Below are 230,000 nucleotides of genomic sequence, written 5' to 3'. Positions count from 1 at the left end.
CACACACACACACACACCTCTTCTGTATCGCTTTCGTTTAAACGGACACGCTACCCCTTCAGTTACCAAAAGGAAATCCTCTTCTGCAACTTTGTCAATGTTTTTTGTGCGAATAGTCTTCAAAAGACTTGCAAGTTCTTTGCAGGTGAACAAGTGAGAGACGGTGCAAGTGATGCCATCGATGTCCCGGTCTTGCACCCATGCTTTTCCCACAAAAGATAGAATAATGACAATCAATGGAACCATAGAGTATCACAAAATGGTAGACAACCACGGAGCAATTCAAACTCTGGGCACCTCTATTTACATTGAACACACACACACACACACACACACACACACACACACACACACACACACACACACACACACACACACACACACACACACACACACACACACACACACACACACATTGTTTTTCGTTATAATCTATGCTATATTCTTTCTGTTTTAATCGAATAATTATTGTAAAACTGTCTTGCTGTGTTTCATCTGACACTCTATTTAATATCAATCTGTGTTGACTAATGTGTATCATCCACTTGTACATGTACTGATTTACATTCAGCTGTCACTCTTATTACATGCTATGCTACTAATACTGCACACATTTTACATTGATATCAACCAGCATTATTGCTGATATGCTAAGACTATCTTCTGTTGATCTCTAGCCATTGTCTGGTTGTTATTCTGAGCTCATTCATTTTCTTGTTCGTCAACTACTTTCGAAATCTCCCACCGATAGACCAAGGTGTTTAAGATATTTCTGAGTTTAGTTTATGTGATTTGATGTGGTCATTTATTGTGTACAGTGCAGCAGCAATTCTCAACATGGATGAAGTCAGACACCATTTGTCTGTTATAGCAGAGCAGCAGCAAAGGCCAAGATCGACATGTGAACACAGACGGTAATGGTCGTTGTTGTAGACTGAGGACCAGCTGTAGACAATTTTGTTGTAGACAAAGGACCAGCTCTTGTGGATTAATTACACATCCAGACACTGCACGAGCCAAGTCTGATAGCGAACTGACTGTAGCATCAGTGGCTAGTGAAATGTCATCCAACACTGTAGCCTCACTAAGGAAAGGGGCAAGCGTAGTGGCTTACACCAATCATGCCGGTAATGACCATGGAAATCTGTTATGTAATTGCCTCTAATCTAATGTGTCAAGATATAAGTTAATTTATTATGTTTGTGTTAATTAATGCCAGTAGTGTGGTAAATAAGAGGAAACAGAGTGCAGAGAAATAAGCCACATAATGCAAGGACTCTTGCCATGTTTCTCATGGAACTTTGTTACTTGTTGCAAATGACTGCTGTATAGGTTGGTTGATAGGAATTTAATATTACTTAAATCTTGGTTGGGAGGTATTATCAAGATGAAGTACAGAGAGTCTGAGGGCTTCCCGAGAATAAGAGTTATCAACCAATTGTGTTTCATCTGTTAGACAGTAGGTCCATGCAGTTCGTTAGTCGTCTCTCTGTTTCACCTGGTGAGGTTGCTTGGCAAAGAAGTCAATTTTGAGCCTCTCAGGGAGGAGCCATTGGAAAGATGGCGGCATTGCAAGAAGAGATTTTTGGAATGTGCTCAAGCAGTATTAAAAAGGGTACATATGCAAGAATACAGAAGCAAATGAGTGATGGGCAACAAAGGCAATTGTACTTTGAAGAATTTTGGAATTTTTTATTTACATTGTTACGGGATTATGTCGTATTTGCATGAGGTTTTTCTATTGTTTGTTGACCAATTAATAAACGTTGATTGATTGGTCAATAAACACTTTGTCGTTATGTTGCTAGGCTGGCTGGCAGTGGTTTATGATGAAAAAAATATGAGGCATTAGTGGTCCAATTAATGCCCAATAATACAACAAATATGGAGATCAAATGATGAGAGTGTGTGTTGCAGGTGTATTGCAAGATAAACCCACTGTTTTCATTGAGGGGCCAATTAATAGACATTTGATGTACAGTCAAACCTCACTAGTCTGAATCATCACTAATCCGAATTACCTTTGCCACTCTGCCTTGCGTACACAGATGCAATTGAGGTGCCTGATCCGGGTTGCGGGTATCTAGTTTTCAATCAACGCGCATATCTGACTATTTTAAATCCTGACTGTCACATTATTTAGAAGTCATGTAGTCATTGCAGCAGTGTCCCTTACCACAAACATGACATTGTGTAGAGATGTGTGCAAATGGTCTGGGTGTCCGAGGCAAGGTCTGGACCTCCAAGGCTACGCGTTTGGCACTTTTGGTAATCCAAACAACTTCACTAGTCTGAACAGGCCCTAGCACGGGGCTGTTTAGATTACTGAGGTTCTACTGTATAGTTCATGTTCTGTCAATGAATTGGTTTAATTTCTGGAGTTTTTGGGCAGTTACAGACTCTTGCAAAATTATTAATCCACCCTACTCACGTGACGAACAAAATGTGTGAATGGTGTAAAATGATACCAGGAGTTCCTTTCATGATTACTTTGAACTACCAACATATAGCAATACTTGTGTTCTTAGAGTTAGAGCTACAACTAAATAATTTTGTTCGTCTTTCACTAAGAAATCAAAGTGCTTTTGTCTGGCAGTAAACCACAAATGTCCAATCCAAACAGTTTCCTTGATACGCTTTCTACTTCTGAGAGAACTTAACATTAAATTCGTCGTCAAGTTGCTAGAAGTTGCCGTTTGTCTTTGTTTGGCAGCAAATGAGCAAATTGTTTATGATGTAACAAACTCATTCTTATGATCTGTAATTGTTTAAAAAAAACAAAAGCACTAAATCTATGCACTAATGATTACAAGACGCAAAACTATTGGCTTCAATGTTATTTCTTACTGCATAATGTAGAAATTCCTAAATTCGTTACTTTCGGTTATATTCTGTGATGGCTCAGAATAGTGCAAGTTGAGACAATGGCGCCAAATTGTCCTGTTTTTATATGCTGTTGGAGCTCACAGAGCAGCGAACGTCGGCAACCCTACAGTTCAGTTATCATTTTGTTCCAATTTCTGTCCTTGAATCGATTCTTTGCGTTGTTTGTGTGTAACCATGCCTCAAGGAAAGCAGTGCAGCCCCAAGACTCTACAAGAAATCAAAGTCCATCTTGAGAACGAGTTGTCAGAACGTGAAGTGGCAGGAACTGTAGGAGTCTCTCGTGGAGTGATTCAGAATGTCATCAGACGCCTTCAAAACAGCAGCAGCGACTAAAAAAAAGAAGACCAGGCCGAGGTAGAAAAACAACAACTCGACCTGACCGACATATCGAATTTGCTGTTCTTTGAGATCGCCAAGTCACTCTGCGAGAGCTTCAAGCAGACTTGACTGTCGTGACTGGCCAGCCTGTGTCACATTCCCTCACTAGTAGACGCCTGTCAGAGAATGGTCTCAATGCTCGATGACCTCGTAAAAATCCACACTGTGTTTTCGACGAGAGAGTGGCTTCGTGCTAATGACATCACTGTTCTTGAGTGACTGTCTCACTCTCCAGACACCAATCCAATAGAACATCTGTGGCTCTGGCTGAAAGTGAGAGTAAATCGTCTGCACCTTCGAACAGCAGCCGATCTCTGGGCGGCAGTGCAGACAGCGTGGCCGTCAATTCCTGTTGATCTTGTACAGACTTTAGTTGACAGTCTTCCGCATCGCTTAGAAGCGATACGCAGAGCTAACGGCGGTTGGACAAAATGCTAGATAGTAGTGTGTAAATATTAACGAGTTCTTGCTTATAAACCAGTTACACTAAATGCCACAAATTTGTATACTAGGATAAAATATTCACTTTACAGCACATGCGCAGACAAGATCTAGGAAGATAATGATGTTTTTCCCCAACTTGGCAACTTTACATTCTCTAGTCAAGGTGTGAAGGGGTTTGAATCTAGACTCAGATAAACAGCAAATAATTTTGTAATGAAAATATAACTTAGAAGCTTCTCTGGCTGACTAGGCTGTCAAAACACAATGAAATGTACAACAGGTAGGGTGGATTTATAATTATGCAAGAGACAGTACACGCGGTTTTTCCTCAGTCATTTTCGTAACTCACGTGTACCTTCCTCAGAAAGTGAGCGCATTGGACTATCGGGCGTTGGAATAATGAAGTTGGACTATAATAACAGAAAAGGCTTTTATGGGTAAGTAGTGTTGCATTCTTGGATTAGGATTCATGGCTTTGCAAGATTAAGCTTTGTTCTTGAGTTTTGGGTGATTTCTCGGTGTGCACATGTACCTACCTTGTGTGTTTGCCCTGCTGAACTTTGAACTCAATAAAGACATGCCCAGTTGATTATGCATTGTTGCATCGACACCACCAGTTCGGTGCTTGTATTCGTTATTAGTGTAATCAAATATGATATCCAGACTTAATTAAATGTTAATAGTCTCGAATACACTTCTGTTAGTTTTGTTGTGTAAGGCTTGCTCTTTCTGTCAACTATGAAAATTATTAACTTGAGCTCTTACGTGCTAGGGTTACAGTAGCACTGCTGTGGACTAGCATTGTCCCCAGACTCACGTGAGCCTAGCAGTGTCCGGTTCTTGTATGTTGTGTGTGTGTGTGTGTGTGTGTGTGTGTGTGTGTGTGTGTGTGTGTGTGTGTGTGCGTGTGTGTGTGTGTGTGTGTGCGTGTGTGCATACGTGCGTGTGTGTGTGCATGCGTGTGTGTGTGTGTGTGTGTGTGTGTGCGTGTGTGTGTGTGTGTGTGTAGACGAACCTCAAATTTCTCCTCCCCACAACCACATACTAGTACTTTCTGTGATGAACAAATGATGCATGTCATTTGTCATCAAATTATTTGTCGTGCTAAATATGGATGTTGCACAGATGAGGAGACTGGACATTACTCGGATGATTTTGACGAAAGCTCAGCATCATCAAGTGCAAGCCAAAAGGGAGAATGCATTGACAATGAACAATACCAAAATGGTAGAGATTCAGTTGATTTTTGTGCAAAACGCTTATGTCCTGTGACTTCTAGGCGGCACAAACATTGCACAGAGTGAAAGCAACTTTGTTGGAGTTGTGCCTGTTGTAGGAGAGTATAATGGTGACAGTGTGCAGTCTGCTCAATGTGTTTCAAGATCTCTATCACCGTCATCATCTTGCTGCTCGCCAGATCTTTCTGTTCCTTGTGGCCATGGTAGTAAATGTGAAGATTCATTGGAGACTGCACCCGAGGTGTCTAAACTTGATGGAGGGTACGCAGAAGACTTTGAAGACTCAGGATCAGATGAAAGTGTAGGTTTAGTGTATCAGCATTTTGGTTTACCGTATTTTTTGATTAAGCATTACCCTTGAATAAATGCTGTAGCTGAGAGTACAGATGATTATAAATGCCACCCTCGAATAAACGCCGTATGTCAATGAATTTTTTTCAGTACATCCAGCAAGATTTATTGCTTGAAGTTTGACGGAAGAATCTTAGCACTACTTGGGAGGCATACGTCAGGCAAGCGTTTCTACATTCCTGGGACTCTTTTCATAACGTCCCTAAGTGTGAAATGCGTACCAGTATGGTAATCTTGTTCTCTTGAAAGGTGTTAAGCCTACAAGGTTTACAGGTACACACTGGACAGAGAACTTTCAACTAATAAATGCCGCCCTCTTTTAAACTTCCAGTTGGAACACTAGCTAAAAAGTAAATGCCACTGCGTTTAATTGATCGAAGAATTAGTGTAGTTACGTTTATGTGCACTATGTAAACTGTGTATTGGGTATGGAATGAAGCGAAATCATAGCAAATGCTGTTTGGCCATGCAAAGGCTACTTTTGTATCTCTTTTAGTTTATTCCCGTACTTTGTTTTTTCTAACATGAGTGCATGCATGTGTACACATGCGCACACACACACACACACACACACACACACACACACACACACACACACACACACACACACACACACACACACAATCATAACTATACACACTCAATAATCAGTAAATTCTGAATAAATAAATTATAATTTTTTAGGATCTTGAAGCTACTGCTGCTGCTGCTGCAAAAGATGCTCTTGGAGTAACTGGTGAGTTCATCTTTCTATATCAAGCAGTGCATTTGGATATCACTTACACTTCTGATTTGTTAGCCGAAGAGCACTTTGTTGCTGATGATCAAGCTAATGTATCATACCAGCAAGCCTTACGCAAGTAAAGTGTTTCTATTAATAATAATTAAATATAATTTAATTAATTAACAGTCATCACTCTGCAGACATTGTAACAGTGTACTTGGAGATGCAGTTTTCCAGCAAGTTTTGGACTGTTTTGCAAACAGCATGTCTGGCGATGAGGAAACGATAAGGTCAGGAATTTACGAGTAATAAATGACGTGGTGGTTAACTGTACTTTGCTTGCAATATCTTATTGTAAATTATTTGCATGCTGACTTTATGGACTAGAGGCCTTTTCACAGTACACTCGAACCTTCCTATTCCGGACCTTCGAGATTCGGTCACCTCCCTAGACCGGACTTACCCAACACGTGTCTGGTCTTGGGGCTTCGAGGGTAAGCGCTTTGGCAAGAAACTCTTCATCTAGACACTTAATTCTCAAGTCGTCTTGACTATCACATGTCAGTGTGTAGGAGAACGAGTATGTAATGTATGTAACTGTAGTACAAAGTACACATGTACATTACAGTGTAGTAGTATAAGTGTGTACTGTACATGCGTACTGTATGCAGGAATGGTATGACGTTCACCAAACCTTACATTAAAATGGTCTGGGATTCTAGGGATCTAACGCACGTTAGCTATCTCTATTGTTTGGAATTTCTAGAATCCAGACATCGGCTAGTCCCACACTGTTCGGATTAAGGAGGTTTGAGTGTACACTCCAAAGCCCAAAGTGCATTGAATGATTGAATGTGCATTGAATGATTGAATGTGCATTGAATGTGCATTGGCTGCCTTGAATGTGGATTTGCTCAAACCTCATAAATAGGTGGTCTAAAGTGGATTCAATGCACTTGGTTGTTGCACGTGGCACCACGCCTGCCCATGCAGCTCTTCAAGTTGGTAGGCAGCAGTAGATCTACGTTTCCTTTTTATCCTGTGCTGATATATATATATCGATGGCATAGATGGACGTACTGTAACTAAAGGTAGAGAACTATCTTTGCGAAGAGACTGGCAGTCATGATGAATGCAGGTTCTAACGCATGTTACACGTGTAGACGTGTTTATGATTACATTCTCCTAGTGTAAAATGGGTCAACACGCATTGAATGCACATCCAATTCACATCTGCTGCAAAGTGGATGGAATGCAGTTTGAATGCGCTTCAAGTGAGAAAAGGCCTTAATTGTTTATTTACAAGATCATTTGTAACCGTGTCAGTATTGTTTCACATTAATGTACATTATGATATTGATGTTGCCCAGAAACTCTCGTTTTCTTGGGTGTTGCCTTTTCTTTATCATGGAAACTATACACTCAGTATTAATATAATGATAATAAAGCAGAGACGTAGCGTGGCATGGGCTAGACCGGGCTGTAGCCCATCATTTTGTAGGCGTGGTCATAAATATTGTGGACTGTAAATACATGTGAGGACCAAAGCTGTATATAGTATATACACAGCCCTTTTTTCCAGTCTAGATCTGCCACTGATTCTACCATATCAGTCAATTAAAAGCCAATAGAAATGGGAGTGTCCATAAAAGTTGTTGCACCCCGTAACATTGTGAAGTCTTCCCCCCCCCCCCCCCTCTTTCTAGAGGTCGCGCTATGCCTCTGAATAAAGTAAGAGTGGAAAGCCACTCTGTGTGTTGAGGTGATGTTCTTGTGTTGTTCTGAATCGTTGGTTGACCACTGTAGTATGCACCGACGTCATCCTTGTCTATGTCTTGACTTCGAGGCACTCAAGCTGTGTCCACACTAGACCTAGAATAGATCTCGATTTGATCTTGATTATGCTGATTGCAATCCGATTGTGATATCAAGTGTCTACACTGCACTTTGAAAACGATATCTCCATATCTTTTTTGTATCACGTGACTCATATATTTTGAGATGGTCGATGTGTAGTTGTGGGTTCTTTCCTTGTGGAAAGTGTTGATACAGCAACGTAAGGCAATTCAAATTGAGCGAGAACAAAGGAGTGAGGAGGGTTAGATGTTCAGACTACACTCGTAGAGTACGTGAAGGTAACACCCACTATTTTCATAATTGGATTCAACCGATCGCGATCGATGTGGATTGGATTTACCGCAATCGCCTTAAAAATAGATTAGGTGTGGATGCGACGTTTGCAGTTGGATAGCGATCCAGTTGCCAGTGTGAACATGTCTTAAGAGTTATGCTTCAGGCCAGTGGAAAACCGTGGCTATGCCCTTGCTGTGCATGTGCCAAACTGAACAGAATCAAACCTGTGGCACTGGTCATCTTTTACCTCGTTTACACAAGCACTTGTAAGTGGGCCAGCTCATGCTGGCTCGGTTTTTACAGTACGTGTAAACACGGACTGAGTGTGGCAAGCCAAGCTGGTATTTCTAGAGTGAGATGTACTGGAGTACTGGAGAAGTAAAATTGAAAAGAGCAAGTGCTCAAGTAATGGCAGCAAGAACCAAATCTCTTGAACTTAATTGTGCAACAGTCGCCTGGACAAACCTGCGTCTCGTGTGAATAGTACGACATCGCGTATATGTCCTACGCATTTCTCGATATAACTGTTGTAAAGCCATAGAGAAAAACGCAAGCAGCTTGACTTCTATCTATTGCAAACGTGAGCTAACGTGAGCTAGGTTAATCTCAGTAACTAACACAAGTTAATGGCACGCCTATTAAAAGCATCGGCTTGCTTCTACAGAGTGTGTAATGTAAATGCCTGCTGGATTGCTGCACTGGCACTGGCACAGGCTGGTACGGAATGGCTCAGATCACCATACACGTGTAAACGGGGTATTAGATTTCTAGGGGAACTGCCATTGCTTGGATTGTCTCTATTGCACATTATGAATGCAGCACAACAGCCAATTTTTTATAAATAATTTTTATACGTATTTATTGTGGGAATACCATAGATTGGAGATACTGATAATTGATTTGCCAATGACACGAGTCAGACAGGCAATTTTTGCTGATGGTTTATAGCAAAAATATGCAGTGTAATGTATGAGTTGCATGTTATTTTTATAGTGACATGCATGCCGCACACATATTTTAGAGTGTGGTGTGAATGTGGATTAGCAAACCAATATGTAGAGATTGAGTCAGTTTGAAAATGTAATAATTATTGTTTTCATGTGAGTGGACTGTAATTCATGTCTTGATATGTTGAGGGAGGCATTACTGTATTGGATGTATTGGACAATTGTGTGTGTGTGTGTGTGTGTGTGTGTGTGTGTGTGTGTGTGTGTGTGTGTGTGTGTGCGCGTGCGTGTGCTCTTATAACAAAATTTCTAATATGAGTAAACAACTTAAATGACGTATAAATTTTTGAACAGTTAATCATTTGAGAAAATGCAGTAAACTCAATTACAATATTGTACTATGTATTCTACATTCTAATGTCAATTTTTGATTCAAATGTGTACAAATCTAGCTTGCAAGTGTGACAGTAATTGTCATGAATGTCAAAGTTTTGTATACTAAACTGCCTGCATTGCTTCAGGTCTCGTGTTCAGATGCTGGCAGGACCTGAGCTGACAGAGACGTGTTTCTTTGTTCATGAACTGCTGCAGATTGATGAAAACTTGTAATTAGGAGCAAAATACCATGAATTTTAAATATAGAAGTTTGAGAACAAAATGAGACATATTTTCACGTAGCTTGTTACATGGTAGATTTACTAAATTTGGTTGTCTTACTCAAACATTGAAATGCTGATGAAAACAAGAGGAAATGTGGTATTATATATTAATATTAGTATATGGGTATTCAGTTCATTATTAGACTGGAAGAAGGTGTGTGTGTGTGTGTGTGTGTGTGTGTGTGTGTGTGTGTGTGTGTGTGTGTGTGCTTGTATGTGCGTGTGTGTGTGCATGTCTGTCTGTCTATCTGTCTGTCTGTGTCTGTCTGTCTGTCTGTGTCTGTCTGTCTGTCTGTCTGTGTCTGTCTGTCTGTCTGTCTGTCTGTCTGTCTGTCTGTGTGTGCGTGCGTGTGTGTGTGTGTGTGTGTGTGTGTGTGTGTGTGTGTGTGTGTGTGTGTGTGTGTGTGTTATTTTTTGTGGAAAGTGAGCTCTGCTTGTGTGACTTGCTGCATCAGGAATAGCTCCCAATTTGTGCAGATATTGGTCGATCAGAAGCTGGAAGTAGTGGGAATCTTGCTTCATTGCTTAGGCTAGAGTTTACAGAGAAATGACAGACTAGATTACTGTATGATTCTACATAGATTTGTCATTGTCGACTAGTGGATCTTCCAAGGGTCCTTAGGGAGTATTTATTCAAGTCGTTTTGTGGGTTGGCAGTACTGTGTCATTCATTGTCTAGCCGGGATCTCCACATCATATGGAAATGGTTTTAGTAGTCACTACTGTGATGATGTAGCCATGGCATTGCATTGCATTACAATATTTGTGGAAGCAATTAAAATGAAAACAGCACACACAGGTTCCTGGCAAAAGCAAACAGCTAAGCAAATCAAAGTTTAATGTAACAAGTCGTTGCTGTCAATGATAATGGTATGACACTGTTACATGTCACTTTGTGGGAAGCATAAGAAAGCGGTTTTTGCGCTTGAACTCTCCAGAGCACAGATCAATGTCAGTGCAGAGCTGTTCCGGATCATCTTTCTCGAACATTTCGAATAGCTGAGGTGCGTACTGTTGAACAAGTGAGTCACATAAGCTGCCTAATGCACCTGGTAGAGCGTCACACAGTTTTTTGACATCATCAACAATTTCCTGCTGCGTAGCATTGTTGGCAAGTGATTCGTTTATTGCACTAACACCAAGCTCACAAAGCTGACATGCAATGCTGTTCTTTGGAGACAAACGATTGGGAGAGACTGTGCGAATCAGTATGCTACTGCAGAGATCGATTTCCGTACATACTTGCTCTGCAGTCATGTTAGTCAATTTTTCAATGATCTCGACCAAGTATGTATCGACTACCATCTTGCACGGTCCAGAAAGTAATGATGGTAGGTCTGAGCAGAAACTTTCCAGCTCTTGTTTGATTTCAGCTTGAGTCTCGTTCTTTTTCAGCAATCCTTCAACATAGGTGGCCACTGTCTCGCACACTGGACACAGTGGAGAAGCAGCTGGTTTACTCTGAAAGTAAAATTGCACCATTAGCTAAAACTAATAAAAGTGATAATAGTAATAAATTATATAAAAGTGATAATATCAATACATTATATATTAATACATTATATATAATAAAAGTGATAAAATAATAATAAGAAATAAATTATTTATAATAAGTGATAATATTAATAAATTATATAAATTACTGTAACATGCAATATAAAGTATTATGTACACTAAAATTCAAGAACAAAGTTTTGTTGTTGATGGTTTTGAATTGTGCTGCTTGATCTGGCAGTCTGGTTCTAGGCAGTTGCACACAGTAAAGACTAAAACAACCAATGAAAGTCAACTTTTATAACAAACCAAACCAAACAGGCTTTTCTACAACAGTTTGTAATAAATTATTTATTAACTTCACTATGTGCAAATGAGGGGAACTATCTGAACCATTGATTTACACACAATTTAGGTGTCTGAGCTGACGAAACTGGGCGTGATTATTACAAAATATATTGAGAACTAATAGCATCTTCTCTTCAAGGATGGATCCAGAATTTGACCAAATGAGATCTATCTTAATTTATTTAACTAAATAAGAAATAAGAAATTACAAGGTTTGCGTGAACTTGGAAAAAGTTGTGCATACTGTTGCTCTCTAAGCTGCATGGATGGCACAAGTGGATAATTAATTACTATCCCTTGTATTGCAACACCGCACGTGACTAGGCGTGGCAAAGGGCGTAGGTTAGAGGGCAATGACCAGCCCAGCTACCATCTATTCGTGCAATAAAACACCGTTTGCTGGACATATGCACATAGCAGGCGATTCCCAGATGGAGGCTCGTAGAGGTTAGAATTGCATGCAATTGAGATTTCCGCCCTTGCGCAGATTACGTCTTTTCCTTGATCAAACGTTAGCCCGTAGTAACTCAAGCCTAGCAACGTGCAAGTGCTTACCTCGGCATAGCCGTAAGTGCTAACTAAGACAACCAAAAATGTTGCAAGCATCACACGCATGGTCGATCGAGCTTGTAGTAGACGTTCACGTCAACTGACTGGAGATCCCGTGACTAGATGTCTATATACAGTGTACACGCAAATATCCGTATAATTCAATTATTGTAATTTGAATAGCAGATTCAGCTTGTCCACGGACGCACACTAATCATTATCTGGCTAGATACCTAGAAAAATTAGTCTCGTTGAAACTTCATTTTTAGCAATGAAAGGGCAGCGATTCAGAAAATGGGAGCTGGTTATTAGACTCGTGCCAGTATGTACCAGTCAGTCCGCTATCTCGCGTAGCCAACACTTCCTCCCCCTTTTACGTCCGTCCGGAAGTAAACACGGGGGAGTGTATGGCTACAGGAGACTACACTTCGCGCTGAATGCTGGCTGATATGTGTGCCGAGGACCATGTGGTCTCACTCGAGTTACTGGCGTAGAAGCACGAAGGAGGATAGCTTGGGTACATTCATTTTATATCAGCGCTACAGGAGTCTGGGAGGCTGAGGCTACATTCATCCAGAGCTGTATATATGTAAATGTCTGAGTAGATGAATATATATATATATATATATATATATATATATATATATATATATATATATATATATATATGTATGTATGTATGTATATTTACCAGGCGTGGGCGTGCTTGTAATACATACATACATACATACATACATACATACATACATATACATACATACTGTATTTCTTCAATTAAGAACCCCGAGTTACTATTTCTTTAATCACTTAATTAAGTTAATTACGACCCTGTGTTACTATTAAATCATGGGTTTGTATTCTTCAACCATTTTAATTAAGAGAACAAACAAGCACCAGTTTAATGCATTAATGCATCTGTCAAAGATACAGATCTATTTACCAAGGTAATGCCGCATCTCAACAACCAACAGATATCGTAATACATATCTTAATCTTTTCTCTAAACTACTGTTCTTGGGATTCTCTCACAACCAAAAAGCAAGTTTCACTAATTGTCCTTGTCACTACCTATACACGCCTCTTCATCACCATTAGTATCCTAGTCGATAATATCTGAAGATTAACCATCTTCATCTGACTCTAATATGCAAGCATGAGTTACTACATTATTTTTTCAATCACTCTAAACCTTGGATTGTTATTCGAGCATGGGTTACTATTTGAGCGTGCGTTTTTAATTGAAGAAAAATATGGTAGATACTGTACGTTTATTTACACGTACACACATGTTGTTACTATGCCTTAATATGGATGTATAATAGTTTGTAGAAAGTAACATTAGAACTGCATCTTCATCCTGTTTTCACCCTTCTAAAGTTATATAAATATAAATATATATATATATATATATATATATATATATATATATATATATATATATATATTTAAACCTAGCTGTGTCAGCAAAATTGAATTGCAGTGAATAAATGCAAATCTAGAAGCAAAAAATCACGAAATGTCTCTTTCTCGGATTATCAGTTGAAACAAAGCTGTGGCTTTTAATTAACTGAAACAGTGGCGTAGTCAGACCTAAATTTTTGAAAGGTCTAAATTAAATCAATAGCAATAAATATGTAATATTATTTTTAACTAATAATTACAGTAAATATATTGCACACACGCACGCACGCACGCACACACACACCACACGCACACAAACACACGCACGCACACACACACACACACACACACACGCACGCACGCGCACACACACACACACACACACACACACACACACACACACACACACACACACACACACACACACACAACCATGCTCAAATAATCAGTAACTTTTAAATAAATTAAATTTAGTAATACAAAATCATGAAGCTTCCGCTGCTGCTGCTGCTGCTGCTGCTGCAGACGTTGCTTGTGGAGTAACTAGTGAGTTCATATTTTTATATCGAGCAATGCATTAGAATATTACATTTTTGATTTGTTACCAAGGGGATCTTCCAAAAGAATATTTAGTTGCCTTATTTAGTCTTTTTGTGGGTTGGCAAATACTGCGTCAATGTCTAGCTGGGAACTCCGCGTACATCATATGGAATTGTGAACAAACATATTACTGACAAACAAACAAAATGAACACACAAATTTCTGGCAACTACAAACATGCAGCTAAGCAACTCAAAGTTTAGTGCAATGAGTCAGTGCTGTCAATGCCATGACACGGTCACACGTCACTTTGTGGTCAGCGTACGAAATCGCTTTTTGAGCCCAAACTCTCCAGAACACAGATCAATGGCAGAGCAGAGTTGCTCCGGATCTTCTTTCTCAAACATTTCAATTAGTTGGGGTGCATACTGTTGAACAAGTTGGTCACATAAGCTGCCTAATTCACTGGGTAGAATGCTGCACAGCTTTATAACATCATCGACAATTTCCTGCTGTGTAGCATTGCTAGCAAGCAATCCGTTTATTGCACTACCAGCAACTTCGCATAGCTCACACGCAATGCTGCTCTTTGGAGACAAACGCTTGGATAAGAATGTGCGAGTCAGTGAGGAGTTACTGCAGAGGGCGAGCTCAACGCAGATTACCTCAGAATTATTTGAACTTGTGATGTATCGAAATATCGTATCAAGATATTGATTAACAAGGGTGTTGCATTCAGATGCTACAAAAGGAAGACTATCACAGAATTGAGTCATGTACTCTTTTACTTGTGATTCGGGTATTTTGTTATCGAGGTCGTCTATGACTTGTTGAACAATCACTTCACATATCGGACAATATGCGTCACTCTCTGTCTTTTCCGGATGACTAACAAGGAGGGGATCAGTACAGAGGTGTGCTACTGTACAGACTTGCACTGATGGCGTGTTGAGCGCAGTTTTCGTGATTGTTTTGAGGTTTTGGTCGAGTATTTGTTTGCATGATGCAGCACCCGATGGTAACGTTGTACAAAAATTTTCCAGGTCTTGTTCGATTTGAGTCTCGCTTGCGTTGTTGCTGAGCTCTTGCTCAACAAACTGAACAACAAGTTGACACACTTCGCAGAGTGTATACATACCGTCAGCTCGTTTATTCTGAAAACAATTGGAAATAGGTGAGATAATTAATATTAGGTATGATTATATACACCTTTATTATTTTATATTATATTTTACGTACTATATATCCATAATAGGCCACCATATACATAGGTACCTACCTGTGTGTGTGTGTGTGTGTGTGTGTGTGTGTGTGTGTGTGTGTGTGTTTGTGTGTGTGTGTGTGTGTGTGTGTGTGTGTGTGTGTGTTTGTGTGTGTTTGTGTGTGTGTGTGTGTGTGTGTTTGTGTGTGTGTGTGTGTGTGTGTGTGTGTGTGTGTATGTGTGTGTGTGTGTGTGTGTGTGTGTGTGTGTGTGTGTGTGTGTGTGTGTGTGTGTTTCTAAACAAATAGATTTAAGGAAAATATATTTAGTAAGGTTTGGAAACATTTGCATCCATAACAAATAATCACAAAAAATAATAGCTTTCCATACAATTACGATAGTGCTATCCCAAACCTGTTCATCCCTAATTCGTGGCGTGTACCACCCAAAAACCGTCAAAACCGTTGCTACCAAAATTTATTAAACATTTACCTAGATCCCATGTATTGCAACACCACACGTGACTAGGCGTGGCAGAGGGCGTAGACTATTAGGGGCATACAAACTAAGAGTCTAAGGACTATAACTAATTCGTGCACTAAAACGTTTTCGTTGCGCATATCAGGCGATTCTCATTTCTTACAGGCTTGAACTGCAGTTGAGGTTTCCACCCTTACTTGCACGTGTACAGATCTAGCAACCTGAAAGGTTAGCTAATCTTACCTCGGCATAGCCGTAAGTGATAAACAAGACAGCCAAAAACGTTACAAGCATTACACGCATGTTGAGATTGTAGAGTACACACGTTCACGTCAACCGATTGGAGATCACGTGGTAGCTGTCTCGTGTGCAAGTACCCGTATAACATAAATAATTGTTTGTAGTTAGAAGAACATAAATACAAGCGACTCTCAACTTGTCTACGCGCGTGTACAGTACGTCTCTGTCTAACTTTTTGCTTTGCACGGATGCGTACAAGTGGTCTACCAGGTGACATACACGTGGCGAAACCTACCGGACAAGTCACGTGAGTCACGTGATTACACGAGGTTGCTCTCTATAATTATTATTTCAATTTGCCCGAAAGTATGACACGCGGAAAGAGGTCTTGCTACGCGAGACTAGTTACTAATAGTTTCGAAATGTCCCTGTCTTTGGAAATGGGTCTTTGCGTTGACCCATGTGCTGACGAACAAATGAACTCATATTGCGCATGTGCAAACATTTTCGTAAGTTGGATATAACACGTGCGTACCTAAGGGGGTTAGGAGGTTGACTACCACTTCACTCGGAGGATCTGTAGTCTCGTCTCCTCTCTCGCGCTAGTCTTGTCCGGTGCCCGTATATCTAAAAGAGTTCCCGTACCTCGTGCACACTGCCGTTGTGAAATTCGTAGCAGTTGATTATTTGCAAAGAAATGTGCACCGTGTGAGCATGTGCAATAGCGCGATAGTCAAACATACAATTTGTAGAGCTCGGGGAGTCTGCTTGTAAGTCAGACCTTTTTGCGCTGTTAGCCAATTGCCTGAATCTAGACCTGACAATTGTTGTGTTGGCGTTGCTAGAGTAGCTAGTCTACAATCTGTCGACCTTCCAGGTCTTGTGCACGTCTACGTTTCTAACTCGTTTCCGGTCATGTGAATCCAACGCATACTCGCGCGCGTTACTCCACACGTAGGACGAAGAAATGGCCTAAAATAGCATTGAGGCTAGTACACGTGGTTGACGTCACTACGACATGGAACACGTGCATGCAAAAGTGGGGTCGGCTGATCAATTATTCCATTCCTACAGTGTGTAACTGTACCATGTGCAATGCGTTACTATAGTTTTTAGATAATCCCTGGTCATTGACCGAGTGGTGTGACGTGACGGTACGAACCGACGGTTTTAGAATTACGAGACTCGTATTGCGCATGCGTCAACATTATCCGCATTCAATCACACGTTTGTTACAATTCGTCATTCGGTGTCGTTGTTCGAGATGAAAGTCTTACTGTTGTTAGCTATCGCATTGGCGACCGCTCACGGTGCTGCACTGGTAAGAACGGGCGCATACAGACTCTAATTTGTGTTTGTGTTGTGAACGGGTTAGTGTGTGTGTGTGTGTGTGTGTGTGTGTGTGTGTGTGTGTGCGTGCGTGCGTGCGTGCGTGTGTGTGTGTGTGTGTGTGTGTATGTCTACTGTTTGTATTCATTTTGCATGACGATGAAAGCGGGAAGCCGATTACCAACGTTGTCTACGCGTTGTGCGTAGGAGTTTCGTCCATTTCCCGTCTTTATCCGGGACTGAACGCATCCGTGGTCGTGTTGTACGATCCGCTGGGATGAATGTTTCTAGCGTACATAGCGACGAGTTTGCAACTTGGTCTCGTCGTTTCGAAATGGATCAAAATGACAATCGTGTCGGCTGCTCTTTGTGGTGGCGGGTCATGGGACTTGATGTCACCCGTGATGTCTCTACCAGCGTCATTGAGATCAATGACAGGAGACTATTTTCGTCTGTCTAAACAGAGACTTCGTAGATTTCTTACTTGACTTTTTCATTATTGTTTAGTATTCTTTCGTAGTGTTTTTTTATAGTTTAGTTTTCCTAGCACATTTAATCCAGGGTACCTGGAAGATCAGGGCTATACTGAAGGTTTTCCCTGAATAAAGAAAACATCTATCTATCTATCTATCTATCTATGATATTTGAGAGACGCCGCGGTTTTGTTGTTATAGGTGAAGCGCTGGTGTCAGATCAAATTTCAATGCATCTGATTGGTTATTAGGGTAGAGATTCGACTTCATTAATTCAATTTTGACTGACGGGCTGCTATTCGCTTGTAGAAATTGTTGGATTTCGCTCAACTCTGTAGAATGTTGTTAGTCTTCCATAGCCAGACCCTTTCCCTGCCGCGTCATACAACTGGGCTTGTAGCCTGACCTTAGTCCTGCCCTCAAAATAGTCTGGAAGGTGTGTTCTCTCCTGTGCTAATTTGTATGAAAATCAACAACACTGAACAAACTGTAAGTATAGTACTGACACTGTGTAATGGTTAATTGGCATGAGATTTATATTGCTACCTTCTTGTCAAGGAGGTTATGTTTTTATGGTTCTTTTGTTTGTTTGTCTGTTTGCACGATTACTCAAAAATGTGTGGATGGATTTTGATGAAGTTTAGTGGGATGATAGAATTTTGAGAGAGGAACATGTTTTGGGATTAATGTGGATGTCGTCTTCTCTGGAGGGGTTGACTCTTGCGACTGAGCTGCCTTGGCAGAAGTTTGGCCTCTCTGAGTGGTGTGTAGTGTATTTTGTTAGAGACAGAAGTTCCAGACAAATGGTGCACTAATTGGCTTTGGCATACCAGTAGAAAGTTGGATGATGGTAGTAGCAATGCTTAGCTTGTTGTACTTTCATTTTCATGATATCGGTGTGTGGCAGTGACTATTTTTGGCTGTCTGTTGTGTAGAGCTAGATAGAACTGCACTCGAAATCTTTTTGGATAAAGGCCAACTTTAATATGAAACCAAAACATAGCCTGAATTATGATCATACAACATCCTTTTTACACTATGGTCTTACCACATCCTTTTGTACAGGTCATTTGTAGTTCTAATTTGATTGTTGGGTACATAGTGGTAGTGGTGATCGACAACCAACTGGTAAAACTGTATGAGTCAGAATATTGGGATTTTTCAGAATTTTCTAATTTGATCACAAGTACATGGGCACCTTGTATAGGACAAAAACGATTTGTCTCAATAGGTTTCGTGGCAGCCAGAGTAGAGTGTAAACATGCTGTGTACTTAGAGATATTGCAGCCTGTGACGATAACAGTATTGGTTTTAACTCCAGGATGAGGCTAGACTTTGTTGTCTTAGACGTTTGAATTTTGAATTGTGAAATAGTTGCACTTTTTCTGAATACTAGTGACACAATGGAAATGGTAATAAGTTATAGGTTATTGTAATCTCAGCTTTTGTAATTAAATGGCAACGTAGAGTTCTCTAGAGCACGTACCTTGTGCACACTGCCATTGCGAAATTCATAGCAGTTGATCATTTGCAAAGAAACGTCCACAATGTGAGCATGTGCAATAGTGTGATAAGTCAAACATATAATTTGTAGAGCTTGGAGAGTCTGCCTGTAAATACAGACGTCTTTTTATTTAATTATTAAAGTGTTTTGCTGCTTGCTATTTACATTGTTAGGCCTGAATCTAGACCCGGCAATTGTTGTGTTGACGTTGCTAGAATAGTCTACAATTTGTAGACCTTGTGGGTCATGTCTACACTTCTAAGCAAAGAAAGCTCCTTGTTTGACAGTTTGTTGACACTTAAAACTCTCAGTGATGCATACTTTTGAGATCTGATGATTGTTTCATAGAGGCAGACGGACAGACAGACAGACAGATAAACAACCAGAATGAGACAGACAGACTATCAGAGCAATTTGCACAAAATGACAATCATGTGAACTGAGTTGTCTTCTTGCTTTAGTACTAGAGATGTATGTGAGTAGATTATGTGTTTCAATAAATCAGATTGACAGACAGACAGTTCGACTGACTGACAGATTTTGACACTTGAGGACATTGTTAGCTATTACTAGTTTTTGTTTCATTATGTATGGATGGACGGACGGACAGACAGATGGACAGACAGACAGACAGATCTCTAAAGGGCAAGGGAGCAAGAGCATGGATGAATGTTATACCTGGCTCAAGTAAGCTCGCACTACTTTCTCACGATTTTTGTTTGGCGGCTTGCTTGAGATTGGGTTTCTATACCATTTAATGGCTGTATCAACCAGTGTGACTGCGGCTCTTACCTGGACGGCTCGGGGTACCATCTCATGACATCCAAATGAGGTGGGTGTCCAGTTTGGACCTAAGAGTGTTTTTCAAATGTATGGTCTGACTGCCTGAGAAGTCTTCAGATGCATCACGACGAGAGCCACTACATCACTACGTAACATCTGACAATCGCCCAGACATCACAGTTTTTGATTTCAGTTCAGAGTCAAACACAGAGCTGGATGTGTCCTTGGCTCACCGATGGAGCAAGGAGTCATATTCTTTTCGTCAACAGAAGGTGTGGCAGCATAGCAAAGAGAACAAACACAAGCAGAAAAGTAGAGTAATGAATGTCTCCCTTGTGAAGAAGCAGTCAAATTAGTGCCTTTGCCTTTGTTCTTTGAACATTTTGGACGTTGGGGCAACAGGCAGAAAATACTTACATCAGCTCTCTCAAGGGCAACAGCTCACATTGTAAAACATACTGGAGGGACGTCTGTCTGTCCAACTACAGAAATGCAACTCGAGACTGATATATAGAAAATAGAAGGACTTCAAACTATATGTAATGAGTAGTTTTTACAAGTTTTCAGGCCTTGTGGCCTTGGAGTAGATAATGATGAAAGTACCTTGAACATTAATGAACAATTGTAGATGTTTGTTATAGCCATCATGTACTCAAAATTGTGATTTTTGAAATATATGAAGATGACAGACAGACAGACAGACAGATTTTGACACTTGAGGACATTGTTAGTTATTAGTAGTTTGTGTTTCATTGTGTGCAGATGGACGGACAGAGAGACAGACAGATTTTGACACCTCATGACATTGTTGCCAAGCATAGTGCACAACAGAAAGGGGCGTGGTCCTATATGGCAATTCATCGAGCTTTATATATATATATATATATATATATTTTTTTTTTTTTTTTTGGAGTGACACCCATATATTTGTATATAATACAGATAACACAAATAACACATATCCGCCCTAAGGACGGAAGCACAAAGAGTCTAAGTCATGATAATTAGGTAGATAGTTGTTAATCAGTCTTGAGATATACTGCCATAAACGAACAGATAACTGTTCATGAAATTGCCTGGAAGCTTGGCCCAGAGACAAGCCAGATGATAGAAGAGACTTCTTTACAATTGATCTCAACACCTCCAGACTATGTGCAGCCCATACTCCGTATGATTCCACCACAAGAGGGTAGAACAAACAGCCATAACTTGAACGTTAGCGCGCGCGCGCGTGTGTGTGTGTGTGTGTGTGTGTGTGTGTGTGTGTGTGTGTGTGTGTGTGTGCTCGGGGATTATATATCGTTTCCGTGTTCGACTACATATCAGTAGGATTTGTGCCAGTGACCAAACGGTGACGAAAAGTCTCACAAAGTTCCCCCACCCCATCCTTTTGTATTGTAGCTGGGGATTGTGTGTACTTGACAACCAAGAAACACTTTCAGAAGCTGAATGCTACCTACAATCAACTATCACACGTCCCGTTCTTTACTAGAAGTTTGCATGTTTACAGTAATTTTTATGACAGGGTTTCAACAAATACGTGTACTGTCTACCTAGGGTGCGGCGTTTCAGTAGACAGTCAGGAAACTCCATTGGGACGTGTGTTACTCACAAATGCGAGACGCCTACAGAGACCATAAAACTAGTTTAGTTTGTGTGTCCTTGTTTGACAGACAGAGAGATAGACAGACACCACTTTACTGCACTTTTCCCATGCTTTGAGTAATAGCTGGGACTTGTGCTACATGCTTGGTAGGTCCTCTGGGAGCATCTGTTGTGTGATAACTGACTAATGTTTGGTTTAGTTATGTAGAGTGCGTGTTTGTAATTTTGTGTAGAAGTCTGGTGCGTCTGGTGGTCTCCTGTGCGAAGCGTGTGAGCTTGGGGTGACCGAGCTGGACAAAATTCTGAAGGAGAATTCCACAGTCGCTCGCATCAACAGTACGTTGATATCCATTTGTAAGGACATTCCCGATGTGGCAGCTGAATGTGAAGCAATCGTCATCAAATATCTTCCAATTGCCCTAAACCTTTTGGCCTCCATGTCTCCACAGGATGTCTGCTCATATGTCGATCTCTGCACATCAAGCGTCTCTCAAAATCGAGCATCACTCGTGAAGAAACTGTCCGCCAAGTCTGGCATACTATGTGAGGCGTGTGAGTTTGGAATCCAGGAGTTACAAAAACTGATGAATGACAGCTCCATTCAGGAGAAGATAGAAAACGGGCTCAAGGAAATTTGCAAAGTTCTTCCAGAGAAATTGCAAACTCAGTGTAACAGCCTGATAGAGCAGTATGTACCACAGGTGTTTTCGATACTGGAAGATCTCAGTGCTAGTCAGATTTGTGGATTCGTCTGTCTGTGCAATAGTACGTCCCCAGTTATCCTGAAAGGAAGAGCATTTGCTGGATATTGGAAACTGTAAGGATCCATTCAGGAGTCGGAAGTCAGACTGTCCACAAGGCGATGTGATTGTTAGAGCTAGTTGTTGTCTGTGTTTGTGTTACAGTATGGAAACTGTATCTTTTAGTGTTTGCAACATATGTATTCTTGCATTATTGATTTGGGCATCCCACGACACGGAACGAATGATAATGGCCGCACTTGGCACAGATCTAGTGTACTTCACACGCAACAACCGACTACAACACTGCAGAGGAATCCTGTTCGGAAATATATATACATGTATCCGAAGCAGTAAGTCACGTGCAGTTTTACGTACTCACCCGGATAATCTGTTCTCGTCTAGACCAAGTACACGACGTCTGATTCTCGCCATTTCGACAGTCCCGTTGAATGTCGTCACTTCGAAGACGTTGCTGCCATTGCAACAGAGTGTCCCGTTTTGAAAAATCCCCTTTCTAGATACCAAGTCACGACTCGAGCTGGCTCTCGCCATTTTGACAGTCCCGCTGGGCGTCGTCACTTCGAAGACGGTTGCTGGCGTTGCGGGAAACAGGTATCGAACGTGGCAGCTCTTCGACGGGCGTAGACGCGCAAACAACGGTGGGCGTTTTTTCAAGACCCGGATACGGGCAAGGGAACGGGCAGTTTCAATTCGGTGGAGATGTGATTAGCCGTTCCAGAGATATTCGCGCGCGAGCAGAGGCGAGTTCCATCCGCAGGAAATTGCGTGTTCGCGGGAGAAGTCCGGAATATGGCGACAGCTTAACTTTCGACGGCTAAGGATTTGGCGTGCGTAAGCCAAATTCGGTGGTGATCGGACTAGCTGTCTTGAAGATCTTCACCTACATACGAACACACACACACGCATGCACGCGCGCACGCACACACACACACACACACACACACACACACACACACACACACACACACACACACACACACACACACACACAATGGACAAATGGATATGCACTTGGGAAAGTTCCAAAGATAGCACCCCTGCCTATTTCTAGGTAGGGACTCCGGCGCTACTCGGAGTTTTAGGCCGCGCTGACGAATCCCTTTTGCGTGGCTGAAGCATCGAAAGGCACTAGCTTTGGTGCAGCCGTGGGACTGGACCTCAAGTTCACATGTACCCGTATCTATGTCAAGCCAGCAAAGACCAGGTACTCGTTTACACTCCTGAGTCGAAAGAGGCAATTGTGTTTAAATTTCTTGTCCAAGGAAAGTACGTCTGACTTGTCCGCGAACATACGACTTCAACGTCCCTGATGTTTACGTTCTCCAAATGCAACTCTCTAACAAACTGAGCTACAGACGCCACACACACACACACACACACACACACACACACACACACACACACACACACACACACACACACACACACACACACACACACACACACACACACACACACACACATACATACATTGTTTCCGTGTTCGACTACAGATCAGTATAGGAACAATTTGTGCAAGTGACCAAACGCCGACGAAAAAGCCTCACGAAGTTCCGTCGCCCCATCCTTCTGTATTGTAGCTAGAGATTGTGTGTACATGACAACCAAGAAACACCTTCAGGAGCTGAATGCCATCTACAGTCAACTATTCACATCCCGTATTACATTTTTAGCTGTACTGCATCTAGCACTGCAGGTAGTCAATGTTTGCCGCTAGCGGTCGACAAACCACTGTCGATAATTAGGTAAGACGTGGAACCGAGTGCATACTTATACTGTACATTTTACTTGTCCTGATTATGCTTTATAGCAGTACGTAATCTAGCTAGATTACTAGAAAGTTTGCATGTTTAATAAAATCGCTTCCGGAAAGAATCCTTCAGTACTCGCGCTAACAGTAAAGGTCACGCCTACGTCTTGGGGGCTTCCGGGCAATCTGACGTAATCTACATGCAATACTTGCACCAGACGTAGAGGCGTAGCGGCCGTAACTGCTAGAGTGCTTGCCTGGGCTGGAGTCCCGGCCCACGTTCCAGACAGAGCCAGCTCTAGCTAGACAGATCTAGACTTCAAGACTCCTCTAGTTGGTGCATAAGTAATGTGAAATGTGTCTACGCATACTGTAGCAGTATTTATACAAATAATAAATTTGTACTATGCATATTTGTCAATGTCCTCCAGTAGACCTGCTAATTAATTAATTATTTAATTAATGGGTTTACTAGATAATTAAAGCGTGTTCAGTTGATATAAAGCTAGGAAATCCACTAGCTAGAGTACCACTAGACCGAATACATGTACTCTGAACAACAACAATTCCACAAACATGCAAACTTGATCGCACTATACATTTCTAACTTGACATTCACCCTGCTGCACATGCAGCTGTTGCATGACGACCGTACACGTGGTCTCTGGCAGAGTAACACGTGGTGAACACGTGCAAGCAAAAGTGGGGTCAGCTGATCAATTATTCCATTCCTGCAGTGTGTAACTGTACCATGTGCAATGCGTTACTATAGTTTTTAGATAATCCCTGGTCATTGACCGAGTGGTGTGTGACGTGTGGTACCGACGGTTCTAGAATTACGAAACTCATATTGCGCATGCGTGAACACTACCCGCATTCAATCACACGTTTGTTACAATTCGTCACTCGGTGTCGTTGTTCGAGATGAAAGTCTTACTGTTGTTAGCTATCACATTGGCGACCGCTCACGGTGCTGCACTGGTAAGAACGGGCGCATACAGACTCTAATTAGTGTTTGTGTTGTGAACGGGTTAGTGTGTGTGTGTGTGTGTGTGTGTGTGTGTGTGTGTGTGTGTGTGTGTGTGTGTGTGTGTGTGTGTGTGTGTGTGTGTGTGTGTGTGTGTGTATGTCTACTGTTTGTATTCATTTTGCATGACGATGAAAGTGGGAAGCCGATTACCAACGTTGTCTACGCGTTGTGCGTAGGAGTTTCGTCCATTTCCCGTCTTTATCCGGGACTGAACGCATCCGTAGTCGTTTTGTACTATCCGCTGGGATGAATGTTTCTAACGTACATAGCGACGGGTTTACAATTTGGTCTCGTCGTTTCGAAATGGATCAAAATGCCAATCGTGTCGGCCGTTCTTTGTGGTGGCGGGTCATGGGATTTGATGTCACGCGGATGTACTTGTGAGGCGCCGCGGTTTTGTTGTTATAGGTGAAGCGCTGGTGTCAGATCAAATTTCAATGCATCTGATTGGTTATTAGGGTAGAGATTCGACTTCATTAATTCAATTTTGACTGAGGGGCTGCTATTCGCTTGTAGAAATTGTTGGATTTCGCTCAACTCTGTAGAATGTTGTTAGTCTTCCATAGCCAGACCCTTTCCCTGCCGCGTCATACAACTGAGCTTGTAGCCTGACCTTAGTCCTGCCCTCAAAATAGTCTGGAAGGTGTGTTGTTCTCTCCTGTGCTAATTTGTATGAAAATCAACAACACTGAACAAACTGTAAGTATAGTACTGACACTGTGTAATGGTTAATTGGCATGAGATTTATATTGCTACCTTCTTGTCAAGGAGGTTATGTTTTTTTATGGTTCTTTTGTTTGTTTGTCTGTTTGCATGATTACTCAAAAATTTGTAGATGGATTTTGATGAAGTTTAGTGGGATGATAGAATTTTGAGAGAGGAACATGTTTTGGGATTAATTAATGTGGATCCCGTCTTCTCTGGAGGGGTTGGCTCTTGTGACTGAGCTGCCTTGGCAGAAGTTTGGCCTCTCTGAGTGGTGTGTAGTGTATTTTGTTAGAGACAGAAGTTCCAGACAAATGGTGCACTAATTGGCTTTGGCATACCAGTAGAAAGTTGGATGATGGTAGTAGCAATGCTTAGCTTGTTGTACTTCCGTTTTCATGATATACATGTGTGGCAGTGACTATTTTTGGCTGTCTGTTGTGTAGAGCTAGATAGAACTGCACTCAAAATCTTTTTGGATGAAGGCCAACTTTAATATGAAACCAAAACATAGCCTGAATTATGATCATACCACATCCTTTTTACACTATGGTCTTACCACATCCTTTTGTACAGGTCATTTGTAGTTCTAATTTGATTGTTGGGTACATAGTGGCAGTGGTGATTGACAACCAACTGGTAAAACTGTATGAGTCAGATTATTGGGATTTTTCAGAATTTTCTAATTTGATCACAAGTACATGGGCACTTTGTATAGGACAAAAACAGTTTGTCTCGATGGGTTTCATGGCAGCCAGAGTAGAGTGTAAACATGCTGTGTACTTAGAGATATTGCAGCCTGTGACAATAACAGTATTGGTTTTAACTCCAGGATGAGGCTAGACTTTGTTGTCTTAGACGTTTGAATCTTGAATTGTGAAATAGTTGCACTTTTTCTGAATACTAGTGACACAATGGAAATGGTAATAAGTTATAGGTTATTTCAATTTCAGCTTTTGTAATTAAATGGCAACGTAGAGTTCTCTAGAGCACGTACCTTGTGCACACTGCCATTGCGAAATTCATAGCAGTTGATCATTTGCAAAGAAACGTCCACAATGTGAGCATGTGCAATAGTGTGATAAGTCAAACATATAATTTGTAGAGCTTGGAGAGTCTGCCTGTAAATACAGACGTCTTTTTATTTAATTAAAGTGTTTTGCTGCTTGCTATTTACATTGTTAGGCCTGAATCTAGACCCGGCAATTGTTGTGTTGGCGTTGCTAGAATAGTCTACAATTTGTAGACCTTGTGGGTCATGTCTACACTTCTAAGCAGAGAAAGCTCCTTGTTTGACAGTTTGTTGATACTTAAAACTCTCAGTGATGCATACTTTTGAGATCTGATGATTGTTTCATAGAGGCAGACAGACAGACAGACAGACAGACAGATAAACAACCAGAATGAGACAGACAGACTATCAGAGCAATTTGCACAAAATGACAATCATGTGAACTGAGTTGTCTTCTTGCTTTAGTACTAGAGATGTGAGTAGATTATGTGTTTCAATAAATCAGATTGACAGACAGACAGTTCGACTGACTGACAGATTTTGACACTTGAGGACATTGTTAGCTATTACTAGTTTTTGTTTCATTATGTATGGATGGACGGACGGACAGACAGATGGACGGACGGACAGACAGATCTCTAAAGGGCAAGGGAGCAAGAGCATGGATGAATGTTATACCCGGCTAAAGTAAGCTCGCACTACTTTCTCACGATTTTTGTTTGGCGGCTTGCTTGAGATTGGGTTTCTATACCATTTAATGACTGTATCAACCAGTGTGACTGCGGCTCTTACCTGGACGGCTCGGGGTACCATCTCATGACATCCAAATGAGGTGGGTGTCCAGTTTGGATCTAAGAGTGTTTTTCAAATGTATGGTCTGACTGCCTGAGAAGTCTTCAGATGCATCACGACGAGAGCCACTACATCACTACATAACATCTGACAATCGCCCAGACATCACAATTTTTGATTTCAGTTCAGAGGCAAACACAGAGCTGGATGTGTCCTTGGCTCACCGATGGAGCAAGGAGTCATATTCTCTTTGTCAACAGAAGGTGTGGCAGCATAGCAAAGAGAACGAACACAAGCAAAAAAGTAGAGTAATGAAGTCTCCCTGATGAAGAAGCAGTCAAATTAGTGCCTTTGCTTTTGTTCTTTGAACATTTTGGACGTTGGGGCAACAGGCAGAAAATACTTACATCAGCTCTCTCAAGGGCAACAGCTCACAGTGTAAAACATACTGGAAGGACGTCTGTCTGTCCAACTACAGAAATGCAACTCGAGACTGATATATAGAAAATAGAAGGACTTCAAACTATATGTAATGAGTAGTTTTTACAAGTTTTCAGGCCTTGTGGCCTTGGAGTAGATAATGATGAAAGTACCTTGAACATTAATGAACAATTGTAGATGTTTGTTATAGCCATCATGTACTCAAAATTGTGATTTTTGAAATATATGAAGATGACAGACAGACAGACAGACAGACAGATTTTGACACTTGAGGACATTGTTAGTTATTAGTAGTTTGTGTTTCATTGTGTACAGATGGACGGACAGAGAGACAGACAGATTTTGACACCTCATGACATCGTTGCCAAGCATAGTCCACAACAGAAAGGGGCGTGGTCCTATATGGCACTTCATCGAGCTTTGTGTGTGTGTGTGTGTGTGTGTGTGTGTGTGTGTGTGTGTGTGTGTGTGTGTGTGCTCGGGGATTATATATTGTTTCCGTGTCCGACTACAGATCAGTAGGATTTGTGCAAGTGACCAAACGGTGACAAAAAGCCTTACAAAGTTCTCCCACCTCATCCTTTTGTATTGTAGCTAGGGATTGTGTGTACTTGACAACCAAGAAACACTTTCAGAAGCTGAATGCTACCTACAATCAACTATCACACGTCCCGTTCTTTACTAGAAGTTTGCATGTTTACAGTAATTTTCATGACAGGGTTTCAACAAATACGTGTACTGTCTACCTAGTGTGCGGCATTTCTGTAGACCGTCAGAAAACTCCATTGGGACGTGTTACTCACAAATGCGAGACGCCTACAGATACCATAAAACTAGTTTAGTTTGTGTGTCCTTGTTTGACAGACAGAGAGATAGACAGACACCACTTTACTGCACTTTTCCCATGCTTTGAGTAATAGCTGGGACTTGTGCTACATGCTTGGTAGGTCCTCTGGGAGCATCTGTTGTGTGATAACTGACTAATGTTTGGTTTAGTTATGTAGAGTGCGTGTTTGTAATTTTGTGTAGAAGTCTGGTGCATCTGGTGGTCTCCTGTGCGAAGCGTGTGAGCTTGGGGTGACCGAGCTGGACAAAATTCTGAAGGAGAATTCCACAGTCGCTCGCATCAACAATACGTTGATATCCATTTGTAAGGACATTCCCGATGTGGCAGCTCAGTGTGAAGCAATCATCATCAAATATCTTCCAATTGCCCTAAACCTTTTGGCCTCCATGTCTCCACAGGATGTCTGCTCGTATGTCGATCTCTGCACATCAAGCGTCTCTCAGAATCGAGCATCACACGTGAAGAAACTGTCCGCCAAGTCTGGCATACTATGTGAGGCGTGTGAGTTTGGAATCCAGGAATTACAAAAACTGATGAATGACAGCTCCATTCAGGAGAAGATAGAAGACGGAGTTGAGGAAATTTGTAACATTCTTCCAGGTGATTTGAAAACTCAGTGTAACAGCCTGGTAGAACAGTATCTACCACAGGTGTTTTCGATGCTGGAAGATCTCGATGCTAGTCAGATATGTGCATTTGCCGGTCTGTGCAGTAGTACGTCCGCAGATATCCTGAAAGCAAGAGCGTTTGCTGGACATTGGAGAGTGTAAAGTCCCGGATTAGGAGTCGGAAGTCAGACTGTCCACAAGGCGATATGATTGTTTGAGCTAGTTGTTGTCTGTGTTTGTGTTACAGTATGGAAACTGTCTCGTTTAGTGTTTGCAACATATGTCTATTCTGTCGGCTGCCTAATAAATCATTGAAAAGTATACAACCTTGACTCACACCTTCCACATGTCAGTAGCCAGTGAGCGGAATGAGTAGTTGCATGCTGCCAGCCCTCTGACTGGTGGCACCGTCTGTCTTATGGAACGCCGCCACCGTCAATATTCAACTGGACATGAGGTGCGACCCATTGGTACTCGTTATTCGCATGTAGTGTGAGGTGACAACATGCAATCAATCTCAACATGCGATTCCTGTCGCAACATGCGTTCTCAATATGTGGTGCTCAATTTGGAGTTCTCAACGTGCGTTCCCAACATGCGTTGCCACCATGCGTTGCCAGCATGCGTTGCCAGCATGCGTTGCCACCATGCGTTCCCAACATGCGTTCTCTCAGCAAGCATTCTTCTCAGCATGCGTTCGTTTTTATACTATAAATAAATACGGTCGTACGGTCGCACGTCGGCCCTCTACTACACCCTTAGCCCGGATATCCGGGACTCTGGTAATAACATTACACTATTATCACCTTACCAGGCGTTAATTAATTAAGGTCGAACGCCGACATTGATTATGAACGAATACATTGGAAACCTTAGCTGAGACCAGGGGGTTTGGGTTAAAATCATAGTATGCCAAACATCATGACGTGACGAGATATGTGCATATGTGATTAATTAATTAAACCTCGCCCGAGAGTCTAGCACTGTAGTGCTTCTGTATTCATTAACAGTCACGTGATTACATGTGGGTTCGCAATGCGTTACTAAGTTTCGGGTCTTTGCGTCGAGTGGTGACAGTATGGAACTTGTATGCTCATGTACCATCATCATTTGATCACACGTCGTCAGACCCGTCGGTCGTTCGAGATGAAAGTCTTCCTGTTGCTAGCTATCGCATTTGCCACCGCTCACGGTGCTGCAATGGTAAGAATGAGCTGGTTGTGATGGGTGTGTGTGTGTGTGTGTGTGTGTGTGTGTGTGTGTGTGTGTGTGTGTGTGTGTGTGTGTGTGTGTGTGTGTGTGTGTGTGCAGGCCCAGATCCAGATAGGGGTTCAGGGGGTTACAGCCCTCTCTTTCCCAATAGGCGTGGTTTACCATTGATGAAAGGAATCGAAGGGAGTGCAGAGTCTCACACCCAGACGTATAGTAAGAAAATTTGTATGTGATGGCTGCTGTCTTTATGCATGTTATCTGGTCAGAGTGCAATAACGTTCTGCTTCTGCTACCACGGATGAGCTCTAGAACACTGTAGACTGACTATCTCAAGACTATGCACACTAATACCATTTCAGTATGTAATATAAGGGCCCGATCAATTAAGTTAATGCTGCTGACTTGTAGATTCTTGCTAGAGGTGATTACATTACATACGAGTCAGTCTATCAAGTTAGTAGTCAACTTTTAAGCAATAAATAATTTCATTAGAAAAGAGAAAATTAGTAATGCTATATATAACTGCTACCAGGTTAACCTCCTCTTTCAAAAATTCCTGGATCCGGGCCTGGTGTGTGTGTGTGTGTGTGTGTGTGTGTGTGTGTGTGTGCGTGCGCGCGTGTGTCTACCGTTTGTATTGATTTTGCGTGACGATGAAGGTGGGAAACAGGCGCGGATCCAGGATTTTTGAAAAGAGGGGTTGCAAATTTTGATAGACCACGCCTACTTCAGTCAACGCATTTGTATTGTTAGAGGTGCAAATGGCCCAGGCTTCTTACAGCTTATCTAAAGTAAATGGCAACAACTATGGCAACATATCTCTAGCAGTGTGTCATGTTATAAACTCCCTAGATCATCAAAACTGTCTAACAGAATCTAACTGCATCATGCATAGACTACTGCTAAATATATGTTAAGTAAACTACGGTGCAACTATGTCTCTTTCAAACAAAGACTGTATGAACAATCTCCGTAGATGATTTTGTACAAACTTCGTCTGCTGGTACCCGGTCTTTGTAATGCATGGCGATAACTGATAGGTGTGCAAGACGCTCCTCTGCCATGGTAGACTTTGCTGAAGTCTTCAGTCTCCTCAGTAGAAAAAATGGCTCTCTGCTTCTGCACTTGTGATAGGCAGCATACATGCTATCAATAGCAGACGATGAACATTCCGGTCCAACCGAGAGTCACGGGCTCCCATGGCCAGGAGAAGGTTACCTAATTGTTCGGTATGGCCTTCTTGCACTCTTGCTCTCTTTTCCTTGCTTTTTGCATTTCCTGGTATTTGCTTTGCCATACTGACTGCCGCCTTCTCACGTCACCTTAGAGAGACTTCGGGAATGGAAGATCGGCTTTCCATTCATTGGGTAAACGTCAGAACGAACCAGAAGGGTAAGCACTAGACACAACAAATGCTCGGACATTATCTTGCTCACCATTATATCGTTCGCGCATCTGAAGAAGCAGAAGTCTAGGAGGGGTATTGCAACGGATCGTTTGTAGTGCTCAATCGAACTCCGACTACTAGTAGGTGTATTGCTCCGGTTTCGCTGTAAGTTCGTTTTTCTTGGAACAGATTCAACGGATCCAATCCTGTCTGCGAGTCGCAGAATGTCTTGATACCAGATGTCAAAGAGGTTGCGTTTATCCTGCCTTGTTGCCTTCATTCTTTCAGTTACGTACTGAGTGAACCATTCCCTACCCAACAAAGATATATCCTGGTCACGAGTCTGGAGTTTCGCTGCCAGTTGTCTCACATCGTCAAGAATCCGCTTAGTTATTTTTAATTAAATACTGATAATGAGCACAATGCGGCTTCAAGACCTTGTGCTTAATCTCCGAGGCCAACAAAAGGGGGGATTGCAACCCCACAACCCCTACCCTAGATCCGCCACTGGGAAGCCGATTACCAACGTTGTCTACGCGTTGTGAGTAGAAGTTTTCGTCCATTCTCTCTTCTTAACTATTAACTAGGGGACTGAACGCATCCGTGATCGCATTTGTATAATCCGATGGGATGAATGTTTCTAGAGTGGCGACGACGGGTTTGTTTTAGTCTCCTCGTTCGGAATGGATCAATTCCGATCGTGTCGGTCGTTCTTTGAGGTGGCGGGTCATGGGACTTAGGCTTGATGTGACGTGGATGATACTTGTGAGACACCGCGGTTTTGTTGTCTTACGCGTAGCGCTGGTGTCAGATCAAATTTCAATGCATCTGATTGGTTAGTAGGGTAGAGATGAAATTCAATTTTAAATAAAAATCGTGTTGGTCGCTCTTTGAGGTGGCAGATTCCGTTCACCTTAGGCAATTCCACTTTCCATACACTTATCCATATTTCAATGTTTGAAAAATAAACCCGCTGGCCACGTATCCATAATTCAACATGTCAAAATCAAAAGTCAACCGTTTCTTTCCTCGAAGAGACAATCAGTCGGTTGTACTTTGCATTGAATCTTTGCTCTTGAGTGATACGTTAAACGGTTTAGGTAATTGGGTCGGTCGTAATTGCTAGTAGGTCAGTGGGGCATGTTCTTGTGAGGCCTGCATACAAGCAACTATGCGAATTTTAATTTTGCCTGTAGTTGTAACTAATTTTTAGAGCCAAAATTTGAGGAGAAATTTTGAGTAACACACATGTACTGTACTAGCTGCTATCACTCATGCAAGAGTAATAAAGCTGTGAAATTTGTAGGGAACTTCTCCTGTGCTAATCCGGATACAATCAACAACACTGAATCATATGCAAATCAGCAACACTGAACAATAGTGAGTAGGTAGACAATGAGTCACACTGTGCTGTGGTTAATTGGCATAAGATTTACATTGCTACCTCCTTGTCGAGAAGGTTATGTTTCTAGGGTTCTTTTTGTTTGTTTGTCTGCTAGCAAGATTACTAGTAAACATGCATGCATGTGGATAGAGTTTGATGAAGTTTAGTGCGATGATAGAATTTTGAGAGAGGAGCAATGGTTTAGTTGTGGGATTAATCTGGATCTCTTCTTCTTTGGAGGGGTCGGCTCTTGAACCTGAGCTGCCTTGGCAGCAGTTTGGCTCTCTGAGTGCTGTCCAGTGTATTTTGTTAGAAACAGATGTTCCAACAAATGGTGCAGTATATATATATATATATATATATATATATATATATATATATATATATATATATATCTTCGGATATTACGAACGTTTCTTGCTAGACGACGTACGACGCACAGAAGAGGCGATTCTCAGTTGCTAGAGGAAAAGTCCAACAAAATTGAACTTAACTTGTATCTTACAAAGACAAGTCGATCGGTATAAGTTACTCCGTTATCTTCGCTTTCGTAAGCGAGAACGAGCAATGTTTCTGTGATGTGTAACCCCTACACGCCCGCTCTCCGCTTTCTGGTGGACTAAGTTAAGCTTAATTCGCCCAATAGTTTACGGACGACTGCCAAGAATGCTGCGACGATATTGTGAAGACCTGCCTTCTTGCCGCCTGTGGTTCCTCTCTAGAGTAACATGGTATCAGTAGAGCAGATTTCCTTCGGATTTTTTAGCAGAATTCTTCATTATTACGGCTTACCCAGAGAACGCACTTTTGTTTGAGTATTTGTTTATCCTTGTTTTTAAAATTAATATCTGAAGAGAAATGTTTTATTATCCCAAAAAATTTTGTACTGCTATGCCTGAATCTAGGCTTGGAATTTGTTGCTTTGACGTTGATTTGTCGACCTTGTGCATGGATAATGTTTGCACTTTTAAGCAAAGAAAGCTCCTTTTTCAACAGCTAGTTGACAATTACAACTCTCGGTGATGCACATACTTTTGAGATCTGGCGATTGTTTTGTAGAGGCAGACGGACAGATTTTTAACACTTGAGGACATGATTGTTAGTTATTAGTAGTTTGTGTTTGTTGTGTACAGACTGACAGATACAAAGACAGACAGACAGACAGACAGACAGACAGACAGACAGACAGACAGACAGACAGACAGGCAGACAGACAGATACACGGTCAAACCAATCACTTTACCGCACTTCTGTGCATGCTTTGGGTAATAGCTCAGACTCGTGTTATAGACATGCTTGGTAGATCCACTGGGAGCATTCATGCTGTGATAACTGACTAATGTTTGGTTTAGTTACGTACAGTGCGTGTTTGTAATTTTGTGTAGAAGTCTGGTGCGTCTGGTTGTATCCTGTGCGAAGTGTGTGAGCTTGGAGTGACCGAGCTGGACAAAATTCTGAAGGAGAATTCCATACGGTACGGTCGCTCGCATCAACACTACGTTGATATCTATCTGCAAGTAGCTACATTCCCGATGTGGCAGCTGACTGTGAAGCAATCGTAGTCAAATATCTTCCAATTGTCCTGAACCTTTCGTCTTCCATATCTCCACAGGATGTCTGCTCCAATGTCGATCTCTGCACATCGAGCGTCTTTCAACCACTCGTGAAGAAACTAGCTGTCTGCCAAGGCTGGCATAGTATGTGAGGCGTGTGATTTTGCAATCTAAAACGTACTGCTGAGCGACAGCTCCATTCAGAAGAAAATAGAAGACAAACTCAAGAAAATGTGGAAAGACTTTCCAAAGGAATTGCAACTCATGCAAGTGTAACAATTTGGTAGAAGAGTCTGTAACACAAGTGTCTAATTAAGGAACTGGAAAATCCCGATGCTACTCATGCAGGTATGTCGATCACTCCATCTGTGCGATAATACGTCCCCAGTTATCCTGAAAGAAAGAGCATTCGATATTGGAAACTGTACGGACCCAGCAGAAGTCGGAAGTCGGCTGCCACAAGGCTATGTGATTGCTAGAGCTAGTTGTTGTCTGTGTTTGTGTTACAGTATGGAAACTGTATCGTCTAGGGAACTGAACGCATCCGTTGTCGCGTTTGTATGATCCATTGAGATGTATATTTCTAACGTGACGACTAGGCAGCTGTATCATTTGCTGTACCGCATGTTAATCTCTATAAGCACGGTCTAGACAGCTAGCGCGGTTGCTAGAAACAATTAAGATCGATGGCCAACAATTTCTTTTCCTCTCGATGTTCATGCATGCACAAAGGTTCGACTGATACTCACGTACTAATTAATTAATTAAGGTCTATACTATACAGAGCTGGATACAGCTAGAATTTGGAAATGGGAGTGCACAACACTGACAATCGATTGTAATGTAATACTAGTTGTGAGGTTACCGCAGTATGAACTTTCTGCCTCGCGATGATGGCCAAAATCATTAGAGATCGTGACGGCAATCAATTATAATTACAGCGAGTGCAGCAAACGTCAATTGCAATTATTAATTAACTTATACACAATTTAGTTTAGTAACCATAAAATAGAACAAAAAATGGACGTTCAAATAAATTGTCCTCCGTAGCGCCTAAGTTATAGAGTCGGTTTATCTGGAAATGAGGGTGCACCAGCTGCCGGTGCACCACCCCTAGATCCAACACTGCTATAGCTAAGTAATGTTTCACACGGTTACATGCATATCTATTGTAGTCTGCACCAATATATATATATATATATATATATATATATATATATATATATATATATATATATATATGTATATACAATTAAACATTATGTCTGTAGTAGAAGTTCATCGCTAATGAAGTATAACTGGTAAATATTGACTATTATCGGCGTCTATCGATCTAACATCTCTGTAGTGGCAAAGAGACAATAATTGAAAATGACTTTAGTTACTGCTTAATTAAGGCAAGATTGAGTTACATAGTGATGTAAAGTCTGTAATACTTTATGGTAATAGAAAACTTCTGCACACGGTCTCAAATGCAAGAAGAATTCAGCTGCCAAACGCATGAAGAAAACTGTAGCTGACAAAGGCAATAACTCTAGCGTACTTGGAAGACTCGTGCTAGAACACTTAAGTAGATGATTTGCGTTAGCTATAGTGTATTGAATGGTCAAAGTATGTTCATGAAAGTATGTACCCAAATTAGAAAATATATAATTAATAACTGATATTTATATGCACATCAAATTCCCAGTGCTTTCGAACTTAATACGTCCATGTAATCATTATGACATCACCCTGGTCACATGCCGTAGATTTGGCGCTAGTAAACCTAACTTAGTGACCTCACCGTGAAACCGAAGTACAACCACCACGAATTAGAAAAGAGTACGGCGCAAACTCGAAACAAATTCACTACGAATCTGTTGTGAAAATTAGGTAAAAACGCGACGAAAAAATGCAACAAATACGAAGTGATAGCGTTACCACAGTCACTTCGAATTCACAATGAACTCACATGAGCATTCAGGAGAAAATGTGTAAAGACTTTCCAGAGGAATTGCAAACTGAGTGTAACAATGTGATAGAAGAGTAGATCTACCACAGGTGTCAAACATACTGGAAATTCTCGAAGCTACTCAGATATTTGGATTCATGAGTCGGTGCAATAGTATACGTCCACAGTTATCCTGAAAAAAAAGAGCATTTGCTGGATATTGGAAACCCGTCAGAAGGTTGGACTGTCACAAGGCGATGTGCTAGTTGTTGTCTGTGTTTGTGTTACGGTATATACGCAAACTGTACACTGCTAATCAAAGTGCCTTGTTCTAAAACATATATTTATAAGCGTGTTGTTTCGTTGAAGTCGAAACTAAAACACACTATGCATGCATGCACACGTGTTGCAGTTGTTTTGCATCAGGCGTGTTGATTTACACGGCATGTGTTCTAAACAAAATGAGTTGTTTCCAGATGGTATATTTTGAAATCACAATCTACATCTAAATCGCGTTTCTTCATCTATATCTACTAATTTTAAGCTACAACATTTCAACATCTAATACAACAACATGCGTAGACGTACGTTCGATCATTTTTCTATTGTTCATCGTTGATTTGATACAAAAAATCAGAAATTGATGATTTCAGCCTTATGTGCCTTTTGACCGTAGCACTGGTATTATGTTTCTTGAGCTGGATATCTGAAATACGATGGAAAATGCTGAGATGCTCTTTGGGTACTTTACATCAAACACATACACATAATAATATGTAATACACAACCAAGCGAGAAGTGACGTTGTGTGTGTGTGTGTGTGTGTGTGTGTGTGTGTGTGTGTGTGTGTGTGTGTGTGTGTGTGTGTGTGTGTGTGTGTGTGTGTGTGTGTGTGTGTTGCAGTTGGAGTAGCGCCCCAACATGCGCCATGCACATCCAGCGCCGGATCCAGGAATTTTTGAAGAGGGGGTTTACCGTTAGCAGTTATTTATAGCATTATTAATTTTCTTTTTTCTAATGAAATTATATAAAATTATTGAACCACACCTATTGGAAAAGAGGGTGTTTCAACCCCCTAACCCCCCTCTGGATCCGGCCCTGACATTCCATGTGAGTCTTCAGAAAAACTCAGCTTTCGAAACCGAGAAGTTATGTCTACATCTCACAAAAAGTTTTCAATTTCTTCTCAGTCTTGTGGATTTGTCCACGCCAAGTCAAGGACGAGAATAGCTATGGGTTGTTGGAACGTTCGTTCTGTAGGATCCTTGAGTGATGAAAGTGATAAGCTACGCTCCATTATTGATATCATGAAGCTAAAGACAATTGATCTTTTAGCTTTGTCTAAGTCTCGTTGGCCTGGTAATGGAGTTTTGTGGCACTACCATTCTTTGCTCTGGCACTCTCTCTTGTCATCTTCATGGTGTTGCCATTCTTCTCGGTCCTCTAGCTAGGACTGCCTGTGATACAACTGGTAATGTTCTCGAACCGGTGTCAGAACGTATTGTTCGTATTCGTCTCAAGTGCCATCCATTTTTTATGTCTGTTGTCTCTTTGTATGCTCCAACCAATCGTTCCAATGCCACCTCTGAAGCTGTCAGTGCCTCTGAAGCTTTCTACAATCGATTGCAGGATGCCGTGTCTTCTGTTCCTCCTTCTGACTTGCTGGTCATATTGGGTGACTCTAGTGCTCGTGTGGGCTTCGGGTCCGATCATTTCTCTTGGAATTCAGTCATCGGTCTTCATGGCATCCGAGAGTGTAATGAAAATGGTTTACAACTGTTGGACTTTTGTGCTAGCAATCAGCTAACAATTTCCAACACATGCTTTTAGCATAAATTACCCCACCAATCACCTGGTTCAGAAATGGTGACAGATCCAAATTTGGTCACATGATTGACAATATTCTCGTGAACAAGCGTTTCCTATTAATGTACTGGACACTAGTACTCGTGTTTATCGGTCAACTCGTCATGAATCCGATCATGAACTCGTCGTGTCTTCCTTGCGCTTTAGAATCAAGGTCAAGTGGAGGCAAACAGGTAACATACGCTACCGGACCACTAGCATCTCGTCGACTTGCAGAGCTGGCTATCGGTCTGCCCTAACCAGCCGAAGAGCTTGGTGAATTCACTAGCTCTGTGGGACATCTCTAAATCTTATATCCGTAAGGCTTGTGATTTTCTACCTCTCTCTTCTAGATCAAATCATTCGGACTGGATCAATGATAAGGTGCGCAACTTGTCTGAGAAGAAAAAGAGGCCACCATTACGAAACATTCATTGTCTAGCTAAAGTCTGAGTACCGTACAATCATCTCAAAAAGCTTACCAGGGTTGCAGTCGAGAACTTTTGGTGGGGTCAATGGGCAGAAGATGCCAAACGCCAAGCTCCTATAAGTGAACAACAAGGACGTGGAGGCTCTTTGATAAAGAATTTACGTCTTCTACAGAAGACGGATTCTAAACTAGCTTCAACCAATCTAGTTGCTGAAGATGGTACGAGTTTACAGAACAGTACGGAAAAGTTGAATCGTCAGATCAAATATTTCAAGGGGGTAGTGAATTGCCCAACTAACACCAATGCTGTCTCCATCCCACTGTGTCTTCCTTGTCCACCTCATCTCTGTCAAACGGCGAGTTATCTATTCCCCTTTCTGAAGAGGAGATCAAATGAGCCATCTCCCAGTTAAGAGGAAAAGTACCTGGTATGGAATCACCTTAGAGATTCAGTGAGGATGTCGGCTAAAATCTATCTTTGATGTCATTTGGGCGACTGAATTAGTTCCGGCTAACTGGATTAGTCTATTTCTCGTGCAAGGAAACCGTACCATCTGCGACAACTACGTATACGTGGTATTAGCCCATGGCCAATCTTTCCAGTCTTACATATAGACCTGATGGTATGTCCACTGATTTCAGTGATGACTCTTTAATGTTTCTTGTGTCGCATGTATAGACCTACATACTGTAAAACTAGTGAAAGCCTCTTCAGGCCCGGATCCAGGAATTTTTGAAAGAGGGGATTGACCTGGTAGCAGCTATTTATAGCATTACTAATTTTCTCTTTTCTAATAAAATTATATAAAATTATTGAACCGCGCCTATTGGAAAAGAGGAGGTTAAAACCCCCTTAACCCCCTTAACCCCCTTAACCCCCTTAACCCCCTTAACCCCCTTAACCCCCTTAACCCCCTTAACCCCCTTAACCCCCTAAACCCCTAGCTGGATCCGGGCCTGCTCTTTCACAGGCCCTCTTTAAATTAACGCGCGTAGGCTAGAGGCTACTGTTTAGGTTTAGTACCGGTTTAGCTAGCGCACTCCCTAGGTAGGAATGGCACCTGCAGTTAAAATATTAATCTCGATTTTCACTTTGGGATAGCATAGCTCTGAAATGCTTCCATAAAATGCCACAGTTATACACAGTCCATTGTGCGTACTAGTCTCGCGTAGCCAGACTCTAGCGGCGCGTCATACTTCCGGCAAAGACACCGTCTACTCTCGGCGATTTTTGTGAGTTTCCAAGTTTCCAAGTTTTCAAATTCTTTTATTAAATTGTTGTTCGAGTGTTTTGAGTCACTTTAGTGTAAATACTAGGATTATGACAATATCATTACATTGTATACGTCTAGGTGTCGTTAGTATAAATCAAATTTGTTGATATTGACTAAAAATAAAAATTAATTTTTTAATTAAAAATATTATTGCATTGTCGTATTCAGATGGCAATTATGATTACGTTTAGGTGGCGTTAACTAATCAAATTTGTTTGTTTGTGACTAAAACTTAAAAAATAATTTATTATTAAATTAAAATATTTTAAATTGTTTTAATTAATAAAATACTTTAGGCTACGAGGCTGGAATTACAGCTTGCTTCTTTACTAGAATCTAGAAAATTCAGGAGACCATCAGGCACAGAAACGACCATCCGCGGACACAGCGGTGGATCACGTGACATGCACTCTTTTGATTTCGTATTCTAAAAAAAGAGGTAAATCAGACTACAACTATTTTCCGCTGACACGTTCACAGTTGTGATGCACGTGACACCCATCGCTGCATATGCACAGGTCATGAAACATTATCCGGGTGTCTGCAAGTTCGGTCATGGAAGCATTACTGGATGGCGAAAGCGCCTCGAGTGGGGAAGGAAGCTGCCGCTACGACTTCTCCGCTCAAGATTCGCAAACAAAGAGCGCCTTCTTGGTCATGAATGAGCTCAGAAGTCGAAAGTGTTTGTGTGACGTCGTGCTGGTGGCGGGCGACATCGAAATCAGCGCTCACAAAGTCGTTCTGGCGTCTGCAAGTCGATATTTCTACGCCATGTTTGCTGGAGAGATGGTTGAGAGTCGCAACAGTCGTGTCGAGATAAAGGAAATCTTGGAACCGGAAGCACTGCGTTTGTTGGTTGATTTCGTGTATACGGGACAGCTGGAGATTAGCAGTCGCAATACTCAGGCCCTGTTGTCTGCGTCGGCGCTTCTTCATCTCGAGGAAGCTCGCCAGGCGTGCGTAGAGTTTCTCATGCGGCAACTCGACCCTGGCAACTGTTTGGGCATCCGGGGATATGCAGACCTACACGCCTGTGAGGATTTGGTATCTGTGTGTGACCGTTTCTTTTGTGACAATTTTGTTGCGGTCGTGGAGAGTGAGGAGTACTTGTCGTTAGCTGGAGGTGTACTCGAAAAGCTTTTGATATCCGACGAACTGAACGTCGACTCCGAACAGCAAGTATACGAGGCTATACTTTCTTGGGTAAAGCACGCTGTCGACTCTCGACAAGCACTTCTTCCTCGCCTACTTGCTCGAGTTCGTTTAACTCAACTGTCACCTCTGTATCTTGCCACTAGAGTGGAGAAGGAGGCAGTCGTTAGGTGTGACCTCGATTGTAGAGATCTCATTGATGATGCAAAGAACTACCATCTTCGAGTCGGACATTTTGGCGACAATATGGAATGGCGACAGCGTTGCCAACCACGTAAATCTACAGTTGGCAGTCTGTATGCCGTCGGCGGACGAGGAAAATCAGGCGAACCATACATGACAGTCGAGAGATACGATTTTAGAGTAAATCAGTGGCAAGCGATAGCAGAGTTGAATTCACGTCGACGTCATGTTGGTGTGGCTGCATTAGAGGGTAAAATCTACGCCATTGGTGGCCACGACGGCGAACAGCATCTCAATACAGTCGAATGCTACGATCCAATGACTAACAAATGGGAACTCGTGGAGCCGATGGCGATGAGACGACGAGGTGTGGCGGTTGGGATCCTCGGTGGTCCACTATACGCAGTAGGTAAGCTGTGTGACTTCAATTAAAAGAGCACGTTGTGTATGCTTTGTGGGATTTCTGTTTAGCTGCATTATTTAGATTTAGTTAGCAACTACTACATTTACGATGACGTTAGGAGTGACATGTGTATTTCGAGTATTACATCAGGAAGCCTTTGTCCCATGAATAGAATAACAACAGTCAGTTATCTAAAATACATTTAGACAGGAGGGAGCTAGTGCGGCTATCGAGTCTGGGTGGTTCACAGATTAGCGAGTTAGCATCTAGTTATGTTGTGACAAATTGCGAGGAACAAAAAAACGCTATGAAATTACCCAGGCTGCTGAACAGCAGGGAGTTTGGTTCTTAATCGAGATTGTGTGCCGGTGGTTCTGTGGTCGCTGCTAGAGGCCAAATTTTGGTTTACCGGCAACCTTGCCAATGCTCGCTTGGATGTCTGACAATTTGTCAGACGTGGTGTGGTGTATGTATATACCCAGATGTTCGATAGAAATAGTCAACCATATGTAAAGTCGACAACTCGTTTGTTCTTTATGGTAGGGAATCACAAAAACATAGTCTTTTTAGTATTAATCAATTAAGAGAGGATGCTCTATATTTGTGCTACTTCATTGTGTTATGAATGTCGGTTCATGCAACACGTGTTGTCTAATGTAAATCGGGAAACCCTCCATATCCCAGGAAAAATTGTTACCTCCATTAAGAACTAATCAACTATAACACTTATGTAGATCGTGTTTGCTTAAGCTTTACTTGACTGATATGACAGTGAAGTTGTCCTAGTCCCACACTGAAACCTAAAAGGGACAAATGGCATTCGCAGATATGACTGCAGTGGCCTGTTTGTTTAGGAGGATTGAACGACAACGCCTGCTTCAACACGGTTGAGCGATTTAATCCCTCGACTCGCCTGTGGAGCGAGGTGTCGTCGATGAATAGTCCGAGAGGTGGAGTCGGCGTCACGGCACTCGGAGACTTTCTGTATGCAGCTGGTGGGAACAACGGCAGCTCGAGTCTCGGGAGTGTTGAACGATACGACCCTCACACCGATCAGTGGACAGACATTCACTCGATGAACGTTAAACGAGCAGGAGTCGGCTTGGCTGCAGTTGAAGGTATGAAAGAATGCGAAGTATGTGTGGGATACCATATTTGGTCATTCTGTTTTTCTCCATCCTGATTGGTCACTCGGACATTCCTCAGTGGCGGTTATTCTTTCTGACGTCATTTTTTCTGTAGGTCAACTCATTGCTGTCGGTGGGTTTGACGACTCCTCCCCGCTTGACTCGGTGGAGTCTTATGATCCGAGATCGGGTGTCTGGGCACGCCTTTGTCAGTTGACCAATGCCCGTGGCGGTGTGGGCGTGGCGAGTCTCGGTGGGTGGGTCTTCGCCGTCGGCGGGCATGACGGACGCAACTATCTCAGTTCAGTCGAGGTGTACGACATGTATAGACAGTCATGGGAGTCGATATCACCCATGGCGACGCAGCGAGCGGGAGCCGGCGTCGGCGGACTGAGTGATCATAACGCGCGCTACGAGTACTAAAAGGTTTCACACGATTGATTGACACTAGTAGCAACACTTATACTCAAGTCTTACCAATGCCGAACGAGATTGTAAAAAATTGATATTTATTAAGTAATAAAGTCTAGACTTTATAGTTAGTCGCGTTTCTATAAAATTCTAGATTTTGTCTGTTGAGATTCTAGCTTGATTATGTGTTTGTTGATTTTATCTTCCGTTTTGGTATGTCAAGAACGTGTCGATTGGCATCGAAAACGTGGATCGTTATTAGTGTGGTGAGGTGGCGGATCGTGCACGTTGTGCGACGAAACTGTGCGTCGTGCGTCGACGAGCGTTTTGTCGGCGAGTGCAATGCGAATTGGCGTGTTGGAAATCGTAGGGTGGCGTGTATTTCGGGATGCCGTACTTAATTAATTAACACGTGCTGCACTTTGTTTGAATATGCAAACGATTTGGTTGCATAAACGTAGCCTCCACGCCTCCTGTGTTTGTTATCAGTTGTACAGTTGTCACTGATACTTCGAGCACTTTTCTCATTACTCATCAACCCCGGCTCGTCCGATTGTGCTTTGCGTTCACACCCACCATGCTCTCTCCGCTCGCTCTCGAGCAACACTGATGGAGTCGTCGGATCGCAAGCAGACGTACGTGGCGGCAACGACGTTCAAATTGAAGCCACGTCGCTCCACTTCGACGCCGGATCGTCGCCGCGATGAGAGCGAGCGGGTAGCGTTTCGACGGTATCGCTCGTCGTCCGTCATGTTGGAGAACGCCGGACGGTCGGTTGGAGTGCGGACGACGACACCCGGTGTGCGTGCGAGGGGCACCCATGTGAGTAGTGTTTCCATTTCACTTGGAAGGGGAACAACAGGGAGGGCTACGTCAGAACCGCGAGATGGTGGCTCGTCTTACAGTGCGGAACCTGTGGCAAATTATCGGCTCGTATCAGGACAAATAGCGAGCAAACATTTGGAGAACGTCGCTGCGTCAAACGACGTGGTGAAAATCGACAAACTGGAGGTGGGGTCAGTCGTGAAAGAGCCAAATAGAGTCAACAAACAACGAGCCGACGACGGAGATGGTCGATGCGGTTTCGACGACTCTGAAGCGATTGTTGACGAGGAAGCGGGACGTCCCGCTGCGTTTCAGCGCACTGTTGTCGTTTCTCGAAAACGAGTCGACGTCGATATATCGAGCGGTGACCTCCGACGGACCGTCAGCGAGTCGAATGTCGGTCTGACTGCCACAATGGCGAGCGGTTCGTCTCCTGAAGACGAGGATGAAAGCGAATTTCGTCGTCGGGACGTGCGTAGCGACATTGTGGTGTCGTCGGGTGAATCGCAAACTAGCTGTCGTTGTGTGAATGAAAGTTGTGAGAGTGTGGTTGTGCGGAGTGAATGTGGTGATGAGGAATCCCCGGATATTGACGATAGTGTGTTGGGCAAGCGTCGGTCTTCCAGTTCTAATTATGACGTCATCTCGAATTTGTGTGAGGACACCGGGTTTGGTGAAGAGATGATGCATACGTATCATACACTAGAGGCAGCATTACTGAATGAGAAAGGATCCGGAGTGAACGATAACGAGAAAGGTATTGGTGATATAGTGACAAGACTTGATCAGAAAACAGACGAGTTTGCAGTGGCTGTGCCATCGGTACCCGTTTCAGATGTCGACGACTCTGATCGAGATGGCATGCACAGACTTGGCTCTGCAAATCAAAATGCTCCTGATGTGCATCTCTATAACGACCAGAAAGGACGACTGCATGTTGTTGTCGACGCCAGTAAGTTTTCATCGACTCTCTCACCGAATATAGTGTCAGGGATGAAAGCAACTGTCGGCAATGCAAATGATGTTGACATGCTAAATGACGAAGAGATGTCCGACCTGACACACGTTATGTTACGTCGCCGATCGTCTATGTATCAAGCGATGGAAAACTCTGTGATGCCGAAAGCTCGTAGAGCCGCTCTACAAAATCGTGAGAAACAGAAGACTGCAGAAGAGCAATGTGGTAGTCCACAGTTGATGCCGTTGATGTTTCCTAAACGACTCCAGCAGATACGACGGACTCAGTCGGTTGAATTTCTTCCTCTAAACTCCCGAGACGCTCGACAGTTGTCTCCCTTTCTTCACTTGAGATCGAGGAGTGATCGACGTCATCGTCGACCGCTTAGTGCCATCCACAGTGCCGATGAAGTGGATAGTCTTGCTCTCACACTCAATGAGAAACCGACTGCCATTTACCCTCAGGTTTACATTAACGACTTTAACAATAGTCAGCAGAAATCATTGACGATTACCATACCCGGAGGAGCCACGGTCACACTGCGGCCGCCTGTGAAATCAAAAGACGACATGACAGATGACGTAAGTCATAAAATAATTTTTTGGAGTTCAATAGTCACATGATTAGGACAGGTGAAAATGTGATGAAACCGGGGGGGAGAGGGGTGTATGGATAAGTACAGAAAAGTTGCATGAACTCTTTCACATGACAGATGAATTAATTAAGTCATAAAATTATTTTGGGGATTTAAATGGTCACATGATGAGAACAAGTGAAGATGTGTGGAAACGAGTTGTGACCTAAGGGGTGATGGCTAAGTACAGTAAAGTACCCCTGTGAATCCACATCGCAAGATAAAGTGAGTCAAAAATTAGGAATTTGAATGATCACGTGATTTGGGCAAGTGAAAATGTGTGGAAACAGGTGGTTGGCCCCAGGGAGTGCAGGGCTAAATACAGAAAATACTTTCATTAATTATTTACTTGAGAGATGAAATAAGACAAATGTAGTTGGAATTTCAAGAGGTCACGTGATTAGGGCAAGTGAAGTATAAAGGAACTGGTTGACCCAATGGTGTGCACTGCAGGTACACAGAATTGCTCTCATAAATTATTTCATATGATAGATAAAGTAAGTCCTAGACATAGTGATGTAAAGAAGTGAATTTTAAGCGGTCACGTGATTAGGCCAAGATCCAGGGCTGGATGAATGAATGAGTGTGTACAGAAAGTACAGAAAGTACAGTAAATACTCTCATCAGGTATTTCATAGTGACACTAGAAGTGTGTCTTCCCTTGGAGTGTGCTATTTCAATTGAATTTTCCACGCGATAAGCGCCGCGGGATGGAATTGCCACGCGCGTTGGGCACGCAACCGGATACATTACCAATCACGCAATTCGGTCGTTCCCGCCTGTTTACTCTCCGAAAAGAGAAAATACACGGTCGACTTCGTCGCCGCTCGTCCAACGTCAGAAACCAGCGTTGGCCACTCAGTGAGGTCGCGGAGCCGCCTGCGGGTGTGTGCCTAGCGCGCGTCGGCAGAGATAGCCTGCAGGTAATACCGAGCGAGTGAAATCTGAATCCGGATGACGACTGAAAGTACGTCAATCGGGCGTCGAAATTTCTCACCCGCTTACCGTTGGAACGCTACGAAAAGTGCGTCCGCTTTGAATGCATACCGTCGACGCGTCGACGCGTCAATCAAAGAAATTCTTAGTGGTATGTGGGCGGGGCTGTAATAGGAAGTCCCGGTTGTCGTCGCTTTACTCGTTTTTGTGAGCATGTGTGGTAGCGGTTGGTCGCAGAGCGAACTCGTACGTATCATTTCTATGCTTTTATGACATTTCAGTGTTTATTCGTCGACATTTGTTGTCATTTCTTGTCGCTAATCGGTCGGTGGTGTGTCATCCGTCTGTAGGACATGCGGCAGCACGTGCTGGTGAACTTGATCGAGACTGAGGTGTCGTACGTTCGTTCGCTACAGACACTCATCAAGGTAGGTGGCCGTCGTGTATGCTGTCGTTGTGCTGTCGCGGAAATACGCGGTTGGCGTTTGTTTATACAGTGAGGCCAGACGCTTGCTCGACGTGTCGAGATTTTTGCTCTCGCTTTGTTTGTCGAGTTGGACGTTTCTTGGTGCGTGCGATTCGGGCGGTGGGCGCGTTGGCATCGAGTTGTGTGTGATGATGTGTTGGGTGTGTGCGCGGACTCCCGGATGATATGTGGATGTTGTGATGTGACCGGCGGTTGGTGTGTTGTGTGTGCGTGAAATCCCGGATTATGTGTTAGTCAGGATGGATGTTATACCGGTTGTGTGTGATTGTGTATGACGGACGGTGTTGTTGTGGAATCCTGGAATGTGTGTGTTTGTTTGTGTGTTTGTTTGTTTGTTTGTGTGTGTTTGTTTGTGTGTGTGTTTGTGTGTGTTGTTTGTTTGTTTGTGTGTTGTGTGTGTTTGTTTGTGTGTGTGTGTGTGTGTGTGTGTGTGTGTGTGTGTGTGTGTGTGTGTGTGTGTTTGTTTGTGTGTGTGTCTGTGTGTGTCTGTGTGTGTGTGTGTGTGTGTGTGTGTGTGTGTGTGTGTGTGTGTGTTTGTGTCTGTGTCTGTGTCTGTGTGTGTGACTGACTGTCTGTCTGTTTGTCTGTGTTGTCATTGTTGACTTCTTTTTGTCTTCAGGTCTATTTCGAGCCCCTCAAGAGACCACGAACACCTACACTCATCGATGCAAGTCTTGTCGACGAGATATTCTACCAGATACCGAATCTGCAGTCGTGCCACGAGCTCTTCCTTCGCCAGTTGATGGACAGAGTGTCCGAGTGGCATAATCAACAGAAAATTGGTGACATCTTTGTCAACCAGGTAAGTAAGCATGAGTGCATTGAGCATCAATTGTTTGGCATGTGAGTGAGGCAGGAAAGTTTATTGCATTTTTGTGTGTGTGTTTGTAGTTTTCTAAGTGTATGCTGTCAGATGCGTATGCTGCCTTTATCAATCACTACCTTCAGGCTAAGGAGGCGGTCAGGACTGCGGCTATTCAGCGACCTGCTTTCTCAAAATTCTTGGAGGTACGTAACTTTGTGTTCATTGCATTTGTGTGTCTGTTTGTTGGATTTCAGGCCACATAAACTTAATTATTTGTCCATACAAAATTTAGACTTGTTGATTGTCAGAATTTCTATAAAAAATGGGATGGACGGCTTCTATTTTTATATTTATTTTTATATTTTCAAGACAAAAATGATTGATGAGTATGTGGAAAGCTGTGGACTATCAGTGCAATAGTAGAGACATATGCATGTCACACACAATTAAGTGTAGGCACTTGTCACTGCTTAGTAAGGACTGCCACGCGTGTTCGCACAGTACACACTACACTACACCTACAGTACATAGTATTAAAAAGTTCAAACCCAGAATAAAAATCGAATATTACAGGATGGGCTCAACAATTGGGACAGCGCTGACGATCAACAAGTAATTACCTTTGCATGGCCTTATACCACGTTCACACTAGAGACTTCAGAACCGTGCTAGGTATAGTTGAAAGTGATCTAGATGGCCAAAGTCAGCATCAAAACGAGGCCTTTATCACGTATTTTGAGTAGAGTAAAGTAACGGCAATCTTGAAGAAACTTTATCTGGTCCAACTTTGTCTGAAGTTGCTAGTGTGAACGTGGTATTAGAGAGTGTTCACACTGGTCTTAACAGGGTCCTCCCTAAAGCGTGGTAGCGTGACGTAGCACCACTCTAAGCAACGATAGCCATGTGACCAAGCCTTTCACATGTTTTTTTTTACCCAGGGTACTGTACACTGTACGTGTTCAGTACTTACATGTATACAGCAAGCAGACCGCATTGGTGTGTGCTTGTGTAATTGAGCAAGGAAGATGTCTCAAGTTGATGAAACGGACAGCCGTTTTGACTTTGTTTTTTTCCTTCTTGGGGCGAAGGCTTCAGTAATATGTAGTTTGCAGTACTTAAAAATAGGTCGTCTTTTGACGAGTTAAATTTTACAACTGACGACTAGCGCTGCAGTCTAGGTCATTAAATGACGACTAAAGCAGACCGAGGCTAGTTTGTAATGGCTTTCTCCGTATGCAGGCGGATAACTACTGTACTGAGACATGCCCCGCTTTGACGCTCGCTTTGCGACATTTGTCGTACAATGACATGTACGCGTAGTAATACACCAGCAGCGTACGTTGACAAACTGCTCATATCCCGGATAATGAAACTGGGAGTGCATGAGCCATCTCAGGATTCCGACAGAGTAAAGGCATGAGGTTTGTGACCAGGGAGCACGTGGGGAAGTGGAGACGATGGTAAATCCTGTGGGTCAAAATAGGTAGATATGATTTTAGTAGCAAGAGAACGGACAACTTCTGAAATGTGATGTGGAAGTCTGGTTTCTGGTGGAATCCTGACAGAGGTGGTATGCATTTAATCACTAATTCAATTAGCTATTGTCTTTCTTGCCTCCGCGAAGATGTTTAGCTTTGTCTAGTGTAACACGCCTGTCCATTGGCTCAGGGGTAATGTGTTGGATACTTTCGTTGCATGCCATTGTGGGAATACCGTGCTGTATGCTTGCACTGCACTGAATTTTGGAAGGTAGTACAAAATAGCAGCATACCACTAAACACCATGATTGATATCAACATGATGTCATAGGCTAAAAATTTTGTTGACATAAAATTTTGGAAACTCATTGAATGACGACAACTAGTTGGACCGATTTTTTGAGCGCTGGGTACAGTTTAGAATCTTATTGTAAAGGCCTGGGTATTCGAGAGCACACAGCAGTATGCCGTAAGGGGTATGTCTTGTAATTATACCATCCTGCCATGCTATTGTGAAATCTTGGGGAGAACCCTACTTAATCATGATTAGTTTAGGGTTAGTGCACTGACGCCACCGTTCACAGTGGTCCTAATCATGATTGGTGTAGCACCATTTAACACCATAGGGAGTAGCATTACAACCATATTAGTGGCATTAGTGGTTGCACGTGACTTTGGCGTGTGAGGTAGTATACAAGAAGAGCATGCCACCAGACATTTCTGATATTGTGTTGTATGTTTAAACTTACAAACGCAGCAACAACATGGTGACGTGTATGGAAGCACATGTAGATGTGTACTACGTGCCTGTGACAACTTCATGCCATCCCTGAAGGAGATGCCAGAGAAAGGAAACAAACTGTTTCCCTCTTCTAAACCTACAGCAATGGATTCGTCAAGACAATTCACGCGAATTCTTGCCGGATATGATGGTTGAAAACTGTCGAGGCTAATTACACTCACATGCCCAGGTGACGTACTAATCATAGTTAGGGGTGTGAACGTGCTTGCAGTAATATTGGCCTAATCATAGTTAGTCCAGATGTCGGTGTGAACACGCTCCTAGACTCTCATCCTCGTGATGTCCTGTCCTCAGTGCAGGAAGCTATAAATTTTTATATTTGTTATCTACCGTATGTCTTCAAATAGTGGCCATCCTTGAATAGAAGCTTCAGCTGAAGAGATTTGTTGAAGATAGAGTCCGTCCTTGAATTGAGGTCACAGTAGTCTACAGAGTTACTGGCCACGCCCATATCACATGCTTTTGTTCCACCTCAATCTCATCCTATTAGGTACACTTGTCTATCAACTACTATCTGTTGGCGTTGGCGTTGGCATTGACGTTGGCTTTGGCGTTGGCGTTGACTTTGTGCTTCCAAGCGACTAATGGTGCAGCTGTATTTGTTTATCACACTCAGATGTTAAGTGATATCTCATTAACTGTACAATGTAGAGGTCTTATTACAATACAAAGATGTTAGGTAGCAGTAGAGGAAGTCGCAGGCTATTAAGACGAAACAGACTGAGAAGGAGTCAGAAATATCAAGCAACTACTTGCGAAACAAGAGCAACTGTGTTGATGTCAAGGCTGCAGACCGTTTAGTGACCTTGTTAATTGGCTACTTTCTCTATTAGCAGCATTCTTGTTGTAAGACCATGCCACTCTTGATACGCAAAAGCCTTATCAAACTGCCTGTGTAATACATACCCCTTGTTACCCTTACTATAGAAAATCTGGAAACTTGCGGTTTCGAACGATACCAAGATCGTCACTGTCTGCGCAATTGCACAGAAGTTATTGCAGATTTTCAAAGCACAAAGTCAACGCAAACAGAGAGTAGTAGTTCAGGGTACTTTTCACATGGTCCTCTGCACTTGTGCGTATAGAATATAGATAATATAATAGTCATGACATTTATAGCTTAAAAGGAGCACTGTCCAGATGTTTTACACGCTGGTGCCACGGATACCGGATTGAAAAATGTATACACAAAATCAAAATTTTGAAATCAGAGAAACTTATGACAACAACGCTAGTAGGATGTGATACTGTACAACAAACTCTACATTCTTACTGCACAGAATTTTTGGACTTGTAACACACCTGCGAGTTGTCACGCGATAACAATGATCGCCAGAGGTAGCTTATGTTACTGATCCTGCACATGGAAACGTGTGAAAATGCCATTCAGAAAGTAAGTGTTCACAGCATTGTTTGTTCATGCTCTCTCAGATTGCATTCACGATGGAAACAGTGGAAATATTGTATTCCGCAATGGCGGGGGAGTGGAAGCAGAACTGCAGGGCTGTAACAATGTTCTATGCAGAAGATGTATAGCTGAAAAGAGTGCTCCCACATTGACTGTAGTTCGATCTTTACACGTTCGTAGCACGTAGGCAACAATCATGGCAAACTTAAACTACGTGATAACTACATCTAGCACTAGCTAGAGTACTGGTAAAATCCACATATCTACACATTCAAATTCTGTATAATGAACGGCCTAGCAGAACACACGACACTCTATATCTTGACTCACAGCTTCCTGTTCCCATCTATCTTGCGCACTAGAAGGGTGTGTCTTTGCTCCTTTAATACTATCTGAGTAATGAGTAATGTGTATTGCTGTAGGGACCATAATATTTTTCGTTCACGCTTGCAAACCGTGCTGAAAGGGTGCAGCTAGACCGAGTCAACACTCTTCAGGAAACAGTGCCAGCCCCCGTTCACACTACTATAGTAGTACGTAAGCTTCTAGCGAGCCAGTGGGTGTAGCCACTCGTAACGTATGCTAAATCTGAAATTATGGATCGTCGCTATGCTTTCGCTGCCATATTAGTGACAGTAATTCAGCATCCAGATTGACAAATCGTCAGGTTAACAAGGAGATCACGCCGGAGAATGCAATCGCAAAGTGTACATCGTTCATAGTGTCACACACCTTCCTAGTATGGTTGGCATCCCTCAACATGTGATCGTAAGGTATCTCGATCCACAATTCAATCAGAAACATGTTTCTCCTTCTGACCACACCAATTTGCAACAAACTACACATGCACGAACACGCTTGCCGATCGGTAACCATTCACACTACACAAAACATCCGAGCCAAACCATACCAGCACAGCAAATTGGAGCGATCTGGGCCAGCACGCTTCCGGCCCTCTTGGCACGGCATGGTAAGCGTTCACACTACATGACAAAATATACCGAGCTGACCAAACTGTACTGGCACGGTAAAATCCGCTAGTGTGAACGGGCTGAACTATAAGAGTCAGTACGTGGCCTTACTGTGTGATGGTGATGTTACCGTGTGATGGTGATTGTGGTGTGTGCCTCAGCTATGTAGTCGAGAGCACTCAGACAAGCTGACGTTGAACGACCTCCTCATTCAGCCAGTACAGAGAATTCCAAGATACGTCTTGTTGCTCAAGGTCAGAAACATTTGAACAAGAAAACGGATGCACATGCTATGACAATAACGCGATGTGACATTGTACACGTTAGGATATGCTGAAGCACACGTCACACGACCATCCCGATCACAACCATCTTCTCTCCGCAATCAGCGAGCTAACAACGTTGGCCGAAAAGATGGATCAAGGCGAGTGGGAAGCCGCTGAAGCAGAGAAACTCAGAGAACTCGAGGCGACATTCGAAGGCCACGTGTCGGTAATCTAATTCACTCACTAGATCATACACCAAACAATTGATTACCAACATTCTGTAACGATAGTTTGCTGCGCCAAAACGTTACGTTCTCTGTCAGGACAAGGTTCAGCAAGTGGTAAGAGAAATGCGATCGTTCTCGTCTGTTTTAACGTCTGTTTGAATGTCGAGTGTGGTGATGTCGTTTTGTAGATGGAGGATGAACAAGTGAAGGACCGTCTGTTGGTCATGCTTTCCGATTTTGTCATCTGTGCCGCCATTCGACGTCCACGGAGTTCGACGTTCAAGCGACGTGGCTCGGCAAGGTAATTACCCATTGCCACTTTGTCAACCCAAATGTCACACACACACACACACACACACACACACACACACACACACACACACACACACACCACACACACACACCACGCACACACACACACACACACACACACACACACACACACACACACATCACACACACATACGCAATCTCTACTATATGATATTCGTTCATTTCTTCTAGATTTTCGTTGGCTTTATTGCCGTCTACAAGTATGTATGAAATCAAGCACAAACTTTTGTGGAAGGCAACGTTTAGTGATGTTATTCTCGTGAAGTCTCTTGGTGAGTGACCAGCACATTGTGTGTTATCTCGGACGTTTTAGTGATTGGGTGATGTGCAGAGGCATTGGTTCCGACTCCATACACATCGTTGATATTGCCGCCTTCGTTGACGGCGAGTGTGAATAGACGTACGAGTTTTGGGGAGAAGACGACGGTTGAGAAGCTTCAGCACGACTCGGCGTGCCTGCAGCAGATTGCTGGCCTCGTCAAGCAGCTCTACATTCATCACGCTGTGCGTAGTGTGTGTGTGTGTGTGTGTGTGTGTGTGTGTGTGTGTGTGTGTGTGTGTGTGTGTGTGTGTGTGTGCGTGCATGCGTACGTCTGCATCTGTGCATGTGTGTCTGTCTGTGTCTGTGTGTGTGTGTGTGCTCGTTATTGTCTCACTCGTTGACATTTACGATTATGCAGCAACTCGACGTGGCGATCCGTGAGCTGGACACGGACGTAAAAGAGCAAATCGAGATCCAGAAGCAAACGGAGCTGCAACTGTCACTCGTCAAAGCGAGACTCGGCGTCATCCTACACAACAAGTTGTTCAACGTAACATCTCACAAACATAACTAACTAACTAACTCGATCATTTCTTGCAGCAACGGAGACCCGATGACGTACACTTTTCAGTTCGCATCCGAGCAGCGAAAGAAAGAGTGGATCGACGAGTTCGAGGAAGCAAAGAAAAAATTTTGTAAATTTTTCTATTTGTTGTGTATATATATATATAACTATTACAATTTTGCTTATCAGTTGCTGCCGAGGACTCAAACGTCACGTGGAATCCGCCTGCGACAACCGCGTCGTACCTGAGTAACTTTGATAAGGCGAGAGCTAATTCGGAACACGAGTTATTCATTCCCCCCGAACCGCAGTTCTACAAGCCGATCCCGCTGATGAAGACACGAAGTGGAATGCGAGTTCGTCGACACCAAATGTCACACACACACACACACACACACACACACACACACACACACACACACACACACACACACACACACACACACACACACACACACACACATGTGGACCGACACAGATACAGACACACACATGCGGACCGACACAGACACACACAGACACACACACACACACACACACACACACACACACACACACACACACATGCGGACCAACACAGACACAGACACACACATGCGGACAGACACAGACACACACACACACACACACACACACACACACACAGTTTGCTCCACGACACTTTACATTTTCATCCGTATTTTGTGTCTAGATTTCGTGTGCGGCAACGAGCATCAGTCCTGCTTTGTCACATCACGGCAGCCTTGGCAGTGGCAACCTGTGGATCTGTGCGAGCGACGGCTGCGTGGGTCAAGTCGGTATCGTAACCGTTGACGGGGCAGCACCACACGAGATGGTCTGCATAACCGTGTGTGCGTGTCAGATCACATGCATCGTTCCCGTTCCCGACATGACGAATGAACGTGAACGACGTGAGAGCACAATCGGGATATTGAGACAGACAGCAAATAAAGAGCCAGTGCAACGATCGTTCAGTAACTCGTCGGACGTCGTCCGGGAACGATCCCGAGCGTCGGCGCTCATCAAACGGAGTCACAGTTTCGGCGATCGTGCGAGGAGCTCGTCGCAGCCGACACTCACCATGGGAGTGAACACCGAGAATCACTCGTTACGATTCTTCTCCTTATCGTCTGCTTCATCCATGAGACTCTACTCTCATCGTCAGGGGGACACGAACCAGTTGCTAGAGCATCTGTCCAGCCTTCCAGGCCCTGAATCGGAAGCTTGTTTGTATCCAGAATCGAACGTGAGTGACCTCCGAAGTCAATCGTCGGTTGATATTTCCACGATTCGTGAGTCTTTGGGCATTCAGCAGGCAGAGATGGCACCACCGGATTCGTCGCCCGTTTCGTCGTTGAGCAGCACAAGTTCAACACCGTCGAATAGCCCGGCAACGGCTCTAGGACACGGTCGATTGGTGCGAGGTGGCTCGCCTGTTGATGGACGCTGCATGCATACGGAGATACCCGAGGAAGGCGAGTCGCACGTTTCTAGTTCGTTGAGTTCCGATCTCTGCTGTCTTAAAGTCCCAACGATGTGGCTGGGAACGGAAGAGGGCTCGTGAGGCAGACTGGAGTTGTTATGTCGGTGGATGTTTAATGTTGTGGGTGTGTGTGTGTTGCGTTTGTGTAGAGTTTTGGTGTATCATGCGAGCGACAGCATTCGAGTACGACAGAAGAGGACAAAGATCGAGTTTGGGAGTCCGGTGGTCACGATGAGGTGTGTGTGTGTGTGTGTGTGTGTGTGTGTGTGTGTGTGTGTGTGTGTGTGTGTGTGTGTGTGTGTGTGTACAATCGACGATTGACGCAAAGTTTCGGATGTAACCAACCCTCTTCTCTAGCTACTTGAAAAATCGCGTTTTCGTCTCTCTGAAGAATGGAGTCGTTTATGCAGTGAGTCGAGCTGATGGTGCGTCAAGCATTTTGTATGCGGAACAGAATGGTGTGTATAGCTAGAGTGTGTGTATAGATGGCTGCTGGGATATTCAGAGTAGAGAGCAGGTGCTCGTCGGGAGCGGGGACGTGCCGATCACGTGCATGAAATCGGTCTTGGACTACATGTGGTGCAGCAGTCGAAACGTTGTTCACATCGTGTCGCCGCTCTCACTGCAAACAGAGGTTTGATATTTATGTCATTATCGAGTGTTAGCGATTGATTCCCTAGTGTTCAGACACTTTGCCCCACATTGGTTGGTGTTCGGACACTTTGGAATGTATGTGTATGTATTTGGTAGGGCTGGACAGTCAGACCTCGCTAGTCCAACACTCGATAATCCGACAGTCGCATTAGTCTGACTGAAACCAGCGAGACAAGATCTAATAACGAGGTCTGACTGTATAAACTGCAATGTTCCAGCTAGGTTCTTTGAGTGAGGCACGATGCCCTGCTTCACCTTCCTTGCGCCCTGCCCAAATATATCTAGGCATTTCACAACGAGAATCGATATTATAAGTTTGTCTTAGAGTGTAGACTGGTTGCAGTAGGCGTGAACCTACTCAAGTGTGCACATGCTGGAGAACACTCAGAACTTCACTATCATAATGGTGAACTTCTGTGTTGTTGTGAGTTGGGCCAACTGTGACGATCGTGACAGAGACGTTAGTTTCTTTTGTTTGCCCGCGATTATTAGTCAAAAGCAAACAATTTTGAAAACTGACAGAATGGCGACAGGAGGATGGGGGCGGGGTTGGGCAGCATGAATCACTGCGGTCAACAGAAAAGACCTGAAAGAGAGCAATTTGAAGTACAAACGCATCTGTTCCGATCATTGCAGTGCGTGTGCAAGCAAGATTACAGACGACATTGAAACAGATGACAGCAACGTAGTGGGAGCACTTTAGGCTGAAGAAGCAGTTGGACTGTCTTCAGCAGGAACTGGCAGCAATGGGTTCGGGTATATGGGCTGGGAGGGACTACCAAATACATCCCAACATGGATGGAGGTTGTCGCCAGCCAAAAGTTGACGTCCCCCGACTTCTCGCTGAGAGGAATTTTGTAAAGGCCTCGACCATCAGCGTACTGTAATTTGACATCGTAGCGACATCGCTGTCGGCATCTAACAATCAGTCATGATAACCAAGAAGAAGAGGCCTCAAACTCATCGAAAATATGGTGACTGTTCCACATGTGGAGGTGGGGGTCAGTTCTATGTCATGTGAGTGCAACTGTCTATACATACATTAAGACATCAGAGAAACAGTTGGAAGAAACCACCAGTCTGCTTGTGGCCACATAAATATGGCTTTAGTGAGGGATAAAAGATGGTGACGACCTTTGCTGTTCATGAGCATGGAAGATGACAAACACAGACACAGAACTGTGATGTTTTGTAAATTGTGAGTGTCACGCTGATGCCAACGTTGATTGCAATATAAACATAATTTCATATAAACCGACAAAATTGATTTTTGTGACTCAGTAAGCCTGTGCCCCACTTTTGATACAAAGTACTCTTCTTGATAAAAATTCGAAACCTAGCTGGAACACTGTAAAGTGTATAAAGAGTAAAGTGTAAACCCAGAGTGGAATATAAGGCAAAATTTATGGTCAGACATCGTGCGCTAGCAAAGATGTTGACCCGATATTTTAAATTTTAGGTATTCATTGTTATTTGATTCCTGTATTTATTTGCTATCAAAATCAAAACATAAAATTTGGCTTGTTGGCTGTTGTTTTGTTGCATGGTTGGAAGCCTTCATTGGCTAACAGTGGCTCCTGGTGTGGTGGACATTCCTCCTTCCAATCTCGCTTGTCATAATGTGAAATCGAAATGACAATTGAAATTTCCTTGTTAGTCGTGCCTAATGGGTCGGTATAAGCGATAGGACTTTGTGTAGTGGCAGTCATGGTCGACGTTTGTCTAACGCGATATGCTGGAGTACGAACATGGACTTCACTTACTGAAACAATATTTTTGATTTATGATTTTATTTTGGGTGACTGACGTCTTGTGTGGGCGTGTGTGTGTGTGTGTGTGTGTGTGTGTGTGTGTGTGTGTGTGTGTGTCCTAGTGGTCGATGTCAGTCATTTCTTCGTAGAGACACTTTCAAGCTCATAATGATCAATCTAAGACGGTGACACACATATCTGCAGCTGGACTAACCGCATGGATAGCGTTTGAAAAGAGTCCCGAAGTCAAACTCTTCAATGCCGTGACTCTCCAGGTATTAGCCGTCGTTGACGTTCGATCCGAAGTGAAGAGAATATTACAAGGCAAGTAGCGTATGCCACTCTCCTTCATAACATCATCGGTGGGTCTCACCGCGATGTGTTTTATAGGCTCTAACGGCATCGTCCGTCAACACAAGATCTCACAACTTCGCGTAACATGTTTACAGCCATGCGAAGGCCTGTTGTGGATCGGAACGAGCGCTGGAGCGATGCTAACAATGCGGATGCCCGTGATCGAGGAAGACACGTCGTCCGTACTCGATCTCCCGACTCTCTCCAGTTCGTATCTCGGCCACAGTGGCGTTGTTCGCTTCGTGACCGCCCTAAGGAAACAAACGGCCGTCGACGACGAACACGCCGACTCCGACTTTGTACGTTCACTCGCCGATCGTGGCTCAACTGACAGCCTTCCACAATCCGTATCACACACGAGACTCTCCCGAATGAAGAAAGACACCACAGACGAGTTTCTGTCCGCGAATCGTCGTATGCACAATCGTACGTCATCCGACGTATCGACTATCAGTGATTGTACAATTTTCTCAGAGTCCGAGCCTCCTGCTGAGTCTCAGATTATTGTGGTGAGTGGCGGAGACGGATTCGAAGACTTCCGTACGAGCGCTGACGATCAGGTGGTCGGCAGAGACGACAGCACGAGTCATATATTGACTTGGCTCGTCTAGTACGTCGACCGGTGAATTAGATGTATCTAGTGTTGAACAGATGTAAGAGAAAGAGGTACAACAACGTTTCTATATGAACATTCTAGAGGTAATTGGCGTGTATTGTGGAGCCGAGACGACACACTGGAAACGATTGGATCCAATTCTATTGGCTTGCTCTCGTGTGATTGGTCGGTCAAGTCGGCAAGACGTTGATTTGTACTTTGGATGTCTCGAGTCACACTGAGGTCTCTGTGCTCCAAGTTCGATCAGACTTTCAGAAGTATAGATAACAGAACGCTTGAAGCTCGACGGTTTATTACAAAGTAGATGCATGGCCATCGTCATGGAGTATTTGTGAATATATCAATTTGATGGATTACTTCGTTAAACGGGCTCATGAGATTCAAGAGAATTTTTATTATGACACACACACACACACACACACACACACACACACACACACACACACACACACACACACACACACACACACACACACACACACACACACACACACACTTGGTTTCCAACATGTGCTGGTGACATGCACAATAGCGAGGCACTGAGTGTGCTTGAGCGATATTGATGAACAGAGGAAACTGCATGGCCAGCAGCTGCCGCTGGTATGAGACACTTATATTTGAGTGTAAACAACAGTGGCACTCTTTCCCACTACTTCATCTGCACAAGTTTACATGTTGGAAACTGTTCTGTAAATTATGTCGTAGTAATGGTCACCAGGTACCAAACGAATATTAGGGTTAGAACCGTGAAGAACACATGTTCACTGTTTGAGCGCAGGACCAGTAAGTAGTTAGTTACAGCCAACGTGTTAATATTAGTATGTTAATTAATATATATTACTTATATGTAATGATGATAGAATTGATTATATCTATTAATTAATTAACAATATATTTGAAAACATAAGCATAATGAGACTTTAAAAGCCCCAGAGCCTGTTAATTATATGTGATGATCATATCGTTAATTATAATATGTGATGATCATTATTGTGACGATACATATATTAACTATTATATCATTATATTTGATGATGATATAATTAATTATTAATGTATATAATTACAATATTATGATCATATCATTGATTGTTCTGTCATTAATCTGGACCACATGGACCCCAAATTGATTCTTATGAGACATGACCGCCCACACCCACATATCATTGTCATATCTAGCAATAGTCGGTAGCTTAAGTACCAACAACGCCTGTAAAACATTCCACAATTTTTTCAATCAACAAACACTCCAGTATTTAAATAAATAAGCGTAATGGAAGCGAAATGATCAAAAGACAGCCATCCTGCTAATACAATAGTCGATAGGAACGATGGAGTTGGCTACAACTTTGACCACTGATAATAGCCCAGACTTTTTATGTATACTATTTCTTCTAATACAAATGCATCCTTCTAATACAAATGCATCCTTCCAATACTTTCCCACCTTCTAATATATGCATAGTCTGCGGCTCATTTCAATTTACAGATGCTCACCCACATGCTGCTGTTTTAGTGTTTAATAATAGCTCAGTAACTCAATAACATTTACTAGTACTGAATGTGTTTTTGAGCCATTACAGTGGCGTAGGAATGGGTCGGGCACATATTTTGAAAAAACTATCTTTCACCAGTTGACATAACTTCCGGTTTAGGTATAGACAATTAAATACATAATATATTTCTAATATTTATAACGTAATTACAGAACTATTCTAAACAGAAAAGATGTTTTAAAATGGCAATCAAAGATTACTTCACTTAGCTTAATAACAAAAGAGCGAAAAAAATGTGAAGAAACTTTCGAAGATGTCAAACTGATTTTGGAGTTGCAGCTAGCGTGCGCTATTTTAGCACCTAGTAGCGCGCGTCAGGCCCCACCACTTTTATTATTTGCATCCTATGCCCCTGTATTTTATGTTCATTGTCATATAAGGTTTTGAAAAAAAAGCCCACCATCCAATATTTTCCCTCCTAATACAAGCCCACTCTATGGACCATTACAAACAATACAGGTGGTGGGCTTGTATTAGAAGATGTGGTGTATGTCCACACATGTTTGTGTTTTATTGTCTTGTATTAGCTTTGCCTTTATGCTAATGTGTCTCTAATGGTTTAATGTACAATCTCGTTATTGCAACTTCAATTACTTCCTATTGCACTCGCATCGTGCCTTCCACGAATTGTGACGTTTCTGCCCTGTCTCACCTTCTACATTAGTTCACTTACAATAATTAGTAAGGCAACAGTATGACTCATGTTGACCAATTGGAACTACATATTGAGTGGTCATACATAACAATGATTCCCTCTTCCACAATGTTGGTAGACGTATCGACCTGTATGTATGATGTAGTGATTCTTTAGGGTCATGCTGTTATGCCTCCTAAAACCATATGAAACAGCTGGTCGGCATCATTGCTGATAACATCAGTTTGACCAGATGTTGATGTAATAATATTATGTGTAGATATACACCAGTGAAACCATATTGATACCAATAAGTGGCATAGGGTACACAAGGAATCATTTCAGTGTATCCGTTTGTGTTACTATTGAAGTCAGAACTCACTTACACTGACGCACATTAACCATCTTGGGTTTATCTAATGAATTAGCTGCGAGTAACAACGTCACCTTTGCATATGCCACCCAAGCCATTAGGGGCACACCTTGCTCTCTCCTTAGAAACCCAACAAGACCTAGGTGATGATGCAATCAGGAACCTAACACGATCAGACTTGACAACAACAAAGGAGTCATTGATGCACGCTTCTTAAAACTCGGTCAATGTAAAGCCAATGGAGTTTAGATGCATGGCAACTGAGACCATATGTTGGTAGGGCCTAAGGGCTTGGGTATCGGGAGATAACAGGAGGAATGGATTTGATCGGCTTCAAGGTGTTTGGTCGGGGTTTAAGTATCAATCTGCAATTTAAGTATCAATCTGCAACAGTCCAGACAAGATATGAAAACAACCTTCACTAAGAATAGTTTAGTGAAGAGATGATTGATGAATATAATAATATACTTACTACAGTTCATGCACTCAATTTCTGTAGTCATTTTGAGCACAACTGATTGCAGCCTATAACGCAACTGGCTGTTGGATGAAGTGTAAATAACATTTGTCTATTACACACACACACACACACACACACACACACACACACACACACACACACGCACACACACACACACACACACACACACACACACACACACACCACAACCCACACCACTTCAATCGATAGAAGCAGGCTATGTGACATGTACAGTAGTGAGTGTATGTCTTGTCAAGTCCAATACCATAGTCGTCATACAATGAATGCACCTGACATTTACTCTAACTCACATCGTAATACCAATACATCTAACAACGAAAAAACTATCAGTACAACATGTGATTTCAAGTGCCTGATATCTGAGGATCATTTGATACATAAATCACTACAGCACCAGCTTACAACATTTTCATGCTCTTCGTGTAGACAAAGCCTCTGTACTCGCTGTTATCCTCTCACTCCAATTGCTTTCTTTAATTTCGTCTATAGATAGGTTTACAATCATCGATAGAACTCTCGCTATCAGTGCCTTGTACGGTAGTCGTCTTGCAGATTACAAGCATTATAAGAATCATTGACCATGTGGCCAGGTATACAATAGTCTAGTGTATTGTGAGATGCATCCCTCCAATACAATAGTCTAATGTATTGTGAGATGCATCACTCCAATACAATAGTCTAGTGTATGCATCCCTCCAATACAATAGTCTAGTGTATGCATCCCTCCAATACAATAGTCTAGTGTACTACTGTATATAGCAGCAGATGCACAACTTTCATAGCTGGCTGATCAATAAACACGTCAACATCAATGTTAATCCTCAATCCAGATGCTGCTGCTGTAATAGCAGATGCACTCAGGTCAAGAAAACGAATATGTAAACGATTCCGATCGGAAACGTTTTCTCTTCAGCTTCGGATCATTTTCAAAGTGTGTGATGTACAACTGTTCTTGCACAGCAACGTCAGAATGAAGAGCCTCTTTCCTGATTTCGATTAGGCTTGCGCAGATGCTGAGAAATAGACGGTAAGAGTCGGCAATGTCTTTGCAGCCCGGATGAATGGCTACCCTCTGTAATCTGAGTTGATGATATCGACTTGCTGGAGGATCAACGTCGGGCTTCAAATTTCTTTTCATTTCAGATCTGCATGTTGCATCTTGTTCCTTCTCGGTACGCTGAGGTTTACATACCTCACTGAGCTTTCGAAAAATCTCAGCACAACGAGGTACACGTTTTGCTGCACATAAGTAATTGATATTAATAAATGATTTATATTCTCCTGACTATGATTGTTACACACTCAGAGTCAAGTAAGTATAGCAGTACTGTAGGTACCTGGAAATTTTTGTGGATGGTTTGTAGCAACTGTGAAGCATGGTATTCCTCTTTGGCACACACACACACACACACACACACACACACACACACACACACACACACACACACACACACACACACACACACACACACACACACTTATCCCGCAGGAAGTATGATGGCGGAGAGGGTCTGGCTATGCGAGACTACACACCTATGCGAGACTACACACCTATGGTGTCTTACCATTCCTAGGATCCCTGTGTTATACACAGCATAACTCAAGTCCATACTGCCATGCCACTGCAGACTACCAGAAAGACTGACTCTGATTTTGGTAATCGTCACTTTTACAGGCACGGGGCCATTAAATGCACGGAAGCACAACATCACAGCTAAATATATTTTATATTATATATAGTAACTATATTCTCATAGTTTACCTATTTGTGTATTATTTACATACACATTTATATATTATTTGTAGTTGATATTAACTAAACCCTGACCTGCATTATCTGCAATCCCACGTGGTCGCTTTGGTATTCGATAGTCCCATGCCGTCAAGTACAATCGACAGTCTTTAGCCAAGCCAAGAATGCTGATTACACCAGAACAAAATGAGAACGTGTCACATGATATTTCTCGATTTCTGTTCGTACTTGGTTGGACTTGAGAGTCTATGCTGTTTAACTAGATGCTGCGAATACAGTTGCAGCCACTCGCACCATGCCAAATCGAGATCTACTAAATGAAACATGAAGCTCATGATTAGTAACCACTACACACACACACACACACACACACACACACACACACACACACACACACACACACGGACATACACACACACTGCTTTGACCTTGCGATGGACATTTGAATTCCCGCTCTCCGTCGAGACCGTAGCACATCCTCATCGCCATAACAACAACCGCCATGCACATCCCACCGACGCCAGTAGAGTCCAGACTGCCAATGGAATAGAAGAACGGCAAGATACAGTCAGGAGTGTGAATTCGTAACAAGCCACTTATGATGTTACGAACGTGCTCTGCAAAGAAACAAACTCAAACAAAATGCACAAATCAGTTCGAGATGTGTGTGTGTGTGTGTGCATGTGTGTGTGTGTGTGTGTGTGTGTGTGTGTGTGTGTGTGTGTGTGTGTGTGTGTGTGTGCAGAAATAGAAAGGCACGTGTCGAAGTAAATTCCATAAGCACTCATCAAGATCAAGAACTTCTACTATGCACAACCTGCAATCAAACGTTTAAGTCACAGCAAGGGAAAACAAGACATAATTGCTACAAAGGAAAAAGTCGCCCTGATCCTCACGAATGAGAATTGGAGCAGTCAAGTGTGAAAAAATGCAATCGCTTCTTCACAAGAGAGAGAGAGAGTGATAAGAAGAGACATAAATGTCATCAGACCTGACAAACAATGATAGTGACTTTGTTTCTAACTTAGTTCTGCTATATATGTATACACTTTTTACGCTTGCCATCATTCATGTGGATGGGCGGTTTAGGGTTTAGTGTGTGTGTGTGTGTGTGTGTGTGTGTGTGTGTGTGTGTGTGTGTGTGTGTGTGTGTGTGTGTGTGTGTCCATATTGATCTCCAAATGTTGTTGCTAAAGCATGTTTTAGTTGCTTCCTGCATGACTGACTAAAGAGTGAAAATGGTTGTCTACTATACGTATGCTGATAATGTGACTAGATGATGGAGTTGCACAACCCGTGTGAAAGAAATGGAACACGTCAAAATGTAAATATTTATTATCTCAGAAGTTACTTGACCCAGACTGCCCATTTTTGAACTTGTCCGAAACTATAACTTTCATTTTCTGTATTAAGCCGTTCAATTGATATCATATTTACAGGCAAACACACAATGCAAAGACAAGCACACACACACACACACACACACACACACACATGCACAAACACACACACACACACACACACACACACACACACACACACACACACTGTAGCATGTAAGTTGGCTATAAGTCAAACTTTCTACTTTCATTTCATTTGTTCTGACTTGCATTCGCTGTCTCACCTGGCAAAAGCAGTTCTGAGGCAAATCGGTGACAGACGGCTTCACAATCAACAGACGGAAAACAAGAACGCGGTACATTCAACCCAAGAATCAACCGCTTGACGGCTCTCCCCAAATCCACAGGCTCCAATGCTACCTACAAACACAGCACGTCTCCACAGTCACATTAATCACATATAGCACAGTCAAACGCATACATAAGGCTTAAAAACAGCAGCCACTCCACGCACAGATACTTGCATGTGCTGTGGCAGGCACGACATCATATCAAGATAAGGAAGTTTCTGCGACCGTAACCATCGCACGATATCAATCTCGACGACCGTCTGTCCTAGACTCAGCAAGGCCACATAGCAAACAACAACAGGAACATCGGCACACATCGCATACAATTCTGAACGATTACAACCAAAGACTTTGTATGTTTTGTTCAAGCCGTCCTTCATGGCATCGCGCAACGCCACTGGAATCTCCATATCTACTGCTGCATCGTCCCCCGATGGGCATTCTGTGTCTGAACATTCATATGGAGTCAACGGTTCTCTATCGGAGACTTCGGACTCAGAAGAACTACACGGTTGCTTCTTTTGAGATGAGGCATCAGACTGTTTGACAGCATCACTAAATGTAACTCGAGGTTTCTTTGCTGGTTGTGTCGTTTGCTGTGATGTCGTTTCTTCGTCGCTGCTGTCTGAATACAACGCGGATTGAGATAGACTTGTTATCTTTGATTTCCGATGTGCTCTTCGAGTGAGTCTCTCCTGATGCTCACTCAACTTCTTCTTTGAAATGTTGGCAAACAGTCGTCGTACTTCGGTCTCTGGGCTGTCTGTGAAGGCAATGTTCAGCTTGCGAAGATAAGCAAACCACAGCTGAGCGACAGCTTCCTACAAGTAAAGTTACTATAAGCAAATAAACATCAAAATCAATAACTAATTAATTAATTGACAACACTATCGTCCCCATTATTATGAGGTATTGAACACAAAAACACAGTCAGTCCTCGTTATTCTGACACCGATAATCCTCGCTTTCTGACAAGGTACACGTGAAACCAATTTACATGGTCACTGTGACAGTGTCTATTTGTTACCAATAATCCAACAATCGTGTTAGTCCGACAGAAATCTGTGGGACAAACACAGTCAGAATACCAACAGTGTGGAAAATAACGGTAGGACAAAGGACAATGTCCCACCAAATGTGTTGTTTGTCTGACCAAATACTGCACCAATGTTGGAATATGTTTAGACAAAACATCCACCCGTACACATATATGATAGTGTAAACCTTGTCTCTTAGCACGTGATGGCCTTTCCAATGGTGTAACTGTTAATTTCATGAACTTACGTGCCTCCTAGCATGCTTTATCCAGAAAAAAACCTCAGCTGCCTTTAACACCATTTCTCCCTTGGAAGTTGGTTGTAAAAAATTACATGCAACACGGCTGCAGTAAGGGAGGCACTTAATTAGACATGCAACACCATACAAGAATGTCCTACCTAGACTCAGTCTGTCCGAGCCAAAACAATTCCCTATTTTCCACACTGACCAAGGTCTGACTGTATACCTCTTGTTATATAAATAAGAACAATCACTCATCACACTTAAAACTTGACACATAGAATGCATTACAATATTATATCACAATTCTTACTGTACATGTTGATTGCATGTTGACTGACCTTTAGTTTCCTATCGAAACCCATGCCTATAAGAGCCTCGACCTGCTTCTTCAAGAGCCACTGAAATGCTTCATTCCACTCCCACACAGTACAACGCTTCGTCTCTATAAAAACAAACCACAGACCACCAATATCGAATCAAATCTTCCGTTTTCTCCAAATTTTTATTTACTGTAGATAGAGGGCACATTTGATTAGCACTATTCCAAGAAACAAAAGAGTAGAAAGGTGAGTTAGGGTAATCTTGCGTGACCAGACCATCTCTGCCATCATACTTCCGGTGAGAAACTAGACTTAGGGTGTTCACCTGGGGTAGTCTCTTCCCGAAAAGCTTGGAAAGGCTCTCCATTGTTTCTACTCTCTAAACTGGAAAGGAAGTTGGGAAACAGCATCACATGATTTATAGTCCTGGGGGAGGAACCAACAAAGTATAAACAGTAAGGAAACTCAATGCATAACTGCAGTCCAGAAGAGCCAATATTGGAAATATTCTACATATGTATGTATGTCCATCAGCCAGTCAGTCTGTCAATGTATCTGTCTGTCTGTTTGTCTGTCTGTCAATACATATATTTCTTATACAAAACACTATTACAGTCTACGCTAAAAATCAGCAAGTTCTAAGAGAACTAGGACCAAAGAGGTCCCTATAAAGTACAACTAAGAGTCAAGCGGTTGACAATAAGCTACCAGAGTTACTAATGGCACCAACTGAGTCACCACTATCCTGTCTGTCTGTCTGTCTGTCACTGTATCTGCCTGTCTGTTTGTCTGTTTATCAATACATATATTTTTTATACAAAACACTATTACAGTCTACGCTAAAAATCAGCAAGTTCTAAGAGAACTAGGACCAAAGAGATCCCTATAAAGTACAACTAAGAGTCAAGCAGTTGACAATAAGCTACCAGAGTTACTAATGGCACCAACTGAGTCACCACTATACTGTCTGTCTGTCTGTCTGTCTGTCTGTCTGTCACTGTATCTGTCTGTCTGTCACTGTGTCTGTCTGTCTGTAGGAGCAAAAATTCAAAGCTTCTAACTACCAGGTGGTGGAGTAAAGATGGCCGAGTCCCAAAAAGTGTGGAAGGAAAGCTATAATTGAAGTGATTCTACAACGCTTTCACTCATTCGCTTTTATGTCGCATGTAAACATAACGTATCAACATCCAATGCAACAGACATTTGCATCATTATTTGCGCATGCGCAATGCATGTCACTTGTCCCTTTTCCAACAACTTGCTGTTCTATTGTGTTAATTTTAAATTGGCTTTCCCTTTCTCGTCTTTCTTTACTTTTTCCAGAAAGTGTCAATCGAATACGCCCATAATCTTGATAATTGATGGTTGAAAACATGCAAGCAACTCAAGTTTTACCATTTTTGGTATGTTTTTTAGATTTCTTTGAGGCAAATCGAGATGAACGACCTACAGACAACGTGGTCAGTCCATAATTGTAGTCTTCTTCTTGTCGCACGTCCTGCCAGCAAACAGAGAAGACAAAATCATCGAATGAAGAAGCGACGTGATGGTGGGAATGAAGAGAAGAAAGGCAGGCTTACCTGCGACTGCGTGCCGCACTGACTACAGAAGAACAAGCCGTCGGTCACATCAAACGTTTGACTGTCGCAATGAGGACACAACGGCATAGCGCACGCTCCTATCGCAAGACCAAATGCCGCGGAGTCCAGACCGTCGAGGAATAGGTGCGTAGATACAGGGTACACAAATAGTCACAATGTTACCCAGTCCTCTTCTCACACGCCCGTACATCACACGCTTAACCACAAGCTGGTGCTAGAAGGTACATTTTTGCGGGACTGTTTTGCTAGGCTTTCTCGCATGTGTAGGTGGTGATACGGAATAGTCCTTTTCGACAAAAATAGTTTTTTCTATTTGTTGGTAAACGAAAGAAAAGAAAAACGTCTAAACAAAAGTGTGAACTCCGTGTAAGAAAAGAGGGGGCACCCGGATTTGAACCGGGGACCTCTCGATCTGCAGTCGAATGCTCTACCACTGAGCTATACCCCCACGTTACACAAATTAGAAAGAACAGTGCTACATGTATTAACACACATCAGAACTAAAACTACGTGGGCTGCTAGTCTAGGAAACAGTGTAATTCTCCTACTGTCTGTTCCACGCTATGCTTCGCAAATCTGCAATATTTCCGCTGTTGTTTAAGCCTTCGAGAAGATCTCGGTATGATTAGAAATCGTATGGCGTTGCATTTTTGTCTAATTAGAATAGAGAATGGGACGAGGTAATCTAAGGTATCTGGCCTCTGTACTAGAAAAAATTACAAAAAGGTTAAGAAAGCGAAAAATAAGAAGACATCCGCACACTAATTAAACATTCACTGTACAATCGGTGAAGCGTGGTAACGTAATTCTAGTACAGTGTACACGTCAATCCTGGAGCTGAGGTATACTGTACATGCATAATTATAATAGTATAACTAAAAATGTATTAACTGGCTAATTACAGTTGCTGTAGTAACATACCAAATTGCAGCAATTAAATCTTGCGGTTTTGTGCTGAGTAACCCGTTCTTCGCCCGGGCTAATTACATTAATTGATTTTTAGCTAATTAATTAATATTCCTTTGAAGACAAATGAAAATCTACCCGAGTGTCTTGTACTGGAAACATGTAGGTTAATTGAATTCGGTGCAAATGCAATCAGAATTTGGAGAGAAACGCCAGCACTAGAAGAGTGGCTTGACGGATTAATCGGTTCCCCGTATGCAATATTACCAGTCACGCCTTATCTTGCAACCATTTCGATAGTCCCGTTGGATGTCGTCATTTCGAAGACATTTTTGCCGTTGTAGAAAACAGGTGTAGCGAACGTGGCGACTATTCGACGCGCACACAGTACACATGTACACGGACAAACGAAGGTAAGCGTATTTTCAAAGACCCGGATATAGTCAAATATCTTGCTCTTAACGATATCGCCGGTAATAAACGACACACTTCGTGCGTACCGTTTAAGGTCAGAAATAGGAATTTAAAATTTGATGGAGATCCAATGCGCTGTTGTAGAAAAATTCGCGCGCAACTGCAGTCTAGCCTCAAATGCGACCCAATTGAGTCGGACTTCAAAATCATATCCCATGCTGTTTTCCGTCAAAAGTTACCTCGTTAGTAGGATTTTCAGACCGATCCGTCAACCGATCTTGTCGTTTTGCGTTGACAGACAGACAGACAGAGGGCTTTCTTTATACCTATATAGATTAATTAAAAATTAAAAATAATTTTTAATTAAGCACCTACCGTGACCTATGCTCATTATTCACTTTCGAGCCTATCCTAATGTGGAACGGACACTGTCAGTAGCTAGCGGTCTCTTTACTAAATGTAGTAGCTACATGTGAGTCTATTAATTATTTAAAACCGTGCAACTAAGTATAGAATCCAAAACGCAATCCATGATCCACATGAAGTGGTCAATGCACCTCAAAGTATGGTATCTGCATTACTGTCAGTGTCTGATAGTGTCTACGGTATCTACTCATGTACATGCTATCTCCTCACTGAAAAGTCCATGGGCTGGCTGGGTGAGACATAGTTGACTATACGTGTGATATGCTAAAGCTCGTCAAAAGCCCACGCGTAGTGTAGCTACCCGGACGACCACTGTGTGTTCAGTACACACACGAAGGCCGAACCATGACAGAGCGACTGAAAGACAACGATGACGACAACAGACCGGACCGTTCCGCCAGAAACAAATGCTCTCTTGCAGGCCAATCGACACAAGTGCTAGACGACAACTCTAAAGCGTCCCTACTCGAGAATGAAGCTTTGTACATGCAAGAGTTGCAAGCAATGAGACAAAGGCCAGCTCCACAACCTTACCAAACATGGACGGGACACAAGTTGACTCACATGTTGTCACTGCTCAGTAGAACAGGCAACAAAAACGACCAAAAGCGCGCTGTCACTCAAGGTTAACTAATCAAATTAAACTTTGCGTCCTACCTTAATGTTAGCTGATGTACTCATATTATGTGTTTCAACCTCAAGCTGTTCGAGACCTTCTGCACTCAGGGATAGACTTGGACTCAGTGAACGAGATGGGAGAGACACTATTCTATGCTGCTGTGAAACACAAGGCACCAGTTCAGATGATTTTAGTCATTGGTCGAAAGACTAAAAATGTGAACAAACCCGACAACATGGGACAAACTGTACTATGTCACGTGGTAGAGCAACATTAGGTCATCGATTTGTATACTTTGTAATTCGGTGTCTCAACTATTGCAGCTATCTACTCAATGCTCCGTCGATCCACAGTTTCTCACCATTCTGCTGGAATTGGGTTGTGATCTTGAGGTACGTAATCAGTCTACTGGTAAATGTGATTGTCCGGATGCTTTGAAGCTACTTCTTGAACGACATACTGACGTAAAGGAACTGCTAGATGTGGTGAAGCAATGTCAGCCTGATGTGATCAGTAGGAACAAGATATCTATGTTGAAATATGCAGCATCTGATGGTTCGGCACTAGCTCTCGAGGTAACACACACACACACACACACACACACACACACACACACACACACACACACACACACACACACACACACACACACACACACACACACACACAGGCAGGCAGGCAGGCAGACAGACAGACAGACAGACAGATAGACAGACAAACAGACAGACAGACAGACAGACAAACAGACAAAGAAAACAGACAGACAGACAAACAGACAGAAAGAAAACAGACAGACAGACAGACAGACAGACAGACAGGCACAGACAGACAGGCACAGACAGACAGACAGACAGACAGACACAGACAGACAGACACTAGGCGTCTCCTATGGTGGCCGTGCACGTTGTGATGTCCATCCACGTTATCAAGAAGACAGACAGACACTGTTCAGTTTTTTGTTCACTAGTTATCATTGTAAGACCCTGCTAGGGTCAACTGTAGTGTATCGTGCTTTGCTTAGTTTGATTTAGCCTGTAATAGTTCTGATTTATGAAAATATAATACTATTGACAGACAGACAGACAGACAGACAGAGACAGACAGACAGACAGACAGATTGTTATATTAGAACTCTTACTCTACCAATAACAATCGCTAACTTTATGTATGCATAACAATAACAGTCAATGAACGAAATGTTGAACGTCTTTACCATACAGAAAATCATCAAAATTGCACTTAGACAACTTCGACAGACAGACAGACAAACACACACACACACACACACACACACACACACACACACACACACACACACACACACACACACACACACAGCTCACTCATTGCTTTTGCAGGCAGTTCTGAAACTCTTTCCTCAAACAAAGAGTAGAAACACTCCATACAATTTCGCACTTCTCGCAGCAGCCGGATCTTCTAGAGAAACAATAAAGAAAGTTCAAATAATGTTGACACACAATGTCAACGTTGAGGTTCGTGACCAAAGGCAAGCAACACTGATGCATGTCGCGGCATCTAATCAATCATTAGAAATGTTACAAATAGCACATGAACTAGGACTGGATCCCAACGCAACAGATCAAAGTGGCAATACACCACTCCACTATTGCAGCTACGTTTTGTCACCTACTAACTCCTCTTGTATCGACATGCTCATACAGTTCGGAGCCAAAGTCAATCTATTGAACAAACACCACGAAACGCCATTGCTCATATCTCTAAAGATCAACGATAAATCAAACATCATCTCACTTGTCAGATCGGGTGCAGTCTTGCCCAGCTCTAAGAAGCTCCATCAACTGGGTATCGATGCAAGTCATCTGTCAACGCTGTGTAGCACAGACGTCATATTCGAATCTCCCGATCCAATTGTAACCGCCATGACGTTGAGTGGCATCTTTTGTAATCTTGCACGTTTTAACCCCATGAAAGCCGTTTTGTACTACAATTTCAGAGACGAGATGGAAGACATAGCAGTAACAATGCTCGATGCAGCCACCAATCACACTCAACAACCTCTAATAATAACAGACAAGCTACTAGCTACTGCCTTAGACAAAAATCAGAAAAAGGTATATCTCATATATCAGCTCATACAATTCTCTCAGTGCAGTATGTAATGATGCTTGTACATACAGGTGATTGGACATACAAAAATGCAGGATTATTTAGCTCTGCAGTGGTGCGGGTCAAGGAGCTTCTCATTTCAAACCCTTCTTTATGCTATCTGGCTGATATCAGTGTATTGTATCAAGCTGACACTAGCACCGTTTGTTATCCCCATTGCAGCAGTGCTGTATGGTAGAGATTTTCGGAAACTAGTATGGAGACGACTGTTCGTGTGTACTCCTTCCATTGCTAGATACGCGACTACGACACTCGTGTATTTAGCCTTTGTGTCTGTCATAATGTATGACTCGGTCAGCACAGCTGGACTTCGTGATCCTCGACACTTTCTTGTATCGGATTATGTTATGACTGTTTTCCTAGCCGGATTTCTGCTCAATGGAGTGTGTAAGCTAACGAGCAGTGGACCAGCCACCTACTTTTGCAAAGTCAAGAATCTAATGGATATATCCGTGATTGTGTTATTTGCTATCAACTACACAATCAGATTTCATAACAAGATTGTCTATCATGATACCGACCTCAGAGATACAATTGATTCGATATCTCTGAGTCACCGAGTGGCCTCCCTTGCCTATGCTCTGGGCAGCCTATTGGCTGTTCTTCGTGTTCTTGGATATCTTCAAATCATTTACAGCATTGGACCGATTTTGACTTCATTCAGAAAAATCACCGCAGCCACTACATCATTCATTTTCATTCTACTTGTCTTTCTCATCGCATTTGCTGTCGCACTGACGAACGTCTATGCAGCAAACTCGTATAGTCTAAGTCTTGATATTGTCCACGACTGCTTACATCAATCCAATACAACAAAGCCATTTATACAGAACGCACTAAGTCCGCCTGCTGCGATTACTGGATGCATACAGTATGCAATGGAATTAGCTGACCCACCTCTACGACCTGCTGTTGCAGCTGAGTAAGTAGACATAATATAATGTAATGTGTATGATGCATGTATGTAGGAAGTGCACGTACATACATATGATATCTATGTATAACTCGTATTAGTGCAGATTTATTAAAAATTATCAAGATATTTTAGATGCACGCATACACACACACACACACACACACACACACACACACACACACACACACACACACACACACACACACACACACACACATCTACAAAAATCTATCCAGCAACAGAAAATGAGCTCTCAATCAAAGAGTCATGCTTTTAGCAAACAAAATTATCAAAGTATTGTTTTTCATTGTCACTGTTTGCAATTATGTATACCATAATTTATTAGATAATTTAAGAAAATATGATAAACGACATTTAACTGCTAAAAATAATTTAGTATTCATTATACAATTTACTAATTATTTATTATATAGTTTACTTAGTATTCATTACATATATGTATCTACACATTTATTATTTACCACGAGTATTTGTTTATTTATTAATTTTTTTATTTATAAGCCGTGTGGGCATTTGTGCTCAATAAAATGTGTGCATACTGGTATCTGTATGCATGCAAAGTACAGGTAGTACAGTATGTAGGTACATGTATGTCTGCTACCTATCACAACATAGTAAACAACAATCAAGTTGCTCATAAACCACCACATTATCAGACATTTCACAATGTAAAGTCCCTTTCACTATAAATATTTTGTAAGAAAAATTGTGTAATTTTTTTCTAAAAACACCAATGCTCATTCATCCTTGACTTTTCTTGAATTGACAATGTCATATGCTTCACTGTTGTATCAACCCTTTAATATGTATGTATATCTATAAAATTGTTAATTTTGATTATTACCTAATTGATGTTGTTAATGAAATTATGCTTTTCTGTGTACGCACCCATATGTTGCTATGTTGAAATCAATTTCAATAAATGTGTTCAGTGTTATCAAGTCTGCTGTTAACCTCGTGTGGGCTACATTTGGCTTGATTGAGACAGACGACTACAAGTCATACAACAAAATCGAGACAACTATAGGGCAATTTCTTCTTGCCATGTGGCTCGTATCAGCAATCATTATACTCACTAATATGCTGGTACACAGCTAACCAATATATTGCATACATACATACATACAAAATGCTTTATTTTTGTTTTTAAGGTTGCCATGATCACAAACATCTTTGATAAAGTTCAAGTATAATCAATTGAATGATACTTTTTGGTATTAAGCAAATTACTAACCGTTGCTGCTTCATAGGACAACGCTGACTTGGAGTGGAAGTTCACACAGGCAGAAGTGATCTGGGAGACAGTAACAGTACCATCCGTACAACCACCATTCAACATTCCGTATTACGTAGCAATGACTTTGGGATACTTGATAACGTTATGTCCACTATGTCACTGTACAAGAGTAAGATACAACATACGCAGCGAGTTTACAAACAACAGACAGATGATGAAATACAGAGACAATATAAAACTGTGACTGCAGATGAACATAACTGCACGCAGTAAAAACATTAGTTAACAGCATACAGCCATGCTCAGTTGTTAGACCTGGATTGTTTTCTATAGGTTACACTTGATCACTAACCTAAATACCCTAATGCTCCTAATGTTTTTCGAGTAATAATCTTTTCAAAAATTTTGCCTTAAAAACTAATAGGATAAAAGAAAACTAATATTCTGGTTTTGAAAATTGCTGGTTGTCTGGGTTTTTGGTTTTTGTGTGCGCATATGAAACATTGTCAAAAATGGCCACTGGACGGACATGTGCAGCTCAAGATGCCAACTAGAAATGTTTAGAGAATGGAATCAGTTGAGAGAATAAATACACAAATAATTTTAAATCAGAAAATTACTAATATTGCACATTAAAATCTCAAAGAAATTAGGATTCATAAAAAATTCTAAATTATTTTGGAGTCTCGAAAGAATTAGTCTTGAAGAACATTAGGAGCAATAGGGTAATTAAGTGCAGTAAATGACAAGCCAATACACTAACAGGTTGTTTTATTTCTTATAAACTATGAAACTGCAAACTACAAACTTCAGTTCTCTAACACTTCTAAACGTTTTGTTCTAAATTTTTTAGATAGTTTTACTTAAATCAACGTGATCATAAAAAGTAATACAAACAACAGTTTACAAGCCTGCAGACAAACATACGACATCATGATTTGCATTGCTAATAAATAAATGGCAAACGCAATAAATATAAATTAAATCTAACAGGGAAAATGCAACAAGGACACAGATCACACAACAGGTTTATATCAGCTTTGTAATAAACATTTTATGTTATAGAAAATTCATAACATCGAAAGCGAAGTAAGTGATGATCCCCTTGCATCAAGTATCAACAGCAATCTATCTCTGTGGGAAGCATACCAGTCAGAAATCAAAAAAAGGAAGCAATCAGAACCAGTCACTAAGAAGAAACTAGAACGTCTACAAGACAAACTAATTCAGGTACCTACAGTCTGTACTTTATATACTAAAATATCGAACCAACAATATGCATGACCTTCATTGACTATGAACATACAGTAAACTGGCTGACTACCTTAGTTGCCACTATGCATTACTGCCTTTCTACTTTATTTATTTATTTATTTGTTTACATATTTATTTATTTATTTATTTGTTTACATATTTATTTATTTATGTATTTATTTATTTATTTATTTGTTTATTTATTTGTTTATTTTTTTTATTTGTTTATTTATTTGTTTATTTATTTTTTTATTTGTTTGTTTAATTATTTATTTATTTTCTATTTATTTATTTATTTGTTTGTTTATTTGTTTGTTATTTGTTTATTTATTTGTTTATTTATTTGTTTATTATTTGTTTATTTATTTGTTTATTTATTTGTTTATTTATTTGTTTATTTATTTGTTTATTTATTTGTTTAATTAATTATTTATTTTTTATTTATTTATTTGTTATTTATTTATTTGTTATTTATTTGTTTGTTTGTTTGTTTGTTTATTTATTTGTTTATTTATTTATTTATTTGTTTATTTATTTACTTCACTTTCTATAGGAGATACAATCTATAAAGAGGGAGTCTCGAGCAGCTTACAGTAGAAACACGACGAGTTCTGACAGTGGGTGCTCAACAGACCAACTTGACTCAGATGTGTTCACACTCTCAACAGGACAAGATATTAGTCACACAGTCGAGCACATGCAGATGTACTTGGAAAAGCTATCGGAAGATATAAACAAGGTCAAGATGCAATTGCTCATGACAGAAATAAGAAAAACTCCTGTACCTGTGTAGAGCGGCTATGAACTAAATGAAAACATATTTTTATTCTAGTAACTTAGACTGCACGAAATGTGATTCCTACCACTGCAAATATGGAGAAGAATAAAAATTCAATACACGAATGGCTATTGCAATAGATATAGAAACCACATGTATTATTACATCATCAGTTCCTAATGATGCAACAGGTTGTGGTCACAATAGAAGGCATGTGGATGGCACTGTCTACTAAAACCATATTGTTTTATTCCATTGAATGCAATACATTGTGCTGCATGCAAATTTATCAAACACACCACCCATAGGGCGGGTCCTGCTAGTTAATATATAGTAGTGGTATGGTTGCACTTGACGTGTTTGTGTAAGAATGTTGACAAAAGTTACATTGCATGCCTCAGCAGGCCAGACCTTTCCAGCAATACAAGTAAGCCCATGCATACCACAGGATTTGTTGAGAAGTCTGTTTTCTATTAAAGTAAATTTCTGTAGTTAACATAGATGTAAAACATTTGAAGGTTGTAGGGCCACTAAACATTATAATCTTGTGCAAAAAAGTTATGCTTTATGTTCAATTTGGAGGTGCAGTAAGGAAAAAAAGACTACTAAAAATCCCCTCCCTTTTTGGCAGGGGAAAGAAATTCAAAAAGGGGAGAATGTTGAAAAGGGGATAGGCTGCATGGCTGCACGAGACTAGCCTTGCCACACTAATCTCACATAGCAAACCACTCTCCTCCTCTCACTATCTGCTTATTATGCCAGACTATTGGCCCGCAGGTTTCACAGTTCCTACTCCTGTGATTAATTTAAGAAAAGTTGGGTGTGCTCAGACGCACAATCGGCACAATCGTTTCACAAACATCTCAGTACCTGGCACTGTACATGTGCATAGGTATTAACTCAACGATGTACTTACCAGAGTCACAACAACTAGTTAGTTTCCATATTGTATCGTTTCTACATCCTTGTTACAATCCTTGTTACTGTAGATACATGCACTGTAGATACATGCCTACAGAAAACACAGTGGGAAAGCTTAAACCTGCTTTGTACTATAAGTGTATAAGAATCAGTCAAATTTGACAAAGTGGCTCCAAATCGTGGCTACAAGGGGCACTTAGAGGCCAATGTTGTTGATAATAAATATGGTAAATTTCTTTTTAATGCCAAAATTGAAGTATAGAATAGCCAAATACAATATATACTGTTTTAAACCGAATACATGATCTTAGCCAAAGTTTCAAAAATGTTTCTGTTGGTCCCTTATCAAAAGCAAGTAGCCATTTTTATCTTATCTAGACCATGCCTTGTAGTGTCTTCAACATATTGGTACTTCATTAGGTTGAAACCACCGTCTGTCTGCCTTTACCAGTGTGAAGCAAGACTGTCACAGTAAAGTAGCAATGGGTTTGCTCATTTCCAGTTGCAAGCTTAATTAATAATAATATTAATTGAAATTCTTGATGGTACTGTATATCAAGAGTTTCATCAAATGAGTATGTTATGAACTGTTTCTTTGCCCTAATTCTTGGTCAATTAATTAATTAGCATAACCTGCACATACTTTTTCAAAATTCATACAAAAACCAATTTTTAATAATAAATGGTAAGTGCATAATATTTATCAGCAAAGTAATCGAGCTCTGAAAACCTTGTTGTCAAACTGATAACTATTATATAATAATAAATAATTACCATTCTCTTTTGTCTGGGGCCACAATTTTCCTCATCACCACGGAAATGGTAACCCTAACGAATAAAAGAAAACATTGTGTTGTTTTTGAGGATTTAGGAAGGCATTGTGCAGAATACGCACTCGTGTCAGTAATATTTATCCAAGTATAAACCATAAGTTCCATTCAGCCGACGAAACGTACACCACAAAAAGCTGCAAATGCCGCCAACGTTCTCAGCATACGGGCCACTAAAAGGTTCAATTATCCGGGACCCTGTTGTTGGGCGTGCTAAAAGTGATTTCGTGTATTACGTAGCCTACGACTCTTCTCTACCTAATTTGTTCACAGAGAGGAGACTGTAGCCGATACATGGATTAGCAGTTATGGACAAGGTAGAGTAATTCAACAGACTTCAAAGGTATTGTATTTCTGTCATTGACTCGTTTGTTCCTTTCCCCTCGCAGACGACATTTCGAATCCTGTTGGTAAAAATTGTTCTGATCACGTTCTGTCAAAGCGTTCCAGACGTGGACTTTATTTGTAACGAGGGCTTTTATTTCAATAAGACAATTCAGCGCTGTTCTCAGTGTAGCCGCGGGTGTCCTCCCACCTCTCCCATCCTACAGTGTGGCTGCTCAGCATACAGAGATCTGATTTGCACTGACTGCCCGGTCGATACTAGATACAATAGCGAGATCGACACTTGTGTACCTACCAGTCTCATCGGTTGTCCAACTAAGACATCGACGAGATGCCCAGAGACGGGACTCTGTTTGAGAAATGGGACGATGGGTCGAGACATGTGTGTCTGCAATACACGCACACGATCGGATCAGTGCGACACGTTGATAGTGATAGAGAGTGAGAGTACGTGTTTTCTATCAAGGATCGAGCCTGTTCAACGCTCGTCGGACTTGATCAGCTACCGAGCCGACAATACAAAGATCGAGGCCGATGCTGCTCTGATCGGCTTTATTGTGGCAGTCTGTTGCATTGGATTGGTTGTCATCTCGGTGTTTGCCATTTTGGTTATTGGAATTGCTTGTCATAATCGGGTTATCATGTGGCAGCATCGTCGAGACCTACGTCGCTTACGTAGAGAGAGACGATTGCGCGACGCCCGGAGACAAGCCGAGACGGAGAGACGACGGGAACAAGAGGACAGTCATGAAGATGACGACTCTAGCCGTGGAACGGCATCACAACAGGCAGACAACAGTGCAATACACGGCAATACTATCAATATGAGCAACCTAGAAGAAACCGTTAGTGACGAAAACGTTGACTAATGTTTTACCTCTTTGTACTTTACAATGTACGTATGCATGCATTTGTGTACAGTATAACAGCTGCAATACATTTAATTATTTGGTTAGTGATATTCCACTTCATTTATTAATTAACTAAGAAATTGAAAATAAAGTGTGGCTACAAATTTGGTCATACATACAGTATGAGTCTCTTTCATAATGCTACCTATAGCCAAAGCAACATGATACACTGATAAATGACAATTAATTAATATTAATTTTTTGTTAATACTTTACATTCTAATAACTATTATTAAAGTAATATTGGTAATTAACGTTGGTAAATAATAATTGGCAATAAACAGGCGCGGCTATACTCCATAATTTAGCTTCTAGTCTTGACCCAGTGGCCCATACTAGTCTTTCTTAACGCGCGTTAGAAGGGCTGCACACGCTGATCAAAACTCATGTTTGCGACTGGAGGTGACCTTTGTGCATGAGTATAGCACGAAATTTGTAAGGTTTAAGTGCCTTTCTTTGATATCTGTAGCTATACCTTTAACATCACGAAAGTTTGGAGCTTCAGCTCTCACTAGAAGCTCAAGACTGTTTGGAACGGAGGTCAACACAGTAGATTACAACTTGTCTAATGCAATATAATCTAATATAATGTAATTTTAGTTTTATTTGAGCAAGCAAGATGTATGTGACATTGTAGCAGGACTTTTGGCAGGCAAATTTGTACTGCATGACTATTAGTATTATTGATTGGAAAACAAAGCAAATAGATTGCGTGTGGCAGGGGCAAAATATATTGTGTATGTTAGAAGTGTGATTTTTACATGCATTGGACCCTAATTTATTAATTGGTAATTTATAATTAATTCTACTGTAGATCAGTCTAGATGTGTGTGAAATAGTCCTGCAATACAATACAGTCAGACCTCATTATGCCGACACCCAATAGTCCGACACCCTCACTTTCTGATGAAGGTATGCGTGAACCAATATCCATGGTCACTGTATTTGTTACCGATATTCCTACAGAAATCAGTTGAACAATGTGGTCGGAATAACGAGGTCTGGCTTGGCTGTATTGTATGATACTGTACCTACATGCGATGCCATACTGGAAGCCGCAAGGTCGAGTGTGAGAGTTAGTGTCGGTACTATAAATTGAGCTGTAAATAGGATTACATGTATCAAATTGTAGCATTTAATTAAAATCTGTTTGCAGTAAGAAAAATGTTGTTGCATTTTTAATTTTTCTTAATTTAATGAACTCTGACTAACATTCTATCTAACATTTTTTGCTATATCTTACCTATGCTATCTCCTTATGTGATTTTGTGAGGTTTAAGAGCAATTACAGTAGTAGTTACTGTAAATATCTATGAAGTAAGTATTGAACTGGATTGTCTGTGTTATATATATATTACTGTATTGAGAATACATGTCTACACACACACACACACATTCTATTTTGTAAGCTGATTATTTATCTTTGATAAGAAACATTGGGTAGTAACTTAGTGGTCAAGTGTGAAGTGTTTATTATATTATTAGATACCATCAATATTGTTTTCTGATGTTGGTTGCAGCGTGGTGGCCAAAGATCAAATGAAACATTGAAACTTGTCTTTGGTGGGACAACAGCTATTGCTGCAGTCGTAGCTGCTATTGGAACGATGAGGACAGCAGAGGCTGTGAAAAGTGAAGCTCGCAGTCACAGCAGAGCAGCTCAAATGTCAAGTCTGTATAAAGAGTACACGAGCGTTGGCAAGTGCATGTCAGAAATCGGCTATTTTTACCAAGACAGACAACGTCGTAAAGACGATGCTGACAAAAAGCCACTAAATGAACGTCTGAGACCAGATAGAGAATCCATTGCTAAAGATTGGGCTCATGAAAAAAGATCTGTGGGTCAAAAGCTGTCAGAAGAAGTGAGGGCTGTTGATCACTGTCGTCAAGTGACCACAAATTTTTTCAAAAATGCATACATGCTGCTCGATAAAGGTCTCATAGACAAGGATGTATTTGAAGAGAGCTTTTATGCTCGTTCTGGAAACTTCAAGCGTTTGGTGGAGCCTCTCGATAAGGCCAACTTCGATCTGGTGAACCAGAATCCTAAACAGATCTACAAAGATGGGAACAACAGACCAGCAATTTACGTGAGAATTGAACAAGGCGAAAAGGACCCTGCCTTGCAACAGTACTTTTGAAACCAAGTCAGTGAGATGCTGGAAACAAGTATGTGTACACTTACACGAATTGCCTTTTTCCCCGAATGTGTGTAATGGCGAACGTTTTCCTACATTTTTGTTGTGAGTTGTGGGTTAAACTAATGTACAACGCTGGCTGCATAAATGATAAAGATATCAAGCTAATCAAATAACAAATTACTTTTTCCTGCAAGTCACTACTGTACGTATACAGTCTACGGAACTACCTCTCGCGTTATGTTCCAAATGAAGATCCGGATAAGCCCTATCCTTCTCTAATGCCAAATCCCGTATAACAGGACCTGGCTACTTCACGGGTGATGAACACTCTCAGTAGAGCCTTCCTTCACCAGTTGCTGTCGTTGGTAGTGAAAGGAAGTCTAGAGGCGTCGATTTGACAATGTAGGGCGTGTGTCAGACTGCTTGACTTCGTGGAAAGACGGCGAAAGTTGGGGTGAGTTGTCGTTGTTGCGACCGTAGCGCCTTCCTTTGTCAATTTTGTCCACGGAAAGGCCCCGGCCAGCAACCCAATGTTGATCACCCTACGGTAGCATATACCTTTGTCGACTGTTTGAAGGAGTTCGAGCTCGACTCTTCTCTTCTAGTGCACAGAATAGGATGAGGAACATGGCGCTTAGCGACCGGAAGTTTGTGGTTTTCAAGTCGTCGTTATTGCCCGGTGATTCATCGTTTTCAAGGTATTCACATTCTTTTGAATTTGGTAGGCATTATAGCATGCCGTCGTGGTGTTGTAAGGTGCTTGGTGGTGATTTCAGGTACTTGTGGGATAATTTATTGAGGCTTGTCAACGCGTTACGGTGTGGGAGCCCAACTTTTGAGCCTCCCCTGCATTTTGTCCAAGGGTCAGAAGACTAGTTAGGGCTCTCCTAGTGCTGTTCAGATGTAAAGATTTTGTTTACCGCTAGTCTTTTAGAATCCTCGTCCTCTGGTAGTGTATAGAGTACTTAGCAACATCTGCATTTCGCCTTGCATGCCAATTGTTGTAGGCGGGGCATACACAAGTTAGTGCTAAGCTTTACCAGCTGCATTCTGTGCCATTGTTGCACGTGGGAACGCTGGCAATTTGCGAATCGTGTGTACTCCGAGTCGTCTTCAGTGGCTGCTTGGTCTGTTTGACACACTGTAAACACTACAGCGGCGGTGTAAATAATTTCACTGTTTGATTGTGTACAGGTATCCTCCTGTCCATCTCCATTGCTTGTCGAGGAGTTGGTCTCACAGCGCTCTTGATTTGTTTGAGGCATTTAATGACTTGAAAGTGGTGTGGCTAGTTGTGCGTGTAGCGGCGGTTTTTTCTCCTTATTTTTGAGAATGAGCAGGGAAATGATGCCATCTATTTCAGGAAAAAATGATGCCATCTATTACAGCTTTACAGCAGCACATATGTAGAGCCCAGTATGTAGTTCGTTTAGCATATGAGAGTCCCTAGCATACATCCAGTTTTGCTGACTTTCATGACTGTGGATGCCTTTGTAGTGAAAATGATGTAATATGTGTTGTCTGGGATACTGCTCATGGAGCCAAGACTGCTAGCATGGTTGAGATGAACTACCACTGTAGCTGTTGCACTGGTTGTGTTGGAAGTAGGGGAGGCTGCAAGAGCTGTTTTCAAAACTGCCAACCTTGCACCGTCTGTTGTAGATGGAGAGGCAACTGTCAGAATCCCCACAACAGAAATGGTGTGTGTACTCGCTGTAGGGCTAGAGTACATGATAGAATTAGTGTACTGGTGTGGGCTAATGAGACACTTATTACACGTCCAAGTTATTCAAACCAGGACCCACAGTTGCTGGATGTTGTTGATGCTGATGACAAGTCGAGTAGTGAGGCTGGCACAGACTGTGAGGATGAGGAGGTGAAAATTGAGGGAGATTTCACTGGGCAGCCAAATAGATTACCCAAGGTGTTCCCATCCTACAGTCATTTAGCACACAGTGTGAGTGACCTTTATCATGAAGGGAGCTCCACTGAAGAAGACTAGATGTTGATGGTGAGAAACTGGCATCCTGTCTGTGTACAAAAATTTACATTACTTGGGGGGTCAGTCAAGGTTAGGTAACTTGTAGGTACGTAATGTAAGATATTGTGTGTAATCAACTAAAATTAATCAAACATAATTATGCCTCGGTGCTCATGTGCAGTGGAGGTGCACAGTAGTCTGCTGGAGGGGGTGCACGATGGATTTAACAACAAAATGACTCACACCTGTAAGAAGTGATGTTTTCTTGGATTTTGATTCATGAATTCAAAAGATAAAGCTTTATTTCTTAGTTATGGGTGATTTCTCATTGCACATGTGCAGTAAACGTATACTGTAATCTGCCCCATGTGTTTGCCCTACTGAACTTTGAATGCCCAGTTGATTTTGCACCTAGGCATCAGCACCCCTGGTGCTATTACTATTAGCACCTGGTGCTATTACTATTAGCACAGGTAATAGGTCTTGTGGACTGTTCAAAGACTAGACAGACTTGGGCGGGTCAATGAAATCCCGGATGTTGCATGGCAACACATCAGGTGTGTGACCTGCTCCTGTTTTTGCTATGAAGGTCTCATTTGTTACTGTATTTATTCAAAGGTTGTGTGAGTTGACCTGACCGTCTCTTGTGTTTATATACTGTTTGACATTAACACTGCTGGTAAGTACTTTGATCAAATGTCAATAACACTGTTGCTTAGAAATGTTCTGTGGCAGGCAGCAGATCATGGTCACAGCACACAATTGAAGCTGCACAAAGGGCAATCACTGTGAAGATTCCTAGGTCGACAGCAGAATCAGTAGGACATGCTTTACTCTGCGTAGATCACTACGAGAGACTACCTGCTGGGGTGTGGTGCCTCCAAAGAATAGAAACTTGTCCATAACTTTCTTACGCAGGGCTGTGGAAGAAAATAGAAAATACTGGACTGTCGACAAGGCATTGCCACTGTTAACATACAATTAGAATTGTTGCTGTCTTCTACAATTGAGAATATACAGACCTGTTGTCTTGTCTGCTGACTACAAGATTATGTAATGGTTCTCCCTAGCTCCTAAGGTTATTCTTGCAGCTGTTTGTGGCCTCTTATGGGTCTGCACATTACTCCTTATGGCTCTAAGGTACAATTTGCTTCTTAGTGAGACTTCAATTAAACAAATACGTGCACGACCACAAGATAGGTACCTTCCTCTGTTGCTGCTAAGTGTTCATATCTCCTGGCCACTACTTGACAGTAAAAGGACAGCTCTCCCGAAGAGAGATACTGTCCTTGACATGCCTATAAATTGAACTAATCTTGAACACTTCTGAGTATCCATTGTTCTGTTGAATGCACTTTGTGCTTTCTCCTCTTTGTCACTGGATATGGTTCAAACCCAACAGCAAGAGGGACAGCTATAGTGCTGAATCATTAGAGGTTAGTCTTGTAGTTTTTAAATAGCACCATTTCTTTCCAATCCTACTGAGCTACTATCACACACAAAAAGTGTAGCTAAAATTTTGTACTTCTGTAGTTAACCCTGTCAATAACATATCACCCACTGTATGTAAGGTCTCCTTAAGTTCTAAATATGAAACAGCAGTCAAATCATCTGTAAATCGTGTCTTTCTAGCGATTTCAGTGGCATCCGAAATTACCCCGCCCCCTCTAAACAATAGGCCGCCGCTATCTGCTTTCTGTCTCCACAACTTTCGTTGCTCAAGAACTGTCCGCATCCACAATGGTAGAGCAGTAGAAGAAGAACACACTGGTATAAGTTTCTAGTCAGCACGCGCCGGAGTAATGTACGGGGAAGTACAAGTCATCCGAAATTACCCCGGATTACCCTAGTATCATGATTTACTTCTTCCAGAGCTCCCTTCTTCCAATCTTGATGTCTTTTTGTCCTGGTTAAACCAGGTTTGTTGTTGTGGACAGCGTGAGCTACGTCTAATCTGACCGTCTGTAGGGCGTATCGCTAGCTTGTATGACGACATCGAATCATCGACTCACAGTCTAGTAAGTCTTAGAGCTCAGCACATCTTACAACGCATCGTTGACAACTGATCTATTCTCTGTTTTTTTGCGTGCCTTCCAATCTTAGAGAGATCTAGATACGCCTGCAAGAAGACGAGCAAAACGGCCAATTATGACGTTCGTCGGCCGGTAGCTTCGACTATTTGTATTTCGCCCAACCTAGAGAGCGGAGCGAATCCAACCTACTTGGTTCTTAGATGTGCCTGCACTATTGCTTTCTTCATAACTTCTTGTCAAGATGGAATCTTCTCTTGTTTGGAGGTGCAAGACCAGGTCAAAGTGACGATGATTATGGCGGTTTCCGGTCGTTTTGACTCGCGGTGTAATCGTACAAGGTGAGTGTTATTGGCATTTGTTGTAAAGCATGTGGAAGACTGTCGTTAGCACGTGCACTTCGATGAGGAATCGGTTGCGTTGGAGCTTGCTGGGTATGAGTTTTCTTGGGCTAATGTTAAAAAAACGTAGTTTGTTGTGAGCGGTCAAAGTAAGCGACATTCTTTTGTTCTCTACATTCTGCCCAACTGATTTTCCTCCCTTTATCTGCATGAACGCAGAGTAGAAGAGTTGCTTCATTCGCACATGTGCTTTCCTAGGTCTCGCTGGCACCATGCAAACTACCGCCGTATCAACGCTATCAGCTGAACTCACGACAGATGGCACTCAGATTTGGGCGTGACTTGTTGTGTCGGGGCGGTGCTACTTCGCGCCATTTATCTGCAGATATCTGCAGTTGCTTTCACAAATTAGCGAGCAATCGTTCCCTCAAGCCGGCGAGTATCCCACGGCAGCTGTTCAGTGTTGTTGCATCAAGAATCAGACTGGGTCCGGCTTTTGACATTGGTAAGCTTCAGGTCTTCTTTCTACGTGTAGCTTACTGGTAACATTTGCTTGCTTCACAGTGTCTCTGCATTCTGGCAGTCCTTTGTAGGCAGTGAGGTGACAGGTTCTTCCCGTTAGTGGTGTACATTTGGCCAACATCCCGCCCCCTGAATGGGACCTCGTTGTCGAATCTTGCTGGAGCAACCACTTGACGCACATGGTCGTGTTCATGACGGTTCGGGACTTGGAGAAACAACGCGTCGTGTGTTCGCGCAGCCGTGCCAAATATACGGGAACTTTTGAAAGATAAAAGAATGGCATGTTCCGTAGACTGATATGACATTTGCATGGGTTTAGTTAATTAAGTGTGGGAGTCGTTCTTCCGGGATCTTCTTGCAAGGTCATTGTTCTGTCTCTTACATTTGGCGACAACATGAATACGAACAGAGGTAAGCTTATGCATGAACAGGCGGCAAAGAGGACGTTCTATTAGATGACATCGTTATTTCTTTGAAGTTTTGCGTTTCTTATTTCCTGGTCGGTCGTGGAGTCGCCTGCGTAGCCACGTGAGACCGTTTGGAACAGAGGTAGGAACTCAAAGGCAATCAGATAAGTTATAACGTTAATGATCGAACGTATAGACGCAGAGGCGTATCTCAAAGGGTTTCTTAGGGTGTGCGGAAACCTTTCTATTCTTGGCTGTGCGTTACCAACTGAGAATTGTGCACTCTTTCAACATGCTGTAGCTCGTGTTCGTGTCTGCGAATAAGTCAGTCAGTGCTTAGGAGACTCAAAGCGAGTCCTGTACGTCCACTTGACTTTGGTCTGCAATATGCGCCGCGGTTGTCTCAGCTATTGTTCTGACTTCCTTATGATGCATGTTTTAGACCTGCATGGTTTCTTCAAGGAATCCTCGAAACTTGTTTTGCCAAATTTTATATGTAAAACTTTTAAATTAACATGCATTATGATGTACATTCTTGTATTATCATTCTTGTTACATGAATTGAATTATGCAAAAATATGTGATGCAAATAAATTTGTTCTCGAGTTAACCAATCCTTGGAAACCCCGTTGAAAAGACCCACTGAAATACGCCCTGCTAGGTACTGTACCTGTAACAGTGTTAGTCTCGCGTAGCCAAACCCCTCCCCTTCTTGATATCTACCGGCGGGAAAGGTTTGGTGAAATTGCACACAAGTAGTGGTGCCAGCCGCCACCGACTTCCGGGTGTCAGATAATTACATTAACGTAAACGTGTAATCAATCCCACGCAAGTTGATTGTTAGTTACACAATGGATCCGGACTGTTGTGCTTTGTGCTTGGAGTCTCTTTTCATCAAACGCAAAACAAAGTAGAAGAAACGGCTCTCGAAATGCTCAAGTAATGTAGACATCTTGGCAAGTGTAAGCTAGTCGGACATTCCTTTGTGGACCAGCTGATTAGATAGAAGCAGCTGGATCGAGCCTGTTGTGATACATTGCCGAACGTAGCTTGCTTCGTTTCCTACGCTAGATCAGCAAATTCAAGGATTGCGGGAAGAGATCGAGGCGATGGCACGGCAGGTCGAAATAATTAATTATGCAGAGGTTAGCGCGCAGTTTGCGTGAATTCCTAGCTAACTAAACGCCCTATACCAAGAACAATACCATACTATCGTAAAGTATGTCCATTGATTGTTGTAAGCCTTCCAACAAGTGATTTCTCGTCGACAACAGAGAGAAGAATGTTTCCAGTAATTATCACCTCTCAGCTTAACCTTCATCTAATTACTAGTTGGAAAGACGTGGGCGTATGCCTGGCACCACTGCTTGCGTGCAATTTCACCAAACTCTTCCCCGCCGGTAGATATAAAAAAGGGGAGTGGTTTGGCTACGCGAGACTATAACAGTGTCAGGATAATTTGAACTAAAAGGTAGTTTGTAATTGACAGCGTAGTTCAAGGTCTAGCTTTGACGATTTAGACTGGAGATCTGGCTTGAAAACGACTGTGGCGGCTGTAACTGCTGTTGGTACCGTTATTGCTGCTATTGGTACTGTATCCACAGCCAAGGCGGTGAAAGATCATCGCAAAGCTGAGGAGGCCTCACGTATGTACGGGAATTATCCGGAAGTCGGCAAATGTTTGGCAGAAATTGCATACTTCTATGAAGACAGAGAGAAAAGACGCCGTAGAAAGAATGCAGAGAAAAAAACAGATAGTGCAGAGAAAAAACCAGATAGTGCAGAGAAAAAACCAGATAGTGCAGACCAAAGTTCAGAACAAGAAAAACAAGAAAAACAAAAAAAGAGAGAATCTCTTGCTTTAGAATGGGCTGAAGAGAAGAAATCGATGTTATCGGATGAAGTAAAGCGCGTTGACGAATGTCGTCGAGTGACTAAGAATTTTTTTGAGAATGCCTACAGACTGCTGGAAAGGAATCTCGTAGACAAGGATGTGTTTGAAGAAAGCTTTTATGCTCATTCTGGTAACTTCAAGCGCTTAGTGGAGCCTCTTGATAAAGCCAACTTTAAACTGGTGAACACAACAGAGGCATATGAGGATGGAAGCAACAGACCAAGGATTTACATCACAATTGAAGAGGCTGCAAGTAACCCTGCCACAAAGGGTTACTTTGGTGATTTGAGATCTTGAAAGTACTGCAACTGTTTTACATACGTTTTTACGGTTTTTGTTTTTGTTAGTGAATGATTTCATGTTAGTTGCATCCACCTGACATCCTGCTTGATGTATTGGGAGTTTGTGAATATTGGAAAGGCAATTAAAGTATCTGGAAACATGTCAAAACGTGTGACTTTGCTATACTAAGACCACCAGCCTCAATTTGTGAATCTGAAACTTTCATTCTCTGGAGCTACTGTACTAGCTAGTCTAGATATATAGTGTGCAATACATCAGTCACTAAAGTGAAAGTCACTCTCCTGTACATGTGTAATTAGAAATGACCAGATGAGCCTTTGACTTAGTCTAAATGTAATAGTTATTCTTATTTTTAGTTCACCTGTCTTATTGAACATTTCATAAATCCTAAGAATGAGTTCCCGGATGTGAAGGATTTTCTACGCAGTAGGTGCGCTCTACTGCATGGTGCCGTTTCTCCAGGGCTATAGGATTAATATGCACCACTTTTCTTGTTAAATAGTGTTCTTTCTGCAATTTTGTCAATATTTTTGGATGTTGTTATGGCATTAGAGTAGTGGTCACTTGTCCGCTTTTCCGGTTCTACTTTACGTCCAAGGAAAACAGAAACCATGCAGAGATAAAGTTCTTGATATGCAGAAGTTTCAAAATGAACCTTGCATGATACCTCGACATGTACAGTCGCTGTCACTTCTGCATATCTATAGCTAATTACTAGGAATCAGAGTCTCGTGTGACTCCAGCAATAAGAGCCACACAGACAGCATAGTACCTTAGTTCTTATCATCTCTATACATAAAAGGCTGATCTGTCTGTCTGTCTGTCTGTCTATCTGTCTGTCAATACATACATTTCTTATACAAGAATTATTACAGTGTACGTTAAAAATCAGCAAGTTCTAAAAGAACAAGGACCCAAGAGGTCCCTAAGTACGACTAAGAGTCAAACAGTTGACGATAAGCTAACAGAGTTACTAATGGCACCAACTGAGCCACCACTATACTGGACTTTGCAAATCTTCTGCAGTAACACTCTTGCATTGCACTGCTGCATCGTAATTGAGAATCGCGTCCTCCTGTAGTTCTTGAACTCGTCCTGTCTTCACTCAGTCGTCCATGTTGCTATTGATGAGGGTTAGTTGAGATATTTTTGGGCGTCTTGCCCCCACCGACCAAAGTGCTCCATCACCAGAGGAATGAAATTCATTGTAGTTCCACAAGTACGTGCCTTTTTGGCATATTTGTTATTTTTCAGCATTTCTCTTCGAGTTGCTGCTGTGCCATCTTCTAGGGCTGCCTTTGGAAGAGCGTTAAGTGCCCATGGATGTGCCAAAGAGATGTCTAACTCCACTTCTTTACCAAAGTCAGGATCCACTACATATATGTCAGGTCTGCTGTCACAATCCAGAAACGATGTTTTGGTTCAATCTTGTGAACAACATGCAGCTGGCCGAGGCACTCAGACCATGTTCGAACTATTGTGTTGTGAGTCCAGACAGGCCCTCCGCCATACTTACATGTGATGATGTGGTACCCATCCCCATCAAGTGGCTTCCCGCAGTCACATTTGACCATTCATTTGGCAATTGGCATGTGGATACCCAGCCTCATGTAGGCCGCCAACTGAAATTGTTTCGGTTCTAGTGTGAACTTACATGAACTAGGTATGGCCTGTAGCCAAGCTCCTGAAGTTTTCCCTTGGAGGGATCTGAGACGAGCTGCTTCTCTGTCTGTCTGCCTGCCTGCCTGCCTGCCTGCCTGCCTGCCTGCCTGCCTGCCTGCCTGCCTGCCTGCCTGCCTGTCTGTCTGTCTGTCTGTCTGTCAAAACACATTTATTTGAACATTTTATCTATCATACATTTCCGCAATGCAAATAACTATATATATATAGTTATTTGCATTGCGGAAATGTATGATAGATAAATATATATGCCCGCTGGAAAGTGGTAAGAGAATTCACTGTTGAACTCGCCTCTAAATCACTACGGATTCTCCTAGGATAGTCCAAATAAACAGTGAACAAATATGAACTCGCCGTGATTTCGACTGGAACGTGAAATTAGGCGAAGTTCCTTACAAATTTCTAGAAATTTTAAATTGTCTGCTTCTTTTACAGAAACTAGATTTTCTAGTTTAGTACTTTACCCAACGGCCACAGCATTGAGTTATGACCTTTCCCTGTGCAGTTCCGCGTCTTTTAGATCCAGTACAGTACTAGACGCATTACAAATTCTACAGCGACAAGTTCAATGACCTGTTATCTAGCTGAACCGTCGATCTACTGCTGTTGGTAGCATTACAAACGACTTTTACAGATCAAGATCTTTACGCGCGTACTGCTCTATGAATTCACTTGGTATTCGGTCTAAATTCACAGTGAAATTTAAGTGAAACTTGGGAACTTGGACAATTCTCACTCTCTAGTAGCGCATTGGTAACTTTTAGATAATGCATCCGCTGTGGCCTGGCCTATGTACTCCATACAATACTTGTCTACCGCCAGCTCATTCTGACCGCTGGACTTACCAAACGTACACGTCCTAGATTACATCCGGGAAGTGATATAGTGCAACACGTGACATAAAAAAATCACACTGTTGAAAGTGATACCAACGAAGCAGCTAAAATTTTAGGATAGACGTATTGACCACCAAATACATAAATATGTAATATAGCAATTAAAGCACTTCTAATCACACTCAATAAAATTGGGAAATTCTGAAATGTAGAAATTGTCTCCAGAAAAATCAGGCACTCTCATAAACACAACTTTTTCAACGATGCTGGAAGCTGGTATTGTCAGGAGAATGCCGTCAGGTGGTTTGATTCTAGTGAAGTGCCTGATGATTGACTGAACCCTGTAACCCTCCAGACAGCCAAAATCACATTCTTCACTCAGCTGATCTATCGAAGAATCCAACGGTGTAACAACTGCAACAGGAATTCCTGCATGTATTGCACACACTTGAACCAGGCCAAATCTCTTTTCCTGGTTAATCTCAAATTGTACAGCAGATTACATTCTTTTCTTAACTCGTTTGTACAGCCTTCCGTACACCATATGGTCATTAATGAATATCTTGTGGACAGCCACCTCAATGTATTAGAAGTCTGATGCTAAAACGTGCAGCTAAGAATATCTTGCAGACACACCTACCTTCTCATCAGCTTGTATGTCAGGAATATTTCTGCTAGAAAAGAATGCATTCACTGTCTCACGAAATTCTGCAGGAAGAGTGAATGTAGACTTTAATGTAATATAACAACCAGGCACAATTTCTCTTAACCTGTACAGACAAACTGTCAGTGCATGGTAGCAGAACAGATCGATGTACAAAAAGAACGCATATACTTATACTGATTTCCACATTTGGTAATTCTCTTCCACAAGTCCTGTGCAATTGGTGGTGCATCTTCAGCTGCTGATAACTGTCCTTGATTAATGGTTGATATGCCAGCTATCACTCCCATAGTATGTTCAATCTGTTTACACTAAACCTATATAACCATGATACAGTTTATAGTTGTTGTTATAAATACCTGGCTGGCTACATATCTATTTCCATGAATTTGTTTCCTAAGTTGGCCATCGATGGACTCGAATCAAAAACAGCTGTAATTACAGATTTCGTGTATTACGTAGCCTACGACTCTTCTCTACCTAATTTGTTCACAGAGAGGAGACTGTAGCCGATACATGGATTAGCAGTTATGGACAAGGTAGAGTAATTCAACAGGCTTCAAAGGTATTGTATTCCTGTCATTGACTCGTTTGTTCCTTTCCCCTCGCAGACGACATTTCGAATCCTGTTGGTAAAAATTGTTCTGATCACGTTCTGTCAAAGCGTTCCAGACGTGGACTTTAATTGTAACGAGGGCTTTTATTTCAATAAGACAATCCACCGCTGTTCCAGTGTAGCCGCGGGTGTCCTCCCACCTCTCCCATCCTACAGTGTGGCTGCTCAGCATACAGAGATCTGATTTGCACTGACTGCCCGGTCGATAGTAGATACAATAGCGAGATCGACACTTGTGTACCTACCAGTCTCATCGGTTGTCCAACTAAGACATCGACGAGATGCCCAGAGACGGGACTCTGTTTGAGAAATGGGACGATGGGTCGAGACATGTGTGTCTGCAATACACGCACACGATCGGATCAGTGCGACACGTTGATAGTGATAGAGAGTGAGAGCACGTGTTTTCTATCAAGGATCGAGCCTGTTCAACGCTCGTCGGACTTGATCAGCTACCGAGCCGACAATACAAAGATCGAGGCCGATGCTGCTCTGATCGGCTTTATTGTGGCAGTCTGTTGCATTGGATTGGTTGTCATCTCGGTGTTTGCCATTTTGGTTATTGGAATTGCTTGTCATAATCGGGTTATCATGTGGCAGCATCGTCGAGACCTACGTCGGTTACGTAGAGAGAGACGATTGCGTGACGCCCGAAGACAAGCCCAGACGGAGAGATGACGGCAACAAGAGGACAGTCATGAAGATGACGACTCTAGCCCTGGAACGGCATCACAACAGGCAGACAACAGTGCAATACACGGCAATACTATCAATATGAGCAACCTAGAAGAAACCGTTAGTGACGAAAACGTTGACTAATGTCTTACCTCTTTGTACTTTTCAATGTACGTATGCATGCATTTGTGTACAGTATAACAGCTGCAATACATTTAATTATTTGGTTAGTGATATTCCACTTCATTTATTAATTAACTAAGAAATTGAAAATAAAAGTGTGGCTACAAATTTGGTCATACATACAGTATGAGTCTCTTTCATAATGCTACCTATAGCCAAAGCAACATGATACACTGATAAATGACAATTAATTAATATTAATTTTTTGTTAATACATTACATTCTAATAACTATTATTAAAGTAATATTGGTAATTAACATTGGTAAATAATAATTGGCAATAAACAGGCTCGGCTATACTCCATAATTTAGCTTCTAGTCTTGACCCAGTGGCCCATACTAGTCTTTCTTAACGGGCATTAGAGGAGCTGCACACGCTGATCATACCTCATGTTTGCGACTGGAGGTGACCTTTGTGCATGAGTAGAGCACGAAATTTGTAAGGTTTAAGTGCCTTTCTTTGATATCTGTAGCTATACCTTTGACATCACGAAAGTTTGGAGCTTCAGCTCTCACTAGAAGCTCAAGACTGTTTGGAACTGTCGTCAAGTGACCACAAATTTTTTCAAAAATGCATACATGCTGCTCTATAAAGGTCTCATAGACAAGGATGTATTTGAAGAGAGCTTTTATGCTCGTTCTGGAAACTTCAAGCGTTTGGTGGAGCCTCTCGATAAGGCCAACTTCGATCTGGTGAACCTGAATCCCAATCAGACCTACAAAGATGGGAACAACAGACCAGCAATTTACGTGAGAATTGAACAAGGCGAAAAGGACCCTGCCTTGCAACAGTACTTTTGAAACCAAGTCAGTGAGATGCTGGAAACAAGTATGTGTACACCTTACACGAACTGCCTTTTTCCTGAATGTGTGTAATGGCGAACGTTCCTACATTTTTGTTGTGAGTTGTGGGTTAAACTAATGTGCAACGCTGGCTGCATAAATGATAAAGATATCAAGCTAATCAAATAACAAAATTACTTTTTCCTGCAAGTCACTACTGTACAGCACTTGCATATGACATTTGCATGGGTTTAGTTAATTAAGTGTGGGAGTCGTTCTTCCGGGATCTTCTTGCAAGGTCGATTGTTGTCTCTTACGTTCTTCCGGGATCTTCTTGCAAGGTCAATTGTTCTGTCTCTTACATTTGGCGACAACATGAATACAAACAGAGGTAAGCTTATGCATGAACAGGCGGCAAAGAGGACGTTCTATTAGATGACATCGCTTTTTCTTTGAAGTTTTGCGTTTCTTATTTCCTGGTCGGTCGTGGAGTCGCCTGCGTAGCCACATGAGACCGTTTGGAACAGAGGTAGGAACTCAAAGGCAATCAGATAAGTTATAACGTTAATGATCGAACGTATAGACGCAGAGGCGTATCTCAAAGGGTTTCTTAGGGTGTGCGAAAACCTTTCTATTCTTGGCTGTGCGTTACCAACTGAGAATTGTGCACTCTTTCAACATGCTGTAGCTCGTGTTCGTGTCTGCGAATAAGTCAGTCAGTGCTTAGGAGACTCAAAGTGAGTCCTGTACGTCCACTTGACTTTGGTCTGCAATATGCGCCGCGGTTGTCTCGGCTATTGTTCTGACTTCCTTAGGATGCATGTGTAATAGTTGGGTGTTAGTAACATAAGAATGTTGGGAGGAGCTAGACTATTGTAGACACGTTGCGCGATTATGTAAACGTTAGTCCGAGACAATAGACTCTTGGTGTGTGTGTTACTGCCATCCCGTCAAGTAGCAGGACCCAATCGAGAGACGTGCTGTGGGCAACCTGTTACAAGTGGTGACAGGAGTATAGACAGAGACAGGAGCTACGTTTAGTTCTGAAGCGGCGGGAGTTCATTCGCCAGGCGTTACTACGGCTCGCTGTCACACGCGCCAGGTGTTAGCACGCAAGTGGATTTGTAAGTACTGTACGTTATCGTTTCTTTCGTGATTGTATGGCTCAACAACAGGAGGAGGGACAGCAAGCAGTCCAGCAGGCTCAGCTCCTACAACGTGTAGTATCTGTTCCAGAGAAATTTGAGGATGGAGATGTTGAGATGTGGGTGGAGCGTTTCGATCTTACTGCGACGGCAAATGGTTGGGACGCTGACATGAAACTACGGTTGTTACCGACTCTTCTGAAGGGAAGGGCGTATGCTGTCTATCGACAGATGACGGCGGAGCAGAAAGGAAACTATGCGGAGCTTACGACTCATCTCAAGCGCGTGTTTTCGCCTACTACGATTGAGAGTCGTCGTCTCGCACGTCCACAATTTATGTCTCGCTGTTGGAAGTCGTCTGAGGCACTGGAGGTGTATGCGCAAGATTTGGAGACTCTTTTGACGAAGAGGATGCCAAATTTGACAGCAGAGCTGCGTGACCAGCAGTTGATGGATCCCTTGGTCGTCGAAGCTTTGATCAACAACGCACCGTCCTTTGCCGGAGAGTTGGACCTACACCCTGAGGCGAGTTTTCAGGCGGCGGTGATCAGAGCACGTGAATTGATGTTGTTAGAGCGGAGGAAACTCGGAAAGCGGACGGATGGTCAAGTTCGAGCGATTGCAGATCGTGCGAGTATTGATGTGAGCTTGGCGGAACGACTGGATCGGATTGAGCAAGCGTTGCAGTCGGTGAGTGTAATCGGTGCGTCCGTCACTCCAGATTCCAAGCGTGTAGTTCCCATGCGGTGGCAGCAACAAAAGGCGGGACGTCCCTGTTTTGCTTGTGGTGGGGAAGGACTTGTCCGCAGCAATTGTAAACAAGTTACAATCAGACCATGTTTTGTTTGCCACAAGACTGGGCGCTTAACTCGTGATTGCCCTCAACGGATGCAGCAATCAGCAGCAGGACGAAGATTCACGTTGCCTCAACAATCAGAGGGTAGAAGTCAGTCTACAGCAGCAGGTGTTGTGAGAGGGCGTGGTCAACGTAGTCAAGTGAATGTTGTTGCAGGTGTAACGGAGACGTCATTGATGCTCAATCTTGAGCTAAACCACAACAATGCTTCTTGCCTAGTAGACACAGGAGCAGTAGTCTCTATTGTTCCTGACCACATGGTAGACCAAACATTAATGTCATCTTTTCCTTCATGTCAAGAACCCAAGTTGACAACAGTAACAGGAGATCCATTGGAAGTGATTGGACAAGTGAGCATAGAGGTGAAAATAGGCCACTGGCATACCATGCACAAGTTTGTTGTGGTACAATTTGACACTTGTCCTATAATTGGGTCGGATTTTCTCCTAGACCATGGAATGATCCTGGATTTGGCTCAAAAACGCTTAGAGTGGAGCGGAACTGTAGCTGAGCTTTCCACACCACTACGACGATCAAAATTTAGTGTGGTGCTGGATGAACACTTGGAGGGAGCAGGAGAACGAATAATCGCTAAAGCTAAAGTTGTTCATGAAGGAACTGGCAGTGTAGAGCCTGGAACTTGGCTAATGGAGCCAGATACCTTATTTATTGAGAGAACAGGAGTACATGTTGCTCGAGCTTTAGTAGAAGTGAAGCAACAGGGTGATGAAATCATACCAGTTGAACTATTAATCCTGGATGGCCCAAGACGATTGTGGAAGGGCACAAGGCTAGGCGAACTGTGCGATGTTGATGTGAAGTGTATTGCAGCTTGTGGACTGAGTGAGGGTCCGGAGAAAAAGGCATCAGAAACACTGAATGCAGAATTCTTAAAGCAATTTGATTGGTCGGATTCAGCTCCGAGTCCTGAGGAAAGCCTCACATTACATCAGTTGTTGAGTGGTTATGAAGATCTGTTTTCGAAGGGACCACATGACATGGGTAGAACTCAAGTTGCCACTCACACGATACCAACTGGTTCAGCCAGACCAGTTCGTCAGTTGCCAAGACGAGTACCACATACCGTTCGACCAGTAGTAGAAGAACAGGTTGACCAGATGTTGGCAGAAGGTGTCATCTTTCCAACGGCTGATGGACTTAGTTCTTTCTGGCATACAAGGCGTGGCTTGTCTTGTTTACCTCGATGATGTGCTTGTCTTCTCAAAGTCCTTTGATAGTCATCTTGAGCGGCTTACCAATGGACTTCAATGCTTACAGAAAGCTGGACTAAAGCTTCGCCCAGAAAAATGCCATTTTGCGAAAAGTTCGGTGGAATATTTAGGCCACGTGGTGTCAAAGGATGGGTTGAAACCGGCAGAGCGGAATCTAATGGCTGTAAGGAACTTTCCAGTTCCTCGAGATATGGCAGCTGTTCGACGCTTCCTAGGTTTGGCAGGGTATTACCGCAGGTTTATTTCAGGATTCTCAGTGATGGCTGCTCCATTGTTTCGATTGCTTCAACGCAATAGTTGTTTTGAGTGGACAGTCGCATGCAATGAAGCCTTTGAATGTCTGAGATCATGTTTGGTGAGTGATCCTATTGTGGCTTTTCCGGATTTGAGTCCTGAAGCAAATCCTTTTCAATTGGCTACTGATGCGTCTGATTGTGGTATAGGAGCAGTGCTATCTCAATGCCAAAACGGAGTAGAGCGTGTTATTGGGTATGCAAGTCGTACTTTGAGGAAGCCTGAACGAAACTACTCTACTATTGAAAAAGAGGCACTAGCAATTGTGTGGGCAGTGTCATATTTCAGGCCATATCTCTATGGTAACCAGTTTGTGTTAACAACTGATCACAAACCGTTGTCTTGGTTGAAGTCTTTCAAAGAGCCTAAGGGATGCATTGCTAGATGGATAATGCAGTTAGAGGAATACAACTGGCAAATTCAACACCGACCTGGTCGTGAGAATGTTAATGCAGATGCTTTGTCTCGAGATCATCCAGTTCAGAGTACAGAGGAGCAGGGAGAGTTTGAGTGTCCAGAAAGCATGTTCCCACCTAGTTTTCAAGATGACCTCAGCAGACAAAGTAAGCCAGTTTCTAGTGTTGGAATAACCAGATCTGCCCAAGAGTTACGACAATTGCAAGAAGCCGATCCATTACTCTCACTAGTGATGAATGATTTTCCTAGGAGGAGGCAGGTGCCAACACAACGGGCAAAGAATCGACGCTGGTTGGCATTAAAGAAGATTTGGCCTCAACTACAAATGGAAGATGGAGTACAAGGCAGGAATGTCATCAAAGTCAAAAGCGGTTGGTGTTACCAAATGCTTTGGTTGCTGAGGTCTTAGAACACTGCCATGACAAAAGCGGACATTTCGGGCTTGAAAAGACTTTGGAGAAAATTACTACAAGGTTTTGGTGGCCAGGGTACACTCTACAAGCAACTGAGTGGGTAAAGAGTTGCCATGCTTGTCAGGCAAAGAATAGAGCACAAGCAAGAGTGTCTGCGCCAATGCAATCCATCTCTATTGGCCAACCATTTGAGATGTGGGGAATGGACTTTGTCGGCCTACTTCCCTTTTCGTCGAGAGGAAATCGGTATCTCCTTGTAGTCAGCGACTATTTCACAAAATGGGCAGAGGCGATTCCTCTCCCTGACCAGAAGGCGTCGACAACTGCACGAGCGTTAGTCAATACGGTAATATTGAGATTTGGAATGCCGCTGACTATCCATAGCGATCGAGGAAGAAATTTTGAAAGTACGGTCATCAAGGAGGTATGTACTCTCCTAGGCATAACAAGAACAAGCACAACACCCTACCATCCACAAGGAGATGGGTTGGTGGAAAGGCTCAATCGAACATTGATTAATGCTTTGTCGAAGTATGTAGGGCCCGACCAGACTGACTGGGATGATTGGATTTCCCTAGTAGTATTCGCCTATAACACTTCAAAGCACATGTCGACTGGTATCACTCCTTTTGAGTTGTGCTTTGGTCGGCAAGTTCGATTACCGGTGGAAGCCAGTATTTCCTCTTTGCCAGAGATAGAATTAGCAACTAATTACGCAAAGAAGTTAGCTGAAACAATGGCACAGACTAAAGAAATTGTTGACCAGGAGATCACAGCATCTCAAGCTTGACAGCAGACAGGCTACAATCGTCACCACGCAACAAAAAGTCATGGTTTCAAAGAAAAGCAGTGGGTCTTACTGCATCACCAGGCAGTAAAAAGAGGACTGTCTCCCAAATTAAGTGCAAAATTTCGAGGTCCATATGAAATCGTGAAGGTGATTGACCATGCACCGAATGTTATCATACAGCTAGTGGGGAAAGGAAGGAGAGGTCAAAAACGAGTGCATGCGAACCGTTTAAAACCCTATTATAGACAAGGATTTTATCAAGGAGAGGTAGCCAAGAATAGACATTCTGAAGATCAAGATCTGACGTTAGAAGAGCCTGTGCAGCCGTTCAACGACAGGAATGTGAAAACTCGGAACAAGATCACAAGATCCACACCTAAGAAGGACAGAAGAGTATCAATGGAAGAAGAACAAGTGTATGCTGAAGAAGTTTACCAAATTCCTGTACAACCACCAGTACAGCCACTTCAACAGCTTGCAGAAGGACGCCCAAGGAGACAAGTAATGTTACCCAGACGATTGGCGGACTTTGATTTGACTTGACAGTCCTTGGTGATTGATTTTGTTTGTGTTCATGTTCTTGAAGTACTGTAGTCAAGGAAGTAAGGGGGGGAAGAGTGTAGTAGTTGGGCGTGTTAGTAACATGAGAATGTTGGGAAGAGCTAGACTATTGTAGACACCTTGCGCGATTATGTAAACGTTAGTCCGAGACAATAGACTCTTGGTATGTGTGTTATGGCCATCCCGTCAGTAGCAGGACCCAATCGAGAGACGTGCTGTGGGCAACCTGTTACACATGTATTAGACCTGCAAGGTTTCTTCAAGGAATCCTCGAAACTTGTTTTGCCAAATTTTAAATGTAAAACTTTTAAATTAACATGCAAACTCATTATGATGTACAGTCTTGCATTATCATTCTTGTTACATGAATTGAATTATGCAAAAATCTGTGATGCAAATAATTTGTTCTCGAGTTAACCTGTTGCCGACACTCCTCTGGCTAATTCTTGGAAACCCTGTTGAAAAGACCCACTGAAATACGCCCTGCTGGGTACTGTACCTATAAGGGTGTCAGGATAATTTGAACTAAAAGGTGTTGTGTAATTGACAGCGTAGTTCAAGGTCTAGCTTTGACCGTTTAGACTGGAGATTTGGCTTGAAAATGGCTGTACCTGTTGTTGGTACCGTTATTGCTGCTATTGGTACCAAGGCGGTGAAAGATCATCGCAAAGCTGAGGAGGCCGCACGTATGGACCAGAATTATAAGGAAATCCGCAAATGTTTGCAAGACATTGCATACTTCTATGAAGACAGAGAGAGAAGACGCCGTAGAAAGAATGCAGAGAAAAAGCCAGATAGTGCAGACCAAGGAGAACAAGAAAAACAAAAAAAGAGAGAATCTCTTGCTTTAGAATGGGCTGAAGAGAAGAAATCAATGCCATCGGATGAAGTAAAGCGTGTTGACGAATGTCGTCTAGTAACTAAGAATTTTTTTGAGAATGCCTACAGACTGCTGGAAAGGAATCTCGTAGACAAGGATGTGTTTGAAAATAGCTTTTATGCTCGTTCTGGTAACTTCAAGCGTTTGGTGGAGCCTCTTGATAAAGCCAACTTTAAACTGGTGAACACAACAGAGGCATATGAGGATGGAAGCCACAGACCAAGGATTTACATCACAATTGAAAAGGCTGAAAGTAACCCTGCCACAAAGGGTTACTTTTAATTGATTTGAGATCTTGAAAGTACTGCAACTGTTTTACATACGTTTTTACGGTTTTTGGTTTTGTTAGTGAATGATTTCATGTTAGTTGCATGCACCTGACATCCTGCTTGATGTATTGGGAGTTTGTGAATATTGGAAAGGCAATTAAAGTATCTGGAAACATGTCAAAACGTGTGACTTTGCTATACTAAGACCACCAGCCTCAATTTGTGAATCTGAAACTTTCATTCTCTGGAGCTACTGTACTAGCTAGTCTAGATATATAGTGTGCAATACATCAGTCACTAAAGTGAAAGTCACTCTCCTGTACATGTGTAATTAGAAATGACCAGATGAGCCTTTGACTTAGTCTAAATGTAATAGTTATTCTTATTTTTAGTTCGCCTCTCTTATTGAACATTTCATAAATCCTAAGAATGAGTTCCCGGATGTGAAGGATTTTCTACGCAGTAGGTGCGCTCTACTGCATGGTGCCGTTTCTCCAGGGCTATAGGATTAATATGCACCACTTTTCTTGTTAAATAGTCTTCTTTTTGCAATTTTGTCAATATTTTTGGATGTTGTTATGGCATTAGAGTAGTGGTCACTTGTCCGCTTTTCCGGTTCTACTTTACGTCCAAGGAAAACAGAAACCATGCAGAGATAAAGTTCTTGATATGCAGAAGTTTCAAAATGAACCTTGCATGATACCTCGACATGTACAGTCGCTGTCACTTCTGCATATCTATAGCTAATTACTAGGAATCAGAGTTCTCGTGTGACTCCAGCAATAAGAGCCACACAGACAGCATAGTATGTACCTTAGTTCTTATCATCTCTATACATAAAAGGCTGATCTGTCTGTCTGTCTGTCTGTCTGTCTGTCTGTCTGTCAATACATACATTTCTTATACAAGAATTATTACAGTGTACGTTAAAAATCAGCAAGTTCTAAAAGAACAAGGACCCAAGAGGTCCCTAAGTACGACTAAGAGTCAAACAGTTGACAATAAGCTAACAGAGTTACTAATGGCACCAACTGAGCCACCACTATACTGGACTTTGCAAATCTTCTGCAGTAACACTCTTGCATTGCACTGCTGCATCGTAATTGAGAATCGCGTCCTCCTGTAGTTCTTGAACTCGTCCTGTCTTCACTCAGTCGTCCATGTTGCTATTGATGAGGGTTAGTTGAGATATTTTTGGGCGTCTTGCCCCCACCGACCAAAGTGCTCCATCACCAGAGGAATGAAATTCATTGTAGTTCCACAAGTACGTGCCTTTTTGGCGTATTTGTTATTTTTCAGCATTTCTCTTGAAGTTGCTGCTGTCCCATCTTCTAGGGCTGCCTTTGGAAGAGCGTTAAGTGCCCATGGATGTGCCAAAGAGATGTCTAACTCCACTTCTTTACCAAAGTCAGGATCCACTACATATATGTCAGGTCTGCTGTCACAATCCAGAAACGATGTTTTGGTTCAATCTTGTGAACAACATGCAGCTGGCCGAGGCACTCAGACCATGTTCGAACTATTGTGTTGTGAGTCCAGACAGGCCCTCCGCCATACTTACATGTGATGATGTGGTACCCATCCCCATCAAGTGGCTTCCCGCAGTCACATTTGACCATTCATTTGGCAATTGGCATGTGGATACCCAGCCTCATGTAGGCCGCCAACTGAAATTGTTTCGGTTCTAGTGCGAACTTACATGAACTAGGTATGGCCTGTAGCCAAGCTCCTGAAGTTTTCCCTTGGAGGGATCTGAGACAAGCTGCTTCTCTGTCTGTCTGTCTGTCTGTCTGCCTGCCTGCCTGTCTGTCTGTCTGTCTGTCTGCCTGCCTGCCTGTCTGTCTGTCTGTCTGTCTGTCTGTCAAAACACATTTATTTGAACATTTTATCTATCATACATTTCCGAAATGCAAATATCTATATATACTGTCCAACTACTATCAATGTTCATGAACTAAACTAAATTCAAAACAAAACTTGAAGGAACTAATAACTCTAAAAACTCTAGAAACTCTAAAAGCAGCTAAACTAAGTGCAAAGCCCTAGCTCAATGTCAGCTAGTGGCTAAAGTACTGAGTGGCATAAAAGTCAGTTCTGTTGACTCCAGTCAATGAAGATGACTTCTTAGAGATGACGTTCGCATTGCACTTTTGGAGTTGGACGGAAAAGCGTTTGCTCCAGAAGTCGATAAACTCCGCTGCATTTAGACGTCCGGACTTCATCTGATGACTTCTTTGCTATCTTTTTTTAAAGAATTTCCATGCATCAAACCACCATCATGCAGCTCCAAAGTGTTCCATTACCAATGGAATTGCACCGACAATTGACCCTCCTGGTAGTTGTTGTTTGTTATATTTTGCTCTCTTCCTGTCTGCTCTCCTGTCTGCAGCTGCACCATCAACACCAGCAGATGTGGGGAAGATGTCACTGCTCCACGGGTGAGCAAGGGAGCTGTCGAGATCGATATTGTATCTGTCTGTCTGTCTGTCTGTCTGTCTGTCTGTCTGTCTGTCTGTCTGTAACATCAATCACGCCAAATCATGTGTCAAGGATTGCTTGCTTTCAACAATGCTCAAGAGAGCTTACCAATTTCTAATCTCTTGAAATCAAAACGCCCTCAGCAGTAACAGGTCACCCAAACGGCTGCCAATAAGTACTAGCTAGTGGCTTAAATATACATTAAATACATTGTAAATTTTTACAAAAGAAAACAAATAGTATATTGTGCGGCATGCGTGCAAGTGGAGTCCTAGAAAGCGAATGAGTGGCAACATGTAGGCTTGTCTCATTCAGACTCCTTTGCTCTCTAGATTTTGTTTGGCCACAATAACATTCTATTAAACGTTCACTGTGTAATGAATATAGCACACACCTGCCTGATATTTCGGCTGCAATGTGACGGCTGCAGTGTGATTGTTAGCACTGTTCTGTCCTCAGAGTCTTCAAAATTTTGTCTCCTTACTGACGTGAATGGCAGCAATGTTAGTTAAAATGCCGAACGCAAACGCGGACACGTAAAGAGACGCAAGTAAATAGACTCGGCTTCTATTCTTGCGTCTTGCGTCTCGCGTTTTTTATATCAACCTGACTTGTGGGGTGATGATAGTCCCGTATTTCTAATAGAAGAACGTCTAATTGAGAACGTTCGTTTGTATCATTGTATTTTTACATCGCAGAGACGCATTTCCTCTATCAAATTGTGATAGGCTCTTTGCTGGAGCCTTTTGGCAGGAACTGGAGCGACCCCTTCTCTCTTCCTTTCCTCTGTTGTCGTTTAATTAAGACACAACGCAAGCGCCAAAATCGCGGTTGCAATCAGCAAAACAGCTTCTTAAAAATTTGTGGCGTGCGTTAAATTATGTTGCTGAAAGTCACACAACCAGAGGACGCAAGACGCAAACGCGTCTAATGTAAACGCAGTTTTGATGTGAACAGAAAAGGTGCAAGGAGACGCAAGACGCAAAGACGCAAGACGCAAAGACGCAAGACGCGAACGCAAACACGTAAGGCTTTGCGTCTTTAATATAAGCCCGACTTAAGGAACTTTTCTTGACCAATTTCCCACATCACGATACCGAAATTGTATGAAAAAATGCACCAGTATTGAAAAGGAACGTTAGACCAAAGCAATGGCTATAGTCAAAAATCATTTTTTTTTGTTATTTGGCGAGTGGACCAATAAGCGGTACCGCTAACCTCGAATCAGAATGAATCTGCCCAATGACGTGAAATGCAAACATCACGTGATCTGTTCTCAGCAAGCACGTTGAGACAATCAATTTAGCATTAAAATCTTGAATGACCCATTCTATCTATTGGAACAATACTTGAGTATTGCCAAGTTATACCGCATCAGACGCGCACACGTACTTTACATATGGGCAGGTGTTCCGTACTTGTCTGCACACAGTATCTCTGGTGCACACCAATCAGAGCCGTATATAGAGACGGCTCTGACATGTCTCTGTATACGGCTCTGACACCAATGTTAGTCTCGAGTAGCCAGACCTTCCCCGCCATCATACTTCCGGTGTATGATGGCGGACAAGGTCTGGCTACGCGGGACTACACCATTGTGGCGTTTCCACACACAACAATAGCTGATAGTCTGCGTAAAGAAGTGGAGCTTCAGGATCGAGTGGTCCCTCTCCTCTAACAGTCTCTTGATGTTTTCCTTCTTCTCGTACCAATCGGGCTGCTCCAAAATCGGCCACCTTGACTACCCATCGCTGGCTGACCAACAGATACCACTTTTACTGTGCACTCGTGGAGACCGTTAATTGTGAAAAATCTTAGGCCTTTGGCTGCCTCTAGAGCAAATCTTAGCTTCAGACTATCTTCCAATTCGATGTCTTCGTCTTCTAAAACTGTCGCCAACGACCCTCTAGCCATATACTCCACAACGACAAATTGGCAACCGTCGTCATGGTAACGACCGCCTCCAAGAAACAGAACGATGTTCGGATGTCTAATGGTTCTCATCACCTCGATCTCCCGATCGAACTCCAACTCGATTCTGTCGAGATGTTGATGGATTCCTTGCAACTTCTTGACTGCCACGATCATCTCTCCCTACACTGGCCGGCCGCTTTGTAGACCTAGCTCGCCGTATCCTCCGGGAGAGTCTTTGTCGATCCGTTGTCGCAGTGCTACCTCTCTAGAGTCGATGGTCCAAGTGTTGGTGAGCTCTGTGTTAATTCTTGTTCCTTGCTTCTGATCATGTCGTCGTGATTTCTTCTTGTTCTTCGAAATTTGCCACCATAACGACAACGAGTGCAAAAAGCAAAACTTCTGCCACAAATCCTGATCCAGCCATATAGTAGGACGGCACAGTACACAGTCCGTCTTCATCGTTGGTAAATCCGAATTGGCATACGCAGGTGGGCTCCGGACCTGGCAACGTAACAGTACATGTACCGTGACCACAATATCCGAGCACACACTGCCTGCTCATTTCGCTGCTTGTAGACACTTCATCTAATGTGGTGAGACCGTGTGGACATCCACAGCAGTTGGAATTAGAGGTGAGCAATTAGAACACGTGTACTTCATAAGATCAGCACTTTGCGTGCCCGGTGGGCAGGTCCGTTTGTATACAGAAAACCGTTCCAGTCTACCGAGGTCTCATTCAATGTCAGCGAATCGGCTGGAAGTCCACCGAAATACAAGAGAAGGTCGTTCCGAACGATAGACGTAGCACTAAACATGCTACTGCCAGAAACAGGTTGACTGTCCAAGCGCAACAAGCGCACGGATGCATGGTCGTACATCCACACGCCCTCCGTTTCTACTTCGGATGGACAGTGGTAGTCTGCGAATAGCGTCACCATGTTCAAATGCAACTCGATGTAGTCACTACAACCGTCTGTGATCAGCATGTGCTCACCAAACTGGTTGGCAGTGGGTAGACACAGTTTGCCTGGACATGAACCAGTGTAGTTAATCTCTTTCCATCCAACTTTGCTTGATAGGTTGTACTTCCACTAGACTATTTGAGCACTCAAAGTTCAGCACCCAAACTAATGAACTTCCCTTTACTATGTGAGAAAAAGGTGTAAATTGGTGGTACCGGATCCACCATATGTATAAAGAGTTTGGTCGATTTTGACCAAAGAGGATAATAGGAATTGTATGAACCGGACTCGTCTAGCAAGCGCCACTGCGCCTTAGCCTGCTGGTACTGTATGAAAGATCAACGGGATCTCTACTCGGGGGTAAAGTGAAACTCCAGAGATCTTGCCGGACAATCTCTACCAGTAATTTCTTCCAACAAATTCAACGCCACTTTACACAATCATTGTTCGCTTGTCTGATGTGACAACAGAATGCACGTGCCATTCGCGCCAGTGGCTGCAGCCCTGTCTCAGAGTACTTGACCCAAACTCTCAGCTGGTTGTAATAACCCCAAGTAGAACGATGAAATGGAACCTTATCGAAACATGTGCTAATAAGATACACCCCCACACCACCGTAGTATTATAGAAAAGAATCTGATAAAACTGTTGCTGTAGAAAATAATGCAAAAGTTGGCAAAAGTTTGAGTGCTGCTGGTCACGTTTCTTCTGTTGACCATTTCATAGTAGTCAAATCTAATCTGTTCACTAGGGTATCAGCAAATGACGAGCGGTCGTCGCTTGCATTGTTCGATATTAAATCCACAAACAAAAAAATGTCGTTCTGCGCAGGAGTTGCTCCCCACGCTGAAACTTTCCCTTTGAGAGAACCGAGTTCAACTTCGGGCTTTGTCGACCAGCTCCAAGTAGAGCTCCAAATAGATGACGAGCTGTTGTCATCAGATGATATGGTAACTCCCACATCTCATGATCACTAGAAGAGGTACCCTGCCGAAATCGTCTACCAAATGCTAGAACACTTTCTCTTACTCGGGCCGTAGCACTGTGAGACAAAGACACACTACGACTTGAATTAAACAATGTAAACCAGCTCTCTTGCGCTACACAATAACCATGCAACCATTAGTTTCGAGCAACAAGAAACGAGACACTGTTCCTCCGGAATTGAACCAGTCACATCCATCATCGGCTCAGGAAACGACTCGTGCATGAAGCAACAACCATAGTTAGACCATGCACTTGCTGACAACGAATACGACCACACTTAGAGATTGATTAGAAGTAGAAGATTGGAGTTATAACTTATAACTGCATGGAAGAGGAGGAGGGCCTGGCCACGCGAGACTATAGGGCAGTCTGCGGCTCTCGGGCAGTGATAAGTGGTAAAGTGGCTGTTACGTGCAATGCCTTATTATCTGTGGGCCTTTCTTTCTTATGCCGGCTGCACTTTTACTGGTATTGAGCCTAGTCTCGCGTAGCCAGACCCCTTTCCGCCGCGGCCTCCCCGGCGAAATGGGGTCTGGTGTACACGGCCTTTGATGTCGCTGTGTGCCGCGTAGCCAGAAATCGGCTATCTAAAGACCGGATTTAGTTTCTTAAACGCTTCACTAAAGACGAGACTGGTATGCACGCAATGCAATCCTATCTCAATAGCTTCTCTTGTTTCGTAGAGAACAACTCGAAGACTACAGCTAGAGTCGTTGCTGTTTGTGAAATCTGCATGTCTACAGCAGCGATTAAACGATTTGGTCTCTTCCTGGTTGCTACTGTATGTGTTCACCAAAACAATGCACAAAACACATGAAATGATTACCCAAACACAGAAAGACGACTCATCTTGTTTCGATGACGTCATGCAACTCCAAGCCCTTCCAGATATCGCTCACTCCGGACTGTATGCGGTCGCTTTAGACGTCAAAAAACAGCAAACCGCACTGAGTACGTTCGCATTCAGTCTCCGTTGTGACACGAGCGCACAACGATAGATCGTACGACGTCGATCATGTCTGCATGAAATCGAAGCCTGTCGACGTCAACGTCCCCGCGGCCGCGTTTAATCGCTGCTGTAGACATGCAGATTTCACAAACAGCAACGACTCTAGCTGTAGTCTTCGAGTTGTTCTCTACGAAACAAGAGAAGCTATTGAGATAGGATTGCATTGCGTGCATACCAGTCTCGTCTTTAGTGAAGCGTTTAAGAAACTAAATCCGGTCTTTAGATAGCCGATTTCTGGCTACGCGGCACACAGCGACATCAAAGGCCGTACACCAGACCCCATTTTGCCGGGGAGGCCGCGGCGGAAAGGGGTCTGGCTACGCGAGACTATATTGAGCCCTAGTAGTATGAGGGTAGCACAATGGCGACACATGTCACAGTCCGGAGGTAGCTGACTCTCTCTCTCTCTCTCTCTCTGAGTGTGTTGGTGGCCGACAGCCTTCGTTGTTCTGCATGGGGTCTCTTCATGTTTCTCACGCGATGTTGTCCCTGTTGGCCAACAGCCTTCCATCACGTTTCCTCTTGGTTCCTCAAGGTTTTTGTCTCATGGCAACAGATATGCGACGGCCTAGGGTAGTCCTCTTCTTCTGTGGCATCTCAATGAAAGAAATACCCACAGATATAGTTGTAAGTTTCGCCTGCAAATATAGCCCATGCAAAGAACGGGTTCAAAAGGAAACCGAATGAAGCTGAAGGCCGACGCCATCCTGCCTATTTGCTCTTACCCATGCCGAGTTACGCTTATACCCCAAATTTCAGCTAGCCTCGTGGGTGTCAGGTATAACCGGCTATCAAACTGGTCGATAGCCGGTTATACCTATCAACCAGTTTATATATATACATACAAACACCGTCAATTTTATTAGTATACAGATAAGATAGATATCAGCACGTAATTAATGTTCGCAGTCATTGTTTTCATTGAATCAACGGATACTTCTGTGTCTCATCAGTCTCAGATTCTGTGTGCAACCTCCAAACGGTACACCTGGCTACGCCACTGTATTGTCTCTCCTCACTGACAAGAGCGTCACCCTCAATCATATCATCTATCCGGGACACCACTTCTTGAAACGAAGGTCGAGCGGCACTGTCTGCTGCCCAACAGCGACGCATGAAGTTGACGTAATCATTTTGTGTATCATCAGATATGGTAGGCCTTACTCCCCTCAAAACGGCTGACTTCAAGTCGATAACAGAACGGAAATGACAATCTTCATATGGAACTTTTCTTGACCAAATTTCCCACATCACGATACCAAAACTGGGTAAAAAGTACAATAGTATTAAAAAGAAAATTCAAAACTAGAACTGTCTACAACGACCGTAAATATTTAAATAGCGGACCGACAAACAGTCCCACACACCACAGAATGAGTTAAGCAATGCATTACGTCAAATGGAAAAAGCACGTGACTTTTCCCAGCAAGCACATAATCATTAGAATCGTGGATGACCTTTAAGTAAAACTGTTTATCAAAAATACTTTAATAAGAATATCTGTAGTAATAAAAATACATCTCAAACTACGACAGCAACGACATCAAAAGTGCATATGCATGTGTATATATATATATATATATATATATATATATATATATATTTATGTATGTCTGTAAGTATGTATGTATGTATGTATGTATGTATGTATGTATGTATGTATGTATGTATGTATGTATCTATGTATGTATGTATGTATGTATGTATGTATGTATGTATGTATGTATGTATGTATGTATGTATACCTGTAGACATCCGCAGGTGTTCCGTATTTGTCTGCACACAGTATCTCTGGTGCACACCAATGTGGCGTTCCCACACACAGCGATAGCTGATAGTCTGCATGAAGTAGTGGAGCTTCTGGATCGAGTGGTCCCTCTCCTCTAACAGACTCTTGATTCTTGCCTTCTTCTCGTACCAATCGAGCTGCTCCAAAATCGGCCACCTTGACTACCCATCGCTGGCTGACCAACAGATTACCACTCTTAAGGTCACGGTGCACACGAGGAGGACGTTGACTGTGAAGAAATCTCAGTCCTTTGGCTGCCTCTAGAGTAAACCTTAGTTTCAGACTATCTTCCAACTCGATGTCTTCGTTTTTTAGAATCGCCGCCAATGACCCTCTAGCCATATACTCCACAACGAGAAATGGGCAACCGTCGTCATGGTAGCGACCGCCTCCAAGAAACAGAACGATGTTCGGATGTCTAATGGTTCTCATCACCTCGATCTCCCGCTCGAACTCCAACTCGATTCTGTCGAGATGTTGATGGATTCCTTGCAACTTCTTGACTGCCACGATCATCTCTCTATACTCCGCTTGATAGACCTCGCCGTATCCTCCGGGAGAGTCTCGATCGATCCGTTGTCGCAGTGCTAACTCTCTAGAGTCGATGTTCCAGCTGTTAGTGAGCTCTGTTAACTCTAGCTCCTTGTGTCTGATCATGTCATCGTGATTTCTTCTTGTTCTTCGAAATTTGGCCACCATAACGGCGACGAGTGCAAGAAGAACGACTCCTGCTAGAAATCCCGATCCAGCCATATAGTAGGTTGGAACGGTACACAGTCCGTCTTCATCGTTGGTAAATCCGAATTGGCATACGCAGTTGGGCTCCGGACCTATCAACGTAACAGTACATGTACCGTGACCACAATATCCGGGCACACACTGTCTGCACATTTCCTCGTTTGTAGACGCTTTACCTAATGTGGTGAGACCGAGTGGACATCGAGAGCAGCTGGAATTAGACGTGGCAGCGTAAGAGCCCACAGAGCAATCAGAACACGCGTATTTCATAATATCAGCACTTTGCGTGCCTGGTGGGCAGGCCGGTCTGTACATATAAAAACCACTCCAGTCTTCCAAGATGTCGCCTGATGAAAGTGAATTCGTTGGAATTCCACCGAAATACAAGAGAAGGTCGTTCCAAACAATAACCGTCGGACCGAGTATGGTGTCGCGATAAGCTGGTTGACTGATCAACCGCAACCATCGTACAGATGCAGGGTCATACATCCACACGCCTGCCGTTGCTGGTTCCAATGGACAGCGATATTCTGGAAGTTGCGTCTCGACATTAAATCGCACTTCAAAGTAGCTACTGCAACCGCCTGTGATCAGCATGTGGTCACCAAACTGGTTGGCAGTAGGTGTACACAGTTTGCCTGGACCTAAGCCTGAGTAAATGATCTCTTGCCATCCAACTTTGCTTGATAGGTTGTACTTCCACAGACTATTTGAGCAATTGCATTTCATTTTCATAATAAAAGATGAACTTTTTTCAGTTAGGGAAAAACTATGGTCGGGTCCGGATCCACCATATACATAAAGAGTTTGGTCAATTTTGACTAAAGAGGATAAATAGGAATTGTTTGGACCGGAATCGTTTAGCAAAAGCCACTTCGCATTAGATTGCTCGTATGAAAGATCTACGGGATCTGTAAGTGGGGGTAAAGTGAAACTCCAGAGATCCCGCCGGACAATCATTTCTATGTTACAATTTTTTGAAACTAATCTAGCGCCTCCGTACAATATCATTGTTCGCTTGTCTGATGCGACAGCAGAATGCGCCATTCTTGGCAGCGGCCGCCGCCCCGTCTCAGAGTACTTGATCCAAACTCTCAGCTGGTTGTAATAGCCCCAAGTTGAATCATGAAATGCAATCATATCCATACATGAGGAGAGCATCTGCACTCGCGCACCACCGTAGTAGATTAGAATAGAATCTGATAGAACTGTTGTTGTAGAAAGTAATGCAAAAGGTGGTGTATTGCTTGTTAAGCCTTTTTCTGTTGACCATTTGGAAGTAGTTAAATCAAATCTCTCCATCATGGTATCTGGAGCAGGTCGCTGGTTCCTGTCATGTCTAATGTTAAGGCCACCAAACAACAGAATCTCGTTCTGTGCAGGTGTTAGTCCGCCCACGCTAAACAATTTCCCTTTAAGAGGATTGCGCTTAATATCTGTTTTTCTCCACCAGATCCAAATGTCTTTATCATTATCATCAAGTATAGTCAACTCCCACATCTCACTAGGAGCTGGACCTTGTATAAATCGTCTAGCGAACGCTAAAACACTTTCTCCTAACTGAGCTGTAGTAACGAGAGACAAAAACCACATAGTCCGTTCCTCCCTGGGATAAATTGTAGATTCTTTTCGAGACCATCTCTCTTCAATGACATCATAAGCGTCGAACAACCGAGAGCAACAAAGTAGAATATATTGCTTTTTATTTGAACTCGTGATATAAATTATCTGCCCAAGACCGGATTGGCTCACGTAGCAATCACCATGTTTCAACCATGCGCTTGCTGACAACGAATATGACCACACTTCCCAACACAGACCGCTTCCTTTGGGCGGCAAGTGATACTTGCCGTCTCTGTAATACATCCACGAGCCAACAACGTACAACTGTCTCTTACTAGATACTGAAACGGCTCCTGGGTAAGCTAATATCGGAGCTGTTTGTTGAAATTGGATCCACTTGTAACCCAGAGGAACATCGTTGCTACACACAAGCATCCACATATCATTGAGACCCTCGTTTGCGTGCGAATCCCACGTGTGATCACTCTGATAAAATCCGCTGTAAATGACCATAGATTCCTTGCAGGTGCATGACGTCTTCTGGAAGTGAACTACAGCAGCGGTGTGTCTGCATCTCGGAGTGACGTGAACCTTTCCAGTCTTAGATTCAACGGACGTGTCAACTCGTCTCCAGACCTTTTGTTTCATATCAAATATCCACGTTTCGTTGCTACAAGCTTTGCTTTTAGATGAAGACCGAGACTGATAACCACCAAACAGTAGAACTTGCGTGTCACAAAGTGTTACCATCGTGTGGTGTGTGATCCCTCGAGGTCCTGATTGTTGTCTGATCACTTCCCAAGAGTTAGAATGATAATCATAGATCCACGTTCTGTCGTCAGAATCACTGCTCTCACCACCATACAACAGCAGCAATTTTCTAAACTGTTCGTTTGCCGTTTTGTGTAGAACGTGCGTTGCTTGTGCATGCTTTCTTGCTATGGGGCTGTTTCTACTCCAACTGTAGAGAGGATGCCATGTATTTGGTTCAAGTCTGTCCCATGTCATTGTCTCACTCTCCTGCCAACTAGAGTTTGACGCCATCGAATCACATGCCAGCACCAACAGCAGTTGCGCAGCCAAGCATAGTAACAGAACGGCTGAACTTGTACTACTCATTTTGTGGAAAGATAGAAGTAGCAGCCGTGCTTCAACGCTAACTAAACTGATAATGCAAGCGCTCCTTTTAGACTGTCGTTCTGTACCGAATAATTCCCCAGAGAAATTTAGCAGTGTTAACAATAAAACGCTCATCATCTTCAGTTCATTGTCGTTCCTCGCGCTATCCATATCTGACGCACACTTTCTCGAGTAGGCCGTGCCAACTGATAGCATCTCCTTCAACACGGTGATCGTTAGTCACCAAATTTTGACACGTTATAGTGCTTTGCGAACAGGCAGGTCAGACAGCTTTAAGTTAAGACACTTAAAGTCTCCATTTAGTGTACAATAGATGCGAAGTAGAAGTTCTTGTATGAAATCACGGGCTACCTTGTTTCTTAATTGCTCCTATACATTTATCAGTTCTGGTGTTGGAGACGCCCGTCATTCCAGGTGCACAAGACTTTCCACCAACATTCTCACCTAGGGGTGTACGTGTAGAATACTTCTCAACGCGTGTCTGTATGCATGGGGATATATGGGGACTCAGTTCCTTGTTGTTTTAACCTATATACTTACCGCAAGAATTTCACTTTTCTGATGGTCAGTAAGCAGAGAAACTGTTGCCCATGGACGAATTGCCCTAAGACAAAAACAACAATTTACCACGGAACCTAGCAGGACGGCCTAAGAGAAGGGAAAGGAATATCTAAGACCAAGTTTATGTCCAAATAGCGTATTTTTAGTAAAGCGAAGAGGCATGGAATCAGTAGAGTATTTTCTTGTTGGAAATTTACCACCACGAAATGGCTATTGAGGTTTCTATGTGAATTATTGGAATTGAAAAATTATATACAGTTTGCAACACTTACATACCCTTACTCTATCATAAACCTGTCAGTGTGCACACGTGATGGATTCTTAGACACGCTGATCCCCGTTCCGCAGAACCGGATCTCCCTCTAAATCCCCCTTTAATCTAATCTCAAATTAGCTGTTCATGTAAAGTCAAACAATAAACAATAGAGATAACGTCATCTTAGATGCTAGTTTACACAATAGAGAACTCATATAAACACTAGAGGCAAACTATAGCTGATATATTGGCTATTTTACAAAGGTACATGACTAGCTCTCATGGTCATGCAAACTGTTCCTTCTATTTTCCCCACCCACTGAGTGTTGGAGAGAAAGTAGCACGAAAATGATATGACGTGTGAGATTAACACGTTGACTGCCGTTGATATGTACAAAAGCAACTACAGGTGTCAAAATCGCGCCACTCTGACACGCTATATCCTATGCGTGTGTCACTTCCTCTATACTCAGATTAGATGTAGATCTAAGATTTGGCAACTAGATCTCTTCTTCTGAGCCCCCTTCACCATTCCTAAGCACTACATTATTTGAACTAAATAATCCTCTCTACGCATTAAGGTACTTTGGATATAGCAGTTCTCCAATTTCCCATTAATTGACACAAGGAAGACCTTCAAACCGGATGACAGCTTGTTTTTTAGTTCACTTCTGGTAAGTACTTGGCTTTTGTGTGACTGCATATGCATGGTAATATACAGTATGCATGTGGTTCATGTCACTAGACTCAAAACGTTAACATGAGTAAAGAACACCCAAGACAAAAGATCACAGTACAGCAAAGGGTAATTTCTTACTACTCATTCCAATCATTCAATATGTCATAGAACAAATCTTAAATTTGCATCACACAAGGAGAACTGGTGTAAACAACATACAGCTATGAATAATAACAACAACAAAGAAAATCAGACCAATTACAGTATTACAAAAACGGCAATAAATAATATTTACATACCGCATTAGTGTCAGGAAACACCTCTCTAAGAGCTATTTACTAAACACAAAAGTTTCTTCAACCAATCAACTGCTACTCGAGCTGCATCAGTTCTTGATGATGACACAAAGGCAACAAAATGATTTCTAACTGCTGCAGCTACAGATGGTCCTGATATCTCTCTTACTGAATACACACATGTGACATTCATAACCTACAATCAGTGAAGACAAAAGCGTTCATTGATTGTAATAATACCTAACCAACACGATTCGATGATTGTGAAAGTGTTTCAAACTTGTTGTCTTTGTCTCTTAATTATATGTACCACAAGAAAAAGACTTGTTGACGTCAAAATTGTACCAACATGATATTGGTAGGAATCGTTGCAGATGCTTCTTAGAACATCATTCCCAGCAACTTGTATAGATCTTAATCGCTACAAAACTACAGATGAAATCCATGTCAAAAGGTGCAAACAATGTAACCTCACAATCAATAGACACCCTTTGACTCAAACAGCAAGATGTTTCCATTGGTGAAATAATTGTAACGGACAACTATCCAGGGAGTGGCATTCATCTTGCTTTACTTGACATAAATCAAATGCACTTTGTCGTTTTAAAATTAAAATACCAACTTGCTGAACATATGCAGTGATTGTAAATGCTTGCAGTGCCATATAACAAGCAAATACTGCATCATCAGCATATGCAACAGCTCCGACATAGCATGCCCCATTGCTGGAGTCATGTGGAAGAACCATCAAGAGCGGCCGGAGGAATGCCTAGTGTCGAGACTATAGCATTTTCAACACAGCAACTACATCCAGATGATGCCAACTGTTTAAGATGTAATCATCAATCTGAATACAGAATAAACTGGCAATGACACTCCAACCTCACAAAAACCATTTCTAAACCTGACCCCATATAACCTTGGCATTCAATTTGCCATACCATGCATATGCAACACTGCAAAGTAGAACACTATATTGTTGAAACCACATCTAATATTTTGATAGACCCCGACTGAATCAATCAAATGCTTGAGAAGTATCCATAAAACAAGAGAAGACCAGAGAACCCCTAGGCTTGTGTTAAAATATTCCACATCTTTGAATCTTACAATAAAACAACCTGTAGTAGTACTATCCCCTTTTAAATCTGAATTGAAGATCTTACCGTATTAGTCACTACAAGGGCAAGGGTCTTATTAGAACATTTTGGTACTATGTGCATGCCTTTGCATGTGCAGGGTGGTTAGGGAATAGGTAGAGGCCATGGAATTCCCTGAAGCATTATAATTGCAGAATTAGGACATCACTAATAGCCATAATTCTGATTCTGTTTTGGTTGCATCAAAGAACCTTTCCTCTACAAAACGTTCAAGACCACGCCTCTAGAGTTATTGAATTTGAATACAGTATGAAAAACCCATGGAGCTGACGATGAGCAGAATTATCTGTCGGCCTTCAATTGACATATGGCCATTAGTATTCAGAATGTTTCACTTCTGGCTGAATGCGTAATCAAAAGTTACACCCGTTCCCATTACCTTCTTCCACTCTACTACAGTACTGTAAACGTGCCAAACGTGCTTCACTTACACGTGCAACAGCACATGTCACGGTCACGTGTTAGAGAAGCGCGCAAAAAAAGAACTGGAACAAGGTCTGCTTTGCTAGCCGCTAACAACCAACTCATTCCTAGCCGTTCAGTGCGAGTGCATGCTTACCTGCAATAGAAGTCGACCATTGCCTTCGATGATTGTACAAAATGGACGAGAACTTTACTGCAATAATACGTCATACACAATGACACATACCGACTGAAAACCAGTGTACAGTGACCGAATGAGGTCGTTACTATCGCGTGCTAGACAGCCGTTTGCGTTACAAACGGCGCGCCTGCCTCGGACTCCCGCAACTCGCGCGGATGGTCTCACACTAGGACGGAAAGAAAGACAGAGAACAGAATCCCCTGCTGCATACACTGAACGAGAGCAATGTCCATCTAGACACATTTTGAGATATTGACATATTCTTTGCATTAGGATTGTCAATAAATAATAAATTAATTAGTTAAGCATGTATAAACTCTACTTCTATAATTCATACTGATGTTTTGTCTTCTGTAGTAATTGATGATAACATCTATGAGCATATAATCACTGGTCAGTCATACAACAAAGAATGATTATAAAGAATGTGTACAGTACCCTTAGCATTCGTCTATTCTTGTTGTGAATATAAACTCTCTAGATGCTTGAGCTCCATGAAGAGAACCAACAGCGGTGTCCTAAAATACACACACAGATTCTATACTAGGAGGTACAAGGGGGTAGTACTTGAGGATCTTTGTGGGCAAGTTGGTAAATGTAACTCCACCTCTTAATAATATTATTACAAAAGATTTCTGATTCGTAGTCAGGGCAAGGTACTGATTGGTGGCAGTGCTGACGAGAATCTCATCTGTCTGTCTGTCTGTCTGTCTGTCTGTCTGTCTGTCTGTCTGTCTGTCATTACATATATTTTCAAACATTGAGCTATTATACACCATCTAAGCAAAGCAACTAAATTCTGTCTGTCTGTCTGTGTCTGTCTGTCTGTCTGTCTAATGTGAAGGAGATCGAGAGATACCACAGCGCGAAGAGAACAATAGTTGATGGTAAAGATATATAATGAGCAACGTTTCAGTAAAACCTTCTTCTTCCATCAGTTGTGTCAAGATTAACTGTTGATTGGGGTCTCCATCTGTAGCTTGGCCGTTTGACAACATGGTTTCTACAAGAAATACAAATAGACAATTCTTAACCTACACTTTAGCGAAAGGACTGAGTTTTCTAAAGTATATGAAGAGGGAAAGTGGAAGCAGTAGTGGCACTGTTAAGATGTCAACACGCTACCAGCTCTCACACTGCACCAAGCGGCAAGAGACCTTTATCAGCATGCGTTCTTAGTTCTGGCATACATAAGCTTGTCCAACACTTTTGCTGTGCTACTCAATTCAAATAAAACAGAATTTACTGTTCTAACTAGTAAATAAAGCTGTTCTACTCGCTTCACAGCTACGAGCATGTGTGTGTGTGTGTGTGTGTGTGTGTGTGTGTGTGTGTGTGTGTGTGTGTGTGTGTGTGTGTGTGTGTGTGTGTGTGTGTGTGTGTGTGTGTGTGTGTGTGTGTGTGTGTAACAAATATTCAAGTTTGCATTCTTTGTGTGCATGCTTGTATACGAGTGTATCACAAAAAAGTCAGCGCACTGTACTTGTCAGATGATGTTGTTAGTTGATGCAGTGAGGGCACTAGTAGTACTGGCGACTCAATAAGCAGTTCATCAGCCACACTGTCCTAGAGAGAAAACGTCATGAGAAGAAGACAAACTGAGTCACGAAGACATCAAACTTCTTTTTCATCGATTTCACTACTCGCTTCCTAATGAGAATAATACAGTCATTGTAATTATACATAAGTATTGAGTTAATAGAGACAGAAAAACAGACAAGAAATATAGTACGTACATGTACATGCCGTACTTCTTCTAATACAAGTCCACTACTTGTATTGTTTGGAATGGTCCATAGACTAGACTTGTATTAGAAGGAGAGAAATTATTGGAATGTGGGCTTCTATTTTCCAAACCTCATTATGACAATGCATAATGGCTCATACAGTACATACTACAGCAGCATGTGGTTTTTAGAAGGTGAGCATCTATTAATGGAAATGAGCCCCGAACTGCGTGTTCATGAAGGTGGAAATTATTGAAAGGATGCGTTTGCATTGGAAGAAATACGGTATACATACAAATAGACAAACAGACAGACAAACAGACAGCCAGACAGACAGACAGTAGAGTTGCTTAGTTGTGTTGTATGTAGATTTCAATGTTGAAAATATATGTATTGGACAGACAGACGAACAGACAGACAGACAGACACACAAACAGACAGATATTGTATTTAGATTACTTATTAGTTGTGGACTCGCAAACTTTGCGATTTAGCAGCAATGTATGATAGTTTGGTGTTGGAAACTATATAAAAAACAGACAGACAGACAGACAGATTGTTTTATTCTTTCCCAAACTGTAAATGTAGCAATCACAATAATGAAAGCATCCTAAGCATTAACAAAAACTACTGAAATGTTTGAAGTCATAGCTATTATCCTAATAAACATAGTGCTGAATATCTACATCTAATAAAAAATAGTCTATCTTAACTACATGCAATCTACTTATCTTCTTTAGTATAACTCTAGCATTACATCTCTGCATAGTTATAGAAATCTGTCTACGCCATCTTGTCCTAAAGTCGGCTTCAGTACTTCTGCCCTCCAAATCTTTTGATTTCTTCGAGAGTGAGCTCAGGAAGTTATCAGCCTCCTGACCCCAGAACCCAAAGTGTTCAAAGACCAGAGGAACTAAGTTAGGTGTTGTGGCATCCTGAACTGACAAGGCTTCGTATTTGCTTTTCTTTCTCATCTCACGTCTCTCAGCTGCATAGCCTGCCTCTTTAGACGCTCTAGTTAGAATGTCTTTGCTTCAAGGGTGAGCCATGCTTACGTCCAGCTCCAGAGCTCAAAATTTAGTTTTCAAAGTTAATCGGACGTATGGCTGGTAATGCCAGAAGTTATAGCCGGTCACTCGTTTTTTACCGGTCGTCTAATTTAGTTAGTAAATAAAAAGCATTTAGCAATAACAATTTATTAATCACTAATTTAATTAGCAATCAAAAACCAAGAAGCAACAGTCAGTTGAATACACATTACTAAATTTAGTTTACAATATGAAAGCACCTAAAATTGCAGTAACTAACAAAACATAGGAAACCGGAAACCGTACAGTTTTACATCAAATTAAGCAATTTACTCTAACACCACATTATAAACATCTTTGTATGGAGATGTACAGATCTGAGACGCTATTCTGACAACATGCGAGTTGCGCTAGTGTGACGATGCAAGTTGTGGTAGTGTGACCATATCTCACTCATCATTCAAGATCCAAGAGTCCCCCAATCATCCAGAGATACTGACTTCTCTTCCTCACATACTGTTTCAGTTTTCAGTTGCCTCATTGATCACTGAAGTGTTGATAGATGATCTCTCTGCTGATGCATTCATTTCTTTTTTGGGAGTGACTTTCATGATGAGTTCTTGAACAGTCTGACCACCTATTGATCTATACAGCAGCGCTTGAATCAAAATTTTCAAGTTGATTTCCCTCGACACTGACCTCTAGCAGATCAGATAACGTCGTCTAATACTTGTTCTACGATCAGTTTCATTAATAAGTCTTCAGTGGGAGTTTAAGTGGCTTGTTGCAGAGCTGTTATGCAGCGTGGTGACAGAGTTGCTGGTGGTTTTCTTCATTTCCTGTCAAGGACATCGCAATAGCCCAAAAAAGCAATTGCCATCAGTTCTCACACGCACAGGCTCATGGGTCATCGGGGCATCTTTTGGGTAAAGAAACTGTGCAACTTTGTCCAGATACACAACACTCTAACAATGAATTTAAAGACAAAGAGTAACAGGGAAGTTTGAACAGATGTTCAGTATACTATAAGCTCACTAACTACTCATGTTGCATGTACCGTACCAAACACAGCATGTATCATAATTCGCTAAAGATGTTACAGCATTCATAGTATAGTAACACAACAATAGCTAACTGCATGTCCTATCACAAGACTTAGATAAACATACAAGGCCGTCCCTCTCATGCAAACAAGATTGCGGACTGACAAATAAGGTAAAAAGTGGGCAGTACTATAGATTGTTAAGATGCTAATTTCAGAGGCCAACACATGAACAGAGACTAAATAGATGGTGCTAAATAATGTACATAGCTAACATATTATACATTGTATCACATAGGTATATAGACTATATATACACTTGGCGTTCATAGAGCTGGGATAGCTCTTCTCAACACTAATGACCTACTAAAGTTGACAAGGCACCTTGACTGATAATTAGCAGCTATCACCAGTCATTATCCAAATATGATCAGCCATTGACCGATAACCAGCAGTAATTTTGAGCACTGCAACTCTGTGCTTGATTCATCGTACATCAAAAGACATACATACATAAATATACAGACATACATACATACATACATACATACAGACAGACAGACAGACAGATAGACAGACAGACAAATATTGTAAGCAAGTGAGTAAATAGTTTGGTGACATGCAAGCTTTAATAAAAAAAAAGCCGGGCAATCTTACAGTAGAACCTCACTAATCCAAACACTGGGTAATCCCACAGTCCAGCATGAGGCCTCGCAAATCCAGAGACCATGTTAGAAATTCTGAGGCAACTAAGTTTGGGTTATCAAGCATTTTGTCTGGTCAATACTAGAAGGTTAAACATCTACGCAAATGCTGACCATAAATGACACATAGCAATCCATCGCGGATGAATTGAAGACAAAGTTGCACAACATACACTTAGTTAGTGATATGGTACTGAGTAAAGCACAATTTCTGAGGCCAAGCATTTCATGAATTCAAACACATTCAGTAATTCAAACAGCTATCTGCGGGAAGGTACAGTACAGTGCTGTTTAGATTAACAAGGTTCTACTGTACTTGTAAGTCATTTTGACTTTAATTGCAACAAATAAACACAAGACTACGATGCTTGTCTCACCGATGCTATCACTTCTGGATCTAAAATGTCCATCACCTCATCAAATAGCTGACCAACACACACATACCAATGTTTAACTACATTTGCATATGCATTGAATATCAATGTCCCATACATCTGATAATACTGCTTCTTGTAAGTGAGGATAGAAACCAAGAGGGTGAGAAACAAGACTGTCTTCAATGTTATTGACGTAATCTTGACGTCTTTGCTGGCCAGGAAGAGTTCTGTTGATAGAAAGTTAGTTTAGTCTGTAATATCATCTGCAGTAACAAAGTCCAGCTTTCAATTCACTATAGAGTCTGACTGAAATGTCGATTGTCTGTCAACACGATTGCTGTCAGTCTTTTATTCTGTTCATCTACCTATTGATCATTCAGTTTTCCTGCTCTGTAACTCACTTGTCTGTCTGTCTGTCTGTCTGTCTGTCTGTCTGTCTGTCTGTCTGTCTGTCTGTCTGTCTGTCTCAATACATATATTTTCCATTTAAATCAAACTGTTTCTGTCCGTTACCAATGTACGACTTTTGTTGGTTAATTGTAAGAACTGGTTTGCTTGTGTGTGTGTGTGTGTGTGTGTGTGTGTGTGTGTGTGTGTGCGCGCGCGCGCGCGTGTGTGTGTGTGTGTGTGTGTGTGTGTGTGTGTGTGTGTGTCAGTCTGTCTGTCTGTCTGTCTGTCTGTCTGTCTGTCTGTCTGTCTGTCTGCATACTATCCTGCAAGTATGTTAAACAAAGAACATCAGTTACTTAGAAAAAATCTGCAACTTCTTTGCTAAACGTGGCCGCTCTGTTCTAGTCCTCGCTTTAATATTTTTTCTTCCACTACCACTAGAATTCACCAACGTGCTCGATTGAATTAACGGCAATTGTATATCCTCACTCTAAACAAAACCAGACAACATGACAACATTATTTCAACCACAAGTCAACATTTTGCCTATCTTTCTAACTAATATAAAAAGCATAGTAGCAACAAAATCATATTATTGAAATAGTCACAGCGGCATAGCGTGACCTCTAGAAATGGGGGGGGGCTAGACTTTACGCTGCTATGGGAAACGCCCATTTCTTATTGGCTTTAATTAACTTATCGTTGTAATAGCCCCCAAGTAGAACGATAAAATGGAACCTTATCGAAACATGTGCTAATGAGATACACCCCCACACCGCCGTAGTATTAGAATAGAATCTGATAAACGTTTGCTGTAGAAAATAATGCAAAAGTTGGCAAAAGTTTGAGTGCTGCTGGTTACGTTGTTTCTGTTGACCATTTCATAGTAGTCAAATCTAATCTGTTCACTAGGCTATCGGCAAATGGCGAGCGGTCGTCGCTTGCATTGTCCGATATTAAATCCACAAACAAAAGAATGTCGTTCTGCGCAAGAGTTGTTCCCAACGCTGAAACATTTCCCTTTGAGAGAACCGAGTTCAACTTCGGGCTTTGTCGACCAGCTCCAAGTAGAGCTCCAAATAGATGACGAGCTGTTGTCATCAGATGATATGGTAACTCCCACATCTCATGATCACTAGAAGAGGTACCCTGTCGAAATCGTCTACCAAACGCTAGAACACTTTCTCTTACTCGGGCCGCAGCACTGTGAGACAAAAAGAAAGACACACTACGACTTGAATTAAACAATGTAAACCAGCTCTCTTGCGTTACACAATAACCATGCAACCATTAGTTTCGAGCAACAAGAAACGAGACACTGTTCCTCTGGAATTGAACCCGTAAAATCCATTATCCGCTCAGGAAACGACTCGTGCATGAAGCAACAACCATAGTTAGACCATGCACTTGCTGACAACGAATACGACCACACTTAGAGATTGATTAGAAGTAGAAGATTAGAGTTATAACTTATAACTGCGTGGAAGAGGAGGAGGGTCTGGCCACGCGAGACTATAAGGCAGTCTGCGGCTCTGGGGCAGTGGTAAATGGTAAAGTGGCTGTTACGTGCAATGACTTATTATCTGTGAGCATTTCTTCCTTAAGCCAGCTGCACTTTTACTGGTACTGAGCCCTAGTAGTATGAGGAGGGTAGCACAATGGCAACACACGTCACGGTCCGGAGGTATCTGACTCTCTGAGCGTGTTGGTGGCCGACAGCCTTCGTTGTTCTGCATGGGGTCTCTTCATGTTGTGCTCGCGCGATGTGTTCCTTGGTGCCCGACAGCCTTCTTTCACGTTGTTCTGGGGTCTCTTCCTGTCGTGCTCGCGCGATGTTCTCCCTGTTGGCTAACAGCCTTCCATCACGTTTCCTCTTGGTTCCTCAAGGTTTATGTCTCTTGGCAACAGATAAGCGACGGCCTATGGCAGTCGTCTTCTTCTGTGGCATCTCAATGGAAGAAATACCCACACATATAGTTGTAACTTTCGCCTGCAAATATAGCCCATGCAAAGAACGGGTTCAAAAGGAAACCGAATGAAGCTGAAGGACTACGCCACCCTGCCTATATGTTCTTACCCATGCCGAGTTACGCTTGTACCTCAAATTTCAGCTAGCCTCGTGGGTAATCAGGTATAACCGGCTATCAAACTTATATATATATATACACATACAAACACCGTCAATTTTATTAGTATACAGATAAGATAGATATCAGCACGTAATTAATGTTCGCAGTCATTGTTTTCATTGAATCAACGGATACTTCTGTGTCTCATCAGTCTCAGATTCTGTGTGCAACCTCCAAACGGTACACCTGGCTACGCCGCTGTATTGTCTCTCTTCACTGACAAGAGCGTCACCCTCAATCATATCATCTATCCGGAACACCACTTCTTGAAACGAAGGTCGAGCGGCACTGTCTGCTGCCCAACAGCGACGCATGAAGTTGACGTAATCATTTTGTGTATCATCAGATATGGTAGGCCTTACTCCCCTCAAAACGGCTGACTTCAAGTCGATAACAGAACGGAAATGACAATCTTCATATGGAACTTTTCTTGACCAAATTTCCCACATCACGATACCAAAACTGGGTAAAAAGTACAATAGTATTAAAAAGAAAATTCAAAACTAGAACTGTCTACAACGACCGTAAATATTTAAATAGCGGACCGACAAACAGTCCCACACACCACAGAATGAGTTAATCAATGCATTACGTCAAATGGAAAAAGCACGTGACTTTTCCCAGCAAGCACATAATCATTAGAATCGTGGATGACCTTTAAGTAAAACTGTTTATCAACAATACTCGAGTAAGAATATTTGCAGTAATAAAAATAACTCTCAAACTACGACAGCCACGACATCAAAAGTGTATATGCATGTATACATATATATATATATATATATATATATATATATATATATATATATATATATATATATATATATATATGTATGTGTGTGTGTGTGTGTGCATGTGTGTATGTATGTATGTATGTATGTATGTATGTATGTATGTATGTATGTATGTATGTATGTATGTATGTATGTATGTATGTATGTATGTATGTATACCTGTAGACATCCGCAGGTGTTCCGTAGTTGTCTGCACACAGTATCTCTGGTGCACACCAATGTGGCGTTCCCACACACAACGATAGCTGATAGTCTGCATGGAGTAGTGGAGCTTCGGGATCGAGTCGTCCCTCTCCTCTAACAGACTCTTGATTCTTGCCTTCTTCTCGTACCAATCGAGCTGCTCCAAAATCGGCCACCTTGACTACCCATCGCTGGCTGACCAACAGATTACCACTCTTAAGGTCACGGTGCACACGAGGAGGACGTTGACCGTGAAGAAATCTCAGTCCTTTGGCTGCCTCTAGAGTAAACCTTAGTTTCAGACTATCTTCCAACTCGATGTCTTCGTTTTTTAGAATCGCCGCCAACGACCCTCTAGCCATATACTCCACAACGAGAAATGGGCAACCGTCATCATGGTAGCGACCGCCTCCAAGAAACAGAACGATGTTCGGATGTCTAATGGTTCTCATCACCTCGATCTCCCGCTCGAACTCCAACTCGATTCTGTCGAGATGTTGATGGATTCCTTGCAACTTCTTGACTGCCACGATCATCTCTCTATACTCCGCTTGGTAGACCTCGCCGTATCCTCCGGGAGAGTCTCGATCGATCCGTTGTCGCAGTGCTAACTCTTTAGAGTCGATGTTCCAGCTGTTAGTGAGCTCTATTAACTCTTGCTCCTTGTGTCTGATCATGTCATCGTGATTTCTTCTTGTTCTTCGAAATTTGGCCACCATAACGGCGACGAGTGCAAGAAGAACGACTCCTGCTAGAAATCCCAATCCAGCCATATAGTAGGTTGGAACGGTACACAGTCCGTCTTCATCGTTGGTAAATCCGAATTGGCACAAGCAGTTGGGCTCCGGACCTGGCAACGTAACAGTAGCCTCGCAAGCCAGGCTCTTCCGCGCAGTCGCTGAACTAAACGCACGTGAATGACGCGAGGACGAGGAGCTTTTGCCGGAATTGAGCCTGGCTTGCGAGGCTAACGTAACAGTACATGTACCGTGACCACAATATCCGGGCACACACTGCCTGCACATTTCGTTGCTTGTAGACGCTTTATCTAATGTGGTGAGACCGTGTGGACATCGAGAGCAGTTGGAATTAGACGTGGCAGCGTAAGAGCCCACAGAGCAATCAGAACACGCGTATTTCATAATATCAGCACTTTGCGTGCCCGGTGGGCAGGCCGGTCTGTACATATAAAAACCACTCCAGTCTTCCAAGATGTCGCCTGATGAAAGTGAATTCGTTGGAATTCCACCGAAATACAAGAGAAGGTCGTTCCAAACAATAACCGTCGGACCGAGTATGGTGTCGCGATAAGCTGGTTGACTGATCAACCGCAACCATCGTACAGATGCAGGGTCATACATCCACACGCCTGCCGTTGCTGGTTCCAATGGACAGCGATATTCTGGAAGTTGCATCTCGAAATTAAATCGCACTTCAAAGTAGCTACTGCAACCGCCTGTGATCAGCATGTGGTCACCAAACTGGTTGGCGGTAGGTGCACACAGTTTGCCTGGACCTAAGCCTGAGTAAATGATCTCTTGCCATCCAACTTTGCTTGATAGGTTGTACTTCCATAGACTATTTGAGCACCTGCATTTCATTACCATAACAGACAAATTTCTATTTTCAGTTCGGGAAATACTATTGTCGGTTCCAGATCCACCATATACATAAAGAGTTTGGTCAATTTTGACTAAAGAGGATAAATAGGAATTGTATGGACCGGAATTGTCTAGCAAAAGCCACTTCACATTAGATTGCTGGTATGAAAGATCTACCGAATCTCTATTTGGCGGTAAAGTGAAACTCCAGAGATCCCGCCGGACAATCATTTCAAAGTTACAATTTCTTGAAACCACTCTAGCGCCTCCGTACAATATCATTGTTCGCTTGTCTGATGCGACAGCAGAATGCGCCATTCTTGGCAGTGGCCGCCGCCCTGTCTCGGAGTACTTGACCCAAACTCTCAGCTGGTTGTAATAGCCCCAAGTTGAATCGTGAAATGCAATCATATCCATACATAAGGAGAGCATCTGCACTCGCACACCACCGTAGTAAATTAGAATAGAATCTGATAGAACTGTTGCTGTAGAAAGTAATGCAAAAGGTGGTGCATTGCTTGTTACGTCTTTTTCTGTTGACCATTTGGAAGTAGTTAAATCCAATCTTTCCATCATGGTATCCAGGGCAGGTTGCTGGTTCCTGTCATGTCCTATGTTAAGGCCACCAAACAACAGAATCTCGTTCTGTGCAGGTGTTAGTCCGCCCACGCTAAACAATTTCCCTTTAAGAGGATTGCGCTTAATATCCGGTTTTCTCGACCAAATCCAAATGTCTTTATCATTATCATCACATATAGTCAACTCCCACATCTCACTAGGAGCTGAACCTTGCATAACTCGTCTTGCAAACGCTAAAACACTTTCTCTTAACTGAGCTGTAGTAACGAGAGACAAAGACCAGTTAGGTGGTTCCTCTGAGGGAGGAATAGAAGAATTTTTTCGAGACCATCTCCCTTCAATGACATCATAAGCGTCGAACGACCGAGAGCAACAAAGTAGAATATATTGCTTTTGATTTGAACTCGTGATATAAATTATCCGCCCAAGACCGGATTGGCGCACGTAGCAATTACTATGTTTCGACCATGTGCTTGCTGACAACGAATATGACCACACTTCCCAACACAGACCGCTTCCTTTGGGCGACAAGTGATACTTGCCGTCTCCGTAATACATCGGCGAGCCAACAACGTACAACTGTGTCTTACTAGATATTGAAACGGCTCCTGGGTAAGCTAATCTCGGAGCTGTTTGTTGAAATTTGATCCACTTGTAACTCAGAGGAACATCGTTGCTACACACGAGCATCCACATATCATTGAGACCCTCGTTTGCGTACGAATCCCACGTGTAATCATTCCGATAAAATCCGCTGTAAATGACCATAGATTCCTTGCAGGTGCATGACGTCTTCTGGAAGTGCACTACAGCAGCGGTGTGTCTGCATCTCGGAGTGACGTGAACCTTTCCAGTCTTAGATTCAACGGACGTGTCAACTCGTCTCCAGACCTTTTGTTTCATATCAAATATCCACGTTTCGTTGCTACAAGCTTTGCTTTTAGATGAAGACCGAGACTGATAACCACCAAACAGCAGAACTTGCGTGTCACAAAGTGTTACCATCGTGTGGTGTGTGATCCCTCGAGGTCCTGATTGTTGTCTGATCACTTCCCAAGAGTTAGAATGATAATCATAGATCCACGTTCTGTCGTCAGAATCACTGCTCTCACCACCATACAACAGCAGCAATTTTCTAAACTGTTCGTTTGCCGTTTTGTGTAGAACGCGCGTTGCTTGTGCATGCTTTCTTGCTATCGGGCTGTTTCTACTCCAACTGTAGAGAGGATGCCATGTATTTGGTTCAAGCCTGTCCCATGTCATTGTCTCACTCTCCTGCCAACTAGAGTTTAACGCCCTCGAATCACATACCAACACCAACAGCAGTTGCGCAGCCAAGCATAGTAACAGAACGGCTGAACTTGTACTACTCATTTTGTGGAAAGATAGAAGTAGCAGCCGTGCTTCAACGCTAACTAAACTGATAACGCAAGCGGTCCCCTTAGACTGTCATTCTGCACTGAATAATTCTCCAGAGAAATTTAGCAGTGTTAAGTAATAATAAAACGCTCATCATCGTCAGTTCATTGTCGTTCCTCGCGCTAACCGTATCTGACGTACACTTTCTCGAGTAGGCCATGCCAACTGATAGCATCTCCTTCAGCACGGTCATCGTTAGTCACCAAATTTTGACACGTTATAGTGCTTTGCGAACACTTCACCAGGCAGGTCAGACAGCTTTAAGACACTTAAAGTATCCATTTAGTGGACAATAGATGCGAAGTAGAAGTTCTTGTATGAAAATCACGGGCTACCTTGTTTCTTAATTGCTCCTATCCATTTATCAGTTCTGGTGTCGGAGGCGCCCGTCATTCCAGGTACACAAAAGACTTTCCACCGACATTCTCACCTAGGGGTGTACGTGTAGAATACTTCCCAACGCGTGTCTGTATGCATTGGGATTGCTATGTGTACTCAGTTGTTTTAATTAACTTATACTTACCGCAAGAATTTCACTTTTCTGACGGTTAGTAAGCAGAGAAACTGTTGCCCATGGACGAATTCTCCTAAGACAAAAACAACAATTTACCACGGAACCTAGCAGAACGGCCGAACCTAAGAGAAGTGAAAGGAATATCTACGACAAAGTTTATGTCCAAATAGCGTATTTTTAGCAAAGCGAAGAGGCAAGGAATCAATAGATTATTTTCTTGTTGGAAATTTACCACCACGAAATGACCATTGAGGTCTCTATGTGAATTATTGGAATTGAAAATTTATATACAGTTTGCAACATTTACATATCATTACTCTATCATAAACATGTCAGTGTGCACACGTGATGGATTCTTAGACACGCTAATCCCCGTTCCGCAGAACCGGATCTCCCTCTAAATCCGCCTTTGATCTAATCTCAAGTTAGCTGTTCATGTAAAGTCAAACAATAAACAATAGAGATAACTTCATCTTAGATGCTAGTCTAAACACAATAGACAACTCATATAAACACTAGAGGCAAACTATAGCGGATATATTGGTTACTTTACAAAGGTACATGACTAGCTCTCATGGTCATGCAAACTGTTCCTTCTATTTTCCCCACACTGAGTGTTGGAGAGAAAGTAGCATGATATGATATGTGAGATTAACACGTTGACTGCCACTGATATGTACAAAAGCGACTACAGGTGTCAAAATCACGCCAGTCTGACACCCTATATCCTACACGTGTCACTTCCTCTATACTCAGACTAGATTTAGATCTAAGATTTGGCAACCGTTGTGCCAGATCTCTTCTTCTGAGCCCCCTTTACCATTCCCAAGCACTACATTATTTGAACCAAATAATCCTCTCCACCCGTTAAGGTACTTTGAATTATCATGAGCGGATATAGCAGTTCTCCAATTTCCTATCAGTTGACACAAGGAAGACCTTCAAACCAGATGACAGCTTGTTTTAGTTCACTTCTGGTAAGTACTTGGCTTTTGTGTGTTAAGCATGGTAATATGCAGTCTGCATGTGGTTCATGTCACTATAGACTCAAACGTTAACGTGAGTATAAAGAACACCCAAGACAAAAGATCACAGTACAGCAAAGGGTAATTTCTTACTACTCATTCCAATCATTCAATATGTCATAGAACAAATCTTAAATTTGCATCACACAGAGAGAACTGGCGCAAACAACATACAACTATGAATAATAACAGCAACAAAGAAAATCAGACCAATTACAGTATTACAAGAAAACGGCAATAAATAAAGACATACCGCACTAGTGTCAGAAAACAACTCTCTAGAAGCTATTTTACTAAACACAAAAGTTTCTTCAACCAATCAACTGTTACTCGAGCTGCGTCAGTTCTTGATAACGCAAAGGCAACAAAATGATTCTAACTGCTGCAGCTACAGACAGTCCTGATATCTCACTTACTGAATATACACATGTGACATTCATAATACCTACAATCAGTAAAGACAAAAGCGTTCTTTGATTGGGATAATACCTAACCAACACGATTTGATGATTGTGAAAGTGTTTCAAACTTGTCGTCTTTGTCTCCTAATTATATGTACCACGAGAAGAAGACTTGTTGACATCAAAATTGTACCAACATGACATTGGTAGGGATCGTTGCAGATGCTTCTTGGAGCATCATTCCACGCAACTTGTAAAGATCTTAATCGCTACAAACTACAGATGAAATCCATGTCAAAAGGTGCAAACAATATCTTAACCTCACAATCAATAGACACCCTTTGACTCAAACAGCAATGAAAGTATGGCCGAGATGTTTCCATTGGTGAAATAATTCTAACTGACAACTATCCAGGGAGTGGCATCCACCTTGCTTTACTTGACATAAATCAATTGCACTTTGTCGTTTTAAAATTAAAATACCAACTTGCAATCAACAGCAAAGATAGTACATATGCAGTGATTGTAAATGCTTGCAGTGCCATATAACAAGCAAATACTGCATCATCAGCATATGCAACAGCTCCAACAGGACATGTCCCATTGCTGAACTCACGTGGAAGGACCACCAAAAGCGGTTGAAGGAATGCCTAGTGTCGAGACTATAGCATTATCAACACAGCAACTACATCCAGACGATGCCAACTGTTTAAGATGTAATCATTAATCTGAATACAGAATAAACTGGCAATAACACTCCAACCTGACAAACACCATTTCTAAACCTGACCCCATATAATCCTGGCATCATATGCAACACTGCAAAGTAGAACACTGTATTGTTGAAGCCACATGTAATATTTTGATAGACCATGACTGACTCAATCAAATGATTGAGAAGTATCCATAAAACAAGAGAAAACCAGAGAACCCCTACGCTAGTGTTAAAATACTCCATATCTTCGAATCTTACAATAAAACAACCTGTAGTAGTAGTATACTATCCCCTTTAAATCTAAAGATCTTACCGTATTACCCGATACAAGGGCAAGGCTCTTATTAGAACATTTTGGTACTATGTGCATGCCTTTGCATGTACGGGGTGGTTATAGGGAATAGGTATAGAGGCCATGGAATTCCCTGGAGCATATATTGCAGAATTAGGACATCACTGATTCTGATTCTGTTTTGGTTGCTTCAAAGAACCTTCCCTCTACAAAGCGTTCAAGATCACGCCTATAGAGTTACTCATTTTGAATACATGCAGTATGAAAAACCCATGAAGCTGATCATGAGCAGAATTATCAGTCGGCCTTCAATTGACATATGCACATTAGCATTCACAACGTTTCACTAATAGATACTTCTGGCTGAATGGGTAATCAAAAGTTACACTCGTTCCCATTCCCTTCTTCCACTCTACAGTCCACAGTTTACTGTGGCAAACGTGCTTCACTTACAACGTGCAATCGCACATGTCACGGTCACGTGTTAGAGATGTGCTCACCGCTAACAACCAACAACCAACTCATTCCTAACCGTTCAGTGCGGGTGCATGCTTACCTGTAGTAGAAGTCGACCATTGCCTTCGATGATTGTACAAAACGGACGAGAACTGTAGTGCAATACTACGTCATACTCAATGACACATACTGACTGAAAACCAGTGTACAGTGACTGAATGAGGTCGTTACTATCGCGTGTTAGCTAGACAACCGTTTGCGTTACACACGACGTGCCTACCTCGGACTCCCGCAACTCACGCGGATGGTCTCACTACTCACTATAAGATCTAGCCGGAAAAAAAAGACAGAGAACAGAATCCCCTGCTGCATACACTGAACGAGAGCAACGTCTATCTAGACACATTCTGAGATATTGACATATTCTTTGCATTAGGATTGTCAGCAAATAATAAATTAATTAGTTAAGCATGTATAAACTCTATATAATTTATACTGATGTTTTGTCTTCTGTAGTAATTGATGATAACATCTATGAGCATATAATCACTGGTCAGTCATACAACAAATAATGACTATAAAAAAGGTGTACAGTACCCTTGGCATTCGTCTATTCTTGTTGTGGATAAACTCTCTAAACGCTTGAGCTCCATGAAGAGGTCCAACAGCGGTGTCCTAAAATACATACACAGATTCTATACAAGAAGGTACAAGGAGGTAGTACTTGAGGATCTCTGTGGGCAAGTTGATAAATGTAACTCCACCTCTTAATTAGCAAAATATTTCTGATTCGCAGTCAGGGCAAGGTATTGATTAGTGGCAGTGCTGATAAGAATTTCATTTGTCTATCATCTGTCTGTCTGTCTGTCTGTCTGTCTGTCTGTCTGTCTGTCTGTCTGTCTGTCTGTCTGTCTGTCTATTCCTCAACACATATATTTCAAATACAACAAAATTTCAACCAGAATTTAGAAAGCAAGCCTTTTCAATGAAATGTCCTTTTCATAATCGATCACAACTAAATTAGAACCCATACGGAAAGAAAAAACAAGCTGAACTATTTACAACAAATTGACAGTCATAAAAAATCATCTGTTTGTCTGTCTGTCAAATACATACATTTTTAAAAATAAAATCATACAACAGCAAACATTTAGCTTTCTGTCTGTCAAATAACATTTATTGAACATTTTATCTATCATACATGTCTGCAATGCAAATACGCTGTCCAACTACTATCAGTGTTGGTGAATTAAAACTAAACTCAAAAGAAAACTTGAAAGAACTACTAACTCTAGAAACTCTAAAAGCGGCTATACTGCGTGCAAAGCCCTCAGTGTCAGCTAAAGGCTAAAGTACTGAGTGGCATAAAAGTCACATTTGTTGTCTCCAGTCAATGAAGATGACTTCTTTGAGATGGTATTCGCATTGCAGACTTGAAGTTGGAAAGCGCTTGCTCCAGAAATCAATAAACTCTGCTGCATTTAGTCTTCCGACTTCATCTGATGACTTCTTTGCCATCTATTTTAATAAATTTCCATCCATCAATCCTCATGTTCTAAAGTGTTCCATTACTATTTTTCCTGTCTGTCTGTCTGTCTGTCTGTCTGTCTGTCTGTCTGTCTGTCTGTCTCTGTCCAGTATAGCTCTGACTTATTTCATTTGATGACCGACAAATCCTTAGTCAGTTGCATACCAGTGCCTCCATTCTCTTCTTCATGACAGACATTGCTTTCTTATCTGCTTCTTTCGGATCTCGAAGTGGCACCCCATTGCTTCGTTGCTGCCATAATGATGTTGGAAGATACCAAGCGCCATACTTTCTACCTCTCTCAACCCAACTAGGAGCATGTGGCTATCAACACACTGAAAGTAAAGAAAACGTTCCAAAAGACATCAATGCTGAGCTCACTGGTTTGTCTCCTTGTTCAAGCTTCTCCGTTTTTGATAATGGTCTGTAACTCTGCTGTTCACTAAGCTGTTGTGATGAACTAGTTCCTACTTTGTTTAGTCGTAACTCAGCAGGTACATTAAGCAGTTCAACGACATGAATTGGTACAGATAGAGATGGCTAAAATACCAACATGAAATTGAATTTAATTGTAAATATTAGTACAACAAGACGTCATGACAACAGTCAAAGTTTAGACAGGTGAGTTGAGCATTCCCTGCAAATAAAACATAGTAACACTACAGAATGAGATTCTCACCTTTGTCTCATAACCACTTGCAAAAAGGCTGTGTACTGTTGCTTCATCGATACTCTCAGCATTGTCTCCCTGTGCACATCAACATGTAGTAGTTAAGTATAGCTTGGCAAATCCTTTGCAGACAGATTTACCAAGTTCTTGACCCATTCACAAAATTCAGCTGTAACAGCATGAACTCGTGTTTCCTATAATGCATCAAGACGAGAACTCACAACATGAACTATCTCTCAACTTTCACATACTCACTACTGACAACAAACATGGATTAAGACTCGCGTGTGCAAGCTACTAACTGGAGACGGCAATCGAGCACTGCTTGTGTCCTTCAATCCCCTTGAATTCGTATGATTGCCATCAGTTCTGTCAAGATTAACTGTTGATTGGGGTCTCCATCTGTAGCTTGGCCGTTTGACATGGTTTCTACAAAAAATACAAATAGACAATTTTTAACCTACACTTTAGCGAAAGGACTGAGTTTTCTAAAGTATATGAAGTCAGAAAGTGGAAGCAGTAGTGGCACTGTTAAGTTGTCAACATGCTACGAGCTCTAGCTCACACTGCACCAACAGGCAAGAAACTTTTATCAGCATGCATTCTTAGATCTGCCATACATAAACTTGTCCAACACTTTGCTGTGCTACTCAATTCACATAAACAGAATTTACTGTTCTAACTAGTAAATAAAGCTGTGTTCTACTCGCTTCATAGCTACAAGCGCGCGCGCGCGCGTGTGTGTGTGTGTGTAACAAATATTCAAGTTTGCATTCTTTGTGTGCATTCTTGTATACAAGTGTATCACAAAAAAGTCAGTGCACTGTACTTGTCAGATGATGTTAGTTGATGCAGTGAGGGCACCAGTAGTATTGGTGACTCAATAAGCAGTTCATCAGCCACACTGTCCTAGAGAGAAAACATTATGCGAAGAAGACAACCTGAGTCACGAAGACATCAAACTTCTTTTTCATCGATTTCACTACTCGCTTCCTAATGAGAATAATACAGTCACCGTAATTATACATAAGTATTGAGTTAATAGAGACAGAAAAACAGACAAAAAATATAGTACATACATGTACATGCCATACTTCTTCTAATACAAGCCCACTACTTGCATTGTTTGGAATGGTCCATAGACTAGACTTGTATTAGAAGGAGAGAAATTATTGGAATGAGGGCTTCTATTTTCCAAACCTCATTACGACAATGCATAATGGCTCATACGGTACATACTACAGCAACATGTGGTTTTTAGAAGGTGAGCATCTATTAATGGAAATGAGCCCCGAACTGCGTGTTCATGAAGGTGGGAAATTATTGAAAGGATGCGTTTGCATTAGAAGAAATACGGCATACATACAAATAGACAAACAGACACGCAGGCAGACAGCCTTTTCATCAGATGAAGCAGGAAGACCTAATGCTGCGGAATTTTTAGACTTTTGGAGGAAAAGATTCTCTGTACAATTACAGAAGTGTAATGTTCAAGTTATATCAGAGAAACTTAGCATGTTGTGCGGTGGGTCTGAGAGGCCTGACTCTCTCAGCACCCAATTTTTTCCTCATTAGTCTTAGTTATATATACCGGTAAGTGTTTTAGTTTGCTGTAATGTTAGCTTTCAATGAACATTAGTCTAGTTGTATTACTGTAGTTCTTTGCACAATTGTATCATAGTTTGATGTAAGAAATAAAAGACAGACAGACAGACAGACAGACAGACTAACAGACAGACAGTAGAGTTGCTTAGTTGTGTTGTATGTAGATTTCAATGTTGAAAATATATGTATTGGACAGACAGACACACAAACAGACAGATATTGTATTTAATAAAAGACAAACAGACGGACAGACAGACAGACAGACAGACAGACAGACAGACAGACAGACAGACAGGCAGACAGATTGTTTTATTCTTTCCCAAACTGTAAATGTAACAATCACAATAACGAAAGCATCCTAAGCATTAACAAAATCTACTGAAATGTCTGAAGTCAAAGCTATTATCCTAATGAACATAATGCTGAATATCTACATCAAATAAAAAATAATCTATCTTACCTACATGTAATCTACTTCTCTTCTTTAGTATAACTCTAGCATTACATCTCTGCATAATTATAGAAATCTGTTTATGCTATCTTGTCCTAAAGTCAGCTTCAGTACTTCTGCCCTCCAAATCTTTTGATTTCTTCGAGAGTGAGCTCAGGAAGTTATCAGCCTCCTGACCCCAGAACCCAAAGTGTTCAAAGACCAGAGGAACTAAGTTAGGTGTTGTGCCATCCTAAACTAACAAAGCTTCATATTTGCTTTTCTTTCTCATCTCACGTCTCTCAGCTGCACAGTCTGCCTCTTTAGACACTCTATTTAGAATGTCTTCGCTCCAAGGGTGAGCCATGCTTACGTCCAACTCCAGAGCTCAAAATTAGTTTTTAAAGTAAATCGGCCGTATGGCTGGTGATGCCAGAAGTTAGCCGGTCATTCAATATTTTACCGGTTGTCTAATTTAGTTAGTAATCAAAAGAATTTAGTAATAAAAGTTAGTAATCACTAATTTAATTAGCAATCAAAAACCAAGAAGCAACAGTCAGTTGAATACACATTACTAAAGAAAAAGGCATTTAGTTTACAACATGAAAGCACCTAAAATTGCAGTAACTAACAAAACATAGGAAACTGTGAACTGCTTTCCCTAATAATGTTACAGTTTTACATCAAATTACGCAATTTACTCTAACACTACATTATGACCATCTTTGTTTGGAGATGTACAGATCTGAGATGCTATTCTGACAACATGCAAGTTGTGCTAGTGTGACGATGCAAGTTGTGGTAGCGTGACCATATCTCACTCATCATTCAAGATCCAAGAGTCCCAATCATCCAGAGATACTGACTGCTCTTCCTCACATATTGTTTCAGTTTTCAGTTGCCTCATTGATCACTGAAGTGTTGATAGATGATCTCGCTGCTGTTGCATTCAATTTCTTTTTTAGGAGTGACTTTCATGAACAGTCTGACCACCATAACTGTACAGCAGCGCTTGAATCAAAATTTTCAAGTTCATTTCCCTCAACACTGACCTCTAGCAGATCAGATAACGTCGTCTAAGACTGCTCTACGATCATTTTTAATAAGTCTTAAGTGGGAGTTCAAGTGGCTCGTTGCAGAGCTGTTATGCAGCATGCTGACGGAGTTGCTGGTGGTTTTCTTCCTTTCCAGTCAAGGACATCGCAATACCCCAAAAAAGCAATTGCCACCAGCTCCCACACGCACAGGCTCATGGGTCACCGGGGCATCTTTTGGGTAAAGAAACTGTGCAACTTTGTCCAGATACATAACGCTCTAACAATGAATTGAAAGGCAAAAAGCAACAGGAAAGTTTGAACAGATGTTTAGTATACTATAAGCTCACTAACTCTGACACTCCAGAGAGAAAGACAATTGTATGTTAGTTCCTTGCCCAAGGAAATTATGTTTGTGGCCCTCCCGCACTCAAACTCTGACCTGAAGGTCCCGGATGTTGCCAATCTCCAACTGCACACTCTAACCAATTGAGCCACATACATACATACATACATACATACATACATACATATATACAGACAGACAGACGGACAAATACTGTAAGCAAGCGAGCAAATAGTTTGGTGACATGCAAGCTTTAATAAAATAGACAGGCAGTCTTTCAATTACAGTAGAACCTCACTAGTCAAAACACTGGGTAATCCACAGTCCAGCATGAGGCCTCACAAATCCAGAGACCATGTTAGAAATTCCAAGGCAACTACTACGTTTGGGTTATCAAGCATGTTGTCTGGTCAATACTAGAAGGTTAAACATCTACACAAATGCTGACCGTAAATGACAAACAGCAATCTATCGCTGATGAATTAAAGACAATGTTGTGCAACATACACTTAGTTAGTGATATGATACTGAGTAAAGCACAATTTCAGAGGCCAAGCTTTTCAATAATTCAACCAGCTATCTGCGGGAAGGTACAGTACAGTGCTGTTTAGATTAACAAGGTTCTACTGTGCATGTAAGTCATTTTGACTTTAATTGCAACAAATAAACACAAGACTACGAGGCTTGTCTCACCGATGCTATCACTTCTGGATCTAAAATGTCCATCACCTCATCAAATAGCTGACCGACACACACATACCAATGTTTAGATACATTCTGCATATGCATTGAACATCAATGTCCCATACATCTGATGATACTGCTTCTTGTAAGTGAGGATAGAAACCAAGAGGGTGAGAAACAAGACTGTCTTCAATGTCATTGACGTAATCTTGACGTCTTTGCTGGCCAGGAAGAGTTCTGTTGATAGAAAAAAAAAGTTAGTTTAGTCTGTAATATCATCTGCAGTAACAAAGTTCAGCTTTCAATTCACTGTAGAGTCTGACTGAAATGTCGAATTGTCTGTCAACACGCTTGCCGTCAGTCTTTTATTCTGTTCATCTACCTATTGATCACTCAGTTTTCCTGCACTGTGACTCACTTGTCTGTCCGTCTGTCCGTCTGTCTGTCTGTCTGTCTGTCTGTCTGTCTGTCTCAGTATTTCCATTTAAATCAAACGTTTTCTGTCTGTTACCAATGTAGTGTGTGTGTGTGTGTGTGTGTGTGTGTGTGTGTGTGTGTGTGTGTGTGTGTGTGTGTGTGTGTGTGTGTGTGTGTGTGTGTGTGTGTGTGTGTGTGTGTGTGTGTGTGTTTGTCTGTCTGTCTTGTCTGTCTGCATACTATCCTGCAAGTACGTTAGATGATTTCAGTCAGTAACAAAGAACATCAGTTACTTAGAAAAAACTGCAACTTCTTTGCTAAAACGTGGCCGCTCTGTTCTACTCCTCGCTTTAATTTTTCTTGCACTACCACCAGAATTCACCAACGTGCTCGATTGAATTAACGGCAATTGTATACCCTCACTCTAAACAAAACCAGACAACATGACAACATTATTTCAACAACAAGTCAACATATTGCCTATCTTTCTAACAAATACAAAAAGCATAGTAACAACAAAATCATATTATTGAAATAGTGACAGCGGCATAGCGTGACCTCTAGAAATGGGGGGCTAGACTTAATCTGCTATGGGACACGCCCACTTCTTATTGGCTTTAAATTAACTTATTGTTAAATCAGTGGCACATCCAGACAGGAGAAAAGGCGATGCAAACTTGGACAATTCAGCGAGGTTTCACTAAATGTTTGTGAATACCACGGTATACATTCATGTTTCATTACCAGATGAATTTCATATATATAACATAGTATCATGGTATATTATTATGACATGTACTCATGAGGAACACGAAACATACATTAGCTATGTCCTGTATGTTCAAGAAAGACATTCTGAGAGGCTGTTTTGTTAACAAACGTATCCAAGCTTGCATCCTTGTCAGTTCTATAGTAGAAGTGAATGTAGTGCAACTCCATTGAGTCTTTTTTGGCTCATTGTAGACTTTAGGTACTATGTTTTAAGACGTTAAGATGTTAGACCACTGGTACTGGGCTAACAGACCTACAAGCAACTGGTTACAAACAAGAGTAAGAAGTCAGGAAAATAACTTTGTCACATTGTTTGATAGGATCCATAGGAATGATGGTTGTCTCAGTTTGCTGTCCAACACAACACACCAAGCATTACATATTACAGTCCAGAAATTTAAGACTACGCCTACAAATGATGAGGGAGCTATAGCCCGGCCTAACCCGTGCACCATGACTACGCAGCATTAAGAAAGTAAGTCACAGTCACCTCCACAACCACAAGTACAAACGACCGCGTGTAATCACAACATATCAATTCAAGTTACTTGTTGATTTCATCATGTTGGAAATGGATGTCTCTATATTGACTCCTTACCCTCACAAAGCTTTCAACTAGTTGGTCGGCACTCGGTATCCATCACAATGACAGTGCTCTAACCTGTCGTCATGAAGGTCTGGCTGATGGGTGAGGGTGGAGCTCGAGTCTCGGCAAATGCACCAAAACTGCAATTTGGTTTCGTGCTGATAGGCAGGGAGAGTTAAAGACCTGGACTCCGACCCACACACCTTGTCACGTTGGAGCCTAAAGAGGCATCCAACAGAGAAGATAGGGAACCAGGGGATGGAGGGAAACTGCGAAGCGATTGAGAAGCGGACAAGGTGTGCTGCTACTGCACGAAAACCAAGAGCTGAGTTCACGCCGCGTATAACGCACGAGTACTAGCATGATCACACCCTGACCGCACACAAGCGCGGCTCGAGGGTGGAGTCAACCTCATCTAACTGTGTTAGACATCATCTAATATAGTGCTAGTAGCACAATAAACTAGAATGGCTACTCAAACACATCATAGTGTATCAACACATCATGTGACAATGTTTTGCAAACTATAAAATTGTTCAATTAGTCAATCACATGCAATCGTTATTTTCCAGCAATAAACTAAATGACTAAGAAAATAAACTTAACCACTTATAAATATAAATTCCATGCTAATAACAGCTGGATAAGATATCATTATCAGTTATCATTAATTAATTAATTAAGTTGGATTGCAACACTCCTAGCTCACATGTGTGCTTCTTCAAGCTCTCAAGTTCAAGAATCAACAAGCTACAGGGGCAGTTCTAGGATTTGCCCGAAGGGGGAGGCACCAACGTGGTTCAAACATGCGCATTTGTGTAACTCGGATGTTGCCTCGTAGCTCAGAATCGTGCCGTTGAGCAAAAGGTGTTCGCTGCCGCAACAGCATTAGCCTTAATTAATGCCAACAGACACATTGTTACAGTGTCACACACCGTGAGTGTATGACTGACCAATGGTCTGAAGGAGGCGCGTGCCCCTCTCGCCCATGCCTATACCCACCCGAGCTAGGCCTCTCTTTTTATTGCATGTCTGTTTATCATCAGTGATATCACCCAGGCTCTTTCACACTGCTGTGAGCGGACGGACCATTACCATTATCCATTATGTACACGTGGCAGAGAAAGTCAGCAGGCAGTTACTCAAGGAACCTAACAGATCAGCATTAGTCTATAGTCCTACTAAAATTTTAGATTAGACACTCCTACTAACATACCATCTAAGCATCTCGTAAAAATCAGACATAGAAGAAGCCAAGACGTACGATCCACGTGCTCTGGTTGGATCACAGATGCATATTAGGGTAAGTGTACCTAATTGTGGACACTCTCCGGTAAGTTGAGTTACAATCGCAGTTTTCTCTGGTAGCCTGCACGAAGAGACAGGGAAACATGTCCGATATATGCACCAATCTTAGAAGCTTCGTAACAGTACCTGTACGACTAGAATTGTACAACATCAGCTAGCGCACTAGCACAATATATGGGATAACGTCTGTAAACAGCCTGGATGCGGGGTGTATCCTAATTGTGGACTTTTTTTTTCCGTTACAGAAAACGACTAAGCTTGAGTAACAGCTGGACTAGATACCTGAATGGTTGCCTCACAAGCTGGTATTTTGGGCCGCAATCAAAACCATGTTCTGTGGTGTATCACCTCTGTGTAGAATGGCGTCATGTCTTTCAAATTTTGCAGAAACCAAGTGTTCTGTCTACGATAGAATGCAGGAGACAATCGATCATGTTTAGATGAACGTCTGAACTGTAAACTGTGGTTCGAGCATCTTTTGAGTTGCTGGTGGAGCTGATTATTGATATCAGACAAGGTAGTTTTGACCTTCCACCTATCCTAGGTGAGTTTGTAGGTTTTCATTTTGTGTCTTATTGTTGCCTGATCTAGTAGCAGTGAAGACGGTCAATTTCTGACTGGATTATGAATGTCGGTGATATTGACATTCCACCTACTTTGTTCGTTCTCATTTCATACCCTATTGTGGCCAGATGTAGTAGCAGTGAAAACAGCTAGATTGTCAGTGGATTACTGATGTCTAGATCTAGTATGAGTGAAGATATTCATGTGTTTACTGGACTGGAATTACACGTTCGCTCCATGCACATAATACGCATCTTTAGGACGTTACAGTCAACGTAACTATGGGCTCAAAACTTTACCAAGATACTCGATAATTGCTTAAATAATGTCAGGGCACTTTCATGATCCAATAAAAGATCGATTCGTATACCTCGAATTTGTGGACGTGATGGGAGGAACTTTGTAGGTGCCAACAGTTCCGCAGGTGAATCGTGGTGATACACAACAGAACATGGTTTTGATTGCGGCCCAAAATACAAGCTTGTAAGGCAACCATTCAGGTATCTAGTCCAGCTGTTACTCAGACCCAGTCGCTTTCTGTGGCGGAGAAAAAATGTCCACAATTAGGATACACCTCTGTTTGGGCTGATCACAGACGTTATCCCGTATATTTTGCTAGTGTGCTAGCAGACGTTGTGCGATTCTAGTCGTACGAGTATTGTTCCAAAGCTTAGACATTGGTGCATACATCGGACATGTTTCCCTCTCTCTCCGTAGCAGGTCACCAGAGAAACAGCGTTTGTAACTCAAATTACCGGGGAGTGTCCACAATTAGGAACACCTACCCTACATGAATAATGGTGTAATGGTGAAATCAATGTGGCCTGTCATTTGGATGCAAGCGGGTGATGAGAAACAGACATGCAACAAATAGGAGCCTTAAGATTGTCACGGTAAAAATATTTCACTATTTTTAGAAAAATTAATATTAATTAATTTTTTAAATAGTTAATATTAATTAATATTAACTTACAGAAAACAGTGCTTCTGGGATCTACTCAGATCCTTCGTAAAGTCATGTCTTCTTTCTAGACAGCCATGATGGTCTAAGTACTTCTGAAGCAGGGTTTGCTTCCGGTACTTTTAGTAGACTTTACAAACCAGACTGATCTGGTTGAGCAAGACAACATAAATAATATAAATCAGGATTTCAGCATTCACTCTTTACTGTCTAATACTGTTCAGTGTGCTAGCTTCTCTATTAGTGTAGAGAGTACTTACTCCTGCCTGTCAAGATATGGAAATCCCTACATGCAAACTGCATAGCAACCTACTTGAGACCGTTGGATTATCTTCGTTCCATCTCGTAGTGGAACTCCTGTCCGAAAGTCTTCGCCTCCGTCTCCGATGAACCTCCATTCTGAAGAGTCTACCGGGATTGCCTCCTTCGTCTTGATGACTTTCGTACGCAGACGCTCTTTGTACCTAAACCTAACTTCCTCATCACAACGAACACAAACAGACATCTTTGTTATACCAAGGCTGACGCCGCGGTGGTCTTTCGGTTTTGGTAGATACGAGGAGGAGATCATACTTGTGCTCCGCCATCTTACATCGCCATAACAACGAAATTGCAACATCCGGGATACCCGCGCAATTAATATTAATTAAAATATTTTTACTTACCAATTGAATACTCATGGACAAACTACAGACATGGGCATAATTATGGAGCCACTCTGCGCATATGACTTAGATTTAAAATTGTTGGACTTTCTGTAATTAATTTGTAAATTCTGTAAATAATTTACTAAAATGTCAGTTCAATCAATTTGAAAGTTAATAATAAAAATCGTTTTCAAAAAACTTCAAACCAATAAAATGACTTTGTTTATGTCAGAGAAGAAGACTATACGTTTCAGTTTACTTGCATATTGTGAGTCTGCTCTTGTAACGTCACAACACGAACTGTTTAGACATGGTAATACATGGTGGCGGTGGTTAGTCTGGTCATTCTCTAATCGTTGTTGCTACGGGTTGTCAAAACGTCCAATCAGAACAATATAAATACCCAAATAGCATGATTTGATGTAGAATCAGAGTGTCAGTAGGTATATCCATAAACCTGCAATTGTTGATTTCCATGCCTCAGCTGATTTATAGGGGGGGAGCTACATAATTATGCCATGTCTGTATACTTGCAGAACTAATTTTATTAGTACAATTATCTCATTGCAACACCATGCAGGTGATGAACACGACTATATCAAGATTATCAAATATTCACTAATTACCCAACTCTGTACCATCCACTCGTTTTATTTCAATTCGGCAGACAGCAGTAAAAATGTTAGAACACTAACAACTAATCGCGCATCTCTAATTAATTCATCAAACATTACAATCTTTGACCGTTCTCATGGTCCTCTCTCTCCACCACTGTCTGTCTGATATCTTGGCATCCACCACTCTAACTCTCTCCTGAAACGGCGACCAAACCCTCTTCGCCATAAAATGAACAAACAACACAAGAAGAATGCCGCCCAGAGCATCAACAGCAAAGTGATGATTCGAGTAGAGAGCCGCCCACGTAATCCACACAACATGCAAGACGGCAAATCTCGTTGATATCCACGGCTTACAGACAAGAACGACGACCGGCAAAGCAACATGAAGCGACGGAAACGCACCGTACTTCACCGGCGACTGCGCGTAGATACCGTGAAAGAACGGAACACCCAAGACCGAGTCTAAACGCTGAAAACCCGCCTCGTTAGGAAGAGAACTGATGAGATGTCGGTCGGCGCCGTCATACACCGCCGAGTCAACAAACCACGGCGGCGCCGTCGGGAACAAAAACTGAATGCTGACTGCAATGAGATTGACCCATCCGGCAATCCAGATGTACTGATACAATCCTCGTCGACGATTACGATTCGACGCCAAGTATATAAGAAAGAGAAACGGTAGCGGAAAGTGAAATAGGTAGGGAACGGCCGCTAGGACGTCGAGTACGGGGTGTGCGTAGGTTGCCAGTATGCGGTGCGGGTAGCACTTGAAGAGAGCGAGTTCGAGTGCGGGAAGGAACGACGTGTTCGGTTCGATGTCGCCGCTCATCGTCAGACGATGCAGCTCGGCGTAGAACTTGAAGACGACGAGATAGGCGAAGAAAGGCGCGCCGGCTCGGAGCAGGCGCGCGAGCGGAATCTGCCGCAGAGTGTCGACAAACTTGCGGACGTCGGCCTGCAAAAAAAGGCGGTGGATGTAGATGTTCGTGTATCGTCGGTCTGTTGCGGTGGCGGCTGCTTACCTTCTTTCCTTCGATGTATTTTTCGACGTCATCTCGAAGGGCTGTAGCAAACTTACTGAACGTCTGCACGAGCGGATCCTGCAAGCGACAAACAGACGCCGTTTTTAATTAATTAGCCTCGTCCCAGACTCTCTCGCGCTAGTCTTGTCCGGTAAGTACCCCTATAACTATCAAGCCTAATACTAAATTAGCATCCCAGACTCTCTCGCGCTAGTCTAGTCCGGTAAGTACCCGTATAACAATTCCAAGTCGTATGTAAACGCATTGTCAATTGTGTAGGAGTCGAGCTAACGCCTGGATGTCGCCGTTTAGATTCAAATCGCGTCTAGAAACGATTTCCACGCGAGAAACGTCGACTTCTAACCTTCGCTTTCTTTAGACTTTTACCGGCATGTGCAGTCCCGCCGTGCGAGCCCGTCGGGTAGGACATCGTCGTCTCCAAACGCTCGTTGAAATGCCAGTTGTCTGCAACAGAAACGAGAATCGGTTAGAGAGCGGGTGAGCAACGTCATCAAGTCCGGTTGCGATAGGAACCGCCATGGTTCTTGTGTCCAATCGGCGTCGCCCGTTTTCCCCCTCAACGCGACGCTCTTTCGCCCTTCTCCACGTTTAGTACGTCTTACTCACTTGTTTGTATAGCAAGAGGCGCTTCAGGTTGTCTTGTCTTGCTGGTCTTCAGTGTAAGCGGCGAGAGATGGCAAAACAGCACCGCGATGAGACGAGGAGTGGGAAGCGCCTGCGCAAGAATCCCGACGTCACGCATAACAATCGACAATCATCACGCGAGCATGACATCACCGCCCTTTCACAGAAGTCACGCGACCTTAACACGTGCACACACCACATTTGGTCAAAAGTATGTGCCATCGTATCTCTTACATACTATACAATCAAAAATGACCGTCTGAAAAACTAGTACAGTAGCCAAAATAAGCTAAAAATCAATATTTTAAAAGCTTGAACAGCATGTAGGCATGCCCATGTGTGTCAGAGATTGACTATATATACACAGTATACACAATGTATACAGACTACATGTCCGCAAAGCTGGCGAGCGTGCTGCAACCCGAACTCGCTCGAGACAACGTCCCACTCATCGGTCGCGATCTCATCGATAGAACTTGACTACTCCAATTGCTCACACAACTGAACGAGAGCTCATCAATTGGAAAGCTAGACACACAAACAAGGTCAGTATGTCGATGACATCACAGTTTACGAGCTCGTGTCATGCCCACGTGTGACAATCCTATTGTGACAATCCTATTGCCGTACATTACAATGCATCCTCCTACAAGTCCAATTAACTACTCCCACTCATCATGTACCCTACGGGCCTACGATCCCTACTGCAGTACAATGCATCATCCTACCGGTTCACTCCTGTCGTCATTCAAGATTCTGTGTGTCATACCAGACCCGTTTGCTGCATGTTCATACATACCCTACTGATATCAACTATTTTAGCAAATCTATAATTACATTTTTCCTGCTGCTTCCATCAGTTGTCTAGACGTTCAGGTCACTTGTTGATCCCTACCATTCATGCAATAACTATACGCCTTGACCAATCACGTAAGCATGTCCGATCAAAGAAAAATTGTGGTCAGTCATGAACACCAGTTGGTCGGTCAATGACCGATGACCGACTGTTATATATTCCACTCTGCTATCCAAGACCATGCACAATAGCTTCTTAATGATGATCAGTGTGCTGACAGCAAAGCAAAAGAGTAACGTCAAAGAGTAAGATCATTGTTGACCTATGAGCTTGTGAGGCAGACCGATACTAAAACACCAAGCGCCATCTGGTACAATCAGGCCTACCGTCTCTCTGATGACTGTAAACTGTCTTTCTACACTAGGGTATGCAGAGTGGTGGTACAGACAGTTGTTGAGTAAAGCCTGGTTCACAATATCATACAGAGCATCAAACTTTACAGACACCGCCTTGATGGAAACGACGGGCATCCTTTGATGTTGATGCTGGAATCGGCTTCATTTCTATTTCAGCATTAGCATCAGCATCAACGTTATATTGTGAACCAGACTCCAGCAAATGCAAATATTATATACGGGTCATTAATTAAATATCAAAAATACCTAATGTAGCCTTCAAGTGTGTCAAAAAATTAGTAAGCACATCAGAAAGACTGGCAATGGTATAAGGCTGCACACACACACACACACACACACACACACACACACACACACACACACGCACGCACACACGCACACACACACACGCACACACACACACACACACACACACACACACACACACACACACACACACACACACATACACACACACGTATACAAGTACAGACAGACACAACAGGGTAATTAGCTTTATATGATTGAAGTCGGTGAAGTACATACCTTAGCTCTTCATCGTCCGGTACTGACTTCAACTTGCTCACATCCAGACTAAACACCTCGTCACCAAAACGGTCGCCGAGACACGCAATGTGCAACACGCCGCGATGCGTAAACGCAATCGCCGACCGACTCTTGTCCATGTCATCGCACTCCTTGCGGTCATCTGCCTCTCGCACACCGAGATCGATCAGCGACTGCGACGTGCAACACGAGAAGACAATCTGCTGCCGATGGACCATCTCGAGAAACTCTCGTCTTCGATCGACCGGATCCTTGCAGATATAATCACTAATGCTAGAGTTGATATCAACAAGTTAGTATGAGGAAATTACCGGTTGAGTGTCGTATTACCTTTTGGACGCGTGCGTCAAGTAGTTGGCATACACGGTTGATCCGAGAATGAATCTGTTACGAGGACTCGCCTCGGTCGCCATAAAGACGTCATCAAAGTTACACTCAAACACAAACTCTTTGCCGGTCACCGACGCGAGTCTCTGCAGGGAGCTGTGAAGGAACGTCGACGCGTCGCGAATGTCGCGACGTACGTCCAACGGTAGACGTCTCGACGACACGTACGGGCAGGACAACTTCAGGTTGAGCGACGGTAATGTATCCTGTTCTTCCTGCACACCGAGCAACGTGAGATCGGGTTGGAATTGTTCGTCACCGAATCGACCGTCGGCGACCATCAAATACAATGTGCCGGACTGAAACAGCAGGTGAGTGTTTTCCGTCTGCGAGTGGCTGTGATCGGAAAGAGGCAACAAGACTTCTTGACATGACTGAAGTACGAAGACGATTCGATGATTGTAGACGGTGGAGATGAATTCGTCTCGACTCTTAGCATCTTTGCAATGCTTCGTAATACTAAAAATACATACATATGAAATGGTTATTCCAGCGTGCATGCACGCACATGCACACACACACACACACACACACACACACACACACACACACAGGTTGTTTTACTTGAACGTTTACTCTACCTATAACAAGGACTAACTTTATGCAAAACAATAACAGGCAACCAGACAGACAGACAGACAGACAGACAGACAGACAGACAGACAGACAGACAGACACACAGACAGGTTGTTTTACTTGAACGCTTACTCTACCTATAACAAGGACTAACTTTATGCAAAACAATAACAGACAGACAGACAGACAGACAGACAGACAGACAGACAGACAGACAGACAGACAGACAGACAGACACACACACACACACACACACAAACACAGACGGTTCGATTTTATGATCTTACGCTATACTCAAGGGTAGGAGGTATTCGCCATAGACGACCGATCCGAGATCACAACGATGCTGTGATTCCTGAGATAGACGGGTGTACAGCACGTCAAACTTGCACTCGAATCGAAACGGCTGCCGAACGGCACAGCTGATCGCCTCGAGCGAACCTTCAAGGAGATGCGCTGAATCGTAGATCTCCTCCCTGATACGGGACGGCAAATTGTCAATCTCACCAGCATCCCACATGTCCTGCCACGAATCAGGCAACAGATCGGCCATCCCGCTCTCCGGCATGTTGTCGATGCCGACGACAGGGATTGAATCGACGCGCGGCATAAATGGTTTCTTACCAAAGTGAAAGCACGGAACGGCAATGTAGAGGATGCCGTCGTGCACCCAGACACTCGCGTCCGGTGCACAAGGCAGTACGAATGGAGACTGACCGAGGCGAAACACGATCTGCTGTTTAAACACGAGATCGAGAAACGATTTCCGTGCCTCATCGTCTCTCAGATACTTGACCAACTGACTGCTCAACGCGGAGAGATACTTTCCATACACAACACTTCCGAGCTTCTCTCTGTCTTCGACTGTTGGTGGAATGCCGTGGTAGATCTTGCCAAAGTTGCATAGGAAAGAGAACGGTTTGCCCACCGAAGCGTTGATATTACCGAGTGCTTGCTGTAGAGTCAGCATCGATTGTTGGATGTTGATGTTCACGTGATGAGGGAGTTCTCCTAGTGATGGAGCTCGGTCTCTCACTTCGTTCCAAATTGAGGTCGACGAGACGGGCTTGCTGCCTGTTGAAATCATTGCTCATTAATTGCATAAATTTTTTGGTTAATTTATTGATTAGAAAGGCTTTGATATGAATATTTATGGTATACATTAAGGGTATGGTTGCCTACTTGTTAGTCAGAATGCACATGTATTTAGCAACCTCAATGCCACAATGTAATCTGTATGTTTAATTAAAGACAGCCGCTCAACTAATCAAGTATGAATTCTAATTATTTTACTACACACACCACACCACACACCACACACACACACACACACACCTAGCTGGTAGAAGTAGATTCACAAAGAAGATAATACCGTGTTTACATTGGCACAGATAACCAAGCCAGCATGGTTTTAGCACGATTCGTCACATTCTAACTACACAGGGTGTCGAGCTGAAATCAAACCAAGCTGAGCCTACACAACTCTGTTATCAAACTGAGCTGGAATGGTTCAGCTCAGTTTCAGACAACAGTGTAATTCTACTGTGGGGTGAGGATGAAACAGGTTCAGGGATTAGTCTCGTGTAGCCAGACCGTGACTCGCCCTCAAGGTCTGGCTACGGAAAAGTCTGGGTATGAGAGACTATCCAGGAATCATGTAAAGAAAATATGCCAAATTGGTGGTGAAGTATGATATAAACGCTACGATCAGAAATGGTAGATAAGAGTCCAAAGTCTACAGCTAAGGAATGTTTGAGAATTCTACTGGATACAATACTAAAGGTGACAATAGCCACAAATCTAGGCTCTTGCAAAATAACGCAGAATGATAGCCTCGCTCTATGACGTACTGTATGCACAAGCTGTTGATTGCAGTCACAGATGCGCTGACTCTGATTCTAATCCCGGATGGCCTTCCAGTGATCTGGAAAGCACGCTCTTGTCCGGTAAGTGTACACCTAGAATCTACTCTAGACTGGTCAAAGCAACAACAGTAGTACAAGTCAATCAACGCCTGACTAGACAAACTGCCCGACTAGACAAACTGTCTGACTAGACAAACTTTCTGTATTTCGTCTACTAAACTATGCGCAATCGATGAACATTGTTACTAAGGGCTTACTGACGATCGAAGTTGATTTCCTTGCAAGGGCAGGGCAGGACACTTGAATGTACGTCTGCTACAACACAGAGTCTACCTCACCTGAGACTGGCTTCAGTGTTCATGCCTGACTGTAAAGAGCAATGCGTCATCAACCAGCCCATCCCACCACGCTTCCAAAAATCTCTTGCAAGAACCCTGCTTTATTATCTCCAGATACTACACTGTACCTCCATTTATGCTGTGGGTGAAACTGTACTGTACTGTACTGTACTGCACTATACTGTACAGTCCAGTTGGAAGGTTGCCTAAGTTGACTGTTTCCATTGGACAAAACACTGTGCAACAAGCTTGTCCATTGTAGTTCTTACTCAACCAGCATTTCCCTACTGTAGATGTAAACTTGTGCCATCCTGGTTTGGAACAAACAGGTTGAAACATGTGTCAAACTGCCAGGGACCACCTTGGTTCAGCGGTGTCAATGTAAACAAGTCACCAGTAAGTAATCAACATGCTTATTTATGCCTTGTGGTGGCAGCATTTCAAAGGAAAGTGCACTATATACATTTTAGTCATTCCCTCTTCTCTTATCTACATTCCCCTAAAACCCACATCCTTTACCATGACCCTAGATCCAAAGTCAACATCCCTTGCTATTACGGTATTTCCTCAAATAGTAACCTGTGGCTTACTATTTTTTTTCAAACTGATCACAACCATGGGTTACAATTTAAGTAGGATTACTAATCGAGCATGGATTACTATTTTTCTATGTCTGCTATCATGGTTCACGTTGAAGTAAAGAGCTGTGCAACTATGAGAGGAACACACTCTTGAACAATGCAAAACTGTCAAGTTACTGTAACCCCTATTCAGTTACCAGTAGTTTACTCAGTGTCCTGGTCATCAAAAACCATAATGTCCTCATTGTCATGATCATTGACTGTGTCTCTTCGTCTGTGTCTCTTCTGCCACACATGTTCCCTCAATGTTTTGTGTGTTACCTTTTGATGTCTGACATCCTAGACATGGGTCACTAATCGAGCACGGGTTACTATTTTTCACACTGATTAAATCCACTGGTTACTATTCGAGAAAATACCTATACCTGTATTTAAAATGTCCTAATTAACACACTCTCCCTTGCTATAATGATACACAACTCACCCCACCATGTACACAGTCGATCTTATGCAACACAATGAAATGAGATACTGTAGGTGTAAAGACTACAGGAAGCAAAAAGGGGGAGGTAGAGAATTTCGAATCATTTCAGTTTCCTCGTATTTCTGCATTTCAGATGCGACTAACACTAGATGGGCAAAAACTTCAATACTAGAGAATGATTATAACATGTCTGTCAACTACCGTAAATTAAACAAGACACAGAAATGAAGTTGGTCAGTATAGCAGAGTTCTCGCTACAGTGCAGCAGCGCCACACTCAGAAACGGTAGCTAGGAGTCCAAAGTTTTACAGCTAGGGAATGTTTGAGAATTCCATACTACTGAAACAAAATACTATACTGCTTAGTAAAGGTGACAATAGCCACAAATCCAGGCTCTTACAAAATAACGTGAGATGATAGCCTCGCTCTCGCAGTCCCGGATATCCTTCCAGTGACCCGGAAAGCACACTTCTTGTCCGGAATCTACTCTAGATTAGTCATGGCTTTGTGCTTATGTGGTCACGTCAATCAACGTCTGACTAGACAGACTTTCTGTAGTGTTGTCCATGAAACTTGTGCATGCGCAATCTATGAATCGTGAAGAAGGGCTTACTAGCGATCGAAGTTAATTTCTTTACCAGGAAATTTGAACGTTGTTACAAGCAAAAGTCACAATGCAAAATCTACCTCACATAAGATCAGCTCAAGAGCGCATGTCCAACCTAGACCATGCAACTGTGTCGTGGACACGCCCATCCTGCCACGCTTCCAAAAATGTCTAGCGAGAACCCTGCATATAGAAAGTGATATCACCCTTCTGCTCTAGCCTAATAAACGCATGCCCTTCTCAGAGAGGCATCTAATTTAATTCCTATTTATTCAATTATCAATACCAAAAATGATTAATTAATTAATTAATTACTTAGGTGTATTACTGCTATAACTCACAAGCTATTAATCCAGCAAGCACACTTACTAAGAACATTTCAGATGCCACTAACACTAAGGGGCCGTCCGTATTTATCAACATTTTAGAAATGAAAACATTTCATTTTTACCCAGACCCCCTACCCAGACTCCTTACCCAGACCCCTACCCAGACTCCCTAATCACCCCTAAAATGAAACAGTCATTGCTGTGTGATGTCACCTATATAAAATCCTAAAGACAAAATGTATCTGTATATGATGTCCATCCTTAATTTATTAATTAATTAGCACAATGTGTCTGCGTCTGTGGTCAGTTATCAAGCATTTCTCTAACCAGTCACTCTACACCCTATTGTTCCTTCAGGAGTACACTTGCAAAGCACTTGTCAAAGTTGTCCATAACACCATATCTACTTCTGGTCTTTACTTCCATTTACCCCACGCCCAAACTCAAAGTCCTCAGTTTTTGTAAAAATGTCTTCAAACACTGACGCCCCCCCTAGATTGGCAAAGAATTTCAATACAGAGAATAAATCATATTAACATGTCTGTCAACTGCTGGAAGATTAGACACAGTAAGGTAGTCTGTAGGGTATAAGCCACATCGTCAACTACAGAAAGTGATATGACCCATCTGCTCTAGCCTAATAAACACAAGGCTTATAATGTAATTCCTGTTTCAATCCATTAATAATACCAAATATGATTAATTAATTATTAAGAGAATTACAGCTGCAACTCAAGCTATTAATCCAGCAAGCACAATCACTAAGGACCCAGCCATGACACGTGCATCAATTACAATAGGTATGGGTCATTGACACCCCAGTGCTCTACCTCCCCCGTCCCAATGTATCAGACATACCCTTTCCTGTTTCTCCGCAAGCCGCCATATCTTCAAACGTAAAGATCGAAACCCCAGCACCATTGCCACCGTTCGTCAGAGACTGAGGACTTCTCGATGAGGCTCGTTCGCTCGGCGGAGACGGACACTCTTGTCTGGATTTCTCCATGGCTTTCACCCAGGACCTTGAAACAAAATTCATCAATATCCAAATCGTCCACACTGCATGCAGAGACACCATGAGGTGAGTGACATACATAAACAAGCACGTTAATAAACGAAACAGTGTTAGTGAGGTTATCCACACATGTCTGTGTAGGAGTCCTCATACCTCCCAAGGGTGCAAAGATAACCAATTGGATCAGCACACAGACATCATAGAAATCTTGTCGCCCACTAACCTACTGAGTTCTCTAAGTGTTACATCACATTTCTAGAGATCACAGGATGGGGTCGTGACAGCAAACGCTGAATATCTCTACACCTAAATTTATTATTATCTCAACAGCTGAATCACATGACACAAAATCAGCTCTCTGTCTAGTGAAACACAACCAACTCACAGCAGCTGCATGTATTGATGTCCCAATGTAACTATTACATTACAATAAATTTGATTTCTCTGGCTTTCATATTGCCTTTACTCAATATCATCAATTGCATTAGATTTCTCTTCCCTCCACCTTGTGCTCAAAACCTATCCTACCAGCATGTCCCTTCATTGTTCTTATTGACCAAATTGCCACTCTTTGCCTCTAGACAACACCTGTGTGTATTGATCAATCGTTTTCTAATTTCACAGTATCAATAATAACAACAAAAGTCCCACCCTTGACAAAGCAATCAGCTCCTTGAAAGCATCCAAGCCGCAACAGGATGACAATAAGGCAATAAATCGCCCGTCTGGCTTCGTACATTAGCAAGAATACCCTGACTACCACAGACGGTTTAGTACTAGAAATTCGTGCGTCAGCACTTACCAGCACTCATCCTTCGTCTGAGTATAAAAACAGACGACCTGATCGCGCATCACGAGCGCCAGACATCGTCGATGGTCGACGCCGCTCGGCCAGTGTCCCTGACGTCCGTACAGCGTGCCTCGCTCGCACACCAAATCGCATTCGCTCAAGTAGTAGACGCCGCGCGGTTGGGCGCGAGACGACTTCGACTTGAAGTAGACCAGACGACCGTTCTCCGTCAGAGCGAACCAGCGCTTCTGCCACGAACGCACGACGCTGTGAGCTGCGAGAAGGGAAATCGAAGACAAAATATAGGAAATTAATTCGTGTTGACACAAACATCAATGTCAATGCATCTTCTCACGCACAACAGGCTCGACAACCAACTACGTATTTCTACGTATTTCTACTCGTGCAACAAACGCGTCGTCTCGAAAGCGACTTTCCGAGTAAAAAGTGTATTTTAGGCGACCGACTGGCTGCGTTTCTAGGCTCCGCACACCTTCACTGTTTTGCATTCACTTGATAACATCACACGCAAACGAAGTACCGCCTTGTCTTTACGCCGTTGTTGACAAAACGTACGCGAACCGTCGCCTGATCGACAGCCAGACAGAAAGAGCCAAGCGTCGACGCTAAACGAGAATATGTACATCAAAATGTCGGCATCGGATGACTCAGACCGCTCTGCGCGGTGTCGCTCACGTTGCGGCGCGCAAGTTGAAACGCCCTTTGCGCGTTCAGCAATAAGCGTTACAACGAGAACAAAGAGACAAAAAGAGCAACGAGCAGACGCGACGTTTCGCACGGTAATTCGCTTCCGCGCCTGTTCGTACCGCAGCAAACATGAAACTCACTCTGTTTGTAAAGCCAACCACACTTTAGCAGTTCCATGAGGTTACAGCCGCTCTTCTCGGACGCGCACTACGTGCCGGCTGGCTCGCCCGCTGCCCCCCGTCTCCTTACTGTGACTTCACGTGTCTTGCTGAACGCCGACCGAGCGTGTGCAGACAGCACGGTGATTGGATGACGTGATGTGATTGGTCGGAAGACAGGAAATGAGATGCGAAACGTTATGTAATTTCTTGCTACACCGGAAGTTGATAATACAATTTAGGAAACTCCCTACAAATGTGAGTTATTTTTGTTGTTGGCAGTTTTCAGAAGGTACACTAATTAGAGGTTCATAAGCAAGAATATCCTTAGTACACTTTAGTCGTCTTATACCGGCTTTACACTAGACGATTTGACTTGAGTCAAACTGGCCCGTGCTAATTTGGCATGATTGGTGGCGTGTTTAGACTATCCGGGCTAGCTGGGAGTGGTAGTGCTTTGCGCAAGCGCATGAAGAAGACATTACTGTTTTTCCTACTAGTCTTATTTTGTTGATTCCGGCGCAAAACCTTTCTAAAAGATTCTTTGACATGTTCATTAAAGTCTTCAAGGTTGCGAATACGGGACCAGAAATACGGGAATACGCAGAGGGAAATATACTCTAGGTATTGTTGCCCAGTAACACGAAAATATGTAACAACTGCCCTACCTAAATGTATGGTTTAGCTCGGACTAATTTAGCATCGGCTAAATGCACCTAGACTCGAACCAACATCGTTTACAAAAGCACAGGCCAGTTTGGCTCGAGTCAAATCGTCTAGTGTAAATCCAGTCTAAGACAGGTTACTCAGCGAAGACTCGAAAAGACAAACTACGAAGATAAAATATATAACATTTTATATTCTATATATCTTATTAAAATATGACAATATTATTTTATATATTCTAGATCTCATTTAAAAATATAACAATAATATTTATATTTTATATATTTAGTAATAAATATTAAAATATTTTATAGAAAACAAACTACGAAGATAAAATATATAACATATCTAATAATAATAATGATTATTATATATAATATACATCTTATTAAAATGTAACAATATTATTTATATTTTATAAATTTTAGTAGTAAATATTAAAATATTTTATAAAAAACAAATTACGAAGATAAAATATATAACATATATTTAATAATAATAATTATTATTATTATTACATATATTATATATCTTATTAAAATATAACAGTATTATTTATATACTATTATTTATGTATTATATATTTTATTAAAATAAATATTAAAATATTTTATAAAACAAATTACAATAATATACTATATAACATTATTTTATATATTAAAACATATTATTTGTATTTATATTTTATTAATAAATATTAAAATATTTTATATAAACAAATTACGAAAATATGATATATAAAATTATTTTGTATAGTAAAACATACTATAAAATTATTTTGCATAGTAAAACATACTATTCGTATTTATATTTTATTAATAAGTATTAAAATATTTTATAGAAAACAAATTACGGAAATAAAATATATAACATTATTATTTTATATATTAAAACATGTTAGTTGTATTTATATTTTATTAATAATATTAAAATATTTTATTAATAAATATTAAAATATTTTATAGAAAACAAATTACGAAAATATAATATATAAATTATTTTGTATAGTAAAACATACTATTTTATTAATAAATATTAAAATATTTTATAGAAAACAAATTACAAAAAGAAAATATATAACATTATTTTATATATTAAAACATATTAATTATATTTTATATATTTTATTAATAAATATTAAAATATTTTATTAAAAAACAAATTATGGAGATAAAATATATATTTTTATTTTATATATTATATCTTACTAAAATATAAAAAATATTATTTATATTTTTTAGATTCTTTTAAAATAAATATTTGATGTTGCGTGTTTAGTAAAAAGACGTTTGAATCAAACACGATTGTGGTTTTGCTCTGTTTGTAAATATTTTTCTTTGCTTACTTTGTTTTTTAAGCATTTACAGACAAGAGCTAAAAACTTGAAATTAGTTGTTTTCTATGATGCACTTGTAGTGTCTAGAAACCTTCGAATACTCGCAAAGATTTCAAGTGCTGCTAAAACATTTGTGGGTAAAAACATCTACAGAAATAAAGAATATTTATAAAAGCATAAACAGTCGCACTAGCTTGCATCTCAGCTCCAAAGCTTCATGTCTTGGCTGTCCGATTACGTCATTTATCATTTCACGTGTACACACTAGAGTCGACATTTCCTGACGGATTCGATCCAGTGTAGACCAGACTGCACTGCGGTGTACACGACTGTCTAGAAAAACGTAGACAACTGTGTATGACTTTAGACGCTCAAAATTTCTAGGTACTGTAGTGTTGTGATCAATTTGTATCCCGCACATGCTAAATTTGTGTCACGTGATACTAAGATGTCCCTATTTTAGACCCTTTACGCACTGTCATACTTCCGGGATTGTTTGTAACCCGAGGCGGAGCCTTTAGACAGATGTGAGCGGGTTAATCAAGGGCAGGTTAGACAATTATTGACTGAAGCGGTACAGTGCATATACTACATAGTGGGCGGTTCCGATAACGATAACGTCAGGAGGTCATCTCTTCTTCACACTCGTAGGTCTATCAGAGAGCCGACCAGGCAGGAATGCGGTAGACTGAAGTTTCCTAGTGTTGAGTCCAGAGCAGGGTCAGGTCATCTAGTGTCGCGCAACTCGATCCCTGCCAACGGAAGTCAAAAGGGGGAGGGGCTGGCTGCTCGGGTCATCACTGTCCCCAGAAGCACTCTTTTCAGCAACCCCCACACCAATACTGTGATGCCCAATGAGTCTGTGTGCAGAAGACTAGCCGGAAAGATCAATCAAGACTGTGACTGTAAAGATGAAGTCCAGGCTGCTGGATTCTTGTTTGGTGTATTTTTTGATGTAGATGGAATTAGAGAATTAGAGAGTTCCTAGCAATACACGAAGCCAAATCCATCGCCTCACAGGTAAATTTGATTGATGCTAGAAAGAAGACATTGTTTGTCGTACTGAACCTTGCATACATACACTTGACATGAACTTCACAGAAACATGCACGCACACATATCTGGTAGATATAAGGGTTTACACATCCAGTTGGTGCCAACAATACTGATGACTTGGAATAAATACTCTAATTCACACCATTCTGTGCCCTCTGTCATTTATTGTAATACATCTTCAACGTAGATACAGAACATACTTCTAAAAACCAGCAACAGGTCTCAAAGCAAACTACCATATGCTTTACACAGACACTATATAAAGCAACCTCTAATCTATATTTATATAGAGGCGAGGTGTCTGTCTGTCTGTGTGTCCGTCTGTAAGAGCGTTTCTCAAAAACAGCGAGTCTGATCTCAGCCGAATTTAGCTCGCGCACGCCGAATCCATTCGGGTCGAAAGTGAGACTGTGGTCGTCTTCTTGACGACGCGATTTCCTGTCGATCGCACTCGCTTCCGCTCGCGCGCGAATATCTCTGGAACGGCGCATCGTATCTCCACCGAATTTAGACTGCCCGTTGCTGACGTCGGACGGTAGGCGCCGATTGTGTCGTTTCTTGCCGACGACGTCGAAAAGGGCAAGATCAGATGAGCCGTGACTTCGTCTAGATCTAGACGGGGAACCGATTACTAACTAACTGCACGTGACTTCATTTGTCTTCCTGACGACATTCAACGGGACATCGGACCGTATCTCCACCGAATCAGACGGTATGCACTTTCTGCAGCGGAGAGAAGTGACGATGTCTCTAGAAGATGGTTCACACTGCCGATAATTCTAAAGACGTCAAATAATGAACTAAACGGTAAAAGCACTTACACCACGGCTAATTAGTGACAGTAAACGGTTACTGACCAAACATTACAGTGTCGGTAATTTGCACGTGATCCATACTCCCGGATTCCTGCTAACGTGCGTACTGAGTTCATTGTCACATTATCGTATTATGTTATGGATGCGGTGATGGAGTGTATGTGCACGCGTTCTTGAACATACATAGCTAGTCTAGTCGTTTTCAATAGAAGGAGCACCTAGTTTTGAAGTGTTCATTGCGTGACTACCGAAGCCGAGTCTCACGTAATTTGGATACAAAGAACAAGTTTTGGAATGTATTTCACATGGTGCGACAGAGTTGGAAGCTGTGTTGTATGACTGTGATTGTAGTAATAGATGTACTAATTAATCAATTAATTAATTAGTGACTGTGTTGACTGTCTAAGCTAAATATATTGGCTTGATTAGCTAGTTAATAATTGATTGCTATGTAGTTGTTGAACTTTACTTTAGAGATTTGTAGTTAGTTAGGTATCCTATATGCATGTGCTGTATAACCGGTTATTTCTGCGAATTCTGCCAAGAAATCAGATTCATGGAGTGCACAAATAGAATTTGCAAATATTTATGTTTATCTTCGAGTCCCAGGAGTCATGTTGCGACACATGTATATGCATGTGTACATATGTGTACCAGTAACTGTCTTCCTGGTTGGAATGCAGAAATTTAATTCGCAGCTAAAACTTTTGTCTAGATTCTCAAATTGCAGTAATAACCGGTTATATGGTATATAGTTAGGTAGGTAGGTAGGTAGGTAGGCAGGTGCATACATAGGTAGGTAGATTATCATTTTAGTTCTTATGTCACTGTGGTTTGATGAGAGTAAAAAGATACTGGTAAAATAGCATTACATGATTCTGTCATCTGCTCTGCCAGATCTTGCTCTTAATATAAAGTCAAACAACACTGCATAGCTTGCACATAATACACACATGTGTCTAATTTACATAGCAACGGTAGCCTCTACAGCCAGTTTATCTTATTTGCTAGTCTTGTGACAGCTTCGGCAAAACCACCACTTTGATTTGGGTCTTTCTTTAAGACCAATACAACTCATGTGGGACCACAAGAGGCAATGGTCACACAAAATTGATGCTTCCTCATCCAAGTTGTGAAAGCAAACTTGGCAAACATAACTGCAATGTTTACGTTTCTGCTTGACAACATCTGTAAGTAGTAGCCAGGCATCATCGGTGAAAAACTTTCGAATTATGTGCAAGTCAACATTGTCATCAAGGACTGCATTAGAGATGTTTTCTTGCTGAACTTCGATGTCTGATTCATTGATCAGCGTCTTGGGATTTTGTAGTGCAGCAGCTGCTATATTGTCATCAACAAACCATGCTAACATGACTGCAAAGTATGCAAAAGCACCTCGTGAACAAGGCCTTAATTATAAGCAAGTAAATGGACATGTGAATACCTCTTTCTTTCAATGATATGTGTAATTTAATGAATGGTTGTACTTTTCCTGACTTTCCTTTCTTCTTAGCCGGTAAACCAATCACAGTCAATTCATGGCCTTTTGGATGGCCACGTTTTCGAAGAATAGGAGGCATTAAAATACCTAGAAGCAGTATCAGTTGATTTCCTTTCATCCTTAGCAGTGATATTACAGTATTTCAGTGATTATGTGCATCAGGGGTATGTGCAGAATAGTCACTCAGTAACATTGTTACAGTGAGTAAGGGTATTTGTTCTGTGAGTACTGTACATTGTGTAAGGAACAGTACGATCAAATTCATTGCATTGCCAAATTCAACAGTAGCGTGAAGGCAACTAGGAATATAATATTCTCCTTGGACATCTAATTATGCAGGCAAAGCTAGCAGGTATCCCAGGTTTTGAGTCCTTTTTTCATAATTCAAGCATGCAAGTTTCACTGATACTGAAAACTCCACACTAGCAATGCTTAATTAACAAGTCAAGTCGGCATTGCACATCCACCACCAAAATTAATCATCTTTTCTAACATGTCATTTAATTCTATTTTTTGATTAAATAGTTACTCTGTAGGTAGTTCCATATACAGTCAGTTGATATGCTGATTGTTGTGCCTAAAAATTTAGTGTAGAACTAGCTGGCATGGTGCTTGCATTTAGTTGCTTGTGAAACTGTTAGGTACAGAGTCTACTATCAGATATGCTGATCACTTAAATTGAATGAGGTTGTAAGTAAGTAGAGTATTCTAATCAATGCATTTAATGCCTCTGGTTAAAACTCACTTTGGAGATTTTGTAAATTTCGTTTGTCATAGTTAGAGGTAGTTGCTTCGGATGAGAGAGTTTCTGATGGATGAGAGAGTGGTTGTGATTCACTAACTGTAACACTTCTTGGCTCTGTCAATATAGAAAACTATTCATCAGCGGACACAATGTATTAAACAGCATGAATGTTACTTAGCATTCAACAATAAGAGAAGTGTTTTGAGAACTTACCCTGAACAATGATATTTTCAGTAGGCACACATACTGCTTTATTCTTTGCAAAGTTTGTTTTGTCTGACTTTACTGAATGATCTCTGCTGCAACACACATAATTGTATGGAACATATTAGCCTAGTTTTTCTTACAATAATGTGGTTTGTTGTCTGTGTCAAGAGAGGTAATATGTTAATGCATACATGTAGGTATGTGTGCAGTATGTGTGTCTGCACAGTATACAAGTATGCATACGTGTAAAGGGTATATATATATATATATATATATATATATATATATATATATATATATATATGTGTGTGTGTGTGTGTATATGTATATATATGTATATATATGTATGTATATGTATGTATATGTATGTATATGTATGTATATGTATGTATATGTATGTATATGTATGTATATGTATGTATATATATATATATATATATATATATATATATATATATATATATATATATATATATATATATATATATATATATATATATATATGTATATATGTGTATATATGTTGTGTGTGTGTGTGTGTGTGTGTGTGTGTGTGTGTGTGTGTGTGTGTGTGTGTGTGTGTGTGTGTGTGTGTGTGTGTGTGTGTGTGTGTGTGTGTGTTCATGCATGTATGTGCCATATTTCCTCAAATATTAACATGTGGGTTACTATTATTTCAACTTAATTAGCTCCATGGGTGACTATTCAGCACAGGTTTACTATTTTTCAACATCTGGTATTATGCCTTTTCCACTCATTTGTTTTCATTTTTATGTAGATTCATTCGAATTTCTTTTTATCCACTGACGAAGGTTCTGTTTGTCGATTTTGTATTTTGTTGCCACACGTTGTTCAGAGATGATGCTCTACCTTCCTTCACAATATTCAATTTTTAAGATCTCTTTTTCTCTTCGTGGACAGTTCTTGTCAAATGGCAAACTAAACAATGAGTGTGAACAATGTTGGATACCAGTCTTTGGCTCCAAGGCATGGGTTACTGTTCAAACATGGTTACTATCATTTCAAACTGATCAGATCCTTCAGTTATATTTGAGTACAGTTTATTATTCAAGGAAATATGGTATGTATGCATAGGTTATTGTGTAATTAGCATGCTATATGACTTTTTAAAGCATGAGGGGCATGGTTATCAATGTCTAAAACCCTGCTGCTACTAAAGCCATATAGCATGCTAATCATATAATAAGTAATTTATACCATGGTTATGTGATGTGTATATGATAAGTGAGAGTGCAATATTAACCGGAACTTCTTGCACACTTACCGTACAATATTTCGTATACTCCATCTAAATAAGCACTTGTGACTGGTCGCACGTCTTGTGACCATGGTATAAGTGTATACGCATGCATGCATGCATGTATGTATAAATGTATGTATGTCTGCGTGTATAAGACACTGTTGGTTTAGACGCAAAGAAACAGAATCATTTTATAAGTTTTGGGTACCATTGGTTGAGTCTGTAACACCATGATTAGATTTCATAGTGTTTTGTGAGTAGAGTGATTTGTTGTAAATTTTGTACGTTTTTGGTGGAGTCGCACAGACTCCTAGAATACAAAGAAAAAATGTATGTATTAGTGTTGTACAATATTTTACAATATCGTCTGTTGGTAATATTCTCAGGCTTCATTGTCCTACACACATCTCTAATTCAGGCCTTGCTTCCCATAGAGAGCATGCAGCCACTACATAAAAGTGTCTCCACTGAAACCAGTGAACCACTGTGATGTAGGTAGGTAGGTAGGTGTAGGTAGGTAGGTAGGTAGGTAGGTAGGTAGGTAGGTAGGTAGGTAGGTAGGTAGGTAGGTAGGTAGGTAGGTAGGTAGGTAGGTAGGTAGGTAGGTAGGTAGGTAGGTAGGTAGATACACAGGTATGTGTAAAATCTGTTAGACAATTACTTGTCAAGGGTTTATCAAGATTAAGCAGTAGGTGTAAGTTCTCATCATGTTTCTCTCCTTCAGTTGAATCTATTGGCACAAAAGAATTAATAAAATGTACTAGTAGTCTCTCATCAATTCGATCAGTGAGTCCATCAGCGCTGAGACCGTGCTTCTACTGACTTGAACTTTTAGTGTTCTGTACGTAGAAGTTTGTGTCTAATAAATTATCGTCAGTCAGTCAGTCAGTCAGTTTGCTGTGATTGTACTGACTAGAACTGTCATGGATAATATTTTTAACTTTAGTGTTTTGTATGTAACAAAAGCTTGTGTATAATATTCTTAACTTTAGTGTTTTGTATGCAACAAAAGCTTGTGTGTAATGATTTGTTTTTGTCAGTCAGTCAATCAAGCTAATGGCAAGTATTATGAAGGTCGATGATTGACTTTGCATGGACATCATGCGGATTGACTTGGGTCATATTGAGGAACTGTAAGTGCATCTTTCCTACATGTAGTAATACTTCAGTTAGTCAGCGTGCACACCTAGGAATATACATGGAGGTCTGCTTAAAAACAACTCAGGCAGAGGTCAGCGGAAGTACTCAGGTTCGATCCCCTAGTGATTTTGAGGAGCTGGTGCCCCTAACCCATACATGTATCTCCAACAAGAGTATGTAGGTAGGTAGGTAGGTATGTAAGAATGTAGATACACAGGTATCCGTAGATGCTGACAGACAATTACCTGTCAAAGGTTTGTCAAGATTAAGCAGTAGTTGTAAGACCTCATCATGTTTCTCTCCTTCAGTTGAATCTATTGGCACAAAAGAATTAATATGGCTGTATGATGTTAACGATATGTTTGCATATATGCATGGACGCTAGCAGACTCTTACCACTGATCAGTTCCACTTCTTGTCCATTTTCCCAAGCAGAAACCAACTCTTTCATTACATTCAATCTGCTGGTGAAATTGACTCCTGATGCTTCTGAAGCTAAACTAGCAAGTTTGGTAGCAATCTTTGAAGCCTGACGGAATTTTTCAAACTACAACACGGACACGTGCTAAGTTATGTAACAGTTGAGAATCACTTTGACAACGCACCTGAGAGTGTACTTTTCTTGATGGTGTTTCAAAGCTAACGATGGTTGCTGTAGACGGGCTTTGATGAGCAATAGGTGAAAATGCTCTGTGGTTAGATTTGTAGTAATCTAAAGACCATCTTCTGTCACAAAGTTCTTCAGTGAACATGTTCAATCCAAGATCAGATCGAGATGCCAGTATGTGACGACAAGGCAGCCTCATTGACTGCCAAGTCATGCACTGGCATGTTGCAGGGATGACTACTATTGAACTATCGTTGTATGCAACATGGTAATGTTGGTTGCCATCATTTGCGAGCTGTACCTTTGTCTTCATATCCATCTGTTTGGCAACAAATCTGTAGGCATAAGGTGTAAGATACTTCATATAGTTAATCAATGCTGCATCAGTGATAGAATGGTATGTTACAGGGACTTTGAGAGTAGACAGGCTTGCTTGATAGTCTCGTTCTGATCGAAGCACTCGTAAAATAAGAAAGAACTTGTCAACAAATGTTTCTAGTGATGAGTACCGGGAAATTACTGATTTTAACTTTGCATTCAGGGACTCCAATCTATTGTTGGTGTTGCTGAGGAAATTCCCTGTGCTATACTTCATTCCCATCGTCCACTGCTTCCTAATAGGGTGCCACTGATTATCAAAATACTTCAACACAATCGGAGGAGCACAATTTTGAAACTGCCTATACAGATCCAGGTACTTTTTTTCACTTGGAGCATAGGCCATTTGCTATACCATTTCAAGGCATGTGCTTTGCTGGCCAGAGGTAATGCCCATCTTCTCTTTCGTTATCTCTCTTCGAAACGATCGCAACGTGTGGTATAAGCATATCAAAATAGCAGCAGAAGGGAAACTGGCAGCAAGAACATCTCTCTCTGTCATGTCTTTATCAGCCATTATCACTCTTACAGACGACCATTCAGGATTGTTTTCTTTGAAAATATTTGCTACACATGTAATTGATGCCTTGGATTCTTCTAATAACAAGAATGCAGCAGCCACTTCAGAATGGCCATTGCCATCTTCTATAAGCATGATATAGAGAGGAAATCTCAATTCCAGCAGCTTGTAAGTCGCATCAATACATAGTAGTTCCGGGTATGCTGAAAACGCCTGCTTCATCTTCTCATCCTGAAAGAAGATGCCTTGCAACATGTTATTGTCACTGAAGACAACATTCACAATAGCTCCTACAAGCAAAACACCACAACGTACAAAAAATGCAACTTCAAGGAGAGCTGTTCATAACAGCCATGTACCGTATTTGTCTGTCAGTAGCTTTACAGCTGTATTTAAATTGTTTCTTGTCTTTCCTGCTCTCATACCAGTACTGATATTGCTCAAGTCTTTTAGCAGCACTACATTTCCTGTCATTTCTGCCAGCTTGTTCTGAATCATTTTTTATTTGCTTTTAGTTCTATTAGCTTTTCAGCTTCTTCCTTTGCTTCTAATGGTAGCTTTCTCTGACTAGGCAGTTGTTTCAATAGTTCCTGTACAGGTTTATAATATTCAAATAATACTATTTAGTATTAATGCAGCTACCATATTGGTGAATACCGTATTGTCTCTAACATAAACACAGGTCTCCAATACAGTTACGTCTCCAATAAAAGCACGCTACGGGACCTCATACAAAGAATGAAGGCACAGTCTCCAATAAAAGCACGCATCTCGCAAAGTACCTATTACCAGTAGTCAAACGTAATGTATTGGATGGTAATAAATGATAGCTAAATTGTATTGCTAATGTAAGCATGTTGAGTTAAACAACATTGAAATTACATAAGGCACAGTCTGGTCTCTAATAAAGTCACATCTATCAGGCCCTTTGAAAAATTAAGGACGTTTATGTTAGAGATAATACGGTATGTGTTGGTACAGTACATGTACATGTACAAGATGAATTAATTATTCTTACTCTTGATATTTCATGATTATGGCTCTCTTTAAATCTTCGCACAACTAGTGATTGACCATCTTCAGAAGCTCTTAGGGACAATTCAAATGGGCAGTCTTTCCTAAAAGTCCTGTTGATGGAAAGCACAAAGAAAAAATACAAAACACAATGAAAATGTAATTGGAAAATAAAATGAAAAACTGTGTTGAGTGCAAATACTAAAGTTGAGAAATTTGCATTAGCAAAAATTCTGGTATCAATTAATTAAGCTTATGTGCAGTTTGGTGTGTTTGCTTATCCTTTGAAGTTTATTTTAGTACTGTATGTACAAGGAATATTTAATTATGGTTTGTTATGGAATTGATCGTAAAGCCTACATCTTAGGGAAATCCTGTTGCTCTTTTATGGCTTGCATACTGCACTCAAGTCAGGCAACACTCACAAGTAACGTTTCTTTGCACTTCGGTACAGAAGTAAGAGCATGACAAAATTTTAGGCGTGTTTTAAATGTAGGAATTGTGGTTGTATAAAATTACAAAAAATTATATGTAATATGATATAGAAATATGTTTCAGGTTACCGGTTAAATTTTACAAAACAAATCAACCAAAGGTCTGAAATTGTACCCCAACAATTGTTGATATTAATTTTACTGTTGACTAGTTGATATTAAATGTGGTAATTTTCAAATTTGCTTAAGAATTGTAGAATATAGACTATCCAAATGCATCTACACTGCCACCCTGATACAAACTAATAGATGAGAGAGAATCTTAGCATTTTTACCCAGCCCGTGCCTTGCTGTATTTTGAACATGCTTCATTGAAAGACATTTTTGTCTTTAGAAAGTGTGAAGAAAGAATGAAGACGGTAAAGCAGCAATGATGTATACTGGGTATATTTATGTATTTTCAATAGTGTAGTACAGTACTGTGCAGATGTAACACTACATCAAAGGTTTCACTGATCAACTATATATATATATATATATAATAACAGTATTTGCCAAGCGTAGTTAATTACTGTTTCTTTTACATTTGTTCTTTTTATCTGAGACTACTGTATGTACAGTATTTTAGCCGGGGGCCACAATTTGAGCCATCACCATGGAAAAGTGTAGGTCCTTGGATTCCTAAACAATTGCTAACGCACAAGCTGCACTTACGATGTAGACCGCTTTCCTTCACCACGGGCAGCGAATTTTTTGCCTCCATGAATGCAGCTATACGTCACCTCGTAGTATGTGATTGCTTCAGAAAGGGGACGATTGATTCGCTTCCGGGCAGCCTCAACACTTCTCGAGTCTCTTCGCCATAATTTTGTGTATGTTGATGACTCATACGCTGACAATCGCTCTTGTAGGTCGGCGAATGACTTGAATCTTTTCCCAACAGAAAAGAATGCGGAATCAGTCGGACTTCCGGCCATTCGTTGCTACTCATGAGCATGACATCATCGGTCACGTGCAAATTACCGGCACTCCAAGTCCTCCGCTTCCGGAACCGGTACCGGCACTCTAGCCACTTCGTTCAGATTAATCGCGACACCACTGCTAGAACTCGCGTAGAGGAACGCGCTGTAGCCAGACAAGAACGATTGGCCGCCGACTGCAACAGAACTGCTGCAGCACGTGCAGCGGAAGATACCACCAGAGCTGGGGGCTCCAGGTTGAGCATGTCTCAACCAATTTTTTGAGCCGGTATATGCCCTGACTTCCACGTGGTCTGGCTTGGGTTGCGCTGACAAGGGCATAAGTTAGTGTAATTGGTTTGTGCTGTGATTGGCACTTTTTTGCACAGGGATGATAACCAACACTATACAGCAGAGAGTTTGGAAATCTACAAAGATCTCTATAAAAACTGTACGTGACCTGGCTACACCCCCTCTGCCTCTCCAACCAGCAAACGCATTTTTAGATACTTTCTGCTATAATCTCTACCTATAAAGGCGACCTGTCTGTCTGTCTGTCTGTCTGTCCTGTCTGTCTGTCATTAATAGCAAACAGTGTCTGCAAATCAATAATTTGTGTGATTAAACTATTACCCGGGCAAAGCCGGGCATTGGAGCTTGTCTTCAAGTATAAAGTAGTCACCTCTTTCTCGCTTAATGAAGATACAGAATTGACAATAAATATATCTTCCTCTTGTCCTAATTCAACTGCTTCTAGGGAAGCCTCTAAAGAAGCACTCATTGATGATTGATTTCCGAACTGTGAATTAGTTCCTCATACATTGCGACTCAATTCCCTCTTTGAACAGAATAATCAGCTTACCACAAAAAATTCCTTTCAGCATGAGTAAAGTATGGTCCTAGGAGTAAAGTTGAGTAGTCATATAAATGAAGCAAACTACTATCAGACAGATCATATGCAATCACACACATTCAAATCTTTCAATTAAATCAATCAATATTAAAATCATGTCACAACTTTCTAGATTCCGAAACTAGTTTATCAGTTTTGCTTCTCTACCATACAATTATGCAATTCAGAAATAGTGCAATAGAAAACTTTTCATAATTGATATTACTTCAGGATTAGGGTTGCATGCCAACACTTCATAACCTGTCAGCTGAGCAAGCCACACATGGCCATCTAAACAGTTCATTAGGCAACTATATGGTGCTAAGTTTAATGGTAATTGGCACTGCTCCAAACTGCAGTAAAGTTTTTAATTAATTATTCTTATACTTGGATGTACCAGCAACTGACATTAATAGAATATCAATGTGCCACAACTGTCAACATTACCATGAGAACAGTAGCCCTGTTAGCAACATAATTCCATTGCAAAGATGTCTACCTAATTCTGCACTAGGGGTAACATGTTCTTTAATGTTTCTCTATTTAATTGTTTCTTACGTCACTCTTGAGAAAAACTGATTTTCTACAAATTTCACCATTCCTGACTTCTTGGATGTGATACCACTCGACAACCAAAGTTTCCAGCTATTCAAGACCATGTTGTGGAACCAACCAGCATCTGCCATAATGACATGTGGTAACTTAAGCAGTCATCAAATTTCCATGTTGACTTGCAATCGTTGGCTAACAGAGGACATTCTGCAAAACTTGTCTGATGTCTTAAATCAACGTTCAAGAGACTGTCTGTGCGTAGTTCTCTCTGAGTGTAACAAAACACGATTGCACGAAGTTGTTTTAGCAGCTGCAGAAGGCAAGGAAAACGTACATCTTGCATTCTTGATCTTAAACGTTTCAGTAAATCAATTACTTCAGACCACCATGGCTTCCAACAAGTTGCTAAGAGGAAATCACTGGGTGGTAGCTGTAACAGATGTCTGTGCTGAACTACCTACTACTGTGATCCCTTAGGTTTTCCTATTCCCATCAATCTGTCAGTCGAAACACAGCAGGTTTCTTTAGAACTGAAGAGGGTTCTTAGCAAGCAAATGAAAATGTTCTGTCACACGATTGCAATGCATAAGCCGATGTTTGGCCCCAATGGTGAACACGTCTGTCCTCGAAATTGTTTGAACTTTCCTGTTCAAAAGTGTTCATCGGCATGTGGAATAATAGCGTTTACATTTGTTGCAATTTCTGCATTCACCCCAACAAATGTCTGGGAATGTATATGCTCACCCCACATGGCTCTGAATGATGTAAAGTCAAATTTGACTCTATTTTGGCAAGCAAGTAAATATTCACCTTACCTAAGCAAGGTGCTAGCGTGTTGGATATCCACTCAGACTATTGACGTGACAAACATCATTGATAAGTCTGCACTTGTACCCATGGCATCGTCCTTTAGCAAACATATTTCATATCAACATCAAGCAAGCAAACTTAGACATAGCCTGAAGCAGAAAGACTGCAAAACTGAAAAAGACAGTTTTGGTCACAAAAATGCACCATGTGACGAAGGTACAGAGAATAGCAATGAAATAAGTCTGTCTACTACTCACTTGGATATCTCTTCTGTAACAGTTCCACAGCTCACAACTGGACAAGAATTTTCCTCCTTTGAAGAGCTAAAGCACTGCATTTCTAGTTATGAGAGAGCAACATTTGTACAACTTTATATTAGGAGATCCGGGTCACTAGAATCTGCCAAGAAGCGAGCAACTAAAACGAACTTCAGTTCAGACTTAAGGTTTTCAGAATTACAGTATAACTGTATTCATGGTGGAATCATTTCCAGTCACGGGGTACAGGAAAACGCCCTAATCACTCGTAAGTCTTATTTGTTTGTCGAAATAGCTATTCAACACCTTTATATGCACAACTTCACGACATTGCAGAACCTTTCAAATGGAATGCTCATGTTTTGTGAGAATTGTAGCATCAACAGATGGACAGAAATTGACCATCAAAGGTATAAACCTGCAGCATAATCATGACATTAGCAAAGTAAGAATTACTGTCATCCTTGCATTCATTAGTTAAAAGGCATGGCATATTGCATTGCACTTGGCTGTAGTACTTTAAAGACAATAAACGGCACCTTGTTTTCATAGGAACTCTTCAGACAACCACTACGACAGAGAAAGCTTTCCAATGATGGCAAGCAAGAAGCGCAAAAGTTACTGTCATTACAAGCAAACAAGAAGATGGTTCAAGATAAACTGTCAAATGAAACAGGCCAAGTGGTTCTTTGAAAGGACCTGAGCAATTTATCTACACTAATGAAAAGTGGCAGTACCTGTAACAACTTAGAAGTTACCGTCAAGGAACTGACAGAGCAATATGGTAGGTTATTATGTGGGTTTTAAATGCTGTAGAATGTGTTGTTAATGTGCATTTGGGGTGGTCACGTGTAGGTTTTGATGGCAGACAAGGACATGACTGAACGTGACACATACTAGCATCAAATTTTCCGAATGCTGACCTTTTGATTTGCCTCTACCACACTCTCAGGTCATTTCGACAAGAGATTTCTTGTGAAAAAATGGGCATGACATCAGGTCAGAGAACCATGTGTTTGGAGCTTCTCCAGCAAATGGCATATGCCACAAATGAATTAAAATATACATAATTGTATTCTCGTTTCAAAACCTATGCTCCTGCAGCTGTAATCGACTACTTCAACAAGCAGTGGCATCCCATTCATAAGCAATGTACAATTGGTATGAAAGACAGCACAGGCAACTTCTTGAATCACTAAATGCCAAATTAAAATCTGTCATTCCCTGCTGTCATTCCCTGCTTTTCCTCCATGGAAACATTCACTGAGAAGTTCTTTGTAATTCTGAGAGTACTACGGTCAGAACGAGATCATGATGCAAGTCTTTCAGTTTTGAAAGTGCCCACTGCATTTCATTCAACCTCTGATGAAGCAAGCAAGCATTATATGCAGTGCCTTACTTCAAGTCAATGCACAAAGTCTTTTCAAAGGATTTGCCAGCAATCAGTCGACTGTGTCTCTTGTTACTAGTCCATTGCCTGAAACACATAACTTAGCACAACCACTCCCTCAGGTTTGTATTACATGGCTAGAACTTCAACAACATTGCCTGCAGTATGCTCTGGTTCAGTTTCAGAAATTTAAACTTGTTTCAAGAGTCACAAATAAATTATCTACCCTAGCTTCAGAAGACTCTGGACTAACCTTTACCAAGCGATTAGAATTGTTGAAACAATTAGTTACAGTATGGGAAAATGGAGAAACAGTTGCAGTAGTCAATGGTAAGACCTAGTGGCATTATGTATACAAACTGTGTGCATATACCAATAAATGTGAGCAAACACATGCGCATGCTGATGCAACAAGTAAGCACACACATTGTACATATTTACTTTGTTAAAGACAAAATGGTGTCAGTTTTGTTTTGACAAATACCTAAATGTGTGCAGACTCTACAAAAGAAAAGCAGAAAATGAAACACACAAAGACAAAGCTCAACAAGGTAAACTCTTTTGCCACCAGCAATAGTAATATTTAAAGGAAACTTGTTCTGACACTTACAGTTCCATCAGTAAAAATGAAACAAGAATCAGAAATGAATGCCTGCATTCTGACACCAAATGCTGCAAAAGCAAACCGAAGACAACTAGGTATGCTCTTCACCTTTTGCATACTGCCTGATATTACATACAACATTGAGTCCAGTGTTGTTTCTTTGTATAACAACAAAGAATGCATTGTAGTGGAGACCAGAGCAGAACGACTGCTTGAGAGTCAGCAAGTAAGTTAAATATATACTCCACTGACATGGTATTGTGAATTGTGATCACTATAGTTCTTTCTTTGATCTGCTCAAATGACTGACATACTGATAGCAATTATTGAACTAACCTTCTACATAGGACGACGTAGTCACTACAAATGTTTCTAGCCATTACAAGGAAAGTAGTGTCTTGATTATACAGTACCGTACTGTACCATACCATACCATACTATAGCATACTGTATTGTACTGCATTGTAATATACTCTACTATACTACCGTATTCGCCCGTAATATAACGTCCTGGGCGTATAGAAAAGAAAAGCTTTTTTCTGAGCGTATACTAGGGCATGGGCGTCATTTTGGTCCCAAGCATATACATGGTTGCAAAATGCTGTCGTTTGGCCAGTCATCATCTAAACACTTGATGACAGAAATACCACAAATGCTTACAATTATCCATTTGCAAGATCAAAGGTACTGGTATCCGTACAGCATCAGCATACACACAGAAACTACACTACACACGCAAACCAGAGTGGTCGGCCTGAAGCCTGTCAAAAGCATCAGGATTGGTAATTGCAATGAAGATATGAGTCTAGCGGTAAGCACTTTTACTCATCACTGACACCAGCTCATCAAACGCACAGAGACGAAGATGAATGTTCTGCGGACCACAATTTGTTTTATCCTGGGCTTATACTTGGGCATGGGCGTATAGTTGTGCATGGGCATTTTTCGGGCTGAAAGTTCTGAACTGTCGCATATGGGCATATATATGGACATGGGCATTATTTCGGCATGGGCGAATAGCTACAGTATACTATACCATGTAATAGTTATAGCATGAGTTGTGGAAATCCATGTACATTGTTATTGATCCAATGCCTTCAAGGCTTATCAATGAGCTAACTGACAGAACCACAAACGAGATCCAATTATCTAGATGATAAGCCTGAGAGGTTGAGGTGTCAATAAAATACATGGACTCCATTACAACCATGCTCTAAAATATTTAGAAATATATCATGTGCCGTTTAGACGTAATGCGATTTGTGAATTTGGTATGGTGGCAGTTTTGAACCTACTAAGACATTTCTATCATGTATAGAACACCCCATATTGACTAATCACAATGTCTAAAGATCACGTGACATATTCTAAAGTATCCCTTAGAATGATTATTGGATGTTATACCATGGTCACGTGACGTGCGACCAGTCACGAGCACGTATTGAGGTGGTGTATATGGCGTATTGCACAGCAAGTATGCAATAAGTTACTTCTGCTTATCCTCTTGCTCTCATTTATACTTACATGTCACGTGACCATGTTATCAATACCTTATCCTATGATTAGTGGGCAATATGGCTTTACCAGCACTCAGAACGGGGTTATAAAGCCATATAGCTCGCCCATCGTAAGATAAACTACACTTATACAATACTACTATAAATAAACATACGTACACAGATATGAGGTGCGTTTCTTACCTCTTACTGTCTTCTAAAAGGACAGAAGAGTTACGCGACCTCTTCTGGTTGCTTTTTGCCTTTCCCCCTCTTTTCAAAATGTTGAAACGACTGTAATAGCACAGTGGCGTGCAGCTAACACAAATGCAACGCGCTACGAGTTTCGCTCCTGATGACATGATAACTCAGCGAATGCTTGTCAGACGTTACCGGACGATCAAGCCATTGCAGCGGCTGTTCCGACTTGAAGCCTTGAAGACCAATCAACTGCTTGCTAAGCGATTTTAGTACGAGGTCGCGACGTCTTTGCCTTCTCGCTACTGGATTCAGTAAAGTCACTCATTTTCTACGTTCTCCCGTTTGTTTGTAGTCGGCTGGCAGCGAACAGCTTCTGGCAATATCCCACAAGCCATCTGGTGCTTGTTACTGTTCCTAATGAATGTGGATAATTATCGATTAAGATGAAAACCGCCTATTTCCGAAGTCACTTACAATAGAACTGTCCCCAGACTGCTTTCTTCTCTCCTCCCACTCTCCCCTCCCATCACGTGCAGAAAGCAGTCTGGAATACCGAGGCTATTGATTGTTGCAAAGCCATATATAGACTCTCTCTCTATATGGCTCTGGATTGTTGATCTGACTGGGATATGTATTATACCAAATTGAATGACAAGAGGTCAGAGTCTAAGTATGTAATAAATGCGCAAAATGGTTTCTTTGTACGCAATCGTTACATGCACCGCCTGCCTAGATAAGGTCGGTACGTACTGCACTGGAATTATTGCTCATTGAGAAGACATCAGTGCAACATGCTTGCAACTGTGAGTGCTTTCCAAGGTATATTCCTTATTGTCCTCTCTGTGTTTGCACCTCAGAAGGGAGAAGCTTGTGATTCATCGGCATGCTGTTGCGTTGACAGCGCTACTGTCACGCAGTCGGGCAACGCACTCTCAGTACAGGTCAGGCAGTCTGGTGCCGGATCCTGCCCTTCAACAGCGACGGTGTCCTGTACTGTTCGCAGCAAGACGGTGTGTACGGATAGCGATGACGATCCCTCTTTTGCTGTTTACAAAAGCGGCAAGATTGCCTACGTTATCAAAGACCTCGACAACGACGCCTGTGACGGTCGATTAAGCTGTCAGTCGGGAGCATGCGACTCTGCCTCTTTGGGTTGGGCGGGAGAGTACACGAAAACGACACAAACCCCAACCACGGATCTTCGCTGCGATCCAACGCAATGCTGTTGTGCGGAATCAGCCTCTGCGACTAGCAGCGGCTCGGATGTCACGCTAACTGTTACTCCGGCAACAGGCGCCACTGGATGTCCGAACGGTAACAACAATTTCGACGTAGCCTGCAAGGTACAAGGTGATCTGTACATGACTTGTGGCGATATTAACAGCGGTTATCTAATAAGAAAAGAGAACGCTAACCAAGCTAAAAACTACGTGTTTCACCACAACGCCGCCTGCAACGCCGAGTACGAGTGCAAAACGTCAAGCTGCATGAATTCCGGAAACTTTGACGGACAGTACAAATCCATAGATAATACACATGTCGCAACTACGAACGCACCAAAGGCTACTGCAGCACCAAACAAGGCTACTGCTGCACCAAACAAGGCTACTGCTGCACCAAACAAGGCTACTGCTGCACCAAACAAGGCTACTGCAGCACCAAACAAGGCTACTGCTGCACCAAACAAGGCTACTGCAGCACCAAACAAGGCTACTGCTGCACCAAACAAGGCTAGTGCAGCTCCGAAGAACACCAAAAGCTCTATATTAACGGCAAAACCGACCCAAGGAAAGGACAACAACAGCGGAAGCGGTGTTGGCCTCAACACTGCGTCTGTAGTTGTTATCACAGCCGGTATTCTCTTATGTGTTGTGTGGTGATGGTTTACTCACTAGACATGTATTGGCAAGAACAGATGAGTAGTTTGTAATTGCATGAATGGTTGTTGGCCAGTGCATGAGTCCTCTAGTTGCTTGCTACATGCACACCTAATTAGAAAGCTGTCATTTTCGTTGCAAGTCTTGCTTACTGATTCAGTTACGTTTATGATTAGTATTATGCTTTTCATGCGCAGCACATTTTGCTGTGTCTAGACAAATAAATCATAATAAAATATTACAATTTGATCTGACTGTGTCCAACTATCCTCTCAACATGTTGAACAGATGGGCTGAGTGGAAAACGCGAATCCACGGATCAACGCGATTCCACGTCCAATGTAATTTTGGGCATCTCGGATTTAGACTGCCCCGCTACTGTCTTCGCTTTCTGCTACGATTATCTTTCGTTTATTAGCTATTACGCATGTAAACTACAGTTGCACCTTTCTTTATAGATATAAGCTAAGTTAGCAGTAGAGCTTAGTAGCACCGTACATTATTGTTGTAGCCATTACTAGTTGCTTCATTTTTTCTGTCAGCATTCCAACTCACAAACTGGTGTGCCAGCGGATTTGTTTCGGCTGATCAAATGCGCAAGCGCAGTAACTAAAAGGTGTGCACTACGCTTGCGCACATGTTGTCCCTCGGATCTCCAGACGCTGTCTTATGTTGTCTTCTTCCGCGGATTTGTTCTGGGGCGGGGTAGAATTGCCGACACCTAGAAATTGTTTAGCGCATGCGTGTTACCTGTCACACCTTTATTTTTGTTCCTTTGGCCATGTTATAGCTTGTACAGGCTTCAGGGGCTTCTTTGTAGTTTACGCAACCTGCAGCTGTAAACTGTCGTGATCGGTGGCTTGTACTCTCCGATCACTAGATAATTAATTCACTAGATAATTAATTCACTAGATAATTAATTCACTAGATAATTAATTCACTAGATAATTAATTCACTAGATAATTAATTCACTAGATAATTAATTCACTAGATAATTATCTAGTGTGAATAGACGTACGACAGGCTACGACAGTGAAAGGTATGGAATGGGTATCTAGACATGTTTTGACGCTTTTGAAGAATCAAATGTGTAGACCTATAGTAATAGTTCGGTATTTGTGGTTTACCGCATGCAGTGATGTCGAATAGAAATTCGTTTGTAATCTTCTACTTGTGTTGTAGGGTATAATATACTGTTGTAGCAGTTAGTTTAAATCTGCATGTGCATAAAATTCCTTGTGTGTACCTTTATGCTGTAATTAATTAATTAATTGACAATCTAATGCAGTCGAGTAAATGGATATACAATTGTCTAATTAGTTGATTATTTGAAAGTTTATGTGTTATTGTTAAATCTACATACTAACCCAGGTTACTGAGGTACATTACTGAACTGAGTGTTTAATTATGTTGGGCATATGTGAGCTGCTGGCATGAGCTGTTTGATGCAATAATGCAGTGGAGTTGATAGATCTTGAGATAAATATAATTTGGTGTTCTGATGATGATAATAATTGTAATTTTCTTTTTAAATTGGTTATAGTATGGTTGGCTTATTCGTAGTATGACATCAATTAAGTTGTTGTGTTCTTTTGGTTTGTCATGTTTAACAACAACAACAACAACAACAATAATAATATAATAATAATAATAATAATAGTTCAAACCCCAGTGACAATAGTAAATTATGAAACTTGTCTGTCTTTCTCTCTCATGTTTCTCTAGCTTTATTCATGAGACTATGACTCGTTTCAGTCGTTGGGGAGTTTCTGTGGTCTGGTGAACGGTCCGTTGACGATGACGTTCAATGCTTTCCTGGTGGCCGTTGATATCTACTAGGCGTGCTATGCACGAGTTCGCGGTCACCGTAATGCCTGCAATCTACATTGAATTGGCTAGTCATTGATCGCCGTATGGACTGCACCGAAACATGTACCCCGCTGGGCTCACCTGCTGGGTTGGTGGGCACCCAGATGGGGTAAAGACCCCACTTGCCCATTATGGAGGGGCATAGCGACACACTAATAGTACCGGCATCATTCTGATAGGCTTGTGGAGACGGATGACATTACTATGATGTGGGATACCACCATCCCCACTGCGAGGAAGATCAAAGCCAATCGTCCAGACATCTGTCTCAGAAATAAGAAGACAAACACTTGTCGTCTTATTGATATCAGCTGTCCTGCTGATGGCAACATTGGTAAGAAACATGCTGAGAAGTTGGCGAAGTACAGCGACTTGCGAGTGGAGATAAGCCGCATGTGGCATTGTCGAACACTGGTGGTTCCGGTGGTCTTGGGAGTTTTGGGCACAGTGCACGCAGGTATTGCACGGTGGCTGGACATTATTCCAGGTCATCACAACCTGTAGCACTTACAGAAAACAGTGCTTCTGGGATCTACTCGGATCCTTCGTAAAGTCATGTCTTCTTTCTAGACAGCTGTGATGGTCTAAGTACTTCTGAAGCAGGGTTTGCTTCCGGTACTTGTAATAGACTTTACCAACCAGACTGATCTGGTTGAGTACGACAATAATAATACGACCGTGTTACCTGCTGTTTTGGCTAGTGCAGGTTCCTGCAAGAAAAATTAAGGGTGTGGTCAAGAAATCACAAGACATTTGTTTCGTTCAATATACGTATTGTTTTAGGCAATGGTTACAAGGAGAGTCTATTTGCTTGCTGTAGAAAGTGCATACAGAAGCAAACTGTCGTCTGTTCATCTTTGCGCATGCCGCAGGGTGTTTACACCTCAAGATCTTGAAAGATCCTGGAAGACCACCGCAGCTGCCAAGATCTTGGTTTGATTTTGTAGTATATGTAGACGGTAGAAGGTAGTTTTAGTTTGTATTCTTGTACTGACTTATTTCTAGGTTTTTTGTGATTTAGCTCACTTGGTTGACACAAGTTGTTCCGCAATTTCGTGCCACATAGAACCCAAGATCTCTGTCAACTTTACTGAAATGTTGGTTGGGCATGTGTGAAGATGTTAATTAATGAAATCTAACTGTATGACATGATTTTTTGACTTGTTCTAGTTACTCTTGAGTTAACAGATGCCATCAAGAAATGCTCAAGGTCTAAGAACAGCAAGATATTCCAAGTTCTTACCAAGAGTGTATACAAGCATTGATTTATACTTTTCAACTGTAACAGCTATGGCCTGTATATTCTACCTATGTGTAGTGAAGACAAATGTATGATGTATAGACTTACATGCTGTTGCTCATGTAGATAGTCTGGCATTTTTACTGTTCTAAAAATTTTATAGCACGTATATATTGCAGCTAGATACTACTAGTGAAGTTGTAGCGTTAAATTATTAATATCAAGTATCCTACCTTTTAAAACTATAACGGTCTGTGGAAGTTTGCATGAAGAGTTATTTCTTGTATACACACATTTGCAGAAGTGGTGGTTAGATATTTGCATAATAATACTCAATTTAATTAATTAAACAATTTTTACCAGCAACAGAAATATTATTGAAACTATGTAGTACTTCTATATATGTTGCTGGTATAAATTATTGCTTGTGAAGGCTTCGAATTTATTGGCATTTTGCAACCAATTGCAACTAATTATATTAAATAAAGAGATAAATATGAATAATTGAAACTATTTCAAAAGATTAACAGTGAGATCAGTGAAGTTTGTATGTGCTGTTTACTCCAGAAAGTGAATGGTTGGAGAAGTAGTGATCAGATGTGCCCATACTTATCGGCCAATTACAAATACAAACAGTCGGAGCTGGTATTACAAGAAGATTCAATTCTTTTCAAACTTAATTAATATTTTTGTAGAACAACTGATATCATCAATAGAAAACAATTTGAATCAGATCGAAGCACCTTGATTAAGTGCCATCCCTGCCAGCCACTTGAAACATTGTAATTCATTAGCACTTTGCAGCTAAAGTAATATGCAAATAACTATTATAGATGAAGATATTAATATTAATTATTGAAGCTCTTTCAAAAGATTAACACGGCCAGTAGAAGTTTGTATGTGCAGTTTACTCCATAAGCTGCACATTTGTAGAAAGTAGTGATCAGATATGTCCATACTTATAGGTCGATTCCAAATAATCGGAGCTCTAATATTACATGAAGATAACATTCAATTCCTTTCAAACTTAATATGTGTGTAGAAAACTCATATCGTCACTAGAAAAACAATTTTAATAAAGAAGCACATTGATTAAGTGTCATCTCTATCAGCCACTTGGATACGTTGTAATTCATTAGCATTTTTCATCTAAAGTGAGATACATATAACTATTATAGATGAATATATTAATATTAACTACTGAAACTGTTTCAAAAGATTAGCATGGCCAGTAGAAGTTTGTATGTGTAGTTTTGCTTCAGAAACTGCACATTTGCAGAAGTAGTGCATGATCAGATATGCACACGTTTAATTAACAACTGATTTCAAGAATTGGTGCACTTGTATATATTGCAAGATGATGCCATATTCATTAGTTGTTTTTTATTATTTCATAATTTTTATTATTTTTATAATTTTATTAATTTTTATGTTTTATTAATTTATAATTTTCATAATTTCATAATTAATTTTCATTATTCATATGTCTTAGATTCAAAAGTTGTTTTAATTAAACAACTAGAATTAGATTAGAAAGTACGTATACCAAAATTGAACAGTATACAAACTACCTAAAGATTTCACAATTATGCTGTACTGATCTACACTTGAAGACAGACCTAAAGAACATTATTATTAAGATTAATAAATTGATATTACTTATTAATTTTTTGGAAATGATTTACATAATAGAAGTTTGCATAAGCAGTTTTACTTATCAACTACATATTTTCAACCTAATGCCAGTATATGCTTACATATCACGTGACCTTTAGGTGCGCTCATTGGTCCATTGCAGGTGTTTTATCAGCGATACAACACCTAATTATAAGGTCAACTATAACACTTCACAAGAGCAATCAACGTTAACCCTCTGCTAGTATTCAATTACCTAGTAATTCTACTATAAACATATAGCACTTAATTAAAGTTGTACTAGTAGTCTGCAATAATGTTCTGCAATGCTCCAACCAACTGTTTGATGACATACTGTACAACATACGTGTTCGCGTAGTGTAACCTTTTCATGAATAAGTGGTACGTACCTCTCTTTCTGCTAATACTAGCACGTACATGTGTGAGAATGTGCTGGTGGCAACAAGTTCAGCACAGTGTAACTGAAACATTACAATGAAGATTTGCAATAGTTTTGAAATTGTCCAGTTCTAAACAATTTGGTAAATACTGCCTCTTACCAATTTAACATGTAGCACGCGTTCCTCAACTAAGTACAGACACCGTAGATCTAAATTCTATGTTGCAATGCTTCCAGGAAGTTGAGAGAAAATTCATACAAGCAAGTTGTGTTATATGTGTTGTGTTATATGTGCATGTTTAATTCTCTAGATTTAGTAATGGTGGGGATCGATTAGTACCAGCCTAGATACCTTCTACCTCAAATTAAAAATGCAAACAAATTTACTTGTGAACTTTACACATTTAGGTATAATGAAATGTCGAGTGATCGAATGCCATACAAAGCCAAGAGAAAAACTTGCGGAGTCCAAACTGCTTTGTGAATATGTGCATTTAATTACGGTTACATATTTAATAGAAGCAACTAACATTGGTTGAGTTACGGTTACATGCACGCAAACTCAAAATATTGTCCAAGCAAACTGAGTAAGTAAGTGTACTCGATGGACAAAGAGAAGCCATAATGAAGAGACTCGATCGTGAAGTAATCCTGTTGTGGTCACTTGGGCATCATATCACTACAGACAGCTGCAAATGCACCACAGAGGTCATAACTAGAATAGAACAGTCATATTATGACTAGCAGAGTGACTCATTATAAATTCTAATACATTAGATCTAGAGTGCTAGTAGATGAGAAATGTTCCAGAGAAAGAGATCGAGAGAGAGAGTTAGGATCGAGTTCTCATGCCAAGAATCAGAGTACGTGCTATTAAAGGTAAGTGACTACAGCATGGCAACAAGCAGTTTGTGTACAAAAAATAAAGAATAAGCCAATTACCTATATTATATGTTAAATGGTTTATTTGCAGCACAGAACAATTCCATTTAGTTGTCTACACTCTAAACAAGATTGTTGTGGGGTCATTACAATTACCCTAGTATATGCTAAATGGTTTATTTGCAGCACAGAACACTTCCATTTAATTGCCTATACTCTAAACAAGGTTGTTGTGGGTCATGATAATAGCTAAGAAAAGACGTCTTCAGCTAGCAAAGAAGAAGTATGTGTCACCACTTCTCTAACAATGATGACTATAACTTAATTAGAGCTCATGATATTTCAATTTGACCAGCTATAGCCCTGACTTTGAGCTAAATTCAAGCATTCAGATTGTGTACACCTGTCGAAATTCATCATGTCAAATAGAAATCCTATTACGTACCAAGAAGCGTTTAGGTACTTGAGTGAATCCCATGGTGGAAGGTATGTACAAGGTGCTACAGAAAGCAGAAAAAGAGCCATACGAAAGTTCACTAGTGAGAGGGTGACCCTGAACAATGCTGTTCTGTACTACTCTGAAAGCAACAGTGAGAGTGAAAAGATCAAGAGACAGTGGATTCAAAACAAGGAGTTGAAGGAGCAGATTCTTCAGTCGATTCATGACAATCGCTTGGGAGGCTGTCACTTTGGCAGAGACAAAAGACGCGAAAAAGTATGCTCCAGGTATTTTTGGCATGGCATTTGTGAAGACATTGACCAGTACATCAAGATGTGTAAGACATGTCAAATGTAGGACAACTCAAACTTAGCAAAAAATACCAGGAATCTACATAATAACAACAACAACAACAATAATAATAAATTATAAGTAGAGTACGTCCTTGGCACACGACTATGATCTACAACAGCTGCATATTTAATGTTATCAGCTGTTATTGATCTATTCTAGGCAAATCCAAAGTTTTCTAAAACTTCCTTAGAGCTTACTTCCATCCCAGTGAAGAGTGCTTGGCATCGAATTGGAGTAGATCTTGTGGGTCCACTGCCTGCAACACCTACCGGGCACAAGTGAGATCTGAGTCACATTCATGCATTTATACATTTGTGCAACAATTAACACACACACACACACACACACACACACACACACACACACACACACACACACACACACACACACACACACACACACACACACACACACACACACACACACACACACACACACACACACACACACACACACAGACAGACAAACACACACACACACACACACACACACACACACACACACACACACACACACACACACACACACACACACACACACACACACCACACATTAATACGTGTTTTTAGATACATCATTACTTGTATGGACTACTATACAAAATGGGCAGAAGCTGCTGCATTGTACACCAAGTCTGCTGTAGAAGTTGCACAATTCCTCACAACTTTGTTTTGCCGACACGGACTGCCCGTGCTTGTTACGTCAGACCAAGGCAGGGAATTTGTCAATTGCCTCAACCACAAATTATTTGAAACAACAGGAGTCAACCATCTAATTTCAACAGCCTACCATCCCCAAACCAACGGCCTGATTGAGAAGTTCAATCAGACGCTACAGAGATCCCTTCTGAAGATGGTTGGAGAGAACCAGGGTGACTGGTTCAAGTACTTGGACTCAGTATTGTTTGCATATAATACCAGTAAACAAGCATCATCAAAATATTCGCCATTTTTCCTCCTTTATGGACGAGACGCAAGACTTCCTGTTGATCTGCTAGCAAAGCCAAAAGGTCAGAACTGCGTATGTATGCATGTAGGTATATGACACTAATGACAGAAAAGACATTTGCTACTCTCACGGACAACATTTGCAGTTGCATCGCTTTTCATAACTATTTGAAAGGTTTTCAGCAAAATTTCTGTAATTCTTTCTGTTTCTCTGTGTATATAATCATGGACCATGCACGTGCTTGTAACTAAAAACGTATGTGTACCAAAATCTATGTACCTGCAGTATGTATGTCTATGGGGATCTTACTGCAAAACCTCAGCCGAGTACTTTGAAGACAACACAAGTATATAAGCATTACAACAAGAGAGGAAAAGTGAAAAGCTGTAGTGTAATCAATGAGTGGCAATTACATCTAGCTGTGCTATATGTGGTTGCTCTTGTACAGCACAAATTGGTTTATGGAGACACAAAGTCATAATTGAGCTTAGTCGTATTGACTATTGACTAGTACTCATTACATCAGATTCACCATGTCTATTGTTCACTCTCATTACTAGAAAGCTTATGGAACATACATACCTGGTAGACTCTGTAATTCTATTTCTGTTCTGATTGTCACACAAGGCAGAAGCTATAGCAAGATAGCTTCTACCAATAGCAATTCCTACTATAGTTTTAGGAGGACACTAAGACACTTTTCTGGTCACTATTTATATAATATATAATCATGCAGTGACTCCAATTAAAAATTTCTTAGTTTCTGCTGTCTATTGCATGTTATGTACCTTTGTTCAGAGTCATTTTGCATTAAGAGTTCTGTGTTTTATGCCTTGTAGTGTTTTTTCCATAGCCATACAGACTTTTAGAATGCAAACATGTTTTCTTTGATGCCTTAGAAATCACAAATGATGTCATGACTTTCACTGTTACTGATGATGAACTTGAATTGTCTGTACAACAAATGGTCCAATTGCAAAAGATGGTGGACACCAATGTGAAGAAAAACATCTTAGAAGCACAAAAACGACAGAAACAGCAGTGTGACGCCAGACATAAAAAAGAAGAATACAAGGTGATTTGTTAATGCAATCCTTCATTCAGAAACGTTATGGTTTAATAAATAATGTTGATGTGTGAGCAGGTTGGTGACAATGTTCTACTACAGAACATCAAAAAACTTTCTCGTAAAGAAAGCAAGTATGAGCAGAGTTGGAAAGGCCCATATGAGATTGCCGAGAGAGCTGGCAAAGGCAGATATTACGTGAGAAAGCAGAATGACAGTGCTATATGTAAAACCCTATACAGTGCTACGAGACTTAAACCGTTCCATCAACGACAGGAATTTAGCCAACCTTCTGTATCATCAGGTATATCTAATTTTTTGTAGAAAAAGAGCATTATCTCTACTCTACAAAAGGCATCTTAGTACATTGAAATGTACCATCTCCATGTGTGAAACAGACTAATTAATTAACTGCGATAATAGAACATACTTTCTTCTGACAATGCAGAATATGATAATATTGCACACTGTATCACCATAAGCGCTTACATTTGGTAAATTAATAGCAAGATTTTTTGAAACATAAAAAGAAATTTGGTACATGTACTGTGTTTCAGAGAGTAAATTTACATCAGTGGGTGAAAGATTTTGCTCTCAAAATGAGGAGTCAGCAAAGAAACGAAAAATGAGCAGACTATTCTCATCTGCAAGAATTACTTTTTCAGTAGGTACGGCAAATAATTTTAAGTTGTAATCTTCCCAGTAAAGTTCAGAACTGAAGTTATCACTTCAACAATTATGTTTACACATACAAAAGATCATGGAAAATAGAGGTCGACTCGAAAAAAGAATTCGGCTGTCTGGTCTAACATTTAGAGGGCAAATGCCCACCGATGGAAACTGTCTATTTCATGCAGTAGCAGACCAACTGCAGCGAGTTGATTCCAACAACAAGCTCAGCCACAGTGAACTGCGTGACCTAGCAGTAACTTGTCTTAGAGATCACCAATTTGTTGTAAGTCATTACCAATGTTCTTCCATCAGTGTTGGACAGCACGTATTAATCAAGTTGTTGATGCAGGATTCAGTTGGTCAACCTCTAGACATGGCCAATTTTGTAGCTGGCAGAGATTGGAAAAGCTACTTAGATAATCTTGCTCAAAACAGGACATGGGGTGATCACCTTGCAGTGATGGCACTAGGAACATCATTATCCCATGACATTCAAATAGTTAGCAGTGTATCTGGTACTGATGACCCTTTTGACATCATCATCGAACCAAATGGCCACAAAGCACGTCATGAGGCACTTCTAATTCTGGGGCACTATGCTGAGAATCACTACGAGAGTCTCGGTATTTGTGATGGTACTTGTCTAATGCTGAATTTTGATAGCTAACTAAACACTTAAACAAAAATTTTGTTTTGTTCCAATAGCTGGTGAGAAGATTGTTGGCACATCCAGGTATATTAAATATCACATTAAAGGAGCATTCCGGACAACTGCACATCTGATGGCGTGCAAAAACCGCTTCACTTGGCAGACAAAATTCTTGAAAGAGCCCCCGTCAGTTTTTATGTTTTTAAACGTTCTGAATGTACATCTGCCGGGTTTGCTCTGAGATAGTGCCCAGATACCCAACTTGGTTAGTATATATTTCCTGTTAGTAGAGCAAAGGCGAAGCCAGCAGCTAGCGCATATCTCCGGAATGCTTCTTTAATTAAAGAAAGACATCCAAATAACAACATCAATTTTGTTCAGTAATTCAAGTGAGAGTACAGAGAAATACACTGCTCTTGGAAGATCAAAATGTAACGTCATCGCAAATGTCACAGACCATACATACTGCAGACAAACTCTCTGTCTGTCTTTGCCCTACACTCCACCAAATGATGTCATAATTGGCGATACAATTATCTCAATGGAACAGGAACACCATGCCAGTGGTCAAAAGTGGCTGTTTTTGACGAGAGAACAACAAGAGCAGGTAGAACTTTCAAAGATAAGACCAAAATAGCACTTCAAATAATTTCTAGGTGGATAAAATCTGGGAAGGCACAGCACCAAACAGTGTTGTTGCCTACAATGATGACGGCCAGGAGTTGAGAGCTGCAGAATTGTGTAGTCTGTGCCCAAACAACTGGGTGAATGATAAAGTAAGAAATTAATTCAGTAATTTATGCATGGCTTTGTGTCTATGGTGAGCAACACAACAGAAATGGGTGGTGTTGCCAGGTTATCAATGCTTTTCTTCAAAAAATTACAATATCATTATGCCATCAGGTAAAATGATTAGTCACTGCAGTAATTAAAAAATATTGAAATAGCTGGTATCGCAGGGATTTCGAGTATTCTCATATAATACTTTTCTCTACATGTCCCTGAGTTTGTGTTGTGATGGCAAGAGATCACTTTGGTGGAAATGGCATAAAGTAGGCTTTCTGATCTCTGTTGCCATTCCCTTTAATTTTTGTATACATTGACTTTTACATAACACTTTTGTGACAGGACGGTCGACATTTTTCAGTATGACGTTGTTACTATACCAGTTCATCTTCCTGGTCACTGGATAATTGTGGTAAACTTCATTATTTGTACACATGACAGGAAATTCATACACTTGCTACCTTGTAGGTTCTGGACACCAAGAGAGCTGAAATCAAGTACCTTGATTCATTTCAACCAAACCAAACCAATTATACAGTTGTAGCACGCATTCGGTATAGCGTTGCAATGAACTTAGATAACCTGTGCTAATTATTGACACAAAACCCTTGCTTGACAGAGAGTTCTTACAATGTGAAGCAGGAAAATGGAAGTTCAGTGTATCGGGCAAGTGGCCTTGCATAGCCGGATCCTCTCTAAGAGTCAGCATATATAAATTTGTTGCTTTAGGAAGACTTACATTTTCTGTTATGCAAAGGATTTCCCAATTCAAACCAATAAAGCAGATTGTGGTGTTTTCATATGTATGGTAAGTAGCTCCAATGCCATGAAGATACACCTGTTGTCTGTATGCTTAACTTTCTACAACAGCATGCACTCTATCAAATGATGAGGCTTTCATACAACTTCAAAGAAGTATGTTGTTCATGTGTTTCGCACACTACAAACAGCCTAATTTTCTTCACTACATTTTCCGTATGAGTGCCACATGTCATTAGCAAGATCATGGATTTGCAACATAATTTGTCTCAAGAAAGATTCACACTGGTACAAAATAATTATTGTGGACATATACTCCACTGACACTAGCAACTTTCAAACCAAGCCAAGACGCTTTATCAGTTATTCTTAGATGGTTCCGTATGTCAGTGGCAAACTGGTCTTCTTCTTTTTACACTAACTGACAAATTCACACAGGAAACCCTGCCCATCAGTACACTGGCCCAGTTCGAAAGTTGCTAGTGCAAATGGAGTAATTAAGAACCTACATAATTATAACACACACACACACACACACACACACACACACACACACACACACACACACACACACACACACACACACACACACACACACACACACACACACATACACACACACACACACACACACACACACACACACACACACACACACACACACACACACACACACCTGCATGAACACTAAACCTTGAGCTTTGAATCTTGAATGTACAGCTCTTGGAAACTGACTTCAACTGCAAGTAAAACACAAGCAGACAACAACAGTAAGTAAAGTGTGTCACTACAATTTTTAGATAGTAAAATAGATTCCCTGGATGTCTTGATAGGTGATGTAGAAATTATAGATGACAAATCAACAGAAAGAGATTCGCCAAGAAGTCTGTTGCAGAAGAATGGTTGGTTAATTTTAGCAATATGTATTGTCTTTTGCAACATACAACATCAATCTGTGTGCAGACATTTTACTTGTACATGATGATGTCAGTGACAGTCATACCTGGTTAGTCAGTATATAGTTATATGAAGTTGCTGCAATGGATGTGTTGCAATTATGTATGGTACTTATAGTGTAACACCAACAAGAAGAAATTTACAGTGTTATCAGTTCTGTTAATTGATGTCATATGATCATGTTTTCACTTAGTGTGATTCAAACAGGTTGTTCCGCTGTCGGATAAACACATCAGTACTCATGCTCTTGATAGTGACAGCATACAGTTACATCAACAAGTAAAAGCTACAGACTTCAAAGGTGGGGACACAAGAATCAAGGAAATCGATAAAGAAACTTTGGAATGTGACCTGTTTAACACTTCTCTATTGCGGTTATGTCAAACAGGGGCAACCTTTAAAGAATGGAAGGCAGAAGATGATGATGATACCATAGTAAGTTGTATTATAATTTTGTAGACATCATTTGGAATGTGTGTCAGTCCAACAACACACTAACAACACACATATTCACACATTACAAATATGGTAGACCAAACAATTTCGTCATTTGTACCTTGTTGCTACAATTTCTGAAAGTGGTCTTCACACTTTCAAAAAGAACTTGTCGTTTTTATGTACACTTTTGCTCAAGTGAGTGTGAGCAACAAGATAAGAATGACAACTGACTTTTTGTCACTTTGCTGCTGAGCACTATTATATATATATATATATATATATATATATATATATAGTCAAATCAATGATTAAATGTTTACTGTTATTTCATTGCAGCTCAAAGAACATCCAATAGAAGAAGGAGAGTGCTGGCTTAGTATTGACTTACGTGTTGCTCTGTGGATGGATTACAGATGCTTTGTTAACAAGCATCATTTAAAAACTGTGGTGATTTTGTGCTGGTTACAAACAACCTGCACATTAACTTCAACACCTTTGCCGCAAAACATATAATGCCTGACATGTACCTTGTACCTGCAGCAGCTTTGCTCAGGTATTGGTGCAGGTGCGGGCAACAATACCAAACTCCTATTTATAAATATGGGAAACAATACATTTACTTAGCAGCTCTCAACTAGATGATCTGTGTGCTTGCATACGTGACATAAAGAAACAATTCTATAAGCATGGTAGACAGATCTTTTATGGGTTACAATAGCTATATTAATGTAATGTTGTCTGTTCATTGAATGTAATCATGAAGTCAGCCCAAGACTCATAAGCACCGTTTCAGGTTTAATACGACTCCTGTTGCATATTGTTTACAGCAAACTTGACATTGTGAAGTTCTAAAGTCCCTATCAATAACCAAGTTGACATGCTGTTGCCAGTATAGGTCATTCTGTTAACCTTCAGTGCTTTGGGAACGGCATGCTTAGAAATTGATCAATATCTGGACTTAATTTTATGTTATCACAACCTGTAGCACTTACAGTCAACAGTGTTTTCAGAATACTTCATAAACTCTATTCTTGAGCCACATAGGTCTACTTTCAAAGAAAGGTATCTTTCGCACTTGTATAATGTGTTGAATGTATATGCATATACATACATCTATTGTGTATATTGTACACCCAAATGGGAAGCACCAACAGCCACTGCCAACATATAGGTAGATAATATTTCTATAAACAGCACAGGGATACAGTGGAGTTTGCTATAGCAAACCTCAATGTAATTAATCCTTGATATGATGAATTTAGTTTTGATGTCCTGAATGTGCAACAACAATCCGGATGCGTTCACTTATTACAAAATTCTAGTGTCTCCTGCAATTCATTTATCAAAATTCCACTGTATGTGAGTAACCTCTGAACAACAACAACTTACACATACACATAAATCTACAATCACAGCTGCGTATAGTATAGTATATGTTAATTAAAAATCCTAATCAGGTCAAGAGTAGTCTAGATCTCTTCCCATGATAGACAGTTTGAGCTGCATCATATTGTGTAAGATGAACCCAAAAAAAAAGTTTATAACCAGTGCTGTACCTATGTTGCCCCAATCTAATAACTGGCTCATTTGCATAATTGATTGACAGATCGGGATAACTGCATGCAAAATATTTAATACGATATATTTTGTACTGTAGATAGAGTAACTATCATCTGGCATTCTAGAATCCATAATAAGTCAAAAGAGAGGTGTACAAAATACAAGTAGAAATGCTCATCACTTCTCTTGAACATAATTTCCTATGAAATTGTTTCACCAGAAAGATTTTTCGTAGAACATTTGTCTACTAAGAAATATTTATCAATTATGTCCCACAAAAGCAAACAAAGACGTGGACATTTTAACACGAAGACAACTTAAATCCTACCAAACTGTCCAGGAAATAACCTGTGTAATAATTATGCCTTTACTCAGTCTCATACTGCAAAACATCAAAAATTTGTGATGTAGATTGCTATTATTTTAGTTAACAACTTAACAATGCTAATATACAAAATATTTAACATCCATACCACTGAACACCAGCAACAACAGCATTCTTAATATTAGTGTCTCATAGTATTTCATGTTATACATCACCAAAAACATTCAGTCATATATTCAACTTTGCAATCACTATACAGTAGACAAAGCAGTCAATTGCTGCATAGAAGTTTAATTGCCATTAATAAAATTCAAAAAGCTATGATTGGTTTTACAAAGTTACACAACCCGGTGAGAAATACAGCTGATGCACTGCAAAAGATACAGGTACAGTACATCCATTGCTCTTTTGTCTGGCAGAGCTTGCTTCTAGCCAAGCTTGCTTACAGCTATTTAGCCAATAAACAATTCCACTAATATATATATATATATATATATATATATATATATATATATATATATATATATATATTCTTATTTCAGAGAACAATTACCAGTCCCCTGCCAAAGTTGGCAAATCCCAAAAGTCAAACTCAGTGTCAAATCGTAAACTAATTAGTGCAAATTACACTTGCAGTAGACTGAAATAAGCGAACTGAAATCTGTTGCAGTAAGTTACTGACTGCCCTACTAAAAGTTATTCTGCTCTTTGCTGTGGGCTTGGACGCGATAACCTTCAAAGTGGCAAGACTGGAAGGCATCCACAAACTCTATACTAGCTATCAGATATGTAATGGCATCTAGTCTTGTCTAATAAATTAGAGTACATGTACAGTGACGAGTGGGAGTCTGATAGTGCGTGTGTGTATTGCGTTGCGTTGAGAGAGTAGTGTGCTGTTGATTAGTCTGCAGTGAGCTGTTGCGTGAATAATACAAAAACGTGGAGAACCATAGAGATAGATAGATATTATTTCTATCAACAGCAATCGATCCATAAATCAATTTATATATATGCAATGATGAATACCTGGCTCCACACTTTCGGCTTGACTTGTGTATCAGCTTGGCTTACCAAATAACGCAGTATGTAGCATGTATTTTGTAAACAGGTCCCGGATAACACTCTAACTTAGCTCGTTCATTTTTACATCGCATTGTTCACTGTTTTAGTGTCAATCCTATTCATCGCTGCCATTGTTAACAATGGAAAGATCTCTGAAAGAGGATCCCGACTAGAGTAGTAACATTCATGTGCGCGTTAGGTGTTCTTCTGTAGGCTGTAGCCCCATATAGCAATAAGAGCCCCCGGAACAAATCCGCTGCTACACCGGCAAGTGAAGAGCTTTCGATTGATACCAATATCTGCCTGGAGGGCAACGCAAATTTTTTTCTTGCACGCGGTTTTGATATCAATTACTCTACGACATGTTGCCTCGCACTGTTTTGCGCTATCGTCAACACGTGACACTAAGCGATAAATCACGTGTTACTGCTTGCGTGATCGTTTCACGGCAAAAAGCACGATGTAGTAATGGAGGAAATTATTCAAAATAAAGACGCAGAACAAGAAATGTTTCTTCTTTTCACAACGATGTTGTCAGTTTGCAATTGCTGTCTGGCATGCAAGTACTCTTGTTTAGTTTACTTTCTTCTAGTATATTTAGAATTTTTCGAGCTTAATCTAATGTGTGTGTGTGTGTGTGTGTGTGTGTGTGTGTGTGTGTGTGTGTGTGTGTGTGTGTGTGCGTGCGTGTGTGTGTGTGTGTGTGTGTGTGTGTGTGTGTGTGTGTGTGTGTGTGTGTGTGTGTGTGTGTGTGTGTGTGTGTGTGTGTGTGTGTGTGTGTGTGTGTGTGTGTGTGTGTAGGCCCAGAGTTCCCTGAGTAGCGCACAGGGCCCAGCTAAACAGCTGGGGGTGTGACCTCTGAGAGGCAGCTCTTGACATTTAGGATTTTAGGATTAGGTGTGTGTGTGTGTGTGTGTGTGTGTGTGTGTGTGTGTGTGTGTGTGTGTGTGTGTGTGTGTGTGTGTGTGTGTGTGTGTGTGTGTGACAGTGTGTGTGTGACAGTGTGTGTGTGTGTGTGTGTGTGTGTGTGTGTGTGTGTGTGTGTGTGTGTGTGTGTGTGTGTGTGTGTGTGTGTGTGTGTGTGTGACAGTGTGTGTGTGTGTGTGTGTGTGTGTGTGTGTGTGTGTGTGTGTGTGTGTGTGTGTGTGTGTGTGTGTGTGTGTGTGACAGTGTGTGTGTGTGTGTGTGTGTGTGTGTGTGTGTGTGTGTGTGTGTGTGTGTGTGTGTGTGAGCGTGCACCAACTGACAACTGACAATGGATGACAACATGATCGTGATGGCAAACATGATCGTGATGGTAATAAAGGAGAAGTTGACATCGATCATTGGACAGCCACGACCAGGAAAGACTACCTGTCTTACACCATGAATTACAAAGTTTAGGGTGTAATTAGAAAGAATGGCAGTGCAAACCAACATTCCGGAGTTGTGCTGTACTATGATTGTCGGCTGATGTCAGTTAGTATTAAAATTTGCTATAAATGCTAAACCCAAACAATGGAAGAATGTGTGACTGTCAGTTCACTGTCGCTTACGTGGCGAACACCACATGGTACCCACCTCTTCTGCTATCTTCTACTAAATAATTGTCGTGTTGCAGTGGTGTCTGAAAGATATACCTGTTCTAAATTGGTACAGTTGTAGCAAATGATCTGCGTACTTGTGTTTTTTATATTTGTCGCGACTACACAACAGGTGTGTGATTGTGCTGTTGGTAAAAAGCAATGTGCCTGTAATATAGCTTACCTTTTGTGTAACTGAAGATTTAGGTACACTGTATGTATGCAGTAAGAATGTGTGCAAGCCAGATGTACAGTTTGGAGAACTTGATTGTGAATAACTCTCTTTTATTCAGTTAAGCACCAAGTCTACGTATAAAGCTACCGGAAATATTAATTGTATACCAAACTTTATTGCAAACAAATTGCATGTTCTTACAACAATGGTATGCATACTATGTCAACACATCAGGTAACTGTTATAATTCTAGGTTATTAATACTTTAAACTGGAGAGTTGGCTATAGTGTAATATACTACTAAAATTATGTCAATTTAGACAAACAGTGTGGTTTTTAAGGGACATTTTTCCTCTCTTAGGCATAACATTTTTGTCAAGTTCTATCTCTGCCTTCCGCTTTCTTCCGCTTGGCCGTCCTTGAGGTGCATTACTTCGACCGCGTGCAAGAAGTGGTCTTCTACGAGCTGTTGCTGTAGGCTGCACAGGTATCATGTTGTGTCTGTAACGTTTTACAGTTACATTTTTCTTTGCTGTTGGATGGAAGTGTGCTTTCCCGAACTGGTGTAAACTGGCGGCTAACGTTGTGGACATTTTCAATGTCCAGTACTTTTCACAGAACTTATTTGTGGCCTCCTTGATTTGCGTATCACACGTCAGTCTTGATTTGAGATCTTCGACAACACAGTCTAAGTTGTTGCACACTACATCGGGGCTAAGGCTTCTTGCGCTGTTGTCACTGTTGTCACTGTTGTCCATAGTACAGTCACTGTCCAAGAAAAAACTGGGTTCCTGGTTTTCATTTGAAGGTTGCAACTGACTAGGATAAACAGTATCTGTTGATTCTGATTTAGAGTATTGACTCTCTCTTGTTAATAATGAATGTGTGTCTTTTTCATGGAGGCTTGCGTAGAATTCCTCATTTTGAACTTGATCTCCACGTGCAATTGTTGCAAACTATCTTCATGCTGAAGCTGAGTAATATGGAATATAGTTGATACTGGACAGCTTATATTTCATGACGATTGCTGCCTGGTGGTGACAAGGCCGTCCGCTCATACCCTTTGGACAAGAACACACACCTAGTTTAATGTCCAAAGTATGAAACTGCTGAGGATTTGAAACACTTGGAACTGAGTAAAGTCCTGAGGTTCCATCTATCTCTGTTATAGCAGTACTGTCTACCTTTTCTTCATCCCAGCCATAGAATCGAACTGACAGTGCATGGTCAAACCTACTGTGGCCTATATTTAGTAGTCGTAGTTCATAGTACTGTTCTAGGTTGACTGTAATGAACTGAAACAGTTGTACCAAATTGAAAGCTTTCGTCCTCTGGCAAATGATATCCTTAAAAATACAAAATCCTACTTCGGCATAGTTGTTAGTGTTATTTCCTCTTGTGAGGAGTCCTAACCGATAGCTGGTTGCCCATTCTCTTCGACGCTGCCATATACTATCAAAGTATTTTGCAAAGTGAGAATGTCGTTGAAATGTGTTTGACAGTTTTACCTCTGCATACTTGTCTATGACATCTTCTTCAGATTTGGCAAATACCAATGCTTTTACTGCTTTCATTATAGATTGTCTGTCTTGCAACGGAATGTTATTTTTTGCATTCCACAGCCATCTCCAGATGCTCTGAAGTAAATGAAATGTGCAAAGAAGGCGTCGAGCTTTAGGCCGTTGAGCAGCTATTGCCTCTCGAAGTGCAGACGCATCGTCAGTCATAAAAATGTCAGGCCCTTGTTTGCTGTTGTTGTAAAATGCCCATTCTGGCATTACTGATTGTAGCTTACTTAAAGCAACTGAAAGTGTCACGGTAGTCTCACTTGAAGTGACAACAATACCTAGAGGTATCCCTCCAGCTACATTTGAACAACTGATTACGTACATGGCACAGTTGGAACCATCCAAGCCAGATGTTGCATCACAATATACTAGCTCTCCTGCCTGCTGTACATATTTATGTACTCGGCACATGAGAGGAGTGCAAACTGCAAGAATAAAAGGAGTGTCTTCCCCTGGTATTTTACTTGCATGGAATTTTTGCAAGACAGCCTTACCACCTGATTTTTCACAGTCTTTGTTGAATTGTTCGATCCTGGCTTCGAACTCTTCAAACATAGCTTTTCCTTGCCTTGGACCACTATTCGTCTGATCCCATTCAGACTTCAGTCTGTAAGTGTCACCTAGACGGGGATTTGTAGAACGATCAGACAGAAGCTGTTCAGATTTTAAATCGTTTGTACAAACAAGGAGGTTGTTCTCATGCACATAGTTTGCTTGTGCTGGTGAATACCCTTGACTAAAGTAGTCTTGGAATAACTTATTTGTATCAGAAGAAACATCTCGAAAACCAAGAGTATGGGCAGAACTCAGTGGATGGTTGTGACGAAAGTCAATTTTAATCCAACCTTGGAATCCTTTGACAGCCTGTTCTATTGGCATCACAGAAATTGTAATGGTGCTTGGGCAGGCAGTATCTGTTTCGTGGAGAGGTGCGGGCAGTCGTTCTAGTAATTTTTTGTTTTTTATTCATCGTATTATGCTGGCACCTGTAGTCAACTTTGTAAACTAGTCTTTTCCCTTTCAGCTTGGTGTATGTCCTCTGAGTACGATACGTGGTCAGTGAAACTTTGCAGAATTCCTCTATCCACTTCTTGCAACTGACTTGATCTGTGACATCTGCTACTATATCAGCTGTAAACATATCAGGGGCACCACAGTAGTGATTAGGAGTGTAGGCAGCAAATGACTGAACATCATGTGTAAATCCAGCTGGAAGAAGTTTTCTGAAGGTGGATTCAGTACAGAGTTCTTTCCTTTCTATTGGCAATGGCAATTGCTTACATTCTCGTGTGTGACACTTATGACATAAACAGTTGTCTCTGCAGGGTTCTGTGACACCAGACAGAGAACTGCTTATTACTGCTGGTTTATTGGTGCTCGTAGCAACAGAATGCAACCCTGGCCTGATTGGAAAATGATGTACAGACTGACTGGATGGCGTCACACTTAGTTGTACTTTAGTTTGTGTCAGTGTACTTGATGTTGAAATTTTTGTCTCTACTGGCTGTTTTTGCATACAACTTGCTGGCTCTTCTGAAAAGTGGACTCTCTTTTGATTGTCAGGACTAGCTGGAAGAAGTTGGTGTAAGAGATGTGCCGTTTTTGCAATTTTAAAGACACCAATTTGCCTTATTTGAGCAGCGGTTGCTTTCTGTGATGTCTGTAACATCATCATGATCTCAGTAGGAATGTTGAGTCTCTTGTCTGTGATATTAGCTACTGTAATCTTACCAGACACAATCCAAGTAGCTAAGGCTTGGCGAATGATAACAGGGTATTCTGATGGTCGGAGGTAAATTCCTAGCCATTGTTTCAGTGGATTGACTATTCTTCTTTTTAATAAAATGCATTTCCACACTCATCACAATTTGCTATTATTGCACTTGTCATGATAGTTACAAACCCACAAATAGAAGAGCAAGTTTGTAAAGGGTATGTCAAGCATTCTCCAAGACACAAATGCCGTCCTGTTACATCGAAATTTACTTTGTGCATCAGTTGAATAGGGTGGTCAATTTCACAGTTTAGAGTCTTGTTCAGATGTTGTAGAAAAGGGTCAAGCTCAATTTTAAGATTATATGGCATTGGATATCCCAGTGGGTCCGCATAGTAAGACGTTCCTGTTGACATGTCAATGACAAATACTACCCAGTGGTTACCAGTGGGAATGAGAGAACACGTGACAGCTGACTATTCGGTTTCTCTATCAATCCTGACATTCAAGATTGCCACAATTTTCTGGAGGGTTTCTTTCTTTATGGCTACTGTAGTATGAATCAAAGTCGGCAATGTCATTTTGTTGGCTTCTGACAAGACAAAAAAAGCTATGTTGCTGCATTGCTGGTTAAGAAGGTCACACACATGTTCTAGTATTGCATCTGTCAACCATCTATCGCAGGTAAACCTAGCTAAGTCATCACAGGTTATTGATCCAGCAACCTTGGCAGAAGGACACCGAGACCACAAATGACATTTTAGCATATCTAGATGCTGCTTAGAAACAAGTTCCAGTTGCATGTCTTTGGGTGGAAGTATGGACTTGTTGAACCATTCCTTTTCTTTCCTGTAATAATATGTTTAATTACTGATGTTTCTATTTTCAATGTAAACGTATAGTTAGTCAGTCAGAGAATTGTTGACACTTCTGTTTTCTAACTAGTGAAATATGTATATATTTTTGCAGACATTTTAACCACCTTTTGTGGTCTTTCTTAAGGTAGTTAGTGGACTTTGAAACAAGAAACTATGTCATAAGTATTGGGGCATCACAATAGTAGGATACGGTAGAATACTGTCTGAAGACTAATCATCAATACAATTGACTAAAACTTCCATTTGAACAGAAGAATCAATGAATTAATATGATGGAACTGACACAGTAAGAAGCCTTGCGTATCCACTGAATAATTCCAGCTGAAAACACATTTAATAAATATTGAATATATGCATATATACGCAAATGTACATTTTACAAAGGGTCTTGTCCCATACTGCTCACCCCGGTTTACAATATGATAGGTTAGGTTATTGTATCATATTTCTACTGTGATGCCATAATACTTTTGACTTACTTTCAAAGTGCCTTGAGAAAGATGCAGGTGGTCAAAGTATTGCTATTACATATCTACATTGCAGTTGGAAAAAGAGAAAATGTGAAATATAGTTAGCCAGTTATGGAACTGTGTCTGTATGTCTGTTTGTTGTCTGTCAATCATATATTTCAATTACAACAAAATTTCCATCAGTCCATTACATAATCACTCTTTACTGACTTAAACCCCATATGGGAGTAAGAATTACAATTGACAATCATCAAAATCTCTAACAATAGCCCTGTCTGTCTGTTTGTCTGTCTGTCTGTCTTGGCTGTCGGTGTGTGTGTGTGTGTGTGTGTGTGTGTGTGTGTGTGTGTGTGTGTGTGTGTGTGTGTGTGTGTGTGTGTGTGTGTGTGTGTGTGTGTGTGTGTGTGTGTGTGTGTGTGTGTGTGTGTGTGTGTGTGTGTGTGTGTGTGTGTGTGTGTGTGTGTGTGTGTTATTCTCGTGTACACGTGTGCATTATTACTTAGCATACACTGTTCTATGCCACAGTCTGTACACTACTGCATCAAATTTTGTACCTCACTCTGTGTGCTGTATCTGTTGCAAAATAGATTGCGATGCATTCTCGTATGCCATTAGCACTGAATGCACCAAAGGTAAAGCCAGCAGCAAAGCTGGCCTTTGCAGAAAGAATTCTCAGCAATCCTCGACACCTTGACTCAGAAGGAATCATAGAGCACTCGATTGGATTTGCCATCGATTGTACTTCAGCAAGCTCAACAAGCATTCCCTTCTCTGGAGAAGTGACTGGAAATGTTACTTTACTGCAGTCTTCTCTGGACAGTTGGCAGATACTTTGTCTGAACATGAGGGATCTGCTATTAGCTATGTCTCAATTAATTATATTTACATTGTTCTTGTAAAGAAATAACAATGTTCATAACAAACTACATTACTAAGACTACAAATTATTTTGCTTTTTTGGGCACAAGTGTGCTTGTAAATGGATATGCATTTGCACAACAAACAGGCAAGCAAACAAACACACACACACACACACACACACACACACACACACACACACACACACACACACACACACACACACTATCGATATTTTGGTATGTAAATGACTCACCCGGAAGATGCTAGGTGTTTTGTGCATGGCTTCAACATCACGAGACACGGTTTCGAATATGGCGCGAAATAGATCACGTGACAGTGCACGTGGTATTTTCGTCCGTAGTACATGACGTAGAGTACTGAGCTCGGTATGGGAGACCTGCAGATAAAACAACAGTTAACGTTATCTATTGCAAATCAAACTTGCATAACATGATGTTTTGCGCCAACTTACGCATGACTTATCCGCATGCGCAATCACGTGCTATTGTAATGATAGATTTCACAGCAAAGAAATTAGGCAGATAATAACGGATTCATATTGCAAGCTAAACACAGATTTCTGAAAGATTTTACCAAATGTTTTCTTCTTCTTTTTTGGTAAATATCTATTAGTAAATGTCGCATGTTTGCTCTGCTTTGATGATATTGAGAAGCTAATATTGACATCTATATATCAATCAATATTACAGTCAAAATTGATTGATTGATTCAGTCAATGTTAATGACAATAGTACTGTTGACTGCACACATCAATTACGTTCACTGTCTAAATCAATCAATATTGACTGTATATATCAATCAATATTGACTGTATATATCAATCAATATTGACTGTATATATCAATCAATATTGACTGTATATATCAACAAATATTGACTGTATATATCAATCAATATTGACTGTATATATCAATCAATATTGACTGTATATATCAATCAATATTGACTGTATATATCAATCAATATTGACTGTATATATCAATCAATATTGACTGTATATATCAATCAATATTGACTGTATATGTCAAGCAATATTGACTGTGTATATCAAGCAATATTGACCGTATACATATTTTTCCAAATATGAGCTATAGGTAGTCCTAAGACACACAAACCAGGTGATTGACATTAATTGTCATGTGATTTATTTCTCTAGTTCAACAAACTTCGGCAATGGACAACAATGTTAACAGCAAATTTGAATGATCTAGCTCTATATATCCATGTTCTTTGACATGTATTAAAATCAAACGTATTGTAATTAGCAGAAGTCTCCAAAGCCCACTTTGGTACAATGTCATTCCCGGACGTGTTCTGGTAGATGGAGCTCCGTTTACTCTTGGTACCGTTCCTCTTTGAGTCTGCCTTCTGGCGTACTTTCTGTCCAAAACCTCAAACACCTTTGTTGCTTCAATGGCTCTCCACGGAAGAGGTCGGATCAGGAGTTGTGAACGTCCAGCAGTGTAGGCTCCCTCAGAGGGTGGCTCGTTATCACTGCTATTTTCAGAGACTTCTGACGACATCAATTCCAGTTTCGTGGCACTAGCATACGTCTTCTTTTGTTTGTCGTTCAAAGTTGTGGACATCTCTAAAGCTGAAGATCTTCTCTGCAGTTTCTAACATAATGAACATATTGATATAAATAATAGACAGTTGTTCCCCAAAAATATGCAATGAGATTAATATATATATATATATATATATATATATATATATATATATATATATATATATATATATATATATTAAATGGACATATGCAAGCTTCCATTACAAAGAAAAGTCAAAAAGACTAAAGAAGACAAACTAGAGCCATGACATTCTGTGATCAAGAGTTCTAGCTGATCATGAGTATATAATATTTAGGTGCTACCATGTTACAATCTTGACTTAGAATGCTATTGAAACAAGACCGTATTAGCAGTTAAAATATGTAAAGTTGTATTATTTTGTAAAAGTCAAGCAAAAAATCAAAAATTTACTGGAGACCGCGTACAAGTACAAGAAATCTTAGACTTGCATTGCGTAGCCGTTGCCTTCTTCTTGCTTTTTGACGATCTGAAGATGCAAGATGGTCCGACCTGTCAGAGTCAATATAAATATACATACAGGAATTATAGGCCATGCACACAGTATACATGCTGTGTACAATCATGACCTAGCTATAGTGATCATGATCAAATCATGACCTAATCTAACTATAACGAGCATGCAGCCAGCTACCTAGAGATATATAGCTAGTGCTCACCTCGCTCACGGCGTCAGACACGCAGCGTTCTAGTTCCTCTTTAGTCACAGAACAACGTCGACTTATGCCTCTGTCTGTACAGAAACGTCGAACAGATCGTTCGCCGAGTCCCCGAAGTCCTGGAAACATCGTCTGTAATTCTTCACTGATGACAGCATGACTATTACCCTCTTCGACTCGCTTCCGAACAAAATCTTCGTCAACTTCGTCCATGGAGATCGAGAGTGGAGACAATGCACGACCTGCCGTTATATCGTGAGATGATAGATACCGGCTGGAGCTTCCCCGTCAGATCTTTAGAGGCGTGGTCTAGATGATCCACGCAAATGTGCTCTAGCTAGATAGTTGCTTGGAGTCTTTACAAATCGACTAGACGTCAACTTTCCAGCGTAGGCTAGACGTTGATCTCGTTGATTATAGATGCTCTAGACGCGTGCCTCCATGCAACGAGCTGCCCTCGCTCATCGCCGCAAGGAATGTCTCGCGCCTGAGCGTGACGGTTGACGAGAGCCAGGTGCAAGTGCTTACCGACTTGTTGTGAGAGGTCGGTCGCGTGCCTGTCGAGGCTTTCTCATGCATCTCTTAATTGCATTACATTGCATGAATGCCAGAGGCGTGGCTGGGCGTGGCTAAGCTAGACCAACTTTCGTCTTTCAATAGAATTGAATATTGAAGTCACCGGTGACCGCCCGCGCGGTGTCATTATGTCGTTTATGAGATATGGCTCGCGCTAGCAGCTGCGGGTAACTTTCTATTTACATTTAGTACGGAGAAAGAAAATTGCATCGGAGGCTCTATTCTAATATTCATAATTTACGAAAATTGGACGGATGAAAAGATTGAATCTATTTGCAAAGTAAAGGAATATTGACATCACAATTGTTCTTCAATCAATTTCTATTTTCAATGTAATGGAATATTGTAAGAGCAAGCAACGCCAGTCAATTTTTAATTTGACATTCAATTTTCAATTTGTCTCAAAAATTAAAAATGGAATGGACGAATTGGCCACGCAAATTCAAAATTTAATATTTAATTTTTAAATTAAATTAAATATTGAATTTAATATTGAAAATTGAACTAACGTGCTTGCAATTTCAATATTCATTTTAATCCGCAAATGATTATAGTCCGTCGATCAATCAATTTTTAATTTTTAATAGAATTGAATATTGAAATTGCAAGTAACTTGTAGGCAATTTTCAATTTCTAATTCAATATTCAATTGTTGCCGTGAATTGAAAATGGAATGGACGAAATGGTCACGCTCCGGGGGTTTTCGTCGCTATCGCAGTGCTAGCGCAGAGTACCGAACTGTTGTGTCGTTTGTCATGCGGAGGATTCTAGCTCTGTTGTCAGACGCCATGTCTAGAGATTCCTACTCAAACAACGGATCACAATAGCGTGCTAGGTTGACAAAACCAGGTAATCAAACCCAGTCCAGTGTGAACACAGGTTTGTACTGTATGGTAATCTATTTCCTAGTATCACACAAATCAAAACATAACACACCATGGTTTGCAAACCTTAGTGTGAACACACCTATTGCGTATGGCGTTCTACCAATGCCAAAACAATTGCTGCAGCACTAATACTCAGTGCATTATGCATTGTGTATAATGCTTTTTGTCTAATGCTTTTTATATAAAATGCCTAGTGAATAATGCAGCACTAATACGCAGCACTAATACAGACAACAGGTGTATCTTCATGGCATTGGAGCTACTTACCATACATATGAAAACACCACAATCTGCTTTATTGGTTTGAATTGGGAAATCCTATGCATAACAGAAAATGTAAGTCTTCCTAAAGCAACAAATTTATATATGCTGACTCTTAGAGAGGATCCGGCTATGCAAGGCCACTTGCCCGATACACTGAACTTCCATTTTGCTGCTTCACATTGTAAGAACTCTCTGTCAAACAAGGGTTTTGTGTCAATAATTAGCACAGGTTATCTAAGTTCATTGCAACGCTATACCGAATGCGTGCTACAACTGTATAATTGGTTTGGTTTGGTTGAAATGAATCAAGGTACTTGATTTCAGCTCTCTTGGTGTCCAGAACCTACAAGGTAGCAAGTGTATGAATTTCCTGTCATGTGTACAAATAATGAAGTTTACCACAATTATCCAGTGACCAGGAAGATGAACTGGTATAGTAACAACGTCATACTGAAAAATGTTGACGTCCTGTCACAAAAGTGTTATGTAAAAGTCAATGTATACAAAAATTAAAGGGAATGGCAACAGAGATCAGAAAGCCTACTTTATGCCATTTCCACCAAAGTGATCTCTTGCCATCACAACACAAACTCAGGGACATGTAGAGAAAAGTATTATATGAGAATACTCGAAATCCCTGCGATACCAGCTATTTCAATATTTTTCAATTATTGCAGTGAATAATCATTTTACCTGATGGCATGATGATATTGTAATTTTTTGAAGAAAGGCATTGATAACCTGGCAACACCACCCATTTCTGTTGTGTTGCTCACCATAGACACAAAGCCATGCATAAATTACTGAATTAATATCTTACTTTATCATTCACCCAGTTGTTTGGGTACAGACTACACAATTCTGCAGCTCTCAACTCCTGGCCATCATCATCGTAGGCAACAACACTGTTTGGTGCTGTGCCTTCCCAGATTTTATCCACCTAGAAATTATTTGAAGTGCTATTTTGGTCTTATCTTTGAAAGTTCTACCTGCTCTTGTTGTTCTCTCGTCAAAAACAGCCACTTTGGACCACTGGCATGGTGTTCCTGTTCCATTGAGATAATTGTATCGCCAATTATGACATCATTTGGTGGAGTGTAGGGCAAAGACAGACAGAGAGTTTGTCTGCAGTATGTATGGTCTGTGACATTTGCGATGGCACTACATTTTGATTTTCCAAGAGCAGTGTATTTCTCTGTACTCTCACTTGAATTACTGAACAAAATTGATGTTGTTATTTGGATGTCTTTAATTAATTAAAGGAGCATTCCGGAGATATGCGCTAGCTGCTGGCTTCGCCTTCGCTCTACTAACAGGAAATTTAAACTAACCAAGTTGGGTATCTGGGCACTATCTCAGAGCAAACCCGGCAGATGTACGTTCAGAACGTTTAAAAACATAAAAACTGACGGGGGCTCTTTCAAGAATTTTGTCTGCCAAGTGAAGCAGTTTTTGCACGCCATCAGATGTGCAGTTGTCCGGAATGCTCCTTTAGTGTGATATTTAATATACCTGGATGTGCCAACAATCTTCTCACCAGCTATTGGAACAAAACAAAATTTTTGTTTAAGTGTTTAGTTAGCTATCAAAATTCAGCATTAGACAAGTACCATCACAAATACCGAGACTCTCGTACTGATTCTCAGCATAGTGCCCCAGAATTAGAGGTGCCTCATGATGTGCTTTGTGGCCATTTGGTTCGATGATGATGTCAAAATGGTCATCAGTACCAGATACACTGCTAACTATTCGAATGTCATGGGATAATGATGTTCCTAGTGCCATCACTGCTAGGTGATCACCCCATGTCCTGTTTTGAGCAAGATTATCTAAGTAGCTTTTCCAATCTCTGCCAGCTACAAAATTGGCCATGTCTAGAGGTTGACCAACTGAATCCTGCATCAACAACTTGATTAATACCTGCTGCCCAACACTGATGGAAGAACATTGGTAATGACTTACAACAAATTGGTGATCTCTAAGACAAGTTACTGCTAGGTCACGCAGTTCACTGTGGCTGAGCTTGTTGTTGGAATCAACTCGCTGCAGTTGGTCTGCTACTGCATGAAATAGACAGTTTCCATCGGTGGGCATTTGCCCTCTAAATGTTAGACCAGACAGCCGAATTCTTTTTTCGAGTCGACCTCTATTTTCCATGATCTTTTGTATGTGTAAACATAATTGTTGAAGTGATAACTTCAGTTCTGAACTTTACTGGGAAGATTACAACTTAAAATTATTTGCCGTACCTACTGAAGAAGTAATTCTTGCAGATGAGAATAGTCTGCTCATTTTTCGTTTCTTTGCTGACTCCTCATTTTGAGAGCAAAATCTTTTACCCACTGATGTAAATTTACTCTCTGAAACACAGTACATGTACCAAATTTCTTTTTATGTTTCAAAAAATCTTGCTATTAATTTACCAAATGTAAGCGCTTATGGTGATACAGTGTGCAATATTATCATATTCTGCATTGTCAGAAGAAAGTATGTTCTATTATCGCAGTTAATTAATTAGTTTGTTTCACACATGGAGATGGTACATTTCAATGTACTAACATGCCTTTTGTAGAGTAGAGATAATGCTCTTTTTCTACAAAAAATTAGATATACCTGATGATACAGAAGGTTGGCTAAATTCCTGTCGTTGATGGAACGGTTTAAGTCTCGTAGTACTGTATAGGGTTTTACATATAGCACTGTCATTCTGCTTTCTCATATAATATCTGCCTTTGCCAGCTCTCTCGGCAATCTCATATGGGCCTTTCCAACTCTGCTCATACTTGCTTTCTTTACGAGAAAGTTTTTTGATGTTCTGTAGTAGAACATTGTCACCAACCTGCTCACACATCAACATTATTTATTAAACCATAACGTTTCTGAATGAAGGATTGCATTAACAAATCACCTTGTATTCTTCTTTTTTATGTCTGGCGTCACACTGCTGTTTCTGTCGTTTTTGTGCTTCTAAGATGTTTTTCTTCACATTGGTGTCCACCATCTTTTGCAATTGGACCATTTGTTGTACAGACAATTCAAGTTCATCATCAGTAACAGTGAAAGTCATGACATCATTTGTGATTTCTAAGGCATCAAAGAAAACATGTTTGCATTCTAAAAGTCTGTATGGCTATGGAAAAAACACTACAAGGCATAAAACACAGAACTCTTAATGCAAAATGACTCTGAACAAAGGTACATAACATGCAATAGACAGCAGAAACTAAGAAATTTTTAATTGGAGTCACTGCATGATTATATATTATATAAATAGTGACCAGAAAAGTGTCTTAGTGTCCTCCTAAAACTATAGTAGGAATTGCTATTGGTAGAAGCTATCTTGCTATAGCTTCTGCCTTGTGTGACAATCAGAACAGAAATAGAATTACAGAGTCTACCAGGTATGTATGTTCCATAAGCTTTCTAGTAATGAGAGTGAACAATAGACATGGTGAATCTGATGTAATGAGTACTAGTCAATAGTCAATACGACTAAGCTCAATTATGACTTTGTGTCTCCATAAACCAATTTGTGCTGTACAAGAGCAACCACATATAGCACAGCTAGATGTAATTGCCACTCATTGATTACACTACAGCTTTTCGCTTTTCCTCTCTTGTTGTAATGCTTATATACTTGTGTTGTCTTCAAAGTACTCGGCTGAGGTTTTGCAGTAAGATCCCCATAGACATACATACTGCAGGTACATAGATTTTGGTACACATACGTTTTTAGTTACAAGCACGTGCATGGTCCATGATTATATACACAGAGAAACAGAAAGAATTACAGAAATTTTGCTGAAAACCTTTCAAATAGTTATGAAAAGCGATGCAACTGCAATTGTTGTCCGTGAGAGTAGCAAATGTCTTTTCTGTCATTAGTGTCATATACCTACATGCATACATACGCAGTTCTGACCTTTTGGCTTTGCTAGCAGATCAACAGGAAGTCTTGCGTCTCGTCCATAAAGGAGAAAAAATGGCGAATATTTTGATGATGCTTGTTTACTGGTATTATATGCAAACAATACTGAGTCCAAGTACTTGAACCAGTCACCCTGGTTCTCTCCAACCATCTTCAGAAGGGATCTCTGTAGCGTCTGATTGAACTTCTCAATCAGGCCGTTGGTTTGGGGATGGTAGGCTGTTGAAATTAGATGGTTGACTCCTGTTGTTTCAAATAATTTGTGGTTGAGGCAATTGACAAATTCCCTGCCTTGGTCTGACGTAACAAGCACGGGCAGTCCGTGTCGGCAAAACAAAGTTGTGAGGAATTGTGCAACTTCTACAGCAGACTTGGTGTACAATGCAGCAGCTTCTGCCCATTTTGTGTAGTAGTCCATACAAGTAATGATGTATCTAAAAACACGTATTAATGTGTGGTGTGTGTGTGTGTGTGTGTGTGTGTGTGTGTGTGTGTGTGTGTGTGTGTGTGTGTGTGTGTGTGTGTGTGTGTGTGTGTGTGTGTGTGTGTGTGTTGTTTGTTGTGTGTGTGTGTGTGTGTGTGTGTGTGTGTGTGTGTGTGTGTGTGTGTGTGTGTGTGTGTGTGTGTGTGTGTGTGTGTGTGTGTGTGTGTGTGTGTGTGTGTGTGTGTGTGTGTGTGTGTATGCCAAAAATACCTAGAGCATACTTTTTCACGTGTTTTGTCTCTGCCAAAGTGACAGCCTCCCAAGCGATTGTCATGGATCGACTAAAGAATCTGCTCCTTCAACTCCTTGTTTTGAATCCACTGTCTCTTGATCTTTTCACTCTCACTGTTGCTTTCGGAGTAGTACAGAACACCATTGTTCAGGGTCACCCTCTCACTAGTGAACTTCCGTATGGCTTTTTTTCTGCTTTCTGTAGCACCTTGTACATACCTTCCACCATGGGATTCACTCAAGTACCTAAACGCTTCTTGGTACGTAATAGGATTTCTATTTGACATGATGAATTTCGACAGGTGTACACAATCTGAATGCTTGAATTTAGCTCAAAGTCAGGGCTATAGCTGGTCAAATTGAAATATCATGAGCTCTAATTAAGTTATAGTCATCATTGTTAGAGAAGTGGTGACACATACTTCTTCTTTGCTAGCTGAAGACGTCTTTTCTTAGCTATTATCATGACCCACAACAACCTTGTTTAGAGTATAGGCAATTAAATGGAAGTGTTCTGTGCTGCAAATGAATCATTTAGCATATACTAGGGTAATTGTAATGACCCCACAACAATCTTGTTTAGAGTGTAGACAACTAAATGGAATTGTTCTGTGCTGCAAATAAACCATTTAACATATAATATAGGTAATTGGCTTATTCTTTATTTTTTGTACACAAACTGCTTGTTGCCATGCTGTAGTCACTTACCTTTAATAGCACGTACTCTGATTCTTGGCATGAGAACTCGATCCTAACTCTCTCTCTCGATCTCTTTCTCTCGAACATTTCTCATCTACTAGCACTCTAGATCTAATGTATTAGAATTTATAATGAGTCACTCTGCTAGTCATAATATGACTGTTCTATTCTAGTTATGACCTCTGTGGTGCATTTGCAGCTGTCTGTAGTGATATGATGCCCAAGTGACCACAACAGGATTACCTCACGATCGAGTCTCTTCATTATAGCTTCTCTTTGTCCGTCGAGTACACTTACTTACTCAGTTTGCTTGGACAATATTTTGAGTTTGCGTGCATGTAACCGTAACTCAACCAATGTTAGTTGCTTCTATTAAATATGTAACCGTAATTAAATGCACATATTCACAAAGCAGTTTGGACTCCGCAAGTTTTTCTCTTGGCTTTGTATGGCATTCGATCACTCGACATTTCATTATACCTAAATGTGTAAAGTTCACAAGTAAATTTGTTTGCATTTTTAATTTGAGGTAGAAGGTATCTAGGCTGGTACTAATCGATCCCCACCATTACTAAATCTAGAGAATTAAACATGCACATATAACACAACACATATAACACAACTTGCTTGTATGAATTTTCTCTCAACTTCCTGGAAGCATTGCAACATAGAATTTAGATCTACGGTGTCTGTACTTAGTTGAGGAACGCGTGCTACATGTTAAATTGGTAAGAGGCAGTATTTACCAAATTGTTTAGAACTGGACAATTTCAAAACTATTGCAAATCTTCATTGTAATGTTTCAGTTACACTGTGCTGAACTTGTTGCCACCAGCACATTCTCACACATGTACGTGCTAGTATTAGCAGAAAGAGAGGTACGTACCACTTATTCATGAAAAGGTTACACTACGCGAACACGTATGTTGTACAGTATGTCATCAAACAGTTGGTTGGAGCATTGCAGAACATTATTGCAGACTACTAGTACAACTTTAATTAAGTGCTATATGTTTATAGTAGAATTACTAGGTAATTGAATACTAGCAGAGGGTTAACGTTGATTGCTCTTGTGAAGTGTTATAGTTGACCTTATAATTAGGTGTTGTATCGCTGATAAAACACCTGCAATGGACCAATGAGCGCACCTAAAGGTCACGTGATATGTAAGCATATACTGGCATTAGGTTGAAAATATGTAGTTGATAAGTAAAACTGCTTATGCAAACTTCTATTATGTAAATCATTTCCAAAAAATTAATAAGTAATATCAATTTATTAATCTTAATAATAATGTTCTTTAGGTCTGTCTTCAAGTGTAGATCAGTACAGCATAATTGTGAAATCTTTAGGTAGTTTGTATACTGTTCAATTTTGGTATACGTACTTTCTAATCTAATTCTAGTTGTTTAATTAAAACAACTTTTGAATCTAAGACATATGAATAATGAAAATTAATTATGAAATTATGAAAATTATAAATTAATAAAACATAAAAATTAATAAAATTATAAAAATAATAAAAATTATGAAATAATAAAAAACAACTAATGAATATGGCATCATCTTGCAATATATACAAGTGCACCAATTCTTGAAATCAGTTGTTAATTAAACGTGTGCATATCTGATCATGCACTACTTCTGCAAATGTGCAGTTTCTGAAGCAAAACTACACATACAAACTTCTACTGGCCATGCTAATCTTTTGAAACAGTTTCAGTAGTTAATATTAATATATTCATCTATAATAGTTATATGTATCTCACTTTAGATGAAAAATGCTAATGAATTACAACGTATCCAAGTGGCTGATAGAGATGACACTTAATCAATGTGCTTCTTTATTAAAATTGTTTTTCTAGTGACGATATGAGTTTTCTACACACATATTAAGTTTGAAAGGAATTGAATGTTATCTTCATGTAATATTAGAGCTCCGATTATTTGGAATCGACCTATAAGTATGGACATATCTGATCACTACTTTCTACAAATGTGCAGCTTATGGAGTAAACTGCACATACAAACTTCTACTGGCCGTGTTAATCTTTTGAAAGAGCTTCAATAATTAATATTAATATCTTCATCTATAATAGTTATTTGCATATTACTTTAGCTGCAAAGTGCTAATGAATTACAATGTTTCAAGTGGCTGGCAGGGATGGCACTTAATCAAGGTGCTTCGATCTGATTCAAATTGTTTTCTATTGATGATATCAGTTGTTCTACAAAAATATTAATTAAGTTTGAAAAGAATTGAATCTTCTTGTAATACCAGCTCCGACTGTTTGTATTTGTAATTGGCCGATAAGTATGGGCACATCTGATCACTACTTCTCCAACCATTCACTTTCTGGAGTAAACAGCACATACAAACTTCACTGATCTCACTGTTAATCTTTTGAAATAGTTTCAATTATTCATATTTATCTCTTTATTTAATATAATTAGTTGCAATTGGTTGCAAAATGCCAATAAATTCGAAGCCTTCACAAGCAATAATTTATACCAGCAACATATATAGAAGTACTACATAGTTTCAATAATATTTCTGTTGCTGGTAAAAATTGTTTAATTAATTAAATTGAGTATCATTATGCAAATATCTAACCACCACTTCTGCAAATGTGTGTATACAAGAAATAACTCTTCATGCAAACTTCCACAGACCGTTATAGTTTTAAAAGGTAGGATACTTGATATTAATAATTTAACGCTACAACTTCACTAGTAGTATCTAGCTGCAATATATACGTGCTATAAAATTTTTAGAACAGTAAAAATGCCAGACTATCTACATGAGCAACAGCATGTAAGTCTATACATCATACATTTGTCTTCACTACACATAGGTAGAATATACAGGCCATAGCTGTTACAGTTGAAAAGTATAAATCAATGCTTGTATACACTCTTGGTAAGAACTTGGAATATCTTGCTGTTCTTAGACCTTGAGCATTTCTTGATGGCATCTGTTAACTCAAGAGTAACTAGAACAAGTCAAAAAATCATGTCATACAGTTAGATTTCATTAATTAACATCTTCACACATGCCCAACCAACATTTCAGTAAAGTTGACAGAGATCTTGGGTTCTATGTGGCACGAAATTGCGGAACAACTTGTGTCAACCAAGTGAGCTAAATCACAAAAAACCTAGAAATAAGTCAGTACAAGAATACAAACTAAAACTACCTTCTACCGTCTACATATACTACAAAATCAAACCAAGATCTTGGCAGCTGCGGTGGTCTTCCAGGATCTTTCAAGATCTTGAGGTGTAAACACCCTGCGGCATGCGCAAAGATGAACAGACGACAGTTTGCTTCTGTATGCACTTTCTACAGCAAGCAAATAGACTCTCCTTGTAACCATTGCCTAAAACAATACGTATATTGAACGAAACAAATGTCTTGTGATTTCTTGACCACACCCTTAATTTTTCTTGCAGGAACCTGCACTAGCCAAAACAGCAGGTAACGCGGTCGTAATGCATCCAATACTCTTGTACCGATCAGGAAAACAAGCAAAACGTTATTATTATTGTCGTACTCAACCAGATCAGTCTGGTTGGTAAAGTCTATTACAAGTACCAGAAGCAAACCCTGCTTCAGAAGTACTTAGACCATCACGGCTGTCTAGAAAGAAGACATGACTTTACAAAGGATCCGAGTAGATCCCAGAAGCACTGTTTTCTGTAAGTGCTACAGGTTGTGATGACCTGGAATAATGTCCAGCCACCGTGCAATACCTGCGTGCACTGTGCCCAAAACTCCCAAGACCACCGGAACCACTAGTGTTCGACAATGCCACATGCGGCTTATCTCCACTCGCAAGTCGCTGTACTTCGCCAACTTCTCAGCATGTTTCTTGCCAATGTTGCCATCAGCAGGACAGCTGATATCAATAAGACGACAAGTGTTTGTCTTCTTATTTCTGAGACAGATGTCTGGACGATTGGCTTTGATCTTCCTCGCAGTGGGGATGGTGGTATTCCACATCATAGTAATGTCATCCGTCTCCAAAAGCCTATCAGAATGATGCCGGTACTATTAATGTGTCGCTATGCCCCTCCATAATGGGCAAGTGGGGTCTTTACCCCATCTGGGCGCCCACCAACCCGGCAGGTGAGCCCAGCGGGGTACATGTTTCGGTGCAGTCCATACGGCGATCAATGACTAGCCAATTCAATGTAGATTGCAGGCATTACGGTGACCGCAAACTCGTGGATAGCATGCCTAGTGGATATCAACGACCACCAGGAAAGCATTGAACGTCATCGTCAACGGACCGTTCACCAGACCACAGAAACTCCCCAACGACTGAAACGAGTCATAGCCTCATGAATAAAGCTAGAGAAACATGAGAGAGAAAGACAGACAAGTTTCATAATTTACTATTGTCACTGGGGTTTGAACTATTATTATTATTATTATTATATTATTATTGTTGTTGTTGTTGTTGTTGTTAAACATGACAAACCAAAAGAACACAACAACTTAATTGATGTCATACTACGAATAAGCCAACCATACTATAACCAATTTAAAAAGAAAATTACAATTATTATCATCATCAGAACACCAAATTATATTTATCTCAAAATCTATCAACTCCACTGCATTATTGCATCAAACAGCTCATGCCAGCAGCTCACATATGCCCAACATAATTAAACACTCAGTTCAGTAATGTACCTCAGTAACCTGGGTTAGTATGTAGATTTAACAATAACACATAAACTTTCAAATAATCAACTAATTAGACAATTGTATATCCATTTACTCAACTGCATTAGATTGTCAATTAATTAATTAATTACAGCATAAAGGTACACACAAGGAATTTTATGCACATGCAGATTTAAACTAACTGCTACAACAGTATATTATACCCTACAACACAAGTAGAAGATTACAAACGAATTTCTATTCGACATCACTGCATGCGGTAAACCACAAATACCGAACTATTACTATAGGTCTACACATTTGATTCTTCAAAAGCGTCAAAACATGTCTAGATACCCATTCCATACCTTTCACTGTCGTAGCCTGTCGTACGTCTATTCACACTAGATAATTATCTAGTGAATTAATTATCTAGTGATCAGAGAGTACAAGCCACCGATCGCGACAGTTCACAGCTGCAGGTTGCGTAAACTACAAAGAAGCCCCTGAAGCCTGTACAAGCTATAACATGGCCAAAGGAACAAAAATAAAAGTGTGACAGGTAACACGCATGCGCTAAACAATTTCTAGGTGTCGGCAATTCTACCCCGCCCCGGAACAAATCCGCGGAAGAAGACAACATAAAACAGCGTCTGGAGATCCGAGGGACAACATGTGCGCAAGCGTAGTGCACACCTTTTAGTTACTGCGCTTGCGCATTTGATCAGCCGAAACAAATCCGCTGGCACACCGGTTTGTGAGTTGGAGTGCTGACAGAAAAAATGAAGCAACTAGTAATGGCTACAACAATAAGGTACGGTGCTACTAAGCTCTACTGCTAACTAAGCTTATATCTATAAAGGTGCAACTGTAGTTTACATGCGTAATAGCTAATAAACGAAAGATAATCGTAGCAGAAAGCGAAGACAGTAGCGGGGCAGTCTAAATCCGAGATGCCCAAATTTACATTGGACGTGGAATCGCGTTGATCCGTGGATTCGCGTTTTCCACTCAGCCCATCTGTTCAACATGTTGAGAGGATAGTTGGACACGGTCAGATCAAATTGTAATATTTTATTATGATATATTTGTCTAGACACAGCAAAATGTGCTGTGCATGAAAAGCATAATACTAATCATAAACGTAACTGAATCAGTAAGCAAGACTTGCAACGAAAATGACAGCTTTCTAATTAGATGTGCATGTAGCAAGCAACTAGAGGACTCATGCACTGGCCAACAACCATTCATGCAATTACAAACTACTCATCTGTTCTTGCCAATACATGTCTAGTGAGTAAACCATCACCACACAACACATAAGAGAATACCGGCTGTGATAACAACTACAGACGCAGTGTCGAGGCCAACACCGCTTCCGCTGTTGTTGTTCTTTCCTTGGGTCGGTTTTGCCGTTACAGAGCTTTTGGTGTTCTTCGGAGCTGCACTAGCCTTGTTTGGTGCAGCAGTAGCCTTGTTTGGTGCTGCAGTAGCCTTGTTTGGTGCTGCAGTAGCCTTGTTTGGTGCTGCAGTAGCCTTGTTTGGTGCTGCAGTAGCCTTTGGTGCGTTCGTAGTTGCGACATGTGTATTATCTATAGATGTGTACTGTCCGTCAAAGTCTCCGGAAATCATGCAGCTTGACGCTGTGCACTCGTACGCGGCGTTGCAGGCGGCGTTGTGGTGAAACACGTAGTGTTTAGCTTTGTTAGCGTTCTCTTTTCTTATTAGATAACCGCTGTTAATATCGCCACAAGTCATGTACAGATCACCTTGTACCTTGCAGGCTACGTCGAAATCGCTGTTACCGTTCGGACATCCAGTGGCGCCTGTTGTCGGAGTAACAGTTAGCGTGACATCCGAGCCGCTGCTAGTCGCAGAGGCTGATTTCGCACAACAGCATTGCGTTGGATCGCAGCGAAGATTCGTGGTTGGGGTTTGTGTCGTTTTCGTGTACTCTCCCGCCCAACCCAAAGAGACAGAGTCGCATGCTCCCGACTGACAGCTTAATCGACCGTCACAGGCGTCGTTGTCGAGGTCTCTGATAACGTAGGCAATCTTGCCGCTTTTGTAAACAGCAAAAGAGGGATCGTCATCCCTATCCGTACACACCGTCTTGCTGCGAACAGTACAGGACACCGTCGCTGTTGAAGGGCAGGATGCGGCACCAGACTGCCTGACCTGTACTGAGAGTGCGTTGCCCGACTGCGTGACAGTAGCGCTGTCAACGCAACAGCATGCCGATGAATCACAAGCTTCTCCCTTCTGAGGTGCAAACACAGAGAGGACAATAAGGAATATACCTTGGAAAGCACTCACAGTTGCAAGCATGTTGCACTGATGTCTTCTCAATGAGCAATAATTCCAGTGCAGTACGCACCGAGCTTATCTAGGCGGCCGGGTGCATGTAATGATTGTGTACAAAGGCACCGTTTTGCGCGTTTATTGCGTACTTGAACTCTGACCTCCTGTTCTCGTTCAATTTGGTATGATCTCTAGAATCGCAAAGATTATGACCTTGTCCAACTATGCATGGAATGATCGAAAGTTTTTCCCTATTAGCATAACATGATCGCAAGCACGAACTCTGTGCTAGTGCGGTTTCTCAGATCATCGCTGTACTCTTGTTGAATCCCTGCATCTTTCGGCCATTCCACTTTCCAATTATCCTAGCGTCACTAGGTGTGTTCACACTATGGCTTGCGAGCCTGGTTTGAGCTTATCATAATTAAGTTAGTGTTAAACGCTGCACCTGCCCCACGCAATGCTGGTTTGCGCTGGGTTTGCAAACAGTACTTGCAAAGGTTGGGGTAGGTTTGCGATTACTTGGGTCTCGTTTGGAGCTATCACAACATTCCTAGCTGTTTAGCGCCTAGTAACCAGAGTAGCAGTCTGTCTAGCGCATAGCTACGAGAGTAGCAGTGGAAATCATCGTCTTACTGTGGTGGATGCTGCTAGAAACAGGGCGTCAACAGCAAGAATCTCGCGCGTGCAAGATGACAGATGACGTCGTTTTCGTCGCTATCGCAGTGCTAGCACAGAGTACCGAACTGTTGTGTCGTTTGTCATGCGGAGGATTCTAGCTCTGTTGTCAGACGCCATGTCTAGAGATTCCTACTCAAACAACGGATCACAATAGCGTGCTAGGTTGACAAAACCAGGTAATCAAACCCAGTCCAGTGTGAACACAGATTTGTACTGTATTTGGTGCGTGACCATTTCGTCCATTCCATTTTCAATTCCCGGCAGCAATTGAATATTGAATTAGAAATTGAAAATTGCCTACAAGTTGCTTGCAATTTCAATATTTAATTCTATTAAAAATTAAAAATTGATTGATTGACGGACTATAATCATTTGCGGATTAAAATGAATATTGAAAACACATTTAATTTTTAACCAATTTTCTTTTTCAATGCAATTGAATATTGAAATTGCAAGCACGTTAGTTCAATTTTCAATATTAAATTTAATATTTAATTTAATTTAAAAATTAAATATTAAATTTTGAATTTGCTTGGCCAATTCGTCCATTCCATTTTTAATTTTTGAGACAAATTGAAAATTGAATGTCAAATTAAAAATTGACTGGCGTTGCTTGCTCTTACAATATTCCATTACATTGAAAATAGAACTTGATTGAAGACCAATTGTCATTTCAATATTCGTTTACTTTGCAAATAGATTCAATCTTTCCATCCGTCCAATTTTCGTAAATTATGAATATTAGAATAGAGCCTCCGATGCAATTTTCTTTCTCCGTACTAAATGTAAATAGAAAGTTACCCGCAGCTGCTAGCGCGAGCCATATCTCATAAACGACACCGCGCGGGCGGTCGCCGGTGACTTCAATATTCAATTCTATTGAAAGACGAAAGTTGCGTCTAGCTTAGCCACGCCCAGCCACGCCTCTGGCACGCATGCAATGTAATGCATTGCATGAAGAGATTCATGAGAAAGCCTCGACAGGCACGCGACCGACCTCTCACAACAAGTCGGTAAGCACTTGCACCTGGCTCTCGTCAACCGTCACGCTCAGGCGGGAGACATTCTTTGCGGCGATGAGCGAGGGAAGCTCGTTGCATGGAGGCACGCGTCTAGGGCATCTATAATCAACGAGATCAACGTCTAACCTACACTGGAAAGTTGACGTCTAGTCGATTTGGAAAGACTCCAAGCAACTATCTAGCTAGAGGACATTTGTGTGGATCATCTAGACCACGCCTCTAAAGATCTGACAGGGAAGCTCCAGCTGGTATCTATCATCTCACGGTACAACGGCAGGTCGTGCATTGTCTCCACTCTCGATCTCCATGGACGAAGTCGACGAAGATTTTGTTCGGAAGGGAGTCGAAGAGGGTAATAGTCATACTGTCATCAGTGAAGAATTACAGACGATGTTTCCAGGACTTCGGGGACTCCGCGAACGATCTGTTCGACGTTTCTGTACAGACAGAGGCATAAGTCGACGTTGTTCTCTGACTAAAGAGGAACTAGAACGCTGCGTGTCTGACGCCGTAAGCGAGGTGAGCACTAGCTATATATCTCTAGGTAGCTGGCTGCATGCTCATTATAGTTAGATTAGGTCATGATTTGCTCATGATCACTATAGCTAGGTCATGATTGTACACTGCATGTATACTGTGCATGGCCTATAATTCCTGTATGTATATTTATATTGACTTTGACAGGTCGGACCGTCTTGCATCTTCAGATTGTCAAAAAGCAAGAAGAAGGCAACGGCTACACAATGCAAGTCAAAGTCTAAGATTTCTTGTACTTGCAGGCGGTCACCAGTAAATTTTTGATTTTTTTCTTTGACTTTTACAAAATAATATCACTATACATATTTTAACTGCTAATACGGTCTTGTTTCAATAGCATTTTACGTCAATATTGTAACATGGTGGCACCTAAATATTATATACTCATGATCAGTTATAACTCTTGATCACAGAATGTCATGGCTCTAGTTTGTCTTCTTTAGTCTTTTAACTTTTCTCTGTAATGAAAGCTTGCATATATTAATCTCATTGCATATCTTTTGGGAACGACTGTCTATTATTTATATCAATATGTTCATTATGTTAGGAACTGCAGAGAAGATCTTCAGCTCTAGAGATGTCCACAACTTTGAACGACGAACAAAAGAAGACGTACGCTAGTGCCACGAAACTGGAATTGATGTCGTCAGAAGTCTCTGAAAATAGCAGTGATAACGAGCCACCCTCTGAGGGTGCCTCCACTGCTGGACGTTCACAACTCCTGATCCCACCTCTTCCGTGGAGAGCCATTGAAGCAACAAAGGTGTTTGAGTTTTTGGACAGAAAGTACGCCAGAAGGCAGACTCAGAGAGGAACGGTACCAAGAGTAAACGGATCGAGCTCCATCTACCGGAACACGTCCGGGAATGACATTGTACCAGAGTGGGCTCTAGAAGACTTCTGCTAATTACAATACGTTTGATTTTAATACATGTCAAAGAACATGGATATATAGAGCTAGATCATTCAAATTTGCTGTTAACATTGTTGTCCATCGCCAAAGTTTGTTGAACTAGAGAAATAAATCACATGACAATTAATGTGAATCACCTGGTTTGTGTGTCTTAAGACTACCTAGGGACTTCCCCGTGTGTACCGGGCCCGGGTCCACAGTGGACACAGCAAGTGTTTAAAATTGGCGGGTATAAACACTTGGTGCTTATGAGAAAGCCTTTACAGGACTGTTAATTGGTCTGTAATTTGGACACAACAAATCTTTGTAGACTTGTTCATACGTAGATGTCATTGTCATGCGACCGTCACGCCCCATAGGTATGAAGTGTGAAGACGCTACCAACGTACGACGATCCAGAGAATTAAGACGGACACTCGATCATGCATGCACTGCATGAAAGCTTAAATATAGCATGGTCTAAACCTATTCTAAATGTTTTACTGAATACCACCTTTAATCATATTTAGACATATTTAGACCGATCCTAATATGATGTATAGAACACATTTAGGACGGCCTATATAGATCGAATACGGGTTTTAGGATTACATTTAGGCACACATTTGGAGTCCTAAATACCAGATACAGATTTTTACAAATATGAGCTATAGGTAGTCCTAAGACACACAAACCAGGTGATTCACATTAATTGTCATGTGATTTATTTCTCTAGTTCAACAAACTTTGGCGATGGACAACAACGTTAACAGCAAATTTGAATGATCTAGCTCTATATATCCATGTTCTTTTACATGTATTAAAATCAAACGTATTGTAATTAGCAGAAGTCTTCTAGAGCCAACTCTGGTACAATGTCATTCCCGGACGTGTTCTGGTAGATGGAGCTCGATCCGTTTACTCTTGGTACCGTTCCTCTCTGAGTCTGCCTTCTGGCGTACTTTCTGTCCAAAAACTCAAACACCTTGTTGCTTCAATGGCTCTCCACAGAAGAGGTGGGATCAGGAGTTGTGAACGTCCAGCAGTGGAGGCTCCCTCAGAGGGTGGCTCTTTATCACTGCTATTTTCAGAGACTTCTGACGACATCAATTCCAGTTTCGTGGCACTAGCGTACGTCTTCTTTTGTTCGTCGTTCAAAGTTGTGGACATCTCTAAAGCTGAAGATCTTCTCTGCAGTTTCTAACATAATGAACATATTGATATAAATAATAGACAGTTGTTCCCAAAGAATATGCAATGAGATTAATATATATATATATATATATATATATATATATATATATATATATTAAATGGACATATGCAAGCTTTCATTCCAAAGAAAAGTTAAAAAGACTAAAGAAGACAAACTAGAGCGATGACAGTCTGTGATCAAGAGTTATAACTGATCATGAGTATATAATATTTAGGTGCTACCATGTTACAATTTTGACGTAGAATGCTGTTGAAACAAGACCGTATTAGCAGTTAAAATATGTATAGTGATATTATTTTGTAAAAGTCACAGCAAAAAATCAAAAATTTACTGGTGACTGCCTGCAACTACAAGAAATCTTAGACTTTGACTTACATTGTGTGGCCGTTGCCTTCTTACTTTTTGACAATCTGAAGATGCAAGATGGTCCGACCTGTCAAAGTCAATATAAATATACATACAGGAATTATAAGCCATGACACAGCTAAAGTGATCATGAGCAAATCATGACCTAATCTAACTATAATGAGCATGCAGCCAGCTACCTAGAGATATATAGCTAGTGCTCACCTCGCTCACGGCGTCAGACACGCAGCGTTCTTGTTCCTCTTTAGTCAGAGAACAACGTCGACCTAGGGCTCTGTCTGTACAGAAACGTCGAACAGATCGTTCGCTAAGTCCCCAAAGTCCTGGAAACTTTCCAATGTAGACTAGACGTTGATCTCGTTGATTATAGATGCCCTAGACGCGTGCCTCCATGCCACGGGCTTCCCTCGCTCATCGCCGCAAGGAATGTCTCACGATTGAGCGTGACGGTTGACGAGAGCCAGGTGCAAGTGCTTACCGACTTGGTGTGAGAGGTCGGTCGCGTGCCTGTCGAGGCTTTGTCATGAATCTCTTAATTGCATTACATTGCATGCGTGCCAGAGGCGTGGCTAAGCTAGACGCAACTTTCGTTTTTTCAATAGAATTGAATATTGAAGTCACCGGCGACCGCCCGCGCGGTGTCATTATGCCGTTTATGAGATATCGCTCGCGCTAGCAGCTGCGGGTAACTTTCTATTTACATTTAGTACGGAGAAAGAAAATTGCATCGGAGGCTCTATTCTAATATTCATAATTTACGAAAATTGGACGGATGGAAAGATTGAATCTATTTGCAAAGTAAACGAATATTGAAATGACAATTGGTCTTCAATCAAGTTCTATTTTCAATGTAATGGAATATTGTAAGAGCAAGCAACGCCAGTCAATTTTTAATTTGACATTCAATTTTCAATTTGTCTCAAAAATTAAAAATGGAATGGACGAATTGGCCACGCAAATTCAAAATTTAATATTTAATTTTTAAATTAAATTGAATATTGAATTTAATATTGAAAATTGAACTAACGTGCTTGCAATTTCAATATTCAATTGCATTGAAAAAGAAAATTGGTTAAAAATTAAATGTGTTTTCAATATTCATTTTAATCCGCAAATGATTATAGTCCGTCGATCAATCAATTTTTAATTTTTAATAGAATTAAATATTGAAATTGCAAGCAACTTGCAGGCAATTTCAATTTCTAATTCAATATTCAATTGTTGCCGGGAATTGAAAATGGAATGGACGAAATGGTCACGCACCTTCCGGCACAAGGTACGTAATTATTATAAATTAATATCACACTTGTTCTGTGCAACTGTCGTTACTACACATGTGTTCAATGAGATGGCAAGATGAGAACTACATACTGGACTGTTGGACTCACTCCACCCACTTTCTTCCTGATGAATCTGGATTGTTAGATACACAATGATTACGAACTGCCCTCTAAAATATGTTGAATGAGATGTATGGTAAATTGTAGCATTGCAAATAAGATCCATCTATTTGATTAGTATTGTAACCTCTATCAAAATTGTTGTCTGGCAGTAAGTCAACAGTGTGTGTGTGTGTGTGTGTGTGTGTGTGTGTGTGTGTGTGTGTGTGTGTGTGTGTGTGTGTGTGTGTGTGTGTGTGTGTGTGTGTGTGTGTGTGTGTGTGTGTGTGTGTGTGTGTGTAACTGCTGGCACTCATTGGCAGTGTCATTTCATGTAAATTGTACAGTCAGTACACACTCATTAGTATTACATGCTTTTAGATCGAGTGATGGTGAGATTGAGAATACTGTAATGTAATCACAGGGATCCAAGCATAACGTTTTTCTGTTAGTTGTCTGTTGTTACATTAATTAAATTGATGTATATCAAACCTAACAACCATTTACCTACCTTGAATATATGTATTTCTTACGATACCTTTGATGACTGTGAGTGACATGATGTATTTGTGTAACAACTATAGCAAACTCAACGTGGGTGAGGCAAATGGCTATACGAGAAATGGTGGAATTAAGCACAATTGTTGTTCTGCTTTGTTCTTAGCAATTATTCCAAATGATTTGTTGCCAGCCAGTTGACAGTCTTTGGCTGAAAGTTTAAAAACAATCAGTTGCTGTGTCGATCTGCTCCTCGATAGACTGTGAACATGACCTGACTCAATTCGATCCTGAACTAAACCGAGGCCGTGCCTTAACCAGAACAAAGGAGCCATGATCACTGAAACCTGCACTACTAAAAGCAGAGGCGATGACAGTAATGATAGCTACTGGTTATCTATTATTACTAATTATAGCTACAGTAATGATGGCTACTGTACAACTTAGATAGCTGTACTTTGAGAAAGAGTTACACTGCATTTAGTGATGAAACTGTTTGTCAGTTGATATTTCATGAGTTGATACCTACGTATAATGACGTTTTGTTAGAATAGCTTCTCGACATTGTGAGCCAGGTCTATCAATTGTTGACTTGTAATAGATGACATGCATTTTGTATGTAAAACTACAGTTGTAGAATTTTTCTCACAATGGACACAGGTAGTTCAGCATCCATACTAAGTACCATTTAATACATGATGTAGTGAAAACGCAGTAATTAACCTACTGGTGAGCTCATACACAGACATGACCAGAAACGTCAGCATGAGCAGACTTTTCAAATAAGATACTGTATTCCCCCTCACCTCACCTGTAACCATGCGCGAGTCTCACATAGCCAGACCAAATAATTCAGAGAAATACAGTAGCTGGCCAACTTTTAGCTACTACATGCATCCAACTTACTTGTAGCAAAACTTCAACTAGTAATGTAGTAAGTTGTGAGCAAAAATAGCAGGTGTTTTTGTAGTTGTTGATTGCACTGCATGCATGCTTATGACATATATGCACAAATAGGAATAGGCATCACAGATTTCTTCTTCAACTAGTAATTCCTGTGATATAAATACAAAAGCAAATTAATGAAATTTGATTTCGGATACTGACATTCAGCAAGTGACCTTCACACATATTGCAATTATCAAAATGCCGAACACATGGAATATGGTACAATATTTTCTATTTAATTAATTAAGTTAATCTTTCTGCTGACTGACAACACCAACCTTATTTGTTGCCTACCAACAGGCAAGATCTGTATATTCACTGGTCCATTGACAAATCTATCAAATTTTGTCCAGATATGTCTGGATAAGTCTGGATATGTCTGGATATGCAATCATAACTTAATTTCTATTCCCAACAGAATTTCCCTTGTCATCTACTTACATAGTATAGTTGATCTCTGCTTCAAGTTTGCATGTCATAAAATTTATTGTACAGTGCCATTTGTAACATTCATATCTTGGTTTATAAAACACAGGCAACAACAAATAATATGCAACATTTTAAACTACACAACCAACTTTCTGAGATACAAATAGTAATGCCCTTTCATACAAATCTATACCATAATGTATACTAGGTTCCAGAGGTGAAACAGTTGCTTGAAGTTCTTCTATATCAGTAATGCTAAGAGGAGTAGGCGTCTCAGGCACGTGAACCACTTCATAAGTGTCTTCATGAGACACAGGTCCTCCCCAGTCAATACCAAATTGCTGATCTCCATCCTGGAAATACCTTGACATAAAGTCATGCAAGACATACACGAGAAACAATTAAACCTTACCTCAAAGACTTCACTTGCAATGTGATTATTAGAAGTGGCAATTCTTTGCAAACCCATTGTCCACAGCTGCTCTGGAGTAAGGTTGTGCTCAGATCTCATGGGATGTTTAATCCATGCCTTTTGCCAGGATGTCAAGTGAGAGTTAATACGCGAAATATAAACAAAGTGGAGGCAGAAAAGGTCGAGTTCATTGCTAGGATCAAGCATACCAATAGATTCCAGGTGATAAAACAGACTATGGTAGAAATAGACAACTCCTTCATACACATCTCTCCACATACGTTCAATCCTTTGATTGTGCACACTCTTCCCTACAATAACTGTACTTCTTCCAGGGCCACGGAGTGGATGCATAAGGAGATACATAGCAACATCAACATTTTCACCACCCTTATCAATACGAATGCGAGATGGCAGGCCATACTTAGTGACACCTTCCTGGAACAGCCTCAAGACTGTGTCTGCACAATTGTCACTTGAACAGTGCAGGTAAACAGGAAGTCTTGAGTATCCATCTACTCCACCATGAATGACAAGTCTCCATCTATTACAAAGTGTCCCAAATATTTAAAATGGATACATATAATGAAAATTATATATGCTATTATATATGTATATAAGTATATATGTATGTATGTATGTATGTATGTATGTATATGTATGTATGTATATATGTATGTATATACGTGTGTGTGTTACATTGCAGTGTTAGATTGCAGAATAGTGATTGCAGTATCCAACCTGGGCCTTACGGACCCTTATAAACAAAACAATTGTATGTATGTATGTATGTATGTATGTATGTATGGATGGATGGATGTATATACCTAATCAATTTGTGGTTTCCATCAAGATGCCACAATGACAATGGTGCAAGCACAGCATACTTCCATCGCTGAATTGCTGAAGACCACCGTACAGCAACTCCTTCTGGGTCTACTCGGTGCAGAGATTCCCTAATACGTGCTTGGGAGACGCGTTGACCTCGAGACATCAAATGTCCATGCAATAACCGATAGCCACAATTTGGAAATTCACACTTGATTTGAGACACTAGTTCATCTAGTTCCCGGTCTGTGATGAAGGAGTATAAGGCACTTACACTTAGACCAAACTCACTCATTCTTCGCCTTATGGTGCTCAAACTAACACCAAGAACCTCCCCTATTTTGGGACACTTGAATCCCAAGTGTAACAGATACTCCAGCTGGTCCTGCTTGACCTCTAGCCTTGGTCGTCCTCTGACATTTTCATAAAGAATTTGAGACACATACCCTGATTCATTCCGTCCATGATTCAACTCTTCCAGAAAACTTAGAGCCATACCAACTCCTTCCAACACGTCACTGCTACTGGTGTTGTAAACGTCGTCAACTGCTACCAAAAGACAATGAAGTCTGTCGACGTGGAAGACCAGACAATCTAGTGTGCCAGACTCTCCATCTACCTTCCTCGTAGCATGTAACAAGTCGCTGCACCCGACGGCATACATCAGCTACCACTCCGAGTAATTCTGTCTGGTCACTTGAAAGTTGAACGGCCATGTCACGACCAGAGCTAAAACAGACCAATAACGAAAGGAGGAGTGGTCTGCGACTCTACTACACTTTCTACCTACTGTCTGTTCCCCATAAGTGTGAACTTTGAAAATCATCGATATCTCTGCTGTTTAGTGGACTTTCGCGATGATCTCGGTATCGTTAGAAACCGCTAGGTCTGGCATTTCTGTTTATCAAATTATCTAAGCCCTTTCTACAAACGAAACGGAAGGATAGTACTTGTGCTTATCAAACACAAACGGGTGGAGCAATGGCTATTATCCAATTATCTTGTAAGACCAACGGATCAGCAACTGGAACCATTTAAGATAATTGGTATAACATGGTCCAACTGGAGCAGCTCTTAGTGCTCTAATGTGCACACCTGGTGTGACCTCTACTTCATTACTCACTTCCGAGTTCACGCTTATGGCGAACAGACAGTAGTGTTTTTAGCGCCGAGGATAGGTGAAGCTTTCACAGCAGCAGGTGGTGTGATCAAGCGCGTCTGGTTGGGAAAAAGCGACATCGTTATCTTTAATAGCTGTATAGAATTAGATTTGATATGCAGAAACCTTATCCTGACGTTTCTGTCTCTATGATTCCTACTATATAGATAACTAAAAGAAGGTTTCAACTAATACCAACATCGTTGTTGTAAGCCCAAAAATGCGGGAGTTATCGATTTTCAAAGTGTGCAATCAACGCTAACAGAGAGTGCAGTGGGCTAGTGGAACGTCCTAACACTCGTTTCACACATCTGAATACCCTAGACAGTCGCCGCCAGTAGTCATCCGTTTAGGTTGATAAACGTTACTGATTTCGTTTCTGTTTTGAAGGTTCTGCTTGGGGTTACAGCACTAGTACGTATATGCTAGGCGTTGATTTTTATGTGCTTTGACGCCTGCAGTCCTAAAGCTATTGACACGTTACAATTGTTTGTTAATTAATGTCGGTGTCTAGGGCGCTAGGTTTCGTCTTGTCTTCGTCGACGCATGCAACCTTAATTAATTAGTAGAGTGGCATGTTGGCATTTAAATTTTTTGCTGATGTCTCTACATGCTCAGCGCTGGTTTTCGTGTGGTTTTGGCAGTCATTTGTTGATGCCGTTTAGACGCTACTAGTAGGCTCTGGGCACTGGTTTTCGTGTGTCTTGCAACCATATGCTACTGGACGCTAAATTGTTTGTTGATGTCGCTAAACGCTAGGCGCTGGTTAGTGTGGTCTTTGCCGACGGATGCAGTCATGCTATTGGCACGTTAAACTGTTGTTGATGTCGCTACATGCTAGGACGCTGGTTTTCGTGTTGTCTCCCTCGACGCTTGCAACCATATGTTAGTGGCATGTTAAATTGTTTGCTGATGAGGCAACACAGAAGGTGCTGGTTAGGTGTGGTCTTTGCCGACGGATGCGGTCATACAATTGGCACGTTAAACTGTTTGTTGATGGCCCTAATCAGCAAACTGGGATGGGAATAATGGATCAAATCACGCCATACCTAGATAAGTCTGAAATGCACGTCTCTGATGTGCACTTGTGCAAGTATGTCTGATTTTGACAAAGCGAAGAAGCTATTGATCGGGGCCGTAGATGCCGTTTTATCGCTTGCCGATCAAGCGAAACAAGAATCTTTGCGAGAGCCGTGCAGCTCCTCAGCGATCAGACGTCCAAGCTTTGCTACCTTCGGATCGGGAAGAAGCGCTGAAACACCTACACGTGAAGA

The 230,000-nt window shown here is 41.2% G+C and overlaps 27 protein-coding genes, 5 long non-coding RNA genes, 1 other non-coding gene and 1 pseudogene across 47 annotated transcripts in view; 15 read left to right on the top strand and 19 right to left on the bottom strand.

The window, feature by feature from the left end:
• The window catches only part of LOC134189776 (serine/threonine-protein kinase Nek4-like), a 16,830-nt gene extending 6,945 nt beyond the window's left edge, over positions 1-9,885 (top strand). The window contains exons 10-18 of the mRNA XM_062658151.1: positions 678-757; positions 819-914; positions 967-1,127; positions 4,834-4,935; positions 4,988-5,247; positions 5,982-6,033; positions 6,097-6,157; positions 6,222-6,311; positions 9,623-9,885. Coding sequence (XP_062514135.1) covers positions 678-757; positions 819-914; positions 967-1,127; positions 4,834-4,935; positions 4,988-5,247; positions 5,982-6,033; positions 6,097-6,157; positions 6,222-6,311; positions 9,623-9,710 — 990 coding nt within the window. The 3' untranslated portion in view covers positions 9,711-9,885. The remainder of the gene's footprint in view (positions 1-677; positions 758-818; positions 915-966; positions 1,128-4,833; positions 4,936-4,987; positions 5,248-5,981; positions 6,034-6,096; positions 6,158-6,221; positions 6,312-9,622) is intronic.
• A 619-nt stretch (positions 9,886-10,504) lies between these two features.
• LOC134190295 (prosaposin-like) lies at positions 10,505-16,148 on the bottom strand. Its single transcript, XM_062658748.1, has 3 exons — positions 16,017-16,148; positions 14,401-15,246; positions 10,505-11,221 (listed from the first exon to the last, which is right to left on the bottom strand). The coding sequence occupies exons 1-3, from the start codon at positions 16,074-16,076 to the stop codon at positions 10,649-10,651; spliced, it is 1,479 nt and encodes a 492-aa protein (XP_062514732.1). The 5' UTR covers positions 16,077-16,148; the 3' UTR covers positions 10,505-10,648.
• A 1,050-nt stretch (positions 16,149-17,198) lies between these two features.
• Positions 17,199-29,982, top strand: LOC134190294 (prosaposin-like). Its single transcript, XM_062658747.1, has 4 exons — positions 17,199-17,334; positions 21,941-22,525; positions 25,089-25,202; positions 29,231-29,982. The coding sequence occupies exons 1-4, from the start codon at positions 17,278-17,280 to the stop codon at positions 29,816-29,818; spliced, it is 1,344 nt and encodes a 447-aa protein (XP_062514731.1). The 5' UTR covers positions 17,199-17,277; the 3' UTR covers positions 29,819-29,982.
• Positions 29,983-41,232: 11,250 nt separating this feature from the next.
• LOC134189602 (kelch-like protein 8) lies at positions 41,233-44,191 on the top strand. The gene is made up of 3 exons (XM_062657923.1): positions 41,233-42,418; positions 43,267-43,530; positions 43,655-44,191. Exons 1-3 carry the CDS (start codon positions 41,332-41,334, stop codon positions 43,960-43,962), a joined length of 1,659 nt encoding a protein of 552 aa, XP_062513907.1. The 5' UTR covers positions 41,233-41,331; the 3' UTR covers positions 43,963-44,191.
• A 314-nt stretch (positions 44,192-44,505) lies between these two features.
• LOC134189479 (rho guanine nucleotide exchange factor 17-like) lies at positions 44,506-60,132 on the top strand. Its single transcript, XM_062657755.1, has 19 exons — positions 44,506-46,314; positions 47,654-47,731; positions 48,410-48,592; positions 48,682-48,798; positions 53,416-53,508; positions 53,582-53,746; positions 53,811-53,861; positions 53,936-54,048; positions 54,252-54,352; positions 54,412-54,584; positions 54,761-54,882; positions 54,943-55,037; positions 55,097-55,263; positions 55,599-56,467; positions 56,540-56,626; positions 56,748-56,815; positions 56,876-57,024; positions 58,945-59,119; positions 59,186-60,132. Exons 1-19 carry the CDS (start codon positions 44,560-44,562, stop codon positions 59,758-59,760), a joined length of 5,136 nt encoding a protein of 1,711 aa, XP_062513739.1. The 5' UTR covers positions 44,506-44,559; the 3' UTR covers positions 59,761-60,132.
• A 2,950-nt stretch (positions 60,133-63,082) lies between these two features.
• LOC134190130 (TATA box-binding protein-associated factor RNA polymerase I subunit B-like) lies at positions 63,083-69,549 on the bottom strand. 3 transcript variants are annotated; one of them, XM_062658555.1, is made up of 9 exons: positions 69,455-69,549; positions 69,270-69,372; positions 67,893-67,996; positions 66,405-67,094; positions 66,208-66,343; positions 65,012-65,200; positions 64,812-64,896; positions 64,659-64,750; positions 63,083-64,069 (listed from the first exon to the last, which is right to left on the bottom strand). In XM_062658555.1, the coding sequence occupies exons 1-9, from the start codon at positions 69,539-69,541 to the stop codon at positions 63,693-63,695; spliced, it is 1,863 nt and encodes a 620-aa protein (XP_062514539.1). In that variant the 5' UTR covers positions 69,542-69,549; the 3' UTR covers positions 63,083-63,692. The 3 variants fall into 3 exon arrangements, with proteins under 3 accessions (XP_062514539.1, XP_062514540.1, XP_062514541.1); XM_062658556.1 differs by having other exon boundaries at positions 64,812-64,893; XM_062658557.1 differs by lacking the exons at positions 69,270-69,372; positions 69,455-69,549 and adding an exon at positions 68,065-68,222.
• A 302-nt stretch (positions 69,550-69,851) lies between these two features.
• Trnac-gca (transfer RNA cysteine (anticodon GCA)) lies at positions 69,852-69,923 on the bottom strand. Its single transcript has one exon. It is a non-coding gene; the product is annotated as a tRNA-Cys (tRNA).
• A 2,098-nt stretch (positions 69,924-72,021) lies between these two features.
• LOC134189983 (uncharacterized) lies at positions 72,022-80,108 on the bottom strand. The gene is made up of 7 exons (XR_009971561.1): positions 80,011-80,108; positions 79,890-79,943; positions 76,160-76,321; positions 73,614-73,879; positions 73,488-73,540; positions 73,184-73,277; positions 72,022-72,368 (listed from the first exon to the last, which is right to left on the bottom strand). It is a non-coding gene; the product is annotated as an uncharacterized LOC134189983 (long non-coding RNA).
• LOC134189982 (short transient receptor potential channel 7-like) lies at positions 73,742-78,798 on the top strand. Its single transcript, XM_062658384.1, has 7 exons — positions 73,742-73,933; positions 74,000-74,910; positions 75,858-76,011; positions 76,077-76,112; positions 76,176-76,331; positions 77,228-77,392; positions 77,970-78,798. The coding sequence occupies exons 1-7, from the start codon at positions 73,742-73,744 to the stop codon at positions 78,207-78,209; spliced, it is 1,854 nt and encodes a 617-aa protein (XP_062514368.1). The 3' UTR covers positions 78,210-78,798.
• Positions 80,109-80,136: 28 nt separating the features above from the next.
• LOC134190011 (uncharacterized) lies at positions 80,137-81,304 on the top strand. Its single transcript, XM_062658419.1, has 2 exons — positions 80,137-80,262; positions 80,335-81,304. Exons 1-2 carry the CDS (start codon positions 80,254-80,256, stop codon positions 81,157-81,159), a joined length of 834 nt encoding a protein of 277 aa, XP_062514403.1. The 5' UTR covers positions 80,137-80,253; the 3' UTR covers positions 81,160-81,304.
• Positions 81,305-81,555: 251 nt separating this feature from the next.
• LOC134189807 (uncharacterized) lies at positions 81,556-86,355 on the top strand. Of its 5 annotated transcripts, XR_009971544.1 has the most exons (7): positions 81,556-81,603; positions 81,671-81,741; positions 82,722-83,889; positions 83,948-84,040; positions 84,537-85,880; positions 85,942-86,002; positions 86,059-86,355. XR_009971544.1 is itself a non-coding variant. In XM_062658190.1 (6 exons), exons 1-3 carry the CDS (start codon positions 81,588-81,590, stop codon positions 83,340-83,342), a joined length of 708 nt encoding a protein of 235 aa, XP_062514174.1. In that variant the 5' UTR covers positions 81,556-81,587; the 3' UTR covers positions 83,343-83,889; positions 83,948-85,880; positions 85,942-86,002; positions 86,059-86,355. The 5 variants fall into 5 exon arrangements, 4 of the variants coding, with proteins under 4 accessions (XP_062514174.1, XP_062514176.1, XP_062514175.1 ...); XM_062658190.1 differs by having other exon boundaries at positions 83,948-85,880; XM_062658192.1 differs by having other exon boundaries at positions 82,722-84,040.
• An 803-nt stretch (positions 86,356-87,158) lies between these two features.
• Positions 87,159-91,072, top strand: LOC134189422 (uncharacterized). 2 transcript variants are annotated; one of them, XM_062657682.1, is made up of 7 exons: positions 87,159-87,242; positions 87,292-87,341; positions 87,427-87,694; positions 87,953-88,199; positions 88,259-88,627; positions 88,695-88,765; positions 90,113-91,072. In XM_062657682.1, the coding sequence occupies exons 5-7, from the start codon at positions 88,612-88,614 to the stop codon at positions 90,812-90,814; spliced, it is 789 nt and encodes a 262-aa protein (XP_062513666.1). In that variant the 5' UTR covers positions 87,159-87,242; positions 87,292-87,341; positions 87,427-87,694; positions 87,953-88,199; positions 88,259-88,611; the 3' UTR covers positions 90,815-91,072. The 2 variants fall into 2 exon arrangements, with proteins under 2 accessions (XP_062513666.1, XP_062513665.1); XM_062657681.1 differs by having other exon boundaries at positions 87,195-87,341.
• A 2,082-nt stretch (positions 91,073-93,154) lies between these two features.
• Positions 93,155-94,480, bottom strand: LOC134189679 (uncharacterized). Its single transcript, XM_062658032.1, has 4 exons — positions 94,360-94,480; positions 94,172-94,302; positions 93,977-94,106; positions 93,155-93,913 (listed from the first exon to the last, which is right to left on the bottom strand). The coding sequence occupies exons 2-4, from the start codon at positions 94,288-94,290 to the stop codon at positions 93,836-93,838; spliced, it is 327 nt and encodes a 108-aa protein (XP_062514016.1). The 5' UTR covers positions 94,291-94,302; positions 94,360-94,480; the 3' UTR covers positions 93,155-93,835.
• Positions 94,481-97,234: 2,754 nt separating this feature from the next.
• On the top strand, positions 97,235-100,616 carry LOC134190293 (uncharacterized). Its single transcript, XM_062658745.1, has 2 exons — positions 97,235-99,331; positions 99,390-100,616. Exons 1-2 carry the CDS (start codon positions 97,418-97,420, stop codon positions 100,608-100,610), a joined length of 3,135 nt encoding a protein of 1,044 aa, XP_062514729.1. The 5' UTR covers positions 97,235-97,417; the 3' UTR covers positions 100,611-100,616.
• Positions 100,617-102,453: 1,837 nt separating this feature from the next.
• Positions 102,454-103,407, top strand: LOC134189423 (uncharacterized). The gene has a single exon (XM_062657683.1). It carries the CDS (start codon positions 102,567-102,569, stop codon positions 103,125-103,127), a length of 561 nt encoding a protein of 186 aa, XP_062513667.1. The 5' UTR covers positions 102,454-102,566; the 3' UTR covers positions 103,128-103,407.
• Positions 103,408-107,266: 3,859 nt separating this feature from the next.
• On the bottom strand, positions 107,267-107,680 carry LOC134190292 (probable serine/threonine-protein kinase drkA). Its single transcript, XM_062658744.1, has one exon. The coding sequence runs from the start codon at positions 107,678-107,680 to the stop codon at positions 107,267-107,269; it is 414 nt and encodes a 137-aa protein (XP_062514728.1).
• A 3,618-nt stretch (positions 107,681-111,298) lies between these two features.
• Positions 111,299-119,385, bottom strand: LOC134189803 (probable serine/threonine-protein kinase drkA). 3 transcript variants are annotated; one of them, XR_009971541.1, is made up of 3 exons: positions 119,206-119,385; positions 116,235-116,298; positions 111,619-111,728 (listed from the first exon to the last, which is right to left on the bottom strand). XR_009971541.1 is itself a non-coding variant. In XM_062658185.1 (2 exons), exons 1-2 carry the CDS (start codon positions 113,724-113,726, stop codon positions 111,383-111,385), a joined length of 1,863 nt encoding a protein of 620 aa, XP_062514169.1. In that variant the 5' UTR covers positions 113,727-113,931; the 3' UTR covers positions 111,299-111,382. The 3 variants fall into 3 exon arrangements, 1 of the variants encoding a protein (XP_062514169.1); XM_062658185.1 differs by lacking the exons at positions 116,235-116,298; positions 119,206-119,385 and adding an exon at positions 112,210-113,931 and having other exon boundaries at positions 111,299-111,728; XR_009971542.1 differs by lacking the exons at positions 111,619-111,728; positions 116,235-116,298 and adding an exon at positions 117,366-117,682.
• A 101-nt stretch (positions 119,386-119,486) lies between these two features.
• On the bottom strand, positions 119,487-125,869 carry LOC134190291 (uncharacterized). Its single transcript, XM_062658743.1, has 8 exons — positions 125,799-125,869; positions 125,428-125,722; positions 124,875-125,008; positions 124,244-124,355; positions 124,129-124,176; positions 120,871-120,900; positions 120,729-120,816; positions 119,487-120,253 (listed from the first exon to the last, which is right to left on the bottom strand). Exons 1-8 carry the CDS (start codon positions 125,867-125,869, stop codon positions 120,084-120,086), a joined length of 948 nt encoding a protein of 315 aa, XP_062514727.1. The 3' UTR covers positions 119,487-120,083.
• An 806-nt stretch (positions 125,870-126,675) lies between these two features.
• LOC134189877 (uncharacterized) lies at positions 126,676-129,121 on the bottom strand. Its single transcript, XM_062658270.1, has 2 exons — positions 127,601-129,121; positions 126,676-127,109 (listed from the first exon to the last, which is right to left on the bottom strand). The coding sequence occupies exons 1-2, from the start codon at positions 129,091-129,093 to the stop codon at positions 126,764-126,766; spliced, it is 1,839 nt and encodes a 612-aa protein (XP_062514254.1). The 5' UTR covers positions 129,094-129,121; the 3' UTR covers positions 126,676-126,763.
• A 5,912-nt stretch (positions 129,122-135,033) lies between these two features.
• Positions 135,034-146,152, bottom strand: LOC134189617 (protein FAM47E-like). Of its 2 annotated transcripts, XM_062657945.1 has the most exons (14): positions 146,047-146,152; positions 145,844-145,994; positions 141,634-141,764; positions 141,049-141,160; positions 140,933-140,980; positions 137,788-137,817; positions 137,654-137,733; positions 137,127-137,253; positions 136,965-137,018; positions 136,834-136,902; positions 136,536-136,694; positions 136,320-136,478; positions 135,224-135,301; positions 135,034-135,158 (listed from the first exon to the last, which is right to left on the bottom strand). In XM_062657945.1, exons 1-14 carry the CDS (start codon positions 146,115-146,117, stop codon positions 135,117-135,119), a joined length of 1,311 nt encoding a protein of 436 aa, XP_062513929.1. In that variant the 5' UTR covers positions 146,118-146,152; the 3' UTR covers positions 135,034-135,116. The 2 variants fall into 2 exon arrangements, with proteins under 2 accessions (XP_062513929.1, XP_062513930.1); XM_062657946.1 differs by lacking the exon at positions 137,788-137,817 and having other exon boundaries at positions 146,047-146,117.
• Positions 146,153-146,704: 552 nt separating this feature from the next.
• LOC134189459 (uncharacterized) lies at positions 146,705-148,597 on the bottom strand. Its single transcript, XM_062657733.1, has 4 exons — positions 148,447-148,597; positions 148,184-148,284; positions 147,820-147,897; positions 146,705-147,752 (listed from the first exon to the last, which is right to left on the bottom strand). Exons 1-4 carry the CDS (start codon positions 148,580-148,582, stop codon positions 146,901-146,903), a joined length of 1,167 nt encoding a protein of 388 aa, XP_062513717.1. The 5' UTR covers positions 148,583-148,597; the 3' UTR covers positions 146,705-146,900.
• Positions 148,598-148,676: 79 nt separating this feature from the next.
• On the bottom strand, positions 148,677-158,180 carry LOC134189458 (uncharacterized). The gene is made up of 7 exons (XM_062657732.1): positions 158,043-158,180; positions 157,207-157,468; positions 156,248-156,411; positions 151,473-152,259; positions 150,553-151,068; positions 150,202-150,495; positions 148,677-148,992 (listed from the first exon to the last, which is right to left on the bottom strand). Exons 1-7 carry the CDS (start codon positions 158,077-158,079, stop codon positions 148,851-148,853), a joined length of 2,202 nt encoding a protein of 733 aa, XP_062513716.1. The 5' UTR covers positions 158,080-158,180; the 3' UTR covers positions 148,677-148,850.
• A 4,743-nt stretch (positions 158,181-162,923) lies between these two features.
• LOC134190289 (uncharacterized) lies at positions 162,924-167,238 on the bottom strand. Its single transcript, XM_062658742.1, has 7 exons — positions 167,184-167,238; positions 167,033-167,101; positions 165,257-165,383; positions 164,393-164,478; positions 164,180-164,293; positions 163,378-163,521; positions 162,924-163,307 (listed from the first exon to the last, which is right to left on the bottom strand). Exons 1-7 carry the CDS (start codon positions 167,236-167,238, stop codon positions 162,934-162,936), a joined length of 969 nt encoding a protein of 322 aa, XP_062514726.1. The 3' UTR covers positions 162,924-162,933.
• Positions 167,239-167,265: 27 nt separating this feature from the next.
• LOC134190288 (zinc finger SWIM domain-containing protein 3-like) lies at positions 167,266-170,717 on the bottom strand (annotated as a pseudogene).
• A 3,647-nt stretch (positions 170,718-174,364) lies between these two features.
• Positions 174,365-175,292, top strand: LOC134189330 (uncharacterized). The gene is made up of 4 exons (XM_062657560.1): positions 174,365-174,722; positions 174,780-174,930; positions 175,099-175,151; positions 175,213-175,292. Exons 1-4 carry the CDS (start codon positions 174,576-174,578, stop codon positions 175,222-175,224), a joined length of 363 nt encoding a protein of 120 aa, XP_062513544.1. The 5' UTR covers positions 174,365-174,575; the 3' UTR covers positions 175,225-175,292.
• A 5,808-nt stretch (positions 175,293-181,100) lies between these two features.
• On the top strand, positions 181,101-182,126 carry LOC134190137 (uncharacterized). 2 transcript variants are annotated; one of them, XR_009971592.1, is made up of 4 exons: positions 181,101-181,135; positions 181,219-181,376; positions 181,432-181,745; positions 181,819-182,126. It is a non-coding gene; the product is annotated as an uncharacterized LOC134190137 (long non-coding RNA). The 2 variants fall into 2 exon arrangements; XR_009971591.1 differs by having other exon boundaries at positions 181,219-181,745.
• A 2,269-nt stretch (positions 182,127-184,395) lies between these two features.
• Positions 184,396-194,875, bottom strand: LOC134189693 (uncharacterized). Its single transcript, XR_009971526.1, has 4 exons — positions 194,785-194,875; positions 191,155-191,364; positions 185,796-185,863; positions 184,396-184,638 (listed from the first exon to the last, which is right to left on the bottom strand). It is a non-coding gene; the product is annotated as an uncharacterized LOC134189693 (long non-coding RNA).
• A 19,196-nt stretch (positions 194,876-214,071) lies between these two features.
• On the bottom strand, positions 214,072-215,381 carry LOC134189981 (uncharacterized). Of its 2 annotated transcripts, XR_009971560.1 has the most exons (4): positions 215,140-215,381; positions 214,822-215,026; positions 214,453-214,766; positions 214,072-214,379 (listed from the first exon to the last, which is right to left on the bottom strand). It is a non-coding gene; the product is annotated as an uncharacterized LOC134189981 (long non-coding RNA). The 2 variants fall into 2 exon arrangements; XR_009971559.1 differs by having other exon boundaries at positions 214,453-215,026.
• A 1,794-nt stretch (positions 215,382-217,175) lies between these two features.
• Positions 217,176-218,391, bottom strand: LOC134190177 (uncharacterized). Its single transcript, XM_062658612.1, has one exon. It carries the CDS (start codon positions 218,384-218,386, stop codon positions 217,364-217,366), a length of 1,023 nt encoding a protein of 340 aa, XP_062514596.1. The 5' UTR covers positions 218,387-218,391; the 3' UTR covers positions 217,176-217,363.
• A 1,625-nt stretch (positions 218,392-220,016) lies between these two features.
• Positions 220,017-221,639, top strand: LOC134190150 (uncharacterized). Its single transcript, XM_062658579.1, has 2 exons — positions 220,017-220,581; positions 220,747-221,639. The coding sequence occupies exons 1-2, from the start codon at positions 220,369-220,371 to the stop codon at positions 220,861-220,863; spliced, it is 330 nt and encodes a 109-aa protein (XP_062514563.1). The 5' UTR covers positions 220,017-220,368; the 3' UTR covers positions 220,864-221,639.
• Positions 221,640-222,219: 580 nt separating this feature from the next.
• Positions 222,220-223,484, bottom strand: LOC134190216 (uncharacterized). 2 transcript variants are annotated; one of them, XR_009971612.1, is made up of 3 exons: positions 223,278-223,484; positions 223,083-223,140; positions 222,220-222,691 (listed from the first exon to the last, which is right to left on the bottom strand). XR_009971612.1 is itself a non-coding variant. In XM_062658654.1 (2 exons), the coding sequence occupies exons 1-2, from the start codon at positions 223,182-223,184 to the stop codon at positions 222,410-222,412; spliced, it is 384 nt and encodes a 127-aa protein (XP_062514638.1). In that variant the 5' UTR covers positions 223,185-223,212; the 3' UTR covers positions 222,220-222,409. The 2 variants fall into 2 exon arrangements, 1 of the variants encoding a protein (XP_062514638.1); XM_062658654.1 differs by lacking the exon at positions 223,278-223,484 and having other exon boundaries at positions 223,083-223,212.
• Positions 223,485-224,347: 863 nt separating this feature from the next.
• LOC134189925 (uncharacterized) lies at positions 224,348-225,384 on the top strand. Its single transcript, XR_009971557.1, has 2 exons — positions 224,348-225,050; positions 225,117-225,384. It is a non-coding gene; the product is annotated as an uncharacterized LOC134189925 (long non-coding RNA).
• A 990-nt stretch (positions 225,385-226,374) lies between these two features.
• LOC134189884 (uncharacterized) lies at positions 226,375-228,322 on the bottom strand. Of its 2 annotated transcripts, none has more exons than XM_062658276.1 (3): positions 227,567-228,315; positions 226,740-227,283; positions 226,375-226,680 (listed from the first exon to the last, which is right to left on the bottom strand). In XM_062658276.1, exons 1-3 carry the CDS (start codon positions 228,229-228,231, stop codon positions 226,459-226,461), a joined length of 1,431 nt encoding a protein of 476 aa, XP_062514260.1. In that variant the 5' UTR covers positions 228,232-228,315; the 3' UTR covers positions 226,375-226,458. The 2 variants fall into 2 exon arrangements, with proteins under 2 accessions (XP_062514260.1, XP_062514261.1); XM_062658277.1 differs by having other exon boundaries at positions 226,505-226,690; positions 227,567-228,322.
• Positions 228,323-229,701: 1,379 nt separating this feature from the next.
• Positions 229,702-230,000, top strand: part of LOC134190287 (uncharacterized) — an 822-nt gene continuing 523 nt past the window's right edge. The window contains exon 1 of the mRNA XM_062658741.1: positions 229,702-230,000. This exon is cut by the window's right edge and continues 523 nt beyond it. Within this exon, the coding sequence (XP_062514725.1) occupies positions 229,804-230,000 (197 nt within the window). The 5' untranslated portion in view covers positions 229,702-229,803.

This window comes from Corticium candelabrum, chromosome 14, assembly GCF_963422355.1.
Source record: "Corticium candelabrum chromosome 14, ooCorCand1.1, whole genome shotgun sequence".
Lineage (NCBI taxonomy): Eukaryota > Metazoa > Porifera > Homoscleromorpha > Homosclerophorida > Plakinidae > Corticium > Corticium candelabrum.
This window is presented reverse-complemented; position numbering and strand designations above follow the sequence as displayed.

What these genes read in the sequence shown, in the direction of transcription:
- LOC134190295 (XM_062658748.1), bottom strand. Translation starts at nt 16,076, where the DNA reads ATGCGTGTAATGCTTGTAACGTTTTTGGCTGTCTTGTTTATCACTTAC. An exon ending in TCACTTACGGCTATGCCGAG is followed by an intron (nt 15,247 to 16,016) that starts GTAAGATTAGCT and finishes AATTGTTTTCAG; the next exon opens with AATAAACGAGCTGACGGTAT. An exon ending in TTCGTACGCTGACCACAAAG is followed by an intron (nt 11,222 to 14,400) that starts TGACGTGTGACC and finishes TTTTACTTTCAG; the next exon opens with AGTAAACCAGCTGCTTCTCC.
- LOC134190294 (XM_062658747.1), top strand. Translation starts at nt 17,278, where the DNA reads ATGAAAGTCTTACTGTTGTTAGCTATCGCATTGGCGACCGCTCACGGT. An exon ending in CCGCTCACGGTGCTGCACTG is followed by an intron (nt 17,335 to 21,940) that starts GTAAGAACGGGC and finishes AATTTTGTGTAG; the next exon opens with AAGTCTGGTGCGTCTGGTGG. An exon ending in TTGCTGGATATTGGAAACTG is followed by an intron (nt 22,526 to 25,088) that starts TAAGGATCCATT and finishes CATGCGTGAACA; the next exon opens with CTACCCGCATTCAATCACAC.
- LOC134189602 (XM_062657923.1), top strand. Translation starts at nt 41,332, where the DNA reads ATGAATGAGCTCAGAAGTCGAAAGTGTTTGTGTGACGTCGTGCTGGTG. An exon ending in TGGTCCACTATACGCAGTAG is followed by an intron (nt 42,419 to 43,266) that starts GTAAGCTGTGTG and finishes CTGTTTGTTTAG; the next exon opens with GAGGATTGAACGACAACGCC. An exon ending in CGGCTTGGCTGCAGTTGAAG is followed by an intron (nt 43,531 to 43,654) that starts GTATGAAAGAAT and finishes TTTTTTCTGTAG; the next exon opens with GTCAACTCATTGCTGTCGGT.
- LOC134189479 (XM_062657755.1), top strand. Translation starts at nt 44,560, where the DNA reads ATGGAGTCGTCGGATCGCAAGCAGACGTACGTGGCGGCAACGACGTTC. An exon ending in AAGACGACATGACAGATGAC is followed by an intron (nt 46,315 to 47,653) that starts GTAAGTCATAAA and finishes ATCCGTCTGTAG; the next exon opens with GACATGCGGCAGCACGTGCT. An exon ending in CGCTCTCACTGCAAACAGAG is followed by an intron (nt 57,025 to 58,944) that starts GTTTGATATTTA and finishes ATTTCTTCGTAG; the next exon opens with AGACACTTTCAAGCTCATAA.
- LOC134190130 (XM_062658555.1), bottom strand. Translation starts at nt 69,541, where the DNA reads ATGCCGTTGTGTCCTCATTGCGACAGTCAAACGTTTGATGTGACCGAC. An exon ending in TAAAAAACATACCAAAAATG is followed by an intron (nt 67,997 to 69,269) that starts GTAAAACTTGAG and finishes TTGTTTTTATAG; the next exon opens with AGACGAAGCGTTGTACTGTG. An exon ending in CTGCTGTTTTTAAGCCTTAT is followed by an intron (nt 66,344 to 66,404) that starts GTATGCGTTTGA and finishes CTGTGTTTGTAG; the next exon opens with GTAGCATTGGAGCCTGTGGA.
- LOC134189982 (XM_062658384.1), top strand. Translation starts at nt 73,742, where the DNA reads ATGACGTTGAGTGGCATCTTTTGTAATCTTGCACGTTTTAACCCCATG. An exon ending in CGACCTGCTGTTGCAGCTGA is followed by an intron (nt 74,911 to 75,857) that starts GTAAGTAGACAT and finishes AAATGTGTTCAG; the next exon opens with TGTTATCAAGTCTGCTGTTA. An exon ending in TACAAGACAAACTAATTCAG is followed by an intron (nt 77,393 to 77,969) that starts GTACCTACAGTC and finishes CACTTTCTATAG; the next exon opens with GAGATACAATCTATAAAGAG.
- LOC134189807 (XM_062658190.1), top strand. An exon ending in CAAGACTGTTTGGAACGGAG is followed by an intron (nt 81,742 to 82,721) that starts GTCAACACAGTA and finishes TGTTGGTTGCAG; the next exon opens with CGTGGTGGCCAAAGATCAAA.
- LOC134189422 (XM_062657682.1), top strand. An exon ending in TGAGACCGTTTGGAACAGAG is followed by an intron (nt 88,766 to 90,112) that starts GTAGGAACTCAA and finishes TGTAATTGACAG; the next exon opens with CGTAGTTCAAGGTCTAGCTT.
- LOC134189679 (XM_062658032.1), bottom strand. Translation starts at nt 94,290, where the DNA reads ATGGGAGTGATAGCTGGCATATCAACCATTAATCAAGGACAGTTATCA. An exon ending in AAATGTGGAAATCAGTATAA is followed by an intron (nt 94,107 to 94,171) that starts GTATATGCGTTC and finishes TTGTCTGTACAG; the next exon opens with GTTAAGAGAAATTGTGCCTG. An exon ending in ACATACAAGCTGATGAGAAG is followed by an intron (nt 93,914 to 93,976) that starts GTAGGTGTGTCT and finishes TAATACATTGAG; the next exon opens with GTGGCTGTCCACAAGATATT.
- LOC134190293 (XM_062658745.1), top strand. Translation starts at nt 97,418, where the DNA reads ATGGCTCAACAACAGGAGGAGGGACAGCAAGCAGTCCAGCAGGCTCAG. An exon ending in TTCGTCAGTTGCCAAGACGA is followed by an intron (nt 99,332 to 99,389) that starts GTACCACATACC and finishes TGTTGGCAGAAG; the next exon opens with GTGTCATCTTTCCAACGGCT.
- LOC134189423 (XM_062657683.1), top strand. Translation starts at nt 102,567, where the DNA reads ATGGCTGTACCTGTTGTTGGTACCGTTATTGCTGCTATTGGTACCAAG.
- LOC134190292 (XM_062658744.1), bottom strand. Translation starts at nt 107,680, where the DNA reads ATGATCGTGGCAGTCAAGAAGTTGCAAGGAATCCATCAACATCTCGAC.
- LOC134189803 (XM_062658185.1), bottom strand. Translation starts at nt 113,726, where the DNA reads ATGAAAATGAAATGCAATTGCTCAAATAGTCTGTGGAAGTACAACCTA. An exon ending in ACACCTGCGGATGTCTACAG is followed by an intron (nt 111,729 to 112,209) that starts GTATACATACAT and finishes CTTTTTACCCAG; the next exon opens with TTTTGGTATCGTGATGTGGG.
- LOC134190291 (XM_062658743.1), bottom strand. Translation starts at nt 125,869, where the DNA reads ATGGATTTTACGGGTTCAATTCCAGAGGAACAGTGTCTCGTTTCTTGT. An exon ending in AAGAAGCAGTATTATCAGAT is followed by an intron (nt 124,177 to 124,243) that starts GTATGGGACATT and finishes TGTGTTGGTCAG; the next exon opens with CTATTTGATGAGGTGATGGA. An exon ending in ATCCAGAAGTGATAGCATCG is followed by an intron (nt 120,901 to 124,128) that starts GTGAGACAAGCA and finishes TATTCTCATTAG; the next exon opens with GAAGCGAGTAGTGAAATCGA.
- LOC134189877 (XM_062658270.1), bottom strand. Translation starts at nt 129,093, where the DNA reads ATGCTGATCACAGGCGGTTGCAGTAGCTACTTTGAAGTGCGATTTAAT. An exon ending in ACACCTGCGGATGTCTACAG is followed by an intron (nt 127,110 to 127,600) that starts GTATACATACAT and finishes CTTTTTACCCAG; the next exon opens with TTTTGGTATCGTGATGTGGG.
- LOC134189617 (XM_062657945.1), bottom strand. Translation starts at nt 146,117, where the DNA reads ATGGCGGAGCACAAGTATGATCTCCTCCTCGTATCTACCAAAACCGAA. An exon ending in AGATAATCCAACGGTCTCAA is followed by an intron (nt 141,765 to 145,843) that starts GTAGGTTGCTAT and finishes GGTTTTGTTTAG; the next exon opens with AGTGAGGGTATACAATTGCC. An exon ending in ATCCAGAAGTGATAGCATCG is followed by an intron (nt 137,818 to 140,932) that starts GTGAGACAAGCC and finishes TATTCTCATTAG; the next exon opens with GAAGCGAGTAGTGAAATCGA.
- LOC134189459 (XM_062657733.1), bottom strand. Translation starts at nt 148,582, where the DNA reads ATGCGTGACGTCGGGATTCTTGCGCAGGCGCTTCCCACTCCTCGTCTC. An exon ending in AAAGTCTAAAGAAAGCGAAG is followed by an intron (nt 147,898 to 148,183) that starts GTTAGAAGTCGA and finishes TGTCGCTTGCAG; the next exon opens with GATCCGCTCGTGCAGACGTT. An exon ending in AATACATCGAAGGAAAGAAG is followed by an intron (nt 147,753 to 147,819) that starts GTAAGCAGCCGC and finishes CTTTTTTTGCAG; the next exon opens with GCCGACGTCCGCAAGTTTGT.
- LOC134189458 (XM_062657732.1), bottom strand. Translation starts at nt 158,079, where the DNA reads ATGGAACTGCTAAAGTGTGGTTGGCTTTACAAACAGA. An exon ending in TGGTTGGCTTTACAAACAGA is followed by an intron (nt 157,469 to 158,042) that starts GTGAGTTTCATG and finishes CCCTTCTCGCAG; the next exon opens with CTCACAGCGTCGTGCGTTCG. An exon ending in TTGACGCACGCGTCCAAAAG is followed by an intron (nt 150,496 to 150,552) that starts GTAATACGACAC and finishes TATCAACTCTAG; the next exon opens with CATTAGTGATTATATCTGCA.
- LOC134190289 (XM_062658742.1), bottom strand. Translation starts at nt 167,238, where the DNA reads ATGAAAGAGTTGGTTTCTGCTTGGGAAAATGGACAAGAAGTGGAACTG. An exon ending in TCTTGACAAACCTTTGACAG is followed by an intron (nt 165,384 to 167,032) that starts GTAATTGTCTGT and finishes ATGTTTGAACAG; the next exon opens with TAACCCATGCCTTGGAGCCA. An exon ending in AAATTTACAAAATCTCCAAA is followed by an intron (nt 163,522 to 164,179) that starts GTGAGTTTTAAC and finishes TACTGCTTCTAG; the next exon opens with GTATTTTAATGCCTCCTATT.
- LOC134189330 (XM_062657560.1), top strand. Translation starts at nt 174,576, where the DNA reads ATGAAGCAAGCAAGCATTATATGCAGTGCCTTACTTCAAGTCAATGCA. An exon ending in TAGCACAACCACTCCCTCAG is followed by an intron (nt 174,723 to 174,779) that starts GTTTGTATTACA and finishes GCTCTGGTTCAG; the next exon opens with TTTCAGAAATTTAAACTTGT. An exon ending in AACAGTTGCAGTAGTCAATG is followed by an intron (nt 174,931 to 175,098) that starts GTAAGACCTAGT and finishes AAATGTGTGCAG; the next exon opens with ACTCTACAAAAGAAAAGCAG.
- LOC134190177 (XM_062658612.1), bottom strand. Translation starts at nt 218,386, where the DNA reads ATGCTTGCAACTGTGAGTGCTTTCCAAGGTATATTCCTTATTGTCCTC.
- LOC134190150 (XM_062658579.1), top strand. Translation starts at nt 220,369, where the DNA reads ATGGACGAAGTCGACGAAGATTTTGTTCGGAAGGGAGTCGAAGAGGGT. An exon ending in TGTCTGACGCCGTAAGCGAG is followed by an intron (nt 220,582 to 220,746) that starts GTGAGCACTAGC and finishes TGACTTTGACAG; the next exon opens with GTCGGACCGTCTTGCATCTT.
- LOC134190216 (XM_062658654.1), bottom strand. Translation starts at nt 223,184, where the DNA reads ATGGCTTATAATTCCTGTATGTATATTTATATTGACTTTGACAGGTCG. An exon ending in GAAGGCAACGGCCACACAAT is followed by an intron (nt 222,692 to 223,082) that starts GTAAGTCAAAGT and finishes TCATTATGTTAG; the next exon opens with AAACTGCAGAGAAGATCTTC.
- LOC134189884 (XM_062658276.1), bottom strand. Translation starts at nt 228,231, where the DNA reads ATGTATGCCGTCGGGTGCAGCGACTTGTTACATGCTACGAGGAAGGTA. An exon ending in GGAAACCACAAATTGATTAG is followed by an intron (nt 227,284 to 227,566) that starts GTATATACATCC and finishes ACTTTGTAATAG; the next exon opens with ATGGAGACTTGTCATTCATG. An exon ending in TTGCAAGTGAAGTCTTTGAG is followed by an intron (nt 226,681 to 226,739) that starts GTAAGGTTTAAT and finishes AGGTATTTCCAG; the next exon opens with GATGGAGATCAGCAATTTGG.